The sequence below is a fragment of the Mixophyes fleayi genome, chromosome 2, assembly GCF_038048845.1.
Source record: "Mixophyes fleayi isolate aMixFle1 chromosome 2, aMixFle1.hap1, whole genome shotgun sequence".
Classification (NCBI taxonomy): domain Eukaryota; kingdom Metazoa; phylum Chordata; class Amphibia; order Anura; family Limnodynastidae; genus Mixophyes; species Mixophyes fleayi.
In genome coordinates, this window is record NC_134403.1 from 317,507,936 (window position 1) to 317,796,293 (window position 288,358).

Genomic DNA, 288,358 nt, shown 5'->3' on the forward strand with positions numbered 1-288,358 from the left:
ACCCCCGGATTCTTCAACTCCGGCGAGTTCAGCGTCTTCAGCGCTTAAATTTAAAGCGGCGCTGCCTTGTAAAGGGAGACTTCCCTTTACAAGGCAGCGCCGCTTTAAATTTAAGCGCTGGAGACGCTGAACTCGCCGGTGTTGAAGAATCCGGAGGTTCATACATATACCCCAAGATGTAGCTTCATTTAAAATGTTTTGGAATCTTAAATAACATTCCAATTGTAAAACACATATATTATAAAACAGTAAACAGAGCATATTATACAAATTCAATAGGTTTCGCTTACTCTGTTAACATAGGCAGAATAGCATAAATGTTCATACAATACATTACATTCATTGTCTGTTTTATTAATATACAAGTTGTGTGTATGTCTCTCGGTTATTGTGTGATGTAGAGGTGTGCCTGAATCAGTTTTACCTATTGCTAAAGGTGTGTAAACAATCTTGTATTGTGTGGTGGGAGGGCATAATATAAATCAATGCCTATTTTGAAGGGTGTTTAATGTGCTGTGGCATTGTGAGTGTGTGGGTTCAGCCAACCTCAGGCTGGGCTTCATTTTCAACAAAACACACATTTCAATCTTCCACATACATTTCACAACAGTATAACCTCAAATCTGAACCCAAATCATATTTCACACTATAAACTCCATTTATCTCACATAGAATTTTCTACCATTTATTCTCATATTATTTAATTTCACTTACCTCAGTCAAAGTCTAAAATGTGCAGTGTAAATATCATGCATTAGTTATTTCACACAGGAGCCATTTTGTCCAATCATGGTGATCATATTAACATACAATGGCAACCATTTTGAAAGCATGGATTACATTGATGCCATATTAACTATCATCCCATGAACTCAATAAACTGCTTTATTTCAAAAATGTCACATTACTACCTACCTTCAGTCATTGCACAATGCACACTAAATACCATAGGACTTACAGTTTCACATTCTAGCCATCTTGTATTCCTTTCAAAAACCATAATCCTATTGTCAGGCCCGAGGCCTTCTGGAGAGTACAATGGAGCAGAACACTAACCGGAATTAGGACTACTGAACTGGTAGGTGCGGAGTCTAACGTACCCCTGGTATTCGCCAGGGACCCCCACAAGGAGGTTTGGACTTCGCTGCACAGGGTACGCAGGTCGCGGTCCTACTAGCCAGTTGCCGGTGTAGTGTAGAAGAGTCAGACGGTCCGGGTCACTCCAAACGGGATAATACGGTGCCAAGGGAAATCCAAAGAGTAGTCGCCAAGCCGAGGTCACAGTATAATATGGGTCACGTAGATAGCAGAATAGTCGCCAAGCCGAGGTCACAGTACAATATGGGTCACGTAGATAGCAGAATAGTCGCCAAGCCGAGGTCACAGTACAATATGGGTCACGTAGATAACAGAATAGTCGCCAAGCCGGGTCACAACGAAGAGCAGGAACAGATGAAGCACACAGGAGCACTAAAGCATAAACCAGGAACACAGGCTGATAACCTGTTACTCTGGCACCCTAATGGCGCCAGAGCCAGGTTTAAATAATGGGGGAAAGCCGCTCATAGGAGAGCTCAGGAGGCGGCGCTGATCGGCAGCAGAAGCGTCCCGTTGCCTAGCAACTGGACGAAGGCAGAGCGCATGCGCCCGGCATCAATCCCAGGAGGCGGAAGTCGATGCCGCCACGGAGGGTCAGACGTCCATTCCCCGACTGACAGGGAATCAGCGTGGACGGCGTCTGACACCTATTTCACTGTGTTCACTGCATTAAATGGTGGCACCAAATGGCTACTGCCTTAAAAGATTGCACCTAGGGGCTAGTGCAGTAAAGGATGGCCAAAGGGTTAAATTCATGAAGAAATCCCTCCTCAGCGGTGCAAGCATCTAGCCATAGCATCAGCTACCTGTTCAGTCACTTGATCGCATTGAAATATAAGCAGTCTTGGGGCACTCTGTGCCAATGCTTAGGTGACATGCTGTTCAGCCAATGCGAAATCCAGGGAGCATGCCCTTTTTCGCAGTCAAAACTTATTAAAAGGCTCCCTGCCAATCAGGCACATTGCGGAAAGCCTGAGATGGCATTGAACCAGGGCAATAGGTTCCAGACCAGACTGCCAGCTATCCAGGGGTAGAAATAGACATAATGAATTGTAGCGCTGGTGTGACTTAAAAATAGCTTATTTATTAAAATAGGTAAAATATAGCAAAATATATAGCAACAATCACACTCAACGAGCTGTTAGGATTACACCACAGATCACATAAGATCACATATGCTCACATGTAAGGCACTAAATTTTCAGCCATAAATTCACAGATCCTAATAGTAATACAAGGAATGTAAAGAAATAAGTCCCATGTATATAAATAGAATATCACAGTTGGAATGAAATGGTTTACATATGGAGCTCTATCGCTGTTCAGTGCAAAAAAAGGGTCTCCTTAACAACCAACTGATTATTATACCTTACAGGGACTAGTTTTAGTTCCTGGTCTCCTTTAGTGAGTCCTCCAATGGGTCTGCTTTTAGAGATAAGTAGCTGTATAGTCGTTGTGCCAATAAATTCGGGATCCCCAAACCACTTTTGTAGCTACAAAAACATGTATACACAAAAAAAGTTAAAGAAGGTTTATCCATGCTGGTTTGTGTCCCTGACGCGTTTCTCCACCCCTTTAGTAGGCAGTTTCGTCAGAGGTAAAGTCCTGTTTGTACAAGGGACTCTTATATCCTGCAATCGGCCAACTGGAGGTCACATGATCGCTGTGCTGCACCCGATCATGTGACTCTCTGAATACTGATTCCCGTTGGCCAGTTTTCCGATAATCATAACAATGTACACATAATAAAGACCCTAATTAATAATAATCATTGGGCTACAGTACATTGTCATACAACTTTTTGATGGCAAAAAGACAGCGTTTTCCATCTATAATACATCGCTTTCATAACCAGCTCAAATCCAAGCAAATAACTACATAGCGCTGCGGAATCAGTGGCGCTATATAACTAAATGGTGATGATGATGATGAAAACTGTGTGCATATATAAACACAAACATATTGTTGTCAAGACATTATAACCATATATCCCTTAAAGCCCAGTTAGAATATCTATATGATCCATAGATGGTTAGATATTTATGTGTATAATATAGACACAATTATTATCCTCTATAAGTGAACAACGATATGAACCTTCATAATTAATACATATAAATATATATAAGGACTCAACTAGCGTGATTATTGCTATATATTGTTCTATATTTTAGCTATTTTAATAAACAAGCTATTTTTAAGTCACACCAGCGCTGCCATTCATTATGCCTATTGCTATGCTTAGTGTGTAACAAGCTCCAGTACTTATTATGTGTGGTAAACTGCAGGTGTGTCTTACAGCAATTTTCAATATCCTGCTTATATTATTATTTGATTATTCATTATTCCCTACCAGCTCTTGGTGTGTTGCTTTTTTATTTTGGAACTATCCAGGGGCACTACAACCATTTCCCTACAATGTATCTGGTCACCCCTGTAGGAAGGTAATATTATTTGGAGTTAGCTAGAGAGCAGTTAACCATTTCTTTCCATTCCAAAGTTGTGGCAATTTCCAATTTAAGGCTATTGTCTTCTTAGAAAATTATAACAATATGCACTCACAAGCTTGGAATTTTATTTCATGCATTAGGCCCAAGAGACAAAAAAAAAGATAAAATTCATGGGTATTGTTTTATCCAGAACAATCTGTAATTTTTCCACTATTTGGTACCAGAATTTATTAATATGTGAACAATCCCATATCTGATGCATAAAATAGACTTCATCCACATGAAATGTATTATAGTAAGGTACTTATCCCTAATCTTATATAGCTTTTAAGAGGTTGTATATGTTCTCAATTAAGTTTAACTGTTTAATTTTGTTTCATATGTTGATAGAAATTATGCTGGAGACTTCCGGGATTCCTTCCCAATCTTAATTATCACTGGGTCCCAAATCTCTTTCCTACTTGGCTTTTATTTCAGAAAAGCCATTTATATGCCAAGATGTTGGTTACATTTTGTCCCTTGATCTGAAGGTTGTTCCACTGGGTTTTGTAATTTTTGGACCTAAATTTAAGTACAACTCCATACCAAATACAGGAGGTCATCAGATTTTTTTAAATATAATTTTTTAAAGCATGTATATTGGAGATTATCAGAACACATAGTTCTACCAGTTTCCCAGAGATAAATATACAAACGTATTTGAAACAGTCAATTCACATCAATCCATGATTCTCAGCCTCAACATCAAGTGCGTTTGAGTAATGGCCATGGAGGCTTGAGTAATGGCCAAACTGTGTGACCACAACAGTACATTATAAGATGAAGGATTATAGGCCCAATACACAATCATATCACCTGCATATAGTCTTCTTCTATGTCACCAATCAGTAATCCTTGAATATTATAATGGTCTTGAATTGCCTGTTATTATCGTAGATTTGTAAGGTGCCACAATGCTCCGCAGTGCCGTACAGTAGGGAAAACAGGCCATACAAGGCAGACGTGAAAACAAAGAGTATGGAGGACCCTGATCATTACAGAGCTTACATTCTAAACGGAAGAGGGCACAGCTAAAACAAGAGGTGTGAGTGTGGTTTAGAGTGGAGATTAGGACACTGCGAGGGTATATTAGTGTGAACTGTATCATTCATCATCATCATCATCTACATTTATTTATATAGAGCCAGCAAATTCCGTAGCGCTTTACAATTGGGAACAAACATTGATAAGACAATACTGGGCAATACATACAGACAGAGAAGTAAGAGAACCCTGCTCGAAAGCTTACAATCTATAGGACAATGGGAGTTAGAAACACAAGGGCATGTGCTACATCATATTGCACAATGGACCAGCTAGACTGCAAAGGTAAAAGTATTGAGTGTGCTGTGTGTGTGGCAATGTTGGTCAGAGGGTTGTTGTCTTGTGTTAGCTGTGTAGAGGATGGTAATAGGGTAATCTACGGAAATTAAGATGCTGGTTGAGGAATATCATAACCTTGTCTGAAGAGGTGGGTTTTCAGTGAACGCTTGAAGGTTTGAAGACTAGAGGAAAGTCTTACTGTGCGAGGGAGGCAATTCCACAAAGTGGGTGCAGCCCGGAAAAAATCCTGTAACCGAGAATGGGAGGATGTGATGAGAGTGGAGGAGAGACGTAGATCTTGTGCAGACTGGAGGTGTCGAGTAGGGAGATATTTCGAGACAAGTGAGGAAATGTATGTCGGTGCAATTTTGTTGATGGCCTTGTATGTTAGTAGAAGAATTTTATATTGGATTTGTTGAAATACAGGCAGCCAATGTAGAGACTGACAGAGTGGTTTAGCAGAGGAATAACGGTTTGTAAGGAAAATCAATCTATCCGCTGCGTGCAAAATAGATTGTAGGGGTTCAAGTCTGACTTTGGGAAGACCAGAAAGGAGGGAATTACAATAGTCGATGCGGGAGATTATGAGTGCATGAATTCATGTTTTTGCGGTGTCTTGTGTCAGATGTGTGCGTATTCTGGAAATGTTCTTTAGGTGTATGTAACATGATTTAGATATAGAGTTGATGTGGGGAATAAACGACAGTTGTGAATCAAGGATTACACCTAGGCAACGAGCTTGCGGGGTGGGATTTATGGTCATGTTATCAACAGAAATAGAAATGTCCGGCAGGAAGCTTCTGTTTTTGGGTGGGAATATTATTAATTCAGTTTTTGAGAGATTGAGTTTGAGTTGGCGAGAAGACATCCAAGATGAAATGGCAGAAAGACAGTCAGTAACGCGAGACAACACAGATGGTGAAAGATCAGGAGAGGATAGATAAATTTGTGTATCATCTGCATAGAGATGATACTGAAATCCAAGGGAGCTTATTAGTTTTCCAAGAGAAGTGGTGTAAATAGAGAATAGCAGAGGACCTAAGACTGAGCCTTGTGGTACTCCAACTGATAAAGGAAGCGGAGCAGAGGTGGATCCAGAGAAATTAACACTGAAAGAGCGATTAGATAGGTAGGATGAGAACCAGGCTAGGACAGTGCCTTCAAGACCTAGGGATTGTAGCGTTTGTATGAGGAGAGAGTGGTCAACAGTGTCAAATGCAGCAGAGAGATATAGGAGAATTAGAAGAGAGTAATGGTTATTATTTTTTGCTGTGATCAAATCATTGACAACTTTGGTCAGCGCAGTCTCTGTGGAGTGTTGAGAGCGAAAGCCTGACTGAAGCGGATCCAATAGGTTGTTTGCTGTAAAAAAGCGTGTGAGGCGAGTGTAGGCAATTCTCTCGAGAAGCTTGGAGGGGCATGGGAGTTGGGAGATGGGACGGTAATTTACGAGAGAGTTAGGGTCAGAATTCTGTTTTTTAAAAATGGGAATAATCACTGCATGCTTGAATAGTGATGGAAAAATACCAGTAGAAAGAGATAGATTACAGATTTTAGTTAGAGGGGGGAATGAGCACAGGAGACAGGGACATACCAATTTGTGAGGGAATGGGATCAAGAGGACAGGAGGTAGAGTAGGAAGATGAGAAGAGAGTAGAAACTTCCTCTTCATTTGTGGGATCAAATGAAGAGAGAGTGTCAGAGGGTGCTACAAAGGAATTGAGACGATTGCATGTCAAGGGAGATGATACCATTTCAAGCCTGATCTTATCAATTTTGTCCTTGAAATAGGAAGCAAGATCCTGTGCACTGATGTTAGTTGGAGGATTTGGAGCAGGAGGATTCAGAAGAGAGTTAAATGTGTTAAAGAGGCGTTTGGGATTAGAAGCCTGAGCATAGATGAGAGATCGGAAGTATGCTTGTTTAGCAGTGTCCAGAGCATTTCTATAGGAGTGGTAGATATCAGTATATGTGATGAAATCATTAGAGGCACAAGATTTACGCCAGTGACGTTCTGCTTTACGAGAACGTTTTTGTAGAGTTCGTGTTACTGTAGTGTGCCACGGTTGGCATCGAATTCTACGTGAAGTATGTATTGTCGCTGGAGCCACTTGATCCAGGGCAGTTGCTAGGGTTTGATGAAAATGGGGTACTGCCCGATCAGGGGAGGAGAATGTAGAAATTGGGGAGAGAAGGTGTTGGAGAGAGGTGGAAAACTGTTGAAAATTAATAGAGTTGAAATTCCTGCGGTTGTGAGGAGGCTTGGAAGTGTTTGACACCAGGGAGAGTAAAGGATAGGGTAAGCTTTAAAAAAAACAAAAAGAGATGGATTTTTAGAGAATGTCTAAAGATTTGAAGGCTGTAACATAGGTTTAATTACTTGCTGTCCTTCAGCATTTTTTTAATTTTGGAATTCCATTTCTGCGTTTAATCTCAACATTAATATACTCCACCATAATAATTGGTAAGATTTAACTGATCTAAAGTACAATTTCATTTATCAGGGTAATTTCAAAAGGAGGAGAACAGTAGCCCTATATATTTACTAAAAAAAAGTGTGTGCCATTGATATTGCAATCTAATATTATACAATGCGTGAGGATCCCAGAAGAGGCAGAAAGAGCGCAGTGAGCATGTGCAGGGATAAGGCCCCCGCAGAGGAGAAGTGATAAAGGAGCTGTACCTAGTACCTATATATTTTAAGATTATTTTCAACTCATGTATCGTGCTGGAGTCAAGAGAAGTGTCAATGTACTTCAGTCACTGCTCCTCCAGCTACACCAACAAAAAGAAAGTTTGAGCCGCCGGAAAAACGTTTTAGGGTTTTATTTTGTGGTGAGCTTTGGTCACCTAGATGGAAAACTAGTTTGTCTGTATTTCTAGCAAGGGATTTTAATGGTGCTGGGTGGGGAGAATCAAAATGTTACTTATCAACTGTAGTACTCAGTCCCAGAAGAGCGTCACTCAGAGCAGGTCCACCAAATATTGAGAATGTGCGTTCTTTTATTACAGACAGAGCAGTAGGAACACTGTATGATGTTACGTTGGAACCATATATCACTGGTAGTAGATTTTGTATGTATATTCTACTATTTACTAATTCTAAGAATATTGGGACTTTTATACATCTGGTAGTAGAGTGCTTAGTAATATATATAGCATATAAATGATATGAGGCCATTATGTGTTGAGCATAAAATTTCAAACTGTGCTGGGACGTATTTGTGAAGACATATAAAATTAAATGTTAGATTTGTAAATTTTGGCAGACGGTAATGTGCAGTAAAATGCATTTGTAAAGGCAGCACAGTGGCCTAGTGGTTAGCACTTCTGCCTCACACCACTGGGGTCATGAGTTCAATTCCCAACCATGGCCTTATCTGTGAGGAGTTTGTATGTTCTCCCCGTGTTTGCGTGGGTTTCCTCCCACATTTCAAAAACATACTGGTAGGTTAATTGGCTGCTATCAAATTGACCCCAGTCTCTCTCTCTGTGTGTGTGTGTGTGTGAGTGTGTGTGTATATTAGGGAATTTAGACTGTAAGCTCCAATTGGGCAGGGACTGATGTGAGTGAGTTCTCTGTACAGCGCTGCAAACTTAGTGGTGCTATATAAATAAATAGTGATGATGATGATGATGATGATGATGATAAGGGTAGGCTGGATCCTCCCCAAAAGGTCAAAGAGTAGATGATATGGTAGAGAAGTTGATTTTTTTTTAAAGCAAGTATCCCACATTTGTCATGTGTGTTTCATAACTGGATGAGCAGTGATAGAGATCTGTGTTCTTTGGGAAGACCCAGATAGAATACTAAAGTACGCTACTTCCAAATCTATCCAAGTAATATTTTCAGGTAGGGAACAGCAGGAAATACAGTGATTTACTTGTGATGCAAGTAATATTTCGGAATGTCTGGGTGCCTTCACCTTCCAACTGAAGTTGAAATGGATGGATTTACTCTTGAAATTTTATCCTTCCAATATAATACCATTAAATGAACACTGCATTTGATAAAGGGTGCTGGGTGGATGGGTGGAATATGTACTGGTAGGGATTTAATAAATAAATATTGTAGAACAGTCATTGTGTTTATTTTTGTGTAAACAAGTATAAATATAACTATGTTTGTCACTTTCTGGTATGGACGAGGTATGTCCTCACATGGCCACTGTAGTGTCAGATCTTATTTTGGATCATTAGTGGTGTCAGAAGTAGCCAAAGATAAAAATGTATTTTACAGATGTTTATAATGTATTTACATTATATACTATATATAATATATTTACACCACTTCCTGCTAATCCTTACATCACAATACAGTGCTGCCCAAATCACACATATTATCCCTCCGCAGCTTTTGAAACTAGAGGTCAAGTTGCAGTTAAGCGCCCCGTATAATTGGGTAAACACTGGACATGTTTTTCATTAATATAAAACTAGGCTGCATGTAATTTAATTACATGGCTAAAACCATCCACCTAGTTCATGCTTTTCTACTTCTGTAAATATCATTTGTATGCATATGTATATCCAATTAGTTAAATTAATTTACAGTAATGTTATTGGCGCCTTGAGATTTCATGGCCTATTATATATTCTGTAAGTTCTTTCTAGGTAGTGATACCGTGTAATGAAGCAGCATGGGAGTTGTTCAGCAGTGACAGCAGCTATATGTAAACATCTAACACAGGAAACGGCTATTTGTACATTTCTTTCATCACATCAAGGACAAGTTGCAGATTAGTATATATTCTGGATCTTCTTGGAGTAAAGTGATGCCCCTTTGCTTCACTGAAAACGTATTCCTTGCTAATATCATGAAAGCATTCTGCTAGGTTTCCAACAATTAGCCATGGATGCACAAATGGAGCATATTAGTCTACTGCACTAGCCCCGACCACTCAATGGGAAACCTATTTTGGCACTGTTAGGAGTGATCAAGCTTTGCATCAGCTGCTCCATCATGTTGTTTGCCCTGTACTCCTTCAGGACATCCTAAACTGTACAACTCTTAGAAGACCTCATATCAGCACATAACAACTTACTGAAGACTTCTATACAATGGGGAGTGGCCTTCTCAGCAGAATGTCCTAGGTAACCTCCCACCTACCCTTAGCCAGCTCCTACTTTCACTGCATCACTATGCATCTAATTGGTCCTAACTCTACTCAATGCCAGTAGCAACACTGAATGTCATTGGGCCGGATTTACATCATGGAAAGAGCCCAGTCTCATCTACTAGCTACATCCCCTTTGCTCAGATCATCATATGGCCGTGCTGGCTCTGCTCATGTTGCAGAATCAGCCTTTCCTTATTGCCTGTGTCCAATCTGGAAATAAAAAATTACAAACACAAAAAAAAAAAGACATGACCTGTTATTGTGTGCAACGCTGCACTCACATGAGGAACAGAACAAATGCTCTCTGCTCCTTTACAAATGCCACCACCACTTTTATTATAAGTGTTTTACATGATTGACATATTCAATACCTACGTTATACAAACGTGCAATGCAATTTTGTACTGGGTAGTATTATTATTATCTACTATTTAGTATACACTGTACATGGACAACCATTGCATTCTTTAGTCCAACATTTGGGTTGAGTGCGATTTTCTGACGTCGAATCTGTTGACACCAAAATGGTGACATTTACCCTGTTATCATTTTGGTGACATATGCAGCGTCGAACAGTCAGGAAAGTCAATTTATTATTGCAACCTAAAACGTGCATTATATGTGCATTAGCTACTGAATAGTTAAAGAAAATATATATTTTCATCTTCTCTTTTATTGTGCTGTTCTGAAAAAGATGTACTGAAAGCATACAGGTAAATGAAAATTCAAGGCTAGAGACTAAATGAGGTAAAGCACTTGTTCTTATTGAAACAAACTTATGTGTTTTTTTTTCTCTGGCAAACAGCGCTGGAACACAGAGTGCTGAAAAGTAAATGCTGTTTATTATATATTATTAACTATAGAGAGTATACCATTGTATCCCTGGTCAAATTCCATGTTTTGCTGAATTTCTTAGTAAAAAGAAGTTAATTCACAATTACTATGTTTTTGCTAAATGTAACAGATTGAAAATAAATAAATAAATAAATAAATAAAACTGTGCCAAATTTGGGCATCCGGCCAGTCAGTACTTAGTAACTTCCTTTGGCAGAAATGACAGCTTCCCAACATCCTTTATAGCCAGCTTATATTTTGTCTGTAGGAATTTTCCCCCTCTTCTATTGCAAGCCTGGCTCAGGAATAATCTTAGGTCTTCTTGCATGCAATTTGATTTACATGTCCCTATAGATTTTCAATAAAATATAGGTCTAGGGCCTGTGAAGGTTATTCCAAAACCTTAATCTTTCATCCCTGTAGGTACTGAATGGTTGATTTTGACGTATGTTTTGGATCATTGTCTTGCTGAAATATCCTACATCTTTTCAGTATAATTTCCTCATTGACTCTAGGATATTAGCTTTCAGGATTTGTTGATACTTCGTTGAATCCATGGTTTCATCCACCCAGACAATATGCACCGGCTGCCACACAGCTCCAAAGCATAATAGATGTTTAACGGACCTGTTACACTTAAGGCTAAGTGTAATACTTAGGTTGATTAGGAAGCAGCATTGCCACTTTAAAAATAGTGATACAAAGGTCGCAATTGAGAATTACGTAGACACAAGATGCCGTTCTTACTAGGGATTGTGATTCGTTCTCACACTGCCGGGAACTTCTTCTGTCATTGTTAAGTCTAGGGATGTGCACCGGCGACTTTTGAGGTCTCGTGTTTTGTGTTTTGGATCCGGATCTTCGCGATGTTTTGGGTTCGGATTTGTTTCGCAAAATACCTGCCGAAAGGTTTTGGTTCGGATTTAAGGTTTTGGATTCGGATTTTTTTTGAAAAAAAAATAAAAAGTGTAAAAATCAAGTTTTTGGGCTTATTTTCACTCCTACGCTATTATTAACCTCAATAACATTCAATAACAATAATTTCCACTAATTTAAAGGCTATTCTGAACACCTAACACCTCACAATTTTTTATTTTTTTTAGTACAAAAAGTTGCAACGAGGTATCTTTCTGGACTGCGTAGAGGAGTGTTCCCCACAATATAATTAAAAACCCATCAACTGGTCTGAATTACACCCAAAAATAGTATCTGCACTGCGTAGAGTAGTGGGCACTGGGCACCACAATTAAATATATAGAAAACCTTCAACAGGTCTGCATTACACCCAAAAATAGTATCTGGACTGCGTAGAGGACTGGCCACTGGCCACCACAATATAATATATAGAAAACCTTCAACAGGTCTGCATTACACCCAAAAATAGTATCTGGACTGCGTAGAGTAGTGGGCACTGGGCACCACAATAAAATATATAGAAAACCTTCAACAGGTCTGAATTACACCCAAAAATAGTATCTGGACTGCGTAGAGGACTAGCCACTGGCCACCACAATAAAAAATATAGAGAAAACCTTCAACAGGTCTGAATTACACCCAAAAATAGTATCTGCACTGCGTAGAGTAGTGGGCACTGGGCACCACAATAAAATATATAGAAAACCTTCAACAGGTCTGAATTACCCCCAAAAATAGTATCTGCACTGCATAGAGCAGTGGGCACTGGGCACCACAATAAAATATATAGAAAACCTTCAACAGGTCTGCATTACACCCAAAAATAGTATCTGCACTGCGTAGAGGACTGGCCACTGGCCACCACAATATAATATATAGAAAACCTTCAACAGGTCTGCATTACACTGCACATACGGCTCCTCCTCCATCCTCCATCATATACATGTTGGAGTTTCAGCGTGTCAAAACCTCTTGTTTTTGATAATGTCAGTGCATTTTGAATATTTTTCAATTTTCCCCACAACACTGAATGTACTTTATCTATGATACGCATCTATCTTTCTTGACTGCGTAGTGTGGTGGCCCCGGTACACAATTTGGTACCAATCGCCACAATATAATAAAAAACCCTCCACGGGTCAGAATTCCACCAAAAAAGGGTATGGACTGTGTAGTGTGGTGTGTCCGGAACACAATTTTTTACAGCGCCAACAATATAATTAAAAAATTGGGCATCAACTGTCACCGTTGTTTAATATCTGATACACCTAAATATGGACTGCACAGTGGAGTGGCCCCGGTAGTAAACGTTGTGAGGAAGCAACCTCCTTCGCCGCTCACTGACCAGGTTACCCGCTGCACTAAAAACTCTTTCCGAGTACACACTGGAGGGGGGACAACTCAGGTAAAATAGAGCCAGTTTGTACAGGGGCTTCCAAACTGGCTTTTTTTCCTGCCAGTAACAATATGGACTGTCTGACATGTCTACTTGGATGGTGTCAGCAAAGTAATCCTCCACCATTTTTTCAATTGTGACAGCATCCAATGCAGCGACAGTAGACATGTCTGCAATGGTTGGCAGGTCCTTCAGTCCGGACCAGATGTTATCAGCATCCCCGCCAGCGCCTCTTTTAGGAAAACTGAGCTTTTTCCTCGCAGCCATAGATGTGGAAGAAAATGAGGGTTTCCTATGTCGTAGGTGGCTGTGTAGGCTTGAATGGCCTTTTGATGCTCCTCCATCCTCTGCAGCATATAGAGGGTGGAGTTCTAGCACGTCACTACCTCTTGTTAATTTAGATTGCAAGGCTTGTAAATACTTTGAAGATAAAAAAAAAGCAGGCTGCACAAACTGTGGAGCTAGAAAGTTAAATTAAATAGACCACGTTTTTTTGGTGGCTAGTATCTATGCCCCCCCCCCCCCCGCCCTACACTTGTAGTTGAATATAAAAAAAGCAGCCTGCATAGACTGTAGAACTAGAAATTCAAATATACAAAGAAATGGACAAAGGCAGTTTGGTATCTGTCTGCATCAGATCCCCTCTCCACTAGGAGTAAAATAGAAAACTATTCAGCCGTTATATAATCTAGAATATAAATAGAAATTGAGAAAGGCAATTTGGTATCTGTCTGCATCATAATCATGAACATCCTCCTCACCCCCAGCTACATCAATATCCTCCTCCCGGTGTACAACATTCACACCTTCATTAGCCAAATCTGTAACTGGACTGTGGGTGATCCTTCCAGCATATGCAGAGGGCGTGCTGCAAATGGTGGAAGGAGTCACCTCTTCCCGTACAGTGATGGGAAGGTCAGGCTTCGCAACCACCAACAGCCTTGGACTCGCCTTGGGGATTTGTGATAATTTCTCTTTAGAAGGCCGAGTTGTTTGCTGTTTTGTTGCTGACACCATAACTCTCTTCAATTTTTTGTAGGGGGGGGGGGGGAGGAGGAGGAGGGCTAAGATCCTTGGGTGAAGCTGAACCACTAGTCATGAACACGGGCTAGGGCCTAAGCCGTTCCTTGCCACTCCGTGTCGTAAATGGCATATTGGCAACTTTACGTTTCTCCGCAGATGATTTTAAGTTTCTCTTTTTGCTACTTTTACTTAACTTGGGCTTTTTGGATTTTACATGCCCTGTACTAGGAGATTGGGCATCGGGCTTGGAAGACGACGGTGATGGCATTTCATCATCTATGTCATGACTAGTGGCAGCAGCTTCAGCATTAGGAGGAAGTGGGTCTTGATCTTTCCCTACTTTATCCTCCAAATTTTTGGTCTCCATAATATGTAGCACAAGATACTGCAGAATGTGTGAACTTGGTAATATTGCAGTACCAATGGACTTATACTGCTGGATTGGTTTTGCAAATTTGGTTATAATTATTATATATTTTTTTTTTTTTAAATTTTTTATTTTTTTTTACTTTTTTTTTATTTTTAAAAAACTTGGGAATAGTGGGGAAATAACTATGCCCTTAGAAGCACAGAGCACAGGACACAGTACCACTGGACTGATACTGCAGAATGTGTGAACTTGGTAATATTGCAGTACCAATGGGCTTATACTGCTGGATTGGTTTTGCAAATTTGGTTATAATTATTTTTTTATTTTTATTTTTTATAACTTTTTTTTTATTTTTTAAAAACTTGGGAATAATGGGGAAATAACTATGCCCTTAGAAGCACAGAGCACAGGACACAGCACCACTGGACTGATACTGCAGAATGTGTGAACTTTGTAATATTGCAGTACCACTGGACTTTTACTGCTGAATGTGTGAACTTGGTAATATTGCAGTACCAATGGGCTTATACTGCAGGATTGGTTGTGCAAATTTTATGGTAATTAAAAAAAAATTAAATTCGTTTTTGGTATTTTTTTAAATAACTTTTTTTTATTTTTTTAAACACAGGGGAATATTGGGGAAATAACTATGCCCTTAGAAGCACAGAGCACAGGACACAGCACCACTGGACTGAACAGGACACAGCACAGGACCCAGCAGCACCACTGACCTCAGAAGGACAGAGCACAGGACACAGCACCACTGGACTGAGCACAGCACAGCACAGCACAGCACTGAACTGAACAGCACGAGATATAGCAGGACAGAGGACCACCTAACACACCCTCCCTCTACCCTGATCAATGCCCGAGTGAAGATGGCGGCGACTAGCGGGGAATTTATAGGATCCGAGTATCGCGAGATCCGACAACGGGATTATGAGTCAGAGCCTCAGTTTCAGAATTGAATTTGGCGCCAATACCCGGATCTGTCTCGGATCCGACTCGGATCGGCAACGTTCGGGTGGGCTCGGATTTCATAAATCCGAGTGCGCTCATCTCTAGTTAAGTCAGTCATCATTTCTTCTAAATCGGGGAAGTCATTTTCATTTTATTCCCTTTGTGGTAGTCACTGTTGGTGACACCACCTCTGAAATCTCGTACCCCACCCCTTACAGTAATATATGACCTGTTTCCAAGCACTTTTATCAGAGATTTGACTGTCTTACAGATCTTGCCTCGACTCCAACAGTTACCCTTACCGTAAATTTCCTAATTATGCTTCTGATAGTAAAAATTCAAAGCTAGAAGCATTTAGATATAGTTTCATCTCCTTCCTCTGCTTTGCAGCAATTATCTTAATATTCAAGTGCACAGTAATATACTTAGAGGAGCCTATGGTTGTGAAACTTGGAGGCACATGTCTTCCTAAGGAAGAAAGACAACACAGATTCTCTCCCTTGGACTTTGCTTATACTGTGGGACGAAGGACTATTTCATCTCCACATGCCATGTCAGACCTACTTCCCAGCAAGTCAGGAAAAACATAATTGTCTTATTCTTTTATTGTTATATTTTAAGAAATGTTACTAATTTATTTACAAAGCCATTTTCTAATTGTTTGTGTGCTGTTTCGTTAATGGTAAGCCTTAGTTCCATCTCATCTGAAACAGCTCCCTGAAAGTCAGAGTAGGAGTACTTCATAAGGAGGCCATGTCCTTTGACATCATTCAGCCTCCATCATACACCTTTATCTTCAAGTACCCATAGCTCCTCCAGCACAATCCCATTGTAAAATGGTGAGAGGTCAAACTTCCTCTCAGAGCAATAGTAGCAGAAGGTTTTGTTTGCAGGTATCCATAGCTGTTGCTTCCACAGCATCCTTACAGGTTTATTCTTTTTCTAAAACTTGTGGCTTTTTCTCCACAAGGTGTTTCCACTTTTTTCTCCAGGAGCCCAGATCTCTCTACAAGTTGCCTCAAATTAAAACTTCCATCTGCCAAGATGGTACCTATTTATTTACAGGAAATAGCGCAGATGTACTGTTTTTTTGTATCGAATGGCACTTTGTATAGAAAATGCATTCATTTCTGAGGTATATGTCTGATGCAATAAGCATTTGTTTGAGGAATCTGTTGTGTAACTTCAAAATGAAGTCCTCATTAAGGCTAATTAAGTATATTCATGTGAGTAACCAACATGTCCTTTTTAGTCTAAATGCCCCACAGGAGAACATTATTGGTGTTCCACAATGGCCTTTTGTCCAGTGTGTTAGAACCTGTCTAAACATTGTAAACAGCACATGATGTAGGATTCCACAGATAAGCGTATATTTTGTTAAGTATAAATTGCATTTTAATCCATGTTTGGGGAAACATATTGCATTTTGATACTAAAAATAACTCAGACTTCTTGGGGCCTGCAATGAGTTCAGGGGGCTGGCTTACCCCCTTCTAGGCTGTGTCCAAAACTGTATAAAACAGCACTGGTTTATAATGAAATGTATCATTATTGTTCCATCTGACTTTCTGATCACTGGTACCTTCAACCAGTGTGAACTTTAACAACTTCTTTGCTGCTGTATTTCCTGTGACCTACAGATTAAACCCAAATCTAATCCATTTCCTGCTGTTCTGAGGTTTGGACCCAGTTTTCCAGTACCACCGCTCTGCCCGCTATAGAGCAGCTCTGGCCAGGGGGGATCCATCCATAGCAACCCTGATCTAAAGCAACAGGTCAGGGGTACCAGCCCAGGTGTACCTGTGGTGGTAGAGTACTAATGGGAAATCCTTCCCTTACCTTGTCCTCCAGACACGAGTCAGGTTCTTTTCTGTTCGGATATCCGGTGGTCAGGAGATAAATACTTCAATGAAAGGGACAAGGATTGGTCAAACAACTTGGGTTTATTGAGAATGCGGTAAGGATAGTTTTGGTAAGCCACCGCGCCACTGACCCCTTCAGCTCAATAGTAATGATAAAATAATGTGTTTGATCAGCATAGCGCACAATAGCATTTAACATATAACATACACCTGTTGAGTATAAGGCACAATAGCGATCACATCTTCAATGCACATTGTCTAATAAGGCACACTGGTAATCACAGTTACTACTTTCAAGTTAACAATATCTGACTGGTGATGATGCAAGAACCATCAATAATAACCCATCAAGACTCTTACGGTCACTACCGTGCCCACTAGAGGGCTCCTTCTTATTCAGGAGTTTGGGGTACCGTGCTATTCCCTCTGGGTTAACTTGAATCGCAGCGGTACCGCTAACGCTGAATGTCACACCTTCAATATCAATAAATCAACTCTTAGGTAAATCACATAACATTAACATCATATAAAACATTTGGTGCACCAATATTATCCCCGGTAACGTTACCATATTTTACACTCAGTCCTGGGCTGACCTGTGCACAGGAAGTTAGTAGTGTTCCAATGTCCTGCAGAGGTTTCCATCAAGGGTTAAGTATTATAGTAGAAAGCAGGGCTGTTGCTCAGTTCAGCCACAAGATGGCGCTGTTCTCTCAACAGTCAATGAATCTCTATCAGCACACACAGGATATAGCTGAAACGACAGTCTTAATTGTTCCCTGCAGCCTGTGTAAAGGTATGATCTGGGGGAAAAACTCTCACAATCCTTCCTTGTACAAGAATGCAATGTCAGTTTTGGATAGATTCTCTCATTACTCTTCCCTCTGACACTGGGGTGTGTGCAGTACACTGCAGGCTAGGGTTTTACCTTGAGAGGGTTCTGTAGTTAGTGGAGACTGTCTTTGGCGCCCCGCTGCGTGTCCCCAGCTGTTCTCTGTCCGCTTTGCTGGCAGTGTCACCAGTTCTGGCAGCAGCTTATCTTCTCTCTGCTCGGCTGCACCTCAGCCCCCCTTGTTCCTTCTACCATGCTGCTCTCTCTTCCTCCTCCTTCCTGCACATCCTCTTCCTGTTACTCCCCCAGCCAATCAGGGCCTTCGTCCTCCTCCTGTCAATCACTCCTGGTCACAAGTCTCTAGGAGCACAATTAACCCCTTGTAGCCCTGCATTTTAACAGCGCTTATGCACTCCTCTGTGCTGTTCAACTGGGCTTTGGGGCACCACACACCAGCAAAGGGATAAACCAGAAGCGACAGTTACCCAGAAGGAAGGTGGTTCTCGATGCCATTAAGAAGTCCAGGGGTGGCAGCAGCTTAAGCCCCTCCTACTGCGGTTAGAGGGCGCAATTGGGATAAAGAAAGGGAACGGTGGCAAAGTAAGGCCAGCCGGTTCCCAGCAAACACAGACAGGGTGGCATAGGCGGTCCATCCTGTCCCAATACCTAAATACTGTGATGTCTATACAGTCCTGGAAAGATTATCAGCTCATACTGTACTAGTTGTTTGTTGTCAGAGAGCTCTGAGATTAGGATTACTTTTTATTATCTAACTGGATTGCATACCGTGTTTGTCACACACACACACACACACACACACACACACACGCACACACACACACACACAAGACTCCCATAACTACTGGTTGCTGTGTATTGTACTGTAGTCTTTTTTCTATACTATTTTGTACAGTATTGTACTGTAAAGTTATATTCTGCTCTTTTTCTGTATACTATCTGTACGGCACTGTGGACCCTTTGTGGTGGCACCTTATCAGTAAAAGATAATAATAACTCACTAAAACACTACATGGACATCGGAAACCCAAAGCGTGAGCTTTTATTATAGATGGTGAAGTGAACATTTCAAATGCGTGTTCAAAATAATTACTACCTCTTGGACTGTGTATTTAATAAAACAGTACTGCAGCTGACTTTGCATCCTTGCTGGAACACCACAGAGGTGCTCTGGTCCCACTAACCCTCACAGAAACCCCACATATTGTTTAAGGCCCTTTTTATGACAAGTTTACAAGCATTGCTGAAATCATCAGTGTCCGATTCTATATTTCCTTATACCAGATTTATGTTTTTAGGTTTATTTTTGACAGTACATGGCAAAGCATCGTTTAAAAAATATTTGTTTTATGCAAAGAAAATGAGAAGAGTGATTTTTTTTTCAATGAAGTAAATTCCATAACAGAATTTATAAAGTGAGGCAAAGAAACCACTAGATGGCAGTATCTGATAAGCAAAGGAAAACATAAAACCCTTCAGAAACGTAATATACAGTATGTTAAGAGTCTTTAAAAATAAAGATTAGCAAAACTTGGCCTCCTCTGGACTATAGAAGAACACATATAACTGTCACATTAAAAGTTTTTTGACAAGGGTTAAGAACAAGGGGTTCAAAGGCAATATAAAAAAAATGCCCTTACCCAAAATTCAAAGATCAAATATAGTTATTAGAGTGTAGTTCACAAGTGTATGTATTCCTTTCACCTTGGCGATTTCAAATATCCTTAGGATTGTCTTCCACTTATATAACTAACACTGGATCAAGAGCAAATCCATCCCAGTTATAGCAGACGCTCAAAAACCGGCGACCTCTGGGAATTGTCTGTGGTCTGCTGTAAAATTGGCTCTGTTTGTGACTAAAGTGGCATTTAAAGATTATAGAGCTGATGCAGAGCTGACGGAAACTGCGCCCCAAATCTCAGGAGCGATTTGCATTCATGAAAAAAGCTGCAATTGCCTATCACTGAGAGCCCTTGTGTCACATGGGGTGGGCACCACATGACAGGTGCCGTCCCATGTGTGAAGTGCTGCTCACAGACCGCGGCGCGTATGGAACAAGGTAAGTGTTAATATTGTGTATGTGTTGTTATGTTAATACAGAGTGAGTGTGTGTGTGATGTTAATGTAGAGTGTGTGTGTGTGTGTGTGTGTGTGTGTGTGTGGGGGGATGTCTCCGGTGAAGACCCCCGCCAGCGCTGTGTCCCTGGAGGGACAGAAGATGCTGGAGCCGGTGCCCGTGAAGAGGGCGAAGATGGCCGCCAGCGCTGTGCCCCTGGAGGGGCTGAAGAGGTCCCCGATGGTGCCCAGCAGAAAGAAAGAAGAGGAGAAGTACTCACCCGTCCAGCGATCCAGCGGTGAGTATCGTGGCTTCTTTCCTGCAGGTCCTGTGCGCGGGGGAAGGATGAGCCAATCAGGGCTCATCTTTCCCCGCTGGCCAATCAGCGGCCGGATACGCGAGCCAATCGTGGCTCGCGCCAGGCCATTTAAAAGATTGGCGCCGATGCGAGCCAATCAGCGCTCGCGCCGGCTGATGACATCACGCCGGCGACTATATAAGTCGCCGGGCGGCGCCATTTTGTCAGAAGTCCGTCGGCGGAGAAGAGGGAGGACGTCTCTTCAAGACGTCCAGCAACAGAGTCAGCGGCAGCAGGGGGCCCTTGTGAGGGCCGTGAGCTACCCTGCCGCCCGAAGACTACAATCAAGCCGCCGGAGCAGTGATCGTCAGCGGGGAGCCCTTGTAAGGGCTGAGAGCGCCCCCGCCAAGCAGCCCTCAACAGCGCCGAACCGGAGAAGAGGCGCCGCCGGCTGGAGGGTCTGGAAGATCAGGAGAAAGAGGAAGAAGACGGCGTGGCAAGCTGAGATTCCTGCGCAGAGCAGGTAAGTGGACTCAGCGTTAATTCGGGCACTAGGCCCGGGGCCACGGTCGCGCACAAGGCCCGTTGGCACAGTAATTTAGGGGCACAAGGCCCAGGGACTTGGGCACTAGGCCCCGATAAAGTTAGTGGGCCAGTAGGCCATTTTGGTAAAGGGGACAAGCCCCTGTTAGTTAGACAGGGGGCGTAGAGCCCCAGGTGTATAAGGGCACAAGGCCCTTAGGTAGTTAGTGGCCTAGAGGCCATAGGAAGGCCACGGGGCCTGGTTAGGGGCTGATAGCCCATAGGCTATATAGGGCACAAGGCCCTAGTAGATAGCTAGGGAGGCCACAGGCCTCGGTAGGCAGGGGCTAGGACCCCTAGGTAGCAGGGCACAAGGCCCTAGTTAGTGGGCTCAGAGCCCTGAGGTAGAGAGGGGGCTGAGGCCCATTAATCAGAGTACAAGGCTCTGTGTAGCTGGGCAGAGGCCCATGGTGTGAAGGGCAGAAGGCCCTGGTGGTGATGAGGTAGAGGCGTGGGAGCCTCGTGAGTGTAGGCGCGGTCCTGTGTGAGGTGAGCACACGTGGTTAGAAGGTACAGTAGAGCGGAGGCTCCTGTGGTGCTGTAGCAACCGGCTGGTTGGCTAACAGCGGTGTGCTCTGGTAAGTAGCTTACAAAGTACTGTATATTGTATTCTGTCTGTGCGGCGGGTATTGTTGAACTACAGTATTTTGGGTGTGCTACATAGTTGTGTCCAGGGGCAAGACGTCAGGCCCCCATTAAAGGTAGGCTCTTGTTCCTGTGGCTTCCTGTGCTAACCCGTACTGTGGGGACAAGTGTAGTTACCAGCATACACATAGTCAGGGGAGGACACACGTAGTTTTCCTGTCCCTTAGGTCCCCGGGGTCACACTGGTACCCAGAGGGGGTGGCTGAGTGAGTTGGTGGCAGTGCAGCACACCTTGAGGCAGTTCCAGGGGAGGCCGTGGTTCTGATTGAGGGTCCTCAAGGCCGGTTCCGTGCAGGTGGACCTGTGGTTCCAGACGTAGGGACACGTGTGAGATACCCGAGTACAGGCAGTCGGGCGGTTCAGTTCGATCGGCTGTTCCGTGCGGCAGTCGGCCCGCGGGTTAGTGTGCTGTTTCACTGAGCCTCAGCCGGGCTTAAAGAACCGGTCCTTAGGGTCTGTGGGTGACCCCATAGCAAGAAGGCAGCTTCTTGGTACGACCTGGGTGAGGGGGTTAGGAACCGCCCTCCGGTTTAGTCCGTGAACACCGGCTGGTGTTCCCCGTAGTGTGTAAGTGAGCAGTTCCGTTAGTGCACCACACCTAGTTAGTCATAGTGGTTTGACTTAGTTGCGTTGCCGACCATTAGAACGTTGTTAGGGTCGGGTCGCTGTTGTAGTCAGTCCAGTTTTGTGGGTGCCATCTTAGTCTCACTGAGAGCGTAGAGGGAGGCTGTGTGTTCTTGTCATCCGCAGGAGTCGGGAAGGCGCAAAGGGACCGGATCGGAAGTGGGAGTGTCCCGGTGAGTATCACGCTCGATTCCCCCTTTCGGTTAGGCCCTCACCGACAGGTGTGTGAGGTACTTGAGGCGGGATTAGTCCTCGGACTAGTCTTGGTCTTAAGTGCCTGTAGTCCCCCGCGTCTTGGCAAGAACAAAGTGAGGAGGCGGCAAGTGAGCTTTGACTGATCGTGTCCTCGTTCTTTGCCGTAGTCTCGGACAGCCCTTACCTGGTAGGCACGGCCGTAATCTCTGTCTCTTCCGTAGAGGGACGTGATTGGAGGTGACGGGTTGCGGATCTGCTGGGGTTGGATCGCAGCTGGGATATCGGAAGCGGACTGGAGATGACCATCGTTTTCAAGGTAAGTTCTTTTGTGTTGCGTCTGTCCCTGTCTTTCCTTGCAGGGGGGCGTTACATGTGCACAGTCTGTTAATGTAGAGCAGGGGCGCACGCAGGGGGGGGGGAGTTTCTGGGTCTCCAGAAACCTCTCCCCTCAAGAAGTGCCCCTACATAGCGGCACTGTACTATACAGCAGCCGCGGCGCTGTCAAAGAAGCGTCCGTGGTGGTGCTGTATTGTATACAGCACCGCCGCGGACGCTTCTTTGACACTGCGTCACACCCACATTTCTGGGCATGCACAAAGTGATTTCACACAAGATACTGGCATAGTACTCAGTCTGAATTAGAGATGGGCGGGTCCGGTTCTCCGAGAACCGAACCCACCCGAACTTTGGGTATCCGAGTACCGAGCTGAGCAGCTCGGTACTCTCCCGCCCATTCCGAATCCAAATCGAGGCCGAACGTCATTGTGACGTCGTCGGATCTCGGGGCTCGGTTCTCGCGATACTTCAACTTTATAAATACACGCCTCCACAGCAATCCATCGCCATTTGACAGAGGGAGAGAGCAGGGTGTAGTCATAGGCTAATTAGAGCAGGGACAGAGAATACAATATTGTTCTTGCAATTGCTCTAACCAAAATCGCTAGTGCAGAGAGGAGGATAGAGGTTTATTATTTTTTCTTCATATTTGGCACTCCCCAGCGCTTTTGGGGTGTCCCCCATAATTGTGCATAAATATTTGTGGCTGTCAAAAGTCATATCTGTCAGCAGTACCTACTAAATAATTTTTAGCACTCCTCAGTGCTTTTGGGGTGTCCTCCCTAATTGTGCATTAATATTTCTGGCTGTCAAAAGTCATATCTGTCAGCATTATCTACTAAATAATTTTTAGCACTCCTCAGTGCTTTTGGGGTGTCCTCCCTAATTGTGCATTAATATTTCTGGCTGTCAAAAGTCATATCTGTCAGCAGTATCTACTAAATAATTTTTTGCACTCCTCAGTGCTTTTGGGGTGTCCTCCCTAATTGTGCATTAATATTTCTGGCTGTCAAAAGTCATATCTGTCAGCAGTATCTACTAAATAATTTTTAGCACTCCTCAGTGCTTTTGGGGTGTCCTCCCTAATTGTGCATTAATATTTCTGGCTGTCAAAAGTCATATCTGTCAGCAGTATCTACTAAATAATTTTTAGCACTCCTCAGTGCTTTTGGGGTGTCCTCCCTAATTGTGCATTAATATTTCTGGCTGTCAAAAGTCATAACTGTCAGCAGTATCTACTAAATAATTTTTAGCACTCCCCAGTGGTTTGCGCTCAGAATGGATTCAAAGCAGTCCACATATGATCTGAATGAGCAACCAGGTTCTGTCACTAGTCCTGATGTTAGTGTTCCCAGTACGTCATCTGGCCAAGGCGATGTCAAACAACAGAGTGTTTTCAAATTAGTGCAAAAAACAAAAACCAAAAAAAAATTTACTGTATTGAAGCGAAAAAGAAGTGTAACTGAGCAAAAGTTAAGTGACGATAAAAAAAAAATTGCAAGCATGCCATTCTACACACGCAGTGGCAAAGAGAGAATGAGGCCTTCACCTTTGGCTATTAGTGGCAGATCCCAAAAAGTTACCCAGCCTACAATTGGTGCACAACTACTGTTACGCGTCAAAGCCGAGCTGCAAGATAACAGTGAGGCATTACAGGAGAATATTTGCTCTGATTCACAAATGACAACAATCCCTGTGGAGAGTCCATCCAACAGTGGGATGTCTAATCGTGAGCATTCTGCTGATGTGTGCCTTAATAGCCCGAGTGTAGCCGGTGATACCCAAATTGAGGATGCCACTTTGGAATTAGAAGAGGATGAGGGGGAGATTTGTGTAGGCGACGAGGGCGCTAATGAGGATGTTGATGAGGATGAGCTTGTTTGTGTAAGTCCTGCACCAGTGGCAGCAGTTCTGGCACGTGACAAGAAAAAGGCCATTGTCATGCCTGGGCATAAAACAAAAAAATCCACTTCTTATGTGTGGAATTTTTTCTACCCAAATCCAGACAACAATTGTATAGCCATTTGTAGTGTATGTGAAGCCACAGTCAGTCGAGGGAGGGACCTTAACCATCTTGGAACCTCGTCTATGTTACGCCATTTAACGAGAGTTCATGGCAAAGTGTTGGGAAAAGCTGAAAGTTCTTCCCAAAAGAATACAAGCACTCCCTCATCAGCTAAGACCCTCCGCTCACCGACATACCGACGGCTACAAAATACACCCACCACATCATCCTCATCAATATCCTCAGTAGCGCTCGGAGTTAGCCCGGCATCCCACTTAAGGCTGGATGACTCCGGCACTATTATTGATTCCTCTGAAGAAAGCGTTAGTCCTGCTGCTGCTGTTGCTGCTGCTGGGGGTGAATCGTCATCCCAGAGGCAGGTTAATAAAATGAGCAGTCCTACATTTCAGCAATTAACTGTGAAACAATCATTTGCGAGGGGAAGCAAATATGACAGCAGTCACCCAGTCGCCAAGCGAATCACAGACGCCATGGCTGCAATGTTAGTGTTAGATCTGCGTCCAATCTCCACAATAAACGCAGCTGGTTTTTCACAGTTAATTGAGGTTTTGTGTCCGCGTTACAGAATTCCATCGCGACACCATTTCTCCCGTAAAGCTATTCCACAACTATACCAAAAAGTGTGTAAAAATGTAGAGATTGCGCTGAAAAATGCCATTCTGCCCACTGTTCACTTAACCACAGATATGTGGACAAGTGGAAGTGGCCAAACCAAAGACTATATGACTGTGACAGCCCACTGGGTTGGTCACCTTCACCAGCAGGAACAGCAGCAGCATGTACACCACTACGTAACATTTGTCACAGGCAGGCCACTCTTTGTATCACCGGCTTCACTAACAGGCATACGGCTGACAATTTGTTACGCAAACTGAGAGATGTGATTGATGCATGGCTTATACCACTCGGACTCTCCCCAGGGTATGTCATTTCAGATAACGCCAACAATATAGTGCGAGCATTACAGCTGGGTGATTTCCAACATATTCCCTGTTTTGCTCACACCATCAACTTGGTGGTGCAGAGCTTCCTACGAAATAACCGTGAGGTGCAGGAGATGCTTTCGGTGGCCCGTAAAATTTCAGGCCATTTCAGGCATTCAGCCACAGCATGTAGGAGATTACAGCAGCTCCAAGAGCAGTTTAACTTGCCCTGCCACCAACTTAAGCAAGAGGTGGTAACTCGGTGGAATTCCACCCTGTACATGCTTCAGAGGATGGAGGAACAGCGCAAAGCCATCCAAGCATATTGCACAAGTCATGACATTGGGAAAGGAGGGGGGATGTATTTCACTCTTGCACAGTGGGGAATCCTTTCAGTGCTGTGCAAGGTGCTGAAACCATTTGAAGTTGTGACATGTGAGGTCAGTGCAGACTCTGCTAGTTTGAGCCAAGTCATTCCTTTAATTAGACTATTGGAAAAGCAGCTTGAGAAAATGAAGGAGGAGCTGAAAGCAAGCAATTCAGCAAAGTATGTTGTCGATCAAGTACTTAATTCGCTTCACAATGATCCTCGAGTTATTAAGATCTTGAACTCGGATCAGTACGTTTTGGCCACTGTGCTTGATCCAAGGTTTAAAACCTACATTGAGTCTTTACTTGTAAATGAGTGAGATGTGAACTTTTGCAAGGAGCTATTGCTCAGCAAGTTGGCCGCTGAACTGGGCCTCGGCTTGACGACGTGTCCTCCTTCACTTTCTCAAGCTGTTGCTCGTAAAAAATTAAATTTCCAAAAAAGAAGCAGGTAAGACACAGGGGGCAGACCAGAACAATTTAACATCTGGGCTGGTTTGAAGGATTTTTCAAAAAAATGTGTCACTTTGCCCATAACTCCATCCAATATGAGTATAAACATGCAAAGGATGGTGGAGGATTACTTTCAAGAGGTAGTTGATATGGAAATGTCAGACAGTCCCTTTCCTTACTGGGAAGAAAAGCAGGCCATTTGGAAACCCATGTACAAACTTGCTTTGCAATACCTAAGCTGCCCACCCTCCAGTGTGTACTCTGAACGAGTGTTCAGCACAGCAGGGAACTTAGTCAGTGATCGCCGTAGAAGGTTACTTCCCAAAAATGTGGAGAAAATGATGTTTATAAAAATAAAATTACATCTTCAACGAGGAAGGCCTTCACCATCCAAGACATCCAAGCACTGACTGTTCTCTAATGGCGGATTCAAGCGGCGATGAATTGATAGTCTGTGATGATGACGTACACACTGATGAGGGTGAGGATTAAGCTGAAGATGATGCCGATAACATCTTTTTAAAACTTTCTATGTAAGTGTAGGGTGCAATCTACCCCCAAAGAGGAAAGGGACTTGTGGCATTTCCATATCACATACCATCTTGAAAGGCTGCTGTTAGGGCAATTTATCCTTAAGGGTAGGGTGTCATAGACAGAGTGACCCTAAACTGGCTTTGTCCATTTTTCATAATATTGTACAGTCTATAATGGCTGAATTTTTGGGTATTTTATACAAGTGGAGGGGGGCCTAGAGAGACAGAAACCAAACTGGCTTTTTCCATGTCAATTAATATTGTACAGTCTATAATGGCTGAATTTTTTGGTATTTTATACAAGTGGAGGGGGGCCTAGAGAGACAGAGTGACCCCAAACTGTCTTTCTCCATGTCAATTAATATTCTACAGTCTATAATGGCTGAATTTTTTAGTATTTTATACAAGTGGAGGGGGGCCTAGAGAGACAGAAACCAAACTGGCTTTCTCCATGTCAATTAATATTGTACAGTCTATAATGGCTGAATTTTTTGGTATTTTATACAAGTGGAGGGGGGCCTTGAGAGACAGAAACCAAACTGGCTTTTTCCATTTCTTTACATATTTAACTATAAGTGTAGGGTGTAATATACATTCAAAGACGATGGCTGCATTGCCAATATGCATAGATGGAGAGGAAGACAATCTGTTTTGTGTGTAGAATAGGCCTACCAACGAAGAATTAAACTGTTTTTTTGGATGATTTATTACCTCAACAATTAGATTACTTGTCTCTAAAACAGTTGGAGCACTAAATTGGGTTAATTTAGGCCCAAAAACATGGATTTTCCAAAAAAATAGCAAAACAAAACCAAAACCAAAACCAAAACACGCAATGGCGGTTTTGCAAAACCAAAACCAAAACCAAAACACGACGGTAATCCAGATCCAAAACCGAATCCAAAACCAAAACACGGGGGTCAGTGACCATCTCTAGTCTGAATCAGCCCCGATAACTCTAACTACTGAATCATCTCTTTCTTACTATGCTACAAACATTTTCAAATGAAATCTGTATTAAACCAACACAAAAACATTCTCTGCAAAAAACGATTCTGCATTTCACAGTCCTGCTGATAAACATGAACATTTGCAATCCACAGTGAAAATTAGATCAAGATTTCATTTACGCATTAATTTTTCATTAAAAATTGTTTAAGAAACCATCCATATGCGTTCTGTGCATGTAAACATATAATACATACTTATGTACTTTTATACACTTGTCATTAAAAAATGTCAAATCATACTACCTGCTATTTCAAATTAACATTCTGCTTTTGATACTTATAATTAGTGCAGAATCAATTGCATTCCCAGGTGATTTTAATTACACGCTGTCATCAGTCTGTATCTTCAAAGCCCATTCTGCATTAGAATTGGTTATCTAAAATAGATATTCTGCTATATTTTCTGTTTATATGTTATGAAAAACTTGGAAATTAAAGGCTATATTTTATTAAAATTATTGGTAGTTTTCCCTGTCTGGGACAATGAGCTCTCGGCACATAGTAATATAAGATGTACCTGGCTTAAGCTAGGCTTAAGTATAAAAATGTTCAGCTGCACCTCCTCAGGAATTAAGTATCCAGTAATACCACCACAATGATTAATTGGTAATGTGTGATTTTTGATGGAGAGGTATATTAAAAAGGTGCATAGATCAAGAGCAGTTTTTTTTATTAATTAATGAGTAGAAAAGAAAATTGCACTTACCATAGTAAACGAGCAGAACAATCTCAATTACAATCAGTAGAGCCAGGTGAACCACGATCTGTGTTCCTGCTAAGCATTTTCAAGGATCTACCCCTCCCCTCCTTGACAGGTCATCTGGAACACATAACCAATACGCTAATGCATCTCATTTAGAAACATAAACCACTGACCTATGCAAAGTAGTAATTAAATCAAATACACTCAAAAATATTTATATAAAAAACATGTAAATGCATATCTTATACATGTAGTTATACATACAAAAAACACCTAAAAATACATAAGAAGTTAAAACATCTTAAAACAAGGGGTTGATTGTTGTAAGAAAATATTAAAATATTAAATAAAGGACATTAAAAGTTTTCATAAATGGGCAATTTATCACTTCCTCCGTCATTCACTGGCATGGTTTCTATGCCATAAAATTTAAGGTGATCAGGGTTAGCCTCATAGCATTTTGCCAAATGACGATATTATGTAATGGGAGGAATTTTTTAATTTAATAAAACGCTGATATTCATATATTCGTTCTGTTAATGTTCTGATAGTACGGCCCAGTAATTTATCTCTAATTAATAAAAAACTGCACTTGATCTATTAATTTCCATGTCTAGCACTCTCTGATCAAAAAACGTGTTTATTACAATGACTCTGTGAGGGGACTTTACAGAAGCTTACTGGTGAATGCTGTGTTTTATAAAGCAGTGGGGGACAAGATTCAGGCACAAACAAACAAGTTTCATGGCACTAAATAATACAAACTATTCACAAACTATAGTACATTATACATTAATTCTTACTAAAGGGAAATGTACCCTATGTATAAGTAAGGTGCATCTCAGGCATATAAATGTTCAGCAAATCATCCAGTTACACTAGGGGTATAATTACTAAACTGCGGATTTGAAAAAAGTGGAGAAGTTGCCTATAGCAACCAATCAGATTCTAATTATTATTTTGTAGAATGTACTAAATAAATGATAACAAGAATCTGATTGGTTGCTATAGGCAACATCTCTACTTTTTCAAACCCGCAGTTAAGTAAATATATCCCTAGGTATCCTGCACCTTTAATTATTTTATTATATTTCCACTGGTGTTTTAACCTCTGGGTCATGACCTCTATGCAGAAGCTTCACAACACCTAGTCCACAAGGTTCACATGAGCTTGTATAAACAGCCACGTACAGTTTCATAAATAATGTAAAACTCAGTTCCAAGATGTAGACATTTATATACACTGTAAACAAACAAGTAGAACCTGCAATAAAGGTCTGGGTTTTGTGGCCACTGACTTGCATGGGTAGTAGGACTCCCACCTTTTACCAAAAATATTTCTTTCACAATGCTTATTTTCATACAATTCAGATACCTGATGAATATGATAAGCAGGAATACGTTTCTATAACTGTTTTAACTTATTTGACACCCAAATGGAAATATGGGGTGGAATTTAGTCCCCCCCCCCCAAAAAAAAATAAGACAAAAACAAAACATTAGGTCTTATGTGTGTCCCGGTATTTCTTCAAATTGTGGGAGCCTTAAACACGGGATGGGAGGGGGAGAATGTTTTAGAAGAAGTTGGACATTTAACAATGATAATAATTAATTTAGATGAAAGAAGTTTTTCACCTTAAGATGCCTTTTATCTCCCAACCTTGTACATTGTCCTGCTGCCTCGTTTACCAAACACATTCCTTTATCTTTCTAGCGTCCATCTGTGATTTTCAGCTATGTCTTTATATTACCCGGCAGATTGGCGGAGATACAATACAATATATGTTTCTCAATATAGTAGTAGAAAACTAGAAAGAGAAGTCAGTGTATATATGTATAGTCACAGGAGGCATGTACAAGACTATATATATTAAAGTCACCTGAAGATGGACAACCCCGTTTCTTTTTTATGGTAGGCCCTCTTTAACATGGCCAGCTTATGGTGAGACAGAGAGATGGAATGATGGAAACAGAACACAGTATTTTAAAAAGGGATTGTAAAAGTTAGAGCAAAAATGGAAAGTAGCAGTAAGTAAGACTAAAATCTAACACACGTAACACATTTAGAAATTGCACAGTGCGGACTCCTACAATCTAGATGTCTAGCTCACCAATGAATGCACAGATCTTTGACATTTATTTATGTGGCCAAACTGGCACAAGACCGGTCATCCGACCAGATTGAAGCGCGTGTCACCAACTTAAGGTAGGTAGAGAGACCCTCAAAGGTGGAAAAAGGGAGTCTCATAAATGAGGTCGAACATTGAAAAACTCTTGGAGGCTTGGTTAAGAATTAGACCAAAGCCAGATTGGGAAGCGTCCAGAAGAGCGTAAGAAGCTATTCCATAAGTGTTAAAGGCTTCAGCAATTTGGAGGCCAGTGGGAGAAAGAGGATGTTTGCACTGTGCCATAATAGTCTGGGTCAGGGGACTGAGCGGAAGCCATGGGGTGCGAGGGATATAATGGGCAGAGTTCCTGTGACAGGGCTGGATTGCTGCACAGAGCTGTAGTGGAACTGGATGAGGGACTGGGAGGGATGTGAGAGATGGAGCAAGTAGGCAGAGCTCCTAAGACAGAAAGAGTGGGATTCATCCCTTCCTGGAAGGTGATCTTCTCAATGTGACCCACCAAGTTCAGAAAGGTGAGTTCTCTTACTATTTATAGTGTTAGCTAGTGAATCCCAATAAATGCTGTAATATTCCAGAGTAAAACCGCACACACAGCATAAATCATGCCTGAATTTTAATATGCCACACTCACATTTTTCTCCATTCACTGGCTCCTGTAGTTTTGCAGCTGACTCAAGCCATGTATAAAGGTGGTGTGCACGAGTAGCAAAAACGCATTTGGATACTTGTAGCCCTCAGTTCTGTCCTAGTTATGGTCTGTGGCACGAAAAAGCAAAAATTTTGGTCACACCTTGTAATCTATAGAGTATATATGAAGATTCAAAATGATGTTCTGTGGCTATATATATATATATATATATATATATATATATATATATATATATGTGTGTGTGTATATCACATGCTTGCATGCTAGCTGCAACGGCTTGTGTCTTACCTGAGGCCACCTCGCTTTGGTCCCAGCTGTTGCCTAGGTAGCCAGGATGCTACTTCCTCCCCTTCACGTCCGGGACACTCCTGCTACTTCTGCCCTGGCTGATTGACAGGCAACTGGGGAGCGAGATTGAGTCTGCAATCACATGATTGCAGTCTCCCATGTGTTCACGGGAGTGTTCTCTATGTTCCCCCTTCTGATTGGCTCTTCAATGTTTAAAAGACAGGGAGGGCTTAGCCTCACTGCCAGTTATAGCATCCTTTGCCTTGCAATTGCTCTGCCTGCTCTGAATCTATATTCTGCTGTTTGATGACCCGGTAACCTGACCTGTTATCTGATCTTCTGCCTCCTCCTGGTATTCGGCCTGACCGTTGCCAGGGCAACGGCCGGACGCCGAATTAAAAGTTATTGCGCCCCGGCAACACAGAACTGCCGGGTGCGCGCGCTTCAGCCTGTGGGCTAATTAAACAGTCAGTAATTAATTAGGTGATGCCTGAGGATGTTTACAGGGCAAAGCCCTGATTGGCTAGTTTCAGTATTTAAGGCAGGGAGGGCTTAGCCTCCCTGCCAGTTATATCGTTCCAGTCCTGCACTGTTACTGACTTGCTATTGGATTTCTGTATACCTGATCTACCGTTGTGACCCTCTGCCTGTACCTTGGACTTGGCCTGTTTGCCTGTGACCCTGACCTTTTGCTTGTAATCTGGACTTCGCTATTTGCTTGTGACCCTGACCTTTTGGCTTGTATTCTGGACCTCGTTGTTTTCCTTCGGACCTGTGACCTCAGCCTGCCTCTGACCATCCGCTCCAGCCGGGCTAGCGCCCCCAATACCACCTGCGCTGTGGCCATCTTTGATGAGCTTTTACTACTCTGAACCTAAGACCTGGGGCATCTGAATACCTGTGAGCACATAAAGCTCTACGGGAAAGGCGGCTGCTATAGGTGAAGATCTCTACCCTAAACTGTTCTAAAAGCTCACCTAGGTGGCCGTAGGCCATAACAATTAGATTCAACTTTTAACCCTTTTCCAGATCATTCATATGCAGCAGGATGGAGTGCTATAGAGTGTGTGAGTTAGTTGACAACTGAATGGGTTGTAATGGGCTGCTATAGGTGAAGATCTCTACCCTTTTCCAGATCATTCATATGCAGCAGGATGGAGTGCTATAGAGTGTGTGAGTTAGTTGACAACTGAATGGGTTGTCACACCACTAGGCTGTACCACGGTGCTGCTCTATATCAACTCCAGCTGGCACAGAAGACTTTTGGGGTATTCAGGGTTTCAGTAGGTAAGTGAATTTCAAAAGTCTGAATCCTACCAGACCCCCAGAAATTCCAGTTCCCCTCACTGCCTAATATTGACAATACAGATGTTACTGTAAGTGGCAGTCAGGGAGCTGACCTAAAAAAATATTTAAATACTCAAGGTCTGATTCCAGAACGTATTATGGTTATTGTTATTATATGAGCATAAATTTATATAGGCAGACAGATGGAATTGGGCTAAGCAAGGGCCATTGTCAGACTATGGCATTAAAGGGCCACTGGGGATGTGCTGCTGAAGGAGGCATGACCAGTCCATGGAGCGGACATGGGCACTCTGCACAAGGTGAGAATAACGCTGGATAACTGTACTTAAATTAAAAATATAATACGTCAACCCATCTAAATAAATGCTGGAGGGGGCGTGGACAGCACATGGAAGGGGCATGGGCAGTCAATCCCATATAAATATATCCAAGTTATCCTGTGATAACATTAATTATGAAATTGCCATCATCATACTCCAATATAATTATAGCATCCTAAAAGCAAAGCTATAAACATACTGTGCAAATGTATTATTATATTTTTATTTTTATCATACTATCCAAAATAGAAATGGAATATTAACTCTTCCTGTAATTTACAAATATCTGTGTCCTCTTCATTAATTCTAAGTTTATGCTATTGCAGGATTGAAGTCGGTCTGGTCCACAGCCACTGACTGGGTGGCTTCATTTTTCCCGTTTGTGCAGGGACCAAAGCTGTTTGGCTCATGGCCCCTGATGGCTGGGCAGGCACAGTCTAGCAGAGAGAGAGAGAGTGAGGAGTGGGGATTGGGAAGGAGCAGCTGGGAAGGAGGAGACAGCGGGTCCAGGTATGGGTGGGCCGATACACACTCTCTTTCTTCTCTTACACAGTTACTGCCTTCCTAGATCAAGCTTGCCCACCCGACAGTAAAACCAATATGAAAATGTTTTTACATAAAATATTTTACTAATGTGCCCCTCCCCTTAGGCAAGACCCGTAGGGCCGCTAAATACAGACTTGTTTACCAGTTACTATGACGCAAACATTTTTACTAGAAGTTTTTTTTTTTTACCTAGAGGAAAATGGGGGCAGATAACTGCATGGATCCATTGTTTCCTATTTGTTTGCACAATCAAACCCCCTGATTTGAGCGTGTCCCTGTCTTTTGCTCAGGCTGCATGAAATTCCTTGTGGAAGGCCCGTTGAGCCACCTCTCCAGAGCCTAAGATTCCTCATGGCGGCACCTGCCTGTGTTTCTTGAAAAGTATGGAGGAGGCCCATTGGATTACCACTAAAGTGCATGAGTGTGCAGAGCAAAAATGACAGTTCATTTTGTGGAGTGAGATTATTGAAATAAGGGAGAAAGGGTGCATTTCAGTGGTGTTCCTTGCTGTGCCATTATTTGAATTTTGCACCAATTCACACCTGGCTGAGATCCGGTCTTGTCCATAGCTCTTAATAAGATGAATTTTGCACCTTTCAGTAGCACTTCCGTGGAGAAGAGCATTGCTAGATGTCCTTTGCTCAATTAAGCAAATAGATGTAATAAACACAGTTATGATATCCCCTCACTGTCCCAATAAATTTAAACCATGAATTAAGCTACACCAAGCCATATGTTAGGAGTAAATCAAGAAGTTTTACCATTCAATAAGAGTGGTTCTGAATCAGTGGGAGGTTGGACTTTGAGATGACGTCTACCTCTTCAGATGTTACTTCATGCTCACACACTTAGGCACACTTCTAGTTACAAAGGTGTCTCCAAAGAACGGAAGAGGGGTGTTCCCCTTGAAAGCCAATGTGTGTTTCAGATAGGTGCCTCCTTTGTGTGTTTCAGATAGGTGCCTCCTTTGTATGTTTTAGATAGGTGCCTCCTTTGTGTGTTTTAGATAGGTGCCTCCTTTGTGCTGATGTCACAGCATAACTTGCCTTTATTCGGCGACTTGCAAAATGCGCAGTTTCATACATTTACCCCTGGAGTGTTTTTCCACTGATACCCCTTCCTAACATCAAGTACAAGAGTTAAGGTGTCACTTGCATTTTCCTAACACCAGTGGGTAAACGACCTTAGTTGTATGAAGACTGATCAAAATAATGTGACATTACTTGGGATAGCTGAGACTCGATCTGTATGCATGTCATCCTCTTTATAATTCTAACTATGGCCTGTGTTTCAAACATACTACTGCAATATTTAACCAAAATGCAGCATTTTCCTTTACTTAAAACTGATTGGTGTATGTTGATTATTCTATGTGAATAATCTTCTCTCTGTCTTTCTCTGGCGACAGACTTCGTCTTATTCAGTGATCCCATCGCCTACAAACTCATAGGGCCCGAGTCATTAAGAAAAGTAAGGCAAGAAAAAGGAGTAAAATGTTCTCCGGGACAAACCATGTTACAATGGAAGGGGTGCAAATGAATTTATTATTTTGCATATAAGATAAATACTGGCTGTTGTTTCATCTAGTGCACAAATACTTGATAGCTTTATTTTTACACTGAAATTTAAAGTTGAACTAGGACATGCCCTACCCCAACTATAAATCTGTGCCTACATTTAACTTTACTTCCCCCTCAAATGCAACATGGTTTTGCCCAGATTCAAAGTTACTCCTTTTTTATGCTTTGCTCTCCTTAATGACTCGAGTCCATAGAGAGTAAGTTAGTGTAATCCCTCAAATATGGATACTATGTAGAATTAACATGTAAATTGTGAACAGGGCAGGCTATACTGCAATTAAGACATTTGTACATTTTGTTTGGGTTTAATAAACTTTAAATTACAAAATATGCAGAAATCTGTAACTTATTTTGCAGTATGTACTATTGCCAGTTGGTGTCACTATTGCTATATCTGCAATTAGTTTTCTTTTTTGATATTTCCATTAAAGTTCTGTCTGAATAAAACATACGTAATTATATATTTACCATATAGTTTAAATTATAAATATTACTATGTCTTCTGTTTGTAATCTATTATAAAATAATTTAATACCTCATGCGGATCAACCATGAGGAACAAGAGGAAGTGGAATAAAAGTAGAACTAAACGATTATCTATGAGAACAAAATACAGTCTATGTTAATGAAAATACTTAACTCTGGTTGTCCATTTCCTAAACAAAAAAAACAATGTATTTTAAAGAAATATGGCAGCCTGCAATGAACAACTGAATGATTTAAGCTTAATCACTGCTGTGTAGGCAATACAATAAAATCTCCTTTACAACATATTGATATATTAGTGGATTAAATTCCTTGTTAATAATGAAATGGATGGCTAGTTCACAAACTGGTCTATACACAAAATGTTCTCAGATTCATAAATACACTGCACAGTCCGAGTTTCATTATCTTAACACAGGTTTTCCCAAACCCAATCTTCAGGGCTCCCCGACAGTGCAGGTTTTCCGGATCACATGTGACATAATTAGGACCACCTGTGGATCTGTTACAATGTGTCAGTCAGTAATGAATACACCTGTGCTCCAGCAAGGAGATATTGAAAACCTGCACTGTTTGGGAGCCCTGAGGACTGGGTTTGGGAAACCCTGGATTAACCCATTTTCTTTCTAAGAAAATCCTAACAATATAGAAGTTGAATGTATGAACTTCATTAAGCTGGGTATACACTACAGGCTTTTCACTCGATTGTCGTGCCAATCACACGATAAATGACCCGTTAGGTCCGATAGTGCATTAATGTATATGCTCCCACTTTCATGTTGTAGCAAACCAAAGCACATTGTTTGATTTGATCTTAAAAATCTTTATAAACGATGAAACAATGACGGAAAATTCTGCAGTGTGTATGCACTCACCACCAGAAATGTAGGCAGATCTCCATAGAGCTTACAAAGTCACAATCTTTTCAGCTGATGGTTATGACAGATGAAGAGCACAGATATGAAGGTAAATCATGTGAAATGTGTATAGTGTGTACACATGAATCTACATACTGATCAGGACAGGGGTTTGTAAAATCGCTAACGATATTGCATCAGGAGAAATTTTCTATAGTGTGTACCCAGCCTTATATATAGAAAAAAATGTTTGAAACCATAATTTCTTGCATTAACTTAATAGATCACTATTTTCTTTCTGTAAGGGAACCCTGCTCTTACCAGTCTGTGGCTTCCTGCCTTCATTCTCCTCCTCCATGCCATAACACTGCTGCCATTTCATCACTTAAACACAAGTGGACAGGTCACTGCCTCCCACAAGTCCAGTGCCCACTGGATCCTGAAATACTATGTGCTGCTGTCAGCATTTCTATGATGCAATTATCTACAGGTGATTCTAGCAGATGAAATATGGTGGGGCTTTAGGTCGTGAAGCTCTGTGGAGACAAGGAGTAGGAGGGAGAAAACAAAAAGTGGTCAAAGGGGGCAAAAATGTGTAATCTGGGCCTGATGATTTGTCGTTTGATCTTGTTGTTGGTTGTTATCTCCATCACTACAGTACCTCACATGAAATATCTGCCATTGTTCCGAGTCCTTCATTATATAAAATAAAACAAAACAAATTGGTGAGTGAACATCAAACACGTTGATGTGAATTGTAAACATAGAAACTTACAAACATGCAGCTGTCTTGTAGCTTGGACGCTCGGCAGCTTTTCCTGGCAGATAAGTGTACCTCTATACTGCCATTGCTTATCTACAGTACACAGGAGAGCAGAGGTCACTTGCCTTAATTAAGGTATTTATGTGGGCAGTGCCAAGCAGCAACAGCGTGTGCCAAGTTGCCTACCATCAGGGAAGGACAGAGCCATTTTTCTTTTGCTAAAAGACGGCTAACAATCTGTGTCAATGCTTTGCAGAACGATTGGTAATTTGTGTAAATTAAAGAACTATTGCTGAGCTGTGTATTTGAAGTTCTGTAGGAGCTCAGCTGATGCGATCGATAAGCTATGAATCTGCAAACATGAAAGAGAGCAGCTGCCTATCTGCTATTAATTAGCCCTATTTCAACTCACAGCACATTAAGTTTTGTAGCCCCATGAATGTGTACTACAAGGTCACTAGTAGCATTTGGCCGTTTACTTAAAAGCAGCCTTGAGTTCTTCGGCTAAATATTGGTGAAGCTTGACACATGACCTTATCAGTACAGGGAGTGTCCATAAAGAACTTGCCCTGCACTAGAATTAATAATGATTTGTGTACAGTGTATTATTCCAATGATTGTTTTGCCTTCTTCCATATCACTGTGTGAAATCATTCATAAATAGAGGGAGGGGGGCTATTTTAAATTTTGAACAAAGGCGACTTGTGAGGCACCTGTAGTCCCCTCTGAAGCCACCTAACATTACTATGTTCCTTGGCCCAAACATCAGTAGTAGAATATTTTGCTAATTTAGGGTTTCTGTTTATCCTTGCAATAGTATCTACAGTTCAGTACACTGTATACATCTAAAAAACATTTCCAGAATACACACATATCTCACACAAGACACTGCAAAAACCTTAATTCATGCACTCATCAGCTCCCGCATCGACTATTGCAATTCCCTCCTTACTGGTATTCCCAAAATCAGACTTGAATTCCTACAATCTGTTTTGTACACAGCGGTTTGATTGCTTTTCCTTGCAAACCGTTCTTCCTTTGCTGAGCCACTCTGTCAGTCTCTACATTGGTTGCCTGTTTTTCAATTAGTCCAATATAAAATTCTTCTACTAGCACACAAGGCCGTCAACAAAATTGCACCGACATATATCTCCTCAATTGTCTCAAAATATCTCCCAACTCGACATCTCCGTTCTGCATGACATCTGCGTCTCTCGTCCTCCCATTCTTGGTTACAGGACTTTTTTCGGGCTGCACCCACTTTATGAAACTCCCTCCCTCGCACAGTTAGACTTTCCTCTAGTCTTCAAACCTTCAAGCATTCTCTGAAAACCCACCTCTTCAGACAAGCTTATGATATTCCTCAACCACTATCTGAATCTTTCTAGGTTACCCTATTATCACCCTCTACACAGCTAACACAAGACAACAACCCTCTGACCAACATTACTGTGTGACTGTTCACACAGCCCACTCAATACTTTTACCTTTGCATTCTAGTGTGCAATATGATGTATGTGTTTCAAACTCTGATTGTCCCATAGATTGTAAGCTTGTGAGCAGGACCCTTTTACCTGTATTGTTTTATTAATGTTTGTTCCCAATTGTAAAGCACTACGGAATTTGTTGGCGCTATATAAATAAATGTTGATGATGATGATGATGATATAAAGGCTTTTTACAGCGTAAGTATAAATTGTATCTCATACATTACTTAGTGGTCTGGATTTACAAAAAAAATGAATATTTAAAGTATATTGTTCCACACCCACCGCCACAGGGGGGTGTTTGGGAAGAACCCTAGGGGTAACTTTACTAAAAATCATTTTCTGTGGCAGTAACTATTGGGCGGTTTGAGGCTGTGATGTAAAATGCCTGGCGATGTGTGACGGATTAAAACAGCTAAACCTCCGGTGGTTTGGTCTAATCCACCAGGAAAAAGACATGTTTTTCTATACCTGCCTCCAATTAGCTATCTTGTTATTCAGAACATAAGAGGAAACACCACCGGCATTTAAATTAAGGGGGCAATCATTATTCATTGATTAAAGGCCAAAATTAATTTCTAGTTAACTTAACTAGACAACTTCAATTTGTCATTATATTAAGTGGACAATAGTTAATTGATATATCATGGGGGCACTGTGTAATGCCACATGTGTGCATCATAAATATTTATTGCCCCAAATAGCAATCAAATAGAATTGTCTAATTAATCTAATTATATATTCATATTTCCCCTATAATATAATACAATTAGTTAATAGTGGACCATTAATATAATGAAAGATAAAATTTTACCCCATAAGTTAATTAGAAATTAATTTTGCCCTTAAATTAATAAATAATGATTGCCTTCATAATTTATATGTCAATGGTGCCTCCTCCTATGTTCTGAATTGCAAAATATATGTGAAACAGCTTTCGGTGTGAGCAATCTCGCCTCTCACAACAAACTCTTTTTTCTGATTAAGTTTTGTAGCCAGCTTCCCCATGAATGTGTACTACAAGGTCACTAGTAGCTTTTGGCACAGAACTGTTTTCTTCTGGGCAAGGGGTGTATTTTTTTTTTTTTTTTGCTGGTGTGATTTCCAAGGCTAGGGCTGATAACCATTATGACAGGGGCAGTGCTGTAACTAGACATTTTGGTGCCCTGGGCGAGACAGGACACCGGTGCCCCCCATCTAAGTGGGAATGGCATTTGACAAGTGGGTGTGGCCAACCTAATGTGGGTGTGTCCAGCACTTTACTGAAAGAATTTGTGTATATATATATATATATATATATATATATATATATACATACACACAGTGGTGGGATTCTAATAAATTAACAACCGGTTCTCTGCCCTAATGACTATTTAAAGCATGCTAAAAATATATAGTGATAGGTATTATGCAGTGGTATTGTGTGTGTAAAAATTTTTACAAAATTGTCTGTATATAAGAGCTTATGAATTTATATGTAAATTGTCACTTCTTCAAGTAATTTTGAAAACCTAATCAATGGGAATTGAACACCAAGAAAAGTATTTTACTGCAACAACATTATACATGGAAATAAATATTAAATACTAAGGCTAATAATTAACCAAGTACTATGGTAGCTAAAGAACATTTTAATGGTGTTATCACACACAATGGCAAGTCTGCAGAACAGAGGCAGCCCACTGTGGCTCTCATGCTATTATGGAACTACAAATCCCAGCATGTATTATTATTCTATATTTGCAAATCAGTTCAACAGCAAGAGAGACACTATGTCTACTTCTGTCATGAATAATTAGCATCACATTAAATCTTTATCGAAAGCAGAGTACAGGTAAACCTCTTCCCCTTGGTGTGTGGTAGAGAAAGGCATTTTTACACCAGGGAAGCTGGATTCACACACTGTAAATACTCCTACATGTGAGGACCTGCAGACACGGGAGGGGACAAACGGCAGACCTGGAGGAGAGTGCAGACACGACGCAGCGGTGCACGGCAGTGGAGCCTTTCATTCAAGATGTGCCTTTGACTTCCGCAGTGGAACGCATGTGCGTTCCACAGACAGGAAGTTCGGCATTTGCGTTCCAAATACCTAACTTCCTGTCTGTGGAACGCACATGCGTTCCACTGCGGAAGTCAAAGGCACATCTTGAATGAAAGGCTCTGCTGCCGTGCACCGCTGCGTTGTGTCTGCACTCTCCTCCAGGTCTGCCGTTCTTATCACTGGCAACAGAGCTAGGTAGCGGGCGGCTGCTGCGCCCTCTTTGGGCTTGCGCCCTGGGCGACGGCACCGCCCGCACCACCCTAGTTACGGCTCTGGACAGGGGACCCCATGCCCCAAGATTCCCTGTTATACTGTCACCAGGCCAGCATGTCATCGCCTAGTGCTGTACTGCATACTAATAATTAGTTATGTCTCCTTGAACACTACCATACTTGTCAGCTTTCCCGGAATGTCCGGGAGACTCCCGAAATTCGGGTCAGTCTCACAGACTCCCGGGAGAGCTGGCAAATCTCCCGCATCCTGCTACAGTCACCACAAAACGACGCGTCCAAAACAGCATTTTCAACACGGGGGCGGGGCCACAGTGACGCGATTCACCGCACCCTGCCCCCTCCCACCCTCCAGTCACACCCCTCTCCCGGAAAGAGATTCTAGAAAGTAGGTAAGTATAGACACTACACAGTATTTGAATGTGCTGTTGGGTGGATTACTTGCAATTTGTGTGTACTCCTGATTATTTTTTACATTGTGTGTGACCATATAGGGTCTTTCTACATGTAAACAGAGAGCTGCTAAAAGGCAGTCCATAGCCAACAGGGTATAAGGGTCCATGGGAATGTTAGTCCACTTACCAGGACTGTGTGCAGGAAGCAATATTAAATTGCTGCACATCTGCAATACCTGTGTTTCCCAACAGCAGAGTGTCTGAGTTCCTGCACGAAGTTATTTATGAAAACAATCTCTCTGCAAACCAGTTAATGTTTAAAAATATATATTAAGTCAATATGGAGCAGAATGCAGACACGATAGCTTCCAAAAAAAGAGCAACCGTTAGGAACTATTTATAACATAATACATTGATTTGCTCTTATACATGCTAGTAGCAATATGCCAAATTGTGAAATAGATGATTTGCTTCAGAGAAGTATCTTGTCAATGTATATTGTATAATTATTCATATCTGAAAATGTTAGGGCAGCATTGTGTTGCAAACCTGACTGGTATGCATTAATATACAATTACGCATATATATGCTTATAGTTATGTTAAAAATCTCTATCAATGCATATTCAATAATTATTTTGTTTGACAACTAAAGATCTAAACTAGTTTTCAATTCCATCTGCTGCAATTTATAATACACTGTGCCAGAGGACCACAAAAACATACCCAAACCTTAGAAAATATGACAAGGGTGCAGGGGTGATATCTGTTGAGTGCAGCAAGGGTTTGGGAAAGGTAGATATTAGGATGAATAAGGGAAATTAAATTCAATAAAGAATTATCAGTAAACAATTCTGGGATTCCTTTAAAAATGAACAGGCATTTTTAAATTACATTTTCTGTTCTCTTCAGTTGTATGAATATTTATATAAATTAGATTAAAAATTACCATAAGAATCTGATTACACTACAATAAATATTTTATCGGCTTATTTACTAAACACCTACATTACTCATTCGGTACAGATAATATAAACATATATTTCATTCAATCCCAGTGCGTGAGCCTCTGTGAATCGCTTCAATTATAGTCCCAGCTTTATAATGAGTATTTTCATTTGTAATGATTCATGTGAGTCTGGTACCTTTAACCAGTTTAATACACAGTACTAGCTCTTTGCTATTAGTCCCTAATTTCTTAGTCTATTTCTTGAGCAAATATAAATATTGGTAAATAATACTCTCCTATCATTCACCTAGCCAGGATTTAAGTGGATTTTTGCCCTATTTGCTGTGAAAATATTATTGGAGCCAAGTTGAGGTGACGTGGCATAGTCCTCTGTGTCTAGATGGCTTTTCCTCAATGAGGAGAACTTTATCCCCCATGTTTGAGTAAACGATCATCTAGGGCTGTTCCCAAAACCTATTCCTATGCTTTCTCTTTTGTTCATTCCATATATCCTCTTCATCAGAAAACTGTCAGAAAGTCATATTTGGAGTAGTAACATATTACCATAGATAGGTGGTTGCTAAAAACAATCCAGTCTGGGTTAAACCTCCCTTTAATTCTTTTCCCACACCATACATTTCATATTTCTTCCTCAAGGAATTGCAGTCCTCAGTTAGACGAAGGACTGGCACTAGCTTTACAGCAAGGAAAACTAGAATTGGCGGACCCAGCTGCCAAAGGCTGGACCTATTTCCTATAAAAAAGCAAGATGGTTCAATAACACCAGTCCTGAATGTCACAGCTTTGAATCGATATTTGAAACCAAAGAAGTTTCGTATGGAAGATATCCCAGACATTCCTTACCTTCTCACAAGGGATAGCTTCTGTATAAAAATATATCTATAAAATGCTTACCACTCTATATCAATTCAACTCAATCACAGACGCCTTCTCAGATTCTATTGGAGATACCGTTTAATTTAGTGGACAGTTATGGTTATTGACCTGTCTATCGCCCCTTATACTTTTACGCAAGTCATGAAAGCAGTTGTGTCACATCTCCGCCAGCAGACAATCCAATGTATTATTTACCTGGACAACATGCTATTAGTACACTTAGACATCAATACCCTTTTGAGACAAAGAGATTTTCTCTGTTAGCAAACCTGATGTTCATTGTGAACATCCCGTGGTCGGTACTGACCCCTTCCAAAACCATCACATTTCTCGGGTTCGACCTGAATACCCATTCTTTTTCTCGACAGTACAACCAGGAAAATGGCTAGACACAAAGTAATGCATTCTAAGAACTTCAAAAAAGAGCAGAATGTCTCTCCGCAACTTAGCAAGAATGATGCTTGTGATGTCCCCTGGCTTTTGACACGTACCCCTGTTATGCAGAGCGTTGCAAGGTCTCCTGAAAACTTTGATTCATGCCCTAGTCAGATATCTTTCATCTCTCCGGGAGTGTAAAAAGTGAGCTGTCCAAATGGGACAGTCTCCTCAGACTTCCTCCTCGACCCCTCCTAGTTACTCCTCCATTCATGACAATCACTACAGATGATTCACTGACAGGTTGGGGATAGGTTTCTCATAAGAGAAAGTGGTAAGGGACATCCGGTCAACGGAATAATCCTGGTCATTCATAAACGTACTGGAACTACGAGCAGCAAAATGGCTCTGAAAGCTCTAGTCCCCTGCTGTCCTTGGACGACACAAACGTAATATCATATATAAACACAATGGGGGACACCAAGTCAATATCCCTATAAAAAGAAGCATTAGATGTTTGGGACTGGGCAATTTAAAGAGACATAATCCTGAATGCAAATTACATACCAGGGTAACTGAATGAACAAGCAGATTCTCTATCCTGTAAAATAATTATCCTAGACTCAGTGACACTGAAAAAACAAGTCTTCCAGAAAAAAGTTCACACCTCGGGAACCTAGATATCGACTTCTTTGCACGCCCATGAACACTTAGATTCCATGCTTCGTATAAAGAATATGGATTAAAGGAGTATGGAGGATGAATGCAATGTCTTTCCCTTGGAAGGATTAAACTCATCCCTATGCATTCCCTTCCCCTGCTCTTCTCCTAAAGGTCCTTAAGAAAATCAGGGTGGACCGCTTACCTCAAATAGTGGTGATGTGATCAGCCAGTTATGCTGAAGATTCCCCTAGGGCTATCCAAGGACTGCTTCCAGGGATCCCAAGACATACTAGAGACCCCAATGAATGTGGATGGCAATATTACTAGGTTGTTAACAAATGTAACTCTTGCATCCCCCACAAAAGATTTAATTAATGCCCCCTTAAGGCACGAACAAGAGCTAGATACTGTGCAATTATTACAGAGTTTGACCTCTGGTGATCACAGGGGAATCCCTCTCATCAGGCATCCTTAATTAATTTAGCATTGGACTTCTCAGATTCTAAATACAAGTCAGGCCTAGTGTCAGCTACCATCAGATCATACAGTTCTGCTTTAGCTATTTTGAGCCCAAACTTAACGGATAATAAAATATATCTCTGTTTGTTACTAGGTATATACCTTTCAAGACCAATCTTACCAAAACACTCTCACACTTGGGATGTCGAGCCTTCCCTCTCCTTCCTAGCTTCATGGGAGATGGACTCCAATTTTAGCTATTTATGGAGTAAGTTGGCATCTTTGTTGGCAGCATAAAGGAGCTGAACTGACCCTCACAGTCCTCAGACCCTCATTCAATAATCCCATAGTTGACTTTGATGTTCTACCACCAGGTATGTGGTAGTCTGCCCACCTGCTGTTGCTAGATGACAAGCCTCCTGATGAACAAAACACTACAGTTTGCAGGAATCTATGACCTGCAAACTGGATTTGTTCTAGATAAAAGAATTGCCACCTAGCAGCAGCTCCCACACTACCCAGTTTTTCTCCTTTTGCTAGAACTGTTGCTTCCTCTGGAGACTCTGTGTTTTATTAATAATCTTTCTTTCTATCATCCCTCATCATACAATTCTTTCTTAAATTTGGAAGCCAAAGTTGTTTTTTTCCAGCTTCTCTCTCTCCTAGTTCTAACAACAGCATATAAACTGTTACCGTAAATTTAGCAGTTAAAAGTTCAAAATAAATTGTTGTTTCTTGGTTAAGAACATATGTGGCTTTGGTCTTCCTCCACAATTTAAAGGTGCCAGAACTGTCAGGCTCAAAGGTTACCGTTTTACTTTTTTTTCTTACAATTTCCCTTTCTAGCCCTGGTTTGACACCAGCAAGCTTCTGATAAACCTGATTAGTGGTGCTCTTACGTACGCCAACGTGACAGTGAGCGTGCACGTGACCTAACATACAAGCAATTCCCGGGAACACGCGCGCACTGCTCCAATTTTGGCAGGGGAAGTAAAAATTCTTTCACTTCCCTCTGTCTCCGCGTATTCAGGAGGCTTGCTGACTAACCCACCTGCTGTTGCGGGGTGTCAACCCTTTTATCTAGAACAAATCTTGTTTGCAGGTCATAGATTACTGAAAACTGTTTTTATTTCCATTAGTTTCAACAAACTCTTCTGACTAAACTTTTTACTATAAGCACTGTCTTAACCTTACTCTTTTAATCGAACATTCATGTACTATGCTATTTCAATTAATCAGCACTATTTTCCTTTCTTTGACTAATGCTGCAGTAACTTTCTATCTACTAGACTCTAGTTTACTTTCATCACAGAATCATGTACTTATTGTTTCATTTCTCCTGAATATATCTGTATTAATGTCACTTCTATGTCAAGTCAATCTCCTGCTGTTTTCTTTTTCGTTTTAAGTCTACTTTGTTTTAATGTCAGCTGTAAAGTGATACGTGCTCTTTTCCTTTCAACTACTCTCCTTCCTGCTTCAGGAAAGATCTATTATCTCTGTATGTCTCCAAACTATTCGTATCTTATTCTCTTCCCCTCACTTTTTGTATATCCATTAAAACCAGAGCCAGATTAAGACCCATTGGGGACCTAGGAACTAGGAAAGATACTAGTTTGGGCCCTTTTCCACTTTTTTTGCATGTTGTTTTTTTTAAAATAAAATAGAAAAAGCATAACATTGCATTACAGTAATCCAGACCCCTCAGCATCCTCTCCATCTATTACACTGGAGTCTAGGCTGCTTAATGGATGATCTGGCGCTGCTTAAGACGTCTCTCTCTGCTCACACCGCTTTCCCTTCTCTCCCATCTTTCTTTATTTCTGCTCTTTCGCTTACCTCCTGCTCTTATCCTATCTCTCCACACACAGCACTGTCAGCATGCGAGCAGCCCCTCTCTTACAACCGATACTTAGCCTTCTGCCCTCCTCTAAAGAGCCGCCTCTCTTCATTGGCTCAGAGAGGAGCTTGTTGTGGTCCTATGAGGAGCTCCATGTCTTCCATATGCAGTCCTCCTCTCCACCACCAGTGGTTCCGCTGTATGAAATTCACATTCGTTTCTTCCGATACAATGACAGCACAACCTCCATTCTGGGGGGTGCAGCTGCTATGGGTGCCAGAGATAAGTGGGTACTAATAGCTGCTGCAACGGTGGTAGTTACTGCCATCATCAATTCAGCGCAAGCGCAGTAAAGCTGAAACAGGGAGAAGACAGAAGAGCAGAGCGGAACCAGGGAGGACGGACTGTATCACTAGACCCACGCTCAATGTAGTGTGCCGTCCCTGTTCCTATATGAATATATAACCATGTATTTCTACCAGAGCAGATAGCTCTCACTTTTGGATAGTCAGTGCTGTATTCACTCATGTAGACAGGCTCAGGCTATCTTTACCATAGACAGCACTCTCAGCTCATTGATGTTAATACTAAAAACCTATTGTTTGCAGCAGAATGAATAGTGATATAGAGATGTATGCTGGACGCACTCGCTTCAGAACTTGGTAGAAAATGGTAAAGCCAACAATAAAAGATCAGAGTTATGAGTTATTACCCCACAAATTAACAATGCATGTTTAAACATACATTTAAACTAAAAACTTTAGACGATAGTGTCCCTTTAACGTTGTTGAAAGACACTGCATGATGCCTTTGGAAGTTAAAATATATCTGATTGCAGAGGTGGCAGGTTAAATACAATTCAAACGTTATTACAGAGGTCATGGGATCAATTTTGTTTATTTTGTGTATTTTTTATGACTGGTAAAAGAAAATTTCATATTTAGTCAATTTGTTTTTTAGGTTTAATGATATTTTAAGTCAGCGCTATCCCTGCTACATCTGAAAGCAAATTAATAAAAAATATTAAAAAATCCTAAACAACCTTCAATCTTTCCAACTGTTTCAAGTGGGGACCTGAAGACCTGTCATATCCCACAGACAATATATTGCAGGATATTAACATGTAATTGATTTTTAATGATAGATTTCCTTTCAGAAACCCATGCCCTACGGAGATACACAGTTGTCGGTAACCTAAGTTAATGTCCTGTCAATGGCAGTGTAACATTCAGCTAAAAGAAAAAAATAAAATAACGATGGTAACACGGAGCTAAATGTACATACTGCAAATAAAAGACGTTAGTGAAAATGAGATGCAAATTATATACTAATGATCCATTATGATAAAATAACCTGTTCCATAAAAGCAGCAATTATGTGATATTACCCCATGAGCATTGCTTGTTCTGAGACAAATTGTGCTAAAATCTTTCTTTCCCCTTAAATTGTTGTATAGTATGTGCGTCTTCTAAGATTCTACATGCACGACATATCTTCATCTGCCTGATATTTAAAGGGGATATATAACAAAACCATTGGCTCGTGATGTGTTAGTAGTGTAATTATTATTTTTTTATTGATAACATTTGAATTTACAGGCTGGAACTAGGGGGTAAATGGTCACAAAGGATATAAAAATAATTATGATCAGCCAAACACTGCAAGTAGGTCAGCGGTTTAAATCAATATAACGGAGCATGTATGGAGCAAAAATAAGAAATTAGGGGCATAAAAAGTAATATCATTACCCTACAGCTTTTCATATATTCAGGCTGCGTTGGTGTGGCCACCAGAATAACAAAGTAAACCTTATATTGGTGATTTGATGTAGGTTGTGGGCAATAATAAAATGTATATGGGTGTCGGTATTTCTACTTATTTTTTATGTTATTCGGTTTTATTTCGTAACCCCTTTTTTTTTAAATTCACATTTATCTGGAAAGCATGAGTTAATATGCAGTACAATAGGCTGGCATGTCAAGTTAGAGCATTTCAAGTGAACCTTCCCCCTGCACAAAGGGAACCTCAGGTGTCAGTGACTTCCAATATAATATATTGTACATCTGACAATCAGGGGATCCCAGGACAAGATTCAGGCACCCAGTTTATGGACCTCTACCTCAAGAAATGGTTTTCCCTAAGTCTATAATTAGCAATCAAGTAGTCTCTGTCATCCTGGTGCATGAGAATGATATGGGAGAGAATGCCATAGGATTTAGGGTGATAGCCTTCTAAGTATAGAACAGGCTTTCTAGTACAGACCTCACGTTAACAATGCCAGGGATACTAGCAGTTATTTGGCTGATAAGCCTTTAAATAACATTTCATATTTTAATTCCCCCAAAAAGTGTTTATTGGTCCAAAATAACAGCGTATAAGCATACCTATCAACCCTTATGTTTTAACTATGAGACCTGAGGATTTTAAGTACTGCTCAGCATTAATGGTTAAACACTCAGGACGTGTCAGCCCAGAGTATCCATGTTTTACAATTACCAGTAGCTGTTAGACCCTTCATGCTTTCATAAGTACAAGTAAAAAAAAAAAAAGAAATACCCTCATGTGTGACATTTTGGATCTTTAGGTCATACATAATATACATTCTGATTAAGATCAATAAAAAATATTTGTCTTTTATGATGAGATATTGGTGAAACTGAAGGGTTCATACTATAAACCATCTAGCTGGTTACCAGTGGTGCATTCAGTAAGTGGCAACGAAGCTTCTTGCATTTCAAACTTGCCAAAATTTGCAGCAATTTTGTTGAAAGTCTAAAACAACCAAACAAGAACCCCCAAAACACAGGATTCCCCTTCTTCTTTCTATGCACACCTGACTATTGCTATTATAACAAAGGACACAATCACTCAAATCTACTAAACTGAAAGGGGTTTACTTAATACAAAAGTATGCTCTAAGCTATTGTTTTAGATTATATCTTTAAAATCTCATTCCATGCCAAAATGTATTTGTAAATATTTTGGGGATTTTGCTCTCCTTTCATTTTCAATATATTTTACAGAACAACTCATGTGTGCCTCTGTCTTGTAAAACGTAGAGCAGTAATCTAGTTCGTTACACTATCCTAAAGATTCTTAATCCACTCAAGTAAGTCAATAAGATCCCAAAGACAATAAACAACATTACCTATAGCTTCTGCTGTGTGACCCTTTGATGCTGAATGGGTTAAAGCAGCAGTCCATCACAAATTAGCTTTCATTTTTCACATCAATGGTTTGTACACAACTGACATTTAACATTCAGTTTTTTAATTGCCAACGGGAAATGAACCTTTAAATAAGCTTTTTAAAGGAAGAGTAGGGAGGGGATGGAGGAGAGCATTACATTTACTTGTGAGGCACCGCCTGTGACGGATGTGATAATGTTTGAAGTATGGCCATCCCTGTATGTGAAACTGGGGCTCCTAGGGCAATATAGATGGATGTGGGACCACGCTAACAAATAGGTTGAAAACATATGATGAGGTTGCCTGGAGTACAGAATGACCTCCATGGGTCCAATTAAATGCTTAGAAGGCCTATAGTGTATGGCAACAACCCCATGCAGCACTAAACTGGTTAATAACCTTTTTTCACAGTCCTGTGTTATTCTGTGCAGTAAAACGCAGTGCTATATTTATTTTTACTTTGTGAAATGTTTCCCTTAATCAAAAATCATTGCTTTGAAGACAAACTGTATATCAGCCACAAAGACGTTACATTTCATCTTCAATTCCTGCAGTGTCAAGTCAATGAGGCTCAATAGTAAAATATTTCCCCTCCCCCATTCAACTTATTTACGGAACAAATCCAAAAATGGAAAGTATACTCTCTTCTGTGCAGCGCACACTGGTATGTAATGTCCTCCTGGATGTGTGAGTATAACCGGATCCACAAAATGGGAGGCTAGCCCTTGGCTCATTTCTCCTGGAATAACACGATCTGTGTCACCATAAACATGAAGAGAAGGTACAGTGATGGGTTCCTTGTAAAATTCTGCATGGTCACATGCCGAGCTTTTGAATCCAGCAACCAGTATCGCAAAGTCGAACTGAAAGCGGGGATCTCCTCGCTGCTTTAACAAACACAGTATAGCCAACAAGGCAGCTCCTTGGCTGAAACCCAAAATGCCATTGAAGGGCCCAAGTTCTGAAAAAGCCTTGGCCACAGCGTTCAGGGATTCCTCTAAGCCTGAACAGGACTTGGCATCTTCCATGGCATTAAAACTACTTTCCTCAGGGTCTGAGAACCACCAGGCTCTGGGGTCCTCTCGTGGATCATCTCCACCTTCTTCTCTGGAGTCAGTATCTAAGAGAGATGACAATTGTTATATTGCATACAGCAATACAAATCAGTTTATATTCAACCAATTGAAATGTTGACAAGGATTGAACTTTTTATGGAACAGAAAACCAGGATATACCTTGGGAATTACATTTATATAGTCTCTTAAGCCACCATTTGGGTAGCATACGAACATACACTGCTCAGCTCTGGCCCCACGCAGTTCTTTATATACTATAATGCTATATATTTCATAGCACATTATAATGAAACCTGTATGTTTACCTATGCTTCTCGGCTTTTGGCTAAGATCCAGTGTAGTATCTGTCTTAGTAAGTAGGTGGGGAGTCGACACTCTCCTGAAAGGGCGGGTCTGCTTGGTCTGATGCCAGAAGGCCGGTGGTGTTTGGAGCCTGAGGTGTGTGTGCCTCCAGGGGACAGTATAACCTGAAAATGCACTGGTGCTGGGACAATAACCCTCACCCTACACAGATTAAGACACTAGCACAATGCACTCGTTATCCCAGCATCACTTGTTATTTCTTGGTCCTGGCCTTTACTGAATGACTAGCACTTAGTACTTTTTTTACGCTTTTTGTTTGCACAAATGGGACTTGATTATAGACCCTTAGGGGTGACCCTCTCCCCTAGTTGTTGGAAGCTTTCTCTTTATGGGGGGAGCTGAAGAACCAGTTCCCTTCGGTTTACCGCTGGGTAAAGGGGACCACTCAAGCCTTGTATCCCAAAGACACGTGACCTTTATGGGGCCTTATGGCTCTGGGAATGGTGAGGAACTGTGCCTTTCCCTTTAGGGAAGGGTGCAAAGGCCCAAGCCCCCAACACAGGCTTTTGCACCGCATCTCAGGCAATCTCATCAATAAAAATGTTTTTTTTAAAAAACTGTGTACCTATGCTACATTAACAACTCAGTGCGATGATAAGCAGTTGGATCTGGTGCAAATTAAAGCATATGCACAAGCTCAAGTGTATTAGTTCCACCCAACGACACTGTTGTGTGCTTGTGGAGGGCTACAGACAGGCAACACGCTCCAGAACTTGTGCCTGATTGCATCATTTGATTAAAAGAAAGGCATGTCTTCTGTAAGTATCCTTAAATCATCTCTTCCCATTACTGTAAGGAGCTTGTCAGCTCCCTAAGCTTATCGGGAGATTCTTTTTATAAAGAAGACAATATTTTAATAATATTTCAGGAATCCTGATCAGTAGCGGTTTAGTTACCATTGCTGGGCTAATCAAAGCTATTGTCTGCTTTTACTCACTTTGGTTGGTATAACATTAGCTAAAATATTTAATTAGACTAGTTTTTGTTGATTTATATTGATACTCTGTTTTGAAGGGAGAAAAAGAGTGGAGCAGACAGAGATGACAACAGGAATTTTTACACACACAGAGATGTTTTATATGAAAAGACAACAAGAAAAATGTTAGCGCTTCAAACTGGCTGTTTATCTGCTGCTTGTAGCAGGTATGGTCACAGAAGGCTTATTTGTACAAATTGCTATGAAATAAATATATTTCTTTATACTTTCATTAGGTAAAGATTAAATAAAATGGGGTTCATATACAATAGATAAAATAGGTAAAATACACAAAAAGACAAATCAAATGTTGTTTTAGTATATGGTGTACATAAAAAGTCACCAGACAAAATTATAGAAGGGATTAGTAAAAAAAACAAAACAAAACCATAGAACAGTGGTACAGAAGATCAATCAGTTATTTGCTTCCTTCCTAGTATAAGGTGGTGACTGTCTGTTACCCTTTGCTTGTCAGGTCCTAGTAAAAGACAGAGGTGCCCAGATAGTAAAGTAATTTTTAGATAGTGTTACCACCAATATCAATATATAGATGCACCAGATATGTACTTGAGATCATCTTATCTTAGCAGATGGTGTCTAGGATACTCCTAAGTTCTGGGGGATGTAATCAAAATGTCCATAGTCATAATGTCACCATGTCTACACATTCAAAATGCTGACATAAAATGACGTAAAATGTGTACAGGGTTGTAATGTCGACATAAAAAAACGTAAAGAGGATACAGGGGCGCTAAATAGAGCAGTATTTTTAGGAAATAGATCCCAATACCATTTAGGTGCAGATAAAAAGCATACCAGAACTTTGTTTCAACAGGGCTCATCAACAAATAAAAACTAAGTTGTTCAGCTGGGCCCGTTTATATTCTCTCCAGTCAGGTATATTCAAAAAGATAAGGAGAAATACCAGAAATAGTGTAGTACTGTCATACCAAATAGCGAGTTATACTGATAATATCCTCCAATATATGTGCGTACCAAAAAGAGAATTATAAAACACTTATCTTTATGGATTCTTGTTGATGCAACGCTGCTTACCTGGACTGGTGGCCCTATAGCAGGGAAACCCGTAGCGTGGGCTTTGTTGTATCTTGTAACACTTGTTTAAAATGTCTGTTGACATCTTATTACAGATAGATGCCTCTTTCTTTGTTTAAATGCATTGTTTTAACAAAAAATGATATTATGGGTAATGGCCCTGGTGACGGTTAGAGGGCTGCCCCTGAAGTGTATAAGGTTGCTATAATACAAGGTTAAAATATCTAGAGATGAGAGCGGACCTTCTAATAAGCTTATCTCCCATATCTTGGCAGCGGCTAAATCTCTAATTGCAAGACACTGGAAAGACCCTAGGGCTCCCTCTATGCAGGAGTTAAGGTCCCAAATAAGGCATGTCGCATGCATGGAGAGTATAACGTGCTACCTTCACAATAAATCAGACAATTTCGATAAAGTATGGGCCCCGTGGTATTTACTAGAAAGCCGTAGCTGCTTATCCAATACGGCTTCCACTTCTGCAGCTGGAATATAGCTCTTGGGCCGCCTCCGGATCTCCCGGGCAGGAGATGGTGCGCAGCTGGTGAGTACTAATTGTATGCCAGTTTCCTTTTTGGTAGTCTATATAAGTGTGTGGCTTAGCTTTTACTAGCAATGTCCCAAGTTTGCTTGCTTAGTTATTTGTTAGCTATATTGTTACTAAAACTTGTGCCTCCCTACCCCCCAACCTTTCTTTTTCTTTCCCCCTCCCCACAGATATAAAAATATAAAACATAGAGGAGACATTTTGAATATTAATGTTTTTATGTCAATCGTGTTGATTGTATCTTTTCCTGTTGTTTCCTCTTTAAATAAAGAGTTAAAAAAAAAAAAAATATCTAGAGGTGGAATAGGTTTCTAATATGTTCTTATAAACACATTTTGGAGAGTCTTGTGGTTCCACCTCTATAATTTAAGATTGCATGAACATTCTAAGAGATATATAACGAATGCACACATACAGGACATAAAACTCCTGATAATGTGTTTTTGTGAATGACTTCAGTTTAGTGGTCGAAATGGAAATTTAGAAGTGGCGGTATGAAAAATGTAATGGGAATGTAAGTGAATGGAATTTTTCAGTTTTACAATGAAGGTCTGTTAGTTGTATCTTTATCCGTTTAGTCTTCCAGCATTGTGCAGATAATACTTGAATATTAGGTTTCCAGTCAGATGCCATCTCCCACAGGCAGATCTTAAATATTACAGCTACATAAGCAAACATCAGCAAGGAATGCTGAATCTTTTCCTGACAGCTAGGTACATATCTATATATATATCTCGGCTTCCATCATGGGGCTCACTGCTTCTGGGATGTTAATGGTAGCAGCAGGTTCCAATGTATTTCCCAGCAAACAGTTAAATTGCCTCCAGGAAATTACATCCTCTGGCACTGCCCTGAACATTAACTGTGGCCATATAAGGGGACGTATAGATGATATCATCACTGGGGTCCCTCTGCAGTGGGAAAACCACCTAAGTATTACGCAACTAGGCTCATCTCTCCCAAATAGGTTATACTTTCAAAGTATATATATATATATATATATATATATATATATATATATATATATATATACATAGCACAAAGATGTCACTGCTCATTTACACATGCACTGGCAATAAAACATTTCATAACAGTGACTTCCCAGTTGGAAAGAACTTTGTACAATAAAAAAAAAAAAAAAGTCAAGTAAGGAAAAATGCATATATAAACTTTATTAAGTTTAGACCTAAGATATGTTGAATCCAAATAAAAATTGAAGTGTTATACATTTGGCACTTGTTTCATGATAATATCAATGCCAGAATCCTGAAAGTATTTTAGTCCTATATTTTTGCTTGTTTTTCCCTGTATTCATACCTATATTATACCACAAATAAAGCCATATCTGTAAGTAAACAAACACTGGCTAAATATTGCCCTGGATGACTCTGCATTTATATCCTGCACATAGCTACCGGGTCAGTTACATGACTGGTTTTCAAGCATTTTGGAAGACAAAGTGTATAAAAAAAAAATTAAAACGTGATCCTACTAAACCATTTACACCTTTATGTTGTCAGTGAACAGGTTTCTAACACTTTACTTTGCATGTTTAATGAATGGTGCGACTTTTACTAGTTTTTGCTCTTTATTCCTAAAATGTTTATTTTAGCATTTTGTTCTTTTCCCATCTTTCTGTTCTGCTGGCATTTCCTGCCTAATGTCACTGGCTCCAGTATGTAAATGAGCATGAAGAAACAAAGCCAGCATTAATCTATTGCAGTAAGAAGTGATTTGGGGCGAGGATACAAAATGTCATTACAAACAGTTCTTTCCTGTTTTTATCATCGTCATATATACCATGGGTAGTTAACCTTTATATCCAGCACCCAGATTAAACCTTGGAGTCAGCTTTGCTATTAATGATTCAGATTAGAATGAATAATGTATTTTACATATTATTATATAATATAGCAATCTAACAATTGGAAAATTAGGTACTAGCACAAAGTAATGCTACAATTTAAATGTAATTTAAAATTCTAAGTTTATTATTAGGGCATAAACACTAGGAGAACAACATAAAATTTAACAGCATTAGCATCACTTTTATTAGGACGAGACCCAAAGATTAACCTCCCCCCATTTTTGTTGTGGCTTTCATCCAAACTGTATATCAGTCTCTGCCACCTGAAAGGTAACAGCAGTGATAATGTTCCGTCATCACCAATGTTTCAGCCAGACCAGGGAGTGCCTCCCTTTGTACTCCGGAACCAACTAGGTGTCCAGGACAACACTTGATTACCTTCTGTATGTGAATGTTCATCCAGACTCTGTAACAATGTTATTCAGGCCATAATCAGCAGCGTTCTTTGACAGTGCTGCAGGGGCATGAAAGTTACACTTGTGGACCTTTGTATGCAGAGAGACCCAGATGTCAACAGTGGTTGAGGTTTAATCAAGACAGAGACTGGATACGAAAGTATGACAATGAACATATAGAAAATGTTCATAGTTTAAATAACATCACTTTATTACTTTATTCACATGAATTATGAATAATGTATTGTTCTACATACTGAGAACAGAAAAACTGTCATTATGCAGTCGGTAATGCATATAGAGTAAGCCCTAGAGACAGCTCTATACAAGGTGGGGTCTAGCAGGCACTGAGAGAATGTCACATTAATGTAATGCAAACACATTATACCCAGCATACTATGCCTAGCAACAGGGGAGGGCTGGCATATTTTAGCCTGAGGGGCAACACTCAACTCAGCAGCCTATTAGAAATATTTTAAAGCAAAAAAAATGAAGGTGGCCCAGTGACCCAGCCCAAGGTAGCCCACTATGGGATCGGTCCACGGGACAGATGCCCCCCAGCTCAGCATGCCCCTGCCTAGCAAAATCATATACCTATCAGTGCCCACCATATCACAAACAGAATACTATAACTGGAATCCTAACATATACGAATCAGCAGTGCCAACATAATGTAAGTGCTCTTATATCGCTGCTGAAACCCCACTCTTGCGGTCTTTTCAGATTTGTTCTGCTGTAGAGTAGTCTTGCTAACTATATGTGCCCAATACTGCTCTCACCAATATCTGTGCTTCTTGCTGGAAGTCTTATACGCTTAATCCATCTCCCTAGTATACGACTCTCCCTCGATGTCATTCAGGTAAGGGTACAAGAGTGGTCTGCTAGGATAGGGCTGGGGTTAGGCTGCTGTAGGGGAGCTTGTTCAGATTAGAATAGGAAGATAAGCAGAAACGGGGATGGGGGTTGGTGGATAGGATTATAGGTGCAGCATGGCTTAGGGGTGTTACCTGGATCAATCCAGGTGCATGGTAGTCTAGAATTTTAGAGTAATTACAGTAAATTGAAATTACAATTACATTCGACTGAGAAACAAGGAATTGTCTGACCTGAGCCATTGCAATGATTTTTTGTCACTCCATGTAATTTAGCTGAATCGCATACTCTTATGGAGTGAGCAAAAGCAATGTATAAAGGTCATAAATGTATGTTATTTATTAGGAGCCACAAACTGAGACTATTCAGCTCCTTCACTTCTTATGATGTAATATGCAGAAAATGGATATTTACAAAAATGCATACAAACTACCACTAGGCAATAGTGTAACAATGGAGGCCCAGAGTGTGCAGGAGAGACCCATACCACTATTACCTCAAATATTTCTTACTTTTTCCACTGAGTAGAAGATGACAACATTTGTTGATGCTCACATGTTTCTCTAATAATTTTATGAGCACACAATACTTTAGTATCATACACAGAGTGTAATACTGGGAGCAGAGTAGCGGCATACAGGTGCTTTGTGCAGCTTAGATGACTCTGCATTTATATGGTGTTTTCCTGCACATAGCAAGTGATGTAATCTCTCAGTTATTTATGGTTAGTAGGAGGAACAACAAGATTTCCCATGTAAAGGAAAAGGTGGAATTTAAGGACGTTATAAGCCCTTCGCTGATAGGAGAGTGAAGTGTGAGCAGCATCACATAAAATAAAAAGGTGCGCTCACCTCCCCCCTCTTTCCGGCAGAACACACAGAGGCAATCCCATCCAGTTAGGAGCAAGAGGGTATAAAAAAAAAGAATGTTTAATTGTATTAACTGCTGTGTTGGTCAATGACATGTGAACTTTGCTATTGTCAGTATTGGGGGCAGAGTCTGGAATAGAAATAGTTGCAGGCTCAGGTGTTCCTGTGTATGTCATACTGTTTAAATGGTGTATATTGGTTGTCATGACATCCCTCTGACTTCAGTGTTTCTCAGCTGCTTAGAATTAAATCAGTGTGAAGATGACTGATTGGTCCACTGCAAGGATTGGTCTCTCCTGGTATATATGACTGCCTGCACCATTGACACATGATGTGTTATAGCGTTTGCTTATTGTGTTCTGTTTCAGTTTGCAGACTGCTCATTGTTTCACCCTGCATGACAACTTTGACCATGGTTTGTGACCCTGATGATTCTATTAGCTGCCTGTCCCGATTTTTGTATTATTTCAGACTATTCTTGCTGCTTATATTACTGGTTCCTTTGTTTGTTCCAGGATATTTTCCTTTTCTCTGCATAGTGATCTAGTTTCTACTATTCTGTTTGTAAGCAGCAGCCCTGAATATAAACCTATACTATTGCGCACAAGACCTGGGGGAACTAATTACTAGTGAGCACATAGGGGCTGCTAAAGGTGAATGCCAGACACAGTTCTATAAGTATATATGGTAATCTAGAGAAGAACTAAGCCTATGCTCAGTATGGCAATATAAATGCCCATATATGTATACAAAACAAAAGACTGTTGTTAACGTTTATCCTTAGCACTGCAGATCTGTGTGTATCTAGCAAAATGAAAACATGATGTATTGGTTCATATTTTAATCAAAACATTTACGCCTGTATCCCAGCATCAAGGGCATCTAATTGTATGCAGGTCCTACACTGACCTTTGTGCTTTAAACACCATTAAGATGCATTTCAAATCAGATGCACTCCCCTGCCAGGTATAGGGGCTTATATCTAGCAAGGGCTGACTTGTGAGCCGCACCCAAATGAGCCTTATTTGGTAAGCTGGTGGCATACATTACAGTTGTAGTTAAAAAAGATATATTTTGTTTTTCTATTTAACAAAAAAACAAAAAACGAATTGAAATGAAAATACAGTATGAAGTTAAAACAATGGAGACGCTATATGCAGTTGTCAAGTTGAATTTGTTACAATCTATGTTGCAGTTAACGGGACCTTTGGGTGTAGTTGGCTGGGTGGTAGTACTGAAGGGTCCCTGTCCCACAGAATGGGTTATTACACTTCAGTTTATGGTTGTCACTATGACAGGAAATTAGATGGCCAGTTGAATGGGAATGGTGTTATGTCATTATTATAAATGTTATTACTATAAATAATTATGGAACCAAGTTTTCCTGTCTAAGGTCATGTATAATAGTGAATGTGTTTTGCCAAAATGAGCTTAGCCACGAATATGCACTTTTATAGCATCTTACTATTGTTAGACAAAGAACATAAATATTTTAATAAGTTTTACATTCTTATTATTAGTGTCCCTCTTAGCATTGCTGCCTACAATTCATACTAAGTGCAGTACCCACTTCTCCAATTTCAAAATACCAACTAACCAAACATACTTAGAACATACATAGAAGTTTTAAAAGTCGTATTGTATACAATATATTATCTATGCATTTTCTACGATTTACTTCCAGGGGCTGTAGATCACAATTGCCAATAGGTCATACTAAATCAGACACAAGTGACGTGTTATATCATTCTGCTCACCCGTGCATGGGATGACTAGAGGTGCACTGATCATTACGATCTCTGCACGTTTTTTTAGGTTCTTCCTCAGAGCCCCGGTCCTCTCCCAGAAACTGCGCTCGTTCTGATAGTAACCATGCAGCGCCAGTATCCGCAGAACTTGTTTAGAGGAGCTACTTTCAACTGAGGGAGCCGCCATCTTGCTACACCCGGAACACAGGACGCACCCTCTTCCTGACCACTATAGCACTGTGTCATGTAGGTGCGGACAAGATGTGACAGATACAAGTCATTGTATAACGTGTAACTCCTCTGCAGCTGGAGGGCCACAGTCTCTCACACTGTGGATGTATATACCCGGTAATCACTGACAGCACTAATATGAGGCGATACTCAAGTGGTCACTGACGCTGGAGCTAAATTACAAGCAGCAGTGTCACACAAACGCTTAGCTTCACCATTACTCAAAATCACCATCTAGCCTTCCCTATGCTACATATATAGCTATAAGGTACTGGGAAAGACAAGTTTAAATTACTTTAGTATGGGTAAAAAAAAGTCGGCTTGCACCTGGAGGAGAGCCTACATTATATTGTGTGGCAGTGTGGCACCATGCTGTTTGTATATTGTTGCTACCTATAACTCACAAATTTGTGTCTGGCACGCTGGTGTTGCATTACAATTATAAGGAATGGTCCATTTATAGAAAACCAAATTACTTCTGCTTCAAAACTACAATGCAAATGGCATAGTAGGGAAGCTTGTATAGTTTGTGAGAGGTTTTAAACACTGCTACAATATTTTGCTGAGAATAAAGGTGATAGGCAAAGATTGATTAGCAAAAAAGAAAAATACATTTATGTTAATTTCTATATTGACTCTTGAATGGCACTTACCATGGCAAATTCCCAGAGGGCTTATATGGTAGTATATTTTGTACACATACACTATGGGGCATATTTATGCAGCACCGCATAATGTGAAAAATAGTTTTCAATCCTTATCGCATTGATAAAGATTGAGCTACCTCTTATTTTTATCGAAAAACTTCAGCAGGGACAGCAGTCACGATAAACTGCTGTCCCTTTGAAGTTTAACAATTACCTTTTCACTGCCTGGCCACTGCAAAGAAACTCGCGATGACGGCATCTTCATTGAACTCCTACTGCGCATTTCCCGACCAAAAGTATCGGGCATGCGCACAGAGACCTGTCCCAATGTAATAACGAGGAACCGTCATCATGTGACAGGGAGGGTTCACATGATCTCTTACAAATGCGTTGTCCAGCTCTGCTTTTCGGAGTAGAGCTGACATCACTAAACGTTTTCAATTACGTTAATGGCGTACATTAACATGAAAAAAAGAGAATTTTTTTATTTTCCGGTGATTGATAAAAAACGTTACTGAGCAATCCCTGTACACTTTTATGGGGAGTGTTCAGTAAAACGTACACAGGGGTAAAGCAGCAGATATCTACGATGTCTGCTGTGATGCAATGATGATAAATGTAATTTTTGTGATTAATTCTCAAAAACTGATGTTTTTTGGGGATTTGAGATGGATTAATGTATGATAAATAGGGCCCTATATGGACAAAAGTATTTGTACACATCTGTTAATTATTGAATTTAGGTGTTTCAGAGGTATATAAAATCAAGCACCTAGCAATGTAGTCTCCATTTGAAAACATTTATGATATAAAATGTTACGTTCTGAAGAGCTCAGTGATTTCAAGCATGGTACTGTGATAGGATGCCACCTTTCCAATAAGACTTCATGAAATTTCATCCCTGCTGAATATTCCACGATCAACTGTAAGTTATATTATTAGAAAGTGGAAGTGTTTAGGAACAACAGCAACTCAGCCATGAAGCGGAAGACAACGTAAAATCACAGAGTGGTGTTCAGCGACTGCTAAAAAGCAGGGTGTGTAAAAGTCGCCAACGCTCTGCTGATTCTATAGCTGAAGAGTTCCAAACTTCTACTGGCATTATTGTAAGCACAAAAGCTGTGCGGCATGAGCTTAATGGAATGGGTTTCCATGGCCGAGTAGCTGCATGATAGCCTCACATCATCAAGACCAATGCCAACCATCAGATACAGTGGTGTAAAGCACACCGACACTGGACTGTGGAGCAGTGGAAACGTGTTCAGTGAGGTGACAAATTACGCTTCTCTGTTTAGCAGTCAGATGGGCGAGTCTGGGTTTGGCAGATGCCGGGAGAACATTAATTGCCTGACTGCATTATGCCAACTGTGAAGTTTGGTGGAGAAGGGATAATGGTATGGGGCTGTTTTTCAGGGTTTGGGCTAGACCCCTTATATCCAGTGAAGGGCAATATTAATGCTTCAGCATACCAAGTAATTTTGGACAATACTATGCTTCCAACTTTGTGGCAACAGTTTGGGGAAGGCCCTTTTCTATTACAACATGACTGTGCCCCAGTGCACAAAGCAAGGACTACAAAGACATGGTTTGATGAGTTTGGTGTGGAAGAACTTGACTGGCCTGCACAGAGCCCTGACCTCAGCCCCATCAAACACCTTTGGGATAAACTGGAACGGAGATTGCGAGCCAGGCCTTCTCATCCAACATCAGTGCCTGACCTCATAAATGCTCTACAGAATAAATGGGCACAAATTCCCACAGAAACACTCCAACATCTTGTAGAAAGCCTTCCAAGAAGAGTGGAAGCTGTTATCGTGGCAAGAGGGGGAGCAACTCCATATTAAAGTATATGCATTTGAATACACTGTCATTACAGTCCCTGTTGGTGTAATGGTCAAGCGTCTGATATAGTGTATGTGTAGACGCGGTTTTAGACACAAGTTAGTAATGGTTTAATTGAAAACAAAGAGCCTAATAATGGTAATGAAAGCTTTTAGATAATAGAAAATACATTGGAGACATTTTTTATGACAGGAATATAGAATAGATACAATTTAAGAGGTAATGCTATAATGCTCCTATTTTGTGGTTTAATTTGACAGTAAATGCATAATGCATTTAGAAGCATAGACATTGCAGATACTTTCAGCACCATGGAGAGAGCCTAATGCATGCTTTGGAGAATATTTGAATGGGCAATAAAGACCCCATGGTTTATTATCCAGCCTTACCTCAGTTTGCATGTTAACTGTTTGCTCTTAGTTTTAGAAGACAGCAGGAGATAAGCTACAGTTTGGCATTTTGCATAACGTACATGCAGCAAGTGGGTGCCTCTATTACCATAGGTCTCTTTGAAAGGGCCTCTTATTGTAGATCTTGGCTACAGGGCAGGTGTACATGCTGGATGATAGTGATGACCAATATGACATACAGACTTTGAATACAAAATTATACATATGCATCTCAGTAGTTGACACACAACAGCTGAATGCATTAAAAAAAATTCAGAACACATTGTATGCATCAAATAGTTTATTTTTAGTTATTTTAAAATAAATTCTAAAACTAAAAAAATATTCTATGGATATTACAAATGTATTTTTTTAAAATGATTATACTGTTAGCAGTTATTTTAGTTTATGATCATATACAAGTTATGTGTATGCTGAAGTGAAATTATTGTACATACTTATGTGAGTATACATCAGTGTGTTATGTGTGTCTACACTTACAGAACATACTGTTTATACAGAGTATTTCCACCCCTATTCAAATCAAACCTTAAGAAAAGCTTTGATTTGAAAACGGGCAGAACCACGCAAAATTTGCATACATTTTTAAACATGTAAATGATGCACAATTTTCAGTTCGAGCCCACAGTGCCTAAGGCATAGTTGCCTACTCTCCCGGAATGTCCGGGAGACTCCCGAATTTTTGGGAGTTCTCCCGGACCCCAGAGAGAGCAGGAAAAAATCCCGGATCTAGCTTTCCCCGTTGTTCAAGATGGTGGGGGCGGGGCTAAATGTGTCATCGTGGCCCTGCCCCCTGCTGCGATTGGCTAGAATTGGAGAAGATTGGCAGGGGCGGAGCCCAACATCGCACACGTGTGGCCACGCCCCCCTCGACAGACCCCCTCCCGGACAGCTGCCTTCAAAAGTAGGTAAGTATGGCCTAAGTACCATAAAAGTAAATAAAACAATTTCAGGACTGAATATCTCTTGCTCTCTCATGATCTGCACTTAATTATGAGCTGCCAATCTCATAAACGCAGTGATGGCACTTTTGGAGATTATATTTATTTGATTGTACAGCGCTATAGGATATGTTTTCACTATGCTAAAACAGCATAATAATAATCAATATTCTATTCTATTTTGTGCTCCTAATGCACCAAGTTAAACAATGTCCTGTAATATAATTTGCGAACAGCCCTTTAAAAACAGATATTAGATTTATGGGACCTGAGTCATTAAGGAGAGTAAAGCATAAAAAATTAGTAACTTTGCACCTGGGCAAAACCATGTTGCATTGGAGGGGGAGGTAAATTTAAAATGTGGAGAGAGATTTACAGGTGGGATAGGGTACGTCCTAGATCAACTTTAAATTTCAGTGTCAAAATAAAGCTATCAATTATCTGTGTGCTAGATGAATAAATATCCAGTATTTAACTTATCTGCAAATCTATAAATTAATTTGCATCTCTTGCATTGTAACATGGTTTGTCCCGAAGGACATTTACTTTTTTTTGCCTTACTTTCCTTAATGACTCAGGCCCATAAAGTGCATTGTATAATTTTATTAGCTATGCTATCTAAATATGCCCTTGTGAATTTGCACATAAACTGCAAACACGGTTTTATCTGGTTCATTGTAGGTGGTTGCCCAGTTTAATACAAATCACTGGTGCACTTTAAAGGAAATGTGTTACAGAGAGTTTTTCTGTAACACATTCCTCCACCCCACCCCAATCAGTAAGGTTTCCTGTGCTGAAACACCTTAAAATATGTTCTAAAAAGCATATTATCTCTAGTGCTGATTGGAAGTAGACAGATTGGAAAGGGCAGCCACTTGTGTAGTCGATCATCCTCAGTATAGTGAAAAGTAGCAAGGACAGAATTAGTGTCCTCTAAGTACAAGTGCAAGTGCCATTTTCATGATATTTAACTCTTTGTGAACCCAGAGTATTTAAAGATTATTAAGTGACAACAAAACCCTAAATTTTACAAGTGTATTATTATAATAACATAAACCAAAATAGTGCGATATAAAATATAATTAAAATACAAGACCACACGTGAAACTTAAAAATAACTGAAAATATGCTATAGCTGCAATTAGATTGAAAGAGAGCCTGGCTTTTTTTACACTTACAGGCAAGTTAGGTGTGACTTTGTGAGGACGCTGGCCAGAGCTAGCATGATCCTGCAGGTTACTCCACTCATGTCAGGCATTCTGTATGCTCCAGCTACTAGCTCTGTGCAAGCATGATGCAAACACTAAATAATACAACCATGCTGCATGCAGGCTGCTCTTCCCCGCATCAGGACTGCATTTTGAAGATCCAAAGCCTGAAAAATGTACTGGGATGCCCAGAAACTTCTCTGAAAAGTATTTCAGGAGCCACAAAAATAAAACCAACGCACAGACACAGCACATTCATCTCATCGAGTGACTATTACCTTCTGGTACTTGAAGCACCGAGTTTATGGCAGCTTCTTATACCACTTTCATACTGCCGCCCGGCAATATCCCGGGTTTTTCAAGGCGGGTTTTTGCAGGGGCTCGGAGCGTCCCAGCTCAGAAACACCATTCATACTGCACCTCGGACCCGGGAATTTCCCGGGTTGACCCCCATTCATACTGCACAAGTCTGTGCCCTGGCAATTTGTGGGAGTCATCACCAGAGCACTTTTCATTGGCTGAAACCTGGAATGAAAAAAAAAAATCTCTCTCTCTCTCCCTCTCCCTCTCCTATGCAACCCGGCTTGCACCATTCATAGTGCAGGCGACCCGGGAATTACCCCTCGATAAATCCCGGGTTGAAGACCCGGGTTTTTTCACTTGTACCATTCATACTGCACCAAGACCCGGGTCGTTTGAGCTCGCCCCGGCAAAAACCCGGGATTTTGGTGCAGTATGAATGGGGTATTACTGCTGTAACTACCAGATTTTTCTCTTGTTCTAAGGCTGTGACATTTTTGGTGTAGCACAGGTTCTTGATGATGTTGTGTAAATGTGGCAACTATAACTTGTGTGTCTATGATGGCAACAATTGTTCCAAGTGCGGATCATGGAAATGTTGTAGGATAATTCATAGAAAAAAGAATATTGTGAAAAGAAATAAACAAAACACTTCTACACCTTACTGTATGTGTCTATGTACAAGACAAAACTTCCTGACCAATTGACAGGGCAATATTATTATTATCAAAATCTTAAGTGTCCTTCTTTGCCAGTATTAAGTGGAGGCAGATATGTTTATTGAGTATAGTATTCAGATCTCCAATTTATCTCACAATACCGTCTAACTAAACATAAGTTTCAAAGATAGTATTATTGTATTGTGTATATTCCCTATGAATTTGCTACAATTTTCTCCCTGGAAGTGTAACCCACAATTGCCAATATTGTCTGTTAATTGGAACTCAGACACTAGTCATGTGTTAATATCGTTATGCTTACCCATGTATGGGATGATGATTTCCTTCAGAGCTCCTGTCTCCTCACTCGTTCTGACTGGAACAATGCAGCACCCGTTTGCACAGAACTTGTTCAGAAGAGCTACTTCCAAATGAGAGAGCTGCCATATTGCTACACCCAGAACACAGGAAGTGAAGCAAGGTTTTCCTGATTAATTAGATAAGACCTATAGCACATTGGAATTGTAGGCTATATATACACCAATCAGTCACAATATTAAAACCACTGACAAGTGAATTGAATAACATTCATCCTTACAATGGCACATGTCATGGGGTGCGATATATTAGGCAAGTAAACAGTCAGCTCATGAAATTGATGTTGGAAACATTTAAAATGGGTAAGTGTAAGGATCTGTGCGACTTTGACAAGGGCCAAATTATGATGGCTAGACTACTGGGTCACAGCAAAATGGCAGGTCTTGTGGGGTGTTCCCGGTATGCAGTGGTAAGTACCTACCAAAAGTGGTTCAAGAAAGGACAACCAGTGAACAGGCCAAAAAGACTTTTATGACTTTATGATATTGTTACTTCTCTGATTGCTCAGCATATCTGGATTCTTATTCTTAACCACAGAGTAGCTACTATTCAGTGCGACTACAGAGAAGCCATATGGTTTTTATTTTTGCACATTGTATGACTACATTATAAGTGTTCTGGCCAGAGCTATATGTTGTTTTGGTTTATTCACATATTAAATTCATCTTTATTCCATACATACTCTGTTGTACCTGGGAATTATATCTGCAATATAAGTTTTTGATAACTTGGTTAATTATTATCCCTTATTTTGGGTAATTTCCGCTGTGCAAAAGCAGAGCCTTTGCCGCTCATTTACTATATGGAACAAAGGTTCATACGGAACACGTTGTACATTTATGACAACTGATTTTTTTACATGTAAATACTTTGATCTATATTGCTAACTACTGGTGGAACGCCAAGAGGTACAATCTACAACATTTGGTGGTAGGGATTCCACTCATTCCCTAACGGCAGCACTACTACAATTCTATACAATTAATTGTTGCGCTGGGTCTATTTGCCATAAAAATAGAATCATCCCATATTGAATATCTTTCATGCAAAGGCTGATGTTTTGCATCAGTAAGTAACCTCCGTGATGGAGCTTTTATCATTCATTATTGTATCCTTATAAAGTTCCATGTAGCCAGCTAAACAGATGTTGAAAGAATCATTTGTTAATTAGCTGGCAATGATTGTGTAGAGCAAAGCTTTTGTTGTTCCCTTATTCCAAAGTCCTTGTAATACATGTGTTCAGCTTCAATATTCCTTAAACATATCTTTATTCTCAGTCCCAAGTGTTCAAAATTCAAACTCAGACCTTTATTGGTTGTGATTTGATAAAGTTCAGAAGAATGTTTGTATCTGTTGAAACGTAGTTGTAACCCCTCTGCCCCGCTTTGCTTCTCATAAGGAGAAGAGAACCGCATATAGTGAGGAATTTGTTTGTTTTTTGGTTTTTAATGTGCACCTTTTCCTGCATACCTTTTGTAGCACAAATGCATCAACCTCTAAATTAGCCTCTCAATGTACAATGTATTTAATAGAAGGGGCATATGCAGATTGTTCCAGCACCATCCCATAGCTTGTAAGCTTGCGAGCAGGGCCTTCTCACCTCTTTGTCTGTTTTACCCAGTTTGTTTATTAGTTTACTATGTTTGTCCCCAATTGTAAAGCGCTACGGAATATGTTGGCGCTATATAAATAAATGATGATGATGATGGAGGGTGCCTAATGCTTGCTTTGGACAACTCCATCTCAGTTTGCATGTTACCAGTTTTCTCTTAGTTTTGGAAGTTGGCAGTGGATGAGTTTAGCTGGGTACACACTACAGAAATTTATACCAACTTTTTATGCCGATCGATTTTACATGCCATCGATGGTCCGATCGCTCGGTCCATGGACTGCATACACACTAGCCTTGTTTAGGACGATAAAGGGAAGAGCGGACGTCCCTTTAACAACTTTTTACAGCCATGTTGTCGTGAGCAATGACTGTAATTTCGTACTCACTGTTGTGGATCGGTCGGAAGTTTATACACACTACACAGCGGAAACGAGATTAGAACGAAAATATTAAACGGTACGACCAACCAAATGAGGCGACAAACGTCCATTTGGGCAGACTTTCGAACATCGTGTCACTGCACACACTGACCCGACTTTTGAATCAGCGGTCGTATGTCGGCTGATTGAGCCGATTATTGGACGAAAACCGTCTAGTGTGTACCTAGCTTTACAACATAACAGTTTACATCCTATCCGCAATCTACATGTAGAAAGTGGTGCCACCATTGTCTCACATACCCTTGTTAGATAAGCAAGGTGGTGCACTATTATTGGAGATATTTGTGCACAAAATGCAGCGCTATTATTAACTGTAAGTAAGAGCTGTCATGTTTTATCCAAATTGTGAGACACTCACATCAACATGCTTAAATATCTAACACTAGGAGCCTTGCAAACAAAATAACTTTACAAATCTATACCTATAAACACCGGTGGTAACCTCGAGACAATAGTGACATTACAGGATAGCTGTGGTGCATATAAATCATAACCACCATAGAGGTAAATAGGACAACATCAGGGATGAATCACTATCTCTCTGTCTCATGACCTGGACTTAATTAAGAGCTGCAAATGATGTGAAATCAGTGTTGGTAATTTTGGACTTTATGATTATTGACTATACAGTACTGTACACTCTACTGATAAAGCATAATAATAATCTATATTCTATTTTGCTTGGTGCTCCTAATGTATTGAGTCAAACAATGTACTGTAAAATGAGTAGTCAATATCTGGGAGTACAGATATTAGACTTGTAAAGTAGATTGGATCATTCCATGAGCTGGCTCTTACATAAACCTGCAACTTGTGAATTTGCACATAAACTGCAAACGTTTCCTTTAAACGTGTTTTTACCTGGTTAATTACAGAGTTGCTGCCCAGTTCAATCAGAATCACTGTTGCACATTAAAGGAAATGTGTTACAGGGAGTAAGGTTGAGCCTTCTCGGCGCTGAAACACCTTTAAACATGTTATAAAAAGCACATTAATCTCCAGTTGCAGATTGGAAACAGAGACAGATTGGACAGGGCAGAGTATTGTGTAGGCGATCATACTCAATTTAGTAAAAAGTAGCTAGGGACAGATGGGCACAATTAACGTGTTTTAAGTACTGGTGCAGTTTTTGTGGTAATCAAATCTTAACTCTTTCTATCCCCAATTTACTTAAAAGAATATTTGTAACGGTAAAATCCTAAATTGTATAAAAGGATATATTTGCATTTGTTATAAAATACTGTATACACATAAATAGTGCAATATAATGTTTAAATTAAATACAAACACATGAAAGTTAGAAACGTTATTATAAATGATAACGCATTACAGGCACGCCACTGTAATTTGGAAACCTTCTCATTTTATTTAAAGATAACATCCTGCGTGAATAACACATTTTTAGTTTTGAATTTCAATGCATTTAAGTCACTTGGTAAATGTGTGAGTAAAACAATCTGATTGGTTGCTATAGGCAACATCCCCACTTTTTCAAACCCGCAACTTATTAAATCTAGCCCAAAGTGCAAATTTTCATTTCCTGAAGGGAAAAGAGGCTGAGGTACCTCCTCAGTTACATGACATAGCAGGGTCTATTGATTCTAGTTTGCCTTTGTTATCCTTTTATTTTTTTTATGCCTTTTACACCAATGCACTGTCTTGTTGGATAACATCCATCTGCGTGTGTGATCTAGCTCTTCCACCTCTTGACCTTACATAAAATGTGTAGGTATATATATTATATAGGCTTGAAAGGCTGTGGACCACCTATATATTTTAGGTTTGTACAATTTTATGTGCAACATTTACACAACTCTGATAGACCATGGGGTAAATGTATCAAGCCGAGAGTTTTCCGGCGGGTTTGAAAAGTGGAGATGTTGCCTATAGCAACCAATCAGATTCTAGCTGTCATTTTGTAGAATGTACTAAATAAAAGATAACTAGAATCTGATTGGTTTTTCAAACCCGCTGGAAAACTCTCAGCTTGATACATTTACCCCCATGTAGTAAAGTTACTTACGTGAAGTACAGAGGCAATCTTCCTAGGTCAATCAAAGCCTTTTAATATAAAGTATTCTTTCAATAATCATTCTAGGGAGCTCAAGCACAAACCCACTGAAGTCCAAACGCAGCTTTTATTTGTCACCAGTTGTTCGGCCCATTTTAGGGATTCTACACTACTACCTACATACCCAAAAACCAAGTCTTCCAGATCCTCATTGGTTATTCTCACTATGAATTTGAAAGCAACACGGGCACTGCAGTGATGGCTGTCTTTATGTGACCAGTATATGGAGTGCAAATGTAGAGTATTATATATGCTCTGCTAGCCAGAGTATCTACCAAGTACTGCAGTTATGCTTGGTCTACTTGAGCTAAATTTAAAACAGCTATAAAAAGGTTGACATAAAGCTTGTCCATTTTATTAATAAATCAAATTTATATAAAGAATTAAACATTCTGTAATAAAATGTATTGAATTGTATGATTGTAATTGACATTTATCAAAAAGAAATGTAGACAATCTACTAGCAATTCTTAATATATGCATCTTCAGCATAGCTACCATAAAAGGAAGTGCTTATTCATAAGTCTCTGACAGGAACCAGTTCAGAAAGATTTAGAACTCCTCATACTGCATCAAAGAACAGGGAGAAATTTACACTGTGAAAGTACTGGGCATCAGAACATTATGAACTACTCTGAAACATCTGGTAGGAATCCAGACGATTTATACTCCAGGAATATATACAACAAGCCCCTTTTAGATTTTTATTCTCACCACATGTTCAGTTCTTAACCCACTATTAATGGTATTTAAGATACTATGACTACCTCTTGCCAATCTTGGTCTTTTGCAATATAAACCATACCAAACTGTGCTGCAGACTAGCCTCTTAAAACCTGGGAGAAGAAATCTGATATTGTAACATGATGTGAATTATATTCTCTCGGTTGGCTTGATATAGTGTGTTTACCACAAAGCAACCAGGATAGCTATTCATTCAGGGTCTTCCACAAACTTTCTAATGTTTACACCACACTCTTAGTGATAAATACAGCTACATATCGTTTTGCAGTGCAATGGCAAGTCCTTAAGAGTTGTGCACACTGGTAGAATATTAGATTCACTGATGACCTTTCCCCCATTCAAACTAGCTTGGAGTGCCCTTCGAGTTAACCGAGAGTGATGCCAGCAAGCAATCGACGCTTCCAGTTGTATTGCTGTTTTGAAGCTGGCAGATGACAATATGGAAAGTGTTCTGGCCTCAGACAAGCTCCGTCTACCATCAAGGCAGTCTCGAAGCTCGATGTCACCCCTGCTTTGGGCAGGCACAAACCAACACAAGGCTGGATAGAGTCTGGCACAACATAGTCCACAATATTTGCAATGATGCTTCTGATCAGACCAATGGGAACCATAACCCCCAGTCACTACCGTCCGCCTTAAGTGCCTGCCTGCTTCCATGCACGGTCTTTTATAAGAATGGCTGGGGTTGCATGGTAATGGATATGGTTATTGGGAGGAAATTAGGTAACAAAAGTGTCCCAATTGGTACCCCATTATCTTCAGTGAGATGCTGCGTTATTAAAGTTACTCTAACTTTAATTATTTTTATTTTCCCTTTGTATATGTCTAATGTAAACATTTATATGTATAAAACATTCTTCTTACATGACTTTATGTAATGCTGGCATTCCAAGCCAGCTTGCAGAGCTTAGCATCCAGTAAAGATGTCAGTATTTCCTTTCCATTTCCCATAATATCATCTCCTCTCAGATCTTGTGTGATAATCTGTTTACAGTACAAGAGCTCAGGTCATGACAAGAGGGGGGAGGGCATGTATGTATGTATGTGTGTGTGTGATCATTGGGGTGCCATGGTAATTCATTGATGGCATAGCGGCATTGGAAAAGACCAAATATATGGAACAGAGGAGATTTTTTAGATTACAGCCCTCCAAATAGCTCCGGCAGTCATGGCTGCCTAACCAGTAACATGAACTGTATACATGTTGGCTGAAATCTAATCTTCTGTACACCAAAAAGATCAAAAATGATTATAACATTATTTTTATTTTTTTTACCTTCTTGTTGCTGAACCACACTGCTTAATCACTAGAATAAGACAAGCAAGGTGGAGGAGGGCAGTGATTTGGATAATTGCACGACTTTTAATATTTTACTTGAAACCGACTTTACGGGGGCTTTGACAACCTTCTGTATTTAGAACACTTATTACTACTATGAGCACTGTGATCAACCTTTCTTTTTCGTTGAACTGACTGTGGTATTAGCTGACATATGTAATCATAGAGCTATAGAATTGCCTGTTATAATTGAGCTTTCAGCCTACAATTCTGCGTACAATATTGTTAAGTGATATTAATCCTCAAGTGCTGACACTGTGATTTGATTTTAATTCTTTATGAATATGAACAATTATCTGCTACTATAAACTAGATTGTGTCTAGAGTTTGCTTACCAGAACTAGACATTTCTTGCAAATGTAAAATTGTGTATTTTGAATAAATATGCTAATGCAGTATGTGCATAATTACATTATTTGTAGTGGGGAGCTCACAAAATGTAATTATGGGACAGCGTACAGCTATGTGACAGTGCAACCAGTCACATAACTTTTCCTGAAGTCTCTCTCTCCTAAGTCTCCCTCTCTAAAGTACTGTCACCAAACCACAGAGTTCTTAAGTCCTTGTTCCCAAATCACAAGAGGCAAAACAACATTTTACATTTATTGTTGAAAAAAAAGAAAAAGAAAAAAAAGAAGTACTTGGAAGTTTACATGACTGGGGCCCTTTGCAGGCTTTATTCTGCATCTGCTGTTTGTTGTTTATTCACTCTCTTACTTCAATCAATGTAACACCCTTCCAGTTCAGCTCTTCCCTGGATAGAAGCTGCAGGCACAGAGATTGCTGGGCCCCGTCCAAGGAACATTAAAGCCTGTGATCCCATCACATAGACATTACAGAGCTGCGTGCTGTTGGTCTCCACGCAGGAGGTGATTGGTTCTCACAGGAGGAGATACTGCAGTCTGTGCCAATAGCGGGGGTTTGGTGGGTTCTGATTCCTCATCTCCCAGGCAACGGCAGGAGGGGGGAGCATACAGCTCAAGCATGCCCTTATTAAGCAGTGCTTTTAATTAGCAGCAAACATTATATGGCTCAGAAAACCCCAAGACAGAAACAGAGGGTGCAGCTGGGTGCAACCTGACCCCAGTCCACGTACTGTAGGGCTGTAAGATGTGATAAAATAATGAAGCCATGTTCTGTGGGTCTTGCCAGACGTACAGGTTAATAGGGGACGATCCCCTGGTCTCCAGTGTCACAAAGCTGCTAATGGAGTTATACTTCGCGGGTCTACAGCGCTGACGTAACACACAGGTTCATTTTCTTTCTTCACACCTGCTTGCTGGAGGTGGCAAATGACTTCCTTGTCTCCAGTAATCAGTACAGAGGCAGGCTTGGGAGTTTCAGAGTGGAACTGCAGCTTGGTCACTTAGTGGCTGTGCATCTCTGTCTGACACTGGCAGTCCATTGTCTTTACACACCCTTCGGTAGTTGGGGTCTTTCTTGGAAGAGGATTCTAAAGAAACACAGAAAAAGTTACAGCTGTATCTGGTGTAATATGATACTAAAAAAAAAAAAGAATAGGACGGAGAGGGAAGAGGAGACGTTACAGAGATAGGAAATGGGACTGAGAGGAAAATGTGACATATGTCCAGTAAATGATAAAGGGGAATATGGGATAAGTGATAGAGAGATGAAAGGAGGAGAAAAGGTAAAGGAGGACAAGGGCAAATGTGGGAAATAAAAAGAAAGTGGGAAGTAGAGGTAAAGAGGATTGTGGACCAGGGGCAGATTGGGAACTTAAAGTAACCCTGGAAAAAATTCTAAATGTGGCTTCAACTGTAGGAGGGGCCAACACAAAAGTAGGCGGGGTCTAAATACATTTTCCCTAGCAGCGTACAAACCACACTGCTTCTGCTTTCCTGTGCCCTTACCCCCAAGAATAGGTTCCACCCTCCAAATGCCCTCCGTATCTCTTCTTGTGGGTAAGGGGTGGATTTCAAACATAAAAAACACATACACTAGCATCAACAATTTAACAGATGTTTTTTGTTCTAATTAGATAAGAATACTTCCATGAATGTCTATGCAAAATGTACCGCAAGTATGACAAAGCATGTATTATACTTTAATGCATAATAATTTGCCCAGTACTAGTGACAGGTACAGAATGCATCCTAGTGACATACAAAACAGAGCGCATTCAATTGATGGTTATACACTACAGAGAGCATACCAGTGACTGCCATACAATACAGAGAGTATCTTATTCATTGCCATACAACACAAGAAGCATCTAGTGAGCGTGCTACAATATAGACAGCATCCAAGTGACAGCCATACAATGCAGAGAGTATCCTATTGATCGATCTACAACACTGACAGCATCTTAGTGATCGCCATACAACACTGAGAGCACACAAGTGACAGTCATATAATGCAAACTGATAAATATGATCATCATGACATGATGGCAGTGCACTAGGCTTGTCAGGGGCTCTCCAGCTGCGGTGGCACTACAAGTTCCAGCAAGTGCCCAGGTGTATTGGGAGCAAGAAAGGAAGGAATAGATCAGCCCTGGGATAAATAAGGTGGCTGGCTCCTGGGGAGGTGCAAGCCACCAGGAAGCACACCGATGAGCTCTGGAGCCATCCAAACCAGGAAAATCTATCTATATAAAAAGATCATCAAGCAGCTCCCCGATCCACCGAGCTACCAGTAAATGTCACAGTGAAGACTATGGCCAACCTGCCCCTGCTGGGGACGGAGAGTAAATGAAAGTATGGGGAAAGATGGATGGAAATAGAATATTGAAATTGAGTAAAAAGGGGAAGGAGAAAACGGAAAGAGTTGAAGGAGTTGTCTGTGAGAAGTAGGATGAACACTGTACGCACAATGTAGCTGTTGGAACAACAAAAGCATACGATGAACACACACACACACACACACACAATTTTTCTCTTGCTAGAGCCCACCCTGAAAAAAATACTGTTATGGATAATATGTGTATAAGGCAAGACACCATCACACATTCTCCAGTTTACCAGTGTTCATGTGTATTTCCAAAGTAGGTAAAGGTATAAGGACAACTCTGATGTCAGCAAAACCTGTGACCTTTGCACACATTGAGTCTGGGTACAGTGATTTCCGCTCTGTGCCATAATGAATAAGCAACAGAAACAAGACAAGAGCAGCTGACTGCCTCTTAGGAAATAATAAGGCAGAATAAAACCATGCGTTCAGCAGACTGTGAGGTTATTATGTTTTCTATAATATTTGACACTGCACATAGCCACTTACATTACTGTATGGAAAGTGTACAGTTACTGCTACAAGCAGGAGTGTGGATAACAGAATACTTTGGCTGCACCATTGCACTAAAACATTTGTCTGTGAAGTGTTGAAATGACTGGATAATTAAATTTAAGGCATTCACTAAACCTCCTCCTTTCCCAATAATTGTACTTTGGTGGTGGTCCGTTTACAGGGACCCCCTGCATTGCTGTATTTAGCTGGGACCTCCGAAGGTCACTTTCTGTGGTGCTCAGTATTGACTGTTGTAGAGGAAATACAACACAGTGTTTCTAAATGGGGAGGGGGTGAGTATTTAGTAAACTTAAATTAAGTGGAAAACCCTCTTGCAATAACCCTGTAAGAATGGTAAAGCACATACATCATGAACTATGGACAATGTTACTACAAACTAATAACATTTGATATATTTAGAAATAAATCATACACAACACTAGGAAGCAACAGTGTCTTTTAGGTTCTAATAATATGAGTAAAAACAAAAACATTTCAATAACTACCATGGTAAAATAATAAATAAGAGGGCGGGCGATGCAGGTTATTATACTTGTACAAATGTAAAACGCGTGGCTTTGCAGTACACATGAAGCAGACATCGGTGATATTAAGGCATAACCAAGACCTGCCCTTCCCATTTTCAATGCTACAGATACTACTAAGGTACGCCTATGGCTCATATTATCCTCTTAGTTTAGGACCCGATTATGCAATTCAACCCAACCAATCTTGTGCCACCTGTAGCTTTTATTTGTGCTGATTAAGGCAAAAATAAGAATTTCTGATGTCCATATGCATTGATTCCAGGTCTTTTGTTTGGCAGTGTCATTATGCAGTAACATCCTGGGGTTTCTATTTCAATCCAGAACTATGCCATACATTCTGGTGATGATTTATTAAAGGAGAATGTGAAACCTGCATCCGCCATGTAATTGGCAAAGCTGTGGCATGGTACTCATGTAATATAATCAGCTGTTACACCAGGGAGAAGCATTGGTGCAGCACCAGCAGCCGCGTGTATCTCTGGAACACAGGGGTCTAATGCCAGAATATCATTTGTGTCTTTAATTAGTGTGATATTCTAAATATTATCAGTACCTGCAACTTAAAAGTTATTGCTTAGTCATTACTCAAACTACGGTCCCTACCTGCTGTCTTTGTTTAAAGTAACAAGAACATATCTTGTCAATAACAACTGCAAACTTTTAAAGATGATGTCCATTTAATGTGGACCGGACTCCTACATGCAGTAGATGCATCCACTTTACGAGCTGCAGTATGCACCCTATCCATTTGCTAGGAACCACTGCCAGTTTTGTGGCGATGAAGGACTATTCCATGAAGTTGTTGTTCTTAGTGAATTGATAGGCTATGTCGTTGTGAAAATTAGGTCAGCTCATAAAATTGATACTCCCACTGGGTTTACAATTGATTTTAATTACAGCCTTCCACCCACCCAGCGGTGTCTTATTTCCATGTTGTAGTTCTTTTATGTCATACATTCAGATTCTCAGCTTTGGATTAACAATGGTAATCTTACCATTATGTTGGTTTATATGCATGTGTGTAATTTTGAGATCCCTTTTTTGGCCCGAGCTACGGCTTTGTGTGCGTTAAGTGCTTCAAGAAGGAATGTACAGGTCAGATAGACTCATTAAGATTGGATATCAAGGGTCTGGATCAAGAGAGCCCATGACATTATTTAGAGGCCCATCTTTCTTTTGAAAATTCTGCTAAATATATATTTTCATTTGCATACTGGAAGCACTGGCATTAATCCAGTAATTTAGGTGGCGATCAATTACATATTGGAAAAAAACAAAGCTAGAAAAGCAAGCATATTTGGAACAAGAAGCAGGCATACAATACTTATTTACATTTGTATATTATAGTCGATGAGAAAATGTAATTTTATTAGTGTTTTTGTAATATAATTTATCTTGTGCACGGGGGTACTTATATAAATAAGGTTCTGCACTATGTTGTTTCCTGCATACCTAAACACTAGATGTGTGTGTGTGTGTGAGACGGAGAGTGTCTCTGTAATCTATATATCAGTTGCTATTGTGCTCTTTACATTGCTTTGCACCCCTAATGCTCCTGGATGATCTATCAGGTGACGGTGATGTAGTCTGCACATATTACACATATATTTTATCCTATGTACTTTACTGTGGTGTAATATTGTTACTACTTTTAAACCAGGTGCTCTGAAGATCTGCTGTTTGGAATCTTTATATATCTGAAATATGAGCACCTTTTCATGCACCATTCTGTTTAATGAGCAGCATGGATGTGTGACTAAATACACACTAATATAAATGTATGTACATTAGAGACTTCTGTAAGCTATTACCTGGTGACCATTGATGTCCTCCTGCTCATGTAGTCATCCTTTCTTCCCTTATACAATTTGTAACACTCCCTAATTATGTAGTAGTCCCATTATTGTTGATTAAATAGCACAACAACTGTGTTAGGGGAAATGATAAATAGACAGCATTAACTGGCTCCAAGCAGAATACGCATGGATATCTCCTCCATCTTACACTGACCTCTACCCTTTCTATCTACAGCCTCCTACAGACTCAAGGTTTCCGCACATCCATTAAGAAAACTCTTTCTGCTGTATGAAAGAGGATACAGGTTCTTTAGCCTTGCTCTGATTGCGGTTCACTCTGCATCTTTCATAAAAAGCTCATTGTAATTCTTTTCTACTATACAATACAGTTGCTGTATAAGTGTGTACAGCTACATTGCCTTGTAAGGATTATTAGATCTGGTACTGATACTATCCATGTTTAAGAACAAGTGGATCCTTCAGACAAAACTTCCATTAGGTACATTTACAGTGCAATGCTAGTGTGCCTAAAGGCAGTAACTACATCTCTCACCACTAGGTGGTGCAATTGGTGCACAGGAATCTAGGGGAATATTTCAAGCCAACATATCCATTTTGTCAGCATAGCATAAGAAAAAAAAATGAGAACATAAAGACAGATATGAAGAGCATTTATATACAATAAAAGAATGCAATTAGAGTAAAAGATGGTTGTATAAAGTTGTGACAGTAGATGGAAGAGATGATGAAACAGAGCAACATGGGAAAGAAAACACAGGCCAAAATATCTAAATGTGATAAAGTTCAAACACTAGAGTAGACAGAACTCACTTTTGTTTGTCTAGTGGAGACGCGGGCTGGCCGATGGGACTCATGGTTCACTGTCCAAGGACCCAGAGACTGGTTAGAGTAGAAGTCCATGGGATAGATCTTCTGCCATTCTGCTTCCTTAAGAGCCACAGAGGCCTAGAAAACAGCACAGGATGAGAGTAAAACACAATCAACAGACTTAGTAGTAGTATCAATATAGGAAATTAGTAGAGGTTCTTCATTCCCCAGGCCTCACTTGTTATGGGGACCTCTGCTGAAGAGCTGCAGGAGTACTGTCAGAAAGGCATAGCAGACAATGCAATAGAAGCAGTCTCTTATGAATCTCAGTTACTGTTTCACATCTTGAGGCTCTCCTGTAGCTTTAAAGCAGCAGTTCCCAGTAAGAATATCTGCATCAACGAGGGCCCCATGGGAGGCAGTCACATAAATGTGGTTCTAGTGTGGGGGTATTGTAACAAATCCACCTCTCCCCAACTAGCAGACCGGTTGTCTGGGAGCCCATGCTTAGCACCCCCTTGATCTGGGAATAAGGGCTTGTACACACAGGCATTTAAACTTCACTTTTACCAGAGTATATGAAGTGTGTTCTTTAAGCATGCATGAAGCATAGTGTACTATATGTATAAGGATCACTCCCATAGAACCCTACTATATTATACTGAGTATGAATGCTCGTGAATACTTCAGGCAAAGTTGAAATTAAAGCACAGTGAACAAATGCTTGTTGGAATGTGTGTGTATAGGTCCATTCATTCATATTTCTTTTAATTAAATGTAGTAGGCGTCAAACACATTTACACAACATGTAAAACGAACAGAGACATGTAAAGGCTTGAAAATATTAACTCCCAAAAATAACAGCTAAAACCGTTTTTTTTTTTAACCAATATATTTATTTTAATTACTTTATCATCATCATCATTTATATAGCGCCACTAATTCCGCAGCGCTGTACAGAGAATTCATTGACATCAGTCCCTGCCCCATTGGTGCTTACAGTCTAAATTCCCTAATATAGACACACACTCACACACAGACAGACAGAGAGGGAGACAAACAGAGAGAACATACAAACTCCACACAGATAAGGCCATGGTCGGGAATCGAACTCATGACCCCAGTGCTGTGAGGCAGAAGTGCTAACCACTAGGCCACTGTGCTTTATAAAATGGTCCACTTTTTATATAAATTATAGCATTGCTTTATTTATTTTACATAATGCATACTCTGTAAAACATGTCCCAATGGCTGTAACAACACAACAGGCTGCAATACAAGATAGGCTCACCTCATAAGGAGTAAGAAGAGGCTTAGGGAAGGCTGTCCCCCAATCTATAGAAAGTCTTGGGCAAGCAACCTGCACCCACCTGCAAGGAACAAAAAGACAATTTGCAGTTAGCTAATGAGAGCTGGTTAAATGCTTTAAGGGCCAAGGAGAAGTTTGCAACTGTCTTAAGAAATTATTCAGCCAAGTATTCTTGTGACAAGACAATACAAGTGTCAGTGACAGGTGTGAAACCATTCAGTCCTGATGTAATCTACAGAACACAAAGTGAGAAGTAGTTTTCTTGTAACCTTCAGAGAATTACAAAAGAGCAACACAGCCATGAATCCATATGCTCTGGTCACTGAAAGCGTTAAACATTGAGAGATCTAACTACTTTTTTAACTAGTTAAAAAAAAAAAAAAAAACATGTAGTCTCTGAAACCGGTCATAAAATATTCTGTTTATAATTTAATGTAGCATCCAGTTCAGTCTGGTGAAGGATGCTGTTCCACCACATTTGTGGTTTATGATACTGTTTTAATGGACTGGCTGCATTTTCTTCTAACAAGCTTTCGGGAGATAACCTTCTTTTCATCAGGTCAGAAATAATAGGCATCTCATTAATGCTCTTAACTTTAGTATTCTAGTTAAAAATAAACAGTTAAAGGGATTTTTTGCCATGATTTTCTTTGTATATATATATCTTTTATTTTTTACTTGGCATTTTAGGAACATTTTATAGATACGTTTAGATGCCTAAGATATTTTCACCTAAAAGCTTTTAAAAGATAATGAAGTTAAGTCTATAAATTAAAACTTAAGAAAAAAACAGTGAATGCTGGACATTTCATTTACAAGGCACCAATAGAATATTATATCATTTAATAAACAGTACAACACAGGTAACAAAATATGTGCAAAAACCTAACATTTCCAAACATAACTTGGGATACAGATAGAAACAGCGAGCGCGAGAGCCAGAGCAGGAGGCGGAGAGCGAGAGGCGGAGAGCGAGAGGCGGAGAGCGAGAGGCGGAGAGCGAGAGGGGGAGAGCGAGAGGGGGAGAGCGAGAGGGGGAGAGCGAGAAGGGGAGAGCGAGAGGTTGAGAGCGAGAGAGAGCCAAAGCGAGAGGGGAAGAGAGCCAGAGCCAGAGGGGGGAGAGAGCCAGGGGGAGAGGGCCAGTGCCAGAGCGAAAGGAGGGTCAGAGCCAGAGCGAGAGGGGAAGAGAGAGAGAGCGAGAGCCAGAGCGAGAGGGGAAGAGAGAGAGAGCGAGAGCCAGAGCGAGAGGGGAAGAGAGAGAGAGCGAGAGCCAGAGCGAGAGGGGAAGAGAGAGAGAGCGAGAGCCAGAGCGAGAGGGGAAGAGAGCGAGAGCCAGAGCGAGAGGGGGGAGAGAGCCAGAGCGAGAGGGGGGAAAGCGAGAGCCAGAACGAGAGGGGGAGAGCGAGAGGAGCAAGAGGGGACACACAGACAGAGCAAGAGGGGACACACAGACAGAGCAAGAGGGGACACACAGACAGAGCAAGAGGGGACACACAGACAGAGCAAGAGGGGACACACAGACAGAGCAAGAGGGGACACACAGACAGAGCAAGAGGGGACACACAGACAGAGCAAGAGGGGACACACAGACAGAGCTAGGAGGGGGGACGAGACACACAGAGCTAGGAGGGGGGACGACACAGACAGAGCTAGGAGGGGGGACGACACAGACAGAGCTAGGAGGGGGGACGACACAGACAGAGCTAGGAGGGGGGACGACACAGACAGAGCTAGGAGGGGGGGGAAGACACAGACAGAGCTAGGAGGGGGGGGGGGGAAGACACAGACAGAGCTGGGGGGGAGAGACAGACAGAGCTAGGAGGGGGGGAGACGAGACAGACAGAGCTAGGAGGGGGGACGACACAGACAGAGCTAGGAGGGGGGACGACACAGACAGAGCTAGGAGGGGGGACGACACAGACAGAGCTAGGAGGGGGGACGACACAGACAGAGCTAGGAGGGGGGGGAAGACACAGACAGAGCTAGGAGGGGGGGGGGGAAGACACAGACAGAGCTGGGGGGGAGAGACAGACAGAGCTAGGAGGGGGGGAGACGAGACAGACAGAGCTAGGAGGGGGGGGTGACGAGACACAGAGCTAGGAGGGGGGGTGACGAGACACAGACAGAGCTAGGAGGGGGGGTGACGAGACACAGACAGAGCTAGGAGGGGGGGTGACGAGACACAGACAGAGCTAGGAGGGGGGGTGACGAGACACAGACAGAGCTAGGAGGGGGGGTGACGAGACACAGACAGAGCTAGGAGGGGGGGTGACGAGACACAGACAGAGCTAGGAGGGGGGGTGACGAGACACAGACAGAGCTAGGAGGGGGGGTGACGAGACACAGACAGAGCTAGGAGGGGGGGTGACGAGACACAGACAGAGCTAGGAGGGGGGGTGACGAGACACAGACAGAGCTAGGAGGGGGGGTGACGAGACACAGACAGAGCTAGGAGGGGGGGGTGACGAGACACAGACAGAGCTAGGAGGGGGGGTGACGAGACACAGACAGAGCTAGGAGGGGGGGTGACGAGACACAGACAGAGCTAGGAGGGGGGGGTGACGAGACACAGACAGAGCTAGGAGGGGGGAGAAGAGACACAGACAGAGCTAGGAGGGGGGGGTGACGAGACACAGACAGAGCTAGGAGGGGGGAGAAGAGACACAGACAGAGCTAGGAGGGGGGAGAAGAGACACAGACAGAGCAAGGGGGGGGGACACAGACAGAGCAAGGGGGGGGACACAGACAGAGAAGGGGGGGGACACAGACAGAGCAAGTGGGGGGGACACAGACAGAGCAAGTGGGGGGGACACAGACAGAGCAAGTGGGGGGGGACACAGACAGAGCAAGGGGGGGGACACAGACAGAGCAAGGGGGGGGACACAGACAGAGCAAGGGGGGGGACACAGACAGAGCAAGGGGGGGGGGACACAGACAGAGCAAGGGGGGGGGACACAGACAGAGCAAGGGGGGGGGACACAGACAGAGCAAGGGGGGGACACAGACAGAGCAAGGGGGGGACACAGACAGAGCAAGGGGGGGGACACAGACAGAGCAGGGGGGGGGACACAGACAGAGCAAGGGGGGGGACACAGACAGAGCAAGGGGGGGGACACAGACAGAGCAAGGGGGGGGACACAGACAGAGCAAGGGGGGGACACAGACAGAGCAAGGGGGGGACACAGACAGAGCAAGGGGGGGGACACAGACAGAGCAAGGGGGGGACACAGACAGAGCAAGGGGGGACACAGACAGAGCAAGGGGGGGACACAGACAGAGCAAGGGGGGGACACAGACAGAGCAAGGGGGGGGACACAGACAGAGCAAGGGGGGGACACAGACAGAGCAAGGGGGGGGGACACAGACAGAGCAAGGGGGGGACACAGACAGAGCAAGGGGGGGACACAGACAGAGCAAGGGGGGGACACAGACAGAGCAAGGGGGGGGACACAGACAGAGCAAGGGGGGGGACACAGACAGAGCAAGGGGGGGGGACACAGACAGAGCAAGGGGGGGGGACACAGACAGAGCAAGGGGGGGGGACACAGACAGAGCAAGGGGGGGGGACAGACAGAGCAAGGGGGGGGGCACAGACAGAGCAAGGGGGGGGGGACACAGACAGAGCAAGGGGGGGGGGACACAGACAGAGCAAGAGGGGGACACAGACAGAGCAAGAGGGGGACACAGACAGAGCAAGAGGGGGGGACACAGACAGAGCAAGGGGGAACACAGACCGAGCTAGGAGAGGGGGGGGGGGAGACACACAAAGCTAGGAGGGGGGGAGACACAGACAGAGCTAGGGGAGACGAGACACAGACCGAGCTAGGAGGGGGGGGGGAGACGAGACACAGACAGAGCTAGGGGGGGGCAGACGAGACACAGACAGAGCTAGGGGGGGGGAGACGAGACACAGACAGAGCTAGGAGGGGGCAGACGAGACACAGACAGAGCTAGGGGGGGGACGAGACAAAGCAAGGGGGAGGGGCACAGACAGCGCAGGGGGGGGGGGGGAGACACAGACAGAGCAAGTATTTGTTGCTTAGAACTGGATGTAAACATTGAGAATACTGATCTAACCAACACCAGTCCTTCAGAAGTATCAAATCTCATTTAAAATTCTCTCCCTATCACCCCCTTTGATCTACCTCTGAATTACTCCTCGTCCTCTGGTACCCACCTCACTCCTGCCTACAAGACATCTCTTTTGCTGCTATCCACTTATGGAATTCCCTACTACCACGCCCAATCAGGCTTTCCCATAACCTTCAAATGTCTACATCTAAAAACCCATGTCTTTAATTAGAGCATAATCTACTCCCGCTGATACTATTCACACTAATACACCCTCACAACGGTCCTAATCTCCACTCTGTATCACACATGCTCCTCGTTTCAGCTGTGCCCTCTAATGAGCAAGACCCATTCTACCCTTTGTCTTCATGTCTATATTCATTACATCTGCGTTTTATGCACGTTTTATGTATTTCCTGTTTTTCCTACTGTACGGCGCTGCAGAGCACTGTGGCACCTTACAAATCTATAATAATAACAACCAGAACAGCTATTAATAATGAAAAATGTGTCAGTACTTTGTGGCCCATTGTTATATGATAATCCATATAAAAATGTATTTTAAATGCAGAAACAGCTTTTTATGTCACACTGGCAAACTGGACTACAGCAGTGCTCAAAACGGACTTAAGCAGGGATGAAACTTTAAACAAGAAGCAATTTCCAGTGTTAGTAGTGAAGTGACAGTGCCAAGAAGCCAGCGAGACCCCTCACAATTTCACCCCAAGCTGAGAGCTGAGCGCGCTGAGTGTGTGTGTTTACAGCTCTGCTCTCTATACTCACGCTTCCACCTCTGGGAACAGCTTGAGTTTATTAGGGAAGATTTCCGACAGCAGAAGCCGCACGTAACGACAGCCGAGAGCCTGTAGACGTGACTCCAGGTGCTAAGAGGGGAGAGAGAGAACCATAGTGTGTTAGACAAAAAGAGAAGAGCATTTGGGGGTAAGGCAGCCATCCAAAACTCATTCTTCAGTGAATAACCTTGCTAATTAATTAAGTCAGAAACTAGAGAATAACAAGATGGAATAAAATCTCTCTACATACATATATAATAAGCTAGTAAATCCTTTATATTATATATACACATGCAGACACTATATATCTAGATACACATTATACAGAGATTGTTGAAACACATATTTACAATGAAAAGAAGAACAGAATTAACCCCATGTTGTATAATAAAAACTGATAAATAAAGTAGTACAAATTTATGGACACAGTGCATGTAATGTATTCTTCTCTTCTACCTCCGCATTACAGTTGGGAACAAACACAATAATAAAACAAAACTGGTTATTATCAAATGTACAAAGATGGGGAGGCTTACTATCTATAGGAAAATAGGAGTTTGACATACAAGGTTAAATGTCACATAATGCACAATGTTCCATCCAGACTGCGATGAGAGAAGGTGCAGAGTGGAATTATATGATCCAGGCACTGTTGGTTTGGGGATCAGTAGGTTGGTTAAGTATAAAAGGAGAATTAATGTAAGTTTGAGTGAACTGATTAGAAGGGTGGTAATCAGAATAGTATATGGAGGTTAAGAAGTTGATTTGGGAATTTGATTAGCTTGCCTAAGGAGCTGAGGTTTGAGGCTAGTAGAGAGTCTTGCTGTATGGGGGGATAGAATTCCACAGAGTGGGTATCCCGAAAAAAGTTCTGTAAACAGGAATGGGAGCAAGTAATGAGTAAGGATAAGAGGCACAGATTCTTAAATGCATGTAACTGGACTTGGATCCAGATTAGGAAACAAACCAGTTATGAGTCAGCCAGGTAGACACCCAGGCAGCAGGCTTAAGGGTTAGGGTTTATGTCATGTTATCAACAGAAAAAGATATGTTACGTAGGTCACTTCTGATGACTGGTGGTTAGGTTAGTTTTTGAACAACTTGAATTTCAAGAGGAAAGTAAACATCCAAAATAAAATATCAGAAAGACACTGAGTAACAAATACCAGCACCGATGGAGAGAGAGGATACATCTGCATAGAGCTAATAGTGAACCCTAAATGAATGTATCCATTTTTAAAGAGACGTGTTATATGAGAGAGAGAAGAGGGACAAGGACTGAGCCTTGTGGTACTCCAACTGACACAGGAATTGGAGAGGAAATGTATCCAATGAAACAAACAGTGAAGGAGAGATTTAATAAGTTGTGTGAGAACCAGGAGCTTAGGGAACCTATGGAATGCAACATTGTATGAAAATTGAGTGGTCAACAGTTCCAGATAAGTAGGTACAGGAAAATAAGAAGCATGTAGTGGCCTGTTTTCCAGTGACAAAATCATTGCCACCTTAATCGGTGCAGTATAAGTGATGGAAAAGATAGCCTCACCGAAGAGGGTCCAATTGGTTGCGTGAGAAAAAGAAGCATTTCAAGCAAGTGTAGGCAGACCTCTCAAGTAGCTTGGAGAGAACATTGGGTTGAAAGATGGGACAGTAATCTGAGAGCATGCTTTGTTCTGTATTTATTATTTTTTCAAAATAGGAGTAAATGATGGAAAGATAGAGGGAGATTACAGGCTGGAATGAGCACAGGAGACAGTGGTTGACTGATATGTGAGGGGATATATGTTCAGGTAAAGAATTGAGCAGGGATGAGGATATTTCATATTGGATCTGGTCAGCCTTGTCCTTATAGTACTGGTACTTTGTACTGTACTGGTACTTTGTGTTTATTGTCCTGTACTGTTTTACCCTGTATAGTTTACTGTTTGTACCATGTTCGGCGCTGCGGAAACCTTGTGGCGCCTAACAAATAAACGATAATAATAATAATAATAATAATTATAGTAGGAAACAAGATCATGGGCAGTGATGGTGGTTGGAGGGATTAGTGTGGGATGGTTTGCAAGAGATTTAAATGTATTAAAAAGCAATTGGAGTTAGAAGCCTGAACAGAGAGGAGAGATTGGAAGTATGTTTGTTTGGCAGTGTCCAGAGCATTTTGGTAGGAGTGGTAGATAGCAGTGTATTTGGGGAAGTCCTGAGAGATACAAGACCTTCGCCAATGCCGTGTTTATGGTTCAGAAATTCTGCACTATTAAAAAGCTGTTCTGTATGCACAGCGGACAATGAAAGTGGACAATAATGCTATGTAAGAGCAATATGCATGTCTCCATTCACAATTTCCAGAGTGAGCATTAAATCTTCACTTTCTAGTCCCATTGAACAATATTTGTTGTTAAAAATATAGCTACAACCATTGGAATGCCTTCTACTTATGTTTTGTGCAGTGAAGAGTTGTAGGCTCCTTGTGATCCTAAATAGCATTAATGGATACTTTTTTTGCCATTTATGGTTTATTCTGTAATTGCCATTTTGTTCGTTTAAAATATCAAATGCACATTGGCAATAAAGGATTTGCATATTTGTGTAGTGCCAGGTACAGTGTAAGTGTAATCCTAGTTATGCCTACTGACCACCTCAATCAAGCCCATCACACTGACTATCTATCAAATACTGCGCAACAGTGGGCGTCTTTAGTTGAGCAGACGTTGGTTTGGGCACACATGCGAATGCAGACATAGAACTCAACCGCATGGTCTTTGTGCATTGATGCTTTTAGTAAATTACACTAATTATGTATTTTCATGTCAGTGTCAATGTAAAACTTTATTTATATTTGGGGAAGGTCAGAGTAGGTGTAACAGGTCTCTGATTCCAGACACACTATTAAGCTGCTCACATTTGTTTAGCAGAACTTTCGTGGAGAATAATTTGATATTATACAGAAAGAGAACTATAATGTTAACACATTTTTATTTAATTTCTCATTCGCGCCTGTGGCAGACAACATTTCACCCAGGTCTCCCTGTGTGTTAGTGTTGCCTGAGCAGTGCTGATTTTAAGAGATTGATGTCAGCTCTAAGCCATGCTGTGCATCTCACTGGCAGGTAAACTGTTAATATGGTTTTTTTTATCATCATTATTTAAAACACATCAGTGTGTTTGACAAGAGAGGCAAGAAAGCATTTTATTAGAAAATGTGTTTCTGATGTCTACCTGGGATGTGGGACGGGGTGAGGATGACAGATTATATCTTACACAATGACTCCCTGTCAAATAACCCCCTTGCGTGAACAGCTGCCTGAGCTCCTGTCTTGATCCCAAGGCTGGAAGTTAATTAAGCCCCTCTGTTTTCCACACGGGATGGGAGTGGATGGATAAATAACCAACAATAACCATTCCAAGTTCATTTAATGAGAAGTGCAAATAATAATTGCGGTTCTGTAATTGCAGCCAATAGATTAATGAGTCCTGTCCTCGTTACACAGGATAGACAGAGGAATACTCATTAGCAAGAAGGAGACTTGGTTCTGCTGGGAGCTAAAACAAAAGACCCTGGCAAAATACACCTAATCACTGTTCCCTATATACCGACAAGTCAAGACCCTCCCTCCTCGATACCCCCCCCCCCACTTCAATCTCCCTCAACCTCTACACATAGAATTATTCATCCAATTTTCACCCCCTCCATAAAGACTACAGCAACACCCCTGACTGCTAACACCCCTCACCACCATACGGAGCGTCTCAGAGTTCTTCTCTACAGTCACACAACTCTCGCTACTCCCACAATTCCCCACCTTCAGGCACACACAAATGATCCACTCATAGTCTGCATGCACACACAGTATGACACCTTCTACACCCTGCTGCCTACAATCCCACAGTGCACTCAATTGTCTTCAGCAATTGAACATAGGCATACGTGCCATGCGAGGATTAATTAAGATGGGCGCGTGTGTCCAGTTTAATGATTTGCTTCGGCGACTAGGAAAGGAGAGGGTGAAAGTGACCCCACTGCTCTTTATTTGCAAAGGAAAATGTAAATGAGAAGAAAAAAAAATCCTTGCTGAGATTAACAAGGACTAAAAATGTATCTCTCTGGAGGAGGGGCGGTGAATTCATGGAAGAGGATTATGCTCACGTTGAGAGAATAACGTGAGAATAAGGAGCAGAGGATACACAAATGCTGATCTGTCCTGCAAGAGTATTTAACCGTTAGGCTGACACAGACGTCTTGAGAACCGTATGTTACAGGCCTCTTTAGTAGTAAAGTGATTACAAATAATAGTCTAAGAAATCACTTGTTCTCTAACTTCAGTCATCATCACATACTTCAGCGTTAAATCCTCCAGCAATTTTTAATTAATGAGAAATGTATTTATTTTTTTTAAATGCGAACACTTAGCATACAGGTGTTTGCATAATAAAAGGGATAATGAGGAAGGATGATATACTGCTTTTATTTTTGCAGCAGCAGATAGCTTGGAGTGGTCTTACCTCCAGTATTTTGGGTGACCCTTGACGTCCCAAAGTGCCAAGAATAAGGCCCCACATTTTAGCGCCAGCAGCAGATGAAATGGCCTCTCCTCGGTTTTTTAGCATCACATTGTGGTTATAATACTCTCGGGAGAAAACTTTACTGTATGGATCATATCTGAAAATAGAAATATAAAGCAAAATGATAATGTGCAACTCAATACAAAACATCTTCAGCATCTAAACACCTCATCTTCAGCCCCAGCTGTAATCACCACATCTACAGCCTTAGCACTCCATCTTCATTTATTGGTCTGAAAATGCAATGTCCTAATCCTCTGCTACAGAGATCTCCTATTCCTAAGCACTGCATCATCAGCTGTGACATTATAACACATACTCCTCAATCAGTTCCTATGAACAATGGGACCCCAGCATATGAGCATCCCATAATTAGGACTGTTTACTGAATACATTGGGCTTCTTTCATTAAGGAAAGCAAAAATAAAAGGAGTAACTTTGCACATTGCCAAACCATGTTGCATTAGAGAGGAAGGCAAATTTAAAATGTGATGGCAGATTTATATTTGGGTTAGGGCATATTCTAGATCAACTTTAAAGTTCAGTGTAAAAATAAAGCTATCAAGTATTTGTGTGCTATATGAAAAAACAGCCAGTATTTATCTTATGTGCAAAATAAAACTAATTTGCACCCCTTGCATTGTAGCATGGTTTTGTCCAGGAGAAATCTTACTTGTTTTTTTGCCTTACTTTCCTTAATGAATCAGGGCCAGTATGTTCTCAACATCTTCACAATCCACATACCCCAAATTTTCTCATTTGGGAAAACCCCTGCCCTCAACTTTGGTCTTACTTACTAAAAAACAAAAAAAGACAAAAAAATACGAAAACAGACAATGAACGTTAAGCCTGGAAACTCTCCCCTAAACCTCGCTTTCAAAAATCCCAGCGTTGGTTCCTAAAAACCTCATCCTTAGTCTTGGCTCATGCAAATCTAGCCACAAATCATGGCTAATGACAACCCCATTATTAGTATTGTTTCTTTACTATTTCAGTACATCTATTAGCAAATCCTGGACTCTAAATGTCTGAATATCCCTCTTTTCAGCTTCAAAACAATGTTCTGATCTTCAGCCTCAGTTCCTAAACAAACCATTCTCTATGCAGCCCTATAGCACCAGATTAGTAATGCTTTCAATTCACAAACTGAAGAGCTTGCACTCCATATCCTTATCCCCAGCTCTGCACTTACATCCACGTTGCTCTAATTGATATTATTTGGCACATCAACCCAGTACTACAAATCCAAATGGCAAAATATATGCAAGAATCATATATATAAATGCAAGTCAGAGAGACTGTGTGCTCTACACACAGTATATACCTCTATGCTGGCTGTGCATCAATTTATAATAAACAACTCATCAGGTTCACTGTACCATATTCAGAAATGCTCTCTCGCTCTCTCTCTATATATATAACAAGACTGGTGTATATAATGCTTTAAACCCAGGGAATGATCATGAAACAATTCAGCTCAGCGTGAAGATTTTGCAATGCAGATAAAAAAAAAAAGAAGAGGAATATTTAAAAGGCATCTCATACATTTATTCTAGAAATGTGAGCTAAGAAAATAAACAAGTATGAGACCTATTTGAAGCCAAACATGATCATCAAGGTGAAACACACAATGGGTTAGTATCACCATACAGCCTGTCAATGTTTTAGGCTAGGCACAACTGTAATATTTTTATATCTAGCATCACGATTACTAAGGTCATTTTACTCATATATGGATATGACCCAGTTACTCAGTACCTCTTGATCTCTGAGTTCTGGGACACAGCATCCTGCTTGGAAACTGAAATCATTAAATCGAACAGTGCTCATTTTCCTAACCATTATTATCCCTTTAAGCCTATCCTAGTCAAGTTCTGGAGCATCAGACACCATTATTAAAAGCAATATAACATTCAAAAATAAAACTAATTAGAAGAACCGCAAATCAAGATAAATGCTTTATACACTTTACTAGTAGACCATCGCCCATCCTGGAAAAGTATCTACCTACTCAACTATACAGAAATAAAATATATCAATAATTATACCTGAATGCTTTTGTGTCTGGGTTGGCAATCATTACTGACTCCAGGTGAAACCGGCCATCGCCCAAATACCTGCAAGTAGGAGAAGATGTGAGGTGGGTAATTGTCTCCAGTTCTGAGCTATTCATCACGAGTACTAGGCGTAATTGGAAATTATAGCTCAAAGTGATAGTGCAACCTTTATGAAAGGACAATGTAACATTCACAGTTAAAAAAAACAAAAACACTTTGACTAAGAATCACTTTTGGGAATAGCTTTTAAACTTTATTTTTATATGTTTTTCAGGTACAAATTTCACTTTCTTACCATCTTCAGTCATAAGGTTGCTATTTCTGTCTATGTGGATCATTGTTCCGCCTCTAATTCATACATAATAATTAAATAATTAATAACTAAATAAAGTACACATGATATGAAGGGGAGTGGTCTCAGATGGTTAGATTTACATTTCTGTATCCAAGCCACTATTAATATACTGATAACCATGCTTCACTTGCAGCATAGCAAGTGTTCTGTGCTCAGGTAGAAAGCTTCATACACCATGAGAATAGATGGCAACCTTACGTAAATAATTTGTGCCCATTTCTCATTTTTATGGTGCACTGTACTCAGTCATCTTCTTAGTACAGAACTGTTGCTGTTAATCTCTATTCATTGTGCAGAGAAGATCACGGAGCATTAATAAGTGTTGAATTGAGGTAGATGGATATAATGCAGAATTAAGGATCAGATGCTGATCTTTCTTCCCTTAAGCATCCTTGGATAGACAATGTCAGAAATAATGAGGTATTCCTGTAGCCTCTTCAGTAAAACTATATCTCCCTTCTAATAATGAGCTCTGTTACAACTATCACCTTGACTGGCCTGTACAGACTCAAGTGTCTTCACTACATGCCTCTACATTGTGCAAATGATTGGTATCCAAGGGTTAATCTATACAGTACCATTCTGTTATCTTTGGATCTCATCTGACACGAGTTAGCGAACAGAACGTACGTATGCTTCATCAGTAACTGAATTATACACGAGTTAGCGAACAGAACGTACGTATGCTTCATCAGTAACTGAATTATACACGAGTTAACAGAACGTACGTATGCTTCGTCAGTAACTGAATTATACACGAGTTAGCCAACAGGACGTACGTATGCTTCATCAGTAACTGAATTATACACGAGTTAGCTAACAGGACGTACGTATGCTTCATCAGTAACTGAATTATACACGAGTTAACAGAACGTACATATGCTTCGTCAGTAACTGAATTATACACGAGTTAGTTAACAGGACGTACGCATGCTTCATCAGTAACTGAATTATACACGAGTTAGCTAACAGAACGTACGTATGCTTCATCAGTAACTGAATTATACACAAGTTAGCGAACAGAACGTGCGTATTCTTTATCAGTTACTGAATTATACACGAGTTAGCGAACAGAACGTACGTATGCTTCATCGGTAACTGAATTTTGTGGTAACAAGAAACGAGGCATATATGGGACACCCAAATTCATGGACAAAGATAGTGTGGACATTTACAAAAACTTGTAAATGTGTAACTGCAACTTAAAGCTACCTATACAATTCTGGAATAACGTTTAGAAAAAGCTTATGATTCTTCTGGTTATGTATAGCATATTGTTTGCACAAATATATTTACACCGGTTTTCACAAACGTCTCCCATTGTATTTCAATTGCTGGCTGCAACAGAGGCTTAGACCTTTGATGTATATAGTGGGTCAGACCTATGTTAGGAGGACATGTTCATAGAAAGTATTTTTTTTTATAAATAATGGTAACATGATAGATAAGGAACGTCTTTATAAAGTTGAATGCCAGTGAGAAGCCATGAAGATCTGCAGTGAGCCGATTGGAAAGCCAGTAAAACTGTAATATTTGACTCCAAATGTCATTAACATCGTCTGGATTATAATGTGTATGTTTATTTTATCATCTGACCATAGCAGATTATGTGCACAGAACAGTGTTCCCAAATGGCCCTGGATCTGTACATAGACCACTAGAATTGTTTGTGTAATGCAAATCAGTTAACCTAAGTTTGGCTAGTGATATTGGTGAGAAGACATTCACCTGTGTGAATACTGCACTCATCTGGCATCAATGTCACTAATAAAAACACCATCTACTCTCATCTTCTCACTCAGGGACAACAAGCTGCATAGCCTAGGCCAGAATTGTCTCTCCTCAGCTGCTGACTCTATTTATTACCAGGGTATTCCCAGGCTAACTGTTGTGGGTCTGCCCCAGGGCCTCCTACCATTGGGATGTGATCAGAAAGGCTAAAAAATGAGACTCAACAAGGGGGTGCTTTTATAAGATGCCCCAAACCACCCGAGGCGGCTCCTCACAATTTAAAAAGGACAGAGGCTTCACTACAAGGTTCTCACAGATTGCCCAAATCTTCTTTTCATGGAGAGGGGGAAATCTACAACTTGTATCCATAAGCATGTTGTCTCACTCATTACCCATAGATTATGACCAGTGTTAAGGTTGTGGGTGTACACTGATCTGTAAACCATAAATCTTGTCTGCCTTATTAAATTATTTCCCACAGTACCTAATGGATATTTTACTGTGGCCAGGAGGGCAGTGTGTGAATGTTTCAGTAGCCTCTTGTGCCCCAAAGCCACCTGTTGAACACTGATGATCTATACAGCAGTGTATGGAGTCAAATATAAGCTTTTATATACTTAACCCTAAAACAATGCAATATACACACCATGGCTGCCCATCCTGCAGGAACAGAAGCAGAGTATACCATCAAATATGCAGCCTGGTCAGGATTTTTTTTTTTTTTTTTACAACAACCTAATACATGATAGAAACATATGGAGTTACTGACCCCTACTGCAGTTTATCAGGATTAGGAGTCAGATATGTCAGTCACTGATCTGTTTTGGTTTTTTTTCAAGTGACATTGATGGACACCTCAGCTTAACAGTAAAAAGCAGGTTCTGCTGCAGTTACAGGATTTACTGCCTTGGTCTCTATAGTGGGCTACCACAATGGTCTAAGCTAATAAACTTACCGCACTGGTAGCCACTGATCTCCTATGGATTATCCGATCATGCTCAGTATGTCATAGTGACAAACAACATCCACAAGGAGCCAGCTGCTTGCAAGGTTAATTTATATTGTGCATACCAGTATGGCGTGATGGGAGATGTCACTTAGAGGGAAGATACAGAAACCTGAGGTTTTATTTGTCCCATTTTACGGCAGAATTAAGCCTAAAAATAAAAATAATCTGCTGTAATAGATGGTGAATTGTATGGTGAATTCTATTGTGTTATATTCCCCTGGTTGTCAGAGCTGTTAAATTGCATTTTCAGTAACATGATCATATTTCTAAGTTAGTCCCAGTTCTCAAATCATTGACATGGTATAAAACATAACTTAAACTTTTTTTTTTCTAAATCCCTTTCAGGTTTCACATAAAAAATAGACAACCCAAGCACAACATTTACAGAATCAGCTGCTGCTGTTTGCTCTCAGCACATACAACATAGAGCCAACCACTTTAGTAGACTATAGAATAAATATTATTCAGATTCTATTAGCCATCTATCACTTTGTCTTTCACAGGCATGGATCAATGTCTTACATACATTTTAATATAAACATTCTTTTTATTGTATTTTTGTTCAATTTGACTTGTTTAAGCTAGCAAGGGGGGGGGGGGGCTAACATATAGAATATAAGAACTGGATGAGATAGGTAACTGGACCCTTCCACAATCATCATGTTTTATGGAATATGCAAGAGTCTTAGCAGAATTGTTTTTGTTTTGTTTAACTTTCAGCAGAAAACCAAAATCAAAAAAGTGATGTATACCAAATAAAGGTAAAATGTCACAGGAAAAAAATGCTCAGGAACTCCAAGGTGACTTCTAAAATCCAGTGAATTAGTAGGGAGTAGATCGTGCAAGTTCTTATAGGGGGAAAAATTCCTACGTCCATACTGACTCAAAAATACACTCATGCAGCGCTAAAACTTAAGAGCAAATCTAAGGAAAAGATGAATTTTAATACTAACAATACAAGTGCCCAAGGCTAAGGTTATAATAAGGTCACAACTTTCGTATATGTTTTATATTATGTGCAATTACCAGTCCTTGTTTGTAGCTCCCCTCCAACTTTTATGACGTTGTTCCTTTCAAGACATCCCCTATCCCACACACACGCTCCTCAACCAATGCCTGAATCTGGGGACACATTTGTGCTGTTAGATCACCGACATGGAAAGAGGCCTGGACCTCCTGTGCTGTTTGCCCGCAGAGCACATGAGCTTGCAGCTATAAGCACCAGGATAGGGGGGTATTTGCTACACTAGGTGGGAGGAAACATATTGTACAACTTATAGTAGCCATTACAATGAATATCCTGTCATTCAGCCTGAGCGACAGAATTCATTTTCAATTTGACCACACACGAGGGTGATAAAACTAAAGGTGGGGGAATGTCACTGCATTTAGCAGGTGACACATACACAGGACTACAGTCATCTGCTGTACTAAGTTTTGGGCATGCCCAAAAATTATCAGCTGGTTTTGATTGGACTATTCTTGAACATGCAGAAGATTGTGGAGACACATGCAGAGATTTGGGGCCAATTTGCACGAGTGTGTATAAACAAGATATCTACTATGGAAGAGTGCAGAGGGAAAATGTTTAATATAGATGGAACAAATGTAAGGTTATATTAGATTACGGTCAACTTTAAGAGCAATCGTCCACTTATCACTAGGTGCATGAAACACGTCACACTCCAAAACGGTCGGAAAGAGCAGGGTTAATGTAGTCTGGAGGCAGCGGATCACGTCATAAGTCTCACTCAGCACTGCTCCAACTATATAGTTCTAGGATTACAGGTATGGATCTTTTATCGTGAATGTTTGGGAATATTAAACATTTAAGCTTACCTACAAGTTTCACAATTTCACTATTTGTAAAGCCACAGTGATGGTACCTATTCAGTCCATGTTAATGGCATTATGAGGTAAAATTCCAGTTTCTTCTTCAGTTTCTGTCTTTTCCCCGGTCTGTGGCACCATCTTGGATGGATAAGTACAGCCAATGAATATCGGTTATGGATAATATAGCAATGTAACTCCCCCTTCATTATACAGCGAGCGTATATGGGCTCACTAGTCTGCCTCATCAATAGCAAAATAATGCTATTGTATTTTACTGGGCATAAAACCAGGCAAGAGTGATCTGCACTCACGTTCACGTCAATCAAAGTCCAGAAGTCAAGTCTCCTGGTCCTTGCAGTATTTAACTGGGGAAAGGGGCATACACAGTATGACAGGAGGGGTGTGCTTTATAAAGAAATGCCAAATTATGAGAGCTGCAGAAATGAAAACAAAATAGAGAGGGCATTAGTAACAGTACGTGTCTTCTGTTAGATTTTACCACATGCCTGGTAGGTACACTATTAAAAAATGACCTGTCTTTCCCCACACTGCCTGAGGCATTTCACTCCTCATTAAATTATTTAGCAGAGCTCCTCACAGTAACTGTAAGAAAAAAACACATGGTGATGACATCTGTGTGTGTGACAAAATCACCAAACATATGCAAAAAAGAGGATTTTAATTTCTGTATTTTATATGGTATAATTTCACATGATTACACAAACAATTGATTTGCATGTATCAGCCTCTCTGTGCGTTTATTTACTGCTCTCCCCCCTTTGTTCTTGTCTGTCTTCTCTGGCCATCACCCCACGTCTCCCTCTTAGTGCTCTGCCGTAACTGTCTCTGCCCGCAGTTTGCCGCCAGTAATTGAGTCGTATATCAGGACACATAATAGATGGGAGGCCAGAATGTAATTGGGGAAGAAAAATGTCCAAAGCCAGCATCACAGGAGCATTAATTTTATTTAAGGACAGCAAATTAGAGCGTGCTCCTTTCCCATCACCTAATTATTTTAGGTAATGAAAATGCTTAATGTGGTGTGAATTCTCTGAATTACAAACAAAATAAATAAATATCTGCTGAAGGAGAAAGAGAGGGAGAAAACCAGGGAGTGCTCCAATAAATAATGGCAGGAGCAGAGACACAGATCCCAGGAGGCAGAGGGTGCAGAAAACAGACAGGCGCAGCATGTGAGAAATGTATATAGTGAAGTGAAGCACATAGATGATCCCAGCAGCTTTCAGCTGCAAAGTCAGGCCAAAAAGCAGTGCATTCGCTTAGCAACATTTTCACATTCACAGCCTCATTTAGAGGCCAAGAGCTACTTAACAGTGCTATTTTTAAACCCTACAATGCCAGTGCACTTACACTCAAAGAGGGCTGCACTAGTTCAGCACTCATGCATAAATTATGCCTATACTTATGTCCTCTATGCTAATTTTACAACACGCAGGCGTATCTGACTGAAAAAAACAGTTTATCCTCCTAAATAAATGAAAGTAGTAATACCTCAGGGGCCTACGGTCCTCCATTGTGTTTGGATATCTTGGCTATAGCCTACGACACCACACACCCATACGGTATATAAAACTGATTACAGTTCTGTGTTACGGTACAGCAGAATCATTTGGCTCATGCAGATGAAAAATAGCACAATTATTTTAATCTGGGGAGGAATGTCTCCATGTAATGGAGTTCTCATCATTTTAATTTTCCCCAAGTCATTTTCAATTAGCCTCTATGGAGGTACATTTACTTACATGCAGCAAACTGTAGATTCCTGAAATATTATTATTCGCCACACTGTGCAAAAGGACAGCTAAACCCTAAATGGAATTGTTCATATATGAGTCATGATAGTAAAAGGCTGTTTTCAATCTTACTAGGAGCTTCCACTGCAGTTTAAGTCAAAGTAAATTGCAGTAGGCTACTGGAGTACCCTTTTCCATGTTTCCAAAAGCTCAACAGAAAATCATAGAACGTCACTTACGAAAATACTTGCCAGCATTAAGTGTACAGTAGTATTATTATTTAAATTATTTATAGTATATCAAATTGCTGAGTCTTTTTTGGACCAAGCCACATTATGAGATAGTACTCATTTGAGTGGGTTACAACAAAACTTTACTTGCTTAAACCATACTTGCATACTCTCACGGAATTCCCGGGAGGCTCCCGAATTTCAGAGAGTCCACCCAGACTCCCAGAAGAGTAGGCAAACCTCCCAGAGTCGCCGAAATTCACGGCACTGAATGACGAGGGTGGGGCTTATTTGCATCATTAAGCCTTGTCCCCACTGTTCAATGCCGTGAAATTTCAGCATTTTATAGTGGGGGCAGGGTTATGGTGACGCGACAACGTCACCACGCCCCCCCCTCCTGCCCCCTGTTGTTCGAGAAGTGCAATACCTGGCTCTCCCCCCATAACTATGTAGCAATATAACCTCCTCCCCACACATTCCCCTGTACAGTTCCTACTTGACCACCATAGTCTCTCTCTGCCGTACTACAGAGACAGGCCTGGAGAGTGAAGCTCATTCATTCTGATTCACTGCTAGGTCTCACTAACGAATGGTCCCCCACAGCCACGGGGTGGGGGTGAGACTCAGTACAATGTGGGACAGATACAGCAGGGACGAGTTAAATACTGCAGTAGTATATCTGCCCTAGGTCTCCCTGTATTCGTTCTGCTTCACATTGCACCACCGCCCTAGGGGAATTGAGTGATATCATTAGATAACAACCTTTTACACTACACCAAGCCAAGTTGATATCAGCACTGGGCTTTAGAAAAATACAGCTCTGTTCAACTCTAGTCTATACAAAATAGGGTATTGCACCTACACAACATGATATTCTATTTTGTTTAAAATACTAATCATCTATAACTTTGTACTTATAATGCACACATAAATATATCACATAATGAGATCTACAACCGGAAACCAAAACAATGATTAAGTAGTACTTGGGTCTTAATCAACATAATGGGGCAGATTCAATTCCCCGCGGATTATTACCAAAACTACGGTAAATTTAACGCAGATTTTTGCTTGCAGCGCACAGAACTTCAAGCACAAATCAGCGTTGAAATTACCGTAGTAATGATAATAAGCCGCATCTATTACCGTAGTAATGGTAATAGTGTGCGACCCGCATTGTTCGGGAACTGAATCTGCCCTTATGTGACATAATGGGGGGTATTCAATTGTTCCTCCGGCCGCCAGAAAAACGAGCGCGTTAAAACTATTACCATTTATACGGTAATATTGCGCACAAAAACCGTTAATATGGTAGTTTACTCGCTGAACTTCATCTCGCAGCTCAGGGAGCTGCGAGATGAAATTCAGCGAGTAATTACCGTATAAACGGTAATAGTTTTAGAGCGCTCGTTTTTCCGGCCGCCGAAGGAACAATTGAATACCCCCCAATGTGTCAGGGACAACAATTTCAAATATGATTCTCCAAAACTTGGGACTATCCCTGGAACACAGCTGATGACTCATACCATACTTTCCAACTTTCCTAATTTCAGCGGGACAGTCCAGATTGGAGGCATATTAATACTGACTCGCGGGAAGTTGGGAGATATACCCTCACTTACAAAAGCGGGCGGCTCGTGTGCACCTGCACCAGAGGCAGGTGTCTATGGTGCTTGCAACGTTTCAAAGGGAAGGGGGTTATGGGCAGCCTGGCACTTCAGCAGTGCTATCCACATGCACTTTGCACATGGAAATGTGTATTAGAATGTGTTTAAGCAATGTGTTAAAACCAAATGATGTCAAGTTGCAGTTGGATGGGGCTTGTTTAACAAATCCAGGCAAGCTCAATTTACCTAAGAATGTTAACTTCAAAAAAATACCACTTACTTGCGGTAACATTAATACACAACAATATATTACTGTACATAACACTCCTGCATTAAATTTACATGTGTGGTTAATATATATTCAGTAGTTGTACGTACTGAGCAGGATTCATTAGCCAAAAAGTAGTGCCAAGTGTTGGCAGCGAGAAGTAGATAGGAAGATTCATGCTTTCCTAAATGCATTAAGTGCATTCTGGTGTATACAGAGAAGACAAATAACACTGATGTTTAAAAGTGCAAGAGAAGCTTTTCAATTAAAAACTAAATAAAATGAGAAACTGTAAGATGGAAGCACCCAGATTTCATATGAACAAGAATTAAACTCCTCAACAAAATAATTTTACATCCACTATTATAAATATTTACATATCTTAGAAACGATTACATTTCATTTCTGTGGGAAACCATTCTAACTTCGCCTTGAAGCACCCCTAGTCCAATAGTGGGACTGATGCTATTGTAGTGTATGGGAAAACTTTGCAGAAAACATAAAACCAAATATGGCAGTTTCCACAAAGTCCAGTAACATATATAAATAAAAGTAAATAAAAAACATAAAAGCTTTTTTTTTAATACGAAAAAATATTACCTATACAGATTCTTTAAAACACAAAATATACCTTTGTCATTATCAATGGCTTCAAAAGCCAGTTATTATTGTTCTTCAATAAGCATGTACAGTGTATAACAGTAATTCAGACAATGTACCATACCGTGATGTTCATCTGTAATATGCAGCACATAAGATCCCATGTAATCAGCTCTAACTACTATCAGGACAAGCCCATTTTGATGCAGTCTGTTGCCAGTACCTCAATTATTCTCTATCTTCAGGCACATGGCCACCATCCTACAACTAACACTGCAAATTCTCCAAAGACCAACAGTTAGTTGACTGTGCTGCTTAGTAATTAGAACACTCTGGAAAGAACAAATGTGATAAGAACAAAGCGATGCTAAAAACATGATGGGAAAAATAAAAATGTAACTAGACTATTTTTTTAAAATTACGAAAACACAGCAGAAAAAAATTAACTGGTTTGTAACATTTCTGAGGTAAAAATACAAATTAACTTTATTCATGGATCTGACAAAACACGCTGAGAAAGAGGCAAAAGAGCACTTTTTTCAGTTTCAGAGTACACACAAGCATAGCGTTCTATACTTGTATTAGATTATTAGTTTGATTTGTACTTTTGCACATGTTGCTTTGATTATTACAACTGTACATGATTATTATAACATTGTTATGTCTACAACTGGGTGTTTTCTAACTTAAAGGGATTTTTTGCACAATATTTACCACCACAATCCAAACTTAGTGGTTCAAAGCAGTTAGTCATCTGATATTTAAATGTAAAAGTAAAGGAGAGCAGGCAAAATAAAGCGGACTGCATTTTGTGGGATGATCCAGTATGCAGTCTATTAGCTTGTTTGGAACTAGTGATAACCAGAGACATTGAATGATTAATAATCACTAAGGCAGGCCTGGCCTGACCTACAGGTGTTGTGAAACTACAAGTCCCAGCACACCTTGTCAGCTATCTGCTGGCTATTTACAGGCAAAGCATGCCGGGGCTTGTAGTTTCACCACACCTGGAGAGTCACAGGCTGGCCAGGCCTGCACCAGGGCCTTACTTTTGCATTAGGCACTGGTTCCTAGTGAAAAATGTCCCTAGGCTGATTCTTACGGATATTAGTTTAGTCCATAAAATGGATAACTGTGTGTAGATGATTAGGTTCGCTTCATGTGTGAGGGATCAAAGAGTTTTTTCTTTTTTCAAGACAAGTTTTTATTATTAACAGTCAAGAGCATAGTTGCCGACTTTGTGACTCTGTCCTCCGGGAGGACAGGTCACGTGATAGGGGTAAGAGGGGGCATGGTGATGTCTTTGCATCACCATAGCCAGTACCCTATATAAAATGCCTAAATTCATGGTATTGAATAGCGGGGTCGGGGCTTAATGACGTGATTAAGCCCCACCCTCCGATATTCAATGCTGTGAATTTCGGCATTTTTTAGGATCCGAGAGGGTTGCCTACTCTTCTGGGAGTCCGATGGTATTAGTATGGTCAAGAGTACAAAATAACAGAAATCAGAGAAATCAGAATTAGAGTGACCGGTAGATTTTCGTATAGTTAAGAAAAGTCCCAGAGAAGAGGAAGGATGAGTAAAGGGGAGAGAAAGGAAGTGAGTGAAAGTTGTGAAATGCTGGAATAGAGAGAAGATAGAGAAAGAAAAAGAGGAGAATAAAGAGTGAAGGTGATGATGAAAGGATGGGGGAAAAGGGTGTGTGTGTGGCAGAAATCACCATTAGAAAGAAAGGGGGGGAATGGTAGAGGGGAGGGGAAGCACAGCCTATGTAAAGGGCGATTGGTAGTGAAAATAGGACATCCAGGGTTCCCAAATCTTATTCCCAAACCTTATTGAAGGTTTTGGAGGTGTTGCGTAAGATACTGGTCATAAATTCCATTCTGTGAAACTACCAAATCCTGGAGATAGGTGGAGGGATAAATTCATGGTGGAGATAGGGGAGGGATAAATTTGTTTCCAGTCAAGAGGCGATTTGGCAGCAAAGAGGATGTGGCGAGCCAGTTTATTCTGATGTTTAGTGGCGGAAGGGAATCCAAGGGGCAGAAGGAAGAATTTGGGTTCAAAGGGAAGAGAGATTTGAATTACCGATTCCATCAGGGACTTGACCTCGCGCCAGAAAGGAATTCGTTTTGGACAAGACCACCATATATGCAGGAATGTGCCTGCGTCAGAGCATGAACGCCAACATCTGTCTGAGGAGTCAGGTAATATCTTATCAGGACAGGTAGGGTCAAAGAGCTTTTTCATCACCCAAATTAAACTTTTACACTTTAAGCATAAATTTCAGTAGGAAGCTGTTAGAGAGCCCATGTGCAAGTATGGTGACTCTCCCACAATGCCCGGGAGACTCCAGACACCTGGGAGAACAAACCATTCTCCCACATCTTGCCCACTTTCTATATCAGACTAATGTCACTGGATATATTGCAGCAATGTGCTCCCATCTTTACTCACCACCACTCCTTCCTTTGTGGACTTCACAAAGTACTATTCCCATGATCACAACTTTTACGTGCAGTCTGTCAGAAAGACAATGGGAGGGGCTTACTGAAATCTGGTTAGCAGCAATGTTTCCTGTCTCTCCATGCATGAAAGAAGCATCCTTCATAATAAATGCAATTTGTGAACCTGAAGAGACATGAGACATGCACCAAGCACATGGCAGAGTAATAAAAGACCCCTAATTCTAACTGGCTGGTATTAAACCAGGAACCAGCAGACTATGTGGGTTATACAGTTGCACAGTTTAGTAAACATGTGCAGATGTGTGTTTTTCTGTGACATTCTGAGAATTGTTAGAGGAAAACTGATCGTAATTTTTGAAGAGCTCCTAGAATTGAATTCATGAATATATTTACATATGCACACAAACCTTTTTTCTTTCCTTGCATCATTTTAACTTCATCGAAAGCCAGTTTCCCTCTCATTTTTACAGATTAAATCAAGAGATTTGAAGAAGAAAAAGAAAATCTGCTACAAAAAACTGCTCACATCAGAAGGCTCGCCATGTCAGGAATAGTGTCCTTGGTTCAGAGGTTCAGAAATACAAAAGAATAAAGAATAAATGAGGATGCAGTGAGGGCTTGTCCACACAGGCGGAATATGGAATACGCTCTAAACATACCGCAATGCCATTAACTGCTAGGTAAGTGCGGTCGGCAAGGAACTAATAATTCCTATGCCGTGCCATGCACATTGTTAGCATGGATAAGAATAAAATATGTGGCACAGAACTGAAAGAATATTATGCAGACACCATTTTCTTGCTGCCACGCCAGTGCTGTGTTCATTACTGTCCAGGAATCATTAGATCCTTTGCTGACAGTATTTACACAACAGTATACTTGCATCATGTTCCATCTGGAACGCAAAGCAAGTATTCCACTCATGTATGAGCCCTGAAAGTGGTTTTGTCATGCCTGATGTCACTGGCGAATAGGTAGGCTCCTCGTGGATTTGGTCCACACAATGGCTGCACCCACTGTGTGTAAGGAAGAGGTACACTAATAATAAGGTAGGTTTGTAAGTGTGTGGTTCCTTCTTCAGCTCAAACCACAATCAAATTAGAAATTCTACACTTACACTGTGGTTATTTCACTTCTGCTGCCCAGACTCTTTCCTGCTACTGGACCACTATCCCACTGAAAACAAACTAATATTTTTCTTTTACTTTACAAAATTGTATTGTATATTTCTTATGCATAAATGTATCATGATTATTTCTTGTAAAAACAAAAAAACAACCCACTGGTTTTAACAGTTTAACTGAAGCTCAGAGGAAAGCCATGATTCATAGAGTAGTGATAGAATATAGCAATGCTTTATCTAAAAGGGTGGTGACATAATGGTCAGTAAATAGCTAGTGTTCTAAGGAATCCTGACCAATGGTTCTTGGTATTGAAGTTGTAACCCTTTAAGTGCCACTTACATGATCTGCCTCATTCCCTCACTTTCTCCTGACTCTCTTCCCAGGAAACCTATTGTGTAAAATCAGTCTTCAATAGTTGCAAGAATTCCAGGAATCGCTGAGATATTTTATAGGCATGCCTGAAACACTACGGATGAAACAAGCTTCAGAGCAATAAATGTGTTGGTGGAATAGCTGAGAAAAGCCAGCAAGGACAAAAGGAAGGAGAAAATAAATGTAAAGGGTAATAAGAAAAAAAAAAAAGAAAGAAAATAACTGAAGACCAAGGAAACGCAATTTCTCTTCATCTCCATTCTCTCTCTTGCCCCCTGACGCCTGTGGTTACACATAATGTGCTTGAATTGGACAGCATCCTTTTAAACTTTCCACACACACTTCCCTGGCTTGCCGGGCGAGTAAGATGAGCAGTGAGTGCCTCTCCCCCTAACCAGCCTCTTCCTCTAAATCAGACTCACCACACATTAAAATTGTAACAGTGTCTAAAAGGTTCAATTAAAGCTGGAAACAGACGCCCCACTCCCCTAGTGAACTATTTATAGCTCTCTGGGGTCAGTGGTAAGCATCCCTTGCTTTTCCATATACACCAGAACATCCCACTGTTGCTTGGTTTGTATGTACCTGCTGCAAGACCACCCACAGAGAAGGGCACAAAGGAAAAACAAGTGAACCAAACCAGACAAAACTGGGAAGGTAGGTAAAAGAGAAAAGTGGAAAATCAATTCAAATCAACTCAATACTTTCAAACCTTTACTTAATAAAATCCTTATTTTTATTTTGTTTATGTTTCTTTAATAAGCATGCAAATTACAGTAATACCACTTTCATACTGCTGCCCAGACAATATCCCGTGTATATGAACCCGCGATATTGCCAGAGGATAGAGGTGGGGCAGAGGCTCTCCCGGAGTCAAAATACCATACTGAACACGGGTCTGCCCAGGGTCTCCATGCCTCTCATGCCTCTCCATACCAACATGCCTCTCAAACAGACAGAACAGAAGTGGAAGTTGCTCAATCGATTTATAGGTTCATTGCAGGTGCTTGAAAGGGCGGGGTTATCCTGAAAGGAACAAACACAGAGAAGCATGTTTGGCATCAGTAGCTGATGGGGAGTGCTGGCGTCATATTGCCATTTGGAGGGGTTTGGGGTACCTCTTGGTAAGTTAGTTTTCAATTTAAAAACACATATGTATGGCCCAAAAATTAGGACTCTCATTGTTTAGAGTTAGGTCCACCCTATTAGCAGAAGCACCTTGACGGTCCGGGTGGCTTTCCATACATTTGCAAATGTGTGCAACTGAGATTTCTGCACTTTTATGTACAAATAGAAATAGTAGTGCCTTTTTTGGTTATAGCAGTGTGCTGGGGAATTTTTCTCTTTGCTTGTTACTTTCAGGATAACCCCACTCTTTCAAGCATCTGCTATGAACCTATAAACTGATTGAGCAACTTCCACTTCTGTTTTGAATTTCTGATTCATGAAAGTGTCCAGGCTGAACATTCCGGATATTATATTAATACTGTAGTTTCATCTATTTCCATCACAAATGGAACTGTCAAATATCAGCAGGCAAAGACACAGGTGATTACAGTGTTATTAGATGAGAATTTGCATCACATGCATTGTAAATGATATCTGAAGTAAGTGTGTGGATTGTTTGTATGCATTTTATTTGATAGGGGCCTGGTTTCCCAGGATACACTAGAAAAGGCACAAATCCAAATTGTTCCTGTGAACAAAGCAACCAATTTTCCACTGCATCATCCACCGAAATAGGCAGACACATAATGACAGAACTTGGTGTGAATTAGGATAAACTGATTGTCATCTTCTACACACAACAATTTTAATCCTGTCAACTAGATCATCATTTTCTTCATGATACTCCAAGGATGGAATGCTTCCTTGGATGATCACTTTTGAAAAGACACAGACTGTATTACAGTACAAGCAACTTCTTATTCTTATAATCGCAGGGCTTTCATTGGTTGCTTGCTACCCTCACACTAGACGTAATGAGGGAAAAAAGATTTTGTGCGACAGATGTGTGGATAGGTTATATATTTTCACCTCTGATCACATCATTGTCGGTGTAAAGCAGTAACTTTCCGCTTAGCAATCCACTACAGCAAACTAAACAGAAGCACACTGGCAGCTTGTATACTAAACAGCATACAACAAGGGTAGAGACAGCAAAGGCCATGAACAAAGCTGCATAAATGTCAGTCTGCAGCACAATGGACGTTTTGTGAAAAGGCGCCAGTCTCTAGGGAAGCACACGGATTAGCATATCAAGAAGACAACATCCACGAAGGGTGCAAACATGTGCATCTTCTGTAAGCGGGAGCTGGCTGAAACTGGGCAGACTATTTGTTCCTTGCTGATAGGGCTGCCATCAAGAAGGACGTGGGGCACAGATTTGAGTGGCCTGGACTGACTAGGGGGCTCACTGTGACTTCGATGCTTCGCCTCCTTTAAAACAAAAAAAAAGGAGAAAAATATTTTTTGGGGTTTTTGTGCAGCGATACAACGGCTCCCAGTCACTGATAGGTTGGTGACTTCATCTCCCAGTCTCAGTGACTGATAACTGCTGTATTATGTCAAGAAGGGAAAGAGCAGGACAGGAAGAAGGGAGGCACAGAAACAATAAGGAAAGCGTGGCAGCTCACAGGTCTCCAGCAAGTTTCATTTCATGCCCACATTTCGTCTGTTTTATGGAAACATTTAAATCTGCCACTGTACAGAAAAGCTATGTTAGCAATGAAGCATAAGTGGAAGGTTGTGCATGAACCTGCATACAGGGGAGTGCTGGCAAATATCAGCCCAGTGGGCAAGACTTGACTCAGCAGCCTATATTAAAGGACAAAAAATGCAGGTGGCCCAGTGACCCAGCCCAAGGTAGCCCACTTAGGGAACCGGTCCGGGGGCAGATGCCCCCCATGCCCCTGCCTGCATAGCTCCTGTGTATAGGTTTTAATTATGTATTATACTGTAGGTAAACAGGGAGGTTTGTGTACTGTAATGCAGAAGCTGTTACAATGCCTGACAGAAGAGTGTCTGAGAAGCAGCAGCCTTCTGTCATACCACCATCTAGTATGGAGTATAGTGCAGGAGTAAGCCAGTGTCATCAAGACAACCAATGTCTTTTCAGCTGGCTTGTAACTAACCCTGCACATGGAGATATACTCTACAAGAAGGCATAATACATTATCACTGTGTGTAATAGCACAAGGTGCCTCCGTGCCAGGGTGGTAAAGTTCAATCATTTAAGTTTCCTCGGGAGCATGTGGGAAGATCTGATGGCTATCATGCGAAGAACTGTGGGAGGGACATGCAAAGAACTGTGGGAGGGACATGCAAAGAACTGTGGGAGGGACATGCAAAGAACTGTGGGAGGGACATGCAAAGAACTGTGGGAGGGACAGGCAAAGAGCTGGGGGGGGGGCACGCAAAGAGCTGTGGGGGGGGGCACGCAAAGAGCTGTGGGGGGGGGCACGCAAAGAGCTGTGGGGGGGGCACGCAAAGAGCTCTAGTGGGGGGCACGCAAAGAGCTCTAGTGGGGGGCACGCAAAGAGCTCTAGTGGGGGGCACGCAAAGAGCTCTAGTGGGGGGCACGCAAAGAGCTCTAGTGGGGGGCACGCAAAGAGCTCTAGTGGGGGGCACGCAAAGAGCTCTAGTGGGGGGCACGCAAAGAGCTCTAGTGGGGGGCACGCAAAGAGCTCTAGTGGGGGGCACGCAAAGAGCTCTAGTGGGGGGCACGCAAAGAGCTCTAGTGGGGGGCACGCAAAGAGCTCTAGTGGGGGGCACGCAAAGAGCTCTAGTGGGGGGCACGCAAAGAGCTCTAGTGGGGGGCACGCAAAGAGCTCTAGTGGGGGGCACGCAAAGAGCTCTAGTGGGGGGCACGCAAAGAGCTCTAGTGGGGGGCAGAAAAAGAGCTCTAGTGGGGGGCAGAAAAAGAGCTCTAGTGGGGGGCACGCAAAGAGCTCTAGTGGGAGGCACGCAATGAGATCTAGTGGGAGGCACGCAATGAGCTCTAGTGGGGGGCACGCAAAGAGCTCTAGTGGGGGGCACGCAAAGAGCTCTAGTGGGGGGCACGCAAAGAGCTCTAGTGGGGGACACGCAAGGAGCTCTAGTGGGGGGCACGCAAAGAGCTCTAGTGGGGGGCACGCAAAGAGCTCTAGTGGGGGGCACGCAAAGAGCTCTAGTGGGGGGCACGCAAAGAGCTCTAGTGGGGGGCACGCAAAGAGCTCTAGTGGGGGGCACGCAAAGAGCTCTAGTGGGGGGAGCACACAGAGATTTAGTGGGGAGCACGCAAAGAGATTTAGTGGGGAGCACGCAAAGAGATTTAGTGGGGAGCACGCAAAGAGATTTAGTGGGGAGCACGCAAAGAGATCTAGTGGGGGGCACGCAAAGAGATCTAGTGGGGGGCACGCAAAGAGATCTAGTGGGGGGCACGCAAAGAGCTCTAGTGGGGGGCAGGCAAAGAGCTCTAGTGGGAGGCACGCAAAGAGCTCTAGTGGGGGGCACGCAAAGAGCTCTAGTGGGGGGCACGCAAAGAGCTCTAGTGGGGGGCACGCAAAGAGCTCTAGTGGGGGGCACGCAAAGAGCTCTAGTGGGGGGCACGCAAAGAGCTCTAGTAGGGGACACGCAAGGAGCTCTAGTGGGGGGCATGCAAAGAGCTCTAGTAGGGGGCACGCAAAGAGCTCTAGTGGGGGGCACGCAAAGAGATCTAGTGGGGGGGACGCAAAGAGCTCTAGTGGGGGGCACGCAAAGAGCTCTAGTGGGGGGGACGCAAAGAGCTCTAGTGGGGGGCACGCAAAGAGCTCTAGTGGGGGGCACGCAAAGAGATTTAGTGGGGGGCACGCAAAGAGATCTAGTGGGGGTCACGCAAATAGCTCCGGGGGGCATGTTGAGGAGTTTTAGTGTACATGTGGAATCAGAGGGCTTGCGGGTTCTGAGGGCATGTGGAGCTATTTTGGAGCATGTGGGAGGTCTCAGCATCATGAGGTGAAATTTTGTTGCAAGTGAGGGGCACGTAGGCGGCCCTTGCCTGTTTCATTTGTACTGGGCCTCACAATTTCTGATGGCAGCCCTGCTTGCCGAATGTAGGCTAGACTCACTTAAGCATTTTGTATTGGATCCACAAGCAAGATTTTGTGTTGTGAGATCGGATATTTATATCAACTACACGGGTGGGAAGCGTGCCATACAGCGGAGTGTGACCTATAATGTGGATGGAGGCCCTTTACACCACATAAAAATGTAGGTATGGATATATAAAATATATTGTTCCCATGTTCCCTTACTCTTATGAATTATTTAAAGACTTAACAGAGACTCAACTGAGCAGCATTTAGGAAAAGAAAGGTAGAGCTGAAATTAATAAAGGGGATGTGTTAGTAGGATGAACTTTGAAGTGACATTTTTAGCCTTAGCAAGTCATTCAGTGCTGTGCCCAGGACGCTGCCGCTGGTTGACACTGCATATAAAGGGTGAATTCTATTCATGCTCCATGGCAGGAATCCATTAATTTTATTGTAAGATTTGAAGCATGGCTATCGCAAGAGATGGAGGAGCAAGGATTGAAAATTCTTCTGTAACTTATTAAATGAACATTATATATTTTTTCTGTTTTCATTTAATCTACATAGTTTGAAGCGCTGCATTAGCTTCAGATAGTTGTTCTCTAATGGAGCTACAGTTATGCATCCAGCAATTTGATCTCGCTTAGTGGGGGGAAAAAAATAAATTAAAAAATCCTGTACATTACAAGCTCTCTATATTTTTCCACGAATTGTCATTATTGCCATGTGTCCATTCAGCAAGCTTCTACATTCTTGCATTTTAACAGATTATTATTGGTGAACTGTAAGATACTGAGTATCTTCGCCCACTGCATAGTAATCGATAGTACTAAATATGAATGTAAATAATAAAATAATAATACGATATTGAAAGCCAAAGGCTTTCATGCAGCAGCGGTCTCCTTACCACAGATAAAATAGAAATAAGAATCATCGGTATCCAGCATTTAAAATTGCATACAAATTATGATTCTTTCCATTAATGGCATATGCAGAAGAAGGACGTTTGACAGGCGGGAGAGCCGATACTTCAACTTGCAGAAACTGCTGTGCTTTTAAGGCCTAAGAGACATTATATATTACAGGTCTCAAAGGTGTTTTGTGAATGACTGAAATTCTTATTTTATTATATCCCGTTTAATATGCACAACGTCACTATAAAAAAAATTATATAAAAATCATACATGCTTCCCCTGTGTATACTTCTACGAAGTTGTAAGCACCAGCTCAGCCCATGTCATTTTTCCCTTGTGCAGCTGTATGATAAATAGAAAATAATATACTAAACGTAATAGAGGGGAGAAGTGTAGAGGAAAGTGAGATTGAATATCTAAAATAATTATTTTTACCATTGAAAAGGATAATGTACTTAAAGCATCCCTTCATCCCCTTAAAAATAGAATGGTATTAATATTAAGCAGTTCTTTATGGGTCGTAAGCAATCATTCAGTGATTTTTCACTGTAATTCATCCACTGGATGGCACCGTTCTATTTCCGATTATGCATTCTATTTATATACTGTTTTTTTACAGTCATAAGCGAAAAATTATTAAAAAAAAGTGGGCAGTCAGTATCGAAGTAGGTGGCATCTGATTGGTTGCAAGCTGAAGAAGGGTGCATGTGATTACCCGCTGCGGCTCACAATCATATGAAGCTCTCTTCAACAGTGATTACTTCCATTTTTTCATATCTATTTCAAAAGCAGCAATACAAAGAACTTAGCACATGAAATCATATTTATTTCCCAAAACATTTATATAGAAATATGCTGAAAATGATATCTACTTATAACTATGCCATATTCTCCCTTAAAAGCCCAGTTTCAAGCATAACAGAGATGGAGATAGGAATGGTGGTACTCATTAAAACGATTACCGGATCCCAATACACCAAAGGTGTATTCCACAACAGACTGGTATCCATTGTCGGGGATCCAGTAATCGTTAAAAGGTACCCCACTCGATAGGAAAACCACCTTTAAATAGAGAAAAAAATTACATCTCAGTATCTCCATTTTATTAGTTCGATGCTCAAGTTGAACTAACTTTATGGAAGAACGATCCACATGGGTTAAAACATTTTGCCCTGGGTACCAAGGGAGGACTGGCACATTTTAGCCAGGAGGGCAAGACTCAACTCAGCAGCCCAGGGACATTTTAAAGGGGAAAGAATGCAGATGGCCCAGTGACCCGGGTCAAGGAAGCCCAGTTTGGGACCGGCCCAGGGGACAGATACCATGACATTACTCCCACTGCAGGAGGGCATGGGTGAGCTGATTCGGTCAATTTTTAAATCTGAATTTTTGTATGCTTCAAAAGTAGTTATATACATAGATTGTTCTGCTTGAGCTTTTCTGTTCTTTGTATGATGTGCTGATACACAACAGCAGTAACCTAATTATATTACATGCTTTTTTTAACCACTGTTAAAATGTAAACCTCCGATTTCTCACTGCTCCTTCCTTGCAGGTCCTGTGTCTGTCCTACCCATAGGACACTGTCCTGGGTCAGCCAAATCACTCAACATTCTAGAATCAAACAACATGGTGCTCCCTGAAGAGGGAAGGACATAATATACAATTCCTATTCATGTAATCTATTATTGTATAGAGTTATTTTCATACAATATCTGTTGACAGTTTTGTCATTTTGAATGCATATGGGACAAGTTGTTTGCTGCTGACTTTGCTAAAGAATAACATGTTTGTACCTGTATTAATTCAAGGAAATGTATTAAAAGAAAAAAAACAATTCTGCCTACATAGTAGTCCATTTCACATTGCATTTAATTCTGGACTAAAGGCAAAAATTGAACATGAATATATGAAAGGAGGTATGTGAGGTATAAACCTTTCCATGAGACAATTAATTGCTCCTGAGGTTCCTCTTTCACCTCTTCCATATGCAAATTATCTCTGTAACCAAGCCCACTGACCAAGAGCAAATGCTGAAGAGTCTGCCAATATACAGGAATAAACTGCAGCTCTCCTCAGTGTTTTTTTATCCAAGAATAAGTTCAACAACTTGACCATTGTTTTAATTGCTAACCACACACGGGTCCATCTGATTTTCGATTAATTTGGTCACACACAAAAACCGCCCATTTGGTGCCTGGGGCCGAGGGCACGGGTTGGGTACACGTAAACGATGGCCACAATTCCGACAGCGAGGACACCTACAAAGAAAAAACTAATTTAGTAAAAACCGATGTAAATATAAGCAGACTGAAAAACGACTGTGCACATCACCGATGGGAGCAGCATGCTGACTGCAACTTATTCCGATTCCACAGATGTTCGGCAGTACAATCTGGAGTCATCACAACGTCTATGAATGTTCCTGTAAAGCAGCAATGTCGGGACCCCGCAGGTTAAGTGTTTAAACACTTAGGGCTAGATTTACTAAGCTGCGGGTTTGAAAAAGTGGGGATGTTGCCTATGGCAAGCAATCAGATTCTAGCTTTCATTTCTTTAGTACCTTCTACAAAATGACAGCTAGAATCTGATTGGTTGCCATAGGCAACATCCCCACTTTTTCAAACCCGGAGCTTAGTAAATCTAGCCCTTAATCCGACATTGCCGCTTTAAATGCGGTCATCATGCTGCTCCATTGGTGATGTGCACAGTCGTTTTTCAGGTAAGTCTGCTTATATTTACATCGGTTTGTACTAAATTTGTTTTTTCTTTATAGGTGTCCTCGCTGTCAGAATTGTGGCCATCGTTTTAATGATTACCACTGGAGGGGACAGATCACTACTGACTCCATTGCAGGAGTCAGTATTGAAATAAGATGAGCACACCAGAGGTGGAACTAACAAGATGTGGGTGCAGGTAAGTGGGGTGAAGGGAACAGGGGCCCACATATCCCTAGTTCCCCATGCAGCGGGCCCTGGTGCACCACACCTGCTGCACCAATGGTAGTTCCGCCACTGGACCACACACACACAGGCCAATTACTGCCGTTCTCTGACCGAATTTTCTCCCTTTCTTGAGTACTATCCTCTACACTTCAATAGGATCAGTTTAGACGATTTTGATCATTTTCAGTCCACACCCTTTAATTTTAGGCCAATTACCCAATATCGGCTGCATTTGTCGTGCTCCGACAGCTAATTTTGCTCTGTGAAATCACTGTACATAACATAACACTACACTTTCAAGGCAAGGAGGGGACAAAGGAAGTCCCAGAGCTTCGATTCTCTTCAGAACCTTTTAAAAAGTGGAAAAGAAGAAAAAAATCCGAAGGATTAGTGCTAAATTCAGTAAGCTAGCTTTTCTGAGCTTTGTATTGTTGTATTGGTTGTTAATGCATATAGTTTTCCTGAATACACAGAATCATTTAATTATGTGACAATCCTATTCTTACACTGGTTTACAGATTACTCATTACATAGCTAATTTAAACTAATATTTTGTTGTTGCCATGTATTTATTTTATCTCACTATAGCTATGAGTATTGGTTGCTTAAATGTATATGTGGGGAGGGGTGCGACAATCAAATTATCCATACCTATATTAAAAGGAAAAAATATAAAATAAGATAACTTCCTCTGGTATCTGCCATTATCTCTCGACAACAAACCTGCTATAATGGATCAGCAACATTAGCAAATTCATTCCTAACACAGCTTGTAGCGAACTTTCTAACAGTTATAAGCAGGGCACTTATTACATAGATTTACACACTACAGCACCATCATTATTTCTGTTGTCTTCATACCCCATTGTACAGCTCCGTGGAATATATCAGCACGCTTATAATTATAATAAGATCCTAACTTCAAAGAAATATAAGTGAAAATTACTGGAACGGTGCTGGGAAACACAGTAAGCTGAATGTATTGAAAAATAAATAAATAAAATAAAAAAAGAGAATAAAATAAAATAACCAAGAACTCCATTTATTGAAAATGATGTACAGTGGTTAAAAGACTTCACTCCTTTGCCATTTTTCACATTTTCTAACACCATCAACTCAAAATGGATTTCCTTAGGAGTTTCTACCATTGGTCCACACAAAATACTCTGTAATGTCAAAACAAACACCAAAGCAAAAGATTTTTCTTAATGAATTACATATAAAACAGCAAAAGGAATGAAAACTTAGTGCAGTCAGTTGTCCTTGTGTAGAATTAAAGTTTCTCAGCTAATTTCAAGATACTGTAAATACACCAGTCTGTGAGAACACAATCACGGAAGGGATATAAAAGAATTTCAAAGACCTTTAATATCCCCTGGGGGATCATAAAGGAATGGGGATAATATGGCACTATGTGAATTTGACTAAAAAAAAAAAACCTGCCCTTCAAAACTGAAATCTGTGTGCAGAAGGTCACCAAGAGACCTATAGTCTTCTGTGACAGCGATCAGAGAAACGGTCCATAGAACAGGAGCCTGGGCCTAATGGGTGGGTGGGTGGGTGGGTGGCAGCCCCCAAACATTATATTACACACCATTAGTACAACATATACTCACATGAAATCTAGCCTACAGTTTGCTAGAAAGCACGTGGGAGACCCAGATACCTAAGAAGAATCTATGTTCTGTTGGGACCAAGATTCAACTTTTTGGCCTCAACGTCAAGTGCTTTGTTTGTCTGAAGCCTGACACTGATCATCATCCTAATTGTGAAGCTTGGCGACAGAAGCATAATACTATGGGGAGAAGATTTATACTCTAGAGGACAACAATCCAAAGCATATAGCAAAAGACACACTGGAGTGGTTTAAATAATACAAAAAAAAATCTATGTCCTGGTGTAGCTCAGTCAAAGCCCAGACCTTAACACAGTCAAGAATCTGTGAAGTGATGTACAAGTTGCTGTCCAGCAATGATCCTCATTCAACCTGATGGAACTCGAGCAGCACTGCAGAGAAGAATGAGCCAAAACTGCAGGATCCAGATGTGCAAAGATTGTACAGATGTATTCAAGAAGACTTAGAGCTGTAAATGTAGATAAAGTTGCTTCTACCAAACATGTTGGGTGATACTTATGTTATCAATCATTGTCTTTTTTATTTGTAATTAAAAACGTTTAGGGTTGTTGTTTTTTTTTTTTTTAAATTAGAGTATTTTGTGTTGATTATTGGTAAGAATCCTGGGATAATTATATTCTGATTCCATGATGTAAGAAAATAAAATGTGAAAAATACAAGGAGGGGTGAATACATTTTATAGTCTCTTTAGGTATTAAATGGAATGGAGCGAAACACTTCATTAATAAGTATTTAGCACAATACTCCCATCTGTAAAGTGCAAAAGGACCTCATTTGCACACATATATTGCACTTGTCTGCAATCCCATTATACAGGGAAAATATTTGGTCATTAACATGGTTAATGGTGCAAGTTTCATATTGCAATCCTGATAGTGCTAAAAAGAATCTTTACTTACACAACAGCATCCACAGAAGACTCGAGTCGCGGGGAGGTGCAGCCCAGGATCTCCCCTGGAGACAGCGGCTTACTCTGGGGGATGGTCACTTTGTACTCAGCATGTAGGGCCTGGACAGCTGCCTAAGGATTTAAGACCAAAAAGAGGGGTTCAGGAAAGACTAGCATGTATTTAAAACCGCAAGCAAGAGAAAAACTGACATTAGTGTAAAATGTAAGCAATATACAAAAGTAAAAGAAAAACTAATAGGGACACTGCTAGTATCCTTTATGCCCACCACACCTCCACTTGTAAAGGGATATAACCCGCAGGCCTGCCCAGTCACATCAAGGAACCCCCGGGAGATTCAAACCCAGCATCTGAAACATGGAAGTCCAGACTGAGCATTATTAAACTACAGCAAAAAGTGAAGTACAAAAGATAAGACGTGTAAGGTATCCCAAGAAGCTTACACTGTGTATTTAAAGGATTATGCATTAAAGATGACTTTCAAGTATCACCTGTGTGAAAGCAAACCAGTTATGCCCACACAAAGCAACAATAATTACTTTAAAACATCAAATAAAGACTTATCTCGTTGCTTGTGCATTAAAACATTTGTAATTACCATTCTACTGCTTTCCTCGAAGCGGTTTTATATGCCACATACTAATATAGGCAAGGAATGTGACAGGCAAGAAGCAAATATTTGTGGAACAAAAGGATCTATACCTGTCAAATAGACACATATTTGCCAAAAACACCCCACTTTTCTCATTGCCTATCACTGTTCTATCTACTTCAACACAGAGTTTAAAAAAACAAACAACCAAAATCTTTATTTCAGCCATTTTTTTTTATTTTTTTTTACAGACGAGTAGGTGAAACATTCTGGATTTTGCAAGAAAAAGAAAAAAGCTATATATACTTGGTTGGTTTACCATATGAAATATATATCTAGTATTATTCATAATTTGCCCTACAAATTCACATGCACGTAGAATCCCTGGACAGACACACTAGGGTTGTCCTCCTTTACAAGATTAAATAGCAATTTTTTTCATTGATATAAATTAAATTCTTTGGACAGCAACTCCCAGGTTTCAATCTCATCCTTTCCTCCTCATTTCCCATGTTTTTCTCATAATTTGTAAGATAAAATTCATATTTGCTTTGTTTAGTTTGTTAACTATACTGTGTAGCTCATTTGCTTATGTGTGACCTTCTCCCTTCCCCTTTATTCTGTTCTACGCCCTTTTATTATGCTTTAAAATTAAGTTAAAAAAAATACTGTATATTTACTTATAAAATATATATTAATCTGAATGTTGCAACGCTTCATGTGTCTGTCAGTAGCTGGAGTGGCAACATATGCTAATTACAAATTAAGGTAATATGCTCTACACTCACAATATAGCACTTGTTACCAAACTCGGATTTGTGGAATGGTCACTTGGGATCAGGTAACACTAAGGAGAGAATTCTGCTGTATGATTGTTTTCCTTTGTTTCCTCTTCTTTCTAGTAAATGTATAATGTATTATTTACATATTATATGTAGTCATGGACTGGAGTACTGTTGAATTTATTCTAATTATATATTTTCTAGAAAACAGGATGCAATAGGAGAGAGAGAGCTAAAGGTATGGGAGCAGCATAGAAAAACCAGACTTTTCACAGACAATGTAAATCAGACCCTACAAGCAGTGAAGGCAGCCATTTTGAGAGCTTAAGCAATATTCATCAAAATGGTGCCTATCTTTGCAGTAAAAAATGCTGACTTCACTGAAGAAATTCAACAGGTAGTCATTATGTGGGCTATCACAATATTTATCAGAATTTAGGCTAATTATTCCTAATGGATTAGTAGGCTGTATGCTCTTGAATGCTGGTTCACCCCATAAAATGGCTGCTTACCCATGGCATATGGAATAGGTAACTTGAATGACTATAAAATGTGCTCTTTAGTTCTCAATCTGAAAAACAATTTTTAAAAAATCATAAAACGACACATACTGGTATAGATATGTGAATAACTTGGAAGGTTAAATCTGTAAATCATTAAAATTTAAATTAGTAATGAAAGTCAGGTAACATACAATGTAAAAAGCTATAGTTTTTTATTTAAACGACAGCCAAAAAAATAAAAAAAAGTAAACACCACTGAAATACCTTTATGATCAATTACAAAATACGAAAAGTTGGCCTAAAGCAGTATTTAGAAAATCAGAGACAGACAGGGGAGAGTTCAAGGTCTTCTGCAAAGTAGCCTTTAAAAAAAGAATATGTTACATTGGCATAGCCAGGATTTGAAGTGAGAGGGAGCAAAGAATAAAAAAATAGGCGCAAATTGTTTTGAAAAGTGGAATAAAAACAATTGTCTGGAGCAGGAGAAAAGAACGTTATTTTCTTACAAAGGACAGCGGTCAGGAGCACGTTTACCGTTCTGCTCTGCCCAGAGGTGGAACAAGCGAGCTGTGGGCCTCGGTGCAGGGAAGCAGGGAGGAGGGAACCAGGACCACAGGTCGTTAGCCTTCCATGCAGCAGGCCCCATCATCTCCATGGGCACTGCACCTGCTACACCAATGGTAGGTCCGCCACTGGCTCTGCCTGAACACAGACCACACTCCTCTCTCGATCATCCTGGCCTCAGGCTCACGCGCTTGCTACACCTGACACAACAAGAGAGAGGCAGCAGTGTGGAGGATTTACATTACAGTGCCTCCCCTCAGCGCTAGATAAAACCGCTCTCCTCTCACTGATCACAACACGTACCATCATTTGACCCAGCCATGGCGGAAAAGAATGGCGCCCCATCCCCATTGATGTTCATTACCGATTAGGCTCCGCTGCTAACTCCCAGGACAGCGGACACTCAAGGAGTTGGCATCCATTTTGTGGGCTTCCCAGTAATTATGAGATTGTAGCCTATACATTAACTAGAAACTAGTGACATTAGTAGTTTAGGTTGCTTTTTTATTATTATTGTCTAAGCCCACATAATTGATGTCACCACTGTGTATAGGCGAGTGGTCCATTTTAACAAGTTGGTCAAAGTACATGAGATATAAAGTTCTGGGCAGACTTACAAATACACAATACATAAGTCAGAAATATTTAGTTGGTTTTTTTTTTAGCAGTCGTTCAGTTAAATGTACCTAGGTAATAAAGAAACATTCCTGTTGTCTCTCCCGAAACTCATCTAGTGATCCTATCTCTCCCAGCACAAAAAAAAAATACTGTACCATATTTCTAAATTTAACTCTGACCCTAAACTCTGCCAAATTTCTTCCACCTAATCATTGCTGATCCGCACTGGAGGCCGGTGAGTTTAAGAAGCATCCATCAACTTGTTGTGATAGTTCTGCAATTGCTGTTCAAAACAGATAACAGGACTCATCCGTTGATTTCAGAGGACAAAATAAAAGAATAATGGAGACGCTGAGACTGGTAAGATATAGAATGTCCGAAGGCTGCAGCACAGGCATGATGAAGCTCTTATAATACACATCCCCACAGCCAGATGGTCATTTGATGCCAGAAGAGGATGAAGTGGAAAAGACAAAGGAAACTGAATAAACAGTTAGACTAGGATTGATAGGAGTGGGAAATCCCATCATGATTGGGTCATCTTCTTCAAAATTCCCTTAATTGTTCCAAAGGGACTGCTAATTTTCTAAAAGTGGCGGAGAGCAGGGACTTTGGTAGTCTTTTAGTCGGGACTGGTTTCAGTGTGTGGGAGGGTGTAATGAGAGATCAAAGGATTCAGTTTTCCCTGTGTGATTAAACGAGTAAACAATTTCCTCTTCCCTCTCCTCTACAGTATAAAAAATGAAAGAGTTATAGAGTGATGTTGGAGCGATTACTGTTCAGTGGATAAAATTTGTCAACATCCATTTTAAAACAGATGGTTGAGGACAGGGAAATAAACAACAAAATGATCACAATGTCCTCATTCTATACTCTACAGACAAAACGCAACCACCAAGGATTGAATACAGAACCAGTTCCACAAACTGTGAAACCAATTTCATTTGGCCAGGATGAGATTAATTCATATCTAAACTATCGGTCTGCTTCCATCTTGCTCAGTCTCAGCTATAGAAATAGAAAGTTTAACTAAATATGGTTGGCAAATTGTCATGACTAGGGGTTATTATTCACAAGAGGGCTGCAAGAAATGTGAATTCACAGTCACAAATGGAAACATTCTTTTATTACAAGATACCTACAAATAATTACATACCGCACAATGTTTCTGCATAAGAATGGTAAATATACTCAAACTTAGCTTATTGCAGCTTAAATCTGCAGATACTCTTGCCATCATTTGTGGTTATATTTGCTGCCAGAAAATTTTGTCACATTTTCTAGAAATTATTGATATTTTTTATTATCCCAATATGACCACTCCCTTAATTACTACTTTTATACTGACCTTATAAAATACTACACACTTATGACTTATGGGCTGTCTTCATGACATTTGTACACTCTAATATTTTTATTACATCATCGGTATATGTACCCATAAAACTATGCTTTCCCAATGGTTGATGCAAATGGCATATCACTAAAATTCTATAAAATAGTGCTCATCTCACCAATACTAAAAAAACTTGACCCAGTCTCTTTCTCCAACGACTGGCCAACCATTTGCATCTGAACGACTTGAGCAACTTGCATACAACTGCCCCACCCCCTTACCCTAAATCTACCCTCACTAGGTGCAATCTTGATGCTCTAGGCCAGTGTTTCTCAACTCTAATCCTCAGGACCCTCTAGCAGTACATGTTTTCCATATCTCCTTGCTGGAGCACAGGTGTATTCATTAATGACTGACACAGTGTAGCAGGTGGTATAATTATTTCACTGGTTACCTGGCAGTGGGTCCTGAGGACTGGAGTTGAGAAACACTGCTCTAGACCCTACTACATTCTCCTCCTCTCTTGAAACTCTCCCCTTCATTCTCCTCCCCACCTCCCCTCCTGGTCTGCCCTGACTAGGCGACCTCTCTCTATCACCACGCCCTCACCGCTGCTCTTGATGCTGTCACCCCTGCCTCAATATGTTCGTCTTCGCCGCTTGTTGCCCCAACCGTGGGACTCCAAATTCGCCTGCTTTCTTCAGAAGTGCACTTGGTGCTGCTGAGTGCCTCTAAAGAAAATCTCATTCCCTGGCTGACTTCCTTAATTTTAAATTTATCCTCTCGCACTACAGCTCTGCCCTCTCCCTCGCTAAACAATCCTTTTTTAACACCCTAATTGCACCTCAGTCCTCGCCACCTCTTTGCTACATTCAACTCTCACCTCTCACCCCCGGACCACCGCATCCCGCTCTCCCTCGCTGCTGCTGACTTCGCCTCCTTTTTCTCCTCCAAAATTAAAGCCATCAGGCTCTACATCTCCAGGTGAAGTCCACTCCCTCATTCTTTCCTCTCCCGCGTATATCAGCCATTTGGATCCCATCCCCTCTAACCTCCTTCACTGCCTGCTCCTATTTCACTCAAATCTTCAACCTGTCACTCTCCTCTTGCATCGTCCTCTTCTCCTTAAACATGCCCTTATTTCTCGCATTCTCAAAAAACCCAATCTTGACCCCACCTCACTCACTAACTACCGCCCCCATTTCACTTCTCCCCTATGCCTCTTAACTGCTCAAGCGGGTTGTCTGCAACCGCCTCAACAAGAACCTCTCAGACAATTCCCCGCTTGACCCTCTCCAATCTGGCTTTTGCCCCCTCTACTCCACTGAAACCGACCTGGTCAAAGTTACTAACTATCTTCTTTTGGCTAAATCCAGGGGTCACTTCTGCCTGCTTATACTTCTTGATCACTCCACAGCCTTTGACACTGTGGACCACCCACTCCTGTGGCAGACCCTTATTCCTCTCGGCCTCTCTAGCTCTGTCTTCACTTGGTTCACCTCATAGCTCGCCAAATCTCCTTCTCTGTATCCACTCCAGCCCCCTCCTCCTCCAACCTCCCTGCAGCAGAGCTCTGTTCTTGACTTCCTTCTCTTGTCGGTGTAAACTACCCCCTGGGTGATCTTATCACTTTCTTTGGTCTCCAGTATCACCTCTATGCTGATGACATTCAACTTTACTTCTGTTCCCCTGATCTTTCCCCCTCCCTCCTCTCTCTTGTATCGGACTATCTTCCCGCCATCTCCTCTTGGATGTCCTCTTGCTTTCTCAAAATTAACATTTCCCAAACCAAACTCATTGTCTTCCCTCCTTCTAGATTGTCATCCCACTTTGCTTTCTCTATCACGGTTAACACCACCACCGTCTCATCTATTCCTCGACATTCAATCTCTTGTCCAATCCTACAATTTCCAACTAAGTAACATCCGGCCTTTCCTATTTCAGAAGGCCATGAAAACCATCACCCACACACTCATCATTCCCCATTTTGATTACTGTAACCTAATCCTCACTGGTCTCATCCACTCTGAAATCGCTCCCCTTCACTCAATATTAAAAGCGGCTGTGAGACTAATTTTGCTCTTCATCTGCCTCACCTCTCTGCCTTGCCAAACACTGGCTCCCTTTCCTCTAAGAATCATTTTTCAATTCCTCAACCTCACCTACAAGGCCCTCTCCCACTCCACTGTCCCATATATTTCCAACCTCCTCTCCATTCATGCTCCCTCCCATTCTCTTTGATCGGCCAATAACTGTCCCTCATCTCCAGGCTGATCACCTCTTCCCATTCCAGAATTCAAAACTTCTCCTGGGCTTCCCCCCTCCACTGGAATGACCTCCTACCTTCTATCTGACTGTCTCCCAATCTGCACACCTCCAAATGGACACTTAAAACTCATCTGTTCCTTAAAGCCTATTAGCCATCCACCTAAGCATCTCTCCATACTTAATCTCCTTACCCCTCTCTTCCCCTGTCCCCTTACTAGTTCCACTTGCATTTTCCCTCCACTGACTATCCATTGTGCCTGTTGTCTGTTTGCCTTCCCTTTAGGATGCACGCATGGCCCTCTTCCCCCCTGTCTCTATACCATTTCTACTGCTGTACTAGCTTTGCTTGGAGTTATTGGAGGCTTGGCATTACTTGTTTATTGTTCTGTACTGTTTCACCCTGTATGGTCTACTGTTTGTAATCTGTATGGCACTGCAGAAATTTTGTGGCGCTTTATTTATAATAATTAAATGATAATAATAGCTACCTATTTTGCTTTTTCTACTCTCAGTCCCGTCTCAACTGTCAGCAATATGGCATCTTCCATCCAACATTCCACTGAGCCTGCATTCACAAAAGTGATCAATGATCTACAAACAGCATCCTTATTCTCCTAGACCTCTCTGCTGCTTTCAATACTGTTGGTCACCCTCTCCTCAAGCATACACCACCCCATTGGTCTTTGTGACATGTCTTGAATTGTTAATTTCCGAATTATACAACCAATAATCCAGTTTCCATAATTCTATCACATCCTCTCCTTCACTTCCACTACATAAAGGCTGTATTCTTCTGCTTTTCTCATTGTAAATCTTTATTCTTGTTGAACTAAATAACTCATTCATCTTCCTGCAGCACCTCTATGCTGATGATATCCAAATCCACCTCCCCTCCCTTGACCTATCCCCATCACAACTATCTTATGTTACCAACTTTCTCTCTGCTATATTTTCCAAATGCTAACTAAAGCTCAACATGTTCAAAACAGCACCCATCATCTTCCAACCTACCACAGTAACCACATCTTCTCACATCTCCCTTACCATCAACAACATAATTTCCCCAGTCTCCTAAGACTTGGTGTTAGTCTTGACTTCCTCTGATTTACTCTTCACATCTAAACTTTCACCCTGTACTGATGCCTCCACCTTTGAAATATTTTATGCCCTTTTCTTACCCAAGCTGTATCCATTCACTCTTCTCCCACCTCAACTAATGCAAACTGCTCTTACCTGGCTTTCCCCTCACCCATTTATCTCTGCTGCAATCCATCCTAAGTGCCATGGCATTTAGGATAGATTAAAGCTACGGCAGATCCGCTGCACCACTCTACAAATCTTTACACTGGTTTCATGTCCTCCAGAATCCTATTTAAATTACTGACCTCCTAAACGCCACCACCACCCCCATTCATATATCTCACACCTCATCTCATAATACTCTCCCTCACATCCTCTTAAGATTTACTTCTGACCTTGTCTCTGATAACTTCCTCTCACTTCCATCAATAAAACTTCTCCAGTGTCGTAAATTATGGAGTTCCCTACCACACCCGATCAGACTCTCCCACAGCCTTCAAATATTTAAATGTTCTCTGACAACAGCCTACCATACTCCCCCACCTACACTACAGCCTACCATACTCCCCCACCTACACTACAGCCTACTATACTCCCCCACCTACACTACAGCCTACTATACTCCCCCACCTACACTACAGCCTACTATAACTCCCCCACCTACACTACAGCCTACCATACTCCCCCACCTACACTACAGCCTACCATACTCCCCCAACTACACTACAGCCTACCATACTCCCCTATCTACACTACAGCCTACCATACTCCTTCACCTACACTATAGCCTACCATACTCCCCCACCTACACTACAGCCTACCATACTCCCCCACCTACACTACAGCCTACCATACTCCCCCACCTACACTACAGCCTACCATACTCCCCCACCTACACTACAGCCTACCATACTCCCCCACCTACACTACAGCCTACCATACTCCCCCACCTACACTACAGTCTACCATACTCCTCCACTTACACTATAGCCTACCATACTCCCACATATACTACCCACACATTTCAGATAATCTTCACTCTGAGCTACACTCACTTCTCTTGCCTGAATTGTGCACTTTTCCCCTCTGGATTGTAAGCTCTCTAAAGAGCAGGGCCCTTCCCACTGTTTTCGCCTCTGCATTTATTTGGTGGCGTAGTGGTTAGCACTTCTGCCTTACAGCACTGGGATCATGAGTTCAATTCCCGACCATGGCCTTATCTGTGTGGAGTTTGTATGTTCTTCCCGTGTTTGTGTGGGTTTCCTCCGGGTGCTCCAGTTTCCTCCCACACTCCAAAAACATACTGGTAGGTTAATTGGCTGCTATCAAATTGACCCTAGTCTGTCTGTCTCTATGTGTGTGTGTATGATAGGGAATTTTGACTGTAAGCTCCTATGGGGCAGGGACTAATGTGAGTGAGTTCTCTGTACAGCGCTGCGGAATTAGTGGCGCTATATAAATAGCTGATGTTGATGAAATGCTCAGTTTTCCCCACTTTCCGATGCTGCGATTCATTGTGGTGCCCTACACATTAACAATAATAATAAAGATGAGGCAGTCTGGCATGACCAATTCATTTTCAATTCAATTTTGGAAGGTATACTTGACATTCTTGTTCAGCAGAAAGACTGGAGTACTTCCGCTGAAAAAGTAAAAATAAAAAATAGGTTCCAGGTCTCTTTGATGGCCTACCCTAGAGGGAGGCAAAGGGTATCAGCTGCAGGCAAACATTGCCAACCCTTTGAGAAACCTTCAATGGTGAACCTGGGCCAACAAGTTTGCCTAGTAGAAACAGTTATAATGTCTTGAAAGTGGTAATGTGGACTCTCGTGGACTCCTGTGTCTTGTTCAGCCATTCATGACGCAGTAAAACTTACACTGCTTGTGTCTAGGCTTTATTCAGTAATACCTTTCCAGAAGGACTCCATTGCTCTTGTCCTGAGATAGATTTGGCCCTGACCTCTCTGACTAGGAGTGTTTCATTTAAAATGTTACCTAACTATATTTCCTTTAAAATATAGCTCTAGCTGTTTTAGTAAGATCAGTATAATTTATTTTAAATTGGTAATACCTTACTTACACAGAGGAAGATAGGTCACCTAAATTGTTCTCTTATACTTTATTTTTTAGCTGCTCACTTGTAATTTTGCAATAACTATCTGGAAAGGTCGTATTTCCACAGACAATTTTTCTTCTCCTGGACTTTGTGACAAATGCCCTGGATAGGACTGATTATTTCTCTTGATATACAATAAAAATAGAGGAAATGTCTGACCTTTGTGTTATGATAGACCATGGGGCTGTTTGATTTGTTCTGTGGTATATCAAAGAGGACGCCTCTCTGATGAAGAAGACTGGGTCCCTGAAAAAGGCCTGATTTGATAAATTAGCTTTTATACCTGGAGATCAAGGGCCTTATTTACTAAACAGTGCAGAGCTATTAAACATCTTACAGTGTCAGCCGCCCCCTTGTAGGTAAGTATATGATTGGGCCATAAGGTTTTGTGAGCTGTGGGCTTACCCGCCTTGGCCCTAAATGCCTCCAGGGTCATTTGTTTATGTCTTTCTTTAGCCCTTTTATTTGGTTTTCAGCTGCCTCCAAAGGCATGAACAAATATTCTTCACTAGCACATTAATCACCAAATGCTGACTGCATGGCAAGCTCAGATGTGAAGGTCTGTATGTTCTCTCCTTCATGTCTCTGAAAAGTATCTATATTGCTGCAACTTGTGCATTAACCCTCTGTCTGCCACAAACAGAAGCCCAATTGCAAATATTTGTAGAGAAATCGCCTTTTCTCAGCACATGGGTTAAAGAGTGGTCCAATGCATTTACCCAACATCAATTACAACTTATATACCACATGTAGTAGCTTTGGAGTTATATATAAGCTGTCTACATTCCTTGATTCTTAACATCAACAGTATATTAAGCCACTTTTTCAAGAAGATGAGACAAACGCTTTTTTCAATAAAGTTTGAGAATGAATTCTTTGAACAATGCGGGAGAATTGTGCCCTTGAAAATAGGTTGGATTTAATTAAATGTATACCTTCTCCTGCAACCATATATAGAGATCCATTTGTATGATATTTATTCTGTAACATACATCAAATAAAGAGGAAGGGAGCAGCCCTTTTCCTGGAGAGCAGAGCAAAGTTATAAGAAAAATAATCTTTGTAGCCTGTGTACATTTAACTTTATATGTATTTTTAACCTCCTCCCACCAAAAATCAGATCTGTGGTAGTCCCAGGCCTAGAACCCTCGCAGTTTGGAAGAGCCACACTGCATCACCTCTTGCCCCAGCTTTAATAAGCAAAAGAAAAGGTTCAGTCCCCTTTCCCCACACAGCTACTTAGATGTGCCTCATAGACAGGTAGGTTTTGACTGTGCTACCAAATGTGGATTGAGTTGGATTGTATTTATTCAAAACAGGGATGTAGCAAATATGTAAGAAAGAACAGATAGGCCTGCAGCACTTGGTCCTTCCTTACTTTTAGTCTTGCTCTCCTTACTACAGTCCATTGCAAATATGCACATGTGGGGTAGAGATGTACTAACAGACGGTACTAGGACCAAAGCACAAAGTCCTCATACTTTCCTCTTACTTTTGAGCACATTTTTATTTATTTTTTTTTAAATAGTATTTTACATTTCAAGCATTTAAACAAATACAATTTTAGTATTATACGGGATAATAATTTATTTTCCGTCTATTTAGATTTTGATACTCAAACCATTATATGGAATTAGGAGTGACTTCCAACATTCGTATAATCTACAGTACTGGATACATTATATTCCATGAAATCTACATTTTGGGAATATTTTATCCAATTAATTCCCAGGTGTTCCCAACGAATATAGTAGTAATTACTCCCAGGTCGAACACAATTATGCTCTATCCCAGACAGCTTCTCTGGCACTGGTGAGGAAGGGATAGAACAATGTTGCGTTATTCAACTCAATTCAGAAACCAAGATGGGTTACTTCACAAGCACTATGCCATGTATAAATAAAAGGGAATATCAGAACCTGGTAACAGGTTCTCTTAACCAGTGGTCCGCAACCGGTGTGCCACGGAACACCGGTGTGCTACTAGATGTTGATCAGTGTGATGTGGCGCCATCCCTTGCTTCTCTGCCATCCGCCAGATCAAAAAAAATTAAATAAAACCAAAAAATTGTACTCACCTGATAGTCCGGCAGCCAGCGCTCTCCTCCCTTCTCCATTTGCAATGACTGTCGGGTGCGACGTGCGGGATGACGCCACGCCTGACATACATAGCAAACGGAGCAGTGAGGAGCATACGAAGAAGAGCCACAACAGAAGAAGAGAACTTGAAGAAAAGAAGACAGAGGAGAAGAAAGAAGGCAATAGAAAGGTAAGTCAGTGAAGGGGAGCACCATAAAGGGGCGCAGCAATAAAGGGGAGACACAAAGGGGAGAAAAAGCCTCATAAAAGGGGCTCAGTAAGGAATGAAGGGGAGACACAAAGCAAGGGGAGGAAAAGCCTCATAAAGGGGCAAAGCAATAAAGGGGAGACACAAAGGGGAGCAAAGACTCAAAGGGGTTCAGCAAATAAAGGGGAGACACAGAGGAGAAAAAGCCTGATAAAGGGGCTCAGCAAGCAATAAAAGGGAGACACAAAGGGGAGAAAAGGGAGCAGCATGAGGGGGGACACCAAGAGGAGAAAAACAGAATGATGTGCGCAGTGTGATGAAGGGGGCACAGTGTGGTGATAAAGGGGCACAATATACTGAAGGAGGGTCAGGCTGGGCTGGGGGCATCTGCCCACTGGGCCGGGTCACCTGCATTTTTTTTCCTTTAAAATGCTCCTAACAGGGTGCTGATTTAAGTCTTGCCCCCCTGGCTAAAATTTGCCAGCCCTCCCCTGAGGAGGGGGCATAGTTTTATGAAGTAGAAGAGTGTGATGAAGGAGGAGACTGTCCCCTCTATTTAACCTTTTTTTTTCTTAATTTTGACCTAGGGGTGCCTTGAAAAATTACTGAGACTATAAGGGTGCCTCAAACCGAAAAAGTTTGGGAACCTTGGGAGAGGGGTGGAGACTTGCATCCAGGACACCTAAATAGTAAATGACAATAACTTCTTACCCATTCCTACAATTTCTATGATCTTATGATCGGGTGGCTAAGTGGTTAGCACTTCTGCCTCACAGCACTGGGGTCATGAGTTCAATTCCCAAACATTGGCCTTATCTGTGTGGAGTTTGTATGTTCTCCCTGTGTTTGCGTGGGTTTCCTCCGAGTGCTCCGGTTTCCTCCAACACTCCAAAAAACATACTAGCAGGTTAATTGGCTGCTCTCAAATTGACCCTATTCTCTCTCTTTCTGTCTGAGTGTGTGTGTTAGGAAATTTATACTGTAAGCTCCAATGAGGCAGGGACTGATGTGAATGAGTTCTCTGTACAGCGCTGCGGAATTAGTGGTGCTATATAAATAAATGGTGATGATGATATTATGAGTTTATATATTTATATTTTTGGTGTGCCGCGGAAATCTGGGAAGGGCTTAGGTGTGCCGAGGGTGAGAAATGGATGAGGAGCACTGCTCCTAACCATGATTCCTTAAAAGATGCCTTTCAGATTTTTGTGATCAACTCCTAAAATCTCCATTATTTTATCTTGCTCTGTGCATTGAGTAATCTTATTTATATAAAATGTAATGCCTTTGTGATGTCATAAGACCAGATACCCATTGGTGTTGTGTTTTCTAAGGCTATCAAAAGCATGTGTGAAACACATGTAAAACTCAGATCTGTTTTTACTGGTGTTTAGAGGACATCGGAAGTGACTGCAGGGTTCCCCACACATTTACCTCTGTTGAACTCATATAGAAAAAGCAAAATGTTTTCAGAAAAAATACAATGCAAATGCCTTACACCGGAACGATAGTAAAAACAAAATGCAATAGTTACTGGAGACTAAAACGAGTTAAAAGGAGCCAACTAGCATTATAATTACATCGCTGTTCTTGTGTTTAAAGTAGTAGCAAGCAGCATTTGCTATTTTGTAGGTTTATACTGTATACCACCACTATGCCGTTCTCCTTGCAATAGAGTCCATTACACTATAATACTCTTTACATTTCTTTACAGCACTGTAACTCTGGAACAATATTCCCCCAGTTCTATGTCACAGGTCCTTTGTGTTTCTATTTAAATTAAGTTGAGACTTTACCTCAGAAAAGTATGTGAAAATCCCACCGCTTGCACTTACACACAAGATCAAAACTTTAAATACTCTACTTAGTTCCCTTTCTATTCATCTCTGCCACCAAGATAGTTATATGGGACTCAGGCTGGGTACACACTGCATGTTTTTCATCCAATTATTGGGCCAATTACACGATAATTGACTGTTCGGCTCGACATCGCATTATCTGTACGCGCCAACGACGAACAATTATCGTTCCAAAGCACATTCTATCATTTGATTTGATTTGTAAACTGGACTAAAAATCTCATTCAATGATGTAAAAAATGTCGTTCCAATCCTGCAGTGTGTATGCACTCACGACCGGCAATGTCCATAGATCTCTATGGAGTGTGCAGAGTCACCATCTTTTCAGCCGATGGTTATGACAGATGAAGAGCACAGATCTGACAGTAACCCGGGTAAAACATCAATAGCGTGTACACAGAAAACAGCAGGCTGATCGGGACTTTAAGGCGGTGGTAAAATTGTTAACGATATCGCATCGGGAGAGATTTTCTGTAGTGTGTACCCAGCCTAAGCCCTCCAGCTCACATGTCAATGGTATTTGGCCCTCACAGTTACTGAACCACCTAAAATTCACACTTACCTGGAGTGCTGGCACAAACTGGATGGTGCTGACAAAGGCCAGTGAGGCTCCATGTGAAAAGTTGAAACGAATTGTGTCCACGAAGTGTGATGTGTCGATCTTTATATCAACAAAGACATACAGCATCTGAATTCCACGCGACGCATCAATAGGAACTACAGGATTGAAAAGCAAACATCAGACACGTTATGGAGATTTGAAAACATATAGGGGTCAGTCTTGTGCACTTTTAGAGGTTTCTAATGCTTCATTTACATGTTTACAAAAGACCCTGCCATGTCCACATAAACCCCTATTGTTGTCTTGACAGCCGCATAGGGCTCATCTAGCTGATTGTGTGCAAGAACAAGGAAAAGTTAATGTTGTGTCTCCACACTCCCAGCTATTGCTCATAAAGCATTCTACACATTTTCATGCAGTCTTATTATAGGCAGTAACAAGAACACAGTAATACCACATAGTATTTTGAAGACCAAAATACAACTGTTTTTCAATTCTCTTAATAATGATGCTGCCAGAGGGAATGTATGGGCAGTGATAAAGTCACCATTGTCATTGGTGCGGCTAAGAAGAGGTGCTGGGATTCCTCTCCTAGAATGGAAAGCCGAGCATTGTGTGGATAATAGACAGGGGAAGTATGACTGATGTTATCTCAGTCTTTTCAGTAAAAATCTTTCCTGGATTTAACACAATCTGCAAACCAGGATCACAGAACTATCAGTTTTGTGCAGCAGAAAGAAAAAGTTTGTTTCTTAACATGTATAGTTTTGTATGACGTTACCTGCCCTTAAGCATATAATGGCTCAAATAAATGAGATATTTCAAACCTACTGTTCCCCCTTTACCTACTAAACTAACAGTCTTGCCTAAGTACAATTTAAGGACAAAATTGCAAGAGCACTCAGCCCCTTACTCCACGTTAGTCACCAAGCTCCTGCTATCATTATTATGATCACAGAATGCCTGTTCCTTTTACAACACATCAGAAAATCTGATACACTCGGTTTTCTTTATGAACGCACATGTTCAGTGCATTCAAAAAATAATGGTGTGAACGAAGTTAAAAAGGAGATGCCTATTTAATTCATTTGTGTGGGGTTTCTTCTTTTCTTTCTTAGGTTTACATATTCTACTGTCAGAATGACTTCACTAGCACGCTGCTGATTTATACCCCCTCCCCATAATGCTAACTAGGTCTACAAGGCAGTGACACTCTGCATATAGGAATTCCTGCATTATCACCTCCTGTCAATAACCATCCTAGCACTGGCATGTAATTGGCCGCAAATGGGTGCATACCCTTATGCAACTCAGCGTCAGTGGGACAGCAGAACAGGGAGTGCCAGGACAAGGAAAAAGGAGTCAGCGCCAGCAGAGGACAGGGCCAGAACTGCTGGCATATTACTGGGCAACTAATACTGGCATATTACTCTGCCATTGCACTGGCATATTACTCTGCATTACCGATGGCACATTATTCTGCCATGACTTGTGGTATATACAATGGCTATGAAAAGTATTCAGCCCCCTTGGCAATTTGTTACATTTTAATTTCTTGCACCCTGCAAACAAAATGAATAATTCGGGAATTCAACACAAAATAATATGCAACAGCAAATAATAATGATAATGTGGGATGGGGGGTGGCAGTGCCTACAAATTACTTGATATTCACTGTAATCACAAAAAAGTAAGTGGTAATAGGAGATGTTAAAATGAATTAGCAATGTGGGGGGGATAAAGAGAGGTACTAATTTATTTTTAGAGAGTCATTTCAACAATCCTAACCCTGGTTAATTAGAAGCAGCTTAACCCACAATATTTGATTCCACCTTCATATACGGCATACTTGCCTACTTTCTCATAGCTCTTTCCGGGAGAGGGGCGTGACTGGAGGACGGGAGGGGGCGGGTGCGGCTATACGCATCATTTTGGCCCCTCCCCCCGGTGGCGAAATTCCGGGGCCAAAATTACGCGATTCACCGCGAATCGCGTCATTTTGGGGTGTCAGTAGCGGGATGTGGGAGATTTGCCAGCACTCCCGGGAGTCCGTGAGACAGACCCGAATTTCCGGAGTCTCCTGGACATTCTGGGAGAGTTGGCAAGTATGATATACGGATGATTATGGGAGTATCTCCCTCCTTAGAGTCGCAGACCTACATTACCTTATTGTAAATTGGTCACGGATATTTCTGATAAGATGAATATGACACTGCTAACAAATGTTTCAGAAGTCATCTCTGGATCAGCTTGAGTAGAAAGCTCCCAGATACACCGGCTCTCTTTCTCTCCATGTTCATACCATTACAGTTCATGCATAACGTCGTAATATAATGTTAGCACACATGATGATAACGATAATGGGCCGATCCCCTGAAAGGGTCACTTTCCAAACCTGGCTACACATATGAGTGTGTCCAAATAAAATTGGTTCCTGTCATTAAGCACTCTGACCAATAGGTTACGTCATTTCTGGACCACTTGGATCTTGTTAGTGTGGTCAGATGACCACATACACAAGTCGAAAACAGCCATCTGCCAATCACATTCCCGATAATATCTATTTCTTTAAAATTATTCTTAGGTGTTCTATGCAGTTGGGCTCACACAAGCAGCAATATCCTACTAACTGGCCATGTTAGCATCTTCACCTGCAGAATGCTACTAACGTTTGTAGTGCTGTTATTACACAACACTAGGGAATAGTATATTTTCTCCTTAATCAGGGCTGGATTAACCCGAGGTCTAACCGGGCTAGAGTCCAGAGAGGCCTCGGGCATCTGGGGGGCCCGCCGGCATTCATCGGGTCAGGGGCACCCGGCTCCAACTGTCATGTCATGGAAAACGACAGGCAGCTAACAGCAAATGTTACGCTGTTAGCTGCCTGCCTGTCACTGTAGTGCTTCTGCATCGCACAGTAATCTTCTTACTGAGGAGATCTTGTGAGAGTGAGACTATGAGTCATAGTCTCACTCGGACGAGATATCCTCAGTAAGGAGCTTACTGCGCGCCGCGGAAGCACCGCAGGGAGTGACAGAAGAGCGGAATGAGGTAAGCGCTCGGAGGAGGGGGGGGGGGCTCACAATACCCTTAGCCAGGGGGCCTCCATTCCCTTAATCTGGCCCTGTCCTTATTACGTGAGGGACAAATCTTCATTGATAAATTATAGTACAATCCTATGTAATAGAAACAAAGCATTCTTGTAATAAGGAGAAGAAAAAAAAGAAAAATCATTCAGCAACTTTGTTTTGTGTGAAAATTGAAAAACTTTAATCTAATCTATGAAATGTGCTCATAATTACAAAGAACCCCTTTACAGAGCCAAAACAATGATAAATGAGTATTATCAGTATTATCTCTGGACTCGTTTCAGTTCTATTTAAACACAATGCAGTTACTAAACATGAAATAAAATACATGCAATGCAATTTATTAGACAGGAATACGGTCTATGAAGATAGACTAGAACTGGGCACATTTCTGTGAAGGTTAGAAGCTGGGTCCAACAGTTAGGAGTTATAGTTGCACGAGTATAGCGTGGTGCTATGTAAATTGATGGGTTTGCCTATAAAAGATGATCTATTGTATTTCTCTTACATGAATGTTCATTTATGAACTGCACAGCATACAAATAAGACATGTCAGCATATAAATGCCCAAAATACATCATAGAGTTGAATGACCAGCATATTATACCAAGCATTATTAGGGTACACCTAAAAGATGGCAACAAAGTACGAACGATCATGTGTGCAATTTAAAGGGAGATTGCCCAGACAAATGTTTAAAGTTATTTTAGATGCAGAAAAATAAAGGACACTAGCATGAGTGTATTAGTGACACAACAAAGCTGGGATGTTCAAATACAACAGCATTACAGATATATTAGACTGGGCCACTATAACATCCAGGAAATGGCAATCTGGTGGTCAAAAGTGCATTAACTGTTAATGAAAGGGGCTGATGGATACTGTCATAGCTTGTGCAAACTTGAAGTTCAGCACTGTAGCACAGACGGAGTGTGGCATTGTACCCAAGTGGGCAACAGCCATCAATGCTCCAAGTCCTTGAAGTGTCCCTGTTCCTGCTCTACAGCACTTTTTTTCAAATGCCAGCAGTCTCTTACAATGACTACTGGCTCAGTACAAAGTCCTCCTCTTGTCACTCAGAGCATCGGGCATGGCAAGCCACATACCACTCTATGCCCTGAGTTAGACTAGTATACCGTCAGCTTTTTAGAAGCATTTGTGTTGTGCACGAATGCTCAGAAAACCTTTTGGAGAGCTTATGTTTTTTTCTTTACTCTGCTATCAAAAACGCTGCTTTTATAGTTTTTTACAGCGTGTGAGAAGAGCTAGAGCGTTTTACATTCATTACAACTGCCATGGATTTCTGCAGCTTTTTTTTAACATCTGCTATTTGGAAATGCTACATGCAGTATTCATGACTTAATACACTGTGAAAACAGCCAGTGTGCCAGCAAAGAGCTGATGACAAAGACTTCAATGAAATGACGCAACGGGGGATATTTGTTGCTTTTCACAAACATATAAATGTAGGTGTGACATCAGCCATAAGCAAGAAAATACTGGATTTACTTTGCATTCCACTGTCAATTATCTAGTTAGATTCTAATGACCAAAATACCACCATAAGCCAATAGAGTAACTACAGTAACTGCAGTGTATCCAGCTAAACTAGGAGGCTGAAACCATAAACTGAATGTGCTAGAGCAATCAATGTGGTAATCTGTTTTATTGTGCTGACATACTTATATGTGCCACTATTTATGCTACTTTAAATTATCTATTACAATATATTACTGCAATGTAATGTACTACTCACAGAAACCATTCTTCTTCACTAACTATTTTTCTTAAATCCCAGTAGAAAACAGTGGCTCCCTCTGAGATTAGTAAACCAATTTAACCGTCTAAACACTCCTAAAAATCAATTCAAAAAGTCTGCATATAGTGTAGATTGTAGTGATAATAGTTTTATTAAAGGATTAAGTAAATAACTAAGTCATTGCTTCGACGATATAATGCATACCTCTGCTATATATATATATATATACATACACACACACACATACATATACATATACATAGCATAGAATCTGGAACATCCAGCTTAACAAGTCTCTTCCTATTTTTAATATTCCTTTCCTTGCTTTTTGGTTATTTTTGGGCTGATTCAATCATTTTCGGACTTCAAAGTTCGCCACATCTGGGACATACTGACAGTTTCCATGGCAACAGAATAGCGAGCGCAGGAACGCCTTGAGAACAGAGTGTGGCTCTAACAGGCCCAGCTACAGCTCAGCTCCTACTGGGTAAAAAGGCATCTTGTATAGCCAGCCTGGGAGTTCTGCCCAGTAGACACCCACAGACATAACAAGGGCAAAGGCCAAAAAAAAGCATCGGGGACAGGGTGGGAACAGGCAAAAATGCATGGCTTAATAAGGAAACGTGTATGTAGTGTACAAAACGGGACTGCCATATAAAAAAGAAATAGTAAAATAACAATGTCCCTCTCTTTTCTATATGCACTGTCCCAATTATTTTTATTGCTTTATTTACACTTTCTCATAGTGAGCTTGATTCATTTTTCACGTCTGTGTACAGAAAGGCCTCATACCCACTGGCATCAAATCACATGTATACTAGTACTTTTAATGTTAGTACAACGCAGGTAGATGGGCTGACATTGGAACCTGTTCTTCCGTTATCGCCATATCCACAAATGTTCCTACTTTTAAGAACTTGCACTCCATGTAAGTTGAACGCATCGAGGTCAGTTTAGCGTCTTGTGCTTGTTAAAAACAGCATGCCAAAAGCATTTACATTTGAAATGCGGTGTCCTAGTGAACTTGTATCAGTCAAATGCCAATAAATATATTAATATAAGGCATTAGGGCCTAAATTACAGCAGTGGTGGGAAAGAGGTAACCCATGGCGACGCAAGCCTTCACCTGTGGCTCCATGCTCTGTGCACCACTTTGACTTATTCTGTTCTTTGTTGTAAGAATAAGGGGTATATTTACAAAACTGCAGGGTTGAAAAAGTGGAGATGTTGCCTATAGCAACCAATCAGATTCTAGTTATCATTTATTTAGTACATTCTCATAGGCAAACAGAGGAGGGGGGGGGGGTTTCCCAGTGCCTGAAAGCCCCTCCAAGCCTGGGGCACTGTATAATTGAGGTGGCTGGACTCTGCCCCCACTTCACACGGCTCTGCTTGAAACGGGAGAGCTGCGTGCACCTAACAATAGTGCATGCAGCATTGCCCATGTATATTATGGGAATAGAATGAGTTGGAGAGCAGCCAAGCACTGTCTAAAATTATAGCTATGCCCCCATGCATGCTGGTCACGCCCACTGGTGGCATGGTGTGGAGCCTCCCTCTACAAATCCTGCGTTTGCCCCTGATTCTACAAAATGAGAGCTAGAATCTGATTGGTTGCTATAGGCAACATCTCCACTTTTTCAAACCCGCAGTTTAGTAAATATATCCCTAAGACTGGATGGGAGCAGCCAGGTTCTTCTTCACGTGACCTCCTCTGCACACTGCAGGGAGGTTACACAGCACATCGCAGATGGAGGAAGAGGGAGTGCCATATATTCAGCACCACATCCTCTCCCATCCTCCTCTGCGGGCTTCGGGTATGAGGGTAAGAATTTTTAGACTAAATTAGTCAGTAAGTGGGAGCATGTATGGAGGTGTGACGGCATGTGGGGGAGTTTTGGAGTACATGTGGGATCTGAGGGTTTGTATGAATATGGAGCATGTGCGGGTGTTATATGATCAGTTAGTGTCTGAATTCATATGGGGCATTTTGTGGCAAGCGGTGGTCTGAAGGCATTTGTGTGAATTTTAGAGCACGTTAGGGGCATTTTGGGACAAGTGAAGTGGGGGTTCCAAGGTTGTTTTGAGGCTGCATTGTAAGGGTATTGGGCATCCCTTCTGAAGGCATGAGGACCACACATGAAGCCCTCTATGTATGTGAGGCAAACCATCACTGTCCTTCAGCACCAACAAATACAACAAACATAATTACAAACTAGACTGTAAACTCCCATCAAAAGGACAACTCACATAATATATCAATCTGTACCCATATGTAACTATTTTATGTGTAACAACATCTGATTATTAAACCCAGGAGGACCTCAGTTTTGAGAAGTGAATAACTATTGCTGACACAGCTATTGTCTCAATCTTTGACAAAAAATATTACTGGTATCCATACAATACAGACAGAGCACTCTGGAGGTAAATTATATACTGTGTGAGCTCAGCACTTTCTCTTGTTCCTGCTATATGTGAACAAATACACCAATGCACGGGGCTAAGGCTTACAACTGGTTCCCAATCCCACCCTGCACTATTCCTACAATGTACAGTGCTGCAAAATGCATAATTACTGAACAACCTTAAGGCCAGTTACCTGCTAGCATTAATAAACATACTTTTGCTAATATTGTTTTGGTTTCAAAGACAACATATCTGCTTGCATCAGATGTCAACTGTGGTGGCAGAGCAGAAGCATCACTGGACACTGCATGCTCATTTACATGCATGCATGATTACCTACCCCCTCCCCCCCCCCCCTTTGTAATTTAACATGTGGTATTGCTAGTAGGTAACCAATCTAATAGAACTTGTTACCAATATACAGTATAATAGTTATTCTATCTATAACTTCTAGGCTAACAAATAATGGGAATCTGATGCTTACCTATTGTTATGTCAGAAGTACAACATTCTTGGTGTATATTCTATAAGAGACAGATGTATGCCCCAGTTGACCATGTGACATGTGACCAAGGCTATGCAGGAAGCAGAATGTAGCAGGAGGCCGTGTGCTTATCAAAGCATGGTGATATAGACATAGGCTACTGGTGGAACAGAGACAAGAAATCATATGAGAAACTAGGTAATAAACTCTGCCACCCAGACTACTGCTGTGCCACCTTTAATCCACTTCTTTTCTGAACAGCAAATTTGCTGGGACACAGGGGTTTTCCCATACTGGGGTGAGACTGTGGTAAATGTGATTATTCTAGTGGCTGATCTGATTGGAAGTGACCACATTACAGATGGTAACAGAGTTTGATACAGAGTAAGGGGGATTTAAATCTCACAGGGAAAAGACATGAGAGTGCAGAGAGAGTGGATACTCCAGTAAAGAGACAGTTCTCACAGAAGTAAACCAGACATTTTGGGTTTTATTTTCTCTTTTCTGCCATCAGAACCAATGATACAAAAAAGGTCAACAGAAAGTAAATTTGTTTTGCAGATATTTCTAAAGTATTGACTAATTCTTAACTAACCTCCTGCGACTTTTACTAAGTACCATGTTTTATCTTTCTGGTTTCTTTTGGTGTTTCTCACCAAAGCCTTTATAGCTAACATGCAGAGCCGCTCACTGCTGTTGTCAGCACTGAGTACTGCCACTGTATCCACAAAGCAATGTTGTGTAGTATCCACGGACAGCAGAATAGAAGGAATACTAAGCCATTCTGCCACCATGATAAAAGGGGGAAAACACAGAAAGAAGCAAAAAAAAAAAAAGATAAAGCGATTTGCTTAGTAAAATTTGTGGGACGCTATATACAAATCTATCAATTAAAAACTTCTGAATGTGCAAATCACATAGAATAGATGTGTTGAAAATGTGCAGGGCCACAGATGAGGCACAGATACGGGCTTTTGAAATATCCCTCTGTGGGTGTCAGGGACGTGATGTTCAGAGAAAACTGCTAAAAATGGAAGACGATCAAAAGCAAGATGATGTAACAACAGTGTAATCACACAAAACGGTCACACGTATTTGGTAAATATAGGCTATGTTAAGAAAGAGACGGCAGATATGGGCACAGTTGTATACAAAGAAGACCAGATAAATGGGCAGCATACATATGTGCACCTTATATACCTCACTAGGCATAGACAGTAGAGCTGTAGAGATAGAAGCAGCTATTCACGATGGACAACCTCAGAGGATAGTTGGCAGCAAGTGGAAGAAAGCCAAGTTTATCCTTCTGTGACACAAGCTGTACGCTTGTGATAGATCTTACCCATGGGGGAAACTAATGAAGAGGAATAGTCAGAGAAGCTGCATTCCTACATTTGACATATTGATCAACCTACTGAATCAAAGCTATTGACCCAAAAGACGTTCTTTGTCCCAGGACAGGAAAAGGCGTGCAACATGCTATGCATACAGAAGAGGGCAGTGCAGAGCTCAGGTGGATACGGTTAACCCTTACAGTTCATCAGTGAAATGCAAAGCAGCAAAAGGCGGCATATTCAAGTAGGATTATAAAGGGTGACCTGTATAGGCAGAAGAGGATTCCATAGTTCAGTTTCAACTTTACACTTTCAGACAATACGGCAGAGAGATTAAACATTTTCTAACCTGGTAAACAGGTGTCTCTAGCTATATTAAGGATATCTTCTGTCTTTCTTTTTTTTTTTTAGTGTTTATGCAGTTACAACTGATGATTGCAGGAACAGATGAGGTTGCCACAAGGTACACTTACAGCAACTTACCACACAATACAATTTTACATTTGACTGCAACAATTGTATATAACTGTATATTTTATAACTGCCATAGTTACAAAGACGCTTGATTTCAGGCAAAAATTACAGCAATCTCTGTGGAAAATCTTACTTTCACTAAAAGGGAACAGGACACTGAAAGTTACATGATCACATAAATGTGCACCACAGATAAGTTTGGTTTTGCTCTAGTGCACCTATCTGCCTCGCCCAGTGCATTTTCAGGTGCACACTTATATTGAAGATGCTTCTGCAAACTTGAAATGCGCAAAGAGGTGGAAAAATCATAACATGATGTATTTTAATGTATGTGAGAATTTTATTTTACTTTTGAACTGGGAAAAGCTCGCCTAAAAAGGAGTTCCTTCACTGAAGTGCAATTGGAAGGTTCAAAATTAACTACTTTATAAGTATAGGTATGGGCAGCACGGTGGCTAAGTGGTTAGCACTTCTGCCTTACAGCACTGGTGTCATGAGTTCAATTCCCGACCATGGCCTTATCTGTGAGGAGATTGTATGTTCTCCCCGTGTTTGCGTGGGTTTCCCTCCAGGTGCTCTGGTTTCCTCCCACACTCCAAAAACACACTGGTAGGTTAATTGGCTGATAACAAATTGACCATAGTCTGTGTGTGTGTGTGTGTGTGTGTGTGTGTTTTAGGGAAATTAGACTGTAAGCTCCAATGGGGCAGGGACTGATGTGAGTGAGTGCTCTGTACAGCGCTACGGAATCAGTGGCGCTATATAAATAAATGGTATTGATGATGATATAGGCGTCGCGATTTATGCTGGCTCAAAACTGGTGCAAAATGCAAGTGTTCTTGCAGAAAGAAAATATCTGTCTGTCCTTCCACAAAGCAAGGAACACCACTAAAAATGAACACCCCTTTATCCTTGTGATCCCCAAGTTCTGGGTAGGTCTCCCGGACTCCAGGGAGAACAGGCCATTCTCCCACATGCTGCAGGAGAGGGGCCTCGATGTTGTGATTTGCTGCACATCACATTATCTTGGCCCTAAAAAGAACTGCTGGGACAGGACAAAAATGACACGGTAATCAACGTTCAACCCCGTCCTGCACCTGCAATTCACCTATAATATATGTATTCAATACAGCGCAGCTGTAATTTGCAATACATTTGTAGGACTACAGGATCATTGAAAGTTAAATTTACAGCTTTACCAATCATATGCATAATATGTTAATAAAAGTGAAGACACTTGCATAAATAAATTTGTGAGTGAGTATATATATATATATATATATATATATATATATATATATATATATATATATATATATATATATATATATATATATATATATGTGTGTGTGTGTGCAGTTTAACCCATTTGTTGTCAGTAAGACCCAGAAAAACATATGTATTAAATATGACACTGCAGGAGACCTTTCCATTCACTTGTGTCTTAAAACGCAACAAAGAAAAAACAGGTGTACAACAGAAATTCCTGTAATTTAGATCACTTAGCCTGCAGTATTTCTAGAACTGTTTTTGTATATTTCACCCATGAACAACTAAAATGTGGAAAGAAATATAAACTTACTGAGGCAGCTGTGCCCATAATGCACCAGGAAGTCAGCTCCTAGCGCCCGTGCAGTGTAATCATCCGCGCAGCACGCTCCGTATGTCACATCTCCCATCACCACGGTCTCTGCCGACGTAAATCTATGGCCAAGAAACAGGGACATGAGACCAGCAGGGAATATTCATTGCTGACTTAAGAACACATGATAAATGATGTGTATTATAAGGGCATGTGTAGATGGGAAAAAAAATATTTTCCAAACTCCCATTGCAATTTAAACAGAAAAGGCAGAGTAATACATAAATGTGTGTGGGTTTGTTACTACTAGGCTGGAGTCTGGTTGCGCTTTACTGGTGTGAATGAAATACAAAATTACACTTCTAATTTTAACAGAACACTTGGCTAGATTAATAGGAGAACGAACTATGCACCTATGTGTCTAGTGCACAGCCCACATTGCTGCATGCAATATTACAGCCAATAGCGGGAAATTGGCCCCAAAACAATGGTGATGCCCAATTATAATCCTAGTGAAACAGATAGGAACATAATCGGGTGTGATTTAATGCAGCTGGAAGATGACACCTCGGTCCTTGTGTGCAATCACCTACCAACCCAGTGATAGACAGAGCGTGGAACAGCCATATCATGTCCAAATTGGACAGTGATCACGTTTTCTCAATCACTGTATGTATGGACAAGCTTTCTAGATTTGTAGCTAATCACAAGACCACCACATTTTTTTTTCATTAATACTGGTCTTGTCTCTATAACTCTGCCATTACACAACTTCATGCTTGTAATTCTGCACCTGAAAAAATTGAGCAGAACATAACGGGAGCAAATATATGTTTAGACACAACTGTGGATACAAAGTGGTCCTGGGGCAAATGTGCTGCATTCATGATACTAAAGATTGATTTAACACATTACTGTCAGTTAAGTATCACCTTTGTTTAAACTTTAGCTGTATTAAAGAGCTTAACGTAAAATACAAGTTGTCTTAAATATAAAAAAAACAAGCTACTAGCCACTCACAAATATACATGTAAACGTTTCCATATCTTGACAAAATTTGAGATGTTTGACATGTTCTTTACATTAGCCGAGTGCAAGTTTTATTTTGTCAGCCATTTTCTAGAAAAGGTGGGTAAGAGAGACTAGATGTCCTGTCCTTTAATCTGATCATTGGTCAGGAGTCTGCGGTCTGTAGGAAAATATATCCCCACATTTCTATCTCAACTATCTTCAGCAACAAGTGCTTCCACTGCTCATTCACAGAACATGCTGTGTTCAGCTCTCTCCAGCATCCACACTGGATGCATGTGGGTTCTGTGAATCTTATCTGTAGTGTTTCCTGGTAAACGTAGCACAGAATGAACGTACTGTACCACAAACATAGAAAAAAACACCTACATCCAAGAATCCCAAAAAAAGAAATAGGTGTTCATATATGGCATTCACAGGGGCATAGTAAGCATTTGTGCCCCATAGTAAAATAGGAGGGGACCCAGCGATACATATCCACAAGTACAATGGACAGCGCATGTGCAGTTATCCCCCAAAGTAGCTGCATGGGCTGCTCGGATAGTAGTAACACTACTACACATCACATTGACGCCTCCACCTTCCCAACAGTGCCCCCTCTGCTCACCCTACACCCAACCAAATCACATTCCCCCATCTCCTGCCTTGATCAATTCTCTAACGGTCATTCCTATTGTCTGCCTATTCTTACTTAAAACCAATGTAACTGTCACAGTGATCTCCCTTCTCGCCAGCTGTAGAATCACCTCACTACGCTGTCACACCATACTATGCCCATACCCACCATAATCCACTTCATTCTCCTCACCTACATCATCTTCCCCTCTCATATCCCTGGCCTCATCTTCAAATACTCTCCCCTCTTGTCCTCTTAGATCTATTTGTAACTTGTGTCTCACTTCCTCTCTTGTAACCACCTCCTACTCCCACCTCCAAGATTTCTCCAGTGATGCTACCCTATAGAACTTCCTACCACACCCAACCATTAAATCCTGCCCCAAAACACATAGCTTACAACACTCCTACCTGACACCACTCGCATAGTGTACTGATTTCTCCTGCAACTGACACCACTCATAATGAACAGTGGTGTCTGGTACTACTACCCCCACTCTATTCAATCTTCTTTCCTCTGTCTCAGCTTTACCCCACCCCCTCTAGGTAGTAAGGGCAGCTCCTCCTTGTCTACCTTGTTGTCCCTACTTTCTGGAGCTGCTGAGTTTTGTGTCGCCCTATAAATAAATTATGAATAATAATATTAATAACAACCACATAAAAACAATTCTTCGTTAGCTAAATATCTCTAAAAACAAAAGGTTCAAATGTTAAAAACAAGGTTAAAGAAATTAGATTTTGACACAAGTATTGAAAACACACTGATTATCACTATAATGTTGAGTACTTACATAGACATAATATGTGCAAAACAATTTGTAGAACGAACTGCATGAAATCTTTATTATATCTAACACAGCACTGTTGTAATTCCTACCAAAAGCACAGAACACCTTCACTGGACTCATTACCCCTGATATGAAATCCATGATCATACATACATTTGGTAAAAGACAGGGCTCCGGTTTGGAAATACAAGTGACTCTTCAGGAAAACAAAAAGTGCTGTAATATTAGGCAGATAAGGATGAAACGTACATTCCAGATTAAACACCAGCACAAAAGTCTTTGCTCTACTACCTTTATTTGTTCTAGTGATTATCAGTTCTCTTCAAAGGGACATGCAAAAGTATCACTGATAAGTCTCTAGACTTCTAACACATAGAATTTTTGTTTTTAAAGGGGATCGGTCACTGGAATTTTGTCTAAAATTTATATTTAAAGCAGGTCTTTGGTATGCTCTTAGTAATCCACACAAACAAAAAAATGATGTCAAAAAACAATTACCAACACTGGAAAGGCACAGAGATTAAGTGCATCAAAGTAAAAAGGGGGTCCTATGGAGAGAACACTTCACAGCTTGGTGATAAAACACTGTGGTTGGTTATGTCATGCACTGTTCAGGTCCAGTCAGAAAGCCAGAAGATTCCATGTTAATAATAATAATAATAATAATAATAATATCATCATCATCATTTATTTGTTAGGCGCCACAAGATTTCCGCAGCGCCGTACACAGTACAAACAGTAGACTATACAGGGTGAAACAGTACAGAACAATAGACAAAAATACCAATACTTCAGAAACTCCAGGCAGGCTGATGCAATAAGCACGGAGCAGAAGAACAGGTGAGGAGACAGGAGGGAAGAGGGCCCTGCTCATGTAAGCTTACATCCTAAAGGAGGGTAGACAGAACAGGCACAAGGAGAGCCAAAAGAGAGAAGGGCGAGCGAGTGGAGGAGGTGAGGTGGTTAAGCAGATGGTTGGTAGGCTTTGCGAAAGAGGTGAGTTTTCAGTGCATGTTTGAAGCAGCACAAAGTAGGAGAGAAACGGATGGAACGAGGGAGGTCGTTCCAGTGAAGGGGGGCTGCACGGGAAAAGTCTTGGATTCTGGAGTGGGAAGAAGTGATAAGAGAGGAGGAGAGGCGGTGATCATTGGCTGAGCGCAGGGAGCGGGCCATAGTGTGTATGTAACATTTATGTGACACCAGCTGGGTTCTCTCATTTAGGAAACTGTACATTCATTCACATGATATATACTTAACTTTATTGTTCCTTAAGTAAATAATTTGATCTGTTATGTTACTTAATAAAGAGTATAACCATCTTTGGAGCTTACAACACTAAATTCTACAGTACTGCTTTCAAAGCCATTCACAAACCAGCAACTGCGCCATAGACCACAGGACCCCTGTAAGCCACCAAGGCCCCTCAAGTCATTAAGAGACAAGTTACTTGAGATTCATTCAACAAAATAAACTCATGTTAACTCCTTCAAACCACATGCCTTTAGTATAATTCATATAACTACCATATTCATGCATTAATCAATGTAGTGGTCACCAGTGACCATAATTGACAAAATACCCCTTTTTGGATAGCTAATATGTTAGTATAGATTTACTGATAAAACAAAAAAAACACCTCACATTGTACTGTAGGTGCACTTAGAAAAAAATGGACACTAGTAAGGGATACAAAAGCGTAGGGCGCAGATGAAGAAAGTCCACCAAAACCAGACAAATACAGCTGTAGAGGTAACATCCACACCAGTTCCAGCTCCACTATCCCAAAAGTCTTGTAGGCAGCAGCTTCCAGTCCCTTAGCTCTCCCAACTCTTGCTCTCTCTGCCACATCTATGACTGTTCCGAAGGCCTTGCACTCTCTATTTCCTCACTCTTTAACAAGGCATTGCACTTTGGTTAAGCTACCAGTCTCACATCTTTCCCCAGGGCCCTATTCAATTAAGAAGGGAGATAGCAGTTACACACGGCCACGTACCTAAAGTGCCAATACAATATCACAACATCACAGATTTCCACTTCGCAGTAATGGGAAGTGTGCAGTCATACGTAACAAGGATCTACCTTCTAAACTGAACATGCCCTTTAGTCTCTTATATCTCTTCTAGTCCAATTCTGCAGCTCCAAGTCCTCTTGTTTTCCAAACAGTCTTATGTTTTCATCCAGTTTCCAATCCCCCAATGTTACTAGGGCCTTTCTTTCTGTTGTAGCGTAAATTAAAGCTGCATGTCCACATAGTCATCTGGTCATTTCATACAGTTGTAGAACCAATTTGGACAACAGTTGTTTGCAAAAAAACGCATGTTTGGCGATTTCCCATACAGATCTATTTTAAGACAAACTCAAAGAAATAAAAGGTAATTTTACATTAAATGCCATACTATGTTAAGATAACTTAATGAAACATTCTATTACCTGCCAGCTTGGTAGCCACATGACAAAATCAGACTATTTACTGACACCTTTAAATGTGATTACTAAAATAATACTGTTCATAAAGCACTCTTTTCCCATGGAACACGCAAAGTACTTCACACTTTACAAGATAATTACATAAAATACAATGTGATGATTATGTGTTACCAAATAATTGGGTGATGATTTATGGCTTTAATTAATACTTCTAGAGCTGATTCTCAGACTGTTTCACTGTGGGGGGGGGTGCAGTTTGGCAATAGGCTTGAGCTCCAAAGGTTTTTTAAGTGTAACCAAGGTGTCTTTAGTTTCGCTGTCCTTGATGTCTAAAAGAGCACGTGGTGGAATGAGGGACCTAAAGATGTTTAAGTAACTGGGATTCCTCATCATTTGCAGCTCTAGCAAGGCTATACACAAATCTAACATTTAAAAGCTGCCATAGTATGGAGGGAAGTACTGGTGGTGATATGACAGCAGACTGGATAACAGCCTGGTTAGAGCATTCTACTATCAATGTCCTCCTAGCAATCCAATAAGGACACAAAAACATAAATTCATTTTGGATTTTTCTCTATATGATCGAGATGCTTGATTCAAGTTATATAGCTGAGGTAGAAGAGGATTTGATGACTGTCAACACCTGGGGCAGCATGGTGGCTAAGTGGTTAGCACTTCTGCCTTACAGCACTGGGGTCATGAGTTCAATTCCTGACCATGGCCTTATCTGTGAGGAGTTTGTATGTTCTCCTCCGTGTCTGTGTGGGTTTCCACCGGGTGCTCAGGTTTCCTCCCACACTCCAAAAACATACTGGTAGGTTAATTGGCTGCTATCAAAATTGACCATAGGCTCTACCTGTCTGTCTGTCTGTGTGTGTGTGTGTCTATATTAGGAATTTTAGACTGTAATCTCCAATGGAGCAGGGACTGATGTGAATGAGTTCTCTGTACAGCGCTGCGGAATTGGTGGCGCTATATAAATAAATGATGATGATGATGATATATCCACTTCCAAACGCAGGCAAAGTGTGCAACCTGATTTTGGTACGAAGTTCTAAGGCTTTACAAACCTAAGTTCTAGACCAGAGTTGGGCCTTCACCTGCTCTGTCCTTCTTTATAACCTATCTTTCCGTTTCTGTTTATGCCCCGTTGGCCACAGCTCTTATTTCTGCATTATGTCCCACTGAAGTGAGAAAAGTGAGAAATGTTTTAGGGCAAGTCAGAGGATGAGAGGTGTTTGGTGGTAAATGTGGTTCTAAAGGGCATATGAAGGAGGTGTTTTGGTAAGTGGGCACAGTGAATTATATGAGGGGTTTAAGAGGCATGTGGGGTCTAGTCTAAGAACATGTGGTATCTTCTTTATTGCATTAACTGTATTATTTAAACTTATTTCTAACATTAAGGTTCATGTGTGGCCCTTTTAAAAGTAATAGAGCCACACATGTGGCCCTCGAAGTGTACCCGGTTGTCCATCACTGTTCTATACTCTTTAGCTCTTCTTATTTCCATGTTGTTATCAATCTTGGTCCTTTAACTCAGTACTTCTGTTTTGTTCAGTTACAACAGTTCTCTACTGTGCGGAGAAAAGCATTTTACAAGAGAATAATAGGAAATCTGATGGAGAAAATCTCACTATTGAAAAAAAATCCACACCTGCATAACAACTTTGCTTCACTGTGCTTTCATCCTACCATTCCATTAGAACCAAGTTAAATAAGAGTTTATACCGGATGTTCTCTCAGTAAAAGATTTATGTTACATTTCACATGGAAGCAAATACGGAAAATCTTGCATGCATATTAGTGCTACTTTAATAGCAGAAACTTGCATTTCACCTATAATTTTCTACTTTGTGAATGTGTTCTTCCTTGTTCTGCAGCTGGGTCTGAGCAGGGTGAGCCATTTGATGCTTTTAAACCAACACGCAGTAGGAAAAATGTCAAACACGCCTGTTTTCATTCTGCACGTTAGAGAATACCAAATCCCACAGCTACATACTAAGCAGTCGGCCAGGTAACAGCCATCGCATGTTAACATTTCTTTTAATATAGCGGCTTTAAAAGACTTGCCCTCAAAGCTGAACTCATACCATCCAATCCACTGAGAGTAAGAGACATTTTTATTACTGTCTTCGTTATGTTCATCTGCAAGTGAGGAATTAATGTCACAGATATTCTAGCGTCCAGTAAGCATGGCTGAGTCATAAAGTAGTTCATTGAAATTTCACAGATAAGGGCAAAGAAATAAATCCAAAATTATTTCATATTCCGAACAAAAATCCAGCAGGGATTTTTTTTTTATTATTTTACTGTAAAGGTGAAAAGTAGGAAATAGAGAGGCAATTTATAAGGCGCCTGCTAAGTAACAGCTTGTACCTTTAAATTGACTGCTTCAAAAGAGCAACCAACAGCCCTATAATCAGGCTGGAATAATCTCGGATCTGTGCCTGAAGCATTAGATGCTATGTTTAGCAATTATCCCTTCCCTCCCTGTGTGCAAGAGGTGAGGCTGATGGGCAGAGAGAGGAGTGATGAAGCCCATTGGCCACTTAACAGGTGCTATTAACAGTGATCGGAAATGACAAACTGTGTTAAAACAGCAACAGCAGGAGGGGTAAAGAGGGAACCTCTAGACGATAAGCAGAGATGGTAAGAGTGGAGACCGCCAGCACCCATTGATTTGAATTGTAACCCATTCGCATTTACTTCACATCTGCATTATTTGTGCTTTATAAACACAGACACTATAAGCTTCTCTACTCCAGCAAGACAATGTCACAATATGCTGGAACATATATAGTGATGATCAAGAATCGTGTCATAGCCGAAACCTTCCAGGCTAAGAGTTGCCATGAGGTACAGGGGGAGAAAAACAACAGAAGAGGACGAACAATGAGAAGAGAACGTAGGGGCATTAAAGCACACACTTAGATAAAACGAAAAGCATGAACAGAAATAGATCATAAAAAGCACACGGTACAAGATGTCACATGCATTCCAAAAATAATCCAGTGTAAATCAAAAGCAAAGGAATATAATAGCGTGGCTAGACACATGCAAAATAAGAAATTCAGTCCTGATAAGAGGCAGGAGAGGGCATGCACTGTCCTTACAAATCTATTACAAGCTCAACGGATCATTAATTAATAAGATGCTGGTGTTATGTGTCCTAATATGCAAACTACCTTCATGGAAAAATGCAAATAATAGGGAGTAAAGCTATCCGCAGTATGTTCAGATCACATTGAATATACAGATTTGTAAAAGGAGTTTGTTAACTATACAATAAGGAATGAATTAAACTTCACAGATGACACTTAACTTCTCTGCTGATGTGCAAATATACACAACCAAATACCTTTTCTAATAATATATATGGAAGATGTGATGCAAGGACCACGAGTCCGTCACAAACATCACCTGCAAATGCGCACTAACAACCACAACTCTTTCCTGCCATGAAGGGAAGTTTTTAAAGCGTGCCCGTCTCCAGCACTGGAGGTAGGATGGTGCTTCTTTTACCACTGATGAGTTTTACCTTCCAATATATATATATATATATATATATATATATATATATATATATATATATATATATATATATGCAAACTAATGTACAGTCACTTTCATGGATTAGAGTTAGTACCATCAGATCGGAAGCTTACTCTTTTTCCACAAATTCCATGCACTTTTCAAGCATTGTGCCGTTACCAATGCAACCTATTGTATTGAGCATGTTAACACATGAGAAATAAGTCATGAAACAGTCTAACATTTTAAAAGCGCCAATAAGATTTTAGAATGTACCACTAATTTGTCCTATTTTACTGCACATTCATGCATTTACTAACAAGTGAGAGATAAAAAAAATAGCTATTAAGCAATCAAATGAAAGAAGAAACTGCTTTTACTCTTCATCAGTAAGATTAATGTGAGGGTCGCTTGTACTCCAACAACTAAACCTCTCTGTTACAGGGGAACGTCTTACACAGCTTCTGTCTTAAAAAAAAGAAAACAGAAAAAAAAAACACTACAAATGCTTTGGTTTTACAATATTCTGGCCGTTGGAGATGCCTCCTCAGTGTGCAAGGGGGCGTAAAAATCTGGAACGGTGCAGTGTGCTAAAATGTAAACATCACATCAATGTCCAATCTGCCTCCACTTTAGAACCACCCCTTTCATTTACTAAAACTTTTCACTTCATAAAATATTGCTTAGTTTAGCCTTATTCGTGGCTTGAATTAACCATTACAGTGGTGGTCCTTATGTTGGAAGTTATTTTTCACATTGCACAAAATATGCCTAGAAATGTGTAACTGAAAGGGGTAAGTATATGACGATACCTGATCCCTGCCAGCTCTGTGATTGGCGATGGCTGTGCGCCCTTCTGCAAAGCAAGGAACACCCCTAAAAACATGTAGTCGCTCTACATAATAATAATGGAATAAACTTTTGCATCTCTGTAATGCTACCATCTGCAAACCCATAAAACACCAATGTGTTCACACTCACAGGTGACTTATTACCTGATCACTAATAACATGTGATCTGTTGACACCTGTGAGTGATAACACAGCATTTTTTGTAGCATAGAACACCATTCCCAATTCTCGGCAAGAAATGCCGTCACTCTGCCCAGCATATTCCATCGGCTAGTGCAAACTTCTGATCCTCCATCTTGTTCAGCAAAACTATGGTGGAAATCAAGGCACACCTGTACAAAGTGAGGTGCGTATTTTGTACATCATGAAATTACTTCTGCACTCTTCGGAAAGGTACCATGCCAAACCGTACATTACCTTACAGGATTCCAGCTGTGAAGCATCAGCTCATAACTTGTACACATTGTCTCTTTTAAAATATTGCATACAGTAATTCTAAGCATAGCCTACAGTCCCGACCTTTCTATACAATGACTAAAAGAGACCAATACCATTTAGAAAAAAGTAGTAGAAGTGTCTATGGTTCCCTAGCTAAAGTGAAGGATAACCGCCCACTGTACTACTGTGTCCAAGTAGATATTGCTAGGAAGATGATTACCACTTATCATTAGGATAACGAGCCAACATGTTCATCAAACATTAATCTCATTATTCTAAAGATAACAAGTTGGGGAATAGATGACCCATCCATCCATCTACCAAGTTGCCCAGTTAACATAAAACATGATTTATACTGGGTGTCTCATACCTATGAAAACCAGATACTAATACCCCGTTATTTTTAAATTATCCTTCTGAATCTAGTCACCTTCTCACTGAATGTTTTGTACTGTACAACTCTTTAATAAAACAGTTCACTAACAGATATAATGGCCTGGACATTTATGTGTGTTAAGAATGCATATCCAATTCTTTCATATACTAGCTTCCAACCTCAACCCCCAGATTAATATATCTGTGCACAGAGCCTGGTCTACAAGCTGCTATGGGTACAAGAGCTGCAACAATGCAGTGACACCCAAGTTACCGAAAGACAGCGACCATGGCTTAGCCTTAGTCTGGGCTTGGTGCCACTTCCGCGGTCCACACTACATTATCAGGACTTATGAGTGCTAAGCATTCATGGGCCTGTAAGACCCTAAAGACAGCACTTTTTCTGAGTGCCTAAACAGTTATTCTAGGGCATTCAGGACTAATGAGCACTAGCTCATTCCTGATTGGCCCCAACAAACTTGTGTCATGTGATTTATAGTGAACAAAAACAAACCACTGACTCCATAAAGGCGAACAAAAACAATCCACATCTTTGTGCAGTCCTTGTGTAAAATAAATCAAATGTACTGGGCAGCAACGAGTCAGTCTACAGTGCTCTACACACTTGCATTTTTCTTGTTTTGTTTTGGACGGAGCCTGCACCAATGTTTTTACTGTTATTTTACGTTTGAATCAACGTGAAAATCCCAAAGAGAAAAATGCCAAACAGGCAGAAAAAGTGTACATACATTTTATTTTAGATATTTTTGATGCTGAAGAATACCAATGCTAGTCTGCCCTTAGCCTAGAACAGGTTTAATTAAATGATTTCCAGTTCCACAACAAAACAACACAGATTGTAAACACAGTCTGACAAAATGACCCTTGCATTTTCAAATTATAATCAAAGAAAAGACCCCTGACCTTCTACTCAGTGAAATACAGTACAAACATTTATTTGCCATTTTATCTGTAATTGTGGTCCTTTTCGTAACACTTACTAAAGGTCACATTTTAACTGCAAAATAGCTGGGTTTTTTTTATAACCAGCTCACTCTTCATTAGCACCCTGTTAGCGCTAGGTAGAGTTGATCACTTCTGTTTCCTTTTTCCCTTGTGTCTATTGACTCCAGTGCTCTCCCTGACACTTGGTTACCTATGTTTAATAACTAATTAAGTAATAAATTGTGATCTACTTTAAGGACTCTGAGCACTGGGAATTCCAAGTTAAATCATGGTGTTCGCAAGTTAATTAAGTTAAAATGGCAGAATGAAACGACAAGTGGATTATAACCCATATACAGGCAGCCATATATTATTAGTAGTATCAAACAAACAACAAGCTGCGGTGAAGCCACACGGCAGTCAATCATGGTCTCTGACAGTCCATAAAGACTAGCGAGGGCTAGAAATAGTTAAAAAATGCAGAATTCTATCATGTGAAAAAATAATAATAATGATAAACAAACACCTATGAAATGTACATAGGAAACAGATTTTAGGTACATTTATACATTACCCCATCATTTTAATACATGCATATTAGAAAGAATATTAAAACCAATTTAAATAATGGTGCGTGTTTTGCATGAAAGTAACTGTTTTCTATGATAAGGGCACTGAGAAGTGCAACTTAGAATTTGGGCGCTCTGGGCAGGGAGTATTGGAATTACACCAGTTTGTTGCAAAAATTTTATGCTGCACCCCTTTTTGCTATATCATGTCCCTCTTTTACCAATGTCATCCAAAGCAATGGCATTTATGGTACAATGCAAAACAAAACTACAAACGTTGTTGTTTATATATGAAAAGAAAAAAGAAAACAACAGACACTGAGAATTACGCATTCAAAGTACAATCACATTGCCAGCTGAAATTTTCTTTACCATATATATATATTTTGTTTTATGTCCCTACCACAATGCAATATTTGTTTCTCCCTAATGTGATATTGTTGCCCCTCAGGACTGTTTTCCATGGAATCTACAGCTGGTCGTTCACTTTACCCGACTAGACCAGAGCATCACAACATCTCCTACTTCTGTTAGTAAATGCAGGAGAATACAGGCATGCGTTTTACTGCACATTTCAATAAAGAAAAAAAAAGTAAAAGAAAAGTAAATGTAAAGTATAACTTTAATGTATTAATAATAATAATATGTAATGTACATTTGTAAATAACAATAGTGAGTAATTATTCATTTATAATAATAATAGTAATAATATGTATTATAACAAGATTTTTATTTAAATTATACCTAATAATATATATATATTTTAGTATCAAAACAAACGTTAAAAAAATAAAAAATAAAGTCTTTAAAAAAATAAAAAAAAGTAAATGGTAAGAAGTAGTAAAGTAGTGTCTATTATTATGTAGCATTTATAAAGTGCAAACCTATCAGTGAAATATAAGATTTAAGACAAATATAGAGAACTAGTAAGGTCCCCGGCATTGCGCAGGTCCGATTTGTAACGTGCGGCAGTTTTTGCATATTAGCATATTATTTGGTAAATAGACCACAAATGCTATTTAGAAAATAAGATTTGTTGCTGTGTCGCATTGTCGCTATGTTGTGTTGTTGCAAGGTTTCCTTCCAGCAGTCAAACAATTGTATACAACCATAATATGTTGTTGCTCTGTCACTAAGTGGTCTAATAGCTATTTAGTATTGAAAAAAAATAACCTATGTAAGACGTGGCAGCTTTACCTTGAGAGCTGTGGAAGATATTTGCTAACAAACAAACAAACAAACATTATTATATATTTATTAGAGTTGTCAGTGCAGACTAACTTTTGACATATGTTTTTTTTAAAAAAATAAAAAATCTTTTTAATGTATATGAATAAAAAAAAAAATAACAATAGACCTATCAAACTTAGGGAACATCTGATATACCCATAGACACTGACATAAACAAAAGCAACATGTTACCATGTTAAAATCAGCATGTAAGAACAAAACCTTCAGTAGATGTGAAGCAGGCTAATAGGAAATATATAAAACAGGTTAACATGATAATATAGTTGTGACACAAAAATCCGTAGAGTTATAACAAGGACATGTGAGAATGTGCATTTATCTACATATGTACGTATACACAGATATAACTGCCAATGGGCAGGGAAAGGGCAGAACAATAGAGAACAAAAAAGTGATAAAGGGAATAAAAAGAAGGGGGGACAAATATACAAAGGCTACAATGGGTAATAATAAAAAAGGATCAAAGCCAGATTTTTTTATTTATTATTTATTATTATTTATTTATTTAAATATTCTTTTTTTTTCTCTCGCAGAGAAGGTTAATTTTTTCTGTGTTGTGGGGAAGCCAGAGCATTACAATGGAATGATAAAAAAAAAAAAAAGCTTGGGGGAGGGGCGGGGGGGTTGGTATGCAGGGTTGTTTTTTGTTTTTTTTTAGAACTTTTATAGAAAAAAATAAATGTAAGCAAAAATAAATGTAATTTTCACACAAGCAAGACTGGCATAGAGCTGTGAAGTACCACTGGCGGGGAGAGGTGGCTTTTGTCCTCTCCACATCCTCCTCAATGTGGAGTCTACCGGCTATCCCTGTTCTGTCAGTTCACAGAAAGAATCTCCATTCACCCCCTTCCCTCACTCCGTGCTAAGGACAGACCATTAAGTTTTATTACAAGTTTTAAAGGTAACAATTTTGCTAAAAGGTTTCTAGAGACATGTGGTGTGTGCGGAAGGAAGGAGGGGACGTCTACCCACACCATTCATAGGAGAGCGTGTACAGCAGATAGCGCAAACCCACTCTGCCACATCTATACAGCTTACAATAAAGAGAGCCCACTTAGCCATCCAGCAGCTACGGAATTAATGATACACAGGATTTAGCAAATTGGACATGAGCACAACAAGCAGAACACAGACATTTATATACACAAGCTATACAGGACTGTTTCTCCAAAAGGAGCAATTTAAACTGATTATATGAATACAATGACCAGAATCTCCCTCACAAGTACAATGATACTGGTTAAGGCTAAAATCTGGATGAAAAAAGTAAAACAACAATATTGTATAAAGTTGTAATACAAGATAAAAGCACCTATAATAACCTAACGTATTTATTCTATAAATTAGGTATGATATAATGGGTCTTATTTCGAGTTAGGAGTAAATTCAGCTACAAGGTGCAGTTTTGACTCTTTGTTAAACCGCATTCTACTGTCAAGGGTGGACAGATTTAAAGAGGAGAGAGTCCTAGATTAACTTATAGCTCCTATAAAAATATATTTTTTATTTAGCATACTCCATAACTAGCAGTACTGGGGGGGGTTCCATGCCAGGGAGAAGTCATTCCCACAAGCACTGCAATGCATCCTATTCCCTAATTGACAACCGGCTTAGATAAAGGGCTTTGTCAGATTGTAACACGGATGGTAACTGGAGAGAACATCACTATGGGCTAGATTTACTAAGCTGCGTGTTTGAAAAAGTGGGGATGTTGCCTATAGCAACCAATCACATTCTAGCTGTCATTTTGTAGAAGGTACTAAATAAATGAAAGCTAGAATCTGATTGGTTGCTATAGGCAACATCCCCACTTTTTCAAACCCGCAGCTTAGTAAATCTAGCCCTATGTGTTTAAACTGTTCCCAACTGTCAAAAAAGTCATTACCCCCAGACCGAAGTATGTTTCTAGAACATTTATTACAGAAATTTGAAGGTGGCAACCATACAGAATGACACTTCTCACCTCCCAGCTGGAAGGGATCGTCATACAAAAATATTGAGCCCTGGTGGCTTTTGCATTCAAGACACTAAACCCAATAAGAAAAAAAATCCATTATGGAACATGGGTTTGTCCTTTCCTAAGCCATGACCCAATCCTGTTGTTACTGCAACCACTGAATCTTATGTTGTAGAAACAACTACTTTACTGCTGCTTCCAGACATTTTTTTTAAAGCACTTCTCGTGAATATTTGCAGGCTCCACGTATGTAGATATATATTCATGTCCTTCATTAAAGAACAATTTTGTGTTCCGGCCATAGCTTGATCACAAGGTGACACCAGGGGCTACAATCTCAGCTTGGGCTTGAGCAAGTTACGTAATAAGTAAAGGGTGTTAAACTCTGCACGGACAATGACAATATTCAGCTTTGCAAGGAACATAAAGCTTAATTGGTTTAAATGAGAAAAATATTGATATAGGCATGCAATCCTTTACATAAAACCTCTCATGTCGACATAACAAGTGATGTCTGTAAGATACTGTTTCACACTCAGTGAAATATGCCCTGCGTACCTGTTTTATTTGAAATTCACACACTGTGAGCTTACTAACACATCAATACATTTAAATGAATGCATATATAAACAACGCCTGAATGCAACAATCATTTATATTCCAGAACCTGTGTTTGCTCTAATTCTAGGAGAATTAAAGTGTGCATTCTTTCCTTGGACAAATTATAAATCATTCTTATTATTTTTTGTTGTTGTTGTAGTAATTACCTCATTTCTTGAAGGTGCCTGTATAAATTGCACAATGGCAAACACCACACTATAAGGAGGTTATATACATGCGCACACTGGGCCCATTACTGCTTGCCATATAGATGTCAGAATTCAGAAAATTATTTCAGCTGTGTGTAGTCTGATAGGTAATGTCACATCAACTAGTAAATTAATATGACAGAGGTTGATCTTTTAGAGTATGACAAGGAAGACATAAGATATCACTGGTTATGGGGGGGGGGGGACTGATCAAATATCAAACTCAGGGCCACGTCTGGCAAGGACTTGTTCAGCTCGGTATTTAGGCATCATTAAAGTACAAGACTCATGCCCCAGGAAAACAAAATGAAAAATAAATTAAGTGTAAGGGATAGAATTCAGAGGACAAAGATGAAAGATGAATCAATTATAATCAACAGTTCATAGTTCTTATGTCAGTATTGTTTTTGGTGTGAAGCATACAAAGCGGGTATGTCATGCTCTAGCAATTAACAAGTGAAAAAATATAGCAGGTGTTAATGTACATTGAAATCTCTGTACAAATTAAATAAAACGTATCCATATGCTTTAGATACTGTTCTTTTAAAGAATTACTCCACTGAACGTGGATTTTCCCCTTTCCCCTCGATATAAGTGTATAAACATCACTCCTCTCTCACTATCCTATCCCCTATCTCATAAATTGACACTACAATAAAAAGCAGCACTTGCCATTTTCAGATCCCACAAAGGCTGGAGGTGTGGAGATAATTGACTCATTAATGTAATCAGGGGCTGAACACTGAGAGTGGAGGCTGACTGGATCGTAGTGTCACCTGTCCATTCACTTTCATTGCCTGTTTAGGTTCCAATTGAAGTAAGGAACACGGCCTCAGGGTGGCCAATGAATTAGAATGACTGAAATGTGGTGTCCTCCAATAGTCCTAACCTCTTCAGGGCATTAGCCCCATACGACCAGACCAGAGTTATAAAGTTAAAAGTTAAAAGTCAGTTTTACCAAGAACAACTTTTTAAATTGACAGTCTATCCAAGTGAGTTTCAGAATGTTGCTTTTGAGATTTAAATATATTTTTAGAATATAAATATTAAGGAAATTATGAATAAAACAAGGTGAAAAATCACATAACCATGGTTTTGCTACTTGCTCTGTTTACGCAGTTAGTGTAACCTCACAAATATATTCCTAAAATTTATTCTACAGCTTGTCTTTTTTTTTCTAGGGACACCCACAGTGGCTGCAAGGATTCTCAAACCCCCTTTGTGGCTGCTTCTTTGGGCCCCTGTAACTTACATGCTGGTTTAGTGAATGCCGTTGCTGAGTATGCAGCCTAGGAGGGGAAAATAATGGGCCAAACAAATAGTCCCATCTGCCCCACTATAACCACCCCCAAAGGGGGGTGCTATAAACGTCAGGAAGTAGGACGACACGAAATTCACTTGCCCGACTCCTAATAAATGCTGACTGACCTTAAGAATGACAAAACAAGTCCCCGACAGTGTGTTAAGCAATCACTATCAGCACTAATAACGGCAGCCTGTTTTCACGTCATTTTAAATTGCGACCTCTATATCAGTATTTTTAAAGTGGCAATGCCGGGTCCCTAACACTAACCTTATTCCTAACCATAACTTCAATGAGAAGCAACATTGCTACTTTAAAAATAGTGATATAGAGGTCGCAATTGAAAATGACGTTAAAACAAGCTGCCATAATTACTGGTGCTCGTGATTCTTACCACAATGTCGGGGACTTGTTTTGTCATTGTTAAGGTCAGTCAGCATTTATTAGGAGTCGAACAAGTGACCTTCGTGTATTTTTGTTCTTGGTAGTCACTGTCGGCGTTATCAGGACTGTTAAAGTGACTACCACCGCCCTAAAAGCACATGCTTTACTACAAAGGGCAGTGACTAGAGAGCATTTTTGGTCTTACTAGTCCCAGAGGCTCTTCCTCCATATTTTAATATATTGTTAGCAAAATATCATTTTGGTGATTTTGGCTCCGAGAGTTCTTACACACAGGCATATTTTCTGTATGTCTTGACATGAGGTCTGTTCAGCTACATGAAAACTCTGTGACAATGGTGAGTGGCGGATGAACACTGGAATATTGTGCATGCTCTATATTCCTGCTTTAGTTGCATTTTGATGTGGCTGAATGACGGGATGGGCATAGAAAACGCATCATCAAGAACCCTTAATTTTGTGAATGTCACTATCTTCATAACATAATAAATTATGGAGATGGAGACTGACAAGCAATATGTCCAGTAAACTCTAAAGAAAAAATGCAACTCTTCACACAGCAGCATAAACATAGGTGCTATGTGCACAAGAGCAGCTTCATGATAGTATTTGAAAAAAAGTTTCTCATGATTAAAACAATACCAGAAACCTCCGTTAGGTGCCTTCTTTTATTAGTAATTTATTTTATAGACGGCGACACAATTTTTAAACTTTTAGTAGTTCTTTAAAAGTATGTTGGCCAAGTATACTTCTACAAATATACATCAGATAGTAGCATCATTTGAGAATGCAGAGGAAACTAATATTAAGAAAATAAAAATGTGAATCCCATTTAAATATGTATTGACAGATTGTCTAACCCAACTCAGTGTGCTCCACCCAGCTGTTTTTACTTGCCACCCGGCTCTTGGGGGCATATTCAATTAGGATTTCGGTTCGCGGTAACACGCGTTACCGCGGGAAGTGCGCAGTTTTTTCATACGCACCCCAATGGGATGCGAACGAAAATCCACATTATTGCGGTACCGCGGATTAACTTCGCGGCCCGCTCCGGCGTGGACCGGAAACGTAATTGAATATGCCCCTTGGAGCCCAACAGAGTCCTATTATAATGGAATAGACCATTGTTTCTCCTATTATAACAGGCACTATGTGAGCACTACAGCCAGCAGTGTGTGTTAGACCAGTCCTGGCAGGTGTGGGCAATAACCTCCAAAATTTTTCTTTATTATTGCAAAGTATCACACTGCCCCCACCTGGCTACTTCTTAATGTCACCTGGCTGGCAAAATTGTCAGGGGAGAGCACTGCTTGTATTTTGCCTCTTCTATGCTGCACTTTGTTAACGCTGCTTCCCAGATACACAGCTTGTGCCCAATACAGGTCACCTCCAGTCAGAGCAGCGTATGACTACATTGTCAATATATAATGGATTTTTCCATCATTCTTTGAAATGCTGCTTGGGTCACATGTGAGCTAAAAGTTGTCACTATGTACTGAAATAGCACCGTGTTTTGTTTTTTTTTGTTCTTTAAGAAGAAGTTACTGGCCAGTAGAAGTGTTGTAAAAGGCCAAGTTGACTGTATAATCATTTACTTGTATCTGCTTTTGGAATAACGATTGAGGGACTCGACCCGTCACTGTGGGAGCCTTAGATCATGTTTGACCAGCTAGCCGTACACCATGTATTAGAAGAAATGTGAGAGGTAGATTCAGAAGAGAGACAGATCATCGTTGCAGTTTTATAAGGCTCATGTGATATATTTGATCTGGTTTTCTTTAACCATGCTGGTAACTTTGTAGTTCACTTCTCCTAATTTTAAAGCTGCCATAGGGCTAGGAACTTGTTGTCTCCTACATAGACAAGAATTAGGGCTCTGTCACCTTGTGAAAAAGTATAGACAATGATACACAGCTTATAAGCCTTTCTCTGCTATTCATTCATCCCATAGAAGGACCAAAACTAGCTTCTGACACACGTCACAGCTACTGGCCTGTCTGACATCACATGGCCCCTGTTAAAATGCAGAGAAGCACTTTTAGCCTCAGTAAGCTGCTATAGCAATGCAGATCTGTATGAGCTGCTATGGCAATATAGATCTACATTTGCTTTCTGTCTGTGCCTTACAAGGGATATTTACGATATAATTCTGTCTTGAATAAATGATATGTGGTCTATGACAGTTTGATAGCAAGTGGCTTGTATTTCCTTGGTTTCCTTTGTAATATATAACTCCTAGGATATGTACCACCTTTATCACAGTAAGTGTAAAGGGAGGAAACAACCTATGAACATTCCTGAAAGCTAAACTAGGGCAGTAACATTTCCCAACCTACCATCTCTGTTTACAATGTACATTTACCACGATTACTGCATCTTGGGTGATGGAAAATGAAGCTTTGAACCCTTAACTTACACAGACCTTTATCCACTTTAGACATAATTGGCATAACGTGGCCTGTTCACAATTCTTATTCAACAAAAAAAATGGTCTATTTATTTGATAATTTTCTTAGTAGATGGGCTGTATAAGGTTTCATAAGCTAGTACAACTAGTATACAGGTGATGCAGAGTTTATTGCAGTGAGTGATGAGCTATGGAAGGGAAATATCATGAGGTAGTCACAACTTAACAATTTGGAGATTTGTCACAAGACAGCACAGACTAAGGGCTAGATTTACTAAGCTGCGGGTTTGAAAAAGTGGGGATGTTGCCTATAGCAACCAATCAGATTCTAGCTGTCATTTTGTAGAAAGTCCTAAATAAATGAAAGCTAGAATCCGATTGGTTGCTATAGGCAACATCCCCACTTTTTCAAACCTGCAGCTTAGTGAATCTAGCCCTAACACTTCATCATCATCATTTATTTATAGAGCGCCACTAATTCCGCAGCGCTGTACAGAGAACTCACTCACATCAGTCCCTGCCCCATTGGAGCTTACAGTCTAAACTTCCTAACACACACACAGAGACAAAGACTAGGGTCAGTTTTGACAGCAGCCAATTAACCTACCAGTATGTTTTTGGAGTGTGGGAGGAAACCGGAGCACTCGGAGGAAACCCACGCAAACACGGGGAGAACATACAAACTCCACACAGATCAGGTCATAGTCAGGTTTAAACTTTAAAGCCTAATGATTTGGAAGGTACCAGCATTTAAAAGGTGTGGCGGTAACGTTCAGACACTTGAGTGCCTCCGATAGCAGCATGTCACACTGGGGCTGAGTGACAGGCACACGCCTTTTTATAGACTGCACTCTGGAACAGAGAAACATATAATATAATGGCAGGAGGAGAACAGCCTGCATTCTGGCAGACACACATCTGACTCAGAGAGCTGCATTTACCAGGAGGCTTGAAATAAAGTGTACGGACGTGGAAGAGGTGTAAATGTGTGGTTTAAGGCAGTACATGAATCAGTCCCAAAGATAAATACAGCCCCTCTGCTCCTAGAACAATCACGCACAGACAGAACAATGTGACAGCATTTTGACCACAATGAAACATTTGTCACGTTAACGTATTTATAGAGAGAAAAAAAATGTTCCTGCAAATTTGTAACAATGACACATGTAGAAAAACAAATTCCATATATTATATTCTGATTTACCAGGTACATAAGAGAACAATTTGTTTATCTCGCTTGCTGAGCACTTAACAGTCTATACAGAAAGTACGCAGTTAGTGAACATTGCAAATGAAAATTAGTCTTTCCAATGGTCTGAAAACATCGCATAATAGGGAACATTTATGAAAACCATTCTACAGGTAACTGTGCAAACAAAGGTACTGTAACCCACAGCAGCAAATCAGAATGTAACAGTCATTTGTTTAGTACAGTTTAGAAACTGAACGCAAACAAACTGGTTTCCATAAATCTTACAATAATGTCATAGTTTATACCATTTGCTGCTATGGTTATTGCGATTTTGAAAACATTTTCTCACACTTACAAAGTAATCACTGACAATTCCCTGCATCAGTTTAAAAAATGTATTACTTATACAGCAAGATACACAGACTATGCACACATAACATGTGGCCACCATAGGAAAGTTGACAATTAATCAGATAACAAGTTGAATATATTAAATCTGTTGCATATAGAGGCTGCCCAGTGGATTAAAAGTATATGAAAAGCACATTAAGACAACTGTTTTTCATGCACTTTGATGTGCATTTAGTGAGATGTAATGTTCTCTGTAGGACCTCTGACAGACTGTCCTAATCAATGTATGTAAAACTAATTAAAAAAAAAAAATGCATAAGTACTTTTGATGTGCTTTTCCTGTGCTGAGTCTGTATTCACTGCAGCACATGAGCATGAAAAACGCACATTCCTAAGTATAAACAACTTAAAATTGGGAACACTATTACCGGACTAAAAATGAATACAGTAGGTGCTGAGACCACCAACACTTCGTTGTATGGTAGCTTGAAGATCAATGGGCTCATACAAGTGAACGTACGCCTTCTGAAAGTGAACTGCAGCGTCTACACAAAGCGCACAAGGACCAGACACAGCGATAATTTATCTCTAATGCATTTTAGGATACAGGAGGAGTATTATGACACCATTTACATCCGTGATAGTTCCAGAATCCATTACCTCATACCCTTGTCTGCACACAAGAAGTGCATTGCATATGGAGACGCATGCTGAATACACCGGTTAATCTATGACAGGCCTGTCCAACCTGCGGCCCTCCAGGTGTTGAGAAACTACAAGCCCCGGCATACTTTGCCGGTAGACAACCAGTTGATAGCTGGAAGGGCATGCTGGGACTTGTAGTTTCACAACACCTGGAGGTCCGCAGGTTGGACAGGCCTGATCTATGTGCTCCCCATGCGCAATGCTCCAAGAAGAAATATGCTCATCTATAAGACAATTACCTTTGCTCCCACTGATGGCTTTAGGAGGCATAATGGTTGGCATCACAAAGAGGTATAGCTTGGTAGGTGTATGGATGTAGTTGGCAGTGAAACAACCATTCGAGGTATCAGAAGCGGAACTAGTTCGCTGTGGGCCCCGGTCCAGGGAAGGGGGGGGGGGAGGAAGTAGGGCCCCCGACCCTCTGCCATGCAGTGGGCCCCATTATCTCCATGGGCCCCCGATGCGCTGCCCCTGCCGCACCAATGCTCACAGCAGTATCACCTATGAATATATTTAATGTAGCTATTTGCAGAGCTAGTTTCCTCTATTTACTGATATAATGGGTCACAATATAAAGCAATAGTCACAGTAACCACTATGGACCAATCTATTACATTTGTTTGGGGGGGGGGGCGGGGGGCTTCAACATAACCTATCATGTATTTTAAAGATCTTGATCTTCATTGCAGTCCTGCACATTCCAGTCTGCTGCTATATGTTTATGTCTGAATACTATATAAACAGAGCACACAAATGCATACAGCACCTTGAAAAAATATACAGACCATTGCACAATTATCTCATTTTATTTAACAATAGATCCTGCAAGGAAAATTTGTTCTCCATCATATTTTTATTTCAGAGCACTGAAACTCAAAACTATCTTTTTTTATGTGACAACATTTTATGTTACAAACATATTGCAAGAAAAACAAAAGGAAATATGCTGTTCGCATACATATGTAATTCCCACACTGGAATATTTCTAGAGCCTCTATTTGCAGCAATAATAGCTTTAAATCTACGAAAATATTTTCCTAATATGCCCCAGCCCGTTTCATGGGGAGATGCAAACAGCATGGGGGCCTCCCCTACTCCTGTTTTTGGTTGGGGTTGTGAGAGAAATGGAGGCACCTGCGGCTTTAGAATCTTGTGGGGTAAATATGTAGCAGCTCTGCACACTCTTCGGGAGTGATTCTGACCGTTTCTTCCAGGCAGAATTGCACAGTTTTCAAGTAGTGCCACAGATTTTCATTTGGATCAAGATCAGGGCTTTGTCTGGGCCTTTGTAGGACATTCCTTGTAGTTGGGATCATTGTCCTTCTTGCTGAAAGATGACTTTTTGCCTAACTTTCAAGTCCTTTTTTTTTTAGCAGACTGAAGCTGGTTCCTGTGCTGTATTTCACCTGTGCTTGTACCATCCATAATAAATCCTACTTTAAGAAGATGCCCAGCCCCTGCTGATGAAAGGCAGCCCCGCAGCATACTGCTACCCTGATTTTTGGTGTGGTTTGTGTTAGATGTGCTTCACACATATTGCTTTTAACTTTGACTAAAAAGCTCTATCTCTGTCTACTGTATTTCCCCAAGTATAAGACGCACCTTAATTTTGGGGCCCAAAATTTGAAAAAAGATGTATTACACAAAGTTATTCCCAAGAGTTGCTGTGTTTTGTAAGCTCACCTTCCCAAACTCATTCGCATCTTGTGTAGGCCTCACTGAACACACCGAGCGGGAAGCGCCTGAGGGACCTTTGTTCTTTTAGAATACTGAAACTAGGAAACAAAAAAGGAGTTTGTTCACAGAGTGAGCTGATCGATTCTGCGGGTACAAGTACCAGGGTGAGTGAACGCTCATACTTGTCTTGGACGAATTGCAGGCAGTAGAGCGGACACCACCATGTAGGACCCAGGCCATGTAAATTCCTTTGCTTCCTGTGAGGTGGCAGTGGCGGGGCGGCGACTCTTCTCTCTTATACTCACACCACAATCAGCGCTCAGGTGCAGTGATCGACACACCGCGGAGACCCGAAAAGGTGCGTGAGTAGTATTTATAGGGTGTATTGGGTACTCTTCGGTACCGGATCCATGTCACCGCAGGCGGAGAGTGGTGGGATTATTGTCCCGTTATTCCACTGTGGGTGGGGGGTAGTAAGTGGTGCTAGTCCAACAGGGGTCTTCTTCTTCTTCATTCTGGAGGGAGGTAAATAGCGCTGGCACTGTATAAGACGCACCCACTTTTTAGACCCAAAATTTTTGGGCAAAAGGTGCGTCTTATACATGGGGAAATACGGTAATTTGACCACAAAACATTTCCAACATCACCACTAGGTCACTCTCATGCTTTCTGGCAAACTCTAGGGGGTAAATTCATCAAGCTGCGGGTTTGAAAAATTGGAGATGTTGCCTACGACAAACAATCACATTCTAGTTATTGTTTATTTAGTACTTTATATAAAATGACAGCTAGAATCTGACTGGTTGCTATAGGCAAACCCGCAGCTTGATAAATTTACCCCCAGATATACTTTTACATACTTTATGTTGAATAAGAGCATCTTTTGTGCCTTTCTCCCATACAGGCTAGTGTTATGTATATGGTTGACTGGAACACCTCAGTCTTAAGCTGGGTACACACTACAGGGTTTTTGTCCAATAATCGGCTCAACTAGCCGACATACGACCGCTCGTTCGAAAGTCGGGTCAGTGTGTGTAGTGACACGATGGTCGAAAATCTGCCCAAATGGACGATTGTTGCCTTATTTGGTTGGTCGTACCGTTCCGTTCCGTAGTGTGCATAAATTTTCGACCAATCCACGACAATCCTCCGATACTTCCTCGGCCAGGGGGGCGTGTGAATGTAAATTTGTGATGCCTGTACCAGTCCCACGTGGTGCGGTATCCGCACATCACTGACTTGTGTTTTGCATACATGTGTATTGCACCTGTCTGGTTGCAGACTATTATACTTGTGTAAAGCATGTGTGTGATTACCCTTTGCATCTATATTGGGAACCTATTCATATTTAGTCTTCATAAACTGATACCTTTATAAACTATTAAACTTATAAAGTCATACCAACCTTTATTAACAAATATTTGTAAAATACCCAGAATAAACCACACAGTGTTCATGCAACAGTTTTATTGCAGGAAAAAGTGAAAATGTTATTGCAGAATATGACAAGTGAAAAAAATAGTATTACACTTGAAAGGTGCTAGTGGTTTGTGGCAGAACAGTTCCAAACAGCATACACATTTCAACAACATATTTCTCAAGGTTTTTAATTTTTTTTTTCTTGATGTCGCTTGGGTTTATATTCCCTTTGATATTATTACCTATGAAACAAGGAAATAAAAAATGTTTACCATTAAACTTCTATATCTGTAATCTATATCCAACACCAGAAATACTCTCATTTGCTCACCTTGCACACTGCTCGAGAACAGTTTATGTTGTGGTCCTTCTGGCACAATCGCAATAATAGCAGGCTTAATCTCCATATATTCTGGAAAACAGGCGCCATTTTGGTTATTATAATGATACATGTATGTGCCCAAAACATTTAGATGTCTACACGTGTCCACTGAAATACCTTCATGTATAACTTCTTTCATATCTTGGTATTCATTATCAATTTTTCTTGCTTGATAACAGGTGTTACATCAGTGGTATCTAAACATGCTACAATACAGACGTTTACATTGCTTTGTGTGAAACTAGAATGAAATAAAGTCCTTCAAACAGGTACACTACACATGCTACTCACTTTTTTTAATGTCGCAGTTGTACTCGTCCAGTACTTTTACCATCATCTCCACCTCACTTGGGCTCATTGGCTTTGCTCATTGGATTTGCCCTTTGCTCTTCTTGAGCATCTCCATGCTTAACTTTTTCAACATTTTTTGGCCCTTCCAGCACCATCTCAGACTTTGTCTCCATCTCTGTCTCCATAACTGCAACCCCCACTGACACCTTCGCCTCAACTGCCATCTTCTCACTTTCCTCGGCACCAGACAGGCTCCTCTGTCATTTTATACACACAGACTTGGGCGTTCGTTTCTGCTGTGGAACAATCAGCGATGATGCCTGCAGAGAATGGAGCATTGTGGGTGATGCCTATTCGTGTATAATAACCATGTGTATGGAGATTTTGGGCTATTACTTTAAGGCGTAGAAGACTATTACATACGAAGGGATTTTATTATTAGGTAATAATTATTGAATTGCACTTTACAAGTTAAATGTTTTTTCTAAATTTTATGTATGGTAATAAACTTCTATTTTATAGGAATGAATGAAGAGACAGTGTGGTCTTCTCTTTTTATGCAGTTTTGGGTGTTACTATAGTGATGCTTCACGACAACATGGCTGTAAAAAGTCACTACTGGGACGGCCGCTCTTCCCTTTATCGTCTAAAACAAGGCTAGTGTGTATGCAGTCCATGGACCGAGCGATCGCATGTAAAATCGATCGGCATAAAAAGTTGTTTGAAAATTCTGTACTGTGTTCCCAGCTTTAAATAGTGAACTCTGCAGTTCCCTCAATGTGATTATTGGTCTCTCTGTGGCTTTGCAGAGCCTCCTTATTCGCACAGAGGGACGACCTTTACCAGGCAGCACCGGGGTGGTTTGTTGTAGCTTCCACTTCCTGATAATTGAACAACAGGGCCTCCAGGGACATCCAAACACTTGGATATTGTTTTGTACCCTTTTTCTAATTTATGCATTAGTATTATTTTATCTCTAACTTATTTGTGATGCTCTTAGGTCTTCATTCATTTTCACAACTGACCCTTCAGATACATATCTATAATCCCAATGTGGTAGTTATTTTAATTAATCACTGGTAGGTGCCAACTGTAGGGAAAATTTTACCTTGTTTAGAAGTGTTTTTATTTCACTAGTGTAAAGTTAGAGCTTCTGCATTACAGGGATTAATTACTTATGCAAACAGTATTCGTTTTTTCTTAAAATGCTTTTGTAACGTCACATTTAAAAAAGTTTTTCAGTTTTACTGCTCTGAAGTAAAAAAAAAAAATCACAGTGAACACAATTACAGTGTAGGATTTGTTATTGTGTAAAATGAGACAATAGAGCAAGGGTCTATAATCGCTTTATAAATGCAAGTTGTGATGTGTAAACTGATCCTGTGGTAATGTCTTGCTAATTAAAAATAAAAACAAATCTGCTGTATACATACATCCAATTTAACACACTATTAATATTTATACACTTTCTGTTTTATCACCTTCTCACTCTTTTCTGTCAGCTGTAAAATTCTGCAACCTGTTTTGCTCAGGAGCAGCTGAAGGCAGGCAAACATGGGACTTAAAGATTCCACAAGAGGAATACAAAACACGAACCTACATTTTGGTGTATTTATTTTAAATAAAATTATGTACAGCTATCTTGTAGTTTGACACCAGTCCTAAATCCACTAAGGCCAGGACTTCAGGGCGTTCAGGTTTCAAGTGGTTGTTTAAAGGCTCAACCAATACGTCTGGTATTTCATGCTCACCCCCATCTTTTCTTACTCCAAATCTTGCCCTGCCTCTGAATCAGCGCACTGCAAAATTAATTTATTATTTGATAAAACTTATGAAAGCATCATGAGTGACACAATGACAATGGTTAGCCCTTCTGCCTGATAAGGCTGCGATCTGTAGGGGAGCTATGTACAAAGCAGATACAACAAAGGGGGGTCCCAAACAGTGGGAACAACAAAGGGGTGCCTTTAAAGAGAGGCATGGTCTGTGTTTTGCGTGGGACAATGGGACCTTTTGTTTTCCTTCACAAATATTGTTTCCTTAATATGGGCCGTTTAACAAATGAATGCTACATTTCCCTGACCTTATCCACAGAAGGTGAATGCAGCTAAAAACACTTATGAAGTTGGAGGTCAATTGATCACGATGACAAGCACTGTTATTATACCCTTGCTTGTCGTAGCAGTCTAGCCGTTAATAAAACTGCCATGTATAGAAACCGTGCTTGTCATAGTAATTGATCATTCATTACTTTGACATGTTTTTATGCAGGGGTCCTTTTATGGGGAGCACACATTATATATATATATATATATATATATATTAAAAAAAAAAAAAAAAAAAAAAAAAAAAAACACCATGGGTGTATAGTCTGCTTAATTAATATCATTATGCTGCATACCACAATTGGAGTAATTCCTGATACTTCTACCAAAACTCTGCAGTTGGAAGACCCAAGACAAATGTCAGTGTATAAAGTACTGCACACAGGACACAGTGCAGCTTATTCGTTCATGAGGAACCAAGATCCACCAAGGCACCAAACATTGTTACAGATATTGATTCAGCCCACACAATAGCTACCTCTAGTGTTTGTAGCTAACAGGTGCACTTTAAAGAGGTTTTCCCATCCACTCATAAAACCACATTAACGTATTTCACTTTTCCTGAATGACTGTATTTCAAACATAAAAAACATTTGAGATTGATCTTTCATTCCTTTTCTCAAAGCTACAGTGGCACGTGCCACTGTGATATCAACATCCTTTTGTGATCAAAACAAATCATTGATAACTGTAAAAGTCGTTTCATTTTTACAACACAACAATGAGATACTAAATAGCTCTGTAAATAAGTTAATTCATTTCTACATGACATGTTCTGGAACAGACACTCAGATTTGACAGTCTCGGCACATGTTAGCCAAAGATATATAGAATCACAGTAAAAACATATATAAATAAGTAGCACCATTTCTTACAGATATAACCTTCACAGCTAATTCAGGCTCGGTCCAGCAATGGCCCTTTTGGTGTGGCCAAGGTTAGCGGAACTGAAGCAGAAGTAATTTGCCTGCTGTCTCCACAGTGAATCTGCCGGCCTTTGATGAATTAGAGAAGAGAGCTTTTAAATGAAGCATTAGGAAGCTTCTATGTGACACCATCAAGGTACAGAGCCGGGGCTTACACAGGCCCAGCTACTCTCAGCCAACAGTGATTAATGTCCAATATTAAGCCACTGCGTTCTGATCGAAACTAATACAGGATTTAATAATTGTATTCAAGTTTGTTTTTTCCATACAGTGTTTTTTACACTTTTAGCCCCTGAAGCCTCAATATAACTTTAATCTGTGCTATGTTATTAAATATGTTTGTGTAATACTGTATATTGTAGGACAGCGGTATTTGTGCCTTATGTTAAATTCTTTTCTAAAAATCAAGGTTTGTTTTTCTATGTCTATGTATAAATTTAAAGTGCAAGTAAAGTTTTAGTTACATTAGTATTCAATGTCCTATACAGGTCATTTGAATTGCTGCAAGTCAATATATAGTGTTACCAACAAAAAAAACATACATTTTTTATATAATGATGCCAATGTTAAATGAAAAAACATGGAGTGAACAACCACCATCAGTATGATCTGCCCATTTAGCAAACTATTATCTTATTTTCAGAACAGACCTGATTGTGGATCACAAACAAAATTTAGGCTAGGCACAGACTGGAGCGTTATCGTCCAATCATCGTGCAAAACAGCCGACATACGACCGTTCGTTTGGTTGTCGGCTCAGTGTGTATAAATACAAGATGGTCAAAAGTCGCTCCAAAGTGTCAATTACGTTGGCTCATTTGGTTGGCCGTACCGTTTAATAATCTCGCTCCAATCACCTTACGATCATGTAATGTGTATAAATTTCCGATCGATGTAGGACCAACTGCAGATAGTTCCTCGAGCTGCTACTCCTTTGGGGGCGTGTATGTAAATTACTGAGGCCTGTACATCTCCCCCGTGGGGCGGTGTCCGCACGTCAAGCAATTGGTAACTAGGGGCTTCTAACGGTAAAGCAATAGTATCTGTCTACTGCATTGATGTATATACTGTGTCTGCTTGTTTAATTATGCACCTTTGTTAGTACAGTCTACAAGAAAAGAGCATAGCTTTGCTTTCTATATAGGTGTATTGTATATGTCTGCCTCTATAATTATGCCCAGAGCTTGAGGTCAAATTGCTGTGCTGTATTTGAGATTTGCCAGTGTCCTTCCTATGGCCAAAAATCTCAAGGTGCTCTCAGCAGATATGGGTCTCCTTAAACGGGTGTCCTCCTTCTGGATGATTAGGGTGACTAGTTGGAGCAGTTTCTGGAATGTGGCTTCATTCAGTCGCAGGAAATTCCTGAAGTCATCAGGGTTGTTGTCACATATCTCCTGCTGCAGGGGCATATGATAGAATGAGTCTCTCCTCTGGAACCACTCTTTGGTCCAACAAGACCGATTCTTTATCCTTCAGGGTTGTACTTGCAGTCTTCTTTCCATAGCGAGTAGCAAAAAAGCAGTGGCTTGCTGTTCTTCAACAATATCCATAATAGTAAAAGATTTTGTTGCTGTGCGGCATTTCGTTAATCGTTTAAAACGTGTCTAGTGTGTACGCACAAATCGCTCGAGCGATCGGACCTTCAGGTGTTCGCAAAATCGTTGTAGATAACACGTCGGTCGGAAAATTCTTCACTGTGTACCTAGCCTAAGAGATAGGTCTAATCGGTTCATTAATAGGTCTAATCGGTTCATTAATGGGATATGACAAAGTGATTACTGTTTATGCTGTTATTTGATAGTTTATTTATAACTTATTGTAACTCCTACAAACTGTAATTCACTAATGAGAGCGGTTGTCAACTCCTAAACAGATCTGTACAGTGTGATCATTGGTTTTAAATTTAATATATTAGTAAGTGTATAATTATTTTACCTCTATACAGTGCTCTCCATCTTTTTCTAAATGTGTTCATATTTATACAGGCCTCAGACCCCTGTTATTGAGAGCTGCAGTTCAAGATAAGCACTGTGTGTTTGAGTGTTATATAGCACCCATTATCTGTATATTCCATTCCTACTACACACCTTTCTGTAATGTACTATGTGTAACATCACTGCTGAGTTTTTAGCGTGAAATCTGCGATGTGTATAAAGATTTAATTCCCAAGTCCAAAATAGCCATTCACAGCAAGGCAACCGAAACCATCTACAAAACTAGTGCAGGGCCACCATTGGAGAGGGAAATTTGGGAACCGTCCCAAGTTACAAGCTAGGTGAGAAAGGGGAGGGGGCACAAGCTTGTTCTACACTGTAGGCCACATGCACATGCCATTGCTGGAAGCCAGCTGACAATCACAGTGTGTGGGACAAGCATACAAAGTTTAGGATAAACATTGTGAAGAAACAGAGATGTCCCAATGGGATTTTTCTGGCTGATTGGTGCTGGGGCCATGTAGGAGATATGCATCAGGTCTCTGCAGCTCCACACCATTAGATGTTGTGTAAAATGAAACCAAGACAAGAAAAACTTTAGGCTAAGATACAAATAAATGGGCCATTTCAAAAATCATTATATTATAAACATGTTCGTACAAACCCACCATATTTTTTCACAGATTTATACCCTGCATTAGAAATTTTATTAGAGGACATTAATTACTCATACAAGAACAAACCAGGAAAACAAGGCTGAGAGCCAGTACAGTTACATAGGCAACAATTAGGTTTCCTTGCCAAGGAAGCACACTCTCTCTGGCACAGGAGGAGTTAAACTGGCATGCTCTTCACACACACCGAGTCCAGGCTCCAGGCAGGGTAATGATCTGCTGGCTGGGACCTCCTGCCTGCACAGAGTGGAGCAAGTTTAATTAACAGGGGAGGGAGTCAGAAACCCACATTAGCAAGTTGCAAACTTCATTAGCATGGGGCGATCGCATATAATTAAAATAATGAGTTTTTGGTTTTACTGCAAACTGCTTTAAAAGGAAAACAGAAAAGAAATTAAGAAAAATTAGTGAAAAAAAGCTAGGCAATTTGCAGCTGCACTGTATGTTAGAATTGTAAGCTGTGCTTTCTTCTTCTCACTTGGTTCGGATAAGTATTCCTAAATAGTTCCTTCATATCAGGCCAAATACCTCACCACAGCTCCTTCACTTTAAACCTGAACCCTTAAACTTGCCCCTTGAATTAGTCCTAGAGCCTCAAACTAGTGTTCTTATGTCAAGAATCAAACTTGCCAACTGGCTCCCTTATGTTAGGCCTAGAGAAATTGGCTTTATGCCCCTTATTGGCCATATGCTCCCGTGGTATTAACATTGAAACCACTATTACTGCTGCTGTGTTTCTTATAGAGCCATGGGGGTTACAATAACTGCTCTGGCCTCTCACTGACAGGTCACAGAAACCTATCACCAATCAAAAAGCCAAACAGATTCAATAAGGAACCGTGCAGCTCTGCTACATTAAATCACATGGTTTTTTTTATGAAGCTGAAACCACCAATTATTTCATGGGATTGAATTCAATAATGGGGCTTCCTTCTATTACATTATAACACCAGCAGGGTAATATAACATGCCTGCAGTCTGTTAGATGCCACTGTGGAGAGACCGATGATCAACTGATGACCAATGAGAGAGAGTGTGAGAGTGTGTGTGTGTGGCCTTCTAACCATCAAAAGGACCACATATTACCCTTCATCTCAGTAATAAATTGAAACAATACATTTATTCACAGAAATAGACACTTATCTGTAATAACATATAATCAGGCATTTTAAACAAGTGTTACCAGCTATACGAAACAAACCTGACAAATTGATTTATTGTTCACTTCATATCCATTATCTGTCTCTATTTTCTCCATTTCCACATTCCTCCCAATCTTCACAAACAAGCTGGCACCATTACATGTGAATGAGCAGCGGTAAGTCGTGTCCCATTTGGGAATTCTCTAATCCCAGAGTACTCAGCAGCAGGGCCACCCTTCCTTTTGTTTCCTACCTCCCTCCTCTTCCCCACTTGCTTCCCACTCCTCCCATGTCATCTTCAGCTGCCTTAGCCATCATTGTAATGCAAATGCCCTTTGTAATGACTTCATTTATGTTACCCTATTTGTATTATTACTTGTAATTTTTACCCAGGCTTTTCAGTTCTACTTGTGTTGTATATTTTTTGTAAACTTTTGATTATATCCATGATGGGCAACCAAATATACTTCAAGGACCCTCCAAGTACTCGAAACTCCCACACATATCACTCAGACCTCCCCACATGACATCAACATGGCACGCAGACCACCCACCCTTCATGACCCAACAAGCTACACACATGGCAATCAGATCTTCCCACATACCACCGGGATTTAACAACATGCCTCTCCCATTCCACTCAGACTTCAAACCATTGCTGTTCAGTCATGCGGGTGAAGGCTTAGCAAGCCACATGTTTCCTACTACTGGTTTATGTGAACTAGGTACAGCACAAGGATTGTCTCCCAAAATCTACAGCAAGTGTCAGGATTATGTCACATGTTAGAATGGCTTTTACACCTTTTAGCCTACTTGGAATGTTTGTATTTTCACAGAATCCAAATCGGATATAGACCCCATCCATCTGAAAGCCAAACACACTTGTTCCTGCTGCTATTCCCAATACTGAAAATTATGTAATCCTAAAAAATAGATGGATAATGTTAACATAACATATCCGGACAAATAAAAGAAAGCAATTTTGTACATAAACAGCTTCATTTTTAAGATGCAAAGAGGGAACAGTCAAATGTTCCTATATTTTGGTTTTATAGTCTTTATAAAAAAAAAAAAGACCTGCAGCTCATATTCAGAGACTTATTGTATAATTTATGAAGATAATTAAAAATAAACACAGAGAATGTGAAATATTTTCAGGAGGCATTTCATTTCCATTACAAGCCTCCAAGAAACATTTCTAAGCTAGTGCCGATTTAAACACCATGGATGGCCTGTGGTCGTTACAATTAGTTTGCTTTATTTTTATTTTTTTTAGAATAAATCCATTTATCTTTGTTATTATAGGACTCTTCTTATTGGTACGTAAAACAAAACTAAAAACAGAAAAGCAGAATTTATTTGGAGCTGTGTATAAACGCATCTCTATTACACAAAGCATGATCAGGTCTGCTCCTCGCTATAACTCAGACATTGCTTGGGGCAGACTTCAATGCTGTGTATAGGCTTATGTTTTGAGTAGTTCTAATTAAACACCATATTTCCACTAATGATATCTCTTCTCTTTAATGACAGTTATTACTTTCTCCAGCACACCAAATTGTGAAAGTCAGTTAAGGAAACAGTTCAACGCGAGAGGACAACATAACCAAGACACAGATCTTAATAGCTTAATTATGTGTTTAGGAAACAAGAAAATAGCACAGTGAACCCGGCACCCTCTGTGCTGACAAGCTGACATGTCCCTTGACTCAAAAAGGAGTGCTGTGCCAAGATCATGGCAGCCCGAGGGACAGCCAAGTATTAATTAGTATTGTGGTGTTTGCAGTGTGCCCATATAAAAAGATTCTTTATTGCCAAGGTTGGTTGATACAGAGATCAAAAAACTGCTGTAAGAAAGTAAAGAAATGAATCCTAATACATGCAATGGTCAAGTGACCGGCTGTTTGAAAGATGCCAGTTATGCATTGTGGCACCAACCATTTCAACTACTATTGTTATGCTTCCATACAAGTCCCATACAAGTCCCATACAAGTCCCATACAAGTCCCATACAAGTCCCATACAAGTCAAGTCAGTTACGCAGCCTAACCACCACATGCAGTTGTCAAACTGGACACATCCAGCCATTCAGCACTCAGGCTGAGTGACCGGAACCAGGAGATCAGGCATCTAGCGGTCATCTATTGGTTAAAAGGCATACCGCTAAATAACCACGGCTTTGTTCAGATTTATTTTGTTGGGGGCCTGGTGGGTGTCATTGTGGAGTCACACGTACAGTGATACTGAACCAACTTAGTGGCAACACTGGTATCAGAAAAGCTTAAATAAACACTCATTGCCTACACACAATGGAGGCAGCCATTTTGTGGGATGACATAACATAGAGCAGAGTGCAACAATACTTGCCTGCTCTCGCAAAATGTCTGGGAAACTCCCTCATTTCAGGGACTTCTCACAGAATCATGGAAGAACAGCACTTAAGCAGTATTTGAATACATTTAAAACAACTTTTACAATTTATATTCCTGCCTGTTCTGCCGTTTGTAACAATAATTGGTGAAATATTATGCTAAATATTGTCTATAGCTGAAGCACCATTTAATGGGAGAGGAGGTATGGTTAGTAATCAGGAAAATGTCTGAGACATAAGGAGTATTTGAATAGAAAACTTTATTGTTTGCATGAAATTCGGGAACAAACTACTTCGACACTAAAGTAAACGTCACCACCCAGACCACCAATAATTGCAGCATTGGCTAATCTTCCAGACTTGCACCCCGGATCTCAACTCCAGTACCTCCCAGAGGGCAAAAGAAAAAAGTTATCAAGTAAGATTGCAACCTACCAATTCACTTGTGACCAATGGCATCACTGAGACACTTTCTGACCAAATATTCATGAAGCACTGGATCCTAGTGAATTAACAGACAGCATTCTCATGAATAATGAGCCCACAAAATGGCAGCCGCCAACCCTGACAGATGTACTTTAAGCCCCTGTGATATACACAGACAGCCGAAATGTACAGAACCAACATTATTATAAATGTATTATTAATAAACTTTGAATTTGTTAACCAGTAGCATATAAAATGACAAAAGCAAAAGGAACACATTTTTTGCTCAGATATTTTGTGACTGAGGTTTTTGTGATATGTCTTTTACAATGTGCTGGCCTGCACTGGCAAAGAGCCGCACATGCACCCATAACAGCAGGGTCTGCCATAGAGTAGGTCAGATTAACAGAAAGGGCAATTGAGACAGCAAAACTTGGCATTCCGAGATTCATGTAAAAAAAGGCGTCATGGCACAGACAGGGTCATTGTGCCAGCAGTACCCTATGTACCTCCTCATTGTCATTCCCCAGAGGTGCTATCAAGGCAGCGTCTCCTGAGCCATTAATCAGAGACCAGAGGAACACAGCTCATCTATCTTTGTCCTGCCTTCTCCTCCAGGGACGTACAGTGTCTGTGTCTACAGGGAAGCTTAGCGCACATAGTACACGCTGGGTGAGCTCTACATCAATTCAAATAAATACATATTTATGTATACTTATAGCACAATCATTTTCATATATATATATGTACAAGGAGCTGCCTAAACACACATATTTATATATTGTAATCAGCTGCACAGGAGAAATGTCTGTACAATCTTCATTCAGCTCATCTAAAATATTACTCCTTCCATGTGACCAATGTCATATTATTAGTGTAAACAGGTAGGTAGACTGTGAGTAAAAAATAAACAAATGGATATCCCATCTGCTGCAGCGAAGTAGGCAATTCCTTTCATGTTTAGTGTGAATTGTAAAAAGGGAAAACCTCAATCAAATAGGACGGGCATACTTCATAACCACCCTTTATCAACCTGAGTACCTTAGAAGACATGTTATAGTGTAACAGTAAAGCACAAAAATAATGTAAAATATTATGTTACTGAAATAGTAGTAGAGACTTGATCAAACTTCCAACACACGTGTACTTAGAAAAGCAAAATTAGGCGATCAAAACTGCGGCGTTTAAAAATCAAAGCATTGATAGTAATGAATGGAGGCTAAAAAATACCGTCCATACACTTTACAATGGCCAGTTATGGGTCTCTATTCATTACAATCTAAATAAACACAATGCTTAAAATGTGACTGCTTATGGCGTGTCACTTTAAAAAATGTAAACACACCTTTGATAAGTGCAGGTTTACCAAGTAATACTGGAAAAATAGGAATACCATTTGGGGTATATTTACTAAACTTTGGGTTTGAAAAAGTGGAGATGTCGCCTAAAGCAACCATTTAGATTCTAGCTGTCATTTATTTACTGCATTCTACAAAATGATAGTTAGAATCTAATTGGTTGCTATAGGCAACATCTCTACTTTTTTCAAACCCACAATTTAGTAAATATACCCCCTGGTCTTTTCCATAAACAGAAGAGGTTTTCATAATACAGCCCAAGTCAGCCTGCATTTCTTGAACAATCCTGTAAGAAAAGGAAAGAATGGGTGTTATTAACAAACACTATAAAAAAAGAAATTTGGAGATATCCACAGCAATCTTTGCCATTTTTTCCAATGTCCATGAAGATAAATTCATATTTAGCATTCACTATGGCAATCAGGATAATACTGAAGAAATCCTTGTAATTGTAGAAATAGGAACCATGTTTCCCATCTATGACCCCACCACAGTTTTGGAGATTCCACATTTCTTTAAATTCTTCAGTGATAACTTTGCCCCTCCCTTCAAAGGTTGAGGAATGGAAACGCAAAAGGATTTGAGGAGGGGGGTTTCCACGCCACACCACCAGTGGGCGTGACCAGCATGCATGGGGGGGCGTGACTATAATTTTAGACAGTGCTAGATAGCTCTCCAACTCTTCCAATCTCCCTTTAAATACACGATCAATGCTGCGTGCACTACTGTTAGGAGCATGCAGCTCCCCCTTCATGAGCAGAACAGTGTGAAGTGGGACATACCTCCCAACTGTCCCTGTAGTTGGGACAAAGTCCTGACTGAGTGGGTCAGTCCCCAAACTCAGGACTGCCCCACCAGAATCAGGACAGTTGGCAGACTGTCCTGCTCTCTCCTACCTGTTCTTCCTGCTTTCAATACTTGTTGCTGCTGCTCGTGTCCTACGTTCAGTTGTGCTCGTCTGGATCCTGGAATGTTGGTTCCCTGTTTGCAAATAGAATAGGTACATGAGATATAGAAATACCAGCAATGAGTGAACACAGCAGGCCTCCCTGCCTCTATGCAGTCCGACATTAAATCAAAACAACTCATGTTTTATTATTCGTGCCCTTTTCTTGTAACCAGACCAACTGTAAAATAATTTTCTTCACCTTTAATAAAAAGACCTATTTCCCCCAAACAAGCACAACATTAAATTAATAGTAATCACATTTATTAAATAAACCTATTTCCTACCATATATTAAATAACTTGCATTCACTTTTAAGAAATAGCAATCCTTTTTACAAAACTCTGCCATACATTTAATTAATAGCGTCCAAACCACCCCAACATTAAATTAATTATCCCACCCTACATTAATAAGTCCAACCAACCCCACTATTAATTAAATTGCCCCACCATCATCCCACAAACAAAATAACACCCATTATTTAACCACTGCCTACCTCACACATTACATTGCCACAAGCCCCCTGTGCCATGACACACATTACACTGCCATAAGTCCCCTGTGCCATGACACACATTACACTGCCATAAGTCCCCTAGTCAACACACAGACAACATTGATATCATCCCCCGCCCTGCTGCCCTCACACACACAACACTGACATCAGCACCCCTCACTTACCTTTAGGTGCTCTTCTGCTGCATCGCAACCCACTGCTCAGACAGGAAGTGAAGACAGCACTTCCTGTCTGAGGCCAATCAGCAACAGGCAGCCTCACGATTGGCTGCCTGTTGCTGCCACTGAACACCAATGACTTGATCGTCGCCCCCTCCCCCCGCTTGAGTGAGGGGTGTGACTGGGAGAGAGCGTTGGAACTGGACAAGAAACAGGACTTGGTGGGAAACCACATCGGCATGCACAGGATGTGGGGGGTGGGTGAAACACAGGTAGGAGAGGAGTGGAGAAGGGGCAGATTTGAGGGAGGATAATGGATGGAAGAGGGAGAGGCAGGAAAAACACAAAAATTATGTAAGGGAATAGATTTCAGGGGGAAGAATGGGAAGGGAATAAGTAGGAATAGAAGAAAGCAGAGAAAATAACAGTAGAGATGAGGGAGTAAAAACAGATAGGACAGTGACATTTGGCAGGAGTGGAGAGAGCCTACATAACATTAGGCAAAATGGAAGGTGCAGTCAGGTGGCTGTTGATCACTGGGCTAAGGGGAGTTGGGAAGCCAGTTACAGTGTCAGTGTAAGTGGAACAGAAAGTGTGTTTTGAAGGTGGGAATAGAAGCAACATCAGATATGAAACCAATAAGTCATAATAAAACTGCAGCCAGAAGCAGCAAAGTTGAGATACAGTTCAGCAGGGAGTGTACAAGCAGTGCACAAGGCAGGTGCATAAGGTGGAAGAAAATAGGACTCACATGTGATTGGTGAATTTTGCCCTCATGTAGCCATGTTTCCAGGTAGAACGCCCCCCCCCCCTTCATCTCTTGCGCAACTCTTGTGCAACTCTTACTTGCTATGTAAATGTGTATATACACTTGTAACAAATCACACTTAGAACAAATCCACACTTTCTAAACACCCCAAACACTGGCAAACACAGCCTAACCGTTGTAATCTCAGAGACAAATGCGTGATGTGTGATGCTTACTGTTACATAGTAATACTGGTGTTCTTCATGAATAATCAAGTGTCCAGGTCATATCATCAAGAAAAGGGAGAGGGTAATTATTGAAATTCTGAACCTGTTACACACTCAGGCAAAGAAATAGATGGGTGAAGCATTATAGAAGACACAATGTGCACCAATATAGAGTTGTTGTCTTCCTAAAACGCAGAATTGTAATAAAAGCTTGCCATATCTACAGCAATTATGTCAGCTAATTTGGTAATTTTAGGCAAGTCAAATCAGGCTCTCACACAGAGTGGGGGATAACAGGATCTGCTATCAATTTGGCCCTATGCCCAGGTGTATCTCATGGAGATCATGATAATTTGTTGATACTGCTGTGCCTGTGGGGTCATGTTATGTTAAATTAATCACAGACCTGATTATTTGTGGTTATAGACAGGATCTGCTGTCTTGAAAAATACGAAATTGGTCAAAAAGTGAATCACTTTTTTAAAAAAGTTATTATTCCATATATGTGTTTCCTCTCTCACTAGATAGATAGATAGATAGATAGACAGACAGACATTACTGTGCAAACGGTTTAGGCAGGTGTGGAAAAAATGCTGCAAAGTAAGAATGCTTTCAAAAATAGAAGTGTTAATAGTTTATTTTTATTAATTAACAAAATGCAAATGACCATCATATTCATATGTAGGTTGAAACAGTCACTAAGTGAAACAAACAGTTGTGTAGGAGACTTAAAACTGGGTGAGGAACAGCCAAACTCTGCTGCAAAGCTGAGGCTGTGGAAGACCGTTTCAAGTCACAGGTCATAGACAATGGCAAGATTGAGCACAGCAACAAGACACAAGGTAGTTATACTGCATCAGCAAGGTCTCTCCCAGGCAAAGCTTTCAAAGCAGACTGGGGCTTCAAGATGTGCTGTTCAAGCTCTTTTGAAGAAGCACAAAGAAACAGGCAACGCTGAGGACTGCAGATGCAGTGGTCAGCCAAGGAAACTTAGTGCATCAGATGAAAGAAGCATCATGCTTACTTTCCTTCGAAATCGGAAGATGTCCAGCAGTGCCATCAGCTCAGAACTGCAAAAAAAACCTGTGAGACCCAGATTAACCAATCTACTGTTTTGTGAAGTTTGCCCAGAAGTAGTCTTCACGAAAGAATTGCAACCAAAATGCCATACCTTTGAAGTGTATACAAGGTCAAGTGACTCAACTATGCATAAAAACATAGGAACTGGGGTGCAGAAAAATGGCAGCAGAGTTCTGGACTGATGAATCAAAGAGCTGCAGCAGGACAACGACTCCAAACATTCAGCCAATGTCATTTAGAACTATCTTCAGCATAAATAAGAACAAGGAGTCCTGAAAGTGATGATATGGCCCCCACAGAGCCCTGATCTCAACATCAAGTCTGTCTGGAATTACATGAAGATACAGAAGGATTTGAGCAAGCCTAAATTCACAGAAGATCTGTGGCTAGTTCTCAAAGAAGTTTGGAAACAACCTCCCTGCAGAGTTCCTTCAAAAACTGTGTGCAAGTGTACCTAGAAGAATTGATGTCGTTTTGAAGGCAAAGGGTGGTGTGTGTGTGTGTGTAATATATATATATATATATATATATATATATATATATATATATATATATATATATATATAAATATATATAAATATATATATATGGAGAGGGAGAGAGAGGGGGGAGGAGAGAGAGGGGGGAGGAGAGAGAGGGGGGAGGAGAGAGAGGGGGGAGGAGAGAGAGGGGGGAGGAGAGAGAGGGGGAGAAACCCAGGTTTGCAAAGATTCGGGTTTTTACATGTTAAAGGTCACTGCCCTATGCCTTTCTTCACTGGTCCATGATGTAATATAGTCCAGTACAATGCAGATTATAGGTCAGTTCAAAAGATTCCTCTCCAAAGGTGGGGGAAGTCATCCCACCAGCTGAGCACATGTCTTCCCTGAGGGAACCGACTTAAACTGGTTTGAACTAACACTTTTTACAAAGTAATTTTATACTAATCATAACTTCTCCAATGGTACCGGATTCCTACTGGTAAAAGGTGGATTAATGCAGGACTAAACACCATACATTTCTTAGGACCTGAACCATATATATTATTATTATTATTATCATCCTTTATTTGTTAGGCGCCACAAGGTTTCCGCAGCGCCGTACACAGTACAAACAGTAGACTAAACAGGGTAAAACAGTACAAACCAATAAACAAAAATACCAATGCTTCAGAAACTCCAGGCTTGCCGATGTAGTAAACAAGGAGCAGAAGAACGGTAAGGAGACAGGAGGGAAGAGGGCCCTGCTCATGTGAGCTTACATCCTAAGGGAGGGAAAACAGATTGGCACAGGGGGAGCCAGATAAGGCAAGGGGAGAGCGAGTGGAGTATAGAGAAAGGGGTTATATGGATGATTGGTAGGCTTTGAGGAAGAGGTGGGTTTTCAGCGCACGTTTGAAGGAGCACAGAGTAGGAGAGAGGCGGATGGAACGAGGGAGGTCATTCCAGTGAAGGGGGGCAGCACAGGAAAAGTCTTGGATTCTGGAGTGGGAAGAGGTGATAATAGTGGAGGAGAGGCGTCGGTCATTGGCTGAGCGCAGGGAGCGGGCGGGAGTGTGAATGGAAAGAAGGTTAGAGATGTATGGGGCAGTAGAGTTGGAGAGAGCCTTGTAAGTGGTGGTGAGGAGTTTGAAAAGGATTCTGTAGGGGAAGGGAAGCCAGTGTAGGGCAAGGCAGAGAGGGGAGGCAGAGGAGGAGCGGCGTGAGAGGAAGATGAGTCTTGCGGCCGCATTGAGTACAGAACGGAGGGGGGAGAGATGGGAGTGGGGGAGGCCGGTGAGGAGGAGGTTGCAGTAGTCCAGGCGGGAGATAATGAGTGCATGGATGATAGTCTTGGCAGCATCCTGAGAGAGAAAGGGACGGATGCGGGCGATGTTGCGTAGTTGGAAGCGACAGGCTTGGGCAAGGGAGTGAATATGGGGGGGTAAAAGAGAGAGAGAGGAGTCAAGGGTGACACCCAGGCAGCGGAGCTGGGTGACAGAGGAGATGGTGGTGTTGTTGACGACAATAGAGAGGTCATGGTGAGATGGGAGTCTGGGCGGAGGAAAGACAATGAGTTCCGTCTTACAACAATAAATTTACCTTTAATGTAAATTTATTGTTGTATAAATAACTTTAAAGTCTTACTAATAATATTATGTGAGTTGGAACTTCATTAATAGTGAACTATTTACAAATGTACGTGTGAATGCAAGTGTATCTGCTGTGTTTTCCTATGTGATTGTGTATTTAACATTCAAACGCCAGTGTGTACGAATCAAAATCGCACTGGGATTCTATAATAACCAATATTTATTAATTTAAAATGACCTCATCCAATAATTCAACTTCGACAGCACGTAAAAGAGAAACCATATGGCTATCGTAACAACTGTTGCATTTACCCAACAGCCAAATATTCATAGGCATGCTCCTCAGCCTTGAGGCCAATAAAGCGTTCAACAAACTTTCATGGTCACACATTTAACATTTTAGAATTCAGATAATTTGACTGCAACTTCATTAGCCTCATTAGATATTTTACATAATACTAATCACTGCCTATTTAACTGATTAAGCAGAGACAGGGTGGGTATGAGTAAGGGTACGTGGCAGGGGCGTCCCCCATCACCACTCTTATTTAACGTCTTTTTTTATCCATTACTCTGCATTCTCCAAAATTGGCCTATTCTAGAAGGTATCCACACAAGAGACAAGTAATTAAAAATATTGGCATTAGTGGGCGACATACTTTACATATCCAACCTGCGTCAATAGCTTGTTTCATTAATAGGAAAACAATTGAGGAGTATGAGAAAATCTTGGGTTTCTCAGACAATGTGGATAAGTCAATCACTATGTTGTCAAATACAGCTGCTGTGTGTTGCCCTAGGTCAAGTACATTCATTTTGAGTGGGCCAGCAAATCAGTTACCTAGGCATACAACTCCCCAAAAACTCAAGTACTTGGGTAGGGCCAATTTAATAAAACATATATTTACTAAATGAATTAATTTACCAAAAACTCCATACTATTATCATGGGGCTATGCTTCGCTGCCTGAGACATTGGTTACAGGTATGCCTGCACACTTTTGGAATCAATTTCCTAACCTAATTTTCTTCATGCACCAACACAACCGAGAACTCTCTCAACAGACCTTGGTTAATCCTCTTCTTCGTATTATCTGTTGAATTTGGCAAATACTCAGGCATAACCATAGACTTAATGCCAATAAATCTATTTCTCTTCCTCTGCTTCAAAATCCCAACTGTGAGATTGCACTGGCAGCTTATCCTTTCACAGCATGGACAAGGTGGGGGATTGCATCAGTCAACTGCTTGATGGATAAATAATCCAAAAATAACATTATTATTACCACAGGATACAGACAAATGATATGTCCATTTAACATTTGTTCAACCATTGCACTATTTAAGTGGGCTAACAAGTCTGACTGGCACAACCCTTTGACCCTCTTTTATGGATTAAGCTCCCACACATAAAGCAATAAGCACATACTATTTTACTTCCTGCGGGACATACCTGATCATGAAAAAATCCAAAACAGTTTAGGCACAGCCTTTTTATGGAAATACTTCTACGCAGACTTGCAAAATCTTGTAACTTTTTAGGTACACAGAAGGTGTTTGTTGGATTTTCTAATCTCCATGCTTGCCCATAACATAATGCATCCGAAGTGGATTTATGGTTCGTTGATACGCAGCTAATTATATAGTAAATTACGTACTTCTATCACAAGAGGAGGGAAAAGTTATTAGCCATTTGGGCAACAGCAAGAAAATCCAATCTGCAACTGTGGACACACCAATCCGCTCCTTTCATCAAAGTGTTTGACGAGAAACTATTTCCCAATATTAGAATGGACAAGTTAGAGACACCCCCAAATAAAGACACACATACCCAAAATATTAGAGATATGGGAGAGCTTTATTCATATTCTCTACACATCACCAAAACTCACTTTAGAGGAGCTTTCTTGGTGTGAAATGTGATAATTAAAGACATGATCTGTTTCACTCATCTGTATCACAATACAGATAGCATTACAAAAGTTCACATATAATACAGTATTACAAGGGAAACTCACAACTGAATGTCTCTTCATGGATATTATAATGTAAAAAAAAAAAACATATATATATACATACACATACATATACATATATGTACACACCACAGATACCTCAAAGGGGCGCGTAACCCACAACTGTATACAGTCAATGTTAAAACATGTATCTTTACAAAATAATAACAACACACAGTCCAATTTGCAGGCGGCAGCCAGTTCCAGTAAACAGACGGTGAATCTGGAAAATCTAAAAGAAAATAAGAGGAACGGGGCGCCCCATAGTGTATTACCACAATATATCACAAGCAATAATGTGAAAACATAGAGTATGATGAGAAAATACACACAAGGTGGATAATTAGTGATTCTCATAGAGGGACAGAACTTAAAGAGTAAATGGATGTGGATTTCATATAGACACACTGCATGCAATCCCAGGTGGTATCACCTCCAATAAAAATACTGCATACCAGATATAAAACCTTTTTTGGTTTGTCTGAAAAGCTGAAGATGTCTCCAATGCAGCTAGAAAACTCCAATAACACCACTCCTCGTTAAGAGGGAACTCTTTGGATACAGCTGGAACCTCGTGGTCCCATGCACAGTAAAAAAAGAACCATAATAGTATAATACTGTATATAACAGATTTTTAATAATAAAAGTAAGTATCAAACTTACATAAAAACATTATCGATTATTCTCCTCCTGATGAAGTTCTTGGATTGTTTGGACGAAACGCGTTGAGGATTTATGATTGCAGTTTGGATTAATAATCCTATTTGGTTATCTGGGTACCAATACTATCGGTCTGCTGTGGAGACTCACATTGAACTGTCTGCTGTGTGTCCCTTGAACGCTTCCTAGAGGAGTACCCTAAAGAAACCTTTATGAGCAATGTATTAACGTTTTTATGTAAGTTTGATACTTACTTTTATTATTAAAAATCTGTTATATACAGTATTATACTATTATGGTTCTTTTTTTTTACTGTGCATGGGACCACGAGGTTCCAGCTGTATCCAAAGAGTTCCCTCTTAACGAGGAGTGGTGTTATTGGAGTTTTCTAGCTGCATTGGAGACATCTTCAGCTTTTCAGACAAACCAAAAAAAGGTTTTATATCTGGTACGCAGTATTTTTATTGGAGATGATACCACCTGGGATTGCATGCAGTGTGTCTATATGAAATCCACATCCATTTACTCTTTAAGTTCTGTCCCTCTATGAGAATCACTAATTATCCACCTTGTGTGTATTTTCTCATCATACTCTGTTTTCACATTATTGCTTGTGATATATTGTGGTAATACACTATGCGCCGCCCCGTTCCTCTTTATATATATATTGATGGGAACCTATATAGCCAAGGTCGAACATTGATGCCTCAATGATGGTTTCTATTTAATTGAAATGTTATATTCACATTAATATTGGTATAGCACACAAAAAGGCTGGCTGCTCTTTGTAAAGGCAACGAGTGCACATTAAGTGATGTCGTGTAGCTTTAAACGATTATAAGTTATAACTTTGCTAAAATGTTCTTCTGGGTATAATTTAAATGAATTTACACATAGAATATAAAGCCAGACAATCTCACTTAGAAATAAGGCACTTTCTCGCTTCATAAAATGTAAATAGATTCACAGATAACAAAATAGAAATAATCTAAAATATTTTTACTTTGTGAAAACTGGTTTTCAGTTGTGGCTGAAGATGTATACTTAGTATGTCCAAAGTTACTCTTGCCCACCGAACTTTGATGTACTCTGTAGTGTACCACACACACACTATACTATGTCTTTGCTCACTTTCATCTGGCTGAGAATTCAAATGTAAACCCATTGCTATCCCATAAAGAATAGAGGGTGTGTGCCCACTGGGAAGTACAGCATGATAATCCACACCAGTATATCTTGCCCTGGACCAGGGCAGTAATGAGGGCAGTGCAGCAGCCCAGGGCGCAAGGCCACCCACTATTTAACCTACGTACATGGTAAACCAGTTGCAATTGGATATCCAGTAGTATGTCCAACAAAAGCAGCTCACTCCTACCCCACTGGAACTTACTGTCTAAATTCCCTACCATACACAGTTGGGGGACTAGAAGGCCTATTATTAAATATGAATAATAATAATTTAATTTCAGGAAAATGGCCTAATTATTAAACATGGGTGCTACCGATTTAATGTCAGGCTAGTTGTCGGAGGGAGGACTAGAGTATTCACTAGTTTCTTTGCTTTTCATGAGGTGAATAATAACTCTTTTCCAAACTGGAACCCAACAGTCCAGGATCCAGCCAAACAGCAACTGAGTCAAGATATCAGCAGCAGAACCAGATAGGCAAGGCTAGGAGAACAGGAGAAAACGTCTACTTCAGCAGTGCCCTGCCGTTTTGAGGCAGCATCTACTTCCAACAAGATTGGATGGGGTATCAGTTGTCTCTTTTGCCCAGGGCACTAAAATAAATAGTTACAGCCCTGCTCTGGCCATACCTACTGTACAGATCATTCTACAACCAGATGGGTCTCTGGATAATATTCCATGTTTGGTCTTGAGGGAATACTCTACCTAGTGGGAATACATATTATTGTTGCTTTGGAATTTCACATGCATTAACAAAAATGACCAATTTTAAATTAAAAAGCTATTTCTGCAAAAAAAAAAAAACAAGCCATACAATATTTGGGATTCGTAATCTCAGAATTACACACTGTGATGAATTTATGACCAACTAGGAGATGTTTCTAAGAGAATTTAATGTCATCCAATAACATTTGTATAAAATAACCATTAAAAAATGCAGCAGCTTATCATCTAATCCTGTTGGCCAGGAGATAGTGTCTCAGATACGCAACCAGTCCAATTTACATGCCAAACAGTTTTAAATGTAGAGTGAGCAGGTCTTGACAAGAAACAAAACTCCACTGACTTTACATCGCATGGGGTGCTCAAGGAAAGCTTGTATTTAAAAACATGCCTGGAGTCTCCATGTTAAACCTGTAACAATTGGATATCCAGTAGTGAGTCTAATAAAAGCAGCTTACTGCTCGCTCCAATCCTGAAGAGTGCTGACAGAAAATGAGGGGAAGAGGGATAGGAAAAATATGCTTATCAAAGATCAGGAGAGGGCTGGCAAGCTTTAGCCTGGCGGGGAAAGACTCCACTTAGCAGCCTATTTTAAATGAAAAAAAAAATGCAGGTGACCAAGTGACCCAGCCCAAGGTAGCCCACCATGGGACCGGCCTGGGGGGCAGCGGAGCATCTTTCTTTGAGCATATTGATCTTTGACAGGGGCCAGCCTGCCCCTATCAAAGATCAATATGCTCAAAGTTTGCATTTTCAGAAAAGTAATTTAATGTGTGGTAGGTTTTGATTAAAAAAACGCGTGTCATTTCTTTCTTTTGTTATCCTCTTTAGTTGTTTTTTTTAACTACTCCTAGGGGTAGATTTATAATAAAATAAAAAAAACAAAAACCCTTCTAAAAAAGAAACAAGGAAACGCCTCCCATAGCAACCAATCAGAATCTAGCTGTAATTTTCTAGTGATGTACTAGATAAATGCTAGAAAGTGAGACTCTGATTGGTTGCTAAGCGCAACACATCCACCTTTTTAGAAGGTTTGATAAATCTACTCCTAGGTGCTAGAAGTTATTGAGGTGTACGGACAATGAAGGGGGATAAGTGGTTATAGTACAGAGCAGAATGAGACCATTAAAAGGCATACTTTGGCAGATCCATCATTCGGTGCATACCGTTTACGTAAGTAAGTTACACTTTAAGTCTTAACTAATTGAACTACACTTTTCGTCAAACATAGAATACAGGTTGGCTTATGTGAAGGGGCAGCACAGATGGTAGGCGCGCCAGGTGTCTGCATGACTAGTGCACACGCCGATCACTCTGCGCATGCGCCATCGGATGTAGTACGTACACAGTGCACGTGCCAGAAACGTGCCAGAAACGTGCCAGAAACGTGCCAGAAACGTGCCAGAAACAGCACATGCACAATCAATCAGTATGTCTGTGCATGCACCATTGGCGCATGGCCAGTCATATTAAGACACCCCACTGTGCGTGCTGAATCAAGTCGGCATGTACACAGTGGGGATTGCGGCCAGGGGTGATGACATCATCACCCCTTGTCCACACACAGCGTCCACATGTGTGTGGCGATTCACCACACACACCTGACCGCTGGGGAGGCTGGGAGTTTCCAGGTCTAAACTATAAAAGCCAGACTTTGGACTCTCCCTCTCGGCCTGCCTGCCCTGGGGAACATTCCCTATACTACAGAAATCTCCCTACACTATAGAAAAGTATTTGATTTCAATATATATATATATATATATATATATATATATATATATATATATATATATATATATATATATATATATATCTATATATCTATCAAGAATTTCTAACAACTGAAGATGTTTGAGGTTAAGTTGTGATCGTGGCGGAAGATAATTTCCCTATGAACAGCCGTGAAGGACACGGCATTTAGCCTCTTCCAAACATCTCAAGCTCCCTAAAGGGTATATGATTATATGTTTAAATTAGGTTTAGGGGTCCTTTAAACTTTCTTTGACACATCCATTTTCCACATTATAAAGCTATAAGCCCCATATAGTTTTCTTACATTTACAAAGTAAGCATGTACAACAGAATTAAGCTCATTCGGCCAATGAAATGTCTAACCAAGAGAGGCGATTACTTTCAGGAGACCAGCATCACAGACCAGAATCCCTAATGTGACCCCTTTGCTTAGCACTACGGACATATATATATATACGGAGTCACATCTCCGAAGCAGCAAAACTGCATATTTGGTATATTTTAAGCCATCTTCTCAATATATTGTGTGGAAATGAAGGGAAAAAAAAAAAGTCAGTCACAGAAATAGCTATGGTGGAACACTAAACTTTCACCACTTCTATTTTTGAGCTTATGACTAAATTGCAAACTATGTCCTGAAGCAATGTGCTAGCAAGAGTTACACTGTAGAACTGTCTATGTGTGAACGTGTTATTAATTATACACTTAGCTATGATTACGGTTTTGTAACTACAGAGACAGCTACATTTTATTATTCGCTGTGGAAACATAAATAAATAATGAGTATCCCTGTCTGTTTTCACTAGTGGTCTGTGCCTTGGGTAAAAGAAAGAGCAGAAACCTAGTTGCCCTCTCCGGCACTAGAGCGGAGAGGCTTGCACTACAGGGATGAGAGTGTGTCTGATAGACGGAGGCTCAGAATAAATAGACCTCCGGGAATCTGTAACTCCACCTTAAGGTCTTCAGGCAGCTTTGTATTAATTAAATCAGTATGTTTTTATGTATCCATCTTTTTTCCCCGTCTTCTTCTCTAAGCGAGGGGGGGGGGGGGGGTGTTTGTGAATATTTTATAGAAATTCATAACCGTAACAGGAATAAATATTAAACAACAACTGGGGTGGGAGGAGGGGGGCTGACTAAGGGAGGCGATGGAGGGGAAAAAGGAGATGCAAGAAAGTAGAATAAAAATCAGGGCTTGGGGAATCGGCTTTCTTCCAGAAGCACATCACTGAATCGTAATCAGGAGTCGGAAGGAGTAGAGTGAGATAATGTTACAAGTACTAGCAGCTCAACACGCTCACTCTACACCCTACAAAGACTCACTTTTAACCCCTGGAAGGTGTGATACTGCAGCTGGTAGAGTTACAGACCAAGTCTATTACATGTCCACTGTTTTATACAAAGTGAGCTGTGCTTGATTTGTGTGACATATCGTATGTACAACAGTACAAGAAACCTCAAATGCAAGAAACCATCCAACTGAGCACTTTCATTTACAAGAAAAGCTATTATTAAGCAGGTTACCCACTGGAGTTGTATTTGCATTAAAAAACGCAAGTGCAAATGCATATAGGGGCTTTGCATTTCAGATGTGGTTCACAAGCAGAATACATGTAATGATATACACTGGAACAGATCACATGCATTTGTAAAACCGCCCCAGACACAAGAGGCATGGAGCTTTTGCCATTAATATGAATAGAGTTTCCAGCAACTAGCTACCCCATTAAACCGCATGACCTACTTCCCAGAGATTAGCAGCCCCACTGTGTAAATTGCTGGAGTCCTTCCCAGCACCGATGGGCTGCATGTATTGGGGAAACTAGTAATATTTGGATCCCCAGCTTGGCAATCCCTAAGAACCCTGCCCGTCATACAAATACAGCATTAAAAATAAGTAAACTGAAATAAATAAAAACCTAATACCCTTCATCTCAAGTTAATTGCTTTGCTATAATCTAATGGCATGGCCCCTTCATTTCTATGGCCCATTCACACCAAAGGAGTGTCTACATTTAGACCTAAAATCCATTGAAATGAAGAAGTCAACAAGAAATATACACCACAAACCTAGTTTGTGTTTTACCTTGGTGGATATGTACACAATGCACCCCCATAGAGATCAGACTTTCTAGTCCAGTGACATCCTTTGAATGCACTGAAATGGAACAAGCCGAAATGTCCAGCTGCAATGCAACCACACGGAGATACTAAGCATGAACGTAAATGGGTGTAAACACACAGAACAGAATAAGTTATAAGTTTAATTTTTAGATGCATTTTGGCACCATGTTTAAACACCAGTGGGTAACCACCCGTAGTAAGCACATAATAACACGGTGAGGAGTATGTAGCAGCACAAAACTATACAATGAAACTGGCCTGGTCTAGTCCTTTCAAGCTATTCTATGGCCTCTAGAGCATAATATTAATGTGCATTTATATTTGTTCTCAATATGAAGAAAAATCCATATATTAACTTTACTGCATCATAGTTTATTAAAGCAGCAACGTAAATTATTTGGCATAGGTAGTTAATAAAGCATACATTGGGGGGGGGGGGGGGGGGGGGGAATCAATTTTTTGTGAAGCCTTATTGGAGTCTTGTAGGATTTTATGCACCCGAAACAAATAGAGGTGCGAGCAAAATTAACAATGTTCCAGGTACATGTATGGCTGTGCTACAACAGATGTAGCAATTGACATTAGCTAAGCTTTACTCTCCTCTGCTTGCAACTAGCACAGATCAATTAGAATAGACCACCATTTCTCTATATACCTTTCTAGAGAACGACACCACCTGTAATAAACCGTATTGGCCATCTGTCTTCAACCACACTTGCCGACATCTTAAAACTATTTCCAGGGACACTTTTCTGTTGGGGTATGTACATTAACAGCACTTATGGATAGCTACACCTAAATAATGATCATACTTCTGGACAGTTCTGAATTTAAGGAACCAGCCCAAGATTTGGTGCAATAATTAGGACGACACTATGCTGTGGGTCTTATGCAAGACTGCCAGATGTGTTATTAAACCTTTAAGGGATGTAGAGGGGAAAATAGGCTAGTCTTTTATCATTATAATGTAGCAACACTGTTCAGTTAAATAATGGAGGTTCTTTCATCCATCTTGTTCATTTACATCTCTTTATTAAACTTCAACTGGGCTTTGCGAGAAGACAATGTTACAACATCCACTTCTGTTTTTCTATCAGGTTTATTTTTATTGCGTTCTGCAAAAAAAAAAAAACAACCAAAAGCAGCCTTAAACAAGCCCAGCAAAAAAACAAACAAAAAACAACACAAAACACAAAAGTAAACACAAAGGTCTCAAGATGAACGTTAGCACACAGTAAACAAGCGTATTTAAAGACTGAGGCTAGATCCCCAAATGGATGAGCAAATCTACACACAGGGTTGTAGACAGTGGTATTGGATACGTATGTGCTTCTCCCAGCTATCCCACCAGAATTTTTCACCCCATATTAAATGTCCACAGTAAGAAGTTATGCATTTCTACCATCTGGTAACCAGAAAATACTTACATTACTTATGAAGAGCAATACAGAGCAATGGAAATATCATGAAAAGATCTGGTGTTCCAGGACCACCATCAAGAATCAGTATTTTTCCCACCAATTGCATAGTCACTTCTATTCTTAACACAATCAACTAGACCAGCGTTTCTCAATTCCAGTCCTCAAGTACCCACAACAAATTATGTTTCAAGGATATCCCTACTTGTAGAAAAAGTGGAATAATTAACCTAATGCAGAAAATTCAATCACCTGTACATTATTAATGAACTCATTAAAACATAACCTGTGGATGTATGCACCGACATACATCTCCACACTTGTCTCAAGCCATCTCCCAACTCAACAACCCCGTTCTGCACAAGATCTGCTTCTCTCATCCACTCTCATTACATTCTTCCATTCCCAGGTAACACTACTTTTTTAGGGCTGCACCCACTCTATGGAATTTCCTCCCTGGCACAATAAGACTCTCCTCTGGTCTACAAACTTTCAATCATTCTCTGAAAATCTATCTCTTCAGACAAACTTATAATATTCCTCAACCACCCTCTTAACCTCCCTAAATTACCCTATTACCACCCGTTCCACAATCCACACAAGACAACAACCCTCTGACAAACATTGCTGTGTGACTGGATCATATAGCATAATAATCTCTTTTGTTTTTTGTTATTTTACCTTTGCAATCTGGCTGCACCGAAATGCAATAAGTAGACTTAACCTCAAGTATCCAACTCCCATTGTCCCAAAGATTGTAAGCTTGTGAGCAGGTCCTTCTCACCTCTTTGTCTGTTTTACCCAGTCTGTTTATTACTGTGTTTGTCCCCAATTGTAAAGCGCTACGGAATATGTTGGCGCTATATAAATAAATCTCGATGATGATGATCATGATGACGATCATGATGATAATAGGACGTGAATCAGAACAGCACACTGCCACTAAGGCTAAGCATTTGAAGGGTGTGGCTGCGAAGAAGATGGGCGACTGTATCGGAAGCGGCAATTGAGCTAAAGGATGATTAGAAGGAAGAAGTAACTAAATAGTTAGTCACTTTAGTGACTGCAGCCTGTGAGGAGTGTAGGGGGTGGAAGCTCAATTGCAGAGCAGTAATGAGGGAGTGAGGGGAAGAAGAGAAAGTGGGTTAGGTAGATGTAAACTAGCCTCTCTTTGGAAGCAAAGGGGAAGAGAAAAACTGTGTGTTATCTGGAGTTTTGAGTGCATGTTTCAAGAAAGAAGGGAAAGTGTCAGTGGAGAAGGACAAGTGAAAGAGGTACGATAAATGAGCAAGATTTGGAAGATGAATCAATGGGACAGGTTGAAGGGGGAAGAGGAGTGTGAAGATCTTATACTCAGTAATAGGAGAAACAATTGTAAAGCGCTACAGAATTTGCTGGGGCTATATAAATAAATGTTGATGATAATGTTGATGAAGGGTGTACAGGATATTGGAGAAGGTGAGTGTGAGATGCTGGATCTAGCAAGAGGAGAGTGCTTGATAGACGGTGTCGATTTTACATTTAAAGTAGGTAGCAAAGTTGAGAACAGTGAAGGACGGTAAGGGGGTGGTGGGCAAAGAAGCAAGTCAAAGGTGGAAAAGAGACAATGGGGTTTGTAAACTGGGATCATTTTAAGGATTTAAAAAAATATTTACCTTTATCCATTATTGCTCGGTAGTACAGGTGCATTTTAGAAGAAAGTGGGTGTGTTTGGAGTGTGAAGGTTTGGGTTTGGATAGCAAGAAATGATGTGAGGTGGCTGGGGCTGCCTAGAATTGGAATGAGTGTAGTGTTGCAGAAAGAGACTACTGCATCAACGCAGGACAGGGTAAGTCCAGGGCACTGATGCTTTGCTGTGAGAATACAAATTTAACCAGTGGGGTTGCGGGAGGCTAGATGAGGGAGAAGAAAAGGAAGTTGTGGTCAGAGAATGAGACAGACGAGTTGGAACAAAGACAAGAGAATATGAGTTCCTGGGATGGGTGGGAGATGACATCAAAAGAACAAAGTAGGAAGCGAGAGGAGCTTAGAGCCATCAGTGTCAGTACTGTTGTCTATGGGGATACTGAGGTCCCCAAGAATGAGTGTGGGTGGGACAGGCGATAGGAAGCAAGGCTCCAAAATTTCAAGGAATTTAGAGACTGGGACTGGAGGACGACAGATGACGTGATGCAGAGCTGGATCAGAGAAAAGAGAAGGATGGTATTGAATTCAAAATGGCAGCCATTTTACTGACATTTTTTATCCCTGCATATCACAATCACAAATTTGTTTTTAACTATTTCGCTACTAGTAATACTCAGGATAATATTGGGAATACTTTTTCTTTATCTATTTAAATCAATCTAATAAAGAAAATGTTTTAATCATGTAAATAAATAAGGATCACAGAGTGCCCCAGTTAGTCATGCGCTTTTCTTCTTGCTTCTTAGAACCTATGTTCACTAGAAAGTGCAAAGGTTTTTAACAAGCCATTGTGAATCCCAGAAAATATGCATCAGGGAAAGGAGATATGAAGAAGTGATAATGGTTTGAACATGAAGTTACAAAGACCAAATATAAAGTTAGGAACACTGTCATTAACCAGTTTTAAAAGCCCTGTGTAACTATTCAATAGAGAGTGTCAAGGTTGGACATGAAGTGAAGGATGATAGAAACCCACAGGAGAGAGTGTTGGATTTAGTTGGGGTGTTTCCAGGTGGAATGTTTACCTCCTCTAACTATGCTGTAATCTTAAACGCACACTAAACACTAGACAAACATCCTACATATTTACTACAGATAAACACATACACACACTATGCATGTATCAATAAAAAACAGTATAAGATCACAGTCGCCCATCTTTCTGGAATAACCCTGTGAAACGCCACACTTTTCAAGGCCAATCAACAATTGGTCCTGGTTATTAATTGCATGGTAATTACAGACTTCTGAAAGCCTGGTCTGTTTGCGGTCTTAAAGGACTGAGATTACTAAGCCAGCTTTAGTGCCCTGACCTCATTTGCAATGCAGCAATACATTATACATATTAAAATCAAATACTAGGTAAATTGAGTTTTCCTGGCTGCACCATCGTTTGTAATTTGTTCATGGATGCAGAGCCTAAGTTTCCATACACAATCAATCAGCAAAACACTGGGACAGAATCTGGTGGTTGCCATGGCTTTGTCCTACAAAAATTGCTCATCAGTTCCTTGGCATAATATACTACAGCATTCAGCTTTATGCCTCTGTAACATATAGATGTATCAGTGTCAAGCCTTTAGTTAATTTGTTGTGTGTGCAAGTAGTTAGTGTGCAATGTAAGAGATCATGAGCCATGCTCAGCTACAGGAGAGGGTGGGCACAATTTAACACACATGGGATATGCAACTCCCCCCTTCAATTTGGCAGCTTGGATGATTCTTCTCACGTTTAGAGATTCAGCTGGGTGAAAAAGGCCACGCGAGACGCAGTCAAACTAAGATTTTATATTAACACGGGGCTATAAATATTAATGGCAAATCCAGGCAGCCACTAACGAGGCCAGGAACACTGTGCTGTCTGTCTATTCCCCTCACCTAATGCAATTTAATCCAGTCCCAGAAGATTTACCAGTAGTGGAGGAGAGCAAGAGGGAGGGGGAATCCTCAGCTTCTGCTTTGCAGTCTCCACCGAACGGAGAAGAAAAACCAAAATTCTAAGTGGAGTTTGGAAAAGGTTAAATGTCACTATGTAGATACTATCACCTTCCTAACAGAACACCTATCAAAACTCAGCAATGCAGTTAGTGTGTATGTGCTTTTACTATACATTCTTTACAGTACATATTGTCCACCTAAAGATCCCCTCACTGATAAAAATAAATAATTTTATGTTTTCAGGCCTGCATTTTATTTATAACAAAATATTTCAAAGTTAAATGAAACACACGAAAGTTAAAATGCATTTAATAAAACTGCATTTAAGAAGTGCCTTTGAATGCGATTAATGTGCAATTTTACCTATGCTGACTGCGATCTACGTTAAATGCAAAGATTAAAATAGAATGCTGATGAAATCTTTTGTTCTACAATTGCTAATTTATGGCATATTTAATCTCAATGCAAGATGAAACATGTTAAAAAAAAAATATTCTGGGGAAGCCTGTAAAAAAGGGTCAATAACACCTCTGTGGACAGTGAAAATCAATCAATTGGCTGAGTGTTCCCCCCAGAAAATTTTGCCATCCGGGTGGGGGAAGTTGTAATACTTTGCAAAAATAATGAAAAATGTTGGAGGCTATTGCCCACACCTGCCAGGACTGGTCAGACTGGTGATCAGTGGTCTAACACACTGCTGGCTGTAGTGCTCACATAGTGCCTGTTATAATAGGAGAAACAATGGTTTATACTATTAAAATAGGACTCTTTTGGGCTCCAAGAGCCGGTGGCAAGTAAAAGCAGCCGGGTGCGGCACCTGAGAAATAGGAGCTGGGGAGAGCACTGTGGCTGCCATAATCTTTCAGCTCTGTAAATCTAATACTTACAAGGGTTGCTCAGCAGCTATGATTCCTAAGGGATGCATGTCCCTTAAAAATCATAGCGGCTGAGGAAAACTCACAATAATTGCAGTTTATGGCACATTTTTTGTTTCTAAAATATTATAGGTTAGGGAAATATTCTGCCGATATTTAGATACCACAATGGAAGAAATTATGAGCAAAATAGTAATTAAATGTTGCAATGTAATCAGGGTTAAATATTAGAGACATGAATGGATTTAACACTTCTCACTTGCCCCCTCTATACGTGGTGCAATGTGGTTGCAGTCTGCATTATATCACGGTGTTAATTCTAGGATGGAAGGCAGTGATAGTGGTAACAACAGTCACATGATCATGTGACTCTTGCGGCGTAAGTATGTTTTACTTTTGTAGTTTGTAGGGAATGATTTTCCTACAAACAATGGCCGCCAGATATAAAACTACAGGCCTTTTCCCTTCCTCCCATGGCACTGTAATCACTGACAGAACTATTGAGCCGTGACTTATGCAGGTTTTGTGTTCACCTGAAAATAGTGCACAGAGATCAGCCAGGTCATTCGTGCACAATGTGCTGGCCACAGAGCAGAATATGTCCTATCACACTCTGCAGGGAACAAAACAAAACAACACTTTGATTTTTGCTCCCTAATCTATATATAGAACACAAATAAAATGGACATAAAGTGCTCCAGACATTACAAGTCTAAAAAGAATATGTTTAGGTGCAGACTGCAGCAACTTAATCTCACCACTGTATTATGTGTCAAAGAAAAATAGAGCAATAAGCAGCATGCATCTGCAAAACGTGGCTGAAATATCGCTTTCAGTTTCCTCTTTCCAGTCTATTCTTCAAGAAGCCAACTGGCAAAATGCACCTGGTGAGTGAACCTGTTTGCAAAGGTTACGTCAAGACTTGGGCAGAAGAGACCTAAAGCCAGTTAGCTGACATTCCGATTCTGTCACCAGCTCTGGTGAATACACTTCCATTCAGATAAAAGAAGCAGTAATCTGCAGCCTTTGAAGTCTGAGACATGAAAGAGGTTGTGCTCATCCACAGGAAAGGATGCTCTTATGCTTCTTAAAGGCACAGACAGGGGTCTGATAATCTGCTTTATTTTAAACCACCCCCTTCTACCATTTACCAATGGAGTGACGTGATGAGCTGCCAGTTTCTTCTGCCCGGTTCCGTCTGTCCCAGCAGACCACTTCGTTCTGTCAGCTTGTTAGCAGGCTTGACTCGCACGCTGGGTGCAGCGATAACTATTGAAGGCTCTGACCTTTGAAAAGCCCACAGCGCGGCCAGACACAAAGAGCGCAATCAGCCTTGGCGGCAGGAATTATCAGCCAAGCTTGTTGCCTCCCTTTTCCAGATCAGCGATTGTCCATGGGGGGTTACTGTAATGTTTCCTTTCACAACTGGCCCTCCTCCTTGCCACCAATTGAAGACATTCTGCAGTCACTGCAGTCAGCAGTTCAGAATTCACACCTCACATGCCTTTAAGTGTTAGAACCTGAGGAGTGCCTAAATAATACAAATATTTCCACATCCTTGGTCTTTCAAAAAGCCTTTAAATAATTCACCCTTTCTTGTCCAAGTGCTACAGAAAAAAAATCCAGGAAAGACTTGAAGTCATAAAGCATACAAGTAAAAGTTAACAAAAAAACATACTGGCTTACATTGAAAACTGATTATCAGATGGCATTTCCCACTTCAAAGACTACAGACCAATCACTTTTCTATACCACATATAAGACAATAAAATAAAAAGAATATATCAGCGGTACAATTTACCCTATTCAAGGGGTGGGAGGGAAAATGTAACAAATTACTTCACACTATGTCTTGTGCATTCGGATCACATACTTCATTATGAAATCCTTCAGTAGTTATCTATTTAGGAGAAAAATGGTTGTAAAATAATATTTGTAAGGCTCGTTAATTATGGCTGCCATTCTGCTTTTTGTCTAGGCTGCTTTGTAATTTCGCCCTCAAGGCTGGTGTGTGAAAACTGCTTTGGAAATTTCACTTCATTTTCTTATCCAGCCTAGAGAGCATTCTAGCATCTGTTAGAAGTCTATTCTTTCTGTTTAAATATCAGTCACTACTAAATAGCATACTGCGCAAGGTGTTTACTGCTTACATATGCAAACCTATGTAAGTGACCAACTTCTATATAATTAGGTGTTCTCGATTGAGGGCTTTTTTGGTGTTTGGTTAAAACCAAAAAAACACTTGGAACCTCTTTGCCTACCAGTGATCAACCCCACCATTAGGGTCCCTTCCACACTCCTCACTAGCACTGTTACACAGAAATCAGATACGCATCTTCATTGTAACAGCTTCTTGTTGCCTCGTCAACGCTAACGGCAGTGGTATAAGGCCGTAGGGCAGAGGCAGGGCTGTTCCCTGCTTTAAAGCTACATAATAGCAATGCAGCAGGGGATTGTACTCTTAAAAAAGAAAAAAAAAATATAGGGGAATGTATATGTTAAGCTAGGTATACACTACACAGTTTTCATCCAATAATCGGCTAAATCAGCCGACATACGACCGCTCGTTCAAAAGTCGGGTCAGAGTGTGCAGTGACACGATAGTCGAAAGTCTGCCCAAATGGACGATTGTTGCCTCATTTGGTTTGTCGTACCGTTTAATATTTTCGTTCCAATCTCGTTTCCGTTGTGTAGTGTGTATAAACTGCCGACCGATCCACAACAGTGAGTACGAAATTACAGTCATTGCTCATGACAACATGGCTGTAAAAAGTCGCTAAAGGGACGTCCGCTCTTCCCTTTAGCGTCCTAAACAAGGCTAGTGTGTATGCAGTCCATGGACCGAGCGATCGGAACATCAATCGCATGTAAAATCGATCGGCATAAAAAGTTGGTGGAAAATTCTGTAGTGTGTACCTAGCATTAGACACAGATTTAGGTTATCCTTTGTTCATCTATGACAAAGCTCAGGGAGTGGTGCTGCTACCTCTCTGTCCCTGTTTAGTCCTTTCCACAGCTAACACCACAATGACATCACACATACTTTTGTCACTTGTCCACACCCCCTATGTGAGTAGAGATTTCCTTTTTAATATGATTGACAGGATAGCTCTGGAAGGAGATAAAAGGATTAGGCAGAAAATAAACAGTGGCAACTACTGTACTGAATTTTGAACTACTATTACTAGCACCATCATAGAAAAGTCCTATAGCAATTTATACATTCATCCTTTAATATCAAGATTAGACAAATCCAAAACAGAAAATTAAAACAAATATAGGGTTAAAGTAACTTTAGCAGCACATGGAAGTTTCTCAGATGAATGCCATGCTTTTACCAGAACTGCTGTAGTACAAGATTATGGTTACCATTACAGGAAGGTTGTGTAAGTATGAATAATGGTTATGCCACATCATCCTCCGACGGCAAGTACCAATCTATTGCGTGTTTAGACTTCTACGACAGTTGGCGTTATATCACATTCCAGCAGAGAAGCATAGATAAAAATAGAACTTATGCTACAAGTTCTTTGATCATATTTTCCTCTGCTGTCAATGTGCATACAAAAAAGGAAAGAAGAAAAAAAAAAAGTGATATGTTAAAATATTACTGTACACAATCTGGAACGTATCCTGACATTGACCAGTAAGATGCTCTCTTGATTGCAAGCCACCCGGCTTTCATAGCGACAAGGGGATTAAACATGAACATATTTGCCAAAGGGTTTACTACATCAGTGCAAGTGACAGGATTGTGCCTGCTGTCAGTCCATTCCATCAGCTGTAGATATGGCTTATCTTTTATTCCCATGCAATGTTTTCATGTAAAATAAATGCACTTCCATCACACAACAAAAATAAATTATAGGCATCCCTGCTCCATTCTGGTTATAACAGATGTTATGTAACATTGCATCATTAACCCTTTGTTGCCAAGACCTCCTTCTAGTCTCAGATACCCCCTCTGTTTTGCTTTGAATTATTGACGCCTTCAGAATTGGGAGGAGGATCAAGCAATAGGTGCTTGGCCTTACCAACACACACACTTCAAAAGAAAAACAGAGAACATGGTGTTTCTTTTGGAAAATACTCCAGAATGACTAATTAGGCAATATAAAAGCAAGGATGGGTTTGTGAATGGGTCAGCTGTAGTCAAAAGAAACTTGCCTGGTCAGAGAACAATGCTAGGTGTGTCTCAAGACTACTGTGTTCAGCTAGTGTTCTCCCCAGGACCTATTTCCCGGGCGCTCCACCTGGCTGTTTTTACTTGCGGCCCGGCTCTTAGAATCCAACACAGTCCTATTATATTAGGACAGACCATGTTTGCTCTATTACAACAGGGACTGTGTGAGCACTGTAGCCAGCAGAGTGTGTCAGACCACTGACCACCAGTCAGTCCAGGAAGGTGTAGGCAATAACCTCCAACATTTTTCATTATTATTATTGTCAAGTATTATACTGTCTCCACCTAATTACTTTTTAATCCCACCCAGCTGGCAACATTTTCTGGGGAGAACACTGGTTTAACCATGTATTTGCTAGAATTGACAATTGCCATACACAACTTGCTACTGGGTATTTGCACATACACTTGTCGCATCCTCTAGGCAGACATCAAATGGGCACTGGTCATATTATTGTTTCTATTATATTTTTATCTTCATGTTGAACAAATGTTAATAGAGTAAGAAAACATACTAGAGCCACAGACATAATAAATGCCGTGCTACCAGGTAGCAGCTTAATAATAAAAGTATGCTTTTTGGGTTCTGCCAGCTTACAAACACATTTTTGTAATATGCATAGAACGCTCAATAGAAGGAAATAGAATAGCCATCATGTAGTGGAAGCGTGCGCAGCACCAGCAAAATCTCTTCACTACACAGCTACGAAGAGCTCAATGCAAGATTATATTCTCCAGGTATCAGTGATGTTAGTCAGTCAGTGGAAAGGCAGATATCTTTTCTTTGCCTATACACAGACAGGCCATGCATTATGGGAGTTACATTGATTGACACAGTCACATATAGCTCTGTTTATTTGCTGTGTGCTTTCATTACTGTGTAGCTTGGCAAGAACATTACTTTTTACTTTTACTACCAACACTATAGGAAGTTAAATAAAAATGTAACACCCTACCTGAATAAAGATGGCAATACCAATTTACAACAGTTATCAATAAGTGATCAAAAGATGTAGCCTTACATGTTCCATACATATGCCAAGCTTTTACACCGAAGTGAACTGCAGAGCTGTATATTGCCAGGGAAAAAGATTGGCTACATACATTTTAAACAAAGCAAAGTGAAACATTATAAATTACATTATTATTCATATAGTACCAGAATAGAGTGATGTACAAAACAAGGAGTACATTAAGGACTAAAAACAAATGCCGTACCTCATTTTTACGATTCAGGTGGTCAATAATATATATATATATATATATATATATATATATATATATATATATATATATATATATATATATATATATATATATATATATATATATATATATATACACACACATACATATACACACACACAACACATTATGTAGTGTTTGTTTACCCAACAATGTTCAGTGAAATATAAGGGTGTACCATATACCACTGCATATATCTATTTAAGAGGGTTATCTGAAATTACATGTAATCAATAGATATTAAAACAGTAACTGATGATAAAAAAATGAAACCATTTTCTTATAGATATGAACACATTTAGTCAATATAAATATATATATATATATATATATATATATATATATATATATATATATATATAACTGAGGAAAATAATATGGACAAATGTTACAGCACATACAATGCTTTTCATAAGGGGCTAGTTAAGGATGTAACCAATGTAAGCAGGCTGTATTTATGTAGAAACTGTTGTAGACTGATATTTTAAAGCAACCATTTGTAGTTTAAATATTTTTTTTTCTTAACAAAATGGAACCTGTGGCATTCAAAATGTGTACTGCATAAAAATCCAATACTGCAGTGAACATTTTAAAGCAGGGATGGGCAACCATTAGGCACTGCAGTGTCTCACAAGACCGACGGTTGGAAACAGAGTGAACATTCTGAGAGATGTAGTTCAGATGTAGTTAAACATTGTTGATACCTTGTAGTACAATTATATTACTCCTTTACTGACACAAGAAAGATAGTTATTTAAACTTGGCTGTTTCTGGGCTTTAACAGAAGCAGGATTAAGCTTATATATGTGCCACAACTGAATTTTGCCTTCCATAATTGCCAGAATAATGCCACCAATATATACACATGACACTTTGCATCCTCCAGAACATAATACATATTCCTGCCCAGTCATGACCTTGCCTAAAATCTACGGGTTGCCCATATCGCCCGATGATCTGGCTGGACTATTCCCCAATATCCATAGATCTCTCTGATTTAGCTTCTCGCCCTGGTCCTATGACATGGCATTTAAAACAATTCACTTCAACATAATAATGAAATAATAACCCACTTAAGAGTTTTACTGAATGAATATTTTTCTGTCAATAGACAATCTGATATATCGCCAGCTACTCCCTGGACAGCTCGTAAGGATACTTGATTAGCCTGGCCTCTAAACAGGAAAAAGAGAAGCTAGATCTTACCACCAAACTTCAACCATTAGAACGTAAACACAAACAAAATCCTGACCCAAAAACTCTCTCAGATCTCAACAAAGTAAAAGCAGAATTGAACCAGCTCGATTCCAAAAGGACCTCTAAAAACTTAAAATGGTTTTGAAGTTTTATGAAAAAATAATCTTTTTATGAAAAGGCAATAAAGCAGACCAAATGCGGGCTTCTGTGTTGAGATCTGAGAGATCACTTAAAAAATATTATGGTCATCAGAAATTCCAAAAAATCAAGTGATATATGACCCTAAAGCCATTCGCTCAGAACTTAAAAATGATTATACTAATCATCTATAACCTCTCCTACCAATCTAGCCCCACTACCCACCCTACAGGCACCTTAATAAATGATTTCCGACAACATACTAAGTTATCTAAACGCTTTGAGCATTCTATGTCCCAACTGAGCGGTCAGATTCCCCTAACTATAAAATATCAGAAAGCGAGTAAATCACCATGCCGGGTTGGGTTTTTGCTGTGTATTATTAAAAAAAATATCTGACTTGCTATCCCCACTTCTGCACTCCCTTTTTAACATAGTACTTTAGGGGCGATTCCAGCCCCCCTTCCCCCGAGAAATGCTGGAGGCAAGGATAGTCCACAAGGTGGGTAAGGACCTACATAACTGTGCGAGCTATAGGCCAATATCTCTCCTTAACAACAATGTTAAGATTTTTGTAAAAATACTAGATAAACTCCTAAATCAAATACTCCCTTCATTAATCCACTATGAGCAGGTTGCTTTCATCCTAGGCCTTCAACTTCACTGAATCTCCAGGGAGTTTATGACTTATACGCTTTAGACAGCGGTCCTTTCTGGACATTTTTTTTTTAACAATATCTTGGCTCTTTTCACTGAACTTTCAGACAAGGTTCTGATCAATGATGTTCCCTCTGATTCAATCACTATTCGAAACAGAACCAGACAGGGATGCCCGTTATCTTTCTTGGTTTGTGGGGTTTACATAACCTCTACATAGATTCTTGATTATCAGTAAAATTTGCCCCCAACCGTTTACTAAGCTTCAGAGAGAATTGATCTGGAGCCATGTAATTATCTTGTGGTTGGGTAGGAGCATCACTGTTAAAATGAGTTATACCTAAATGACTTTATCTGGTCTAAACACTCCCAGTCACTATCCCGCACATCATGCTTAACAATGTCCAAAGGGTATATACTGTGCTATAAAATCTTATTTTAGTACTTAGCTGCCCACTTCTCAGATTTTGACTTCTTATGCAGCCCCCTACCACCACTACCCCACCCCAGTATGATTTCCTGGATAAACATTGAATGCAACCTCCTGAAAAAATACCACTTATCACATTTATGTGAAAGCGCATAGACAGCCCTTTCATCTCTACTGCCATTGGTTAGGTGTGGTGTCAAACTCTAGGATCTGGGGCAATCCAGTCTGTCCTCCAGGAATATCTACTAACATATTCTTCAGCTGGATTCAAGTAGGATTTCAGTGGATCTTGCCATACAAAGTCAGAGGTTTTCTTTATCAGATCACCAACAAAAACTCCCCATGCAAATATTAAATCATTGGAATTCATCCAAATTTAACATTCTTATTTTTTTTCCTGTTGGTGCAACTTTGAGGGCCCTCACCCCTTCTGAGCTACTGTGCCACAACTCTCAAAGCTGCATGGTCTGTTCCTCTATGTACCTGTCCCTATCCAGACCCATCATGGGCTGGAATGAGAAAGAGACATAGGACCACTCCCAGAAGAGGAGGCAGGGGTGACATAAGGGAAGAAAGCTAAAAGCTCAATTTTAACAAAAATTATGGAAACCTATACTTCTAATACAGATGGTACTACACCACCATATAGACGGAATAGAATGTAATATGGATCTCGGTAGCTGGCGGAACTGTAGCCAACGGGATCCTCTGATCCATATAGGGTGGACTTGTCCAATAATAGCTCCATATTGGCATATGGCCTAGCCTTCATGACTTTTGTAGCCACAAAACGCACCCCTGCAAGGAACAGGAAAAATCACTTTTCCCTTCTCAAAATAACTTCAAAACTAGATTTGGCATGTTGGAGCTATGGTAACATATCCCCCATGACAGAGTGCTAATGCCTTAGGGTAGGCTTGGACACCATAATTATTTAGAGAATGCCAACCTTCATTACATCCTCTTTATGATATATCCCCTTAATTGGGCCATAACTAGGACAATTAAACTGAATTTCCTGACCATCTTCTCCATAATTCGCATTCTCTCACACCGATATCCAATTCCCTGAATTTTTTTTTTTTTTTTTTTATTGAATATCTTTTTATATATACGCCTGGAACCCCACTTCCTTCTTCCCTTCTTGTTCCTCCCTCATTTTCCAACCCCTATTTGTGTTTTGTTTTAGCCTCCTGTGGTTATAATATTTGTAGCAAAGTCGAAACTGTTATTTGCACATACATTGGTCTTATTTAATAGAGCTTTCCATTTTCTGCCAATGAATCTTTAAAATATGTTCTTTACTTGCATTACTGTGATTGTTGGTTTTGACCAATTTAAATTTAAAAAAAAACCCACACACAGGCACGTGGCAGATAGAAAAAACACTGTGGGGGAAGGCATTTAAATGTGACATACAGAGAATGCATATTAGGTGTTATTTTCCTCTTTGCTGCTTTGGTGCATTTACAAAATTGCAGTGATTCAACCAGTGCATAACAAGAGGAGAAATGTAAGTTGTGTATATTAATCTCTGGATGTGTTTACCACAAGTAGGAATAAACTGTATGTTGTTTAACCTTTTTCTTGCCACATCACTGCTGACTCAGCCTAATTCAATGATCAATTCAGGGAAACCATTAGTGGTTTTGTTCCTTTCTACTGGAGAGACTGGAAGTTTGCATATATCTTAACATAAGGTCTGTATTAAAAAAATCAGATTACTCATCTGTAAAAAACAAAAAAAATTTACCGCAGTACCATTAAGTGTAAGACTGCAATTCTCATTAGAGTGCAGTCTGGATGGGCCTATAGAAAAGTATAACACAAATAAAAATGGAGAAAAAGTTTTCAAACGAATATATAATTCTGGATGCAGAGATTCAGAAGAACAGCGAAGAAAGATAGAAACAGACACAGAGACTGAAACAATTAGACAATGCAAAATCTCTGGTATACCTGTGTTTATGGTCCCCCACCCACCCAATAGGCTCATTGTGAAACAAAGAGCAGCCCATGACTGAGGGCAAATACACATCATATATAGCAAGATCCTTTAAAATATATAACTCTATAACGCCTTCTGACATTAAGTGTTTGTCTGCAGTTACCACCAGATCAGTGCAGGACAGAGAGAGGAAGAGCCATTATCTGTTTTCCCAACAAATAGGCACTAATTCTTTCATACCACAACCACGAACAGCTAGTTGAGGGGCCATAATTGGAGTACAGAGCGGTAAAATGACAATATCACTCATTTAAAAGAAAAAAAAACAACGAGCTAGCGATAATGTATATATGACAGTTCCCAATAATCTAATAAAACAGGAGTGATAGTGAGCCAAATTCTCATACAGGTTCAATGAGACTTAGGAAAGTTTATACTGGTTATATAATGGCCACACCATCAAAATGTATACATCTGCAGTTCCTTGGACAGGAAAAATAGCTATAAGATAATGATGTGCATCAACTAGTTAAAGAACGCAAGGCAAATATATATTTATTTAAAACAGAGACTTCCACAGTTATTTATTAACCTTCATAGAGCACCACATATTATACAGCTCTTCATATCAGTCCATAGCACTAGGGCAATTTCATCTGAAGTCTATTAACCTGGCAGTATGTTTTTGGAGTGTGGGAGGAAACTGGAGCACCTGGAGGAAACCCACCCAAACTCCAGAATTGTAAACTGTCTACATGGCTCAAAATCGGGTGCAAAACACAGGTTACAAATGAATTAGCAGCTAAAGAACATGAAACAAAACTAGAAAAAAACCTTGAAGCCAGATTGAAGCCAGCTCTACAATCACCCACATCAACACAAGGCAGAATAGCTATTGCTTAAGCCCTGCAGTCACTGGAGTAGTGGAGCTGTGGGGAAAGTAGCACCTGATTTGATCACTGTGGCATCATCCTAATCGGGTATTGTTTAGTGTACACTTTCCATTAACAACCATTTGCATTTCACCCAGTGGTTCCACATCTCCAGCCAACATAGGGCTCAAAATATAGTGGCTTCTGCTTCTGTTGAAACAGAAAGGTAAAGTGCATGTACCTAGGTAACGGAATCAAGTAGACATCTACCTAGGAGCAGGCTTCCTTATGGCGGAAACACTAGTTTCAGCTTTCAATACACATTAAAAAATAATAATAATATTATCTCTCTATAAGACGTGGAGCAGGCATATACACTACAGCATTTTTGGATTAACACTATACATCACAGTTTCATATATAGCCAGGGACCTAAGACTGAACTAAGCTTGTCATCTCTGTCCCGAGGAGCCAATGTTAAACCTTCTATGTAACAAGTCCAGCCTATCCAAGACTAGCTGCTGCCATGAGAGCGTGTTCAGACTTCCCTTTCATGCCTTGTGCCATCTGGAGGCCACTGAAACAGACTGAAAGAGAATATTGCCAGCATGGACAAAGCAGGGCAGGAGCAAACTTAACAGAAAGTGAACAAGTGAACCAAGGTGTTTAGATCATGGACCTCCTTGAACAGAGCCTTAGCCAGGACGATCACTTTGGACCAATACTGTTAGACCTTTGACAAGTGTTTGCTTCCAGCACCACGAGTTCACATTTTTTTCACCACTGTCTTGCAGGGTGTCTATCACACTCCAATGACCACTTATATTTTTCTTATTATATGTTTTATATTCATAAGAAATATGGTTATTTCTTAATGTATGTCTCTTGGATATTCAATAAAATATGTATTTTTTAAAAAACCATATGATGCGACTTTTTGCAACATATTGTACATTTGTCATTGGGGGATTAAATAGAACCTTATACCCAACAAGGAACTAAATAAAAGTTGCACCCATTTACATAGGCTGCGTTCACACTACAGAGTTTTCCAACCAATATGCTATCTACAACGATTGTACCCCAACTGAAGAAGAAAAAAGAAAAAAAAGTCCCAATCATCATGCCAATTCATGTGTACACACTATACATGTTTTAAAAGATTTACCCTTAGGTCTGTGCTCTTCAAATGTCATGACCGTCGGCTGAAAAGATCATGGCTCTGTAAACTCTCTGGAGATCCTGATCGTGAGTGCACACACACTGCAGGATTGGAAGGATGTTGTTCCATAGCAGACGAGATTTTATGTTATGCTGAACAATCAAATCAAACAATGATCTGTGCTTTGTTTGGCACGATCCTCATTCATCGCTGGAGCATACACACTAACACACTATTTGCAACATTGGGGCGAACGTTTAACTGATCCAATACCGAGCTGAAAACACTGTGATGTGCATCCAGCCTTAGCCAAGATGTTAGTGTTTTGGAAAAAGTTAACTAAACAATGAGGGCTGATTGAGTCAGTGGTATTACGTTCCCCCTAAATAAATAATAATTAATTATGATAAAAAAAAGCATGTGACCAATAACTTGTGCCTTACTTGAACATTTTCCAATTCATGGCTCGTTTATACAAACAAGTGTGTTTCAAATAGAACGTGCACAAAGGGAAACCACAGGGAAAATTAAGTAGCCTTTAGGATCATGGGGACACAGAACACACAGAGCAGTAGTGGAAAATGGAAACAAGTTTAAATTGAAAGAAGCTTAAACATATTTAGACATTTCTGTCTGTGGGAGGCTCCATGAATTGCCCTTTAAAGTGGACCCGTCACCAACACAGTAAAATGTTTTCAGAACAGCCAACATATAACCAAACACATGCTGCAATCACTGGTTACTGTATTAGCCCCCTTATGAACGGTCCCAAAGAAGGATTCTGCTAACAGGCCAGCAAGGAGGATAGATCATAATAATTTCACTCAATCCTACACAACAAACTTTCAGGATGACCTCATAAGACTTTTTAATTTTCACTGCTATTCAGCACATTGCAGCAGTTTAAAGGGAATTGAGCTAATAGCATGATTGACTGAGAGATGTTACATAAGCACAGCACACGTAGATGAACTATAGACAATAAACATGCCACAATAGCACAGGACACTGGTGCATTAACACCCACAAGCAGGCGCAAGACCTCTCAGTATTATACTGGTAGTTACAATACAAATTAGTATGCGTGTGTATAGACATATGTAACAGAAAAGAGTTTACGTGAATAAAACAATAAATAATTGTCCAAGTTCCCACTCCTCACCTTTCTATGATATCAGCAATAGCGCAGGCAAACATCAGGAGCCCTTCTGGCATCTGCAGAGCAACTGAAAGGGAAAATCTGTGAGCAATAGGTGACTAATACTGAAACATCTCAAAATCAGATGTATGCTACAGTCTCCCCCTGAACTAACATCACAAACACACACACACACACAAAAGGGGAAAACAAAACATCTGTTCAATAAAACATCCGAAAAACAGCGAGTCTAAATAACAGTATTGGAGTTCGAGAGAACGCATGCAAATGTGACATTTGGAGAACTTGAGCACATACAATAGACAGGCACTTGAGAAAACATATAGCTGGCGTGGGAGATGTAATGTACGTGAGGAAGACAAATAAAGGATGAAAAACATCTAAGCAAGAACGGGAGAGATAATATTTAGAAATACAAACAATTTAAAAAAAAAGAAAAAGAAAAGAAAAAGCAGACTGAACAGAGAGACAGGCGGCTGAGGAAAGCAAATAAAGAACAGATTATTGTATAGATAAATATAACGCTGCATCTGAGACCAACAGAGAAGAGATGCGGGAGAGGAAATAATTAGAGGGGAAGAGGAAACGGACACAGGACATTCAGAGGCAAGTGGACCAAATGAGCTTTCATGTAATCAAAGAGTGAGAACAGACACTGGCATTACTGTCCATATACGCTGTATTGCAGGGGGGAGAAATTGTCCTATCAGAATGATTGAATCAAAACTCAAGATTCTGAACAGAACGTTCGCAAATGATTGCTATACTGTACTATACAATGCACATCCAACGGTTCTTTACAATGTTGTTTCCACAAAAAAACTATAGCATGGACCTGGTAATGGTTGTAACAATAGAACGTAACATGATCTCTATTCTGTCCCATTATAAACACAGAACCCATACTGTTTATTAGAAGAAAATAAAGCGTTCTTCAAATATTTTAGGGTTATATATGTTTAAATATTCACACACACACTCATCCCCCATTCACCTTGGCCAAGCAAGGCTGTATAATACAGAGCTGAATAATATACTGGAAATAATAAATATGCCCATCATGTGCTCTCTCTCATCTGTAGCAGGCTGCCAAGATAGGAGGAAGGTGCTTCTCTAACTAGACAGGGAGTCTGTGACTTGCAGCTCTGCAGAAAGGCACTGTGTAAATTGGTGGATGTATGTGCAGTGGCTGATCCCATCAGTACACTGCTCTAAAGATGTTGGAGGACCTTCAGCTGTCTTTAATGGAGTCAGGAGGCTATTATTCACTTTTCAACAGAGCTGCAGTGGAATGTCAGGTTATCACTGAATGATGTTTGCCCTTCATGGTCCATAAGTGAAAATTTCAGTTTTGGGGGTAAGTGGTGATTCAGTGGAACATTTAGGTGACATCAAGATAAACTAATGCCACGTTCAGGAACATGAAAGTGAAGTAACTTAATGTTCTGTGTGAGCATTTTTCCTTTTACAAAGAATCCCAACATAGTGTCAAAGTGCTTGAGATACACTCAAAAAATGCAAATTAGTTACCATTAATTCATTCTCCTCAAAATACTCCATGACAGTCATTACAATGATAAGTTCCCTTCTAGTTTAGGTAAGACTGGTTAATTAGAAACAGCTACAACCAGTATAGAAGGCAGCTCCTCCTCTTCCCTTACGTCTCTGAGTAACTTCCCAATCTTTCTCTGATAAACATAAACATTTCATACATGGGTGGGAATGTGGGCTGCCACGGAATATTTAGAGCAAAAGAAATTACAGTAACTATAATTAGAATTTTTCCTCTTCAATCCTCCATGGTAGCCATTACAATGGATGTACCAAGCAATGCAGTAGGGAGGGCTACAGAGAACAAATCAGCCACATATGTGGGATAGTCAAATAATTATTCAATGGCTGAGTGGAGAACATGACTCCCAAGCTGAGAGTCAATAGAGGAAAGACATCCAGATGATAATAATTAGTGAAGGTATAGCTAGACGTCCATAAAGCTGCTTTGCTAAGCTTTGTCACTGAACACTGAGCCTTTCATGCACAAGATGTTGCTATCACTTGTGTTGAGTGGGTCGTCAGACTCTCTGGCACATTATGCCCATTTCTCTTGTATGCCTGTACAATTAATTATCTGATCCATCTGAAAATGGGTTGTTTAGAAGTGGTACACCATTTCCTAGCTACTGTAGGAATCTTGAAAAGTTGCTTTTAAATCCTTCTGTCCTGGATAAATATGTGGAAACTGCTCTAACCAAGGGGTGATACAAAGAGTGATAATAGAACTTCCTGATAAATGTGGAATGTACATTCGTTTGGCAGAAACGCTGGATTGGCTCCACCTCCTTATCTGCATAGATATTCAGAAAGGGTTCCTTGCACCAACTGCTTGTAATTTGAATACTCTGCAAGTAGAAGTAATCGCCACTAGGAACACCACCTGCAGCGTCATCCACCTCAGAAGAACGTGTTGTCGTAGTTCAAAAGAATCAGACATCAGAGTTTAGAGCGCCAAATTGAGATCCAATGGAACCACAAAAGACCTAATAGAGGAAAGGATCCTCTTCATGTATAATTAATTCTTCTGAAGCTAACTTGGCATATAAGATACTGAGTGCCAGCACTTGTACCTTGGGTGTAGATTAGGCAAAACTCTTGATACGTCCATCCTGAAGTAAGCCGATTCCCCTGGATGAACTTGTTTCTGACTGCGGTAAACAGCTATTGTGTTCTGTTTGTCTGCTACGTGCAACGCTGAGAGCTACTTCAGATTTGTTTTTGCTCAGGACATGATTTTCGTTACTTCTGTCATCATGGTTCTAAGTCTGGTACCTCCTTGGAGATTTATGAAGGCCACAATCATCTTGTTGACCGAGAATATTATGAGATATTTCCATTTAGTTGAAGATGAAAGTGCTCAATTGCCTTCCACACTGCTCTCATTTCAAGACCTTTATGGGAAGTCATTTGTCGTTTCTCGTGTCCCCTGTGCCATCTGTTCTAGAAGGTGGGCTCCACAGCCTGCAATGCTGGAGTACATTGTATCATCCTGTCTGGTTCTAAAGCTGACACTCCTCATGCTTTTAATTTTTAAACTTTGCCACTAGCTGAGATTTCTTGGTGGTTATTGACAGTGTAACGGTATAATTCAGGGAAATCTGCTTGTGATTTCACTGAGTTAGTAGTTCCAATTGAAACTCTGCTTGTGCCACCTTGCCCAGCGAATAATCACTGTGGTGTAAGAAAACATTCCCAAAAATTCCCTGTCATGTTCCTGAAATGACTTTGTCCTGCTATAATCCAGCCATGATCTTCTAGAAAGGCCATGATTTGAGCTATACTGAAGCTCACAATGTGATCCGAACTCCACACCACAAGGATGTAGTCCAAATAGGGCTATATCATGACCCCCTGCTTGATAATTCCACCATCAAAATAACTAGCACTACGGTAAAATTTGGGATTTTGCCAGGCAAGAATTTCCTGCGATAAAACTACAGAAAATGCATGGAATTAACTCTGATGACATGATGAGGACTTAGCCATACACAACAGACTTAATTTCATGAAATAGCCTATTTTAGGCACTCTACAAACTTTGGAGGTAAATTTGAATCGATATATTTCTAAATTACAAGGCTCATTTACAAACCGCAAAAATGCAGGCACAAATCCAGTGACTAGGCTGTCTGATGCATGCCCACTTTTCAGTCTTTGGAGCTGCCACCGGAAAATCAATCTACTTTTATGTTCTTGTGGATCCATCTAAAAGTATGCATGGTTCCAGTACAGATTTGAACATTTATGTAATTTAGTAAATAACCTTTGATTTCTGTTATTGAGCACACAGAGTTTTGAGAAAATGTGAAATATATCAAATTTAGGTAAAAGTGAGTAGTGGAGCCACATCATACGCAGAGACTGCCATCTTTTGTTGCACCAATTGTTGAAACAGGCATTTTTGTTTTTTTAAATAATTTTTTAAAGGCCTAAACTGTGGGCAAGCAGTTACATCTACCCCTAGATGACTTCTGTAATATGGTGCATTACAAAGAGCAGGAACCCTTCAAATGGGACTGAGCATCTGCAGCTCAAGGGAGCAACCAGAGACCTTTCCTAGCCATTGCCGACGATGCCATTGACCTTGCTGTAAAAAAAAAAATTGTGTCCAAAGATGCTTCACACAAACATTCTATGCCACTCTGCATAACCTCAATACTTTTCAACATGTATTGTCTGCTCAATTTCTCTTCAGACATTTGTATAAAGTCTCTCTCCCCACAATCTATGCGCCCTGACCACTGAGTCCATAGCCACGCCTGACTTCAATGTGGTTCCAGATGAAACAAAGCCTTTTCCTAACGAGGGATAGTTGTTCTGGTCGACTAACTAGCTACAGGTGTGTCTACTTTTGAACCAAACTCCACTTCTGTGCCTTTATCACTGAACGAAAACAATCTTTTTGAGTTATTTCAAACTTCACAAAGTCTATGCTGTTGTACGTTGCTCTCCTTCTTCCCTTTCACTGGCTCTACAAGAGTACTGACAGTATTGAGGGTATTGCGAATAGCTAACTAAATATAGTGAAATACATGAGCGACAAAACACCCCTAACTTTGGGAGCTGTTTGGGATTGGACTCGGGCTCAATTGCACTGCAGATACCCAATGCTGTGCACCCACAATGATACACACAATGAAGGTGATTAATATCCCTTGTCCCGGAGGAAAGGACTAAGAGCAGTTCCAAGTCGTCCCTTTGCCTGGTCCCCCATTCTGGCGCCCCACGATCTATGACGCAGCACACAGCACCGAAGACTGAACTGGCGCAAAATTTGAATTATTACACCAGATCTGCTCCCGGAGGCAGCAGACTGGTGTTCCCCAGGTGGCCAGCCCAGTCCACAGCTTACAACACGGATGGTATGCCACTGGGACCACAAGTAGGTAAGCACCTACTCTACAGAAAACAACAAACACTACATGACCTAACTAGCTAGAAACAGGAAAAGACATAGGGGAAGAGAAGGAGCTGCCTGGGGCGTTTTTTTATTAACTTGTTTCGACCTAAACTAGATGGTAACTTACCCATTGTAATGGCTGCCATGGAGATTGAAAGGAGAAACTTTTCTGGATGTAGCCCAAAGCTTATATTTTACTTAACTTTGATACTCCATTCACTAGGTCCCCCAAAGCCTTTTCTGTATAATAGTAATGCTCCCCGGAATTAAACAGTCGGCAGTGTTGTCCGTGCACTTGGAAGTACACAGGAGATGGGCATTGATAACACTTCTGCCTATTTTAATAATGTGAGCCATAGTAGTTCATAGAAATAGCAGAGGACCATAAAACTTAGCATTTAATGTAAACTCCACAAAATACCAGTAATGTTTGCAAGAAATATTAAAAGGCACACAGAATAATGGTTTACAAGTGCAGAGTTGCAAATATTTTCCCCTTTTTTGGATTATCTTTAAAGATGAGTATAACAGTAAACCATAATCCATAAGGTCTCCATCTATGAAATGTGTTCTCTCTCAGAAGTGAATAACAGAAAAATAACATTTCTAAAGAGAATGATGGAGGCTTGAATTAAGCAGCCATACCCCTTTTGGCAGAAGCCTGTTGAATCCTCCAGATAGTCTTGGGAATTTCAAAGTTGTAGTTTTGAGGCAGAACAGATATGGCTTCTAAGAGTAAAGGATTCTTAGAGATGTCATCAGGGATTTGGTTAGCAACACGACGGACAGGGGTGCGACCTGCAGAGACAGTATATATGGATGTTCAATTAATCAGTGGATTGTAAGTGAAGACACAATAAAAAATCATCAGTCCGGCTTTAATCAGATATATATTTTATGTCAATACATTTTTCCCATTGATTGCAAATCTGGAAGTGAAACTAATGACCACAATTTTGTGCAGTTGTAACCAGAAGGTTGACGTGCGATAGCATCAGCTGCAGGTTTTATATCAATTTCAATGGCCTAAAGATAATTGCACAGATAAGTAATATCAATATCACAGCCACACAACCACCCACTAACCAGTGAATTTATTCATTCCCAGCCAACTTGAAAAGGAACAATATCTGCAAGAATTGCAATTTAAATGTCAGTATCTAAAAAAAAATACCCTGAACAATCCATTCAGTAATAAAGAAAAATAAATAACATCACTCACATGGGACAACAATTAGATATGAAAAGAGGAGGGATATAGACCAACACAATATGAGGAGATTGTCTAGTTTGTTTGGGGTTTTTTTTCCTTCGTGTTGCGGGCCTCCTCCCTTACACAACAAATGCTTAATAATTATGTTCATCTCGTCTCAGAAACTGTCAATAACCTGAAATGAGAGAGGCCCAATGCCTGATAATATCACAGACAATATGCAGAGACCCCCAGAGCACAATTGCAACAAACTAATATTGGAGCTGCAAAACAACATTACCTCCAAAAGGAAATCTGCATAATTAATTTCACTATTGTACAAAATGAATTTAAACAAATGAATTTAGTTGGGAGGGGGGATAGACAGCTGTCAGATGGGATTCGCTAAGCTCCAATTAAAAGCTCAAAATCCTAATTAAATTAACCCCTTCACTACTACTGGGAAATGTGGGTGGAGGGTGGGGGTTCATTTCAACTGGCAAAACTAAAACCCAGAGCTACTTAGAAATTACCTGCAAGTTCTTCAAACACTTTTAGACTCAGTGAGCGGTTTCTGTCCGCCTTGCTAAACATCCATTTACGTACTTACCTTCCAAGAATATGGTTAATCCTCTTAGCACCATTAATGTATTACAATTTCCTCACACAAAAGCCAGCTGTAATGAGTTCCACAGAATGACTATGAGAAGAGAGGTTTCTTTCGGTTTGTTTTACAAACATCACTAGTAATTTCATTTCAGTCTCCTTACAAATCCTTTCCCTTCACCTGTGGTTCTCAAAATCACCTGAGCACAGGTGGACCAACCAGCAGCAGTTGTAAAGTTTGAGGGAAGCATGGCCTTAACTAATGATGAGAGCTTACCCATAAAACAACGGACAGAATTCACAAAATGGGCAATATTAAGCATTAAAAAAAACGTCAGTTACAATTGAATATACAGACATCAAAATTACACTTCCTAAGGCTCATTTACGAAATGCACAAACGCAGACACAAATATACAAGTTTGAATGTCAAGCGCTTGGCAACCTCCCAGTCCTTGGAACGGTCTCTGTATCTGCTTATAAGCTTCGTCCATCTAAAAGTATGCATGGTTCCATTACAGATTTGCACTTTTCAGTAATTTAGTTTCTACCGATTGGGTACATGGAGTATTGGAAAAATGTGAAATATTTAAAATGAGGAAACACTGACCAGGAGATCCCCATCATGTGCTGAGACTTCAACTTCCATCTTGTTGCACCTATTGCTGGTTAGGTTTTTTTAATAATTTAATAAAGGCCTAAACTTATTACACAATCCAATTATAGTTATTTGAATACTACAAGACACCAGCCATTATTACCAGTTGTATCACATGCCCAAATCCTTTACCACATAAAACAAAATAATAAGAAAAATCATACAGCCATTGAACCAAGGCGTTTCCTCATAAGCCGCAGGCTTTCACAACATGCACATGAAGACAGGTTAAAGAAAACGTCCAGATACCAAACTGATCCACTGTCCACAGTGAAAACAAGTTATGACTGTGCCCATGTGTTTTTGGCACTTCTGACAACTGTGTTTACCATGATGATTAGGCAGATATAAAAAGACATCATACATTAAAGTAGCACCGGTATTGCAAATTCGCCCTAATGAGGAGTTTGTTGAACACCTTATTTAGGGATGCTTTGTTCACTAAAGTACTGTGCATATAGCACTGGCGCACTTCCTACAGGCCTGGGCAGTTTGAATCCAAGATGAGGCCCCATGTTGCGATTAAGCAGTCCCATGGGAACATTGTTATTCCAAATGTCTCTACAGGTGACCGTGTTTCCTGTGTCACAATTTGCATTGATATTTGCACATAATTATTTGCAACAAGCTTTGGGAATATGACTGATGCTATCTACAATCCGGCAGCAAGCAGAATGTGAAATTAGCCAACTGAATTTCTTCTATTCTTCTTTATGTTGAGACCTCTCATTTTCCAATTATACAACGTTTCCATTTGTGTCATTCACCCCACACAGTACATGGTATTAATAAAAGAGCGTTAAAGACACCCTCAGTTTTTATTTTGACATAATTAATCTGTGACAATAGACATATAATATGTCTAAATATTTATTCAATACCCTCAGCAGCACTCACCTTTCCAGCAGACTGTCCATTGTCATGGTGCAGTTTATATGCACTCCCCTGTCTACACCCACTCTCAGAGAAGCAAAAATAGCTTAATCCAGTCCGCTGATTTCAAAAATATGTCACAACTGTAGTGACCAGGTGGTCAGAGGACCACATACACCCAGGTCCATGGATGGAAAGATGGAAAAGCGGTACAAAAGGTGTTAGATACATTCTTTAACAGAGTGCATCTCGCAAACAGTTAGAGAGAAAAAGTCAAATGTCTCCAATTTACATATTGGGTCACTGTAATCCGTGTTCTGATTAGGGTAGTACTTAATCCAGCGTAAAAATAATATTCTGCCCACCATTAAACAAAAAGATAATAAAAGCAGGATGTACCTAACTTATAAAACATATTTATTGCAAGCTCTGGGCAGCAATAACTGATGCACACTAAAATAACAGGATCTTGATTCGGTTGGACAGATTAGGATCTGATAGAACTTGAAGCATGCAAAAAAAACAAAAAAAAAACAAAAAACAACTTAAAGTTAGGCGAATCCTGAATCTAATCCTGGATTCACTACAGCTATAGTTTTGACGAGTAACTGCCTCCACATAGACTGGATAAATATAAGAATTCTCATTATAATGGGAAAGGATTTACAAAGTAACTCAGGATTTTCGGTACATCAGTATAAACAGATTGAATGGGATATAGATGTACACATTTGATTGCAACTGTGCTGCTCATATCTGCATACAAAAAAAGTGCACCTATGTTCAAATTTTATCTTTAATTATGGCTAGTAAACACAAGTCTTAACAATAACAATACATTTGCCTCATGCAATCTAGAATTCTTTACCTATATGAGTTCCCACAACTGCTTGGAGACTATTCATGGATCTATCACCAGTTCTGTAGAAAAGATATTGGTTTATTTTACTTTTCAAGTTTTCTTCTCTCCACAATTCCCAAGTATGCCCCCTAGTTCTAGAAATCCTCTTATTAAAAAAAAAAAACAAAAAAAAAAAAAACTCATTCTGGAACGCTATTGCTTACTTTTGCTATATTTGAATGTCTCGCTCATATTACCTCTGTCCATTCTCTCCTCATGCACCATTCAGTAGACATTGACTTGATTTTCCCTATTTGATTAGGGAAGGATTCAATTGGCTGCGATACTCCCGCCTGTGCATTATTACCGTTACTACGGTAATAGTGCGCATTATTACCGTTACCACGGCAATATTTAACACTGTTCAGTGAGCAGCGAGCAGAAAGATGCGTTAAACTTACCACATTATCGGTAAAAGTGCGCAGGCCGCGTTAGTTTCGGCAGTAACGTGACCAACTGAATTCCTCCATTAATGTATTTTTGGAAATAGGGCCTCCAGAACTGTACACAATACTTGATGTGTGGTCTTACCGGTGACCTATAAAGTGGCACTATAACCATCTCTTCCTGCTAATATTTTCCTATATAACAAAGTATACTGCTGGCTCTTACCACTGCTTGTCTATCTTCATATCACCTTAAACTATAACTCAAAAGGTCCTTTTCCTCTGTTGTTGACATTACAGACCTATTTATTTTGTATTCTGCTTTCAGATTTTGGTGTCCAATGTGTCTTACTCTACATTTATATTAATCAAATTTAAGATTCTTCATTTTAGTGCCTTCCTCTTTTCACAGAGTCATACAAATTTGATTTTCACTTTCTGGGCTATTAACACTGTTACAAATCTTTGTATCATCTACAAAAATACATAACTTTCCTTGTAGACCACAGGGGACATCACTAACACACCAAAAACAAACCAGATCCCAGAACTGATCACTGAGTTGCTCCTCTGTTTGCCAGTTGTTCATCGGAGCTTACAAAATTGATTACGCCACTCTGTCTCCTGTCCTTTATCCATTCTGCTATCTCCACTATACACTACTATTTTGAGACTTGCATGTCTATAATTATCATACTCCTCACTACTGCCTTGTTGTGTACAACTACATTTGCCTTCTCCAGTCACCTGAAATTGTACCCATCAGCGGTGGTTAATGGCACTACTCTTCATTTTTACAAAAATTTTTGATGTACACGCTCTTTGTACCTGTAGCTGGAGAATCACTTTTCCTAATAGGGAAAGTCTTATGCAGTCTTCTGCATACATCTGGCCCCTACTGTTGAATCACTTCCAGGTGTCACACATTGTAACATCGCTGGTGCAAATAGCTATAGCCGAAGTTCACCAAGTCTAATGGTTTCTGGCATATGCACTGGCGAGTGGTCTGTCATTCAGCCATTCAGTGCAGAGGGGAACAAAGAAGCACAGAGGACATGTTCAAGTAGGATGGGTGCGCTAAGCTCTAAGGGCTCTAAGCCACCATGGTGACATGGTAACCAGGACTTGTCAGCATGGCTACCTACAGGGTGAGAAATACCGCTCATTTAAGATCTAATACAGAGCTAAAAACCGGATAAACAGATTAAATTGAATATGCCTATGCAAATCATTGTGTTTCTCCCTAAATATAATAAAGCAAATATTATGCAAAGGCTGATAAAATAATAAAACAGTATAATAAAACCAGAAGCGCTGGTTGTCCGGTATATTAATGTTATGTGTTATTTATAGAACGGCATAATATCCAGCAATACTGTATAGTTTGTAAATAGAATGAACAAATAATAACAACAATACAAGGAAGAAGCATAGAGGGCATGCTGACTATAGAACAAGGTCAGTCATACAAATGCCGCTAGTTGATATGTTCAGCTATGAATCAGCCATAAGTGGCACAGGTTCGGGCACTGTTAATCTGAATGTTTGGCACTCTGGGGTTTCCAAAAAGCTTCTTTTATTTCTAGTAATTTGGAGCACCATGACTAAATTATACACAGTCAAATTTGAGATTTAAACATGACCACTGTCTTTCCCCACACCACCCTCAGTATTACCCCCCCCCCCCCCCCATTTGAATGGTTTAGCAGTGCTGGTCACAGTGATTGCAGGAGGAGGCACTAGGTAAATTATATCTATTATTATTATCTCTACTTTATAAGGTGACACAAAGGGTCCGCAGTGCCGTACATGACATATACAGAAAACAGTGACCCATGACACAACATAATACAGAAAGAACAATATCAATTATATATATATATATATATATATATATATATATATATATATATATACACACATATATACACACACACACATACACAGGTAATGTGGTAATGCAAATCAAATTATTTCTTGGACAGTGAGTGAAAGTGATGGTAGAAATCAGCGAGAAGTAGGCCGAAAGATAAGAAAACAGGGCTAGGGAAGCAGGCCAAGAGGTACAGAGGGAATAGTAGAGAGAGCACACAAGGAAAGAGGGCCCTGCTCATGGGAACTTATAACCTAAAGGAAAGGGGGAGACACAAATAGGGTGGTACTAACTGGGGAAGAGAGCGGGGACAAGAGAGTTATGAGGAGGACTGAGACTTGAATAAAGAAATGAGTCTTAAAAACACGCTTGAAGCCTTTGAGAGTAGATGCTAACCTAATGGAACGTGGAAGATCGTTCCACAGCCTGGGAGCAGCCCTTGCAAAGTCCTGGAGACGGGAGTGGGAAGAGGTGATCAGTGAAGTAGTGAGGCGGCGGTCACAGGCAGAGTGGAGGGGGTGGCTAGGAGTGTAGGTAGAGATGAGATTGGAAATGTATGGAGGGGAGGATTGATTAAGAGCTTTAAAGGTGAGGGTGAGGAGTTTAAATTTAATTCTGTAGGCCATGGGGAGCCACTGTAGTGACAGTTGGAGGGAGACAGCAGAGAAAAATGAGGCGGCATTGAGTATAGATTTAAGAGGGTCAATGTGAGAATCAGGTAGGCCAGAGAGAAGAAGGTTACAGTAGTGAAGATGAGAGATTACAAGCAAGTGAACAAGGGTTTTCGTGGCTTCCGTGGTGAGAAAGGGGCGTATCTTGGATATATTCCGAAGGTTGAAGTAGCAGGATTTTGAGAGGGACAGAATGTGAGGTTTGATGGAGAGGGTGGAATCAAGTGTTGGACTTGAGGGACAGAAACGAGGGTAGTGTTATTAACAGTAATAGAGAGAGAGGATTGAATTTAAGGCAGCGTCGGGACATCTAAGATGAGATAGCCAAGAGACAGCAGGAGACACGAGACAGAAGGGAAGGGGAGAGGTCAGGGGATGAAAGATGAATTTGGGTATCATCAGCATAGAGGTGGTACTGGAGGGCAAAGGAGTGGATGAGGACACCAAGGGAGGAGGTGTAGAGGAAAGCAAGGAGCCAAGAACGGAACCTTGGGGAACGTCAACATGTAATGGAAGAGGGGGGGGATGTAGTCATGTTAGAGACTGAGAAGGAGCGGTTGGTGAGGTAAGAGGAAAACAAGGAGAGGACGATGTTACAGAGGCCTGTAGATTAGAGAGTTTGCAAAAGGAGTGCGTGGTCAACGGTATAGAAGGTAGCAGAGAGGTCAAGGAGGATAAGAAGGGAGTAATATCTTTTGGATTTAGCAAGAAGAAGGTCATTAGTGACATTAGTGAGGGCAGTTTCGGTGGAGTGGAGGGGGCGAAAACTGGATTGGAGTGGGTCAAGGTGTGAGTGAGAAAAGAAAAAGGCGATGAGACGTTTGTAGACAACCCTTTCAAGGAGTTTGGAGGCAAAAGGAAGAAGCGAAATAGGGAGGTAATGAGAGAGAGACGCTGGATCAAGGGATGGTTTTTTGAGTATGGGAGAGACAAGAGCACGTTTAAAAGAGGAGGGTAGATTCCAGAGGAGAGGGATAGGTTGAGGAGGTGGGCAAGGTGGGAGCAGGCCTCAAGAGAGTGGGAGCGGAGGAGGTGGGAGGGGATTGGGTCCTGTGGGCAAGTGGAGGGGATGAGGAAGAGAGAAGGGTATGGACTTCATCTGCAGATACCGGAGTGAAGAAAGAGAAGGAGGGTGAGCTAGCAAGTGTGGAGGGGAGAAAGGAGAGGAGAGTGTGACGGGGAACAGAGTGGGAGAGGGTGGGGTAAGAAGGGACTGCTGGGAGATATCATGACATATTCACTCAATCTTGGAGGTGAAGTGGGTAGCAAAGTCGACAGCAGAGAGCGTGGGGGGGAGTGGGAGTGGGAGAGGGGGAGGGGAGAGGAGGGAGTTGAAGGTGGGAAAAACCGGCAGGGGTTGGAGGGAAGAAATGAGAGCCCTTAAAAAAAAGGATTGTTTAGAGAGCGATAGGGCCGAAACGTAAGACGCAAGCATGAACTTGAAGTGGAGAAAGTCAGCATGAGTGTGTGACTTTCTCCAGAGCCGTTCTGCACTGCGGGAGCATTCTTGAAGATAGCGGGTAAGTTTTGAGTGCCACGATTGAGGTGGGGACCGATGAAGCTTTATGGTGACAGCCGAGTCAAGTACAGTGGAAAGAGTGTGATTGTAAAAGGATACAGCCTCATTGAGGCAAGAAAGAGTGGTGATGGTGAGAGGAACGAGCCCAGGCAGGAGGAGAATGTGGTAGGATCAACTGTGTCAATATTATGCCTGGTGAGAGTAACCTTAAATGAACAACAATAATTTGTCTTCCTTACTTTGTGTTTTTTTAAATTTCTGGATAACGTGTTTCTAGATAATAGATGCCATACTTGCATACGGGTGTGTTTTTGTCAAGTGTTTCTGACTGACCACACAGCTCTATTTTGTCTGGACTTCCCAAACAAAATACAGCTGTGTGGTATTCCCTTCCTTGCACAATAAGACGTTCCTCTAGTCTTCAAACCTTCAAGTGTTATGTGAAACCCCACTTCAGACAAGCTTATGATATTCCTCAACCAGCATCTTAATCTCCATAGGTTACCCTATTACCACTCTCTACACAGTTAACACAAGAGAACAACCCTCTGAACAACATGGCTGTGTGATCAGTCACACAACTGACTCAATACTTTTTAACCTTTGCATTCTAGCTGGAGCAATATGCAATATGATGTAGTACTTACCCTAGTGTTACAAACTCCCTTTGTCCCAGAGGTTGTAAGCTTGCGAGTAGGGGCCTCTTACCTCTCTGTATGTATGTATGTATGTATGTATGTATGTATTACCCAGTATTGTTCTATTAATGTTTGTTCCCAATTGTAAAGCGCTATAGAATCTGCTGGCGCTATATAAAGAAATGATGATGATGATGATGATGATGATGAATCAAACGTAAAATGCTATGCGGGGCACGTTATCAAAGTATACAGATGGTTAGAGGAATAGTGCAGAGAAGAAATCTCTGTGCGTAGAGAGAGTGAAACATTGGGCATCATTTACGAAAGCTTGGTTTTGCCCCCTTGTACCTGGAATGTCTGCCCAGTGTACATCAAGGGGCACACCTACCCTCTGACCTCGGGAGACACCCCTGCTAACTGGTGTGCCATGCTGTTTCTTAGAGGTGGAAAAAATCTGTAGAGAGAGACTGTGCAAAAGTATAAACATGACAGAAGAGTACTACAAAACATGGTAAACTTCAAATTATATACTATATAATAGCTCCAACACATACCACAATGTTGTATATAAGATGCTGACTGCAAAAGAAATATATTCAAATACTTTGAAAAGTGGTATACAAGATCCCGTACAGTAAGGCAACCCAAAACAAGTAGGAACAATACTGAAAGGGATATAATAAAAACCAAACATTCTGCACTCTCAAGTGATTGCTGCCTACTTGTAGATTGGGGACCATCAACCCCAATAGAAAACGATGGAAATTGGTGAAGCTGACAAGCAAATGCACTATCACACAATTCTGAACGATAATAACACAAAGTCCAAGAAAGTTCAAAACACAGTCCTCCTCATATAATAATCTTGTCAAAAAATAATAAAAAAAACTCTGTGCGGTTGTCACGAGTCACGGCTCACTTAATCTGCTGGCGTCTCAGCTGACATGGCAACAGCCAGGACGTCACTTCCTCCTCCCTTGTTCTGGCTGTCCTCAGGCAACATCTGGGACGCTCTTTGCAAAACGCCACGCCCTGGCATTAGGAGACAGCTGGGCACGCGCATAACAGTAATCAGACGAATTATTATTTAATATTATCCTCCTGGGGCTAATGGCTAGATCAACGGTGATGTGAGAATTAGCAGCAGCGATTCCCAGGTGATGCTGGGAAGCTCTGTAGCTGGAACAGGCAAGTTTAAAGTTCTGCAACAAGGATTCACACCAAGTCCAGGGAGGCTGGGCAGCAGGATGACTGGACTCGCAGGGTAGGTAGAGAAGCCAGGTGTAGACAAAACCTCACAAATAGAAAGACTCAAAGAACTGCCACAAGATGAATGAACTAGGTACCTTAAGTAGATTGGCCTTTAGAGAGCAGTATCCAATAGGCAGAAAAAAGACTCTTTAAAGGATAAGTATGTGCATGCGAAAACCAGACTTCAAACATGGTGCCATCCAGAGGCAGCTGCGGCCTTCTCACGCCAAGGAAGAGCGACAGGGGAGCCACAGGTAGGAGAGCCAGAGCCCAACTGAGTGATCGGTGGGCTTGGCAAGTGGTAATGGGTCTGTGAAGAATAACCAGAAACTTAAAAGATGAGGATGTGTAATTTACCGACCTGGCCTTTAGCCAAAAAAATCTGTAAAAATGTGAAAAACAAGGAAAATCCCCCTTTTTATCACATGACAATTTCTACAAACAATAAAATTATTTCAGTTGAGGTGATAAAAGGTGGATTTTTCTTGTTCTATTTTACATTTTTTTTCAAATACAATGCCCCACATGCCCTGTAGGTTTACCTAGTGTGAACAAACCCTTATCAGTGGGAAGGTTTGTGATTTAGTGGTATCTTGGATAAGATGAAGGTGTATTCAAGCAATGTTTCCACATGAGACAGGATTTTATGAGAGATGGAATTTAAAGGATAAAGTCAAAAGTGATTCAGTTAGTGTGCTTTGGAGTAGAATTTAAGATGGTGCTATTGACAGAACTAAATGAGTAGCAGCTTCAGGGGATGATAGACAGAGCTTAGTTTTAGGTGGATTATGGTTTGGAGTTCAGGGAAAATTGGGAGATAGCAGAGAGAGTCAGAGATGCAGCAATGGGGAGAAAGAAGAGCACATGTGTACTTGCAATAGATGGTACTGGGAGTCAATAGAACTGAAATACTTTTCTTTCACCCCCCAAGAGGCGAGGTAAACAAAGAAAGGCCAAGCACTTAGCATTTGGTCTAGGAGACTTTAGGAGGCTCCATCCATAGGGAGAAACAGAAAAGCTACAGTGTCTAATAATGTCATCATAGCATCCCTTATAAGACATGGCCCCTATGTACAAGAGGCCATTTGAATTAATTTCTGCTCTATCCTCTAGATTGCCCAAACGGATATGTGCATTTTGCCAAGCATTCTTTTATTAGACAAGCATGTCAATAAAAAAACGCATTCACTGTATAATAAAAAAGCAGAGCACAACAGTGTTTAAAGGGAATCCGGTATCTTTATTTCAAGAAGATGAACAGGCGCCAGGAAAGAAAATAATAGCAAACACTTTTTTTTTAGTCTGCATGGGAATTAGGCAGCATTTAAATACTTTACCCTGACTAAACCTTGTATACAGAGGCTTACTTGTAGCAACTGCAACTTAATTAGGAAGAGCAACAGCTGTCTTCAGGAGGGATGTGCCAAAAATATTTAAAAAACACGGAGAGTCCCCAAGGTACAATATGAGCACAGCAGCCACGTGACAGCATTAAAACCTATTTCTACTGGTCTGCAGCATTTCTTCCCCGATAAACACACGTATTCTCTCTAAACGGCAACATTATGGAAAGTGGATAGACCTCTTCAATATAATAAATGAAAATCAGTAACAGTGAATTATCTACTGTAGATTATATGAACTAATTGTTGAGCAGTAATGTAAAAAAAATAAATAAGAGGTGAATGTCTGCATTATAAGATCACCCACTACCAAATAGACACAGTGGAGTAGACGTATTGTGGGCGGAACCAAATTCACGAGAATGCAGCTTATCAGTGCACAGAAGCAGGCTAAGGGCTAGATTTATTAAGCTGCGGGTTTGAAAAAGTGGGGATGTTGCCTATAGCAACCAATCAGATTCCAGCTGTCATTTATTTAGTGCACTCTACAAAATGACAGCTAGAATCCGATTGGTTGCTACAGGCAACATGCCCACTTTTTCAAACCCGCAGCTTAGTAAATCTAGCCCTAAGTCTTGCCCCCCGGGCTAAAATTTGCCAGTCCTCCTAAGTCAAAGCACCTGGATCAGGTACTTCATAATCAACATTAAGGAGGCATAACCAATATTTATGATTCACTGATTCCTAACAAATAGATAGACTGCATTATCATAAAGACTGCCTGTGACTAGATAACAGGTGCACAATGAAAAACATCTACATACAACTGTACATTCAACAGATATTTGAGCATATACCATAAGGTACAACTAAACATGTTACATTTACAGTGCTGTGTGTTAAAGCTGAATAGTTTTCTCGACGTTCACCCTTTTACATACCTTTAACAACCACAATTTTAGCCATCTCCTGGACAGCTCTAAATATTATTTAGTATCAATTAGAGCGTGAATGACCCATGTACTGGCAGAAGCATGCTCACTGTGCTCCTGAGACACATCCTGTGACATCACACTGCCAGCTTTCAGTATGTTGGCTCTGAATGATCACAAGATTAGCTTCACCATAAACCTTGGCAGCACCAATAGCCGATTTAAATGGTAACCCTACTCAAACATGTTTTGCCTTATTTAAAATCATCATTGGCAACATCTGCCCAAGAAATCAGTCACTGCAGTCCATAGTTTGTTTTCCTGGTTACAGAAGCAAAGGAGTGATATTATGATAATTTATAAGGCAACACAAGGGGTCCACAGCAGCATACATTGGGGGATTGAACAAACAACACAACTGCATAAACACAAATAAAATTACAACATGCCAAATTACATAAGTACTTAAATAAAACACTAGGAATGGGAGGCTCCACTGGTGAGAGCTTACATCCAATCACTGATTGGTTGGTATCGAGTATCAGCTGCCAAATGTTAGCAATAGACATGCCTTTGTCTGAAGATTTAAAGCAGAAGTTCTATTTCAAGAATCAAAAGTTATTTCTGTAAATTGTGGAAGCCATCATAATGATTAATCATGCAAATAATTATATCGTTTTTCAGTGTCGTCACACTTTAAATAATACCTAAACCATTTACAACACAGGAAATCAGGGGACAGTTCTACAACATTTTTTTCTCAGGTATGGTGTGGTACTAACTGTACATTACAATTAGAATTTCATTCAGACTGTACTATTAATGTTAGATTTTTCAAAACTGCATGACATTTTTGAAGCATTCAGGAATATATAGTCATAAATCATCTACCAGGGATAAAATACTGAAAATAATAGTTCATATTCTTTTACGGCTTGTTTAAAAAAGTAATTTTTCCGCTTGACTGATAGCAACCAATCAGATTCTAGCTATCATTTTGTAGAATGTAGTAAATAAATGAAAGCTAGAATCTGATTGGCTCTTCAAAACCGCCGGAAAACTTTCTTCTTGATACATTTACCCCTAGGTATCAGTTGTGCTTATAGTCATTTCCTCAACTTCTCTGTGTGGCAGAATTCTTAATTTGACAATTGAGCTACCCTGCTATTGAGGAATATGTGGTTGATCATTACTTTTATTGATTTAAAGGGGGGTATTCAATTGTTAACGAGACCGCTAAAATACTCGCGCTCCAAAAATATTACCGATAATATGGTAATATTGCGCGTAAATACGGTAATTTACTCGCTGGATTTCAGCGCTGCGAGCTGAAATTCAGCGAGATATTACCGTATTAACGGTAATATTTTTGGAACGCGAGTATTTTAGCGGTCTCCCTAACAATTGAATACCCCCCTAAGTGGCATATTTTAAAACTGAATTATTCTTGTCTATATACTAAGCCCAAGTCAACACATGGTCTCTTTGAGCCAAACACCCTTCTGAGCGGTTCCTAAAAGTCTATTTAGGTGTCATAACTCCATACCAGGCCAGGGTATATCTCACCGCAGGGGCCTTTTGAAGCTGCTACAGGTGACACTGCTATCTTCTAACAATAGGATGTGCAGAGTCACCAAATACACACACAGACTTTCTGACTTCACATTTTACACTTTAGTAGCTCAACTTATCAATGGATTCATTTGATATACCATATTTACACTGCAGTTATGATTTAGGCCTTATTCCCCAAAATTCTGTGATGGGCTAACCCTTATAAATAACTAAGTTCTCTCTGTTCACGACAGAACCTTTACAAAAAAAGTTTTGCCACCAGTGTTTGGCATCCTCAGTGGTCCATTGTCTAATACTATTTATTCGCCATCTTTGCTCTTTTTTCCCTATATATATAAATTATATATTTAATCTGCCCCAATGTGTATTTTGTTTCTAGAGTAGTCTATGTACAAGATACTCTTCAGCTCTCGTTCATGTAGACCTACTACAACTGCACACCCCCCTTACCCGTCTACCAATACTATTCATTACTGCATATATTTTCCATGTCTGATGTATGCACCATTCTCTCCTATCACCAATACCACGAAACACAGCGAAATTCCCTTCCCCATACATACCAAAAACCTTAACTAGTCGAGTGCTCCTTCAACAACAAACAGATGTACCTTCTCCACCTCCCAGTACTTCCCTCCTGGGTCTGTATACTACCAATCCGCCTCCTCATCCAAAGTCTTCGGACCCTGATGGCATCCACCATCTACAGCCCCCGGCTCCTGTATAGCACTACAACAGCCACCTACAAGAAGCACTTATTGGCTATGGAAAGATGTGTTGGGTTTAGGGTAACCTACTGGTAAGTTTTGCTCCATATTTGAAATGTTTATTAGATTCAATGTTGTTACTCTTATAGATTGTAGTTATGACAACTCAATTGCTAGAAGCATCCTGTAAGTGCTGGATGGCTGAGATATAGAGTTGCTAGTTTAGGCTAGTACTTATGCATTTATTTTCTTTTTCTGCAGATGAGTTCATAAGAATCTAATAGTCATATACTTAGATAGAAGCTTCAACTGATGTAATAAACTTATTTACTTTTTAGTATCCTCAGACTGCCATAATAGTATGAAACTGTCCATACAGCTATGTTAGCAGAGAGGAAAATCACATGACAAGCATTTATATCACTATGGATACAAAAATGATCACTTCATCATCATCATTTATTTATATAGCGCCAACAAATTCCGTAGCGCTTTACAATTGGGGACAAACACAGTAAACTAATAAACAAACTGGGTAAAACAGACAAAGAGGTGAGAAGGCCGCTGCTCGCAAGCTTACAATCGCTTGAGAATAATAAGGATTCTCACTATACATAAAATGCCTCTGGTGACCCCATGAGAATTCGCACCAAGGTTACCATACGATTAAATAGAGGTGTCCCTCTCACAAGCTATTCATATAGTACAACTAAAGGTCAGACAATACCAGACCTCCTGTACTGGAAGTAAAATGCAATGTGGAAAGACCTTATACCTTTTATATCACCTCTTGTTCTGGGTTTTGCTTGCACTTACTGTAGATAAGTGCATCAGGACTGCCTACAATGAGGTTTTTGACATTGGTTTTACTAGCATTAAAAAACACAGGTAAAGCTGCAGTGGGTATATAGGTTAGGAGGGGGGGGGATAACTTCAATGGGGCAGATTCAATTTGGCGCAAGGTGATGCAATGTGTGTCCGGAACAGTCCAGGGAGACACATCACGTCAGAGTTTTTACAGAAATTTTCGCTCATTTTCCCTCACGTCCCATAGAGGTACGCAGAGAAACGAGAAGTGATCGCTTACTGTAATGGCCGTCAGTACGCGCATCTGAACATAGAGGCGATGATTAGCGGCACCTTTCCCCAAATGTAATCTTCCCCAATGTGTATTTATTTTCTAGACTAGTCTGTGTACAAGTTAACTTGAGTTGACCCCAAGCCCTTTGATGCGATGATCCCCCCCCAAATTCCTTTGGCGTAGTACTCTAATATAGTTCTGATTTAGTTTGTTTTATGTAGTTCAGTGTTCAACAGGGAACGTTCTGAGCCCCTCCATTAATTCTCTTTTACAAGTGTATGCATTACAATTAAGGTGTTTCGCAATTTGTAGGAGGGGAATCTCATTAAAGTTCTATGTAGGAATGGAATAGCAGACGCATGTGCCACCAGCAATATACTGTGAATATGGCACACATTACAGTTTCCTGTCCTACAATGCTGGTGGCATGATTGTATGAAGCTAAAATCTACCTTACGCTCAGAAAGCATTGCATGCAGTGTTTTTTAAGTGTAAGCGCTCTCCTGTGAGACATAGGGTGAGTGTTACCCTTTCACTTCAATCTGTCATTATGGAGTAATTTAATCACTATGGGCCTGATTCAAGTCTGGATGCAACTTGCACACAAGTTTTGTTTTTTAAAAGAAAAAAAAGTGAAAAGAAAAGAAAGGAGCATGGCACTTAGGTATAGTTCCGACTGTATTCAAATTCAAGTGTATCTCAAGATACGCTTGAAGCTCCTCTTCGATATGTACTTAACACCACTGCTAGGCTTATTTTCCTCTCTCGCCGTTCCACCTCTGTCTCCCCACTCTACCAAGCCCTTCACTGGCTCCACTTCCCCTACAGAATCCTTTTCAAGCTCCTTACTCTGACTTACAAAGCCCTCGCCAACTCCACTGCTCCCTACATCTCTATTCATACTCCATCCCACCGACTGCGATCGTCGCCTCTTCCCCTACGATTACCTCTTTTCACGCACGTATCCAAGACTTCTCCCGCGCCTCTCCCCTCCATTGGAACAAGATCCCCAGCTCCAACAGAACTTCCCCCAATCTGTCCTCTTTCAAACGAACATTAAAAACTCACCTTTTCTTAAAAGCCTTCCAGTCTCATGCCTAACCTCCCACCGGTCGGCTACCTCTCTCTCTCATCCCTTCTTTCCTTCTCCCCCTTCCTCGACTCCGTCTCCGTTTCTCTCCTTCTCATCCATGTGTCTGTCTGTCTTCCCCTCCCTTTAGATTGTACGCTCCTGTGAGCAGGGCTCTCCTACCTCCTGTTTCCATCACTTTTATCTGCGCTCTCCAGCTACTTAGCTCTCCTCCTCTTGGTCCCTCTGCCCTCTGTCTCCTCTCGCTTCTCTCCGCTCCCCTCAGTGGCTCTTAACCTGTCATCCATGCCCACCCTCTTGGGCCCAAGTTACCTGCCTGTATTGACTTTTCCCCTCCCTCTCGTTAGCTGAGCCTGAGCCCCCAGAGTTATAGTGCTTACTGTTACTTGTACTGTGCTGTGCTGTTTCACCTTGTACTGTGCCATTGTTTGTCCTTGTACGGCGCTACGGATACTTTGTGGCGCCTTATAAATAATAATAATAATAATAATAATATGGGTGGAAATAATCTCTGGCTAAACAGTACATGCCATACCTAGACACAGACTGCAGTATATGTACATGCATATGTAAAATAAAAGGTCAGAATGCATAAATAAAATTGTAACATTAAATAAAAGAACTCTTAACAGTATAATCATTTGTAGAACTATTTGTTTTCATATACATTTGTTATGTCAAAAAAAACATTTACATTAAATACATAAAGAAACTTGCAAAACATATTGTACATACAATGCAGTCTATCTTAGTTGCATACAGTTCTATGCTATATGACTCTATATCTAAATCATGCTACATACATCTAAAAGAACATTTCCAGAATTCGCACATATCTCACGCAAGACACTGCAAAAACCTGAATTCATGCACTTATCTCCCGCATTGACTATTCCTCCTTACTGGTCTTGCCAAAAACAGACAAACCCCTACAATCTATTTTGCATGCAGCGGCAAGACTGATTTTCCTTGCAAATCATTATTCCTCTGTTGAATCACTCTGTATGTCTCTACACTGGCTGCCTATTTTCTACCGAATCCAATATAAAATACTTTTACTAACCTACAAGGCCATCAACAAAGCTGCACCAACATACATCTCCTCTCTTGTCTCAAAATATCTCCCAACTCGGCAACTCCGTTCTACACAAGATCTGCGTCTCTCATTCACCCTCATTACATCCTCCCATTCCCGGTTACAGGACTTTTTTCGGGCTGCACCCACTCTATTGAATTCTCTCTCTCGCACAGTAAGACTCTCCTCTGGTCTACAAACTTTCAAGCGTTCTCTGAAAACCTACCTCTTCAGACAAGCTTATAATATTCCTCAGCCACCCTCTTAACCTCACTACCTTTAGCCTGTTACACAATTTCACACAAGACAACTGTCCCCTGACCAACATTGTTGTGTGACGGGATCATTTAGCTTATGAGTCACTTTTACCTTTGCAGTCTGGCTGGGGCAAAATGTAGACTTAACCTCATGTGTCAATCTCCCATTGTCCCATAGATTGTACGCTTGCAAGCAGGGCCTTCTCACCTCTTTGTCTGTTTTACCCAGTTTGTTTATTAGTTTATTATGTTTGTCCCCAATTGTAAAGCGCTAAGGAATATGTTGGCGCTATATAAATAAATGATGATGATGATGCTTGCCATTGGCACGCATACATGTAACTTTTAAATCAAAAACTGTCAGTCATTGCTATCAGTCTGCATTTACACCTTACCTGTAGTGGGTGCCAATGATACAGCTGAAACCAAGCGTACTTACAAGAAACACAGGAATTCAATCGGCCGCATCTGCGTCATAACACCCTTACTGTACGTGGCCTGCATTAGTCCTATCCATCCCACCCCCATTCTTTCTCTCAAGTCGTAGGCAGTGAGAAGATTCATTCGTATTCAGACGTGAATTGCATGCAATTGCGTTCATTGGCATAAAGTCTGTTTCTGAGCATGTGCAGAACTATTTAACACAAGATACGCTACGCAAATGGACATGCTTCTGCACATTGTTCAGGCCCTATTAAGGCAAGCACATTTCTAGTTGAAAACCAGGCACATTTCTAGTTGAAATGTTACTAGCTGTCAATACAACTGCAGGTCGCTACATTTCTGCCATAATTAGACATTTAATACTTTTAGATAGTTATTGAAGTATAATTTTATGTAATGAATGAAATATTTACCGCAGAGACCTAACATCAATTGCTTATATCTCAATGACAAATAGGGGCCATGAGTAGCTTTTAACCAACCTGTGACATGAATACTGGTGTACGGTTCACGAATGGAGCACATAGCAAATGGATTGCAACTGCTATTTTCGAAGCAGTTTAGAAAAAGAAAGTAAAGGTCTGATTGGTTGCGGTTACAGGTCTTTATTTGCATCACTGCCAGTGCATCGGTTTCAATAAATGTCACCAAAAATGTTGGTTTTTTTTTATATGCCACAGACGCTGCCTGAGCCAGCAAAGTATTAAGAAACCATATGCCGTGTTGTCGCCAATGTCTTCCTACGGATTGTGTGTAGGCCACCTGCGAATGTCAGAGCCGAGTATTATTCATATGGCAAAGCTGCACAATATTAGCAGATGGAGGGTGATAAGTCATAACTGCTCTCGAGGCGGCCGCATATGTTATGGTGGAACCAACACACAATGTAACAGAGAAAACACTGACAGACGATAGAAATGTGAGTCTGACCTGCTTTGATTGCCGCGGCCGGTGTCAGTGCTCCAGAGGTGGGTACGGGTCCATCCTTCTCCTTTACACCTGAATGGGCCCCCGGTTCTGAACCCATCTGTCCTGTCAGTTCCGCCATAGCAGCTGTAAACCCACGTGTGTCCAAAAAGACGGTATGAGTCCAACCCAGAGCCAGGCAGGAAGGCTGCACGCAGAATAATCGATGGAAAGCTAATAACGCGAAGTGTGCCCATTAGGGAGCACAGTAATGCTCCTGTCACAGTGTTGCATAGACGTGCTGCTCGATATAAAGTTTCTGTCTATATGGCTTAGCTGTCAATAATTATATTTTATGCAGCTTGTGAATTATTTTGTGACTAAATCGTGTTAAATATTTAAATACAGTATCATTTTACAAGTCTAAAAAGCTGTTTTCTGCAGTTAGTAAATGACCTTTAGGAAAGTCGCAGGAAGAAGGCATTACAATAAATGAGTCATGTACAGGTTGCAACACATCTGTATGTGTGTGCTGCTTTGGTGACCGTTTGTGAAAGCGCAAGCGCTCCTGTGTGCCTTTACCTTACCCACTGATTCAGAGAATTTGTTAGAATTTGCTAATGGTGGGACTGATTTATTAAGGAGCATAAATGCCCATACCTGTTGTATTTTGCATAAAATCACACTGCACGTGCCCAGAAATGAGCCATACATCAGAGAACGCAGCAACGTACAATTCATCTTCAAGTGCAAAGGACCCCTTTTAAAGCCTTTGATTTTAGGGGCGGAATGGGCATATGCAAGTAGCCAATTTACAATAATTTATATCAAGCTGAAACACATACAGCAACGTCCGAATCAAGTTTTGGACATCTCTAAAGTACGTGATTTTCAGTCATATCACTGCACCAGCTACAGTGCTGATAAATAGGGATGACGGCTGTGTATACAGCTAGAACATGTGTTCGCAATCAGGAGAAACTGTAAAAATGTATTTTATGTACAGTAGACATTAATAACATCCTAATAACTGTATTGTATGGGGGCAAAAAAAATTAATATATATAAAAAACACGTTTATTTTTAATGTTTTGTCATTAATGACTATATTATTAACAGGTGACATTAATTTAATAGTTTTTTTTTCCTTTGTGACTTGATATTCCACATATGTACGGTGGCTAAGTGGTTAGCACTTCTGCCTCACAGCACTAGGGTCATGAGTTCAATTCCCGACCATGGTCTTATCTGTGTGGAGTTTTTATGTTCTCCCCCTGTTTTCGTGTGTTTGCTCCGGTTTCCTCCGGGTGCTCCGGTTTCCTCCCACACTCCAAAAAACATACTGGTAGGTTAATTGGCTGCTATCAAAATTGACCCTAGTCTGTCTCTGTCTGTGTGTGTATGTGTATGTTAGGGAATTTAGACTGTAAGCTCCAATGGGGCAGGGACTGATGTGAGTGAGTTCTCTGTACAGCGCTGCGGAATCAGTGGCGCTATATAAATAAATGATGATGATGATGATATGTATTGGACATATCCTGCAGTGTCTTGCCTGGTAGAGCAGAGTGGACCTAGACCCGTATTCATCAACAGACATATCTTCATTTCCGCTTGTAGTTGAATCCGTTCCTGCGTTTACCCAGTATTTGTGTGTTTTAAAAACAATCGCACAATATGTTAATTTTGCATTCCTTGATGAATCAGGCCCCTTGTTTACCAAATGAGACATGAGCAGACCGCTAAGAAAATCCTGGCGGCATCGGGGTCTATGGTCCATCTGCCTGTTCACATGAGTATAAGCCTCAGGTCAGGTCGGAATGCTGTAAACGAGCCTGCTAGTCACACTTCAAGTGTACGAAAGAAAAGCAACAAATGCATTTGATTCATTGGCTTATTTTTTTTTAAAATGTTTTCTTGATTGTATTAATAATTATGCACATAAATAAGGTAGGGATTTGGGAGGTAGGAGAGGGGATATAAATGGCAGATGAATAGGGCGTGGATGTGTAATTCACTTCTTAAACATGAGCAAGGTATATCAATTTACTTACTTTACAAGTACTTTAAAAGGGTTGTCCACTTTTGAACATCGACACCATTTTTATTAAGACCCCTCAAAACCCCCAATCCTTGTACCACTTTTGGTGGGAGTTATCTCCCTCACTAAGGGCCCCAACCTTTACTTACACTTAGCCACTGGGACTGGGAGCATCACACTGCCCAGCCTAGATGTGTATACACGTAACTAATGCGTTACCTGATCAGACAGGAGGTGCTGCCATCCAGTCAGGTGCTGCATCTACTGGACTAATCGGGAAACTTCGCTGAAAGCTCGGACTCCTCCGCCGTCTGCCAATTGTACCACTTAAGTTCAGATAATGGTTGTGGTCCTAGGAGGAACCCCAACTGAAGTGCTACGTAAGGGAGTCTAACTAACAAGTGAAGGTTGTTGTAAAGTGGACAAACACATAATATTGCATTTTGATTGGGACAAGCAGTGTAACAGTAATATGGTGACATTTGTATTGGAAAGGGTTATACAGTATAATAGTGAGGTAAATATTTTTTTATTTTGAAAGCATTATGTTATGACGTGTTATGAGACAGTAATAGATATACACCACCGATCATGGCAGATTCTAGTGGTTAGCACTATACCAGTTGTAGAACAGGAGTTTGATAAGGCACTTCTGAAAAGTGTATGTAAGTGTGCAGGTGAAAACACAGCCTATGTGCAAATGCATGGTTCTTTGTTGGCAAAGACTCTAGGGGTTAAATGTATGAAGGATCGGTTTCTGCAAGTCAGTGCTGATTTAATTTTCCCCTGCAAAGTCGACGATTTCCGGCGACTTGCAGAAACCAATCCTTCATATATTTTTCCTTCATATATTTACTGAAAGACATCTCTTGTAGGTCTGGTTCAAACAGGTGTTACAGTATGCCACTGGGAGGCTGGCATGTACTTAACATATAACAGTTGGAGCATTTTTTGTTTCGAGAATAGTAGTCATTGATTATAATAATAACCTGCATGTGACTGTTCAGGAAAGAGTCAAAGGGCAATTTTAGTACTTTGTGCTTACATTCCAGTGTACCTGTAGTGCTCTGGACCTCACACATGCATAAAATACCTATATACGGAAATATATATTTTCAAAAATAGATACCGTTAAATGGATCTAAATTAATCTAAAATGCATCATATCAAAGAATCATCTTTGTATGTTGGCATATCCACACTAGTACCATAAGCATGACGTTAACAATGTACCACAATTGTGAAATATAAGGGCACATGATCAATGACACAGAAACTGGTGAATATTTAGTGCATCCCATGCAACTGCCAACTAGTGAGGCTCATTCAGGGGCGTGGAGTCTAACGGTAGGTGGTGTTAACCAGTGACCCCCGCAAGAGGGTATGGATTTTGCTGCACCTTATCCGCAGGTCGCGGTTCCCAGAAGGAGTAGTGGCAGAGCAATTGGCAGAGCCTGATACAGAGGAAGAGTAACGTTAGATCAGGAAAATACTGAAGGTATAAGCAGGAAGCCGGTCTAATTGTAACACTGAGCTGAAGTGAGTAGCGGCGTTGAATAGAGAAGAACTGGCAACTACATGGATGGAAACTCAGGACATCACACGTGAATACTGGTACAGAGGTAGTACAATAGAGTCAATAGTAGAGTGGAACTACAGCTGATCCATAGATGGTAACTCAGAGCAACAGCAGATGAATTACTGGTACAGCGGCAGTTCAAGTAGGAGCAGTAGCAATGTGGAACTTAGCTTTAACCCCCATGTTAAAGTCAAATTTGCGGGAGATTAAAAACAAAGTCGCCCGAGTTTGAATTCAAAATCGCCAGATACAACGTAATGGAAGTTTAAATAAACCATTTTTTGTTGTTGTAGATGGGCAAAATTGCTTATGAATTTTCTTATGGGGGACAATTTATTTTAATAATAAATTAGTGGCCCAATGATTCACTGAATCTGCCATTGCTGGCAATAGGGGAAGCCTAACACCAGCTTCCTGATAAATACAAAGTTAAAAAGAAACCGTGTCCTTGTAGGCCATATACCTTGTGTATACCTTACTGATATAACAGATAACTGTATGATTAATTCTAAAGAAATGGATGATTAATTCTAATGATAACCTAAGGTTTCACTCATTGGGTCAAATTGTCTATATGAATAATCATTGAAAATATATTTGTTTTCTATTTTTGTCCGTATAATGCTTTTAGAAAGTAAAATATTTTTATCCTGCTTTTGTATCTAACGAAAGCTCTATATGTTCTGGATAAAACATTGTGAAATTCAGCAGGGTTCACTACAAACTGTTGTTCAAAACGTATTATTGGCTTAATCAACACCTTGTAACACAGATATCAATTTTACCTGGTCATGATGGGGATGAAGAGGAACTAAAACTAAAAATATTTTCAACGTTACTTAGGGGAAATATTTCCTGTTAGGTCCATAGAGACCCATTTACTCAGAAAGTCATCTGTACCATGCTTGCTGCAAGCAGTAATCTAGGAAGGAATAATCTGCCCTGTTAGCTGCCATGTGTGCTACTACAGACTTGCTGATTGGAGAAAGGTTTGCTCATTTAACACTGTTTCTATAATACATATTGTCTACACTACAGCCCATCCTTCTAGGCGTGTTGTCTTCTTCTGTGGCTTGATTGTTGGCAAGCTGACTGAATGGGAGATCAAGCAGACTGAGCAGGTCACTCAGAAGAAGTGATGACTTAATCAGTCCTACACTAGGGCAGATTGTTTGGTGTCGTCTTACTGATTTGATGCCACGCAGGAAATCCTGACTTATCAGGAATTACTCCAACTTCTAGCTACATTACTACAATCAAAGATCAAGATTAAGAACTAGGATGTGATAGGAAAGTAGATATATACGTATATATATGACAGCACAGTGGCTAAGTGGTTAGCATTTCTGCCTCACAGCACTGGGGTCATGAGTTCAATTCCCGACCAAGGCCTTATCTGTGTGGAGTTTGTATGTTCTCCCCCTGTTTGCGTAGGTTTCCTCCGGGTGCTCCGGTTTCCTCCCACACTCCAAAAACATAGTAGTAAGTTAATTGGCTGCTATCAAATTGACCCTAGTGTCTAGGTCTGTGTGTATCTTAGGGAATTTAGACTGTAAGCTCCAATGGGGCAGGGACTGATGTGAGTGAGTTCTCTGTACAGCGCTGCGGAATTAGTGGTGCTATATAAATAAATGGTGATAATGATGATATATATATATACATATATATATATATATATATATATATATAAAAGTTAACCCGTGCATGATACTCATGCATTCTAGTCAAATCAAGCTACTTAAGGTGTTAAAAAGTTTCTTGTCATGCATTTGGGCCTAGCCCAGGCCTCCTCAGGGGAAGAGCGTTACTTCCCGACGCAAGCGCCCTTTTTTAACGTGGTTTTGTCCACATGTCACCACCTCATCATTTTTCTCCATCACCTCATCCTTCATGTTCATCGCCACATCCTTCATCAAGCTACTTAAGGTGTTAAAAACTCTCCACTGTCACCCCCGGCAACCACCAACCACTCCCAACTGTCACTTCTCCTTCAAGAAATATATAGGTCAGTGTATAACTCTGCCCAGCAGGTGGCGCTGCAGCTTGTTTTTGTTTTTTTTCATACACGCCACTAGGCATTTATATAGTAGATATATATATATTAGTGGGATTCAAGTCCAGGGTGCTCTTTGCCACACATCACATCTCCTAGCTCTACTCCTTTTGGACCCAAGGCCACCTATATTTTTAACATCCAAATGAGCCTTCAATGAGTCTATGTAGATGGATTTCTCCATTCTACGTATAGCATATTAATCACTCTCTATTTCATTAAATAGTAAAATATGTTTTATATGAATCTGTATGTGTAAGTTGATGTCATGTGTCTGTAAACAAGGGGAAGCGTGCATATTTGACAAAGATTAGAAAAAGATGGTTTAATGAATTTGGCACCACATACAAAGTAGGAAGCATTATCGTCAAATAACTCAAATTTTCATGGAGAAGAGTAGAATTCCACAAGTAAGGTAACTGTTAGTGTCTTAAAATCTAAAAGAGACAGGCAGGGCTTCAATAATGAAAAGAGAGCCATGGGCTGGACCATAACATTGTGATCAATAAATCTGATTTTCTTTATGTTCTGTTTTTTTTACTGCATTCCTGAAAAGTTAACACATGTATGATGAGCTATAAATATAATGACATGTGCATGATCAATTCCGTCGATAATACTATCATCTTCAGTGAAAAGTTTTCATCCAGAAGAGATCTTATGAATTGAGTGTGTAATTTTGTTGGATTAAAGTCAGATTAAAACTGAAATATGTGGGAAACAATCACTAATTTTGTCAAATGATCTGATTAAAAACTATTGGAATTCTAAATATTTGCTCATAGCAAGTGTGCCTTATATATCTTCTTCCAGACTACAGAAAGCCCTAAAATAGCAGATCACACTCAGTTGAAGTTGCGGTTTTAAACTTGTGCACAAAAATTTCACACGATTACCTACTTCCAGCTCCAGCATAATGTCTGGTGCCATTTAATTCTGGTCCCTGAGCAGGCAATCATTGTTACATCGGATTCAATATGAAAACTATTTAATCCAATTCAGAAGCACATTGATATTGCGATAGAGAGCGCTGCTTTCAAGATAATGGGCGGTCATTTCAAGCAGGGAAGAATAGATCCCGGTTGCCCATGTAGCTCTACATTAATATATCACTGATAATAGTGATCTTTTCCTAGCTGTTATAAGTGATCTATTATTGCAGAAATACCAGAGGCCCTTCGATCAGCTCCCCTCCCCACCTTGTTCTGGCATTCCAAATACAAAGGTATAATAAGAGATACATAATAATACAAAATCATAAAACATACCTCCACTGGTGGATACAGACGGGGGCGATCAGGGTAATTGCCCGTCCTAGCAGCAATCTTTATACCTTAAAATTGCTGAGAGGTCTGAGCATAAGGAAGAAAGAGGGCAGAGCCACCAATTAGAGTGAAAGAGAGGTGTGGCTACATGAAATCACCCCCCCCCCCCCAGAAAATTCTAGGTCTTCTCTTGCATGCCCCAAAAATTAGGTCATCCATTCTCTCTGAGGCAGATGCATGAATGTCATGCAGAACATGTGCTCCCAATCCCATATAAAAGGTGCCACCACCCCAATTTTTATCTGCTCACTCCCTTCCCTATCCCCACTGTTTTTCACCATAAGTAGTTGTGTGTGCAGTCGTTATAACCTTAACCTGAACAGAAACATTTCTAAAACTAAACTTTAAACCTTTGTCTGTGGGCCCTATAATTTCGTCAGATCTTATACAAAGTACATATATTTGGTATTCATATACAAGAACTATCCAGTCACATTTTTGAGAATTTCTGGAGTTGCGCTAATTACGTAACAGTAATCCTGTAAAGTATGGTGAAGTGGTAATGGTAAAGTGTATTTTTTCATATATATATATATATATATATACATATATATATATATATATATATATATATATATATATATATGTATGTATATGTATATATATATATATATATATATATATATATATATATATATTAACAAAACCACACCCTTCCCATGGCACTTTTGTCACCTTCTGTTGCAAGAACATCCAGCAGATATCAGCAACACGAAACTTCTTGTTTTAAATCAAACATATTTATTGTTTGCATCACAATAAATAGCACTTCTTCCGTCAGGATGACACCAGCAAGCAACTACCTTTTGCTTGCACCTCATGGTGACCCTAAACACTAACTAGACACAGACCAACTCACTACTGACTGGCCAACTAGTTCAGCATCAGTCACCTCTGACAAGAGCACAACTCCGGGTTAAACACACATGTCTTCTCCCACAGGCTTGGATGACTGACAGGCGACACTCCCACCTTGTCTTTAAAGGAGGTCTCCTCAGGTGCTCTGTAACGCCTATTCCATACAGCCACCCTTATCAGCGCTGCCGCTAGCTGTGGATGCAAACATGTTAAAGCATGTAAGAAAATCACCTTTTACATTTACTCTATCACATGTCTTAGACCTGTACATAACTTAACATAAGCACAGTGCTGCACCCAAGTATGACTTGGTCTGCAGCCTTTTACCTGCAGACTGTTAGCTTCATAGCTAATTCCACTCTGGGAGGCCTGTGGAAAACCACTCCCATTGCCACAATATATATATATATATATATATATATATATATATATATATATATATATATATATATATATATATATATACAGTAAATATCATGGAATAAAACAATATTTATTCCAATATGCTTCCAAATTAATTTCCTATGTATTTGAAAAAAATAAAACCAGTACAAAATCTTCAAACAATTATCTTTTAATCCACTCCTTATTCATATTTCAATTTCTAAGTCATGCCTCTTTAATATTGCTTATCTAGTTTTTAGCTGATCTAAGCAGCTCTCTCTGAAACAGAGTAGTACTTTGTTTTACTATTCAGAGGACCATCCAAGAAGGAATTGCTAGGAGGCATTCTCAGACTTGATCCTGTACCAAGAGACTGGATAGGTGCATTGTGGTATTATCAGCATACAGGTAATTGAAGGCAAATCATTTTATAAGCTCTCTTAGTAAGAGGCAATGTGGTGAGAATGGAAGTGAACAAAGAATCATGCTGCGAGGAACTGTTAGAGATTAACTGTAGAGGAGACTTGTTTGCATGAGCCAGTGAAGAATGGACTACAAATTTGTTATTATAACCTATCCTCTCAGACCAGCTCCTTTAAAATATCACATGCTAGAGGCTAGGAAAGCTATAGTCACAGAAATAAGGAGGACAGGAGATGAGACAGGAGCAATTTAAAAAATTCAACATTTCAGGAACAATTCCTTTTCTTGTCTTATTAAGTTGTAAACGCATGGTGACAGGTCCACTTCATATATTTTTACAGAAGGTTTATACTGTGTAAATCTTGTTTTAAGCAAACTGTAGTTATTCTTTTAGGGCCATTCCATCAGTGCTTAGTACCATTGCGTATGCTTTTTAACCTCACAAATACTTCTCCCAATATGCCAAAGAATTGTACTTTTGCTGAGATGCCATTGCACCTTGTGCAATGCCATCTATCCTTAGATTTTACTAGCAAATGTTTAATTAACCCTCAGTAAAGTATTGAAGTATTTAATACATTGGTATACTTTGTGCTCATGAAATGTACATACAATACCTTATGGAAAGTAGAATTTAATGCAACCTTAAAGCTAGAGACCAGTTGTACTGTAGATGTTATGCAAAATGTTTGGCCGGCCTATACCCACTAAAAATTATTTACATTTTCATGGTACATAGGGTGGGTTATATGGTGGTACACAATCATTACACAGGAAAACATAAAGCTTCATTCAAGAGTTACTAATCTGTAAATCCTAAAAACCTTTCTACCATTTTTAAAGAACATTTTCTACTGGAGTTTATGAATGATATTGAATGAAATAAGTGGATCATTCATATTTATAAATGAATCTATGCACATAGAGCTGCTAGCAAAAGATGTGGGGACCCAGTACCAATGGAAACAGGCAGGGCCTCCTCCTTTCCCCTCAATCCCCTATGCTTAATTTCCCTCTGCCCAACATTTGGCTCCTTGGCTAAATCTGCTTCCTCAATCTATTGCTTGCAAAAAGCAGTATATTTCACTGAAATAAAGACAATCTCTGTAGGCAACTGAAAACCCCCCTAAATAACATGCATGTAACCCCAGGAGACTGTAACCCCAATATGATCTTATGCCAATATATATATACAAGTTAACCCGTGCATGATACTCATGCATTCTAGTCAAATCAAGCTACTTAAGGTGTTAAAAAGGTTCTGGTCATGCATTTGGGCCTAGCTCAGGCCTCCTCAGGGGAAGAGCGTTACTTCACGACGTAAGCGCCCTTTTTTAACGTGGTTTTGTCCACATGTCACCACCTCATCATTCTTCTCCATCACCTCATCCTTCATTTTCATCATCACATCTATCCAGATGTCTATCCAGACACAGGGATCTCTCTCAGCGGTTCTGAGTATCACACTCCTCTCACTCGGTCACCCCCGGCAACCACCAACCACTCCCCACTGTCACCCCCGGCAACCACCAACCACTCCCAACTGTCACTTCTCCTTGAAGAAATATATATATTTTTTTTTAAATCTTTATAAACACTTTTAACAATTAACAAATTAAAAACATCTTAGTATACCAAATTTCAGCCCTTTCTGAATTTTTTTTTCCACACACACTAAGAATTTAGTAGGTCAGTGTATAACTCCGCCCAGCAGGTGGCGCTGCAGCTTGGTTTTATTTTTTCCACACACACACACAGACAGACTAACACACGCCACTAGACATTTATATTATAAGAATATATATATATATATATATATATATTCACACAAAATATATTAGAGATGAGAGAACCACCCTGTGTTATGGATTTGTTTCAGAAAATCATACTCTTGCTTTGGTTTTGGTTTTGGATTCCAGAAAAAATTTTTAAATTAGTATTTATATAATTTATATTCATTTACACTAATTTACAGTCTGTTAATAGATAATTTCGGTGTAATTTGGGTAATGTCTTGTTTGAGCAAACACAATTTCTCACATACACTTAGCTTTGTTGGCGGAAGTAGTCACCCAGTGTCATTATATAAGCAAAAATATTTTAAATCAAATGACATCACCATCATTACAAATATCCCAATATCCAGCTTTATATACTGTTGTTGTTGTTGTTGTTGTTGTTGTTAATTACATGATTAGGATTGCAATAAAGATGTAGGGCCTGCTTAAGAGCTGCATGTAAGTTCATTGTGCATCTTGGTGTAAAATCGGACCACTTACATCCATATTACAAGTTTTATTTTGAACTTGCTTCCCCTTGCGCTTGGATTGGCAGATCAGGGTCATGAATGTGCAAGTGCACAACAGTAAGGGCCTGCAGACGCACACCCTTTTGATATGTGTCTTATTTTGGGTTATGCAAATAAATTAGCTAGGGGGTGTATATTTTGCACCAACATAAACTGGGTGTAAGTTTTGGAGTTGATGATCATGCTATTTTTAAGGTGTGTGCAACTCAAAATACAGACATGGAAACTCATCTTTGTTCATACACAAACTGGAACATCTTTATGATCACATCTGCCCATAAAGAATAAAATACACATTTCTTGCCTTTGCTTAATGCTCTCTGAGCCTGCTGCTGCTGGGCAGATTTCCTCCATATCTCTGACCACGAGTAACCATATCTGTCTCTTTTGGAGGAGTCCAACATTTACAACTCATTGAAGTTGGAGTTGTGCTTATGTACAGAGACTTGAGCGGGACTACAACTCCCTTAAATTCAGAAACCTGGGAGATCTGAACACAGGAAGATGATATTTTGCCCTTCTTTCAGATCTGAGGAGCGTGGGCAATGCCAAGTCAATCAGATATGTAAAATTTTCATTTGTTTGATTGACCTGAATTGGAGCTGCTAGAACTTGCTTTACAAGGGCGTCCACCAAGCTATAAAAGATCTGAGTAATGGAATAGGTCTATCTGATTGTTAGTTAAAGCAGTAAGTAAGGCCAAGACATGTGTAAATAATGCAACTAACAAAATCCAGATGACCCCTTCCACCCATTACATCCTGCTCTACACCCGAGCTTCCCAATTATTTTACAGTTGCAGTTACCTTGCTGAATTCACTAATTGATGAGAAGAGTGTTTTATTTAACACTAATTAATCCATCCTGAGTAACTCTATAGTAAATGAAGTGGGAAGCAGGAGCAGAGCATTATATACTGGATGGAAGGGATCACATGATTAGAGGGTCTATAAATAAAGAGTTAAACTGTTCGATACTAATAAGAAGTTAAACCGGTAAGGAAACTACAAATGTTAGTCTTTAAATACTGTAAATACATATATTGTGACTTATTATTACATTCACCATTACATTAGAAATCTTTAAATAAAATTAGCATTTTGTAAATGAACTTCCTTCATTTTTCTTCCCCTCCGAAACCTACTGACTGAGAGACAACTGCCTCTTGTTACCTCATGATAGGAACGTCAGTGGAAACAGCTGACATATCAGCATTAAATGTTGACTTCTCATAGTGGTAAATGGGACAACAAATTAGTTTTATGTTAAATAGACATTGACAGGTGAGAATGCATCATCCTCACACCTTGTCCAGGGACTGTGCAATAACAGATGTTTCTTTCAATATGTGAACATGTAGAGTTCGGAGTAACTCTATGTTTACACAAGGTAAAACTTGCAAAGGATCCTGTACACAAGACCATCCACTGCTTCCTTTATGTTAGCAGGAGAGCAGCTGTTGTCAAGTGGAGGCAGGTTCAGAGAAGTGGAAATCGCTGGCATATGCTTTGAAGTGACCCACATTCCCTCACCCTATTATCTGGCACAGAATTGCGTATGTTTCTTTTGTTACATAATAACACTGAAATGAATTATGTTCCCTATTATAAGAGTTGATTTTGTGAATTGTTCATGGATTTAAAAAACAATACCATGTATATGTATGGATATATAATGGAAAAATCAGGAATATGTTATTGCAGCTTGACTCACGATTTGCCTCTACTATAGCCCCAATAAACAAAATGTTTTATCTCATTAGAATTACCTAAAAAGCAGAAAAAACGAAATTCAATTTTGTGGGAAGGAATCTTTTAAATGACCTGGTGAGGCTGAAGAAGCATTTCAAATTCCTGCAAGGGGCACCCAGAATTTTTCTCCTGTTAGGTGATTTAGATTGTAAGCTCCAATGGGGCAGGGACTAATGTGAATTAGTTCTCTGCATTAGTAGCGCTATATAAATAAGTAGATGATGATAAATGGCAAAATAAGATAAAGGTCACACACAGCACACAGTACGCAATTTACAGTCAGTATTGAACATTTTATTACCTAGGTAACTGCAAGCCAATTACTCAGAATCTGGCTTTTGCATATGTTTTTATACATTTACTAGTAGTGGGATTACTTGATCTTCAAAGTCTATCCACAAATAACATATAAGAATGTACATACAGCAAGGTTTCCTCTGTGACACCATTGACATAGCACTCCAGTTTTGAATATATTTTGACAATAGTTTCCAATTAGACAATAACTGGTAGGAAAGCACTTGGAAGATGTTATGCATATTTCCGTTAGTTGCTAATTAATTTAGCATGTGATATCTCTCACCACAGTTAAATGTGATTAACATGTCTTGGCTGGTTAGTAAACAGACCCTTAATTCATTAATATCCGCAGTTCTACACAGTTTTATTGCAGGAATTATGCCATTTTATTTTCAATAATATCTGATTTACTATTTTACTACTATTATACTTATGATGCTCGTTAACAAACTGAAAATTAATTAATTCAATTGCCTTGTCTGTTTTGACTCCCCTTGTATGTTGGTTTCCCTATCCTTAGCTGTGTGTGCAGGATCTTTCTGTAAATCCTACTTGGACAGGTGTCTGGTGTTATGACTATTTACCCTAAAATGAATATATTCTGCCACCCTGCCAACAAGGATATTCTATTTTACATTCCAACTTGAACCAAGTGTATTCATTGTATTTAAGGAATTGGAATCCAACATAAAATTGGACTCTGCACTGTTATGGTGACAGGGAGCCATACTGTATACAGCAATAATGTATATAAGAAAGAGAACATGTGTACTTTTATCTCCGAGTCTGATAGATATAAATTCTTTAAGGTGTTTTCTTTGCTATGGAATGAGACAAAAAACTGTCTACTTTGCATTTAAATGAAGCTGGGTTCTATGTAGTCAGACGAGAGAAAGATACAATGAAAGTACATATTGAGATTGATGTCCCAAAAATGTATTTATACAAATACAGGGATCTAAAAATAATTGTGAATATTCTCTACTTCATCTTTATCAGAGAAATTTGCCCCACTTCTTCTCAAACTGAACCATATTAATATACTGTATACATACAGTATATATACATATTCATGTAAAAGCTTCAACAGAAGCTCTGAAGAATATATTCCTAATGCCAATAGAGAATTACCATTTGCTAGGAATTGGATATCCTGTGCATAGTCTGCACGTAGAACTTTACTTCTCTGTTTGATAATTTGTTATAATGCATGTTGTTATGATGCATGTTGTTATGATGCATGCATGTTATAATGCATGTTATCTCAAACAGGAACTTTTGAGCATTCCCAGTCCATGATTAAATACATGTAACATATATCCCTCTTCCTGTAAATACTGGGAAAGCACTGTTCTAGAACGCACTACTTTTATTGATGGAGAAGCCCGATACCAAGAAAAAGGCTGTGGGCTGGATATCTGTGCTAGACAAGGGGGGATATGCATGGCTAGGGTGATGTATGGGCAGAATAGACAGCTGCCTTGAGCGTGCCACAGATTCATTGCTGCATAATCCGTTGGAGAACTGAGTATTCAATATGATGTTAGCACCTGCAAATCATCAGTATTAAGGATTTCCTGCTTTTCCATGTGATGGTATATTACTTAATATCTCCAAATTTATGAAAAAAACTCTACTACATGGTGTTACCTTGTATCAGGCCTAATTCAATCATATATGGCCTGATTTGTGTCCGAACACAACTTCCACGTAAGCTGCGTGTTTAAAAAGTACATGCAACCTGAGCGTATTTCCGGACGTATTTAAATCCAAGCTGATTTCAAGATACATTTCAATTGGAATCGCGGTGTAAGAACACTCTGCCAAAACAGTACTTGGCGTACTTAAACTCACAGAACTGCAGTTTACACACATGTGTAAGTACAATAAAAGGTCACATCAGAACTCGTAAAACTTTTATTTGATCAAAAATTAAAATAACATCTCTTATCAGTATAATCATTTATATAAATATTTATTTTCAAACAGATTTTTTTTTCACATTACATAAAGATGGTTTCAATCCGTCCTGTGCATACAATGCTTTTTAGCAATATATCTTAGTTGCACACAGTTGTTCTGTGGTAGCTACTGGCACTCATACGTGTAGGCAGTCACAAGTGTCAGTTGCGTGCGGACATGAATTGCATGCATTTGCACTCACTGGAGTAATGTCTTTTTCTGGACATGCCGGTAGTGGGGGTGTTGATGCCCCTCCTCAGGGCCATCTTAACAACATTATGGGCCCGGGCAAAGCAGTGCACCGGGGCCCCTAGATATAGATATAGATATAGATATAGATATATAGATGTATATAGATACAGATATAGATATAGATATATAGAGATAGAGATAGATAGATGTACTTGCTCAGTGGCCCTTGAAGGTTTTTTTGCAGGTTTTTTTCTTTTGCAGGATTATTTATTCTCATTAAGAGCCGTGCCTATGGGGCCCCCTTGCCCATGGGGCCCCCGGGCAGCTGCCCATCATGCCCAATGGACAAGATGGCCCTGCCCCTCCTCCGTGGATTTCCTATTGATGAGAGTGTAAAGTTCATGGAGGTAGGTTATGAATACTCGCTCCCTGCCTACCTTACTAGGAGAGTGGAGTGCAGCGCTGGACGGTTGGAGCCTTTATTCCCTGCTGGATTGTAGGGTAGCTGCCTTTACGCTGGGTATAACGTTATATTTATCTCTTTTAAACTCCACACAAAAGTATATTTTAGTTTTGGGTGGAGTAAGCCTTTAACTTTTCTGCTATCTCATGGTGGATAATAAAGCATATATTAAATTTGTTCCTAACCTGTCTCCTTGTGAGCTGGGTATTTCCATTTACATGTATTAATTCCCTTTGAAAAGATAGTCAATGATCTCACATCTCTATTTTTACTACAATAGATCTTGTCAAGCAGCCTAGGCTATTGTTCGTGGTTTTTTTTTTATTTTGTGCCAATCACATTGCCAGTTTTTGCATAACAGTTAGCCTTTAGTAATGCAGAAAAACGGTTAATTAAAATTAAATGTTTTCAACCACAAGGCTGCAGAAAAATTAACAACAGTGTTTGCAGTGTTTGTTATTAACAAGGGGAGGCATTAAAATAATCAGAATGGGGAAAAAAACAAGCCTTGCAGAATTGCTATGCAGTGACGATTTGTTCACACTTTGTGTATACGTGTAAACCTAGAAGTATGGGTTCGCTTTAGTATCCTTCCCTTAGTATTCAAAACACTTTGTTTCACCACAACGTATGCCCTGCTGATAAGTCTGACTTATTTTCAATTTAACTTTCACATCTACTGTTCAGTATTCAGAACTGTATGTTTCTCCCTATGAGCAGTTATTAAACTGTGTAACTCTGCACACAACTAACGTTTGAGCAATGAATTCTCCATTATAGCAGTACCCTTGCTTAAATCAGAAAGAGACATGGTTTAATTTACAAATATTTGCTTTAAAGTAAAGGAAAATATAACACAAAGAGACACACACACACACACACACGTTATTTTAACTTTCATCTCTCTATAAATGTTTTATAAAACATATAGAAACTAGTTATTGTGAGCAAAGAGCCTAACTACCTGTATGTTTACATTTATTTCCATGAGTAATAACTGCATTACTGCTTATTTGGTCAAGATAAAATTAAATGTCATTATCCATATAGGGACAAGGGTGCAATTCCAATCCACAGCCTAACGTCAACTACTTTGATTTATACAGAGTAAAGAAAAACCATAAATTAAGTTTCAAGACAGGCTCCTGATTGGCTCTGAATACTCACAATGGATTAGTAGCATGGGATGTTCAGCCCACTACAACAGTTTATGTATGTATGCGGTCTGCACTAATGTATAGCATTAGTGCAGACCGCAGAAGACTGAGAAGAGGCAGAGTTTTATAACTTACTTAACTGATAATGGTATGTGCGTTAATAAATTTACATTGCATTAAGCTTTTGCTTGATGATAGATTTTTCTGAACTGCGTGGTAGGTCTGTTTTAAGCATCGTTTTTTTTTACGGAGCAAGAAGTGGCAAATATATAATATTTACTATTGCACTTGTACACCTATAGACCTACATAGCATACAAACAGCATAGTATGAGCCATTTATGAAAGAGAAAAACTGCAAGTCATTGGAACTTTTTGTACAAATGCACCCAATTTTACATGACGGGCATAACTTGTGCATGTCTAAATTGCAGTATTTGCAGAGGTGCAAAATAGTGCATATTATGATAGGTGGAGCTGGTGAATCCAGGAAGATTATAACAAAATGGGTCTAGGTATGCCTGTGTGTCCCACGGTACACTCACATACAAAGTCAAAATGTTTTGTGAAACAAGATATTTAAATAAGATTGATAGCATGGAGAAGTAACATTTACAGGGAGCAATCCCTGGTCTGCTGGTGGCAACAGAACATTTTTTTTCCCTGCAAAAGGCTTATACTTAGCTTATACTATCAATGGGATGCTTACTGCATCTTGCAAGAGCACTTTGTATAGAAACATTGTTTTTTAGGTGCTTTTTAACCAATGTGACAAAAAAACCAAGCAAACATTGAAGTGACACTGTGTGACAGGATGGACCTCCTATGCACCCTGTCTGTTGTGTTGCTGGGGACCGTCTGGGCTAGCCTTGCCACCGTCTCCTTTCTTTATCCCAAATGTGCCCCAAATGAGTAGGAGGGGATTTTGCTGCTGCCACCACTAAGCTCCTTAGCGACACCTAGAATCACGTCCTTTTGGGTAACTCTTGCTGCTAGGGTACCTCTTGCTGGAACATCTGGCCAGTACACCTGACCTCTTGCTTTCAGATCAGGGCTACTGTGGATGGTTCCCCATGGCTTATCTCACTGGCCAGAACTGCAGGTAGCGGAGTGTTGGTACTGGAATGCTGGGTCCCAACCTCAGAACAGCCAGATAATGGATTAGATTAGGTCTAATCTACAGGTCACAGGAATTATATCAGGTAATTAGGCGTCAAGACAGGCTCTTGAAGCAGTGATGTTTTATTAGCTCAAGTGTCCTAACAAGGACAGTATAAGGTACTAGTGATCTCCAGAAGTACAGATGGTATACTGATAATACATGGTCAAACAGTGTGCTTATTATACAGATTTACACAGATACCCTGGCAGTAGGTAATCCAGCCTCCTGCCCCTCTAACCAATCCAGTTGCTTCATGCAGCCTGCACATAAATCAGCCTGGAGGCGTTTAACACCTTTTTACATTGCTGCTAGCGGCCCCACAGGGTGTGAGGTTTAATATTGAATGTTTACCATCAGGAAATAACATTTTCTCTAGTCTCGCAATTTAACTTGTAAAATTCACATTAATTTGTGATCACTTGCACCTGAGTCTTACACACATAGGAAGTCTACCAGCCAGTTTAAGTACCCCCTCTGTGGTTTTTTATGACCAACAGACGTGTTGATCATTCAGCAATGGAAACGTCTAATTAACATGAAATTGCCTGTCTCTAGACTGTTGTAAAAACACATCCCATCCACTCAGATGCTTACTTGGGTCTTCCTATAGAAAAGGTACAAAACCCAAACATGGCATACTGTCTCCGAAAGCAATACATTTCCAAACAAACACATACCAATATATAAAAAAAAAGTACATTTGCAATGAGGTAAATTGGCACCTGTATCACTAATTGAAATAAATTTCTACAATAAACTATTTCTACGTGATCCGGCAACAGGTAAGTTATTTATAAGTGATCCAGCCACACGCTGTAAGAAATATAATCCCAATGTTGTCTCAGTCTCATGAATTACTCAAGACATAAATAAGGCTGTACCAAGTAGCATGGAAAACTGGAAATTAATCTAGGGATGGTCCTAACGTGGTAGTACGGTGGATTTTGTAGTGACATTTTTACTTCATCCCACCATGTGCATTTCTAACAAGACCCTCAAGCCTGGAAAAGTAGGCGCAGGCTGATTTTACAAGGGCTGTTCCAAAAGCCACCTGGTTATGTTCTTTATTATTTACGACTTACCTCTATTTTCTTTTTTTCACAGATCACCTACTAAATAGTCTTATTTCACAGGTAGGACAGGGACACGTTGAATCTTCTCTACTGCTTAGTGCAGGACTTTGTATCCAGTAGCTAAAGACTCTATTGAGCTACAATGAGCTACTAATAAACTTATATGTACTTGGAATACAACAATCAGCTCTGTCAGCCAGCCAGGAAGGACACTCCACATCTCACTTCTCACTCTCTGGGGGAAATTTATATTTACTTTTTTATAAGTACTCATTTATTGATTTTACATGTCTGAATAAATGCTTTTTTTGCATGGAATTATTAAATAAGTGTTTTGCTTGTTTATGATGTAGTTCCACTGTAAAGATAAATCTACCTTGAACATTAATAGATCAGTCAGTACTTTAGGGTTATGTACATGAGTTTCTGTTTGTATTGTATATATATTGAGAAGGCATTAAGCGATTTAAAGTTGAATCATTAAAGATATGTTATATAGTATGCACTTGGGTGTTTAATGAAAAGATTGAGAATAGTAATACATCTATTATCTCAGGCCTGTCTGTCCTTTATGACAGTGCTACAATTTTCTACTACCCCTGTATCCTTTTTTTCCAGTCAGTTAAAGGTTACTATAAAAAATCCCAATCAATTTAATTGCCACATCATTAATCTCTAATAATATGTTAAAGCTTAAACTACAAAAATGTTTACGGCCAGTGTTGCTATTTTATTATGTTTGGATTGCAAGTTTATTGTAACCTTTCCGACTAGAAAAGTGCACTCTTGGAGCTATGAACCATAACAGATCAACGTAGACAAAGATCTGGTCTCAGATAAGAACAGACATAAATACAGAGCCGGTGCTAGGGTCCATGGCGCCCTAGGCAAAATCGGCGCCCCCCCCCAGCCCCCCCCACAAAAATCGGCGCCCTCCTCCCTCCTCCCCCCTCACCCCGTCTTTTCTTACCTTGTCTCACCACCGCCGCCTCTCTGCTCCGTCTCCTCCCCTCCACTCACTGACACTAGTGAGTGGAGGGGAGGAGACGGAGCAGAGAGGCGGCGGTGGTGAGCAATAGCTTCTTCCCCCCCTCCCCATGCATCTGAATGCTGTGCGGCGGCCGTGACAGGTATGGTCAGCGGTCGCCGCACAGTTTTAAAATTAATTTCCAGTTCTGTGGCGCCCCCCAGGCGCCCTCCAGAGCCCGGCGCCCTAGGCAAGTGCCTAACCTTGCCTAATGGGAGCGCCGGGCCTGCATAAATATAATTCTTTATTTTATCAGGTCAATAAGAGCATCATAAAAAACGCAAGAAAAATTAAAACTGTGGAATGGACCTTTCAGTACATTTAAATTCAATTGAATAAATATAATGTGGAAAGGTCCCCCACGTGCTGAATAGAAAATGGGCGCCACCACAGAAACTGGAAGGGTTACTGTTGCTATGCTCCTAATGTAAAAATGTATGTGTGTAAAACTAAACATGTATTTTATGTACAGCACGATGGCGACAGATAAATCAATGTTCAGCACTGCAGCGCCAAAAGGGTTAAGTCCCAGCACTGTGCACAAAGGCAGAAATGGGAACAGGTATTTAAATGGATGTATATTTCAATGTATTTAAATTAAATATGTTTGCATTCACCCTGATGGTCCAGTGGGGATTGGGGCTCTTCAGTGTTGTGTCGTGGCTCCTGTTCCCTTTGTGGAAAATTTAATGCTGTGTTGTCGGGGGGAAGGGTTATCCACTAACTCTGGTGGTCTAGTGGAGGGGCTGCAGGAGCCAAGCAGTGACATGTAGCTGCTGCAAAGTAACTCCTGCTGGCAGCTGCAGTACAGAGGCAACTGGAGTAGACTTGCAGTGGCAGCTTTTGGATTCAAATAAGCCATGTTCAAGCTACATGAATCTCCGTGGATTGGTTAAAGGTACGAGAGGCTGGATTACCACTTGCCAGCAAGTGTGTGAGATACTGTAAAAGTAACCTAGCCCATGTAAATTGTGCGCAACTTTGTCCTTGTGGAGTGTATCATCCCTACCACAGAGGGGCATGTAACAGTCCTTATAAGAAATTTTTAAGAGCAAATAAACACCATACTGCTTGCAAGAATCTGAGTCACACTTAATGACTGCTGTATTCCTCTGACCTTCAGCTAAACTCTATCCATTCCTCGGCTGTCCTGTGTTGAACTCAGGGCCCTGTATCAAACCTCTCTCAGCTACTGGCATTCATCATCCATAGTAAGCGGTCAGGAGAAACGAGATAGCCACCAGCAAAAAGGAGCTGCAGCAGCAATGCCGAACAGTAAGTGGTTCCAGGTGCCGGTGAAGATGGAGACAGTTGCTACTCTCCGACAACAAGTGTACAGTTGGCATTCGCAGTTGGTGAGTGCCTGGTGCCCGTGAACAACAATAGGAATGGTCAGAAACAGGAGGTTACTGATAGTAAGAAAAAAACTGTTGAGAGATAAAATACAGGGTGGCAGAGTAAGCCTTTCCGGTCACAGTGGAAGCCTTTCCGGTGGCAGCGGGGATAAAAGATGGAGGCAGAGTCAGCCCATCCTGTCACACATAAAAAATTGGAATTAAGCAGTTTCGACTATGACTCAGATTTTTTTCTGTGGGGGTCACAGCTAAACAAGGAGGGAGGGTGGGTAGAGAAAGGAAAGAGAATGGAGGATTACAGGTGTAGATTATGTGAGAGGGTGTGGTTATGTGAGAGGGTCACAGGTTACCAGTTAATCATGGAATAATACCAATTTGGAAGCAGAAAGGCAATATTTCACCCAGTCAGCCCAGATATAGATATAATATAGTTGAATATACTATGGGAAGCCTGGATGGGTCAAGCTCTCTCCAAACCTGCCTGAACAGATGTCCTCTGTCATGAAGGAAATATACAATTTTTTCCATGGTAGCAATATGCCAAATGTACTTTTTAAGTTACTGTGAGGAGGTGGAAGAGGGTTCTTCCATTTCTTAGCTAGAACACACTTTGTAACTGTCAAGATATGTGTGTTAGTTGCGGCGGCCGCGGGCACCGCCACGACTCTTACCTTTCTTCCTCGGGCGTCCCGGCCGTCGCTATGATGACCGAGACGTCACTTCCGGTGTCTTTGTCCCGGTTGCCTGGGCAACAACTGGGAGGCTGGAGTTCTCCTGCCGCCGCGCCCGGCCAGCTGTCAAACAGCCAGGTGTGTGCACGCAGGTCTGTACAGGACCAGCCACTCAGGGCTGCAAGTTAATTAAGCAGCTGCACACTCTCCCCTCATTTGTTGGCAGGGCCATGTATTAATTAGGCTACTGCTGGGGATTCTGTCAGGGTTCTTCCCTGATTGGCTTATAGGACTATTTAAGGCAGTGAGGACTGAGCCTCACTGCTGGTTATAGCCAGGGCCATCTTAACAACATTATGGGCCCCCAGGCAAAGCAGTGCACCGGGGGGGCCCCTACATATATATATATATATATATATATATATATATATATATAGATGTATAGAGATACAGATATGGATATAGATATATAGAGATAGAGATAGATAGATGTACTTGCTTAGTGACCCTTGAAGGTTTTTTTTGCAGGTTTTTTTGTTTTGCAGGATTATTTATTCTCATTAAGAGCCCTGCCTATGGGGCCCCCTTGCCCGTGGGGCCCCCGGGCACCTGCCCATCATGCCCAATGGAAAAGATGGCCCTGGTTATAGCGTTCTGTCCCAGTACTGCTGCCAGCTCCTGTGCTATTATTTGGTGTTAAACCTTAGATTGATTGCCTGTGTATGACCTTTGCCTGTCCCTGGATTTTGAACCTTGCCTGTGACCCCGACTTATTGCCTGTACCTGGATTGTGAACCTTTGCCAGTGACCCTGCTGGTACCTAACATCTCTACCGGTGCTCCATCCAGTCCGCAGATCCCTGGCCTGTTTCCATTCCTCCTGTACCTGTATGCGGCCGTGTGAGTATAAACTTATACTACTTTGAGTTTAAGTCCTGGGGGCATCTGAGTACCTGTGAGCATAACCAGTCTCTACGGGAAAGATGGCTGCTAAAGGTGAAGACCTCTGCTACTAGTTCTATAAGTTTATACCTCACTGGTTGCGGTAACAATGTGAAGCCAGTTTTTCAGAGTGTTTGTTGAGATTTTGGGGTGGGTAGCACAAATGGAAAATCGATGGACCTTTTGTGATTGAAGCTTCCATCATATAATTAAGAATGTTATGAATCATATCCCAATAAGGAGTGATCATTGGACAGGTCCACCAAATATGGATCAGTGTACCCCTGTGACCACCTTTTCGCCAGCATCTGGGATCTGTATTAGGAAACAACCTACTCATTCTGTCCAGGGTGTAGTAACATCTGTAGAAGACTTTGTAGATAGTCTGGTTGAAAAATAACTTTTTGCTATCTCCTTCTTTATGTCCCACTAGTCCTCCTCATTTGGGGGGAAGGGGCCATTATGTCTCCCTGAAAAAAAGAAAAGAAAGAAAAAAGTGTTAGGCAGCTGTGCACTTACCTCCGTGGGCCGCTTCATCTGTGGCTCCAGCGACAGTCTCTCTGCTCTCTGATGTCACTGTCTGTATTTTGCTGGCAAGCGTCTCTCCGCATTCACTACTTGTGGCCATGTGACTGGAAGTCTCAGGGCGGGGAATTAAAATCTAGAACAACATTAAAACAGGCTCTGAACACTACTCAGTTTCTGAGCAACAGATTCTCTACCACAGCTAATGGCTTCATATTTGCTGCACTACTTTACTTGCCCTATTCTATTGTCATCATTGTATTTGACCTAGGCTAGTTATTGACTTCGATCTTGGATTTTAAATTGGAACTTTGCTAGTCTGCTCATGTACCAGACCTTGGTAGGTCTGGTACATGAGCAAGGCTGTTCAGAGGGCCGTGACTTGCGAGCTACCGGCAGTGAAGCCCATACCATCTTGTGGCGGTTCTTGGTGAAGACGGGGGGCTCGTTAGAATTTGTGTCTCTGATCTGCCAATGCCAATTCTGGCTGATAGTTGATATCCAGCTTTTCGCTACTGGTTCTGGCCAGCCTGTCATATATGTGGACCTGCTAGATTTTTCAGTTTTTCTCCTAAAATACTATTTGGTTTTACTCATTTATGGCTTACATCAATCAGGAGAGTGAGGGAATGCCTTTATTACATGTGTCACTTTTATGAGCCTTTTTTTTTACATTGGCTAAGTGTACCTATTAAGCAACTTCTTCACCAAAGTGCAACTGGAAGATACAAAATGCATCCCGTTAAAAGTGTAGGGCAAAACCCTAATTCCGTCAGCTCAGAATTTGTGAAAAAATCCATTCCTTTTGCAGATGGAAAATAACTGTGCACCTGTCACACATTGCACCAGCTAAATCTGCATTATGGTCACTGTTCTCACCTGTTTCCTTCTTCCTACATTCACTTGCTGGTCTGAACTGAGCATGCAAACACCTGGTTTGCTCAATACTTCCTGCATCCTTTTGATTGGCTAATTGCCTGTCAGCTCTGTCTATTTAAAGCACCTGCTTCTCTACCAAGTTGCCAGATCTTCAGGTCTTCTCTCCTGTTCAGATGTCCTGTTCCTTGGCTCCTGTTTGATGCCTATTCTCTGAGTCTCCAGCACATCTATCCGGGGATCATCACAGCCTCTGTGACTACTCCACTATTCTGTGGTAACGCTATGCAGATTATTGCTACCTGTTCTCTGAGGTTCCAGCACATCTATCCGCAGATCATCACAGCCTCTGTGTCTACTTCACTATCCTGTGGTAACGCTCTGCAAATTATTGCTACCCGTTCTCTGTCTCCAGCACATCTACCCGCAGATCATTGCTACCAATCTCCAGTATAACATGCATACTCGCCTGCTGTTACTTACTCTCAGTACATTGGCTCTACTGTTGCCCTGGGAAACTGCCTCTTAGTCTCTCAGTCATTGAGCTACTTCTCATGCGTGGCATCTTCAGTTATTATCTTGGTTCTCAATACAGCCTTGGTCATCACCCCCTAAGAGAGCCGCGACCTGCGGTCTGGGAGCAGCTAACTCCAAACTCCCTTTCGGGAGTACCTGGCCAACACCTCCCTCACAGTTAGACTCCGCGCCTCTCGGGAGGTAATATAATGTGAGCCGGCTGTATGGGCTGTCCTCTGACCCTAACTCAGTGACAGCACCCTTCCGAATAGCAAGGATCATATGTAAAAATGTATGCTCCTCACCCCTTCATCCAATTTCAAAATTAAAGTTTGTATATTTTCACTGCAGTGGAGAATCAGTAGATTCAGAAAGGACCTGATACATCGTGGCACGTATCTGCCAAATTTGAGGGTATTGTATGCAAAATCACTCATGCCCAGAATCGGCAGAAACGTTTGTGAATTCAGTCCTGTGCTGTGCGCCTGTGAGAGCAAAGGACACTTAATACAGCTTATGATTTCGGAGAGTGAAATGGGCGAGAAGGGGGTCTTTGCAGGGCCATCTTTTCCATTGGGCACGATGGGCAGCTGCCCGGGGGCCCCACGGGCAAGGGGGTCCCATAGGCACGGCTCTTAATGAGAATAAATAATCCTGCAAAAGAAAAAAACCTGCAAAAAAACCTACAAGGGTCACTGAGCAAGTACATCTATCTATCTATCTCTATATATCTATATCTATATCTGTATACATCTATATATCTATATCTATATCTAGGGGTCCCGGTGCACTGCTTTGCCCGGGGGCCCATAATGTTGTTAAGATGGCCCTGGGTCTTTGCCATAGTGAATTTACAGTAGGGGCGTAGCAGACTCAAATGCACGCAGCCACGTCCGAATCAAGCTCTGATTGTCTGAAAGTTACTTGTTTTTCTGCTGTATGTCTTGCTGCAGCTAAAGGGCTAGTCTAAGTCTTGATCAGTAGTGATGACAGTCTCGTATGTATGCTAAAACATGTGTTTGCAATTATATGCAACTGTAAAAATGTATTTTATGCTCGGTAGACATTACGATCATCCTAATAAATGTATTTAATGGAAAAATTTTTTAATTTTTTTTTAAAAACACTTAATTTTTATTATTATTTTTATCATTAATGCCTATTGTATTACCAGGTAATATTAACTGAATATATATTTTTTCCTGTGCACTCTTTTGTAAATTTATTGATTCAGTTAGGTATTGAATGTATCCTGCAGTGTCTTGCGTAGTAGAGCACAGCAGACAGACTTGCCCCCAATTTTAAAAGCACATGTATCTTGAGATCAGTGCCTTGATTAATTCGGGAGTACGCAAAACCTAAATACATGCATTTAAAACTAATCGCTAGTTGCGCTCAGAATACGCGCCTTGATGAATCAGGCCCATATGGGTCATTAAAAAAGTGCATATTCTGTTTTGTGACAACATGGGCCTGATTCGTTAAGGAACGCAAGACAAAAATATTTGTACGTTTTCCCCTGGACAAAACCATGTTGCAATGTTACAAAGGGGTGCAAGTTAGTTTATTATTTTGCACATAAGTTAAATACTGCCAGTTTTTTTTTCATGTATACAAGGCCCTCGCCAACTCCACAGCACCCTACATCTCCTCCCTCCTCTCTATTCATGCTCCATCCCGCCCTCTCCGATCGGCCAATGACCGTCGCCTCTCTTCCCCCCCCCTGATCACCTCCTCCCACGCGCGTATCCAAGACTTTGCCCGCGCTGCCCCCCTCCACTGGAACAAGCTCCCTCCCTCCATCAGAACTTCCCCTAATCTGTCTAGTTTCAAATGGTGTTTAAAAACCCACCTTTTTCTTAAAGCTTTCCAGTCTCCCACTTAACTTCATTCCCCTTCATTCCCCTCCCCCTATCCATTCCTCCTTCTCTCCCTCTCTCCCCTGTGTCTCTCTGTCAGTCTACCCCACCCCTTAGATTGTACGCTACTTTGAGCAGGATCTTCTCTCTTCCTGTCTTCTCCACTTTTAACTCTGCTCGCCTGCTTCCCTGCCCTCTTCCCCCGTCCCCTCTTGCTCCCTCCTCTTCCCCCTGGGGGTCTCACTCTCATCCGTGCCCTCCCTCCTAGGTGCCGTTGTTGGCAGACCTTCCCCTCTCCCCTCCCCCGCCCCTCTAGCTGTGCCTTGAGCCCACTGAGTTATTGTGATTATTGTTTACTGTACTGTGCTGTCTCACCTCATATTGTAATTTCGTTTGTCCCTGTACGGCGCCGCGGACACCTAGTGGCGCCCTATAAATAAAAATGATTAATAATAATAATAATAATAATGTAGCACAGAAATACTGGATAGTTTTAATTGTACACTGAAATTTGAAGTTGATTTAGTACATGCCCTACTCCAATTATAAATCTGTTCCCATATTTTAAACTTACCTCCCTCTACAATGCAACATGGTTTTGCCAAGATACAAATATACTCATTTTTTTCTTTACTTTCCTTAATGAATCAGGCCCCACGTGTCTACTTGCAGTTAACTCCATGGTCTGCTGTTTATGTTTGTGTCATTTGCAGGGCTGAAAAAGTCTGCACAGTCTGATGGTAGCAATTGGGCAGATTGGGGAAGTTTGTTTCTACTTGTGGATTAAATACAAGAATCCACTTGCACTAAAACAATTAATTTGCTGTATGGAAAGGAGCTAAGGAGGTGCTCCATGTTTTAGGTGTAGACACACAGCCCTTTTCCCAACACAAAAAGGACCTTTGCCCTATATTTATAATCAGTGGTCGAATGTGGAATTTAGAAGTGGCGGTATAAAATTTTTTAATTGGAATGTAAGTGAATGGAATTTGATAGTTTTACAATGAAGGGAGTAGGATAAGTGGTGGTATGGCATACTACTGTATACAACCCAATTTCCACCACTGCTTTTAATATAGTACTCTTTGCAACTTTCAGCTGCAAAATCTGCATTTCAAGGCACATTTTTGACCAATGTAATAAAATCCTTCAAACACACAAAATTGATACATGTTTAAAGACATGGGGGTAAAGAAAAGTGGAGATGTTGCCTATAGCAACCAATCAGATTCTAGCTATCATTTTGTGGAATGTACTGAATAAATTATAATTACTTCTGGCTCCCATCCTGCTCGGACGTGCCACGCAAGCTCTCCACTGTGGTCCAGAGCCTAGGCTCCTTATTCCTGTGGAGTAGTCCTCCGGCACCTCTCCGTTGACTGCCTGCCTACCTCACCTCCACCCTGCCTCCCGCTTGGGCCCCTCCGGCAGTGCTTCTAATCGGGTCCCCGGCTCTAGCCCAGCTGCCTCCACCTTTCTTACCTGGCTCTCCTTCACCGCAACTTCATCGATCTTCAGCGCTTCCTGGCCCTGCTCTTTTCTCCTGTGGACATCCATCCGGTAGTTTCCTCGGGTCCTCCCGCTGCCTGGTCCGCCTGTCCGTGAGGCCTACTTCCGGTTGAATCCCGGGTCTTGAGTGCCGCTCCTCTCCACCTCGTGTGCCTCTTCCGATTCCTGCATTGTGCCTGTGGACCTGCACCCCTATGCTGCTCCAGTGGATGCTCCTCCGATGCTCCTCTCCTGCCGCCCACGGATGGTTTCTCCACCCTGCTGCTCCTTCTATAATGTCTCCCCCGTCCCCTGTGGCCGTCTCTCTGCTAACTGTCGCCTCTCGTTCCTCCGCCCTCCTGGTACCCTCCCTTCTCACTCTCTTAGCCCCTCACTCTGTCACCCCACCGTCTGCTGCCACTCTCCATCCTGCCCTCCCTTCTCCCATCTGACCCCTTCTCCTCTCCTCTTCAGCCATTATCTCTAGTCCTTCACTCCTTTCTGCCCCCCCTTCTCTTCCGCTCCACCTCCGCCTCTCTCTCTCACTAGGCCTCCCTGTTCACATGCCATACCATACTCTCCCGGTGCCCCACCTCTCCCTCACCCTCTTCCCCCCGCTCTCCCCAGCGCACTGCTCACCTTGCTAACCTTATCCCCAGCTCCCCTCTTCCCCTTCCTTCCCCTTCTCCTGTGCCCACTGGAATGCTAGGTCCATCAACAACAAACTCACTGCTATCCATGACCTCTTTTTGTCCAACTCTTTTAACCTTCTTGCCATTACTGAAACCTGGCTCTCTCCGATTCCGACACTGGTTCCCTTGCCACTCTCTCCTGTGGTGACCTCTCCTTCACCCACTCTGCCAGACTTGGAGCCCGTCCAATCGGTGGTGTGGGCTTCTTTCTTTCCTCCGCCTGTACTTTTCGAGTCATCCCCCTTGAACCCTCCCTCTCCTTCTCCTCTTTTGAAGCCTACTCTATCCGTCTCTTCTACCCCATTCACCTCCGTGTCACTGTCATCTACCGCCCCCCTGGTCTCACCTCCCACTTCATCGTCAACTTTGCCACCTGGCTTCCTCACCACCTCTCCTCTGACTTCCCCTCCATCATTCTTGGCGACTTTAACTTCCCTATCGACAACCCCACCGATCCTGCATCCATCAAACTGCTCACCCTTTCTTCCTCCCTTGGCCTTACTCAATGGACCTCTTCCTCTACCCACTGCCTTGGTCACTCACTCGACCCTGTCTTCTCCTACCTATGTAGTATCTCTGACTTCTCCATTTCTCCCTTTCCTCTATCCGACCACCATCTTCTCTCTTTCTCTCTCTCCTCCTCTCCCGCTCCCCTCCCCATGCCCAATCCTACTCTGTCCAGGCGCAACCTTGACGCTCTTGATCCGACTACTCTGTCCTCTACTCTCAATACTCTCCTTTCTCCCCTTTCCTCCCAGGCCTGCCCCAACCTGGCAGTCTCCCTCTACAACCACACCCTCACCTCCGCTGTTGATGCAGTCGCCCCTGCCCACTGTCAACCCCCGCTGCTCCAAACCCCAACCCTGGCACTCCAAATTTACTTGCTTCCTCCAAAAATGCTCCCGTACAGCTGAAAGAGAAAATCCCGCTCCCTGGCTGATTTTCTCCATTTTAAGTTCATCCTCTCTTCCTACAGCGCCGCCCTCTCTCTTGCCAAACAATCTTTCTTTAAATCCCTCATCTCCTCCCAGTCCTCTAACCCCCGCTGCCTCTTCGCCACCTTCAACACTCTCCTGTCTCCCCCTCTCCCCCTCGCCCCTCCTCCCTGACTGCCACTGACTTTGCCTCCTTCTTCTCATCTAAAATGGAGGCCGCCCCCCCCCCACTCTACCTTCCTCTCCCCAAAGCCATCAACCCCTTTTCTCCTTCCACCCCACTATGGGGAAGAGGTCCACTCTCTCATTTCATCCTCCCCCCCGTCTACCTGTCGCCTGGACCCTATCTCTTCCCACCTCCTTCACTACCTTTCCCCCACCACCTGCTCCCTCCTCGCTCACCTCTTTAATATGTCCCTCTCCACCGGCATCTGCCTCTCCTACTTTAAACATGCTGTTGTATCGCCCATTCTAAAGAAACCTAATCTTGACCCTACTTCTCTCTCTAAATATCGCCCCATTTCTCTTCTCCCGTTTGCCTCCAAAATACTTGAGAGGCTCGTCTGCAACCGCCTCTCCACCTACCTCTATGAACACTCTCTCCTTGATCCTCTCCAGTCTGGTTTCCGCCCCCTCCATTCCACTGAAACTGCCCTAGCTAAAGGTACCAACGATCTCCTCTCTGCTAAAGCTAGGGGCCACTTCTCCCTTCTCGTTCTCTTGGATCTCTCAGCGGCCTTTGAAACTGTTGAACTGTTGACCACCCGCCCCTGCTCCACACCCTTCAGTTCTTTGGCCTCTCCGTCTCCATCCTGTCCTGGTTCACCTCTTACCTTGTTGACCGTTCCTTCTCTGTTACCACTTCTGGGTCTCTCTCAAGCTCCTCACACTCACATTCAAGGCCCTCTCCAACTCCACTGCTCCCTACATCTCCAACCTCATCTCTATTCACGCTCCATCCCGCCCTCTGTGATCGGCCAATGACCGTCTCCTCTCTTCACACCTGGTTACCTCCTCCCACGCACGTATCCAAGACTTCTCCCGCGCTGCCCCCCTCCACTGGAACCAGCACCCCTGCTCCATCAGAACATCCCCAAATTTGTCCAGCTTCAAACGGGCTTTAAAAACCCACCTTTTCTTAAAAGCCTTCCAGTCTTCCACTTAACTAGCCTCTTTCCAGTCTCCCACTTAACTTCCCTCCTTGTCGTTCTCCTCTCCCCCCCCCCTTCCCCCTTCCCCGTCTCAGCCTCCATTCTCCCCCTTTCTTCCTCCCACTCTTGTGTCTCTGTCTGTCCAACCCTCCCCTTAGATTGTACGCTCCTTCGAGCAGGGCCATCTCTCCTCCTGTTCACCACCACTTATAACTCTGCTCTCCAGCTACTTAGCCTCCTCCTTGAGGTCCTTCTGCCATTCAACCCCTCTTTCTACTCTCTTTACCCTTCTAGGGCTCTCACCTGTCATCTGCACCCTACCTTTTAGGCTCAGTCTATCAACGTATGCAAACTATCTCTTTCCCCTACCCCCTCTAGCTGTACTTTGAGCTTCCCAAGTTACTGTGCTACTTATTAACTGTACCGTGCTGTCTCACCCTGTACTGTGATACTGTCTGTCCCTGTACGGCGCAACGGATACCTTGTGGCGCCCTATAAATAAAAAATAATAATAATTAGAATATGATTGGTTGCTATAGGCAACCTTCACTTTTCAAACCTGGCAGAAACTTACAGCTTGATACATTTACCCCCTGATATTTTAGGAGAAAAAAACGTACAATTTTAGATCAATAAAGGAGTGGTCTTAAATTTGAAGTAAGTTTGAATTTCACCTAATATCTGCAAACCCACAAATGTAGGATCACCCACCTTTTACAAGGGATTTTCTTAAATTCAGGATGTGGGCATGCACTTTGAAATATGTTTAACAGGCTTTACTTTGGAAAAAAAGAAACAGTATCGGTTGCCATATTTTATGGTTTGTAGATGATCCTTAGAGTATGAACAAGTGTGAAATATATAGTTATATTTCTCTCTCTGGAATGGATGAGGTATGTTCTAAAAGAGATAAGGAAATCATTCAAACCTGTTTATATACACATTTCAATTGTAAAGTTGAAATTCTTTAAGCAGGCTCTGAATAGGCTAGGTATGCTTCATGTTAGATGAGGGGGACCCCACACTACAAGTTTCCCTATTAACATTATTATCAGAGATTTGTAAGGTTCCACAATACTTCACAGCGCATAAAACAAGGACAAACATAAAGCAAGCACATACAAGGCAGATAAAATAAATGCAGACATGAAAACAAAGGGTAGAAGACCCTGCTCATTAGAGAGCGTACTGTCGGACGCCAGAAGATAGACACCCATCTCCTCGATAGCCGCGTCCTGTTCCCTGGCAACGCTTCCTTGTTCCTGTTCGGGGCATGCTGCACGCGTATGAACAGTAGACATCACGTCCCATTGCCTAGCAATGGGATGCTTCTTTGGTTCACCTGCTGGCAGTCAGCATACCTGACCACCAATTATGAGATCTGATTACTGGCTTTTGGCTCTTTGACTATTCTATGGATCTCCCCTGTGTGACCTGTTACCTGGCTGGTTCTGACCCGGATTGACCGACTATGCTTGTCTACTTCTGTCTCTACTTTGGTGGCTGACTCTGAGAACCGCAACCTGCGCACCCTCTTGCAATGAGGCCCACACTACCATGTGGGGGTCCCTGGTGAACCCCGAGGGATGCCATGGACTCTGCATCTCCCTGTTGGCTAGTGACCACTTTGCACCTCGTGACACATAAATTCTAAGTGGAAGAGGGCACAACTGAAACAAAAGGAGCGAGTGTGACTTACAGTGGAGATTGGCACAGCTGTGAGGGTGTATTAGTGTGAATATTATCATCGGGGATTAGGTAAACTTTAAAAAAGAGATGGGTTTTTAGAGAACGTCTAAAGATTTGACGGCTGTGGGAATGCCTGATTCAGTGTGGTAGGGAATTTCATAAGTGGGGAGCAAAACGGGAGAAGTCTTGTAGGTGCGAGTGAGAGGTGGTTACCAGAGACAAGGCACGGGACAGAGGTAGATCTAAGAGGGCAAGAGGTAAAATATTTTGATATGATTTGAGATGTATTAAGACGTGGTGTTGTTGAGGGCTTTGTAGGTAAGGGTGAGTAATTTGAATTGAATTCTGGAGGACACAGGCAGCCAGTGAAGGGATTTTCAAAGTGGTGCAGCAGATGTGGAGCAGTGAGAGTGGAAGATCAGTCTTGCAGCAGCATATAGGATTGATTGTAGTGTGGATATTTGAGTGTTGGGAATGCCAGATAGCAGGAGGTTGCAGTAATCAAGAAGGGAGATGATGAAAGGATGGATAATAGTTTTGGTAACATGTTGAGTAAGAAAAGGGAGTATTCTGCGAGGAATAAAGCAGAGGGCAGAGTCAAGTGGGACACCAAGGCAGTGGACTTGGGAGACTAAGGCTTGGCCCAGCTTGGTCCTCTTGATCCTATACCCTCACAATTTGGTAGATCCCTGTCTCCTGCACTCATTCCACCTCTATCTAAAATCTGTAATCTCTCTCTCTACTGGTAACTTCCCGTTATTATACAAGTACACAGTGATTACTCATATTCTGAAAAAAACAAAATTCTGACCCAAACTCTCTCTCAAATTACCGTCCCATCTCTCAGCTCCAATGCCCCTCCAAGCTTCTAGAGAGACTTGCCTACACTTGCATCACACGCTTCCATTTCGCAAACAATCTATGCGACCCTCTTCAGTCAGGCTTTCATTCACAACACTCCAGAGAGACTGCACTGACTAAGGTTGTCCATGATTTGAACACTGCTAAAACTAAAGGTTATTTCTTTCTTCCAATTCTCCTGGATCTTTCTGCTGCATTTAAAACTGTTGACCACATTCTTCTCATACAAATGCTACAATCCATAGGTCTTCAAGACATTGTCCATCCTGGTTCTCATCCTACCTTTCTAATCAATCTTTTAGTGTTAACTTCTCTGGATCCACTTCTGCTCTACTTTCTTTATCAGTTGCAGTACAACAAGGCTTGGTACTAGGTCCTCTGCTGTTCTCTATCTATACCATTCCTCTAGGAAAATTAATAAGCTCCTTTGGATTTTAGTATCATCTCTATGCGGATCTCTTCCCATTGGTGTTGCCCCGCGTTACTGACTGTCTTTTTGCCATTTCATCTTGGATGTCCAATTCAAACTCAATCTTTCAAAAATTATATTCCCACTCATCAACAAGTTACCTACTTGACATTTTTATTTCCGTTGACAACATGACCATAAATCCCACCCCACAAGCTTGCTGCCTAGGTGTGATCCTTGACTCACAACTCCACTATCTGCTATTTTTCTGGACAGTAGTCCTTTAAAACTCGGCCACCTCATTTCCTTCAACCTAACCAGGATACCACTACCGGGCAGGGTAAAGCAGCTGTGTCACCAGCCACAAGGTGCAAAGTAGCCCAGTGCACAAATGAGTGAACAAGTACCCAGATCTGCAGCGGAGTTCCATGCACTGTAATGCAGCACAAAACAACACCGTTAAAGCATCATACAGCAAGATAGCAATTCCATAGGCCATTGAACACGGAAGCCACTGCACATCGAGACAAACGAGACCCACTCCAAGGAAAATAAGGAAAATTGGGAGAGATATGGAGGAAATGAAAAAGAATTAGCAGAAGGTTGAGCAGTACAAGAAGATGACCAACACAGGCGAAGGTAAAAACCGTCAAAATCTTGTGGTACCAATAGCCAATCAGGTCCACTTTTAGAGGATCTGGAAAAATCCCTTTGCGCCCCTGCACCCAAGAGCAGCAAGCAACAGAGTCCTGTGTCCACCCATGAATCAGAGGATAAGAAAAGTTCAAGAGAGAAGAGAGGGCCTCACATATCGCCGGTATGCAGTGGACTTCCATCTGTCTATCTCCTGAATATATAGAAATGCAAAGAAAAGCACAGCTTTCCTTGGTGCTCTAATAAGAAAATGCAGCTGTTAGTCCTTAAAGCACTTTTACCCAACAAGTGCTAAAGAGACATAAACACAAATAACAGAAATAAGGACAACATATAGTGCTCCTTCCTAATCATCACCAACCTGATATTACACAATTAATAAATTAAACTATTAAGTAAATATATGTGGAAATGTCAGAACCACAGTTCTTAGAGTCTTCATAAACGAAAATATTCTCTGGTATGAAAAAGAATAAAAACCAGATTTCCTCTCCATAGAAAATTCCAACCACAGTCTCCTTCAAAGGATTCGTAGTGTGTAGTTATAGATTGACTCCACAATCACAGATTTTTCAGAATCTCTACGCCTCTAAAACATATCCTTTTCTTATACTCTCCAAACAATGTTAATATGCATGCAAAGAGAAGAGAAACAAGATTCCATAGCGTAATTCTGTATAATCCAAGAAGCCACGATTAATTATAAAGCATTTCCATTTATTGCATTTAAAAACACATAAACTGACAAAGCTATATGTGAGTAATCTACTCGTACCAGATGGTGAATGGTAATAAGCGTCCACATATATAAGCTGACCGCACCCGGGCTGCTGCTGTCTTAATGGGCTGCTTCATGAGTGATAATTCACAGCTTCACCTGCTGCACACCAACGCGTTTCAACTGAAAAGTTTTTCTCAAGGGCAATCCTGAATATATGGGCCTGACTCCCCATACACAGCTGCAGGCGTGGCCGCACCTATTCTAAACGAACATGTGCCAAATTGCTTATTATTCAAGTGCAGATCTTGGCCATCAAGATCATTTTGCATTATTGGATATCAGAGGGGTCTCTGCATTCTATACAGGGGCTCTGCATTTTATGAGAGACATGCTAACATCTTACTCTATATTGTGCTATAATAATATACATTATAATCATTCCTAGTTTGCAGGAGACCGTAATCTGCAGACTCTGTCAAAGGGTATAAGTATAACAGCTTTCAGCGAGGATGCAGGAACCGAGTGATAAGTGATAGCACAGGGCCGTCTTAACAGTATTATAGGCCTGCGGGCAAAGCAGTGCACTGGGGCTCTACCTACACAACCTCTCACAGGAACAAAAATGTAAATTATCGATAAAATTAAGCTTATATTTATTGGTACCTCCAGCAAAATCAGTGTTTAAACATTAAAAAACATGCTGTGCAGCAGAGATTAATCCACACAAACGTTTGGACAATATAATATGAGCCTTGAAATTAAAAAGCAAGAAACTGAACACAAAAATGGTGCTCAGTTGGTAAATCAAACAGATGGAGATGGCACAGTACGAAATTACTATGAATTATTTATTATTAATTAAGTGTTCAACACAAATATTTGCAAAATTTCTTTGCAGAGAATTGCTTAAAAAATTGCTTCAAAAAATTATGTGTGTTGACTTTGTCTTCTTTATGTACAATTAGTACATGTACGTTGTTTTCATCAAAGTCAAGATATGTATTTACAACAGCAAGATTGCATGTACAGATAACAGCTGATACTGAGGCGATTAGTCCAATTAAAAGTTTTAATAAAGAGGGTTTGAAGGTTCTGAATAAATCTCCTGGAATAATATGCTGAAAAGGTGGCAAGCCTATGGGGCCCCTAAGATTGAGGTGCCACCGGGCAACTGTCCAGCGTGTTAAGACAGTTCTGAGTAAGGATTGACTTGCTTTTAATGGGTATTTTCAATATCATTTATTATTATTATTATTATTATTATTATTATTATGTCTGAATTGAATAATGGGGTTCCTTTAGGGCACAAAAATTAAATAAAATGAGCACTAACTTAGCTTTTAGGTTAGTGGGCAAGAAAACAACTTCCTGTGCCTTTCACTGAAACTCCAGTCCAAACCACTTGCATAATCATTGCTTTATCATTTTGCTGACACCTTTGATAGGTCTGTATTTGAGATGTTACATATTCTGACTACTCTGTGCTTGTGTAACCCATCTAGGTCAGGAAAATTACATTGATCTAACTTGGTAGACCTCATTCTATTACTGTTATAAATTACTGCAGACCATCAGATGGAAACTGGGACAGTATCATTATCACTGTGATAACCTGGGATGAATTAGTGGTTGTTTTCCTATGCAACATCAGTAAAATAAAGGAAACAAGATATTTGTATAGAAACATATAATTTGACGGCAGATAAGAACCGCTAGGCCCATCTAGTCTGCCCATTTTTTTTTATTAACTTATGGTAAGGATGTCATTATGTCTGTCCTGAGCATGTTTAAATTGCTCCACCTCTGATGAAAGACTATTCCACTTATCCACTACCCTTTCTGTGAAGTAGTTTTTCCTTAAAAATCCTCTGAACCTACTTCCCTCCAGTTTCAGTGCATGTCCTTGTGTTCTAATATTTCTTTTTATGACTTTTTATTTCTTTGTGACTGAAAGAGTAATTGTGATCCACACAATAGTGTGGTGTATATCATATAATGAATGTGCGAAATTTAATAGATACTATCATGTCTTGTATTGTGGGCTAATCCAGTGATCTCTTATTATCAAAAATTCCAGATTATGCAATGAATTATTGTCTGAGATCTTGGTTTGGTAGAGTATGTTTTGATATTTTAGTTTATTTTTAATTTTTTGCTTTATATATGTATTAATGGTTATACAACTAAATTTTATTATATATTTTAAGTCTATGGTGGTATTTATTAGGAACCATTTGCGCTTGTTTTTGTTTTTTTGTTTTCTTCCATTACAATTGAAGTTGATGTACAACAACTTCTATAAATAAGCAACATTTTTTTCCTATCTAAGTATATTAATTGTTATTTGAATTTGTTTTGTATCTATACTATACAAGGTATAGACTGCTGTAGTCAGTGCCAGGTTTTTCTGCCCATGTGGGTTTAGAATTGTAGAATCAATGACACATGTATAGGCTGTCAATTATTGTAGAGCTTTAGGTAATAGCATACTAAATAAACTTTCTGTATGAAATAAAATTCATAAGAGTAAGTTTGATTTACAAGCGATACTGCTCAATCAGGTAGCTGCTATAGCTCGACCCTGTCTAGAAAATAAATGCTTACACTGTCAGTTATCCTTCATCTTGTTGCAATATTGAGAACTTCAACAAGAGTGATGTTGCAGGTGCTAAAATGCCATGCATGTTTAGGGAGCACATAAAAATACCAAAAATATCTGGAGAATACAATAAAAGATTGGAATATCTAAGTACAGGACGGCAAACAGACACGTTTGTCTTACTCTAAGTAAGGTCTGTAGTGGAATTGTTGTGGAAGCATTAATGCTGCTGTGAGACTGATATAAGTTGGCATATATAACAGTATCGCAAATATGACACAAAATAGCTAGAATAAAGTGAAGCTAGGCATATCATTCAAATGAATCCAATAATGAAATTTGTTCTGATCTCTATAGCCTTTTACGTGCAGTGCAGTGATCTGGCTGTGAGTGACCTTTGAACCTGAGTAGAGTGTAAGTAAGATGCAAACTCCGGTGGACATGAATGACATGTGTGAAGCATATGTGTGAGGTCAGTCTCTCACAGCATGACAGGGTACACACTGTGGTTGGCACGGGTTACCAGCAGAGGGTACAGTAATGCTTCCTTTCTCATGTATTAGTTGCGTGTCTGCACCAGGGCACAACTGTGTGGAGAGCCAGACATAGGACAGGTGCCAACACCAATTACATTCACCACAAACACCATCCCTCAAGTAACAAGCGAAGTAGGGCAACTTCTCACGCTATAGAGACAGAGGCAGAGAGGAAGTACATTACCCTACCCCTTCATTGCAGTGTGTGTATACATTAATATGTATTTTATTTACTAATCTGTCCTGATACTTTTACTACAATGTTAGGCCACATTAACCCCTTGCTAGTTATAGACATAGCACAGATAAGAAGCACAGTAAGGAATACAACATAAATAGAGGAATTAGTCAGGGGCCTTTGCACACCAATTATAGTCCATATAAGATTCACTTGTGGCATCATCCATACAGTGATAAAACAATACAGTCCTGATCCAACCATTCAAGTTGCCTGGGTAGTGTGCCTCACTAACGTGTACTACTTGTCAGCATTTCAAAATGATTACCAGGGACACTGCTGCTAAGTGTCTAGGGTCTAGGTGGACCTTGGTGCACTACAATCACTGAAATGGCTTTTTGTGTATTCTTTTGCATTGTGACTCCTTCACAAACAAGACGTAGCTGCTGTGCCCCGCCCTCATGCACCAGCTACTACCGTGACATCCTGATGAGTGTCAGGCATCGCGTCACTGACTACCCCTGTGCCAAGAACCATAACAGCTTTTTGTTCCCATATTGAAGCAATGTCCCACTCATTAGTCCACCCTCAGAAACCTTAGTGACACAATTTCCGGGGTTTGCATATAAGAGTGGGTTTAATAAGCCCCAGGAAAACTCTGTACCCTCTGCCCCTATTATGAAGATACACTTCTCTTCAGTTCTGCACATTGTAAAATAAAAACCTTAAAATAAAAGTTAAACAATTACAAAAACATATTTTTCAATTTAATATATGAAATCTAGTTACTACTTGTGGCAGAATGTTTCTTTGTTCCAGATCAATGTAATGTTACGCACATTATGGTACAGTACATTTTTTGTAGCTCTTATTGTTTTTGTGAATCTTGTTTGGGGTGGGGGTAAATTTAAGCGATATTCATTGTTGATTCATTTACCTATTTTGGGGGACACTTGAATGCCCTTTTCAGTTACAATTCCAGAGACAGCAATAAACAGATTTTCAGACAATAGGCATTAACACAGACAGGAAACTATTTCAGAGACACAGTTTGACAAATTGTGGGCACTATAGTCATGCTGATAATGACAATATTGCAGCGGATCACAATCAGCTAGAAGGTATATAGGGCAAGTCAGGTATGCTTCCCCTATTTTCTTTCCATTGCAGAATTGGATGGTTCTTCTTACTCATCTATAATATAAATGTCTAGTGGCGTGTGTTAGTCTGTCTGTGTGTGGGAAAAAAAAAACCAAGCTGCAGCGCCACCTGCTGGGCAGAGTTATACACTGACCTATATATTTCTTGAAGGAGAGGTGACAGTTGGGAGTGGTTGGTGGTTGCCGGGGGTGACAGTGGGGAGTTTTTAACACCTTAAGTAGCTTGATTTGACTAGAATGCATGAGTATCATGCACGGGTTACCTGACCTACTAAATTCTTAGTGCGTGTGGAAAAAAACCCTCAAAAAAGGCTGAAATTTGGTATACTGACATTATTGACGAGTTGAGGGGTCAAACTCATTTTCGTGAGGTAATTTTACCTCATGAACACACATGTGTACAGTGGTGGATCCAGGGAGGTGCGATCGGGGCAATCGCCCCCCCCTAGCAGGGGTTTGCTGCCGACGGCTGCACACTATGTGCAGGTCCGTTTGGCAGGGACAGTGTGCTGCTGTGTTTTAAACACAATCAAAGCAGCCGGGCAGCACACTGTCCCTGCCTGTCACTGCCGAGCGGACCTGCACAGAAGTCGGAAAAGGGGCGGGGCCTAAATCGCCCCGCCCTAACATCCCCCGGGTCTTTCTGCATTCGCCCCATGAATGTCAGAGCGATAGCTAAAGCAAATCATGTTCTATACAGAGCTCATTCTTCTCCCTCATGCCAGAGTCACCAACTGGCCTCCAATCTCACTCACTGTAAATAACACCACTATACCCTCTGTGTTGCCTAAAATGTAATTCCTCAGTAAGTTTGTGAGGATAGGAGGACCACATTTATGAGGTATATTAGAGTCCAAAAAATGTATTACTTGGAATCTTGTCAAAACCATATCACAAAATTATGTTTTAAATTAGACACATTTTAAACCATAAGTAAATTACTGTCTGCTTATTGTGGTAGTTCCCGCAAAAAGTTACACTTTATTTCTACACTTAGATTTACAACTCAGCTAGGACAAGAACTATCATACTTATAAATCTAGTGCCTGTTATCAGGTGCCTGCAATTAAAGGTTCCTGTTATAAAGTGCCAATAATTGCAAATAGCAGCGTAGATTTCCCATCATTCCGCCCCCTCTTTGCTAGAATACGATGACTGAATGACAGACAAACATTTTGCACACAGGTGTAGAAAAGATCCGCGAGTGACGTGAGCCCGCCCACATGTGCTCTGAGAACCAATCACAAAGCAGAGAACTAAATTGTGACTGAAAGAAGCAAAGATGAGAGCAAGCATGTTTTGCAAGACGGGAGCTCAGGGTGCTGACCGAGGGCATGGACAGCATGTTCCCCTTGTGGAGGAGGTGGCCCTGGAGGATGAGGTGGCTGCCATACAGGCAGTATTGGAGGTGGCGATGGTTGAATGTAAGTGTTCAAATTAAACCCTTCTCCTAATTGTATTCCGTTTGAGGCACATTGTAGTTGATTACACACATGCCATTGTCACAATAACTAGTTATCCATTCCACAGTTTTCAACCATGATGTCCATAATATAAATTTTTGGAGATTCAAGTAAACCCCCCCCCCCCCCCCCCGGCCACCACACAAATGTGTATATATAAATACATGCCATCCAAAAGTATTAATCCTCTGCCTAGTTCTGTGTGTAGCATACCATTAACTTTTTCCAACAATGTAAAGTTTTGTAACACTTCATGCCTCTGCTGATCACGTCAAATGGGGTAAACAAAGAACACCCTTTTGAAGTAATATATGTTTGAACAATTAGCTAAGCATATATTTTTTTCTTTTTTATCAACAGCTCAAGAAGACACCCAGATTGGGCTCGAAATCCCACCAGCCAAAGAAGATATGTTACACAATATCTTAAAATATCATCACAAAATTAAAAAGTATTCCAAATTGTTAAAAAAAAATTATATTATTGCAACAAATATGTTAGTCTACCAAAAAATTTATATTGTTGGTTTTTCTAAGTTTAATGTTTACAAAATTGCTATAAAAAAAACAAAACCCAACAAAAAAATGTGTGTGTGTCTTTTGTAATTTAATTACAAGAAAGGTGTCAAGGTTATTTTTGCCAATAATGAATGGACATTTAGAACATACCTTAATATTTAATTTACATTGGTCCCTTTGCACTACATCATAATTTCTTTCATCATTTATCCATTTATGATGGCACCAACAATTCTGAGGTGCTGTACAGAGAATACAGTCCCTGGTCCAATAGTGATTACAGTATAACAACACACACACACATTTTGATTGATGAAGTCAAATGGAGTTTAGGGAGGGAAAAAAAAACATGGTGAGAACTTACAGGGCAAGATTTGTTAAGAAAAGTTAAACAATAAAAGGAGTGACTTGGTCATAGCATTTTTGATTGCAGGTATATTGAAAAAGTTGGTATATATTTATAATTGTAGTAAGGCATGTCCTAGATCAACTTTTAAATATATCAGTGTGGTACCTGAAAATTACCGTATTTCCCCATGTATATGACGGTCCACTGTATAAGACGCACCTACATAAATCATGTGAAAAAATTGAGGATAAACATTATCCTCAATTTTTTCACAGAGTATTTGTGCAGCTTATACAGAGGAGAGACAACGCTATAGTGAATTCTGACTTACCCTAGTCAGATGCTTCCTCTGTCTGGTAAAGTCTTCTGTCTTCTCTCTGTCTGATCCTGATGCTGGAAACCCGATTAAGGTCCTCTCTGCGATGTCCGGATGTCCTTTCAGGACCTTGACAATCCTTTCAGGACCTCAAGGTCCTGAAAAAAAAAATGCCTTTCAGGACCTTGTCAAGGTCCTGAAAGGACATCCGGACATCGCAGAGAGGACCTTATTCGGGTTTCCAGCATCAGGATCAGACAGAGAGAAGACTCTACACGACAGAGGAGTCATCTGACAGGGTAAGTGCTACTACCCCTGTATAAGACGCACCCAGTTATTAGACCCAAAATTTTGGGGAAAAAGGTGCGTCTTATACATGGGGAAATACGGTAGTTTACTTAGGTGAAAAAACGAAAACTTTTTGTCAACACTTTTACAAGGTTCCACTAATTTTGACTTTACTTATCTTAATGGCCCACAAAATCTATGCAGCTAAGGCCATGTTTGGGAAACAAACTCATGACCCCAGGGCTGTAAGGCAGAAGTGCTAAACACTAACCCACTGTGTTGCTGATGTGTTGTCTGTAATGATTTCTAGGGAAGCTGAGTACATAACATACAAGCGGAAGATGAATAATAAATAAAAGGTTTGCAGACAATATTTACATTAAACTCAAAGGAGCATGTCCCCTCCAAATCAACCCCTCCCCCCCCCAAAAAAAAAGTCTAAGGATATTTGTAGTAATAAATGGCAGCATGCAGATAATGTGAATAATGTGCCCTGTGGAACAGATTCATTTTGGATCCAAAAACATTAATATTTATAAATACTCCTTGGCCTTATAAAGTTGCATCTAAGGGGGAGATACATGTAAAATATGAGGACAGATTTATCATTGTGGTAGAGCGTGAAAAATCAAGCTCTCAAGTGTTTGTGTGTTACATAAAAACAAATCATTACTTTCCTTATTAGGTAACTACTATCCTAATACTAGCCCTTGCCAAAAAAAACAAAAAACATAGGCTGGTTTGGCCAAAGTTCCTCTTGTGTTCCTTTCATTAATAAAGAAGGCCCACAACCTGCACACAGATGCTACAGCCATGCCTGGTAATTGAACTCATGATGCCTGTTTTGTGAGACAGAAGTGCTAACCACTAAGCTACCCATGCAGATCTTATCTGGCATATATTTTTGGGTAATAAGGAAGAGTACTATTATCTAGCTCTTACATCTGTTGCACACATGCTGTATTGTTGTGCTTCTTGTCTATAGAATGTATTTATATTTTCAACTGCATGTTGCCTTAGTGGTTAACCAATCCACCTTCCAACAATGGGGTCATGAGTTTGATTCCTGACTCATGACCTTTATCTGTGTGGAGGTTGTACGTACTCTATTATGGAACACTATGCATTTTGTAACGTCAAGAATATAAATACGCAAAGGTTGTAATATGCGTTTATTCATGTTAGCAATTTATTATGCAATAAATTTGCATCCACATTCATAGTTCAAAGCAAACAAATTACACAATCTTTCATGTAGGTGTATAAGAAGGTGTGTTGAATTAGCTGATTACAAAATACTGCAAAGTAATTTTTCCCAGGGTCTCTAAACATGGAAGTGTTAAAATGAGTCCTGCATAATACACTCTGTGTCACTCACCGGACTGTGAGTGCTACTTCTCGTGTGTTTAGGAACCGTGGCCGTCCACCATCCTGAGGGTCTGCGCATGTGCAGCCCTTTCAAACCTTCAGTTCATGTTCCTTTTAGTTAATTGGCTGATCAGGCAACACTCCCTATTTAAAGCACCTGAGGTCAATACCTCGTTGCCTGATCTTGGAGTCTCATTCCCCATGAGCCTCTGAAGGTGTTCCTGTGTTTCCTTGTGTGTTCAGCTCCTGCTGATTCCTGTTGTTCGTTTGTGGTTTCCAGACCACTTCATCTTCCCTGTGTTTCATCGTGACTGCACCAGCTGATTCCTATCCGCTGCCTCTGTGCTACTTCAGTTTGCAGTTCACTTCAACTCTCCTGTGTTTCATCGTGACTGCACCAGCTGATTCCTATCCGATGCCTCCATGTATCTACAGTATCCTGCTCACTTCAACTCTCCCGTGTTTCATCGTGACTGCACCAGCTGATTCCTATCCGCTGCCTCCGTGTATCTACAGTATCCTGCTCACTTCAACTCTCCCGTGTTTCATCGTGACTGCACCAGCTGATTCCTATCCGCTGCCTCCGTGTATCTATAGTATCCTGCTCACCTCAACTCTCCCGTGTTTCATCGTGACTGCTCCAGCTGATTCCTATCCGCTGCCTCCGTGTATCTGCAGTTCCCTGCTCATCGCAACCCTCCAGTATTCCTCGCGTCTGCGGCCAGCTGATCCGCTCTCCGTGCTTCTACAGTGTCTCTGCTTGTGTCAACTCGCCTGTCTGCATTGGATCAACGCCCCGCTGCTTTCGTCTCGTCTAGATCATCTCTTTTCTTCAGTGTTCTCCAGGTGTCCAGTTCTATATACTACTGCTTCCTGAGTATTTGTTTCTATCCCTGCTGGTTCACCTACCTGTGCACTGCACCTACTAGATTACCGCTTCTACCCTCCTGGGACTTCGTATCCTGCCGGCCTCCTGCCGTCCAGGTATCTCTGCACTTCTGTCTGACAGCCTGCTCTCCTGAACCACGGTATGCATACTTTTCATTGACGGTGCTGGTGTATTGCATATCTTGCTGGACTGAGTTGTTCTCCTCTGGAGTTTACTATCCGCTGAGACTATTGCCATCATTTGACTGTGTTACCTTTTGCCTGGATAGTTCTTATGACTTTGTATTATTGTGCAGTGCTGTTCAGTCATTACTATATTGTGCATATCATCGTGGGATCAAGTTCAGTGTGCCCGTGTATACTCTGCATTGCATTTCTCTCCCCGTGCTCCTCCTCACATATATATTCAGTGGTACAACTTGCTAGTGGCAGACCACTGTTCCCTGTTTCCTGAGTCACCTGTTTCCAGTATCCTTTCACATAGCAGTGGTACAACTTGCTAACGCAGACCACTGACTTCCCGGATACCTCCACCTGGATTCCATTCCTTCACCTAGACAGCGGTACAACTTGCTAAACGCAGACCGCTGACTCTCATCACCTCCTCGTTACTTCTGGACATTCCTCCTCACTATAGCAGTGGTACAACTTGCTATCCGCAGACCACTGACTACCCTCACGTTTCCCTTGTCCATTCTGTTCCTCGTGTACTATTATTACATATTACCAGTGCTGCTAGTCATAGACTTTCCACGAGCATTCTCTACCATCTGCTGTCTCCTGTTCCGTGATCACCCCGCTACCAGAGTACCATATTACCACCTATACTGCTCTGGTAAGTCCATCATCTGGTGATCCCTGGGTAAAGACTCCTAGTGCCCGTGACACTCTGATTGTGTTTTAACATTTGTAAACAAACTCTTTGCACCTCCCACATTTCAGTTATGTAATACTTTCTTAAATGAGAAGCGGATATTAACATGGACTAAACTGCTTAAGATCTGTTGCATCTTATATTTCGTTGCGTACAGGACAACAGGTGGGTGTGTTTTGAAAGTTTCCGTTCCTTATTGAATTGCGCATTTTTTTATCTTACCCATTTCTTCTTAAAGCACTCATCGCAACTTAAGATGAGGAAAGATAAGATCCGATCACTAATGAATCAGGCCCTACGTTTTTACTATATAATAATTTTTTTACTTCTGCGCATGCCCACAAGGCACTAGTTACGTTTGTGGCTATATATAGTCTTTTGCGGCCCCTTATGATTGAAGAGGCGTAACAGGAGAAGGAGGGGCTGTAGAAGAGTGTGTTGGAGCAAATTCGACTTATGTAGACTGAGACTCAGATGCACCTGTCAGGAGATGGGAAACTTGCAGGTGCTCGATCCAAGTTGTAAGTGTCAGGCGCCGTCCCCGCTGATCCCCTGTCAGACGGGGATGGACGCCTGCCTTCCTGGCCATAGCGCTCTGTTGCCTAGCAATGGACGCGCTGCGGCTTCCGCCCCAGCCTCCTGTCGGGCGCATGCGCCCTGCTCTGTCCCGTGGCTAGGCAACGGGACGCTACCTTTGCTGCAGCGTGCCGCCTCCTGGCTCCTCCAATCACTGCCCTATTTAAACCTAGCTCTGGCGCCATTAGGGTGCCAGAGTAACAGGTTCCTGCCTCTAGTATTCTACTGGTGATTTCCCTGTTGTGACCTGGCTACCCTGACCATTCTCCAAGTGTTTCTGCTCTCCTTTTGTGACCCGGCTTGTCGACCATCCTTCTATCTACGTGACCCATATTGTTCCTGCGACCTCGGCTTGTTGACTACCCTTCTGGATTCTCCTTTGTACCTTGCATTCCCGATTGGCTTGACCCAGACCGTCTGACCCTTCTACACTATACCGGCAACTGGCTAGTAGGACCGCGACCTGCGTGCCCTGTGCAGCGAAGTCCAAACCTCCTTGGGTGTTAGACTCCGCACCTGCTAGTTCAGTAGTGCTAATACCGGTTAGTGTTCTTCTTCATTACAGTCCTCAGTAAGGCCTACAGCCTGACAGTAAGTTACAACTGATAATGATGATGATCAACTTAGGTGGATCTGGCTCAACATAACCGTGTAATTTTTTGGGGATGCAAATTCCAGCTACATTTTAGAAGGAAACTGCGTCCAACTCTACATGAGGCCATTAGAGTGCAAGTCACGTAATTACTTGATTTTTAACTTGGCAGGAGAGCTAGATAGCTGCTCCCTTAATGGTTAGGCCTTTGTGGCAGCAGGCACACATAATACCCAATTTTCACAGAGCAAATAGCTTTAGAAAGTGTTGTATCAGGAAAAGCAAGGCCTCTCTGATGCTAATGGCTGTAATACCTCTCCGTAGCCTTTAAAGAAGTACCTCAGGGTTAAAATCAAAGAACTTAAAGAGGAACTACATATTCAGTCTAGTATGGTTTTCAGGCATATTTGTTGATGATCATTGTCTTTGGTTATCACAGAGGTCCTCAAGCATATCTGGTCTCATATATTAGGGGCAATGATCATGAACAGATCTGCCCCAAAGTTTATTTTATTTATGGCATTCCCCTTTATCTGCAACTGGGATAAAACTATTTCACTTAGTGTCTCAAATCAGAACTGCAGACAGGGCAGCCACACAAGAGCTATAGATGAGACTACTTGCTCCAGGTGGATAGGGACCTAGGCTTAGGAAAATAGATAAGATGGCTAAATGGAATTTTCCAGTAGTGTTTTGATTAGAAAAAGGCTATTGCAGAATGCTGTCTGTAGACCCTTTAACACTGTCCGACATGTTAGGGATTTGTGTGTTATGACTCTGCCTTGACCACAATGAAATTGAAATTGTTCTCATGTTCTCTAATCAGTTAGAGATAAGCCTATAAGCAGCTCCTAATGAAAGAGACAAGCAATACTTATGCAGTGCAATATAAACTGGTCCTTCTGTATTATCACTGCCCTGACTCTTGGGCTAAATAAGCAGGTTAGAGCTATATTGTTTTTCAAGAGGGTAAATATGATTTATAACTTGCTCAGTTAAACTCGGATCTTGGATAAGTCATTTTATAAAGCCTGTCCTACTGGTGCTTGCACAATACTCTCTTCAGATAGTAGCACCAGACTGCAATTGTGTAACAATTAAACACATTTGTAGCTACCTATACTAGATTAGTAATATTGGTTACAGTGTTATCCATTTGAGTTATAAATAATATGCTCAGCAAAAGTGCAACTTGAGCAGAATACACATCTTAAAGGGAAATAAATAATCCAAAAGCTATATAAATGTAAAATATATTTTTATTAGCTTATTTATTAACTGCACTTATTGATATTGTCTGTCATTATGGTATACTGTATTCCTTAAGCCTATAAATATACTGTATATCCCTATATATATATATATATATATATATATATATATATATATATAAATACACAGTTAAGGAAAGGGATCGTTTTGGCCATATGCCTGCGGGATGTATGAAGGGGTGATGGCACTTGGAGCAAAAGCATATTATACCAGATGCGGATCTGGGAAGGAAGGGGGGGGGGGGAATCAGGGCAATCACCTCCCTATCAGCTCAAATTGCCAAGATACCAATCAAAGAGGGGTCAATTGGGTCCAAGGGGCATGGTCAACTGGGAACAGCCAGTCAGAATGAAGGGGGTGTGACTATGCTAAATCAAATGCTTCCCCCTCAAAATAAAGTCTACCAAGGCCCATCCCTGTATTCTACAGAGAGGCAGCTCTTTATATAGTGGACCATTCTCAGAATACTAATTTGCAAACTAATATAATACCAGACTAAAATAATTAATTATTTAATATTAAAATGTTGGTACTATTTGCAGGATGGTAGCATGGACCTTTAATTTGTTACATTGTGTTGTTAAAACCTAATTGTGTCGTTTAATTGTGGCATATACACTATGATAATTACAAATATTATTTTTAAATAGATAGTATAAATCTTTTTTTTTTCTTGCAGAGAATGTATAACTTCTTGTCAGCTAGGAAGTTTCCCTTGATACTCTGATTGGAAACCTCGAATATTCTATAAACTGGAGAGGACTGAATCAGGAGAAAAATATGGGCAAATATTAAAAGAGTGTAAAATTAACATCATATTTTATAAAACTGTCACCAAATGCTGCAGTATTCAACGTTGTACATTAAAATCCCAATTAGTGCCTATTCTAAATTGTCTCATTAAAATGTTGTTAACTGATTTTTTTTTATTAACATTTGAACATTTTAATAAAATATGTTAATACAATCAGACAGCAAAAACAGGTTATTCTGCATTATATTATGTCTTATTATGCATAGCCATCAAAACATAACAATAACACATACAATAAACTTAATCAAATAAAACTCAATCATAGCTGGCAATAGCAGACATAGCAAAGATTACTAAATTGTTGTTTGTTTTTTAAGAAATTTTAAGGCATTTAAAAGTAAAATATAGTTTTAAAATACATTTAATGCCATGATTAGCACACTTCTACGTCATGTCTATCGCAGGGATTTACTTTCCATTGATTGTTGCCATTTTACTTGGAAATTTTAAGACGTTTTATAATACATTATTACTGTTTTTATTCTTTATAAATAGCCTGTAAAATGGGCTGATTTAGGCATATACTGAGCCATAAAAAGGCCAATAACGTGATCTAGATAGTCATAGCTGTAAGGAAAATGACCGTCACTGGTCTCAGAGGAAGGAAGCCTTACATTGAGACAATGTTTATGTTGAAGATGTACACAGTGACTGTTTTGCTATTATAATGACTTAAATAGGGTCCCTACACATTTCTTTTTGCTTCATATCTCCAGCCTGGTAATAAAATGATTTACAAGTTGTTACATTTTCTGCTGCCTTCTGGTGGAGATAAGGCATGTAAAGAACAAGTAAACCACTACTTGACATTAATACATGTTAACATTAGAGAGCTATAAAACAGACATGAAATAACTGAACTGTGTATAGTTACATAAATAAGGCCACCAGTCCCTTTCATTCCTCTGGTTGTAATGTTAGGAGGGAGCTGCTGCTCTAATACAGCAGACAGGACCTCATTTACGAAGCACACTTAAAATGACCTTGGATTGGCATCTGTGAGCTGGATGGTCTGCCTAGCTAGTGGCGGATCCAGGGAGGGGGGTGCCCCTAGCAGGGGCTTGCTGCCGTGGGTGCACACTATGTGCAGGTCCGTTCGGCAGAGACAGGCAGGAACAGTGTGCTGCCGGCTGCTCTGATTGTGTTTTAAACACAATCAGAGCGGCTGGACAGCACACTCTCCCTGCCTCTCTCTGCCGAACGGACCTGCACACGGTGTGCAGCCGCAGACAGCCTTAGCTGTCAAAAAGGGGGTGGGGACTAAATTGCATCCCCTAAATTGCCCCCTGTAAAATAAAATTCTAGATCCGCCCCTGTGCCGAGCGTACTTTAAGGTGCACGCCTAATTTCCAGACTTTGGTGAATACTAGAAGTGTGAATAGGTTTGCAGAGAAACAGTGGAGATGTCACATCAAAAGACAACTTTAAAACAACCATTAATAATAAAATAAAACTTTTCAATTCTTAGCCTAAAATACTGCTTGTTTTAACGTGACTTAACTTAACTTAATAATGAGAGCGGGCGGATACTGGGACAGAATTTAATACATCTTTAGCTTTTGTGTGTTTGAAGCTTTAGTTAAAAATATGGGCAGCACGGCGGCGTAGTGGTTAGCACTTCTGCCTTACAGCATTGGGGTCATGAGATCAATTCCTGACCATGGCCTTTATCTGTGTGGAGTTTGCATGTTCTCCCCGTGTTTGCGTGGGTTTCCTCCGCGTGCTCCGGTTTTCTCCCACACTC

At 40.7% G+C, this 288,358-nt stretch overlaps 2 protein-coding genes and 1 long non-coding RNA gene across 3 annotated transcripts; all 3 read right to left on the reverse strand.

The window, feature by feature from the left end:
- Positions 1-50,969: 50,969 nt before the first annotated feature.
- On the reverse strand, positions 50,970-60,505 carry OVCA2 (OVCA2 serine hydrolase domain containing). Its single transcript, XM_075196688.1, has 2 exons — positions 60,222-60,505; positions 50,970-51,565 (listed from the first exon to the last, which is right to left on the reverse strand). The coding sequence occupies exons 1-2, from the start codon at positions 60,397-60,399 to the stop codon at positions 51,051-51,053; spliced, it is 693 nt and encodes a 230-aa protein (XP_075052789.1). The 5' UTR covers positions 60,400-60,505; the 3' UTR covers positions 50,970-51,050.
- A 13,119-nt stretch (positions 60,506-73,624) lies between these two features.
- On the reverse strand, positions 73,625-237,610 carry DPH1 (diphthamide biosynthesis 1). The gene is made up of 12 exons (XM_075196689.1): positions 237,451-237,610; positions 218,091-218,243; positions 212,495-212,558; positions 142,746-142,867; positions 131,615-131,769; positions 117,040-117,161; positions 92,232-92,300; positions 90,124-90,280; positions 85,613-85,713; positions 80,741-80,819; positions 79,453-79,587; positions 73,625-74,487 (listed from the first exon to the last, which is right to left on the reverse strand). Exons 1-12 carry the CDS (start codon positions 237,566-237,568, stop codon positions 74,401-74,403), a joined length of 1,362 nt encoding a protein of 453 aa, XP_075052790.1. The 5' UTR covers positions 237,569-237,610; the 3' UTR covers positions 73,625-74,400.
- On the reverse strand, positions 167,858-168,372 carry LOC142139243 (uncharacterized). The gene is made up of 3 exons (XR_012688181.1): positions 168,286-168,372; positions 168,118-168,198; positions 167,858-168,028 (listed from the first exon to the last, which is right to left on the reverse strand). It is a non-coding gene; the product is annotated as an uncharacterized LOC142139243 (long non-coding RNA).
- Positions 237,611-288,358: the final 50,748 nt, after the last annotated feature.

Excerpts from the sequence above, each read along its gene's own strand:
- OVCA2 (XM_075196688.1), bottom strand. The coding sequence starts at position 60,399 with ATGGCGGCTCCCTCAGTTGAAAGTAGCTCCTCTAAACAAGTTCTGCGG. Across the intron at positions 51,566-60,221 it reads TCTAGTCATCCCATGCACGG|ATACTGACTCCAGAGAAGAA; the intron begins GTGAGCAGAATG and ends CATCTCTCTTAG.
- DPH1 (XM_075196689.1), bottom strand. The coding sequence starts at position 237,568 with ATGGCGGAACTGACAGGACAGATGGGTTCAGAACCGGGGGCCCATTCA. Across the intron at positions 212,559-218,090 it reads ACAGGCTTCTGCCAAAAGGG|TTGCTCTGCAGATGCCAGAA; the intron begins GTATGGCTGCTT and ends TTTCCCTTTCAG. Across the intron at positions 80,820-85,612 it reads CTGTTCCCAGAGGTGGAAGC|GTGGGTGCAGGTTGCTTGCC; the intron begins GTGAGTATAGAG and ends TGTTCCTTGCAG.